This window comes from Epinephelus fuscoguttatus, linkage group LG7 (genome assembly GCF_011397635.1).
Source record: "Epinephelus fuscoguttatus linkage group LG7, E.fuscoguttatus.final_Chr_v1".
Classification (NCBI taxonomy): domain Eukaryota; kingdom Metazoa; phylum Chordata; class Actinopteri; order Perciformes; family Serranidae; genus Epinephelus; species Epinephelus fuscoguttatus.
The window spans coordinates 15,822,451-16,049,600 of NC_064758.1; the positions used below are offsets into that span (position 1 = coordinate 15,822,451).

At 41.3% G+C, this 227,150-nt stretch overlaps 1 protein-coding gene across 5 annotated transcripts; it reads right to left on the reverse strand.

Annotated features, from left to right (window-relative positions):
- Positions 1-1,880: 1,880 nt before the first annotated feature.
- On the reverse strand, positions 1,881-208,594 carry bsna (bassoon presynaptic cytomatrix protein a). 5 transcript variants are annotated; one of them, XM_049580097.1, is made up of 18 exons: positions 208,195-208,594; positions 160,035-160,698; positions 109,097-110,554; positions 49,676-50,119; positions 40,068-45,458; positions 39,167-39,208; positions 38,394-38,561; positions 37,618-37,877; positions 35,161-36,094; positions 29,213-30,866; positions 26,981-27,475; positions 21,960-22,312; positions 18,407-18,500; positions 17,328-17,459; positions 15,171-15,226; positions 13,700-13,833; positions 11,629-11,721; positions 1,881-2,508 (listed from the first exon to the last, which is right to left on the reverse strand). In XM_049580097.1, the coding sequence occupies exons 1-15, from the start codon at positions 208,380-208,382 to the stop codon at positions 15,186-15,188; spliced, it is 12,318 nt and encodes a 4,105-aa protein (XP_049436054.1). In that variant the 5' UTR covers positions 208,383-208,594; the 3' UTR covers positions 1,881-2,508; positions 11,629-11,721; positions 13,700-13,833; positions 15,171-15,185. The 5 variants fall into 5 exon arrangements, with proteins under 5 accessions (XP_049436054.1, XP_049436053.1, XP_049436051.1 ...); XM_049580096.1 differs by having other exon boundaries at positions 26,981-27,538; XM_049580094.1 differs by having other exon boundaries at positions 28,370-30,866.
- Positions 208,595-227,150: the final 18,556 nt, after the last annotated feature.

Genomic DNA, 227,150 nt, shown 5'->3' on the forward strand with positions numbered 1-227,150 from the left:
ACAGCAGAAGTTGGTTGGTTCGTTGGTTTCGCTGAAGGCCTCGCAATGTTTGGCCCGACAGAGTACATTTTTGAGTACCGAACCGCAGATCCCACAATGCACTGCAGGAGCAACAGCAGGGAGAACACTGACCTGAGAAGTTTCCATGACAACTGACAGTCTGAGAGAGAGGTTTTCGGGGGTTGGGTTACAGGTCTGGACGCCACCACGATAGAAAATGAAAAGTTAAAAAAAGGCGAGTGACTTTGTGACACAACCAAGTGTGTTAGTTTTGTTTCCTCAGTCACATGAGTGCTGATTTTCTTTTTTTTCTCTTTTTGACACCATATTTCGAGTGTGCTTTCACGCGTGCTGTGCACATTTGACAGAGTGAAGACACATGCTGATACACACTGATGTGTAAGGAGCTTGGCGGGGCTCCCGATAAACATCCATCTTGGAGGGTCAGAAGAATCACAATGAAACCCAAACCCCCGCAGGTGACAACGTCAAGTCCAGTTCTGCCGCGATGTGTGACTGGTCCGCTTTTCAGTGCCTCTCTGCTGCCCTGCAGTGCTTTCAGATCAGACTCCAGCTGGCTAATACAAGCAGCGTATCACTCCGATCCACTGACTGGCTGATTGAAGACATGATGTCTCACTGTTGGTTGGAGAAGAAGATCTGGGTGGTACCAAACTCTTGTTTGTAGGTGAGCTCCTGCTCACTGATGTATTATTAGTACAGCAGTAGTACAATATTGGAGTACATTTGGTGGTACGTTTAAGTCAGACTTGAGCGGTACATCAGTGGTAAGTAAGACATACGGAGGCAACACATTTCTATTCCACCGACTTTTAAAATGACACAAGATTGTGCTCTTCACTTTCCTACCTCTTACTCTATTGCTTTTATAAGTATTGATAATAAATAAGAGTCAGAATATAGACAGGGGGCATGATGGAGGTAACAAAACATTACAAAACATAAATAAAAGTAAAATAATATCACAAACAATTATCAAAAACAAAGTCAGTTCAAAAATATAAATTAATCTCCCTGTGGCCAGTGTTCTAGCTGATATTACTACATAAAAAAAGGGTGGGATGAAAATATGTGTTCACAGGGCGTAATAAAAATATGCCAGTTTCACTTCAAAATAAAATATTTAAGAATGATTAAGGCGATATTGGTAACCTGCAACATAAAAACCAGGCAAATAACAAAACTAAATTAGAAAAAAAAAAAAAAAAAAAGAGAAGATAACACAAGAAATGATAACCACCGACAACAGCGTGAGAAATATCTGAGAGCCAAATGTTGTGGAGCAATTGGAGAAACCCCATCACCACAAGCACTGCAGGTAAATGTTGTCTTAATGGCTTTGTAATGGCTGAAAAACAACCCAACCACATACGGCTTCACTCCCAAACACCAATTATTATTTTTTTCCTTAAAAAAACCCCCAAAGGTTCCTTTTATTCACGTGGCCCAACTCCTGTGTGTTGCTCCGGAAATCTCTCTTCTTTGTTATTGTTTACGTCGTCTAGCTAAGATGTGTTTCCCAGTGTCTTTATGGCCTCTGTTTAGTAATGATGAACAGTGTAAGGTCTTGGATATAAAGTTCCATGCATTCCAAATTCCTACATTTTTTTCAATCCACTATACACTTCTTTAAAGACATGGCAAGTTGAGGATTGTTGGGCGGGGATTAGAAATAAAGAAGAATCAGCATTCAAGAAACGCAGACAGGTGAGGAAGAGGGGGAGCAAAAGGTTTTAACAGTTCCAATCTGGAATGTAGATAGAAACAAACCGTGGAAATTAACGCAAACCAACACACTGGTTCTCCGTGTGTTGGCTACGTCGTTAGCATTGTCTTATTCATTCAACGTGACATTTCCATTAATTTCCTTCCAGACAGGTGATGTAACAAGAGGTCTTTAGTACCAGAAAAACCTGCAGTACCTCAGCAAGTTTTATTCCATTTCCCCTGCTCATTTTTTACTTTGAGAAGAGACAGAAAGAGGAGAGAGGCTGGTTTGTTTCTGCTAATCCTAGTTTGAGCACAGGACTGTGAAACCAAGGATCCCACATGCCACCATGCCGGTGGTGAAGCGACTATTTCCTGTAAGCAGGAAAAAGCGGCTCTCATATAGATGGTGAAGTCGTCAGCGTAAAGGAATAGAATCGCAGCACCCTTGTATTTCCTTACAGTGAAGCTGCAAAGTTAAATCCAAATGGAGGGCTAAGGTGGTAGGTCGCTTCCACTGGCTCTACTTTGACGGCTGTGGAGATCTCTGGTGATGTAGGTGGAGCTCCTTCTACTGGCATGGAAGAAGAGCAGCAAAGCCAAAAACTTTTTTCTTTGTATTTTGCTTTCATTATTGGCTGCCAGTTGTTCTTTTGTAATGAAGGGGCGGAGATGTGTCTAACTGCTACAGGTTGGGTAGTTTACTGGAGACTGGAATTGGAGCTGGGGATGCTGAATGGAGGATAATCCTTGTAAAGATGCATGTTGGCTTGGCATGATCTGTGGGGAACAAAAACAAAAAAAAGGTAATTTAGTTAAAACTACTGAACACAACCCTTTTGTTATGGCTTCTGCATGTTAGATATGTTCATAAAGATCTCTCTCAGATTACAATAATAACAGTTATACTACATTTTATTTGTACATGTCTTTTAAGTCACCCAAGGACACTTAACAAAACCAGATAAAACAGTCAGTATGTACAACAACAGGAAAAAAATAAGTGTCATGTACCTATTCAATCAATGACCTCATGGATATAGAATAGAGAAAGACACATGGGGAGCCTCTCTACTCAGATAAAAGTTATTTCTGTTTAGAGCTGTAATGCTGTAAAAATTAAATTGGCCACTAGATGGTGGATACGCCTTAGAAATGAACTGCTGATCTACAGTATACTGTACATAAAGGTCCATCCAGCTCATTAATTTTTTGCCATTAAAGAGTCAAAGGCAACTGGACTACTGCTCCAAGCAAAAAAAAAAAACAAACAAAACAAAAAAACCCTTTGGCAATGCAAACCAGGTTTTCTTTTGAGGATTCTCTCAGATAAAAAAGGGAGACATATTTTGAGTTAATAATGGGTACAATGACCCCTTGTATCTGCACTCATCCATTTTATTAACTATGTTTGTACCAATATTTGTGCCATTTTGTATTAAATTAATGTATTGCATTTATGTTTTTATTCATTGTTGCATTCACAGCACATTAGTGCAGTAAAGGGTTCTTACTGTCATCAAAATTTCACTTGTAGACCTGACAAAGATCCTTGTTGAATCCAAATGTTTTTTGTTAAAATCACCAATGTTACTGATGTCAGTGTGTGTAGGACGCTCACAGCACTCTGACATCTGTCTTCTGGCAAGCATGTCATGCATCCCTGTGCGTCACCATCCGGTCCATGTATTTCATTTGTCCATCACAGGACAATTTTACCCTCAGATATTCACCCTCAGATATTCCAACAAGTGGCTGCAAAAAGCAGTAATGATAGTGGAAGCAGAGCAAGAGTGAGGAGAAGTGTGTGAAAATCTTGGTCGTGGCAAACGACAAAAAAGATCCAATTATGGACAGTATTTCAGCAAAAGCCCTGGTTTGTTTTACACTGTTCACATGTTTAGTGAGCATTTCCAACATGAACCAGCTGTACTAGGCAGCAGCAAGACCAGAGATAGTCCTAACATCCCCAGACACCATGTCAACCTGTGCTGACACAGCAACTGTCAATATAATAGGAAGAGCGCATGTTACGTTGCCGCCTGAAATAAAGCAGGAGTGAAGTCACTTGTATAATCTGGCAATTCAAATTTGCTTCACAGCTCTGAGGTTGAGGCCTTTCGCTTTGCAAAGTAGTAGTGCTTAATGTAGTTCAACTGTAATTTATTCTGCAAACTAGGACCTGCATATTCTTTCTTTTTCATTCTTGATAATAAACCTTCCCCCTACCTTCCAGCTCACAAGGCAAACACAATGAGAGAGCACCTCAGTGTATATAAAGACACTGCAGTAATCAGCCCCAATGCAAAACACTTGTGTACCCCAGACACGAGCATCACCTGTGGCCTCCAAATGTATATATGATGTAATTGTAAATGTTAAGAACTGGCTTGTAGACACCCAAAGATGTGAGCATTGATGTTGATATTGTTGTCCGATGTGAATTGTTGTCCAAATATGTATTATTAATGTGGACACACATCACCTTGTTGTAGTCCAAATGTGTATTTATTATGTATGTGTTTGTGTCTACCCTATGTGGTACAATATTTTATCCCATTGTTGTTCTTTTTAAAGGTTGCCTTGTACAAACTGGCAAAGTGACAATCGATGAAAACTAGCTTTTTAAGCTAATTCGAGTGCATTTACATGTGTGTTTTTTTTGTATACAATGTTTATTAATGTGCATTGTCCCTTTCAAATAAACTAAACTAATTCAACTGTGTGGCCTGCAAATTACATTAAATGCAAATATCCCACATTGTTGACTACACACAGAATTAACTATTTTGTTATATTTTGTTTCAAGAACATCTTTGCCAAATAAGGTATCAAACTTTTTCAGCTTTGGGAGTCTATATTCACACTTACATGTTGTCTTTGCCCCCTGTATGAACTCCTGTTTCCTGGGAGGTCCAGTTTGTTTTCTAAATGAATATTCACTGTATGCATCTTTTTTTTCAGAATCACTGCCCTCTGGTTTTCTCTCCCACTGTGCCTGACTCAGATTAACTGCTCCAAACATGCTGTATATTTGCATGTGCCCAGCACCAGACTCAATCCAATGAACATAGCCCCTCCAGAGCTGGTACACAACAACAGCTATCTGACTCACTGGACACAGAGATGGAGGGAAGGGAGAAAACATTATATGGCCAAAAGGACACACAGTATGCACAGTATGGACACATAGTTTCAAAATATGACCATATTTCAGACAATGGTGTATTTCCAATGTTGTGGTTTGATTAAGACCCTCTCCTGTTTCAACGTGAGAATTTCCCCCTTGCACAAAGTGCGGTCCAGCTTTCCCAGCTGGTGTGAAAAAAAAGTGATTTGCACACAGCTCTGATCTCAACCCTATCCAGCACTTTAAGGCCCAGACACACCAAACTGACATCAAGTGGCGATGTTGTGTTGCCTCACATTGCCTGTGTCTCAGCCAAAAAGTTGCACCCTGCAAAGACTACAGCCAGCGGGCAACTAGCATGTACATTCTGCGCCTGCACTGGAGGAAATAACTCTCCATACTAGCAGATGGTCTGTATTCATCATTCAAAAAGGGAAACTGGACATGGATGGATTCAAGATGAGTTAGCCAGTTAGCACATTAGCAATATAACCCGATGCTGAAGAACAAATATTATTTACCGTGCGCTAGCAAACAATAACAGTAACAATTATGAACCATCTCTGCTAAAGAGCTAAATGGCTAAAAAAAACCCAGTTTGTTTTGATCTTGCGCTCCCTTGTCGTTAGTCGATGGTTTACTTTCCTCACTTCCATTTCTGCTCTCTCGCAGTGAGCTGAACTGCTGATCAGAGTAAATTTATTCACCAAACGGCTCCACCAGCTCAGATGCCCATTCGGCGTACTGAATTGGGCAAAAAACAAAAGCAGACAAGATGCGAAGTAGTGCTAACGGTGTGAGACACACTGCAAAAACTAGGGCAGCAGATGCTCACCGACAACTCGACACTGACCGATGGCTGGCCATTGTCTTGGTGTGTCAGGGCTCTTAGAGCTGAACTAGAAGGTTGAGTGTGAGCCTGGCCAACATCAGTGGCCAACCTCACTAATTCTCCTGCTGCTAAATCAGTGCAGCCAGATTCCAAAATCTTGTGGAAACCCTCCCAGAGGAGTGTAGGCTACTCTAGCAACATGTTTACACCCATGATTTTGGAATGAGATGTTCAATTGTCACACTGAGGTGTGTAATGTTCAGGTGTCCAGATACTTGAGGCAATATAGTGTACCACAGAAACACAAGACAGAGACAGAATGCAGTTAAAAGAGAGCAGGACATTTTTTTCTCCATGGGTGGGGGGATGAAAGTAGAGATGGCAGAGAACAAAAAAGGGGCATACGCTCACTGTGACAGAGGAAGCAAGACATGCAGGGAGAGAAAACAAATGAGAAAGTGAGAATCCTGACAGAGTAAGGGAGAGCAAGGAAATACAGCACCGAAGTGAGAAAGCGAGAGCAGAAGAAGAGAAGAAAGCAGTGATGTTTGACAGCAGTGGTAGAGTGTGGGAGGAGAGAGAGTCACATGAGGCAGTTAGGCAGCGCATGACTGCACAGCACACAGACACATGCAGAGCCCAGGCTCAGTACATTATCTTTTATGGCACATATGTAACACAATGCACACTCTGAAATACAGCAGCAACATCAATGCCTGCTCATCCCCCCATGGTGCATCAAACGCTTACAAACCCACTGCACCAGGCAAAAGACTGTACTCCCAATGACATAAAAGCATGTAACTGATTTTCATATAACTGCTTATTTTTTTACTGCCCAGACACACATAACACATCTAAACCCTGTATGAGAGACACATGCCATGAAATGAGCTGGCAATACTGCTCAGACGTCTTTCCTAAACATTACAGTTACACGTGACAGATCCGCAATATGTTTTGTATTAACTAATGCAGGTTTATGTTGAATGTGTCTGTTAAACATTCACTGTCAATTTCATTTACTTGACTGCAAAACCCACTCTTGGCAAATAATACATAATTACCAGTTGATAATTACGAAGGTGGTGAGCTTACTAATGCTGCCCAAACTGTACTCATCCCAGCTTGTCAAATATGGCCACATTGTCAGTGGACCTATACATCAAAATATGACACACTAGGTACTTTCCTTTATCAGGTTTGGATGTTTATGGACAGTGTTTCAACTGACACTTGTTACATGCATTGTGTCTTTTATAAAATACATTTCTGATTTCTACTCGTTACATGCATACAGCCTCTTTCGAATGAACTTACTACATAGGTAAAACACTTAATTTTCATGTTTATTTCCTTAAGTTTAGGCAACAAAAGCATATGGTTAGGTGTAGAAAAAAACCATCATCGTTTGCTGAGAAAGTATGGTTGTTACTGATGTAATGTCACGTCACGTGACATACATTATTAGTAGAGCACGCTATACAAACTAGCACACTATGTTGTTATTAAAATAACTCCACTGACTTTTGATTTCACATGGGAAACAAACAGTGAACTCCCGGTGAAAGTCCGCTGTTTGTTTGACCAGTTCACCTCCCCCGTAGGGACTTTCTTGCTCACTATACTGTGGTAGTTGCTGGCGGTGTCAGAAATGGCTGCCGCCAGGTGTGTATCATATCAAGAGTGCCTCCGTGCATTGGTGTCTGATGCTGATATCAATTAACAAAGTGGCGGTATTTGAAGAGTTCATTTGTGGCTAGCAGTGCAAGTAATAGCTGCTGTTGGTGCATATCATACCCCCACGGGGTGCATCTGAACGTCTGTATCTGACGCTGAAATCATTGACAAAGCAACAGTATTTGATGAGCTGGGAGTAAGAGCAGGCTGTGTTGCCAGCAAAACTATGCTAGCAACTGTGACTTAAATAGTCTGGGTTTGCCCATAGTTCCAACAGCTCATAATGCTAAAGCCCCAGTGGTCTGGAAAATGTCCAATTGGATCGTCAGCCCAGTATACCGCTATCACTGAAAATTTGGTGTGATGCCCTTGTGTGATTACAATAGAATATTCGGTGCTGTGCCATGGTCCTGACAGCTCATAATTCCATAACCCTAATAGGCTAAAAAATGTCCCACTGGACTGAAAGGCCATTTGTCTGACAACCAGGTAACGGAAAAACAAATGAGCATTGCTCCAAAGGGCCGTTTCTCTGAGGGCACTCTTCCAAATAGACACACATGGCTTATTATTATGCAGAATGATGCCATCTAATCTTCTTACTGTGGGGAATGCATGACCCACTCTACTCTACGTCTGATTGGCTTATCTGATATTCTTACCTAACCTGGTTCCAGACCATAGACCCTGCCCACTCAACTGAGTAGGCTTGCATCTCTGGTCTGGCATACTGCAATGAATTTGCGATTTATCTCGTCCAAACGATGGAAGGACCAATGAACGCCGGGGGTGGGAGGGGGTCTAGCGATTAGCCAATCAGCGCCACGCTGTACGCCAGTGGGTAACTGGTGAGGATAGCAACAATGGCGACCGCTACAGATCCTACAGACCACATTAACGATGCTATCAAGGTATTTCGCCACTACTCGTATTAATGGAGGACCAAATTAAGGAAGCTGCTAAACTGGATTTAACGGCGATGCAGCTGGGCGTGCACGACGACGGAGACATTTTAAATGGGCAATGCTCGCTTGTTTTCGGCACCCCAGAGGCATGGATACTAATGACGTCAGATTCTGGGTGAGTCGTTGATCTCTACTGATTGGTTAGGGAAAAATCAAATTCCCTCCCCCTTGTAAATCGCCTTCAATAGAGGCAATGTCAGACTGAAGGTTCTGGGAGCTTCAGTCTGACACCCTAACCCTAACCAGTCTCACTCAAAACCTGACCAGTCCAGCCAACAAAGGTAAAAAGTACTGGCGAATCAGAGGCAGAGTGGGGCAGGTCATGCCTTCACCATAGTAGAAAAGTCTGATGATGTCATCCTGGATAATAATGAACCATGTGCTTCTGTTTGGAAGAGTGCCCTCAGAGACATGGCTTTTGGAGCAATGCACATTTGTTTTTGGGATACCTGGCTGTTAGACAAATGGCCTTTCGGTCCAATGGGACATTTTTCAGCCTATTGGGGTTATGGAATTATGAGCTGTTAGGACCATGGCATGGCAGTGAATATTCAACTGTAATCACACAAGGACATCACAACAAATTCTTCAGTGATAGTGGTTTTCAGTCCAGTGGGACATTTTTCAGACTATTAGGGATTCAGCCTCATTAATTATTATAACTTATCACTGATATAGAATAAATGTGTAATACACCAAACCTCTAATTCTGAACTTTTATGCAACAAATTATACACAATACTCGACCTGACTAAGCTGGTAGGATGCAAGACCATTTAGGAAAACCTTTTAATAAAAATTTCAAACACACTGTTCCACTTGTATTTTCAGGTTTGTGTTATAGAAATAAGAAATGCAAATAATAACACTAAGTAAGTAAGTAAGTGTCACACCTGAGAAATTATTCTGACTTCTAACATGTTGTTATCAAAGTGAAGATGAATAAACCTTAAAATATACCCTGTTCATTTTTAGATTTTAAAAGGCAACAATGTGCAATGACATCACAGTCAGAATAAAAGGAGACAAACCAGGTATTCTGAGAGACGTCTCAGTTTGTTAGACTCAGTGTCTCACATTGAAAGGTGATTAAAGATGCTGATACCAGTTTAGTTTCATTTCTTTGCAGTGTTTTATTTTGATTCTTTGGTTCATCAAGAGACAAATTGAGCTACAAGCCTGATCCTCTCTGATGTTTCATGTCAGTTTACTCTAATAGGTTAAAATCAGACAGCGGGCCATTAATCACCGGCATGTTTTTGGAACAAGAATGACTTTTGCTGGTTTGTTTCTGGCTGAGCTGACTGCAGGCTTTTAAACTCAACCCAGATGTCAGTGATTTTCAGGAGCAGGCCACAATACAACAGCTGCAAAAACACAGAAGCAGCGACAAAACTGGCTTCAGGCTTCGCTGGAGGAATGAGCAGCACAGGCAGCGTGTCTCCACATGACAACAACTGAGATATGGAGATGGACAATTACAGATGTACAAATGTCCCGAAGACAAACTGACAAGTAAATTAAGATTGTGCCTTTGTTCTCAGAGTACGAGATTTGTTTCCTGAGGGTTAGATTAACGCCACTCTGTTTTCTTTCTTTTTTCTTTTTTTTTTAAAGGTGGACTGTGGAGTTTTCTCATAAACAAAAGGTTTACATTCAGTCTTACTCATGAAAATACATGGTGTGTAATGTTGAGGTCGAACATGTTGAATACATTTAGTTTCCTCATAAAAAGAAGGACATTTGCTGAGTTTCCTGGTATTCTAAATCCATAAATGTTTATATGTTGGTTTACTAGTTTGTAGTCTTGTTCTTCCCTGCCTTTGTTGGTTCACTGCAGCATGTCTTGGTGTGTTATTGCCGCCTGTTGGTCAGTGGAAAAGCATGACACTTACGGCAGTGTTAAGACCTCTGACTGTCAGCCAATCATGTGGCAGATCTCTGTGACCCAAGCAACAGAAAAGTGTGTAACTATAAAGGTTTTTAGAGCTGAGTTCTTTATGTAAAAGAGCAGTGTGTAAGATATGGGGGGATTTAGTGACATCTAGCAGTGAGGACTGCAAATTGCAACCGGCTGAAACTTCTTGTGGTTTGAATTTTTTTAGTGTTGATTGTTCAGGAGGTTTTCACTGGGAGTCGATTTATCTGCATAAGTTTCCTCCTCTCCAAAACAAACAGTGATTTAAACTGGTAAAAACACTGAATAAAGCAGTTTCACCTAAGAAAAAGTGTTTTTTGTGATGCCCTAATGTGAACTATGGCTCATGCTAAGCTAACGAAAACACAATGATTGTTATTTCAGGTGATTACACACTAAAGAAAACATACTTATTGTATTATATTCTATTTCTGCCAATATATCCACCTTAATCCTACACACTGGACCTGTAAAGGCAATAATTTTTGGGTGTCATGCTGCAGGATCACGTGATCTGGACGATGCAAAACCTACATAGACATAGACTGTGGGTTTCGGTGGAGAGCTGTATGATGCTCTAAATTATGTTTTAATTAGCGATGTACCGATACCACTTTTTCCTTCCCGATACCGATTCCCGATCCCTGAACCTTAGGTATCTGCCGATAGCGAGTACCGATCCGATGCCAACTTGTAAAATAAAAATGGATGGGATATGAATTGTTGAATGTCTCAACTCCTAAAACTCTATGTAAAATATTAAGAAATACATACATAATAGTAGAATGAATGCCATAAAACTTTTTATTATTATTATTATTATTATTATTATTATTATCCAGTGCTGACACAGATCAAGACACAGGTTAAAGTGCAGCCACACAATTTAAGGCTATAGTAGAATGCTTTTTAAACTCTGCTCCATTTCTGTTTTGTTTGCCTGTAGCGTGGGTATGCGTAATGACGCGAGGCAGTACTTGGTATCGAATTGGTCACACGCTGTACTCGCCAATATCCGATACCGCATTTTAGGCAGTATCGGAGGCATTTCCAATACTGGTATCGGTATCGGTACAACTCTAGTTTTAATAGCTTTAATAGCTTGTTATGCACTAAAAGAAGCAGTGCTATACATCCCGCTATAGCTACGAGATGTTCAGGTTTTGAACATTTCGGACACTGATACCTCCTAGTGGTAGTATCAAAAAAAGGACATGGTGGCATACAGCAATAGGCTACATGTGAAATAAAATCATTATTATGATAACAATTAAACACAAACTACAGAGCAAATTGTTACTTTGTAAAGCAGAATCTGGATGGGAGGGGTGTATATTGTGATGGCGCGAGTTAGACAAAGTTAAAGGTAACTTACTGTCTGGCTGCCAGAGAAAGCAGCATGTTCTCTCTGACAGTGTGTGCTCAGGCCTGAGACATGAAGTAACCGGTGGATCCCAGTCCTTGTTGGCTGCAAGAGGACACAGCAGAAATGTTTTTTACAATACGTATCAACATCCATTCTCTGATATAGTTGGACATCACTGGACCAGACATAAACTCCACCATAACTCAATGTGCCCACTATTCCAAGAGTTATGCTGTATGGATATATTAAGCATTATTTTTGATAGACTATTTGCAAATTGTGTCAAAACCTGTACAATATTTGTGTAATATGGAACTTTGCATGTACTGTACATTTTTACTAATTTGTGTCTAACTTCTTAACTAAAAAAAAAAAAATCAAGATGCTTCCCTTTAAAATGGTCACCGGAAGGCACAGTGAACTGTGGGTATGCTGTGCTTATTTCATATTGGAGTTACAGTAATAATCAGTTTCTGATTTGTCAGTACCGCTCATGCCATAATCCAAGGTGTGATTACAACCTGGAAATTGGAAAACAGTTTTTTCTGAAAGCTCTGATACATCTGACGTGAACATCATAATACACAAGTGCCTGAAAAGCAAACAAACATGGATGCCTAATGTCAGTGAAAGCCCAGCCCAAATTTGATGGATAAAGGTGTATCCAAAGTCTCTGAAATTACATCCATGTTTCTCTCAATTGCATCTTTTTTGCATCTCAGTCCCTCCCGCCAGGGATGCATGGAGGGATGCAAGGAAACCATGCAAGGAGGGAGGAAATGAGGAAATATGTTTTTGGAGAAATGAGACGTAATTTTCTCTGAAGTGTCGCATGAAGCAATGTCTGTTTCTGATGACAGCGGCAGTTGATCACAGCTGGATGAGCTGTCAGTCGGCTTCAACAGCTGCAGAGACTTTTAACGTGTGCCCATACTAATAAGGGTACAAAGTTCTCACTGCCAGAACAATAGACTATTTTCTCTCTGTTTAACAAACATGTGCACATGATTAACCTACTCTCTGTATCTATAATACTGTATGTACGTATGTACTGTGTACCATTTAGAGTTGCAGAATGCCTTTGTATTATTTTTTCATTCTTTGCATCCCTATTTATCAATATTCTGATTGTGATTCATTATTTAATAACCCAGAATGTGATTATAGTTTCTTTTGAAAACTGAAAATTATTTATAAGCTAAATGTTTCTGGAAAAAATGAAACTCCGTAACCCATCAACCCGACACTCATGAGTAATCAGCCTCACATGTGACTGAAATAATGGAAATAACAATAAATGATGTAAAAAGTGTTTCTTGCTGACAGAGAGCCTCTTTGTGACTTTAATTGTCTCCATAATAAATGTTAATGGTGAAAAAAATTGATTGTGAAATAGAAAAATCTCTCTAATAAAGAAAGTTTTTTGTCTTTTGTTGTTCAGACCTACTATTTACACAGCTGATTATTTAAACTACATAATAAATCAAGAAACAAATTAGTTAGTTAAATCTCTCATCTGTCACTCTGGTATGTCACTCTGGTATGTAACTCTGGTATAGTGTGTTGTGTCAGATCAGTCTGATCGGCTGCAGCATCCAATCAGTAGAATGCAGAGAAATGTCGGCTCATAAAGCTTCAATGAAGGGTGCTCTGGTGTATCCTCGTTCCTCAGAGCACAAATTAGAGCTTTGAGACGACATTAAAAACGGTGATTCAGAATGACTTCCAGTTCAAGCGAGGATTAAGGAGCAAGGAAATGACCAACAAGAGACTTGGGATGTATTCACATCCCATTTTTGTCAATGCACACTAATCCTTAACCCTTAAATGACTAACTCCCATATGACATGAACATGCTGTTAAACCAAGGCAAAAGCCTCAACAGTTTTCACTGCAACCAAACATGTAGTTCAATCAGTGCAGCTGCTGATTTTAAAAACCAGCTTCCCTGGTTGATGATTAGTAAAAACAGATGGTGAATAAAAACCTGCAGACTGCTGACCTGAAACTGTGGTAGAAGATAAAATCACCCTCTAACATTTACAATGTTTGTAGGTTAAATGCCAATTGAGGAACTCACCAGTATGCTCAGCTCTCGACTCTGTTCTCCTCTCTCCTTCTTCTCTCTCTTTCAGTAAAACAAAAGCAGGGGGAACTTCACAGGTTTTTCTGGTACGGGGCCTTGTGACTTTGTCATTTGACATTTACATAGTCCTGCAAATACATGGAGACATTCAGTCAGTTTAAATATTACTTTTTATTTCGTGTTGGAACAGACAGCATGTCAAACCTTCCTTAATCAAAACAGTGCTGTTGCTGGATCAGGTAGGTCATTTTAATGCTCAGGGAAGGATTTCAGAAAAGACCTTAAAAAAAGTCCAAATAAGCAAAATGCAAGTCAAGCTGCAAATCTTTCACCTCCCTCAATGCGGCATATTTAAATAACATTTGCAATGCACAGGCCCAGCGATAAAATATTCAGCATGTGCGGCCATGCAAGGCCTGCCTGTCGCTGGCTTATTCATTTTTCATTGTTCTGGGATTTTTTAGACATCAAAACTTAAGACTTGTTCTTAGTTTCATGTCTTTGGGAGGTCCAGTCTTAAGTAATTCAAATCTCAAAGCAGTCAGGTCCAAGTCCACAGCTCTGGTGGTGTACACAATGTATGTATCCTCAACTTAGCGCCGCTACATCGCAGCACCGTGTATTCAGCTGTGATAACCTGCTGTGTAAACACACGTCCTGTCTGATGCAGACAGTGCGTCATCGTAGGAATAAGTTGTCATTGTAAATGTTAAATTTTCACACTGTACATGCAGAGCAGCCAGAGGACCCGAAATAGGACACACAGACAGAGAAGAACACACGCACGTACTCTGACGTAGACACACTGCTTTAGGAACACACTGCTAGTTCTGGGTAAACCACTTTAAGACGCCCACTCTCTGCTGCCTACAAGAGTCAAAACACAACATGCTGTAGCTCTCTGTCAACATCCCTGTAGATTTTGAACCAGCAGCATCTCACAGATTTATTTTTATACCTAATGTTGAGTTGCTCTTGTTCACTGAAGGAAAACAAATAAATGTTTCCATCTCTTTGTATGTGAATCATTGACCAAAAATACTGCGGCTGTCTGATGATTACCTCGTATCTTCTGAGGAGCAGGAAACTGGTCTTTGCCTTTCCTGCCTCTTTAGATGTACAGTCATGCTGCTGGCTACATTTTACAACTGTATTATAACTTTTGTTTAAGAGAGCACTACATAAAAGAGCTACCAGGAGTTCATAAATAATGAGCACAAACTTCAGATCTGGTAAAAATAAGACAATAAATTAAACTGAGTTGAACTGCAAATTGCTCCTTTCAAAGTACTTGAGAGAAGCTGTTTTGAATATAAGAGCCTCTCCCATAAAATACAAGCCCCAGTTGATGATAAATCACCTCCCAATTGTGTTTTCAGTGCAGCTCTTTTATGAATGATCTGTCTTCTGCAGGTCTGACTTATTGGGGATACATTGGAGAGCTGGACAAAAAGAAAATACATACCTTAATCTGAGCACCTCAGAAGAAAGAGGTGAACTTCTTGCCAAAACCGGTGATAGCTGGAGGAGAGTGGATGGGAGAAAGAGGGAAAAAAGATGTCAACTGAGGGACTTGATGCTAAAATCCAAGAGCATGGGTTTCATTTCAAAGATAGAACAGAATATAATGCAGTAATACTCTCAGGCATTCTGTGTTACTTTCAATTATCTGTTCTCCTGCAGATCAATGTTTCTCATTTATCTCTTATCTCTGTTGAGTCAACACACATGGGCATATTTTACTCCTCCATCTTCTCTTGTGTCTTTTGTTTGGGGAAGTTACCTCTTTAAAAATGCATGCTGCACCTATTCACATCAAGGATAAATTATTCATTTTAATTCATTTAAAAATCTGTGGACTTTAATAGCTCATATGTGTTTCAGCAAGATTTCTGCTCATGTTCAAAACTTTGTGCACATCTGAAACATATCCCACGTGTGTGTTCTCTATGTAGCTGAGAATAAAGTTGTAATATTTCAAGAAAATGGCATAATTTCATGAGAATAAAGTCAAAATATGGTATAAAAAAATCTACCTGCCCTGTAGTCTGCTGTTCATTATTTTATTTTGCTGATTTTCAGGGATTCTCTCTGGTTTTTGTGTCTTTATTCTATTGTGTCGTTTTATGATTTTTGTTATTTTTGACTGTACAGCACTCCACAGGTCAAGTGCTGTTGTTTTTTAATTAGATTGGTGACAAAGTTTAGGGAAGCAGCTGTGCCCTGTTTTTCATTGACGGTGGAAAACTTCTGGTCAGGCATAAATCTCACCGTCGTGTGGCTCATCGTCCACACAAATGTTAACTTCACTACCTCCAGAAAAGCACAGTTCACAGCTGCTTTCTCAAGATTTTCATTGGAAGCATCCTGGAGTCTGGAAACAGTCCCAGACAAAGTAAAAGTATCTCTAAGCGAGGAGGACGTAGGGACAGCATCATGGTGGAGACACACCACACTCACATGTTAGCAAGAATTAATGATGTTGGGTTAAGGATGTGGAGAGAACACAATCTATTGTCCATTTGTGTAACAAATGCATTGACTTGACAAAGTCAATACGTTTTTTGAATGGGATTTTGGTAAAATGCCTCAAATAAGGTCTGTGGTTAACAAAAGCTGAAGCGAGTTTCAGGTTTTTCAGGACTATAAACCCTGTCGGGGACATTAAATGTCATCCCCCCCAACAGACAAGAGTGCTGGCAGTCCGCCATTACAGCTTCTTATTTAGCTTAAACAGTCCGATTTCCCCATTATACAATGTTTTTAAAATAAAGCGGCCGAAATCAGTTGAAAGCTTAGTGGCGGTGACGTCAAGAGTCATGCGACCGTGGAGTAGTCATAGTCTGTTAAAGCCTAAAGTTAGCTTTTTACTTCTGGCGATCGCATTTAAGCTTCAAATGCGGTATGAAAGGTGTTCATATGTGAAGATTATCTCGCTGAACAAAACCTATAAGTATCATAAACTTGTGTTAGCCACAGAGCTTATTTTCTGACATAATCCAAAACGCAATGCAAAAATCACATTCACTTTCTCTTCCGGGAACCAGCGCGATGCTAAACTTCCGGGTTTTGATGCCAGCCCTGGCACACTCTATTCAGGAGTTGCTGGATATTGGTAGGGACATTTACCTCCAGTTTTGGGCAGTAAGTGCAAAACAATGTAGGATTTTTTTTAAGGGTGGTTGATGTGTAACTTGAAAGCACTCTCATTAGTTACTATTACTGCACTGACTTTGTAATGACCATGGCTATGGACGTGATGGTCATTTTGTTTCTCTTTGTAGTTGTCTGGAATCTCTGTAGCCGTTAAGCGCCTCTTTGTAGTTTGACTGACTTTTAAATAGGAAGTGTTAACAGTCACCAGGGGCCCATTGATCCACGGGCCCTGTGGCCTGTGCTCAGTCGGCTGGTCCATCCATGGGTTATTATTTTGGGCAGGTTATAATATAAAGTAACTCTCTTGATTGAAAAGTGCCTCTCTCCAAAAATTATTAGACTGTTAGCGTGGTGATGACCGACAGTAATAGCTGATACATCTTCAACATGACTGATGTCTTTCATTATTTCGTGGCCCAATCACTTGTTTAAAGTGTGCTGTTATGGGATGATTTGTTTGATGTACCTTCTCCCAGTTTGCCGGCCTGCTCAGCGGCATTTCCAGGGAGGATCTTTGACAACATGCTGTCTCCCTCCATGCCAGGCTGACCTGCTGCTGCACTGCCAATACCTCCTGGCCTAGGAGCTGCCTTGGAGCCTGGACAGGGCAACAGGGAGATGAAGAGAGGACGACAGGGAAGAGGAGAGACAAAGAGGGGAGGGAAAGAAAAGACAGAGACAGTTGAAGAGGACAAGAGATGTCAGTATCTGTGCAGGTCTAATATTAGATGGCATCTGTCAGTGTGCGTTTTTTTTCTTTTTCTACGATGACATCTGTGGTGTCAAGTGCTTTGTGTCTTTTCATTGCACTTTCCAAAAATCACTTGTAAATCAAACAGAGTGGGCAGCACCAAAGATGTCTCGTCCATGAGTTGCACTAGTTGCCTCTGTTGTATTTTTCCCGGCCCTGCCAGTCAGCCTTTCCCCCTCTTTACTCATTAGGTCTCCTCTGTATAAACATACACAGGCTTCCTGATGGGCTCCATCTGTTTTGTCTCTACAGATGTGCTGTTGTAGCTTTCAGTCATGAACTGAGACATGCTCTCTGTTTGCTGTCGATCTAACTAACCTACGAACTATTTACCAACAAAGCTATGCTTAAGGTCTGACTCACTGACCACACACTCGTCATCAGAAAATTATTTTTATTCCTAAAAAAATTAAAATGAAGTCCAGAACACTGCCAGTACTTACGATCAATTATTAAATATTTTATTGAGCAAGTGACAATGATCAACATTTGTCCTCCAGAATTTTCAATGAAACTGACCATACCTGCTCAACAGATTGACTGAGTTACTTCACACCAAATTAATTAACTGACGAAGTCACTACACGGTGACTTGACACACTCAGACTGATCTGCTGCCATTAAGTGGAACCCCTCCTGTGGATTTTCCACTGTAGGATTACCCACAGATTAATCTCAGATTAGATGAGACGGCACACACCAGTTACATAACACAGACACAGTGGGCAGCAGCTGGCGAGACATAAGAGTGGTGGTGGGAGTCTCTGTGTGTGTGTGTGATAATTGTACTGTACCTATGCCTGTGAGTGGGGGCTGGGCGGCTTTTGTGGCCATGACGGGTGCTGCCTTTGCTCCGATGGCTGTTACTGGAGGCGTGTCGATCTTGGTCTGCGGAGACATAGAGAGAGAGACAGACAGAGTGAGAGAGAGACTGTGAGAAAGTAAAACAGCAGGAGTGACTGTGGAGGGGAAACACAGAGCTCATCATTTAGTCACACAAACATCTCAGTAGGCCTGTATACCTGTTCACAGTAAAACTGTTGGTAATTGAAGACAGTGGGGGAGAAATAGCTCAGATATTCATAATGCACACAGAAAGGAGAGAAAAAGAAATAGGTGGAGAGACTGCTCCCAAATTGCGTTGTGACACCGTTACTGATCGACATGAATGATGACTGAGTGAATGGGGAATTTCAACATTGTCAACAAAGTCAGCTGTCAGTTATCTTGATTGGTCGGTCTATTCAAAATGTTATGATTGAGAGTATTTTAGAATAAGAATAAAAACATTTGGGAAATATCTATCAGGCCAAATATTTCATCACTGAAATGATCTTGTTTTTATTGTCAAAATAGGCCATGAGACGACTGCATGCCCAGAAAATCTGAGGAAAACTGAAAAATAGTGCTTTATAAATTTAAGATCAAAACATTAAAGCCAACTTTTTTAAGTCTGGCATTTACTGATAGATTTTCTGTTTTATGTTTTGTATTTTGGTGGATATCTGTCCTTGATATCAGATCATTTATTGTTTTATTATTTTTTAACCCCTTACTTTACATTTATTCTTATTCCTTTAAAGCAGATTTTTTTTTGTATTTTTTTAATAAATATATTTATATTTTTATTTAGAAATTTCAGGCAGAATTGAAATGTAAATTTTGTTTCATTTTCAGTTTCATTTTCCTCCATTGTTGCAATTCTACGACACTCGAGCAAACTATGACATGCAGTAAAAAGGAATGGAAGAAAAAGCCAGAAGGTGTACCCTGAGTTACAATTATTTGAATTATTAGGGAAAAGAGATGACTGGTTGCGCTGTATAATGAAACACAGATCAAAACAATCTGTCAGATTGCTCCTCGAAAATGGAGAAAGAACAGGATACACAGGAAGGCAATCCAGGCATTCTGAAAATACACCAACGAGGAAGGAAATAAAAAAAGCCTTTAATGTAGTGGCTAAATAATTTAATAAAGGCACTATGTTTGGACAACTTTAAGTCTTCATCAGGGCTTTATAAGTCTTCATCAGGGCTTTAACAAAGGTTTTAAAAGTCCTGACGAAGACCTACGGGATTGCGTTCCTGTGCATCTTACTTTGATTATTAATATTAATAATAACTTTATTTGTAGAGCACTTTTTTTTTTTTTTTTAGAAAAAAACAATAGTAAAGCTCATGTTCAAGATATAAAACAGTATAAAACAGTATAATTACTGTTCCAAAGGTCAACACTGGACTTTCATTCACACATGCTTGTATTATTCATTATTTCTTTGTACTGAGCTCTGCTGTTATTGTCAGTGACAAGTGAAGCACTTTAAACTGGACTAATCTGAAGGTGGTGCATGACTACAGAGTAATTGATCCCAGTAAACATTTCCAGTAAACTCCCAGTAAACATTCACAAATGTTGCCACTGTAGACATCCACATCTTCCTGCATGATTCCCCCTCATCTCTTTGTCTGAGTGGTCTGGTTTGGACATTTTGATATCTGCTGAGTCACAGTGAGCAGTTAGAAAGCTTTTGTGTTGCTGTGTTTCTTTCCAGCTCTGCCCTCAACATCAGGCGACAGTGGCTGCTGCTGCTGTACTAACAGAGAATGGCTTCAGGAAAGATGCAGACCAGACCTTTTCTGATATCCATCACCGTAACAGTTGGTTCTATCTGAACACAGGAAATATGGCTCTGTTTTGATCGCTCTCCATTTTTATGTTCTTACTTTGTGTCCTCTGTTTTCTGTAAAGCTTTGTGTCAATCCTGTTTAAAAGCACTCCGTAAATAAACTTGACTCGACGTGACAGACACTGGACTGCTGCCAAACAATCACATAATATTCTGTATTTGTTGAACCACTGACTCCAGTTTGGGTGCAGCAAAGCAGGAGGGGTGCATTAGGATGCAAGGTGCAGCTTTTCATTATTTACAGCCACTTAATCAATGCTTTTAATTACACAATGGACCTAACATAAGAGTGTATGAGTTTGCAGACTGAATAATGATCACATGACAAGTACTATTTACTGTTTATGGCTTCCTGTCGGAGCTCATTCACAGCAGAGCTTTCATAATCATTTCCAAGACACATTCCTGCAGAATTTGATATCAGACCACATGAATTATTTCACTTCGCTTCCCTGCTGATAGTACAACAATGAAGCAATATGAAAATCATGAATGCCTTTCAGCAGTGAAAAACCGTCGTGAATAATTTTAAGACGTGGTGACAGTGGCTTTGTGAACTTCACTGGCAACACATTCATGTATTTACTAGAGAGAGAATGGACTCAGGAAGAGAATCATTAAACTTTCTGAATCTTCATGTTACACGTCATAGACTGCAATAGCAAACAGATTTGCATGGATTTGTGATTGTGGAGTGAATGCAGAGTGCAATAGATTTTTTGTAGGGAGACATTTTGAGGGCCAATTTCTTGAGCGTCTCGCAGACAGTGAATCAGCTACATTCAGTTATCAGCTGCCTCTGTGTTAATCACAGTGTTAGATAAGGCCTGCCAACGGAGGCAAGGCAGAATTTAAATAAACCATCTGAACTGGGAGGTGATGGACCAGCTCTTATCTGTGGGAGCATGGAGGGACACAGGGGGATGAAGGGAAAGTAAGGGCTGAGGGTGAAGGGAAGAGCTGGTGCAAATAAATTGATGACTGGGAGGAAGAGGAGAATGGAGGCTGGAGAGATGAATAGGATGAAGGATTGAATGATGCAGGAGGATAAACGAGCAAACAACTGTGTGTTGGAGAATGATAAATTATTAAGAGCAGGATGAATAGAGTGAGATAACAACTTCCTGATAAAAAAATGGTTTGTAACATCGAGATGACAAAATATGAGGAGACAGTTTTGTCATGATCATGAGGCACTTATTTTGTGACCTCTGAAAACAAAGAAAACAAGCTTGCAACCTGCAAAATCTCACTCAAATTAACATGTACGTACCAGGAAGAGACAGAAAAGACAACAAAGAGATGCAAAGAGACACAGAATAACTAGAAGAGGAGCATAAACAAATACAAAGACACGAAATGACCAAAAAGAGACACAAAAATAAAATTACCTCCAAGAGACACAAAACAAGACAGAAAAAACAACCAAAAAAAGACACAAAATGACTACAAAAAAGGGCAAAACAATAAAAAAAGACACAAAACAACAACAAAAAGACACAACATAACCTCAAAGAAGTCTTATTTTTTTGTTTAAAGAAAAAAATAACTATCTTTTCTATCAGTCTTTTGTCATCTCATTATCATATGAAATGAAATCAAATGTTAGTCTTCTCATTTTCCATTTCTTTCTACTAGTCTCCCCTCTCTGAACTCACCATGGTGGCTGGCGTGGTTCCTGCAGGACCTGTCTGCCTGGCTTGTCCCATGGGTCCACCCGCTGGTCCCATCTGCCCTGGCTTGGCCTGGCCCTGCCCCATGCCCTGCCCCATGCCCATGCCCATCCCCATGCCCTGTCCCTGGGCTGGGGGCTGCTGCTGAGGGCCGGTAGTCGCTGCGGCACCAGGCTGCCCTGGTCTGGCCGCTGATGTCTGAGCTTGTTGTTGGAGCTGGGTTCTCTGTCCTTGAGTTCCGTCTGTCTGGGAGCCTGGACCACCCTGCCGCCCTGGTCCCGCAGGCCCGCCAGCGGGGCCCTGAGCCCGGGCAGAGCTGCTGCCAGACCTGGAGGAGCCTGGGTGGAGGAAGGGAGGGTGGAACATTTTTTTTTATCATTAAAATGTTTTTGCTCATTGTTCCAGAATTGTCTCATTTTACCAGAAAAACTAGAAAAGAGTAAAGAAAGCACAAAATTCAGCAGTCACCTGTCACAGCAGATACTCTAAAACAACACAGAATATCAGTGGTACTCTGCACCCCTAGGCTTTTACATGCTGTCAAACTGCAGCAAATGATCGACAGCTCAAAGTAATCATGTGTGCACAAAGGATTCAGTCGATACATCTCTGATCTTTGCATCATCTGTTCATTTTCTTATTTGAGCACTTCCTAAATAGAAACCCCCGACTGATAAGCTCCAGTCAGGGAGGTCTGACTCATCCAATCAGATTATTTCTGCCTCTGAGAAAGTTTTGCTTTTGTGAAACTAAAACTCTAATCTGCTGATTAAGAAGCTGCAGTATTTATTCTACAAAAGGGCTTTCTCATTATTACAATGGCATTTCAATTTTCATTACAATGTATACAAAAGCAGTTGATAGGTGAAGCAGCAGTGAAAGAGAGAACGACATGCAACAAATGTTGTGAGCAAAGATCAAACCAGCGATTTAATGAGTACACTGCTAAGAACACAGCCACAGTGCTGCCCTGAGAGAAAACATTTCCTTCGAAAAGTTACGCTTCATATAGTTAATTAAAAACTCTTGATCCCTGAGGGGACAGTTGATTGTAAAAGAGCATCAAACTGTTTGAAAAACAGGGGATATTAAATATTTCTGCCTCAGACCCAAATAGAAATTCACTGGGATCTTATCAAAGGATCACAGCTTATTATTGCACCAGTAATAATTTGTGGGCCGACCATAGTTTGGGAAATTTATTTTAGGTCTGTGGGATACATTTATAGAATTATCATTTCATTCATTCAGTATGGTGCATGGTCTCATTTATCCAGAGTGACTCAACGATCTGTAAAGTAGCTCATAAGATTTAGCTCACTGATCAGTAACATTAGATCATAAATAACACAAAAAGGAAACTAACCTCATTTTAAACTTTGGGATGGCTCTCGTGTGGTTAAAACTGTACCTATCTGAAAGAACACCTAACTAGGGGTTTCACAGAATAGTAGACTAGTCAGCTATCAAAACAACCACTCAACACTGCATCATTGTAGACTGTGGTTCTAGCATGGTGCAGTACTAAAGCAGTAGCACTGCAGATTCAGCGTTTTTAACATGTGGTAACATGTTTTTCCGAGCCGTCTTTAAACGCACCGTGAGAAGGCGCGCACACACGCTGTCATGTTGTGATCAGAGTCAATCCACAGACGTGTGCTGCTGGGCAATGCTGGTGAGTGTTAACTATGTTCAGCAAAGCAGCCAGGAAGAAGCAAAAAACCTTGCACAGTTTCTTCCAAACAAACTGTGTAAGTTGAGTAATGCTGTTGCATGTAGATAATGTTAGCTAAATGATGACTAATTAATAGATGCCAATATATCAAGTTAAGCTAGTTAACAAGAACACTAACGTTAACGTTATTGTTACCTATGTTAAATACCTTGCTAGCTAGTTTCATGCTACGAATAAACACCCACAGAGTGAACAGAGTACCCAAACTACAATCGGATCATTTTCCAAACGTCCAACACCAACAACAAAAAAGAAACAGGTCTTCAAACTGTTTGGGCTGTAATACGTCAAAGAAGGCTATTCAGAGCTTTTGAGATAGCCTTCTGACAATTGACGGTGGACTTAACTTTGGTTGGTTTGTTTGAACAATATTTCCAACATAATGTTGTGTTAAATAAACTGAATTTAAGGCATTTAGAGGAGGAAAGACCCTTGCTAACCATGCAAGAAAGCAGACGTGTTATTACTGCAGTCAAACAGTATCTCCAGCTCAGCCAAGCCTGATGGGTGTTTGGTCCAATCAGGTCGAGGCTCATTTGTAAACAGCCTCTCAGAGTCAGTTGAGGACTTTGCTATTTCACCACCTCCAGGTGGGTCCAGCCTACTTAAGTAACCCTTATCTGGTTGTATTTGAGCAATCTGTTCTCATGCAGTGTTGTTATCTAAGTAATGTACCAAAATTTGAATATAATCCACATAATCATTAGTGTATAAACAATTTGCGTATAAGCCATGTATTTGGGAAGGCTGTGATCACGTGACCAATGCACTGACCAGAGTAAAGAAGGAAGCGGTCTGTATCAAGGCAGGAAGGAGTTGTAGATCGGTCACGAAACACAGGACTTCCCCCAGGAGATAGGTATTCGGAGCCGTGTGAACTTTGAACTTTGAGTAAGCTTTGATTTTTTTTCAAGGTATGTCCTCACCATGTTTCATAAGTAACTTTACTTGCCCAGACCTAACTTATGTAACTTTTTGTTAAGTACATAACATTACACTGAGTAGGTAACATCATTCCTTGGGTGCTAATTGGTTAGATATCATACCAACTGTTGTATGTGCAATTTCGTAGGATATCATATGAACCATTGTATGAGGATACGCTGATTGAGACCTTTTTCATGAGAACTGATCACTATTACTGGGTTAAAAAAATCATTCTGATTTCTCCAAAGATTAACTGACTACTTGATTCATTTTTGGGAGGAGCTGATGACTACTAAAATGCAGCATGTGATGAATGCCCTCCCAACTACATCAACATTTTCTGATACAAAATATGGAGTACCTCAGGGCTCTGTTCTTGGCCTTTTACTTTTCTCTCTTTATATTTTGCCTCTTGGCCAGTGCTGTCTGTCCCCACAGTTAAAAAAAGAGGTCAGCAGCCCTTTCCTTGTTGTGCCTCCTTCCTCTGGAAAAAACTCCCTATTGATATCAGTGGGACAGTGGGACTGTGATGACGTGTTTGAATCCATCTTTTCACCTTAGCTTTCAGTAGTTGCTTATTCTTTGATTATTTCAAGCCTGGTACCTGTTTCCAATACTCCTCCAACAAGTCAGTCTCAATATGAATCAATAAGCTTACTGCTATAGTCCATGTTTGTCTTGCTGACTGGAATACTGTAAACTTTCTGCATTTCTCTAACATACTGTTTGTTTGTTGTTTCACAAACACAGCTGTGTGCCTCTGTCTCTCTTTCACTCTTTCCCTTGTTTCCTCTCCTTCTCCACTCAGGCGTCTCTGTGCTGAACCACTGGCCATCCTGGGACCGACCTCTTTCTCCTCATGCTGTCAGTGCCTCATTCCAGATGTTCGAGATCTGGATCTTTTTCCTCGTTTCTCTCTCCCTTTGTGTGTTTATTTTCTGTCTGATATTTGTGTGAATGTTGTGCCTCTTTTGTATTTGTGTGGTTTGTCCTCTTTCTGGGTCTCAGTGGTGGTAATGAGGTATTTTACAAATATGTTCTTGAACTATCAATAATTTTTTCACCCCGATTGTCTGTTGTGCAATCTAAAATAATGTTTGTCTATCTTGTAGGCACAACATCTGTTGCATGTCTGTTTGTCCTAGGGAGTGATCATCTCCCCTGTTGTGCTTCCTGAGGTTTTTTCCTTTCTTTCCCTATTAAAAGTTTTTTTGTGTGAGTTTTCCCTGTCTGAATCACGGTTCTATTGACAGAGGGTGTTGTGTGCCTTAACATTGTTAGGCCCCTTGAGGCAAATTTGTGATTCATGATATTGGTCTGTATAAATAAAACTGACTTGGTGTGACTTAAATGGGAATTAGAAATATGCCTGTTACATATCAAGTCACAGACATATAATTTGTTTTAAATAGAGACATTTTGGCACCACTGCTCATTCTGGCCAGCTGCCAGACTGCCTACACTGGCAAGAATCCGATTGAGGTCTAATATCCTTCTAGTCATAAAATTGAATGAGCAAATGACTTTTGAATGATGCTTTTTTTTTTTTTTACTACTTCTTAAATGTATTCACAATGCTCAGATGACCTAATAATATTATGCCATTATTTCTAAGTCGTTAAAAAGATGGAAAGCTAGTTTAAAAATTATCAATATGTCACTAAATCAGTTGAATAATCAAACAAACAATTAGCTACATTAAGGTCTTTTTCTATCTGTCAAATATTTGGACATTTAATGGAGATGATGAGCTGTAAATATAGATTACCTTCTGCACTAAAAGTGCAAATGTAATTACAAAAACATTTTACACAAGGTGTAAAGGTGCCTTAAATGCACCAGGGGTGGAGCCAGACAGAAACTTTTGGGGCTCAGCCCAAACCTAGATGGGTGCAGGCACATGCTCCCCAGGGAGATTTTTTTTTTTCCGGTTCACGGCAGCTAAATCTTTTCAAACCATTAGAAATAATAGAATGTCTAAGTATCTGTACATCATTTGTTAAAAACACGGGAGCTGCCACAGGGGAAAAAAATCATCCTGTCGAATCTACGTACATCCTATTATGTCTCTAATTGTTCTCCATCAGTTTTCATCATTGTGAAAGCATCACACAACAAATGTTAAGGATGACTATTTTTAACTCCTGCCACCCCAAAAGAGGGAATATATGTTGGATGTTAGTATTTTTAAGTTATGTAACATAGGTGGGGTAGGAATTTGGTGTAAACAGCACTACTAATAGAGAAGCTTTTGTTCCTTTGATTTGCGGATGAGTCAAAGGGACCGAGGGGAAATTACACAAAATTAAAGGTATTTTAAAACTTAAAAGCTACTGGTATGTACCTGGTGGTTGACCTTGCATGTCCACTTGCTGCTGGGACTTGCTGCGTGAGGATCGGTGAGGGTCCCCCTGTCTGGAGGAGCGCTGTCCGTGGTGGTGCCCAGATGGATCTCTGGAGTAGTCCGATGAGTGGTACCCACCAGACCTTGAATCACCACGCCTTCCTGAAGATGAGGATCGACCTGAAGGGTCGTGGCGCATCGATGGGTCTTTTGGGTGTCCCTTAGATGACCTTGAGGACCTCTGCTCATCTGAATGACGTGACGCGGATGAGTGTCGGCTAGAGCTGCCATGGTGACGGTGGTCACGGGATGAAGAGTGCCGCCCGTGGCCATACTCATCCTGGGGCCACAGGTCCTCCTCAGGAGGTTCATCGTAATCATGGTAGGTGTGTTTGACACCATGCCTGCTCCTCCCAGATGAGTGGCTGCCGTAGTGTCGAGAACTGGAGCGTGGCTTCTCAAACCAGTCAGTTTCTTCTTGGCCCAGATGGTAGGCTTTGGAAACCGAGAGCAGATCACAGTCAATCTCCATGTCGTTTGGAGACAGCGGCATGCAGGCTGAGAGAAAGAAGGAGACGGGAAGAAGAAGACCAACCGCATGCAAAAGAAAAGAGTAGGGGGGGGAGAAGACACAGAAAGAAAGGCAGAAAATAAAAATAAAAGTTTTACATCCATGCAGTATACACTTCACATCGCCTTCACACATTACAAGACAATATGGACAGGATAAAACAAACACTGCAAAACAGTCTGTGTTGGCAGCTGTTTTTGTGTCCAAATGTTTCAGCTTCAAATTTAAAGCCAACGACATGAAAAATAATTTTATGCTTGAACATATTTTAAACAACTGCCTTGCAGTCTTGATGGTATCGTTCAGGTTAATTGTTATTGGCTCTCTTTGAAAGATGTTTCAATATAGAAGTGACTATGAGGGACTGTTTTGCAGTGTAGACAAATAGTTCATAAATCAAAATACATGTAAAGTAAACATCAATGCCAACGGCATGATTAAAGACAAAACCCTGTAAAAAAAAAACCAATGCATCTGTGTCGTGCAAAGAAGACCTTTTAAGTGAATCAGAGTGTAGCGAACGAAGAAAACGACCACGCCGAAGAACCATGCGAGTATTGGACAGACAGACGACTGGACGAACAGGCGGAAGGACGGACAGGCAGGCAGACAGACAGACAGCAGTCCACTGATAAGAGAGCTCCAACTGACTCTCAGGAAGAAGAAAACATCAGCATGCAACGGCTATCTCTGTCTCTCGTTTTCTTTCTCTTTCTCTTTGCTAAGCCTAGCCTCTGGGTGGGTGGGGGACGTTTAGATAAACGGTGGGGGCAGTAGAAGGTAGTGAGACTGTGTGGGCATTCAGCTCCCACAATTACCTTCGCTGTCTGACACAGCACAATGATAATCGTCTATAATGTATGTATCATCCGATTTGTAGACATGAGTCCGGGGAAGGTCCCGTATGTGGTCTTGCACGTCTGGAAGCGAGTGGCTGGAACCATACTGGCCATAATAGTAATGATATCTACTGCTGCGACTGTCGTACGGGTCGGGACCTAAGCTTGATGATCGCCCAGAACCCATGAACCTCCCCAGGGGACTGAGTGGGCTCTCCTCTTCAGAGTACTGTCGGGTTGGGTGGCGTCCCCTGCTGTAGCTTGATCGGTAGGAGCGGTCGTCCCTCTCATAGGATCTGCTGCGATACCCAGAGTAGTCTCTGGCTGAGATCTTGTCCATGCCGTAGCCAGTGGAACGGGAGCGGCCGGTAGAGGTGTAGTATATCCGATCGTCCTCCTCCACCATTGAACCATAGTATCGACTACCATGACTGGTGCCAGTGACTGGTGCCTCATATGTATTCCTCTTAAAGCCGTAGTCCTCTATCAGCTGGCGCCCTCGAATGTGAGAGGAAGGGTAAGCCCCACCTCCTGCTGAGGAATAGGAGGCTAGGTCTGCCTCCACATCTCGAGCCTCCTCAATGGGGGAAAACTTGGAGATTTTTTGCTCCATACTCCCCAGCTTCCTGTGCTTGCTGCGCTTGGAGGACATGACAGCAGGAGCCAGAAGGCTTCTGGAGGACGGCGAAGGTTTCTGTACCCCGGAGCGTAGGCTGCCATGTTTGTAGTCATAGTCATAGTAATAGGAGGATCCCCCACCCATGCTAGAGCTCACGCTGCTGCTGCTGCCCCCTAGAGGTCCGTGCCTGTAGCTGCTCTTACCCCTGCCGTGGTGGTCGTACAGCTCTTCCTGCATCGCTGCTTCCTCTTCAGGTGCCCTGCCGTACGAGGAGCTGCCAGTTCCCCCACGCGTCGAGCTGCCAATGGTGCTGCCGTGGCCGTGGATGTCGCCCGCGTAACGCCCATGATGCATCATGTCCCCTGTCGTCGTGCCCAGCCCGTCTTTTGCCGTCAGCTCGCTTACATCGTCAATCATCATGTAGTTCCTAGGGATATTCTGCTCTAAGCCAGGAGCCCCATACATCCCATCTGCAGTGCTGTACGTGGAGGGGCTGTCTACAGAGTGCCCATAGGCATTGGAAATTGTAGAAGTGTACTGTCCGTAAGAGCTGGCTGTAGTGGTGGTATAGCCATAAGTATTAGCAGTGGTTGTGGTATACTGGCCATATGAACTAGCTGAAGTTGAAGTATACTGGCCGTAAGTGCTGGGTGGCATGGTAGAGTACCCACCATAGCTGCTGGACACTGGTGCTGAACCATATGGCCCATAGGAGCTGGCCATGGTTGTCGATCCAGTGTACTGACCATAAGAGGGGGCTGCACTGGAATATGTAGCGTCCTGGGCCGTGGTGGTGACCACGACTGTGGGGTTGCTGATCGTCTCATAATTGGTGGGCATCTTGTGCTCCAGATCGGCCAGCGATGTCTGCCTTGGTCTTCCTGGGTGGACTGTCAGGATATCAGCCTGGGGCTGCCCAGGGTACGGGGTAGTCTGGCTGGGGTAGGAGGACACAGCGCTGGGATAGGGTGAGCTGTGGGTGGGGTATGGGGGCTGACCAGGGGGCGCAGGCCCAAAACCTGTATGCCCAGGCTGGGGCTGAGGTGCAGCTGGTAACCCCATGTCTGTCTGGGGGTATGGGGGCTGAGTTTGGGGATAGGTGTGGGAAGGGTAGGAGGTTTGAGACTGATAAGAAGGTCCTGGAGGGGGGACATGGCTTTGGAGGGGCGTGGGTTGTGGCAGTGCCTGGGACTGAGACACTGTTGGATAGGGAGGCTGGTTGAAAGTCGAAGACTGGTACGGCACACTTGATTGCGGAGTTGGTGCAGCCGGTTGGCTCTGGGGGTACTGACAGGAGAGGAAGGATGAGGTGGGTGGGTACTGGGCTGCTGTGTTGAGGTCGCTGGTGAACTGGCTGAGAGGGGCAGTGCTCGGCCTCGTTGACAGTAGTCCATTGGTCTCATGTGATGCAGCTGCAGCTGCTAAACGTAAGTTATTCAATTCACTGTCAGACATATAGTCCCTAGTGTCCCCCATACACCTCAGGTAGGCAATATCCCTCCTCTCCCGCTCCTTGACCAGTGTCTCTTTCCTCTGATGGATCCCCAGCTCTAGGTATCTCAGTTTAGCATCAATTTCTTTCTCTTCCTCCTCTAGTTCAGCTTGCTGTTTTCTCAGCTTGGTCGACTCTTGCTCCACGGCCTTCAGTTCGTGGGTGAGGTCTTTGAGGAGGCTGGCTTTGGCAGCCAGGCCAGACCTAGAGCTGGGCTTGAGGCTGGGCACGGAGGGCAGGTAGACCTGTTGGAGGGCAGGTGCCATCATGGGCAGGTGAGCCGATGCAGTAGTCTCGTCCGGGGGAGGGCTGGGCAGGGTTCGCTTGACCTTGCGGAGGAGTGAGCTCTGCTGTAGGGCTGCCAGCTGGAGAGAGAGAAAGAGAGGAAGGGAGGGAGGGATGGGAGAGCAGGAGAATATGGAGAGACACAGAAGCATGGAAATAAAGGGATCGGAGAAGTAAAACAAAAGAACAGGAGGGTGTGGAGAAGGATCAGTGGGATAAGATGGTGAGCAAGTTAAATTTAGAAGGACAGGAGATGGAACATTTGTGGTGACCAAATGTGAATGTGAGGTGGACAAAGACATGTCAGGGTAACAGACAAAGGAGACAGATGAACGAGGAAGACGACAGGATTAAAGAGAAGGAAGGATAAAGAGAGAAAGAGGGCGGGAGAAGAATGGGGAAGACAGAGAGAGAAGAAAAGGAAAGAAGGGAGGTAGAGTAGGGTAACGATAGATAGAGGGAACAGGTAGATGGGAAAGAGGTAGAAAGGAGTGGAAAGGTGGTAGCAGAAAATCCATAGAGAAGAATCAAAGTGGGAGAAGAAAGTTGAAGGAGGTGGGAGGACAGATGGTGTGCACAAGAAATGAATATAGAACAGGAGGAAGAGGAGGGAGGAAAACTCAAAAAGAGTAAAAGGTCAAGGGACAGAGGAAACAAGGAAAAGACACAACGACAGGGATATACGAGGGAGACAAAGGAGACACATATAGACACAGAGACAAGGACAACAGGAAACAAGAGTGGAGTTTGTATTAGAGGACATACATGAACATTAAAATGTGTGCCAATTGCGGTGCAGTTTTCTGGTAATTAATCTTCTACATCCAAGCAAACATCTTAAATTGTTGGGAAACTCTTTTGATGGGTTGTTGCTTTCAGGATTTTGTATTTCAACAAGGTTAACATGACAAACTCTCTGCCCCATATTTTGTAATACTGACAACATTTGTCTTTTATTTAAAATTTTGATTAAAATATAACTTTATAATTAGCAGGACCAAACCAATTATCTTTTAAAAGCTGAGATGATCTTTAAAGATGGGTCTCAGTCTGCTTCGAATGAGTGTGACTGTATGGCTTTTGTATGAATAGAAAAGCTTTGCTAAACATATTTTGGAAATGAATCACCTTGCAGCTGTCAAGGAAAAAATTTCCTTTCAGTTATGGATTAGGAGGTGGCGGCGTGAAGTTATGGCAGATACATAATAAGTGCTATTGAGTCGGTTTGGACCTAAAACTATAAAGGATGTTACCAACACCTTTATGAATCCATGTCTTATTGAATTTATGCTGTTTTGAAAACAAAACAGGTTTCTACCACTTCAGCAAGTATACACAATAAAGCAGCCACAGAGGTTACTTTATCTTTAGACCAAGCCTACTGCACCATGTGTTCCACTGTAAACTCCAAGAAAAACACAAAGAACACAAGACAAGCATTTCAGTGTATTTGATTATCATCTTGTCTGTGTGTTTTGACTGCACATGGAACTAATCCATTTATAGTACAAACTAGCCACTTGTATCTTGTTCAGATGAGTCAGTGTTTTCTTTTGGCTAATCAATATCATGAATGACGCAAACATCAGACTGAATGTTGGTTCAGCTTTGTTTTTTAAAGTGTCTAAATACTGTATCTTCCCATCCCATACATATTTGATAAGGGCATTTTGAATTTGTAAATAGATCACACAGTATGCTGTGTGTTGTTTATCGTGTCAATCTGTGTGGGGGCGGCAACATAAAATAAATCCCTAATCTCGGCATGTGGGCAGTGAAAACATACTTCCAACACCTCAGAAGATTAGGAGAGAAAACACTGTGCAGTGTAAAACATCTATACATAACAAAGGGGCTGTTCATCACAACATTTACATAATGACTGCTATGACTCAATACTGCTGATGGAAGGCAGAAGAAAACAAATACATTTTTTTTAGTCATTTCATAGGCACGTCCCAAAGCAGTCTGCTTAGTTTTGTTTACCTTGCCATATGCTTTGGAGTGATTTTACAATGCAACAGGGGATGATGTGGAAGTGGATAACTGCTGAATGATTGAAGTCAGTTTCACTTTTTAAATGTATTCCTAAAACATACTTTTATCAAAGGACCTATTCTAATTTTGCTTAATTTAGCTTGAATTGCTTCTTTATTTCTTCTTTTATTAGTCAAGCAGTGTCGTAATAACTCGGAGAAGAGTAAGATCAGCGCAAAGTTATAGTAATTGGAAAGAGTTTCACCTATTTCATTCTGGTCCATTAATGTCTTTTGTTACCTAAAAGTTCCCAACTGACATGATTTTATATTTGATTTGTTGATTTTAATTTGCAGCCCCTTGTGAGCCACTTTGTAACTTTGGTTTTGAAAAGTGCTCTATAAATCAAGTTCATTAGTTTATGATGACGTATTCATTCTTTAGCTATCAATCTGATCTTTATCAATTGGTCTAAACAAATGAAGCCTTTCACACCAAAATATGTTTATTGTGAGAGCAGTCTGCCGTCGGCCATGTATGCTGTAATACAGGTTTCATTTTGAAAATGTATTGGTCCTGGTTTGTAATTATGATGGCACTGAAGGAGTTATTAATGCACAGAATTATGATAGTAATGCCTCTTGTGTGACAATGCAGGGTAAGAATTTTAAAATGCCCAAATCACAGCTAAACAGAGATACTAAATAAAACGTCAGACCGTACTATCATCACAAATCTACAAGAATTAAAATGAACAGGCAGAAACATTCACTAGCTGCCTAGTATAGTATCAGATTTCGTTAATTTGTAGCCAAGTTGTTGAACATCTTCCTCAGCACTGGTTTCTACAATAAAAGCTTATAATACCTCAAGAAAGCTCAACAGTGGATTTCCACTGTGTATATTGTTTCATAAGAGAAGTTGTCACTTGTTTCATATTGGGGTTGTGGTCAACTTAATAAAGTCTGTATGCCCTAAAGAACATAAAAAAACAAAACAACAGAAACATCTGAAAAATCCACAACAAAGGGAATTAGTCATCATAGCATTTCCATTAAACATTCATGGCACTCACAAAATAAAAACAGGGGCAAAGTGGAATGAAAGGAATGATTTCAATCAAAGTTACAGAGAGGCCATTCAGTATTGATGCCTCTGGCAAGTTTTGACTCCACTGAACAACATAAAAGTGAGTCAAACTAATGACTAAAGCAAAGAGAATGACTGTGTGAACATGTGCTGGGGCCCTGCCCAAGGTTTAAATTTGTTACCCAACAATCAATTTTTCATACTGTTGATGGTGAATCTGTGTATATATAATATTTTGACTAGTTACTAGTTACAACAGGAAGCCCCAAATATGGGCCCTTTCTTGGACTGTGGCATTAGGCAGCATTACTAGTATTAGCATGAAGATATGAAACGAAAGCAAAACATTCAGTCTGTTTGGTATTTAGGAAAATGCATTAATTCTATCAACTCCAAACCAGACTATCAAACTGTGTTCAATATCGGTGGAAGTACCGTAGCTTTGATAATTAAAACAAGGGCGTAGGTTTGATTCAACACTGGGTGGGACACATGAAATGGGGGGTTTGGGGGTCCTTCGTAAAAACATTTTGAGCATCAAACACTAATTTCCTGATTTGTGCCTTTTCTGCATCAATTTATGGTGTAAATGTCTTTCTTGTTTTTACTGGGGGAAACTAATGCACATGTTGTAAACATTGTGGCGATGCCCCCTACATCAACCCATAAAATCTACACCTGGATAACAACTGTGACTACATTACAGTTAACCTGAATTCTTTCTTCTTGACACATTTTAATTGAACACATTTTAATTGATGTAAACCAATGAAGTACTACAGAAGCTGTTAAGCTCTTTGCTGCAGCTACATTTCATCACAGTAGTCCTCCAGTAAACCACAACTACTGTAGCTGTAACTGAATAATAGCTGGGTTCTTTTATGGACCTCAGCTATTGGCTACATACAATAAGATACCATCTATTAATTGCTTTATTTTCACACTGAGGTTAGCTTCCCGCTGAAATATCTGCCCAGGCAGTCAATTACATAAGTGTCCACAATACAGTATATGTTTTCTACTACACTTTACTTGAGTGCAGGTCTCAAGGGGAGCTTTTGAACTGAACATGAAGTAAAAATTTAGTCAGTTTTTATTAGCATTGATTTTAACCACTTTTCTTAGAAACACACAGCCAATACAACAAAAATAGACTTTTGCTCTATCTAGCTGATAACATCTCGACTATTTAGCTATCTTATCTAGACTCTACCCTGAATCGAGTTTAATCGCTTCATTCTCTGTAATTCTACATTTATCTTTCACTGTGTGCTAATGCATGTGTCAGCATGGTTGGAGAGACTTTACCTGGCTCTGGAGCGCTTGTTGTTGGTAGAGGGACAGCCTGGCCTTGGTATGCTCATCTGTGGTGGGGCTGAGGGGCTTGGGGTCTGACATGGACCTCTGGGTGCTCTTGATGGGTCGGGGCACAGAGGGGTGTCTCTGGGGGGACTCTGCTGTGTAGGACTTCTGCTGAGGTGTGACGTGGGCCTTGTTCAGCCTCTCGCTGGACAGAGATGTCTCCAGCAGGCGGTGAGGGGACACCGGGGAGACAGGGGAGTAGAGGACTTGTGGGGATTTGGGTGTCTGCTGCTGGCGGATGATGCTGGAGATGGACTCGTTGTGGAGGTGGTTGTGAGGCTGGTAGTTGATGTCGAGTGGGTCGGGGCGGCGGCGCTCAAACTTGGCTGCGTTTGCTGCGATGTGCTGCTGCTGGCGCTGCTGGGTCAGGAGGTCAACAGAACCAGATTGTTGGGTTCCAGTGCTGGTAGAGGAAGAATATGGACTGACTGTGGTTGGTACACTGAGCTGGGGAGCTACAACACCCTGTGACTGGGCTTCTGGGTCAGTCTGACATGCTAGAGACTGTCCTTTCTGGGTGCGCTCAGGTCCGGAGATGTAGTGCACAATCTCTACTTTATTAGGGTCTGGTACTGTCACATGGATCGCTGGGGAGACTCTTCCCAGGTGCTCCACTTCCGTCTGGCATGACATTTCCCTGATGGTCTGGACTGCAATGCTGGAGGATACCATCTTGGAGGAGTCAGTCTTAGTGTCAGTGGCTGTGGTGGACGTGGCAGCAGTGCTGCTGCCAGCGGTACTGGACTCAGCATGCCGGGAGAAACGGGAACGTCTTCGGCGGACCGGGTGCTCTGTCTCAGCTTTGTCCTCGTCATCATCCGTCTGGACGGAGCAGTCAACACTGCGACCACGCCTTCTGGTGCGATGACGCATCATGTACCTGGTGACGGAGGGAAGAGAAGAAGAAAAAGGTAAGGAAAGTCCATAGACTGTATAAAATAATGTAGGTAGCCGCCCTGACATCACCCATTGGTTTGTGGACTCCTGTTTTGAAGCCTTGAGTTCAGCATTTCGGCTGTCACCATCTTGGTTTTTTGGAGACAGAAGTTACCAAATCTGAATGAGAGGGTGGAGCTGTGGAGGAGCGAGGGGCGGATCTGACTCATAGACTGTGATGACACCACAAATAAGTAAAATACATACTGGTAAGTTATATAAAATTCACCCCCTGTACAGTTGTCATGAAGGGAGGAATTAGCTAGAGAGACTGAACATGTTTAATCCTGCCGTACAGTTGGGCATTTTAACATGTGGGTCTGTGGTGACTGACGTGCTTCTGAGACCAGCCTCAAGTGGCCATTAGAGGAACTGCAGGTTTTGGTACTACCATTTTGGCCTGATTTTTCAGCCCTGGCGGTTGCCACCTGGGAAAGAAACATTAAAGCTGTATACTACCACATATGTACAAGAACATTCAAGTGTAAATTGCAGGCTGTATCATGAAGCTTTAACATAGAAACTTTTCTTTTAAAATAGTGTTTTTATTGGAGTTTTCAGTTATCTGTATATATACATATATTTCACATAAATAAAATAGTCAGTCTTGAAAAGGCAAGAAAAAAAGTTCATGAAAACAGAGGTGGGTAAGTGGTGATACAGGTACAGGTAGGTACAGTAGTAAACAGTAAACATGAAGTACGCATGGGCTACTACACTTTATAATCTTAATCCAGTTGCCCCGCCAACACTCTGCCCAGAGAGCTAGCTGGTTAAGTGAGTGGTTTTGAGAAACAGACATAAATGTTTTATTTGTAAAAACTTAAAGAAGTGCCTTGAAGGAATATCATACTTTTCTTGTCGTTCCATAAATGACATTAGCCTTCCATCGTTGTGTAAATCCATTATTCTGCCTGATCCCTTGTTTGCCCATTTTAAAACCAGCATCTTCTCTTCCAGGTATAAATTTGCCATCGCCCCATATTGTCGTGACAGCTGACAGTAGGGAGGTTTCCTCTGTATAGTTTTGGGCCTCATGCCAGATACTTATTGGATTTTTAGGAAAGGTTTTTTCGTATTTTTCCCCAGCTTCTTTGGTTCAGAAGAGTAAAGGTAGCTGCTTTTAACGTAGAAACTTAACCTCGGACAACAAGTCTAACTTAAAACATTTACCAATAGCAGATGTCATATGAAATTATTGCTGCATCATGCTTAATGCTTTTGAAACTCTCAGAAAAGTGACATCTTTATTACGTGTGAAAATGGTCTATAAATTATTTATAAAGCCTGCATCTGCATCTCAGCTTGTGTCTTTTTATTTAATTACAGAAAGATGTGAAGTAAATAGGAAGACTATCAGGGAAATCCTTGCCAAACACACACACACACACAAAACATTCACATCTATGTATCTGTCCTCTTACTCACTCCACCCACCCATACACGCATGCACACACACATCTCTACCTCTCCTCTCCGTCTTCATCGTCTGTCTGCACACAGCTGTCCACGATCCTGCGGGGGGAGCCGTAAAACACCACGCCGTCTCCATCCAAGCTGTCCCTGCTCAGCCTGGTCATGGAGCTGTGTTTTCTCATGTTGCTCCTGGTCTCCACCATGTGCTCCTCCTGGCTCCTCAGACACATCTCTGACGAGGAGTTGGGGAGGGAGCGGGAGCTCATCTGAGCGTCGTTGTAGGGGTGCACGGGCTGTCCAGTCATGTCCAGCTGAAGAAAAAAAAAAGATTGTTGTCAACTATCATTTATTTAACTGAGCCTGAAAAGGCTTTGCATGTTGCAACTCATGTTACAATCATAGAAGTTCACCAAAGAATTGACTCAGTGCAGACATGCAAACATTATGAGCTGCAGCTTGGGGTGTCAGTTCAGAACAGTGATCAGTTTTAGAAAGCACTTTAAAATTATTTTTGCAAAATGAATTTCATGTGTCATGCAAAATTACTTGTACAGACACACGTTTTTCTTTGCCATGACAGTTAACTCATGAGTTGGTAGAATATGTGTTGGTGGCTTCTGAGATCAAATTGGCTTTAGAAAATATACTGTAGAAAAAAGGGAGGTGTCAGTTAGGTAAATCCATGCCAGGGGTCAAGCATGTGTAGGCAGGTGTCAGGCAGGTAAAATCTGTGGCCTAAAATTTTCCAAACAAATGAAGCCTTCAGCATTATGGCTAGATGTCACATCACTTACAAGGCACCTGATGGTGTTCCTCCTTTCCCTTACCTGAACGCTGTGAGCTGCAGCTGTTTTCTGTCTCTTCTGCTCTACAAGCTGTTGCTGGAGCTGCTGCTGCAAAGACTGGATCTGATCTAGCTGGGACTTCTGCTGGGCCAACTGCTCCCTCTGGAGAACAAGTTGTTTCTCGCGTTCCTGTTGCTGCTGCTGGAGGACCTAAAAAATGTTGGAGGAAAGGGGAACAGAGAGAAGCACACGTCGGCAAAAAACACAGAGAGAGGACAAGACAAGAAAAGTATGGAGAAGCGTAGCACAAGAAAGAGGTGAGAGTGGGTGGGTTGAGAGGAGAAGGAATGATCAAACAAGAAAAATAAATGATGGACAAGAAGACAAGATTAAAGACAATGAGAGAAACATAGAGAGGGAGACAGCAAAGACAGAAGAAGACAAGGTTGTTGACTTTTGGCACATCTGGTTGAATACAAGATGACCAAAAACTCCTGACACTGAATGTGACATGGAGTTATTCTTGCGCTGATGGATTAGTTTTAAAAATGGTTCCAAGTTAGTCAGACTTCTATATATTGCATAAACCAAGAATGGAAGCGCAACATAAATGAAGTGCAGCATGTAGCCTGCTGGTAATTGCTGTTGCCAGTCATATGATGCTCATAAGAAAATATGTAATGCATTTTCTTTGTTGCATAAATGACAGGCTAGTGCAAATAAGGAGTTTGGGTTTTTTGCTCATACTGTAGGATATGAGATGCATATTATACATTCCATCTCTAGTTCATTCTCATTAAGGAAGGCTTCCACACCTGTTTAACTGAGTTAACTTGAAAGATTTTCAACTGCTTGTTCTATCAAAAAAGAAGAAAATTGTCATGTTAGCCCTTCTGTTAACTGTTAAAACATCCGCACAAGGCTGTCAGGAGCTCAGAAAAGTGGTATATTCAAATGTGTACTTGCTGTTGGTTATCAGACAAATACAGCATAATGGGATTCATTTTTCTTTTGCATATAAATCAGACCAACAAATGGAATATTAAACCACTTTCCATTTTCCCTCTGAACATAAGTCAAACCAACAAATGGAACATGAAACCAAAATCTGAGCATCATCAGTCTCTGTCACACATACATAATACAGGCATGTTCATGCACACTTCAAATACAAGAAAGGTCCAGTAAAGTGAACTACACAGCATGCATGTAGAAGTATATTTTGGTAAGGTTGGCTGATGCAAACATTTCTTTGAACAAAAGGAGCCATCAATCATTACATTAAATAACATTTTCACTGACAATGACAGTATCTTAACACCATCTTCTGAAGAGATATTTAATGGTCTCACTGGCAAATATCTTCAATAAAACTGTCACAGTTTGTTACATGTACTTTTTTTGGAGAATTGATAGGAAACATGCACTGAATTGCATGCATATACTGTAACTGTATATAGTATTGTTTTTTTATCATTTCTGTACTGTATCTTGCAAGTCAATTTACTGGTTGCACATCAAAGATGTGACATTGAAAGAACAAAACAATTCAAATAATATAAAAGGATAAAAACACAATAACATACACCACAAAAAAGACAACCACAGAAACAACAAAACACAAATCAAAATCCACTGCAAAACCAACAACCACAAAACATCAAACAAGACACCAATGATCAAACTCTCCATTCCGCCTCCCGTCTCTCCCTCTACCTGTTCCTTGATGTTCTGCAGCTCATGTAACTCTCTCTGCACCAGCATCTGCTCCTTCTCCCTGTGCAGCTTCAGCTCAATCCTTTCTCGTTCCAGTTCCTCCTGCAGGCGCAGTTGCCGAAGTTTCTCCAGCTCCACGCGCTCCCTTTCCATCTGCAGAAGCTGCTCCTGCTGCCGATGCAGCCTCTCTGCCTCGGTTTCACCCTCCTTGTGTATGGCACCTGGTGGAGGGAAGGGAGGAAGACCCCCTGCGATGGGTAAACCACTAGAGGGGGCAGAGGGGCCAACTGGAGGTTGGGTGTAGCCATGAGTGTGTGAAGGAGCAGAGGGTGGGTAGGCATGGGCAGCTGGAGGTGGCTGTGGTGGCTGCTGATTGGTTGCCGCTTGTTGCTGTTGTTGTTGTTGACTGTGTAAATGGGCCTGGGACAGGTTTATTGGTTGCTGCTGTTGCTCCATTGGTATGACAACTGTACCTTGCACAGAGGTGACCTCTGCTGATGAGGATGCACCTTTACCGAGGTAAACCGGTTCATCCTGGACTGTAGAACTAGTAGTTGTCATGGGGACAGACACTGGGGCACCTACTGGTGCTGAAGTTGTTGCGGAACCAGCAGTAGTGGCAGTGGTTGACGTTGTCTGGAGAAGACCTGGTGCTGGGTAACGGACTGGACCTTGTCCAGTTAAGGGTATTCTGGGGGTCATTGGTAGCCTGCTAAGACTAGATAGGGGGACAGGTGTCATGTTGGCAGAGGGGTATGGCCGGTAGACCCCCCTCAGTAGTGGGCGAAGAACAGAGGCAGGCTGAGTTGTGATGGGAAGCGTAGAAGCGATGGGAGTCTGAATGGTGGAGTAGATCATCCCATCAGAGGACCTAATAGCAGCAGGGTACATGGCTCTGAGGCTGGCCTGCCTGGCATTGATAAGGTTGGTTAGTGCTTGACTGTGGGAGATTGGTTTCCCATCTAGTCCAAAGAGGAGGTTTTGTCTCATGCCGAGACCTGCTGCAAGTCTGGAGGCTGCAGATCCAGTTCCTCTCCCCAAACTACCAAACTGCATCAAATCTGGGTTGCTTCCATAACGATCCATAGAATTAAGTGCTGCACACATCCGGCTGATCTCCCTGGCAGTTGTAGCACTGTATTGAGCCAAGTTAGCTTCTTGGAAGCCAGCAATGTCACGAGCAGAGTAGCCATAATCTGCACTGATGTTAGACAGAGAATTATATCTCCTTATAGGCAGCGTTTGGGCTGTGATGTCTCCTCCATGCCGTAAATCTGTATAGGAGCCATACTGCATTCCTATATACCCTCCATAACCCTGTTTCATAGCAGTTAGATCCATGGCAAGTTCTCCTGAGGCTTGGAGTTGTGGATCTAGTTTAGAGCGGTAGGACTGTAACCCAGCTTCAGCTAGGTTTGTATCAGACATCGAAGGCTGGAGCCTACCAGGGAAAGGTAATGTGTAGGCCTTACGTTCATCCATTGGATATTCATGGTACCCTCCAGTTTGTCTTTCTTGGTCAGACTCATAGGTAAGAGGTGGGGCAGATGGAGGTCTTATGCCCTCTTTCTCACCACCAACACAGCTTCCACCAAAGGGAAGCCGGTAAACAACATCACAGCAAGCTGGTTGGTTGTCTGGTTTAATTTGGCCCCCTGTCAGATCCATCGCATCCTGTCCTTCTTCTACCTTCACTAGCTGAGTCACTGCCCTGGCCTGCTCTGGCCCTCCATCCATTTGTACTACCATGCTATGTGGTGATTTACCTCCTGAAATCAAACCAGGAGGACTGATCTTCCCTTTCAACTCAATGGGACCAGTGCCATACAGCTCAGGGTTAATGACTGGTGAAACAGCACTGACCACAGCTGAGGCAGCACTAGTCTGACTGACTAGCAAGTCTTTTTTCAGTAAAGGTGGGATCTGGCCAGTAAGGCTGTACCTGGCCAAAGCAGATGCCTGTTGCTGCTGCTGTTGCATCTGGTGGTGCTGCTGCAACTGTTGTTCAAGGAGCTGTTGTTGCTTCTGCAGCTTCTCTTGCTGAATTTGTAGCTCCTTCTGTTGGATACTGAGGTCTTCCAGTTTGGCATCAATTTTTGGTATTGACGGATCCATTGGAGGTGAAATCGGTTTGTTCTGGGAGAGACACACAGCTGAACCCATGCCCTGACCCAGATCTACTCGGTTTTGATGGGGATCACCATAGACTGTTGGCTGTTTGGGCTGGGTCATGAACATGGAAGCAGCCACAGTGACACTCACAGTGGTTGGTGTGGTGATCTCCTGCGTGTTCAGGTTCATAATCAGTGGCTGTACAATCGTTGAATGTCTGCTACCCTCTGATCCACCATGATATTTCCTGCTTTCGGTGGCCAAGGAGGTGAGATCCATTCCCTGGTCAGTCATGATAATAGGGGCAGGTTTGGTGACTGTTCTGAGGTCCACAACACTTCCACCTTGGATCATATGGCCTTGCTCTACCCTAGAAGTTCCTGGGACTGTAGATATTCGACAGAGGGAGATATTGTCCATTGACATGGACCCTCTAGTGTAAAGGCTGGCTGTGGTGACCATACTTGTTCCTACATTTACTTTCTCCACTCTTTGTGTTCGGTAGAAGCTTCGGGTAGGAGACTGTTGGTAAGGCGGCGTGTCTGGAGGGCTGCCACATGGGGAGTAATTGTCAAATGTTGATTGGCGGCTAAATCGGGTAGGCGAAGACAGAGGAGAAGTAGCAGTGTTGACTGTCATAGGCCTAGCTGGGCTTGGAGGTGGGGAGTATGGGGCATCCTGGGAAGACTGCTGACGATAGAGCCGTGGGGAAATTGATCGATGTGCTGTTTGGGTTCCCTGAGCCGTCACTGGAGACGGAGGCCCAGAGCCAGCTGAATCTGACATTCGTAATGCTGAACTGAACGTCTGGGTAGAGAACTCAGCTGTATTCCTTCTGGAAGGTGAACGGGTGGGACTCTGTGGTGGCGGCGATGGAGAAAGAGGAGGACTGGTGCTCCTGTAATAAGTAGTGTACTTGGGAGAACGCGGCTCAATAATTCTCTCCGTGGAAGATGTTGCGCTGTCTCGCACATGGACACCTCTGCTCTCCCCTATCCTTCTGGTGATGACTTCTCTTTGACTGTAGGCCTGGGTAATCTCTGCAATCTTGCTGCATACACTTGAGACTGTAGCTGAAGATGTGGCAGTACTTGATGTGTGCCGGCCATACATACCAGACTGAGTGGTTGTCATAGTGTGGCTTGAACTAGTCTGAGAAATAGTCACTGCATCTCTGGCATAAACTCCATATGCTGCAATAGTGGTGGCAGCCACTGTTGGAGTTATTCCATTCTTTCCTGCTTGGCTTTTGATCCTGTCTTTGTGTCCATCCTTTGCAGAGAAGTGCTGCGTAACTCGGACATCAGGAATCCGCCCTCCAGTCTCGGCAAAGGAGACAGGAGCTGAGATCTGGGTGGGGCTGGTCCCTGGAGTTAGTAGAGCATTGCTTTGCTCAAGTAGCTTAGCAAAGGCTGACCCTGTGTCTAGGAGCTGTTTGTCTGGGTAGGAGCTCTCAATCTCAATCTCTACTTGCTCATCAGTGGCCTGCTGCATCTTGGTGATGTTCTGTGATGTTTGTCGAATCTCCTCATAAATATCTGTTTCTGTCTCTGCTGCCTCATTGTCGTATCCTGCCTGATCATCATATTCATACTCGTCGTCATAACCTTGTCCATTAACGTCCTCCTCGTAGTATTGCCCATGTCTTCCATGTTGCTGTTGCTGCTGTTGTTTCTGTTGTTTCTGAAGCATCTCTGCCTTCCTCATCATCTCCTCATAAACCTCCTCAGCGCTCTTTAGCGGTTTGGAAGTTGAGGATGGTGCTGTGGTGGTTGTTGTAGTTGATGATTTCTCGACTGGTGAGTAGAGAGACATAAATGTGGGCAGGTTGTATTCGCTGCCTGACTTGTAAAGTTTGGACTCATATCCCTCAGCCTCAGAGTCCAAACTCTGAGGGGAATATTCAGAAGCAGAAGATCGATGGAGCTCTTCCATTTCTGCAGCTTGTCTCAGCTCCTCTGTTGGAGAAGCATCTTCAATGGGGGAGAGATTACTAGGTGGTGTCTTGGACCTCTCTCTGCGCCTCTGAGCCCTCAGCTCCTCCTTATCTCTCTTGGTCTTTCGTGCTGTGCTCCTTATTCTCTGTTGTTCCACCTCCCTCATCTTCTCCTGCTCTCTCAGAAGTTCTTCTTCCTCTCTTAGCTCGTCCTCTTCGGAGGAATCTTCAATGGTGGGAAGGAGGGGTCCATGAGAGCGGTGGCGTGCTTTCCTCTGCTGCTTGGCCTCTTCCAGCCTTTGCCTCCTGCTAGGGCTACTGTCACTGTCCTCCTCCATTGATGAGATGGAAGTAGGAGACTGGCCTGAGCCATATGAGGATGAAGTGGCTGGCAGTGTGGAGGAGTAGTCACCTCGAGAACGCTCCTCGGGAGATCCTGTCAGGCTCTCCATCTCTAGCTCTGGTTCCCGATCAAGGCTCAAGTCATTTTCATTGCTCAGCTCCATGTCTCGGCTGTAGCTGTTGGTGTTATTGAGTTCAATGGTTTTGAAGCGTCTCAAGCCTCCTTGAGATGCCATCAGATCTTCCTCACCCTCCTCCACTGAGCCTTTATAGACATCAGTAGTGCTCTTAGTCTCCTCCTCAAAACTGCTGGAGTGGTGCTGAAGACGTCTTTTCTCCTTCCCTGAGTCAGAGATAACGTGTTTATGGTGGCTTTTCTTGGGTTTCTGGTAGCCATATCCTTCATCTTCCTCATCTTCCTCTTCCTCCATCTCTTCCTCCTCCTCTTCCTCCTCCTCCTCCTCTTCCTCCTCATTTTCCTCATCAGCGCTCATCTCCATTATTTGTCTCCTCATGAACTCCTCATCTGTCATCTCTGTGGGCTCAGCCTCTTTTTCCTTCTTTTTCTTCTCCTTCTTCTCCTCCTTCACTTCCTTCCGTTTACTCTCCCAGTCTCCTACATCTTCTTCTTCCTCCAATATATCTTCTAGTTCCTCGTCAGAGTCATATGCATCCGGTGGGATTGACAGGGAGCGTGGGCGCTGTTTGCCTCTGTCATCCAAGTCTCTATCTCTGTGCTTCCTCCCCCTTCTGTCCACTTTCTCTTCAGAAAGGCTCTTCTCCAGCAAAGGCCTCATGGAGCTTTCTAGTTTGGTGATTTCAGACGGGCTTGGTGGGGAGCCCCGCCCACTGATCCCCCTCTCGCTCAGCTTCATCTCCTCTTCTTGGATTAGACCTGTGATTTCACTGTGGGAGCTGGAGATGCCATCAGAGGAGTAGCCGGTGTCACTGAGGCTCTGTGGGCTGCGTGACAAGTCATGGGTGCTGTTGTTTTTTGTATCCTAAAGAGAAAAAGAGAAAGACAGAAGAATGCATCAGATTTAGGGGATCTAGGGTTTTTAATTTAAGTCAAGTCGTGTTTGCAAAGTGTGACAATATGTTGACGCTGGATCAATACATCAGTACGCATTCAATTTAAGCCCAAATGTATTTAGATTCATATTTTTTTTTAAAATACAGAATTCATGTTTTCTGTCTAATTTCTATCCATCTAAGAACAAATTAAGTTTATTTTTTAAAAATTGCAATTTAATGTGATATATCTTATCATTGTTTGTGCGATATTGGATGACCAAAACATCTGTCAGATAACAAGATTGTTCCAGTTTTATTTTGCTTCTTAAATATGTCAAACTGTGCTTGAGCTAACTGCTAAAAAAGCAGTCCTCTCTTTTTAATAAAAATACTGGTTGTAAATATGTCATTAAACTGCAATCTGATCTTAGCATTTCAAGAAGAGATAAAGCAATGACCCTGAGAGCTCTCTTGAACTTGATACCTAAAATATCTTGATAGATACAAACTACAGTGAATTTTGTCTGAGATCATTCAAGAAGCCTTTTCAGATGTTCACGTACATTTGATGATTTAATAGTTTTTTAATGGCATGTAATTAACGTCAATTATCCTTTTTTTGCTATGGAACATTAGCTACCACGTAGGACGTGCTATATATAAAAATATTAACAACATTTTAAATAAGAATGAAATAAAGTAGGTCTCTCTTCATTAGTTTTTGAAAGTTTGGGGTTTGCTCCATGTTTATAAATTTAGTCTTTATGGAATTCAACTAAGTAACAAAGTCTTAGCTTAAAATATTGGACAGAAAGCAAAAAATAGTTTCCAGTAACAACAACAACAACAACAATAGCTGATTTGGTTCATAAGAACCCCAAACTCCAATTACAGAAATTCCACTTTATTCAACAAGATTGTTTTTTAAAGCTCAAATATGGGCTAAAATTGAATGTGTAGGTGTTATCACATAAAAAAAAGTTGCTAAACTGCACAAAGAAGAAAGAAAAAGTGACAGATTTTAATTAAGAGAGAACATGTGAAAGAATAGGCTTGAACTTGTTATTAAATGTCACTGTGGATGTAGAATTATACAGGAAAACATTTGCCCTTCCTATTTCTAAAACTGAATAAACCGTCTCACATTAGATCCACTAAAAGCTATGTCTGCCCTTTGAACAAAGTCCTCAATAAATACTTTCTTCATTACAATTTAGTTACAATACAAATATGTAATGCAGAATTATGCAACAATTTAACTCGATCAAATACATGGAGTATGGTCTGGTTTTATTAAGAAGTAAATGACAGCATTAAGACAAATTGCATTATTATACATTTATCACAAAGTGGCTTAAAGTTGTTGGATTTGTTAACAATTTTTTGAGCCATTGATGGAAAGAGGTTAGTCAAACTGTGCTTTTTAGGAGTGAGAAAATTTCAGTCTTTTCATGATGAGTGATTGTGAAAGTTAACGTAAAAACTACCCAAAACTCATTCATCAATGGCTCTGTCTCAGATGTCTGTTCATAACATGCCAAATCATAATCTCAAAGGGACTAACCTGGTGAATGAAAGGGGGGGGTGGAGGACAGAATACAAAATAGATAAAAATTATGGAGAGATTTTCTAGAAAACCTCTTACGATGGTTACAATACTTCAGAGGAGACTTTACTTTGAGCTCTGTGCACTTTAAATTCCTAGCAGCTCCCTAGATGAGGAAGGTCTGCTCTGCCTTTGAAAGGGCCCAAAGCAGCCAATCTTTATAAATATTTCAGCAGGAGTGATGGCTGCCGCTGAGTAAGAAAAGGCATTATTTCACTCTCTCTGTGTTTCTCTCTCACTCTCACTCCCCCTCCCCAAGGTAGTCCTTGCAGCCTCAGCATTCTGCGAGGAGGGAATCAATGACATGCTTTCCAAACAGCCATGGACGTCCAGCACCACAGGAGAAAGTAATTGGTTCAACTTACAATTTTAAATAACCATGCTCCATAGAAAGTCTTAGGTAATGACATACCACAACTATATTTTGTGATGAAAAACACCCAGTGTTTTGCTTACAGGCTAATTATCACTTTGTAGTATAACAAAGGAAAAACTGGGCCGGGCTGTGATCGTCCAGCTGAATGTAACTGTAAATTCACATGAAATATTTGGACTGCAAAAAAAAGCTTTAAATAAAAAAGGAGTTCAAGACTAAACTCTGGGTGATTATGGAGGTCAGAGAAAACAAACAAATAAGAAAAGCTTATATAAAATCAGAGAATGGCAAAAATATGAACAGGGCAAATACATCTAGAAATTTGGTTATGATATTAAACCCTAAACCATCCCATTGCATTGTAAATTCATGAAGGCTCTCAGTGACACTATAAACCTTGAGGCATCTTACTTGTCACTGTAATTATGAATTTCATCGTTCAATAAAAAATTAGTTTAATCTAACTGAAATTAAAAAACAAACAAACAAAGAAAAACCAAGACATGGGGAAGAGCACATTGTACTAGTTATTTCCCCCACCATTTTAACTTTAAAGAATTAAACAACTTAAAAGTATTTTATGGATCACTGACCACCAGTCACAAAATTTGATTACATTTAATATTAAAACAGCATGCAGCAGTTGAGAAACATGCAGGAGAAAATCTTAAATATTCATGAGAGAATAATGGGAGACTTGAGCTTCAAAGAAACTGGTACTCTCTTACTTACTGCTTACTTTCTTAACTTTACCCATAGAAAAGGGAGTCCAGCAAGAACTCTTAGAAATGGAAGTTTGATTTTGTGTTGCATTTGCTGACTGTGTTGTAAGACAGTGATAGTTGGCCAACCTACAATGCAAAACTAATGCAGTCTCACAGATCTGTTCAAAGTGACATTTATGAACCTTAACAAGTGCTTATCTCTGAGCACAAGTCATCACAAAAGTGTAACAGAGGCCATATTCACAGTAGCATGAATGGCCTCAAGATGCCACTGTTATTCATTTACTTACATCTGGAGTCTAAACACAGCGATCAAAACCTTGAAGGAAACGCTGGAGGGAATCTAATGAGGCACCAGGCAGCTGGTCGATGGCAGGATCCATGGTGATGTAAAAAGTTAACATCCATTTCTCCGGTTTCAGACTTATTACTTCTGATCATCTGGATTGCAGCCCTGTTATCTTTAACATATCTTGACTGTATGGACTGTGGGGTGTTTGGAGGTCCAGTGTGGGCAAAATCCTGTAGACTACACATACTTGGTGCTGAACAAGAGCTTTCATTAAGCTCTTTAAGTGCGATGGAAAAACTGTATGAATGCAAAGCTGGGCCACGCTGAAACAGCCATGCACACTCACATAACTCAACCTGCATACATGCTCTATAAGTTAAAATGGTCAGACAATGGCCATTTTTTGGCACATAGACCTGTATGTTACACTATGGTTTTCAGAGAGCGTTAACTGAAAATCAGCTAAAAGGGACAGTTCACCCCAAAATCAAAAATACATATTGTTCCTCATACCTGTAGTGCTATAATCAGTCTTTAGGAACTTTTTTCTTTCTACCAAACTACACACGCCAACTGTATCACTGTGCAGAAGGACGTGTGCATCTGCTCATCAACGAGAGGCTCGTGCTTGTGTCAGCGCCAGATGTAAAGATTAATGGCTCACCTATGCTGTAATGTTATCTAGCTCAGTGGCGCTAGGTGAGCTAGCATTAGATTCACACTTCCCTCTGTGTAGTGATTTGGTTGGCGGGTGAAGCTCGATAGAAAGAAAATAGTTCCTACATGAAACTGCTCATAACAAGGTCTGTGGATTATTTTTGAGTAACCGGGTCATAATGTCTGGAAAGAGACGTTGCTGTTGAGTATTTTAAATGTATTGTTTTGGCGCTTTGAGCACCACAAGCCGAGTGCAATCTAGTTCTATTATGTTCAAGATAAGGCAGACATCTCTATGTCCCATATCTCCAGTACTCAGCAACTCACACCAAAACAATCTAGACTGATAGACGGCAATACAGGTAAGAGAAGAACATGTATATTCATTTTTGATTGTCACTTTCCATCTTGTATTTGTATTTGGTTCACTATTTAGAAGCTGTAAAACACTTATACTAGTATCAACTTTTGGTCATTTTCCATAGCTTAACATACAGAGTCATACACATGACTAAAGCAATGTTATGAAAAAAAAAAATCTGACTTACATCATAGTGCCTGGACTTCTTGATTTCCTTAATCGGTATGATCTGCTCTCCTTTCTTCTGGGAGGGTTTGGTGTCTTTGGCAGTTTGGTTGTCAGGCTCGATTTTGGGCTTCTCCTCTGAGGGTTTCAGAGGTTTCTGAGTCTCTGTGGTCGATACTGGTGTCGTTGTCTTGGTGTCAGTCGGTTGTTTGGCAGCAGTGGGCGCAAATGGTACGCTGCCGCCAGTTCCCGGCACTTTCTGTGTCTGCGGCTGGCCTGGCTTGGGGCCCTGCTGACTGGTGGGCTTGTGGAGAGGGCTTTGCTGACTGGTTGGCGCCTGGTGACGGGGCGAGCCCGTTGGCTGGTGCTTGGGAGACGAATGAGGAACGGGAAGTGGAGGTTCGTCGAGGCCGCCCCCGGACATCAGCCGCTGGGTCTGGCAGTTGAGACATAACCACTCTTTTTTCTGAAACACAGAGAAGACAAAAACAGAAGAGTCAGTGACAAAAGTTTGTTTTTTGCCATAGTACAGAGATGTTTTGTTGTTTTATATTATCACCATAATATGGCCGAAAACATGTCTGAAGACATTCAAATTCCAAAATCTTTCTTCTAGCTCATTGCCCATGCTTTGAAAAGGCTGTTTCAAAGTTTCAAAACATCAACACTGACATGACAGGAGAGGCAAAATCTGGCATATGCTTCCAAAAAATACAATTTAAAAAGTTAATAAAGTGATACTTTGAATGAAAAAGTCACCGGCTTGAATAACAGGACTGTCAAAAAGTCATCAGGTAGCTTATTATTGCTCAACAGCAAACAGTAAAGACGGCAGCACTGGTTAGCTCCCAGGTAAGTGTGTGTGTTTGTGTGAGAGAGTGTGTGTGACTTAAAGACCATTTAACCCTGTGTCCCTCTGCAACTACTCCTCCACTGAAATGATGTGTCCTCATTGGAGTTAAATAAGATTGATGGTTTAACACGCTGATTAATATTCTTAACGTTGAATATGTCGATTCCACTTAAGCAGCAGACTGCAGAGACAGATGCACACACACACGCGTGCGCAAGCTCTACACACTCTGGAAATCTTATTTCCAGACAGAGCTGTCAGAGCTGCAGCGGGCTAAGCTAAGCTGGCGTACATTTCTAAAAAGCCAAGTCACACTGACAGCTACACCCTATTTTCATCACATTGGCTCCACTCACTTCTCACACTGTGAGGCTGACTGATGAAAAATTAGACTGCGATGCATGCACGCGCACACACACACACACACACACACACTGTGCATAATCTAAATTTTTCATCTCTAACTGTTTTCCATTTGCTGATGTGAACAAACTGTAGGTCTGTCCAGAAAAAGACATTAAAACAAAAGAAGCAGAAGAGATTTGACTTGGTGTGAGCATTGATAGCCACCATGGCTAAGAAGACTAAGTAAATGTCACTGTCCCATCCACAGTGTTTGACTGACAGGTGATCTCTGGAATGTGCCAACAGAAAAGCCACAGGGGTCGGTTCAGCGACACGCTGACAGAAAGTGTAAAACAGAGTAATTGGTTTACATTTCATTTAAAGACACATTTCTTCAACTAAGATTTATCGCTTAAAATATTCAATATTCATTGTCTCGTCAGCATCTCTCCAGTAAAGACACCTTCTGTTTACCTGATGCTGTTTTGGACTGAAGAGCGGCCTTATTAATCATGTAATGAATAACTGACAGATGTAGCCCTCCCCACTGAACACTTATCTCCCATCTCTGTTCTTTTCCACCCACTCATCCTCTCCTCGTAAAAACTCACCAAACCTATCCTAACCCCTCCCCTCTCCTCATCTTTTATATCACCCTATTAAGCCCCCTTTATCTCTCTGTTTCTCTGAATTCATTTCAGACGTATCTGTTTTTAGGTGTCATACAAGAGACTCCACAGTGACGGATGCAGCTTTGGGTTGAGTGTTAGACACTGTGGTCCTTATTACATACAGGCAGCCAGAATTTGCAATGACAGCTGGAATCATTACAGCAGAAAGATCAACAAAAATGTATAAAAAAAGAAAAAAACAAAGTAGAAAAACTAGCAAATTCCCAATTATTTTTTAAACTAGAAAATGGGCAACAATAGATAAATATTTTAGTAAAACATCTGTATGAATATAAAACTATCAGCCCTGCTCTGCATCAGTCTGCACTGAGGCCTCATATCACGTCTGTTTTAATGACCAACAGGTGTTCTGGCATTGCCTTTCTATTATTAGCAAAGTTCAGGCAGATAATGTGTGTCTGAGTGTTGCTGTCTGATTATTATGAAAAATTTTATGTGTAATAGCTCCAAAAAATGTTGCCTCTCTTTCCTGTTGAAACACAAATCTAACCAGTGCCTTACAATATACAGACACTACTGACTGTAGGTAGAAAAACAGTGGGGGAAAAGGCTAAACAGGTGTGTTGGTAGCTGTAATTTTCATCTAAAGCTGATTTTATACTTGTGCATCAGCTATATGCAGTAACTTCACCGTAGCCTAGCATGTGGCCTATGCCATTGTGTGCATTTATACTCATGCAGTGGTCTGTCTGTGTCACTCTGCAGTTACATCTCCAAAACTGCAGCAGGGTTTCTGTGAAGTGCTGTACAGTTTAGTTGAGTCAAAACACACCTTAAACACACCTTAAACACGGCTTAATAGCGACCATTTCAAACACAAATACACAAATCAGCTTCACTATAACTCGCAGCATTCACAGACAAAGCACTTGTCTTTGGCTGGACACATTTTCCCCACAAATACAACATGCTAATGTTTTTAGCATAAGCCTATGTCATTTTTCAATGTATAAATTAGCCTAGTGGCTAGTGGACTCTTCCTCTATTCATATGAAGCCAGGGACAACAGCAACATGTAACAAAGGTAAAATTACAAAAGTAGGCTCCATTACTCACAGGGTTCACCGACAAAACAACTGTCTTGTACTCAACACATTTCGAACATATACAACACGCTAACAATATTAGCACAAGCCTATGGCATTTTACATTGTATAAATTAGCCTAGCAACGAGCAGAGATTTCCTCTGCTCATATGAAGCCAGGATAAATCACACACATTCTTAAAATGCTATTTTAGTGGAGGCTTTACTGTCTTCACAGTTTATTGTTTGAAATGATTTCAGCTTACAAAAACAGACAGGAGGTCTGCATTGCTGCAATGTGTAGTTACATTTCTGGTGCACATCAGGCTGTAGGTACGTTGTTGATTTGACACAGAAATATAAATTCAGCTTAACGTGAAAATAACAGCAAAAAACAGCGATCTTCCATGTTGACCTTTGGGTTGAGATGATGAGAAAAAATACAGCTGATAAGATATAAAATATCAACATGTACTTTCCTCTCTTCCGCGTATTGGTCTGATAATTGCAGTCTTCCCAAATATGTGAGTGATATACGAATTACTGGTTCATAATTACATAAGATATGAACTCATTTTGGTGCATTACTTTTTATAGAAAAACAAACAGTGCATGAGGAGAGCTTGAAAATATGACATCCTCCCTATCACCATCCAAAGTTAAACCTGCTATTCGAAAGAAAGGAAATACGAAAAGTATTTGAGTAAGGAAGGACACACTTACACAAGTAGCGAAAATCAATAATGGTGGTGTTGTTTACAATTACTGATCATTTCAGTGATTAAACGAGACACTTAAGTTAAAAAACTTCCTGCCAAAATATTTTATGGTTTACTTCAACACTGTTCAGACTCTATTTTCGCCTCTCTTTAAAGACACTGCAAAAAAAAAACACAAATTCTTTTGAATTTTCACCTCAATGACTCCAGCATAAAAAATATAAGGAACTGCTTTTAAATTGGAACAAATGTTTGATGAAAGTGTCAGTCTGAGCTGCAGGCCAGACTTCATTTGATTGTGCTGGGCTGTCTGAGCATGAGGGACTTAAGGCATGATATAAAAAAGTAACAAACATTTGAGAAGCTGGAGACAGCAAATGTTTCGCATGTGTCACTTTTCAATCATCAAACTATTTTAATTTTTTTGTTTATTGACTGATCAATAAACCGACTGTCTGAACCCTTCTATCAATTGTACATAACTAAAAGAAAATATATTTCTCATTTATTATACAGCACACATATCAGTGAACATCCTGAATTTTGTTTTTCTCTACCACTGCCCTGACGTTTCATTGTACAGAATACACTGTAAGATGTTGACCTTGTGTGAGTGTGTTCAGCTCACAATTACTCCTTTAACTACAGTATAATAAACTTTGTGTGGACGTGTGTGTGTGTGTGTCTGCATGTGTGTGTGTATCCCCTATAGCAGCACACTGTACAGTAGTAGCCTCTGAGACTGTTGAATCATTTCTAGACTCTAAAGTGAATTCATTCTCTCCTTTTCCCAGAGCGAGTACATTCAGTCCTACAGATCACGTCACGTGTGCGTGTGTGTGTTGTCCCGCAGAGTAGCCCACCGCTGGACCACTTAACCTACATAGCGCAAACAATCTGGCCTTTTCTCCTCCCGTCAATAACGCTCACTAAAAAGCTCCATCAGTTCTAATTCTGCATTCAGACTCTCTCACTCTTTCTTTCTGTGTGTCTGTCCTTTCAAAATCTGTTAAGCGTCAAATCCTATTGTTCCGTAATGTATTTTTACCTTCTAGTTTTTCCACAATTTCTCCCGTGCTCCTTTTATATCTATTGTCATCTTGTTTTTTTGTCATTGCTCATTTTCTGTCTGTTTTCTGCTATTTCCCCTCCTTCATATCTTTATACATGTCATGAAAGAAAAGTAATGAACCTGTCTCTTTGTCACTGCACATCATATCTCTACTGTCACTGGATTTGATTTATGACAAATCTGTGCAAACAACTCACCACTGTGTTCACCTCTCGGCCAAAGAAAGGCCTTACAATTAGTCGAGAGTATTGTCATATATGGCCCTGAAGAAAACTGCATCCTCTGCAGGGAATGTTTGGTATTTAGTTTTCTATCTCTGTCTCTTTTTATTTGTCTTTATATACTACTACAACTACTACTGCTCCTCCTCCTCCTACTACTACTACTACTACTACTGCTACGAGTGCTTCTACAACTCACTTCTTACCTATCTGTGGAGAAACCTGGGTTCCTCCAAAGGAAGGTGTACTACACATTGAAATAAAAGTGGAAAGAAATAGTGAAAAAGTCTGAATTTAGGAATGCCAAGATCAGTTTATACTGATTAACTTCTGTATTTCATTACTGGGAGAAGAAATCAGTGCAGTAGCAAAGCTGGGTTCATTTAATACTGCTTAGAGAAGTCAGTTGGTACAGACATGGTGTAGCTCAGATGTCTCCACCTATGCAGGTGATCAGTAACCTGGATACCTAGCTGTCAGGGGAAATGTATCATGTCGATATCACCATATCAAAATTTTTAGGGGAACATGAATGTTTCTACCAAATTTGTTGCTGAGACTTTAGGTTAGGTTTAGGAAAATAATCATGGTAGGTTTAGCATGTTAAATGTAGTCCCCAATGACGTCAATGCACAAATTCACCTTTTTTGGATTCTTCATTCACATGTGAGAAAAAGTTTCCCTCACAGATTCACAGGTGAAATGCGGTAAGCAAATTATCATTTTGGGGGTAAAGTATTCTTTTATAATAACTCAAAGGTGACTTATGGTCTCACACAGGTCACCAACCCGGTCCCCTGATTCAGATTCCTGTGTTTATTCGACCCGTCCACCCTGACCATGTCCCTATACGCACTTTTTCGCCCTTTATGCTACATGACCTGACTTCCTCCTTTGCTCCCTTCACATGATGGCGGACAGCCTGCAGCGTATAGGTCATGTGATCACAGCCTCCTGGCTCACGATTACATGGTTTATATACAAATTATAGTGCATTACGTTTTGTAGGTATAAATAACAGTGAAAGAGAGCGGCCTGCTCCATGACAACTACACCAAGCTCCAGCACTCCCTCCATTTAAATTACTGAGTAGTTCTCTTGTGCCAGAGCTTCTCTCTCTCAGGTTCAGTTCACTTCCACTCTGACTCATTCTCATCCTTTTTTCTTTGTGTTTTACTTTTCACACATTCGCACCCGCAGCTCCTCTCTTTTCTCTCTTCACTACAAGATCGTTAAACTCCTATCTTCCTCTCACCCTCCGTCTCCTCTTCTCTCTCCCTGTCACCCTCCGTCTCCTTTTTCTCTCCCTCCGACAGAGCGAGGGCTATTTTTACCCAGAATGCCACTGTTCTGCTCGAGCGCACACTTTCCTAGCACTGGCTGCTGCTTTAGGCTGCACTCTACTGCACCACACATACACTCATACTTACACACACGCATGTAGTCACACGGTTCACATCAATGCAAAATGGAGGAGGTCTGTGTAGCTGAAGGCTAACCAGAAGGAGAGAGAGATGACAAGCAGAAGGAGGAAGAGGAGGAGGAGGGGACGGGGAGGAGAGGAGCCCACTGGGCAGAGGGGAGGAGAAATGGGGAAGTGAGTGACACCACGCATGCACATGAGTGCGTGCATGGACACAGTAATTCAGCTCAGCCTCTGGTGTTGTGGCTCCCTGCTGTGTCTGATGTAACAGGCTGGAAGTGGGGGCAGAGGAGACAGGAGGTGGACAGTGGAAGAGGAAGAGCCAGAGGAGGAGGTGTTGAAGTGGACAGGTGATGATAGTGATGATATGATTATGATGATGATGAAGATGAAGATGATGATGTATTTGTATATGCAATAAAAACATGTTTTGTCGACTATGCTTTGGAGGAAATGTAACTGCTGCCTGAATTCTGTCCGCTAACGGAGATTTTTCCAGCCCACAGGTGCTACGGTCTTGTATGACAGAAGCCATATGAAACGTCTTTAGGTACCCTAAACTAAGAGCTGGGTTGCCGAAATATAACTATAAAAGGTTAAACATTCTTAAGTGGCTCTGATATTTTGAGGCGAACAAATGAAATATGTCGTCAGTTCACATTTTGCAGATACAGTACGAACATCTATAAATACGTTAATTAAAATCTTTCCCTCATTATGTTGACACAAACCATAATCCGAGTGGCATTACGTTTCTTGAGGGCTGTGTGTTCAATGTGGAATGAATACACTTCAAGGCAGAGAAATCAGTGACCATTATTTTAGAAGTATACAGAGCCAGTTCACCCAAATGAAAAAAATATGTAGTTTGTCTACACTTATACAAATATTATTGAAAACACATATTTCCTCTACGTTTTGGCCTCTTATCAACATAGTTATAGGTCACTAAAACAAAGATTTTATTTTAAAAATGTGCAAAGGTGCAAATTTTTCAAAACTCCAGTTATTTTGTGTCTGTGTGGACATGTAAAATGGAGGGAGCAATGATGATGTCAGAAACAAAAACAACAATGGCTGGCTACCAATTTTTTCTAATGACTACTTCACATCTTAACTTAGTGTTGCTGCACCACTATGGCTGGGTAAGCAACACCAGTACCAGTACCAGTAACCTTAAAGTAATACTGGTACCAACAGACTACTTCATTTCATACCTTTTTTCTACCTTATTTGACACCCAGATGCCACAGATGTGTAGTATAGTCATACTTTTGAACAACATTTTGAATGTATCTCGGCACACTGAGCTGCCAACTCTGTCAATACATTGCGCTCGACATCACCACACCACAGACTGTATGGGGTGTAGCTGCTGCAGTAGTGGGCAAATCACACATCACATTGCAGTGATTGACTACAGGATCATGCAAATATCATGCAAAAATCATGCAAATAGTATTTTTTTCTAGATCTGGGTACAAAAAGGATCAAATGCAAGTATTGTTTGACTTGAGAAGTTTTGATACTTGGAATTGGGTTATTTCTGGGTAATCGATACCTTAAAGCTATGAAGTACCAATAATCAGCCTTGTGCACCACTATTTTAGATGTCTGCTGTGCCCAATGTTATTTGGCTCATGTGTCTGTGGTTTAAAGTCTGCAAGAAATTACAGTTTTGGAACAAGCCCAGGTGATTTGTCTTCTCTGATAAGTGACAATATGTTGACATAGTATTGTTTAGCACCACGTACTGGCCTGGCGAGCGTCCTTTTTGCGTTCTAGTATGAACAAAGATATTTTGTAATCTTGTTTTGTTGGTTATGTGGACAGAAATTTTTTTAAACGGGGGAAAAATATCCGTATCCGTGTAGACAGGGCCTTAATCACAGCAGTATCTATCCATACAGAAATTTTTGGTCGTATTTGATGAGGTTTTTGCCTATCAATTGAGAGCAGTGGAGTTTTGTTTGTGGTGCCCACAAGTTTGGAAAATGAACTACTTTAAACTAAAGAAATATTCACTATAAAAAGTTAATAGTTCAAAACTAATATGGTAATAGTTTATCAAAGTAAAGCAAAATGCAAACTCTTTAATGTGAAGCCAACATTCCTCCTATCACCACCATATTACACTTACGAACAACAAGCCACTGTTGCACAAACTGCTTCACAAAATGACACAAAGCCATGCATCATCTTCATCTTCATCACCACGACAACCTCACAGTAAATCAACTTAATATGAAACTTTCCACTGGCAATACCTCTTAACCTCCAGGGTCAAACACTGATGAGCCAATCAGGGTGGAGACAGGTTATGATTGATGACTGACTGGACCTATGAGTTCATGTCAAAACGCAGCTACAGCATCTGCTGAGCTGTGCACTTCCTCTGAAAATATAGCAGACTGGCAAAGTACAGCAGAGCACACACATGAGAGAATGTGTAATGCTGCTGACCACCTGAGTGTCGGCGCTGTGACATATAGTTTACTATGACAGACTGTGAAGGTGAACCATACAAATAATATTAACCTGCATGAAAAAGATTTTTTTAAAATATATTCAAATATTTTGAGACTACTTATCAAATACTGAGCATTTGTACACATGATTTCCTTCACATAATCTCTGACTGTCTTCCATCTTCCCTTAGTTGCCCCCCAGTTTTCTGTTTTGCTAATTATTTTCAAACCAACGGTCTTAAACCCAACCACCATCATGTGAGATTTGGGGCAGGTTTCACCGCTTAGTGCACAGGTTGCATCAGTCATCGTACGTGAGGAGACTCACTTTTAAATGACGACAAAAAGCAGATTTCATAGGGCTCTGTCCCACATAAACTCTTTTTCTTCCTGCTTTTGTTCATCGCCTACATCTTAATTTCTGCCTCTTGAGCTCTGCTCCTCTTTACAGTTTTGCCTCCTCTCTCTGCTTGTGTCCATTGAGGTACATTTTGAATTTTCAGCCACGTTCTTTCTCTACTCTTTTCTCTTTATCTCCAACTCATCCTTCGCTCCCTGTCTGCTGTCTATCATTAATGTTTTGTGTGTTGGAAGTACTGCACACAAACTGGATGTGAGAAAAGAGAAGAATTGAGTGAAAGAGAAAAGAGAACTTTTTTTACTCAAATTGAGCATAGCAATAGTTCAAGGTTAGTTCAGCTGATCTTAAACAGCCAATCAACTGATGGAGCAGTTGATTGATGGAAGGGAGTCAGCTAATAGATCACCTGATTCCTTTCTATGCAACCAACTGGCAAATCTAATTCATGGCATCCCTATTTAAACTGCTCTGGCCTGCCTACTGTTGCTGCTTCATCTGCAAGCCGCTTTGCAACCTGCCTCCACCCAAGCTCCTTCTCTTCATGCTGTGTCTGACTTATCAATGTCATTTCTGTTTGTCATTGATGCTGCTCTGTTCTGCTCTGGGGGGTCTTTGCTGCTGATCTCCCTGTCTTAGGCTTTCCATGTAGGCACATGGAAGGGCAGAGAGTTGTGCTCTCCCCCCGAATTATGCTTTCCACGTAGGCGCGTGGAAGAGGTTTCCTGTGTAGGCCCGAGGAAAGGCAGAGAGGCCTCAGAACAGAGCCATACAGCCAAATATAATACTGCAAATGGACTGAACTGTTTTTATGTGATGGCTATAGTTACTTCTTTCTTTTCAGATTAGGATCTTTTTTTAAAACACATGATAAGTCCACATAATAGAATGTATTTTGAAATATCAAACCAACCTTACACAACCACAGTGCCTAGTTGGGGCCTCTTGTTGTTTTTCAGATGTCTATGAGTTCTAAGCATAGAGAAATCTACCCTCTAAACTTCTGGTGTCATAACTGTCAGAGGCCCAGTGAGGTAAATGTATCAAATATTTTCAAAAAAGTATTTCTAAATTACTTAAGCAAAGGATCTCCTTGTCATCAATTGATTTGATTTGAACAGAGGTAGGAGGAGGGAGCAATTTACTAGTGGATGTTCCTACAGGCAACATAGGGGGTCGCCTAGGGCGCCATCCAGGGGGAAGTTTGCCTAGGGCCGCAAAGTTTCTAGGTCTGGCACTGGTGCAATTTTAGAGTCTATGCATACACACAGACACACATGCTATTGATAAAGACACATGCAAATATGCATAAAAGACAGTACACACTCAATGCAGACACACAATGCACATGTCCTGTAGGAGGACACACCAGGTAAGTAAGAAGGAACAGGCAACATTTGTGAAATGAAAAGAAATTGGTTCTGTTTAAAAACACACTCACATACAGTACAGGGCAAAAGTTTGGACACACCTTCTCATTCAATGCGTTTTCTTTATTTTCATGACTATTTACATTGTAGATTCTCACTGAAGGCATCAAAACTATGAATGAACACATGTGGAGTTATGTACTTAACAAAAAAAGGTGAAATAACTCAAAACATGTTTTATATTCTAGTTTCTTCAAAATAGCCACCCTTTGCTCTGATTACTGCTTTGCACACTCTTGGCATTCTCTCCATGAGCTTCAAGAGGTAGTCACCTGAAATGGTTTTCCAACAGTCTTGAAGGAGTTCCCAGAGGTGTTTAGCACTTGTTGGCCCCTTTGCCTTCACTCTGCGGTCCAGCTCACCCCAAACCATCTCGATTGGGTTCAGGTCCGGTGACTGTGGAGGCCAGGTCATCTGCCGCAGCACTCCATCACTCTCCTTCTTGGTCAAATAGCCCTTACACAGCCTGGAGGTGTGTTTGGGGTCATTGTCCTGTTGAAAAATAAATGATCGTCCAACTAAACGCAAACCAGATGGGATGGCATGTCGCTGCAGGATGCTGTGGTAGCCATGCTGGTTCAGTGTGCCTTCAATTTTGAATAAATCCCCAACAGTGTCACCAGCAAAACACCCCCACACCATCACACGTCCTCCTCCATGCTTCACAGTGGGAACCAGGCATGTGGAATCCATCCGTTCACCTTTTCTGCGTCTCACAAAGACACGGCGCTTGGAACCAAAGATCTCAAATTTGGACTCATCAGACCAAAGCACAGATTTCCACTGGTCTAATGTCCATTCCTTGTGTTTCTTGGCCCAAACAAATCTCTTCTGCTTGTTGCCTCTCCTTAGCAGTGGTTTCCTAGCAGCTATTTGACCATGATGGCCTGATTCGCGCAGTCTCCTCTTAACAGTTGTTCTAGAGATGGGTCTGCTGCTAGAACTCTGTGTGGCATTCATCTGGTCTCTGATCTGAGCTGCTGTTAACTTGCGATTTCTGAGGCTGGTGACTCGGATGAACTTATCCTCAGAAGCAGAGGTGACTCTTGGTCTTCCTTTCCTGGGTCAGTCCTCATGTGTGCCAGTTTCGTTGTAGCGCTTGATGGTTTTTGCGACTCCACTTGGGGACACATTTAAAGTTTTTGCAATTTTCCGGACTGACTGACCTTCATTTCTTAAAGTAATGATGGCCACTCGTTTTTCTTTAGTTAGCTGATTGGTTCTTGCCATAATATGAATTTTAACAGTTGTCCAATAGGGCTGTCGGCTGTGTATTAACCTGACTTCTGCACAACACAACTGATGGTCCCAACCCCATTCATAAAGCAAGAAATTCCACTAATTAACCCTGATAAGGCACACCTGCGAAGTGGAAACCATTTCAGGTGACTACCTCTTGAAGCTCATGGAGAGAATGCCAAGAGTGTGCAAAGCAGTAATCAGAGCAAAGGGTGGCTATTTTGAAGAAACTAGAATATAAAACATGTTTTCAGTTATTTCACCTTTTTTTGTTAAGTACATAACTCCACATGTGTTCATTCATAGTTTTGATGCCTTCAGTGAGAATCTACAATGTAAATAGTCATGAAAATAAAGAAAACGCATTGAATGAGAAGGTGTGTCCAAACTTTTGGCCTGTACTGTACACACATACATACACACACACTGGCTGAATTTAAGGCAGAGGATTTCATCCAACATTACTTTTGCGCTGTGAGACTGAAGAGAGACAGGGATAGGGAGAATAAGTGGAGGTGAAAGAAATAAAACGAAGGGAATCAGGCAGTAAAAGCAGGAGAGAAACTACTGAAAGGAGGGGAAGAATTTAGAGGAGTGTAACAATAGCCAGGGAGGAAGTGAAGGAGAGAGTAAAGAAGAGAAATGAAGCTTGTGGAGGAGAGAAAGGAGGGGATAAAGAAAATAGAGAAATAAATTAGAGAAAGGGAGTAAGGATAGAGAAGGAGGAGAGACGGTAGGGGAGGAGAGATAGGAGGGGATGAATTATAGGAGTGGAAAACCAGTGAAGGAGAGAATAAGTAAGAGATAAATTAGAGGTGGAGAGGAGGAGAAGCAGGGGAGAGAAACAAGTGGCAGAAAAAAATGGGAATTAATCAAAGAAGGAGATGAAACTAGGAGTAAAAAGAGGAGGAAAGGAAGCAAGGAAAAGAGAGAAGAGGGAGTGTGGAAGGAGAGAAGAGAGGACTGACACAAAAACCTGGTTATATAACCAAAACAGGTTTCATTTCCATTTCACAGATATTTTAAAAAGCTCCTCTTCTCATTTGATCACCACAATGGAGCCTCTTTAATTACGTAACCTTGTTGTGAGAGGCGAGAGGAGTGGGCACAAAGCTGTAAATGTGCGTGTTTGTGTTAATGTGTACACATTACGTTTTATTGCCCACATTACACCGTCACCGCTTTCCCTTCCTACCTATTCTCTGTCTCAGGCCAAACGACCGCAAGTTCTTCACAGAGCTGATATAAAACCAGGTGAGATTGATCTGCCTCTGCCTCTTTCCTCTGCTGATACTTTTGTAGGAGGATCTCATTAGCATATGTGGGGAATTTATAGCTGCTATGACAATGAATTCTGACATTAGCTGAAACTATGACCTTGAGCATTATAATCTGATTTCAGGTTAAACCTTTAAAGAGACAATTATAGTCTGCATCATGTTTTATCATATGCCTTAAAGGGACAGTTCACCCCAAAATCAAAAATACATATTTTTCCTCTTACCTGTAGTGCTGTTTATTGATGTAGATTGTTTTGGTGTGACTTAATGTGTGTTGGAGATATTAGCCGTAGAGATGCCTGCCTTCTCTCCAAACTAATGAAACTAGATGGCACTCGGCTTGTGGTGCTTAAAGTGCCAAAAAGATACATTTGAAAAACTCAACAGTAATGTCTCTTCCCAGAAATCATGACCTGGTTACTAAAGATAATCCACAGACCTTGCTGTGAGAGGTTCCTTGTAGTAACTATTTTCTTTCTATTTACTTTCTACCAAACTACACCCACCAAAAGTAACACCATGCAGAAGGCAGTGTGCTATTGTGAGCTACTGCTACATGAAACTGCCCACAACATTGTCTGTGGATTATCCTGAGTAATCGGGTCATGATTTCTGGAAAAAGACATTACTGTGCCATCTAGTTCTATTATACTGTAGAGAAGGCAGACATCTCTGCGGCTGATATCTCCAACACTCAGCAACTCTGATATATACAGACTGATATACAGCACTACACATAAGGAAAATGTGTATTTTTGATAACAAAAATGCAGCAAGGATGAATTACCAAAAAAGCAGAAGATTGTTTTAAGACTATCTTCGCCTTTAGCATAGCAGAAACATGAACAACACATGAAGCAGGGAAACAACAAACATATGTAACTTAATGTAGCTATCAAATGTTCCTTCCCCTACATGTATTTTATAAATTGTGAGGTGACTGTCCTCACAAAAAAAGAACAAAAAAAACAACAACCAAAAAAACACAGCACTTATCCTTTGTTCAAAACGTTTACATCGACATTAACCTGACAAGCACCTTTAGTGGCTGTGTGAATTATGCAGTCTATGTGACATGTTTTAAAAAGTGTGTGACTTGGACGCAGCAAACTACTTTTTCTCTCCTATTTTCTGCCAGCATACAACATTGGTTTATTGGAACTGTGACCATGATCTTTTCCCTAACCTCAGCCGAGTAGTTTTTATCACTAAACCTGACCAAACTTTAACGATAGCGGATGAAAGTCAGGAGTCAGGAGAGGGGTCATAGGAATCATTTCTGTGGTTCCCATTTGTAAAAATTTGGGAAGGCACTGAATTTCAGATATGGGCGTTACATCAGTCACACTCAAATGGGTAGGACTTTTGTAGGACTTCTTTGGGTACAGAATCATCTGTTTTATTAGAGAGAGGTGGACAAAGACAAAAGAGAATAAACAAAACCAAGCTAACTGGAAGAAGAATAAGCACTAAACTAACTGGATCTCACACTGATTTATTTATTCACTGGAGACTGTCTTCTACTTTTGGTCTTTGAGCAGCTCAGCTGCAGTGCTAGAGGTTAAGTGCCTTGCTCAACACCCTTTTGACATCAGCTTTTGAAATAGAGTTTTCCTGCCCGGATTTACTCAGACGGAGCGGGGGATTTGAACCGGCGACCTGACTGTGACAAGCCGGCTTAGAGGCAGAAGCCTTTGTGGATGAGAGATGGAAACAGACCAAAGGCGTGCCACGGTTTGTTTAGAGTTTGACCCACAAATCTGTCGTGAAAGCTAATTTTAACAGAGTCCCTGTCTCATTTGGGACTGACTGACGCATGCAGACACAGACAATAACAGACACACATGCACACCAAGAACAGGGGGCAGAAGTCCAATCTGTGCAGTGTGTATCCCTCCAAGAGTTTGTGCATGTATTTGTGTGTGTAATGCTTGTGTGTGTGTGTATGGGCTGCAGGGATCAAAGGATTTTGACTCCTGCAGTAATGGGATGGCAGCTAGCCAGCAGAGCTACAGTGGACCTGGCTATCTCAGTGCCGGGTCAACAGGGAACAGAAAGGCCGACAAGTCAACTTCAGCTACTGCTTTATCACTGAAACAAATAAACACCTTACAGTAAAACTGATATATTATATTGTATATTAAGTTTGTCGGACAGTGCTTTAAATCCCACTGATCATATCTGTATTAGCAATGAATCAAATTACTAATTACTATTCTTATTTAGCCTCTTTAAGCTCATTGTTTTGGTTTTACGGCACATTTACTGTATGGTTCAGTCAAACTGTTGTCATCAAACAAGCTCTGATAAGTGATCACACAAAGTTAATGACTCGCTGGAGAGACAGATATTTTCCTCAGGTGGACAGAAACTCTGCCTGAATGTTATGTTTCTTTTGTGGGCAGCTGTTTGCTAACATGCTAGCCATAAAAACTTCATGCAGCTTTTAAGAGAAAAAGCTTCCAGAGAGACAGCTTGCAGTAATATGACCTGTCTGGAGCTACATCATAAAATATACAATATGTTTGCAAATTCTTTTTTCTTTTTTTTCTATCAGTCAAACAAGAGGCTTTGGGTGACTACACCCAAACACTGGCTGCCTTCACTTTTTGATGCTGAATTACTTAAACAAACAAACAACAAAATGGGGGGAGCTATTTAAAAACTGTACTCAAGCTAAGTTTAGCAGCCTGCTCTCTGTGTTCTAATAATGTGACTTTTCCAAAACTGCATTTCTATTCTTAGACATCTTAAAGATACAAGTCCTATTTTTGTTGTTTATATTTGCAGAGCCGCAGCACAAATTACCTCTGTGGGGACACAAAAGTTTACCAAGCTGAACTTCTTGTCTCTCTGTGTATACCCACATTTGAACCTCATCATCAGTGGTGGGGGGGCTGCTGGGTATTATTAGGATTTAATTGATCTGGCCTTGGTTTTAGTATGAGAGAGACTGCAGCCTTTGAAGTGCTGAAATGTGTACTTTGAAGTGCAGGAGGCAGTGCTCACTTGGACAGGAGCATTATGGGTAGGGGAGATTGCTGGCTCATCCCGCAGGCTGAAGAAAGAGACATGATCAGACAGATGCTAGAAAGGAAGTAGGGGAAAAAATGTTGAGGAAAGTTTAGCCGAGAGCTTATAGAGCAAGAGGAGAGGAGAGGAGAGGAGAGGAGAGGAGAGGAAAGGAAGGGGGAAAGTCTTCCAGTGTGAGATGAGTGAGTGAGATGGAAGGGGAGGGATGAGGAGGCTGAGCAATGGAAAATAAGTGGAGGTGGGGGTGGACGTGAGAGAAGATGGAGTGTTGCAGCAGGGAGAGAAAAACATGGAAAACAGAGAGAATGATTGCAGAGAACTAAATGAGAGGGTGCCGAGGGTGAAATGAGAGGGAGAGGAAAATAAGAACCTCTCAGCTCTGGTTTCCTCCTGTTTATTCCAGCGCAGTATACATGAATCAATACAGGCACAACATGAACTATACAGACCCAACGGTAAAATGTTTTAGAGACGGAAATGAACTTCACTTATGAGCCGGATTTTGGTGGAATTGATAAAATACCAGTATTTGCGACGGGATGAAGCAAAATCTCACTTTGCATACTAGTGAAAGGAAAATGTAGTTTCGTAATTGCACCTATCAGTATCTGTCACCAATATTTGCAATATAGTATTTAAGGAATACTTCACTGCCAAAATTACCATTTGTATGTCACTTACTCACCTTGTGTACCATTGAATTCAGGAAGAAAACTGTTTTTCCCACATGCCTCCAGTGAACAAAGAATCCCAAAGTGGAGGAAGTTCTTGATGAATTAAAGTCATTAGGGTCCACCTTTATCAACAGTCAAACTATAATAAAACATTCATTTACAAACTCTCACACAAGTCATGCAGTATAATGCAAGTCTCATTTATCCATTTGTATGCTCAGTAATACCCAAACAGACAGCGGTTTCCAACAGGGAAGTGAATGGAAAGTTAAATTGTCTCTATTCTCTCCTCAAAGGCAGGCTCCATTGACAGAAACTCCAATCATACCTCACTGAACATGGAAGCTGCTAGTCTACAGCTGCCTCGATTGGTAGTTTGATTGTGTTATTGTATAACTTTGGTGTTTTAAAGGGTTAGTTTGGATTCACCAACATCGCAATAACCGCCTTAAAACGTACCTTTTTAAAAAATCTTTTAATCTGTAATTTTTGCTCGCGTTACTTTGATAACTGCTTTTAACTCTTGTTTTAACTTATTTTTTTCTTTTCTTGCTGTTGTAGCACTTTGAGATTTTTCGTTAAATATAAAGTGCGTTACAAATAAAATTTATTATTATTATTATTATTATTATTATTATTACGAAGGCCAAAACATCAGCAGCAAATGCCGCACCTAAAAAAAAAAAACATCCTTATTATTTTCAGTGTACAACCCCACAGCAGCAGCAGCTAGACCTGTGCCACTCCCCTATTTTCAGCATTGCTGCCCCAGAATTAAATGCATTTTCCCCCCACTTGCTCACTGCTCGTACATACCAGCTCCCGTAGCAGCTCTCCTCCTTTGTTCCTGTGGCAGCTCAACTCTACAAACTACAAACTACCAATATAGGCAGCAGACAACTAGCAACTCCCATGTTTATCGAGGTAGAATCAGGGTTACTTTCAATGGAGTCTGGCTTTGAGGAGAGCGCAGACATAAGTTTCACATTTAGCTCAAATCCCCATCAGTAAGGGCTGTTTTTTTGGGTAGTGACAAGCACACGACTACATAAAAGACTTGGATTACACTGCATCCGTTGTGTAGGAGTTAATAACTTAATTAATAATCTTGATGTTGTTAGATGCGGTCACCTGTGACCGATTCAGTGCATCAAGAATTTTCTCCGTTTTTGGATTCTTCATTCACAAGGGCATGTCAAAGAAACTTTTTTTTTTAAATTTCTTTAATTTCTTTTCAAAAACTCAGCATAACACAAGGAGAGTAACATATATTCAAATGGTTATCTGGGAGGTGAAATATTCCTTTAAAACCAGGGATCACCTCCCCTTTAACTAGTATGACTATACCTTGCCAAGCCATTTTGAAAAACAGACCGAATGTGGATCCAAGAAGGTGCATGGTATTTGATGGTACACTGAGTTAGCCACTTAGCCGCTAGTTGGCCAGTCCCTGTTTTAAGAAATAGGGAGTGACAGGATTAACAGAGCTTTGAATAGATAGGATGGCCTTTTTGATTACTGCACAGCTGAAGTACTAGAATGAAAGTTCAGATGATGCACCTGTTAAAATCACAACACAAACATCTTCCTAATATTCCAGTTTACAAGTTTCCAAGGCTAAACTTGTGTATTTTTTCTCTGCTACAATATGAGGTTTTGTGCCAGTTCCAGTGGCTGTTCAACTGTACGTCACTGTCCATCAAATGCTTGCAGGAAGGAAAAGAAATTGGAGTAGCACAGGGAGGGCAGAGGGAGTAATGCTCAAAACAAGACTGAAAAGAGAAAAAGTGAGGAGAGTCTGACGATGTATGAGGAGATGGGTAAAATGGAGGATAGAACAGAAAAGGAGAGGGGGAGGGAGAGGAGAATGTGGGGGAAAATAAGGCAAAATGTCAGAGCGAAGGAGGCAGAGGAAGCGGATAAGGATATTAACGAATTAGAAAAAGAGATGAGAGGAGAATGAGGGGGGAGAGAAGAAAAGAGAGAAGAGGAGGAGGAGAGAAAAGAGAGGCGGATTCCAAAAATGTACAGTGAATTAGTTCTGCCTCATGAAACTGGCAGTTCTGGCTGAGAAATGCTTTGGGACCAGGATTTCTGCATGTATATTTGCATGAATAAGTGTGTGCTGGCGTGTTTGTCTACGTATAATTTGTGTGTATGTTGTGTATGTCCTGTGTGTACTTTTGCATTTGTGTGCAAAGAGCATCACAGCCTTCCCCAGAACAGAGTTGATGCCGTGTTGACATTTAGACAAAAACACAAGCTTCGTCTTTTAAAAGAGCAACTGTGAGAGTGAAGCTCGCAGAAAGCTGACAGGGTCAGACATGACTGCTCCTGAGTACTAAACAGAAAAAAACACAACTGTACCTGTCGCGTCATTACACGTCATTTAATCTCCAACTAATTCGTCAAAGCTACTCAGGCAGAGATTATTAATGGAAAAACAAATGACTGTCTTAGAGTATTATTTGTCCTAATCAGAGGCTGGAGCTAATTTATTGTGTGGACTACGACTCAGAAACAATGCACTGAAGCATAATTAAAGAATTAGGTTTCTACTAATCTGCAGTAGTATTGCTTTACTACCAACAAATCATCCAACAACAAGAACACATTTCTTCACTAAGAATTAAACATAAGGAAAGAAATGCTTTGTTTACTGATGCAGTATTACCTGCTGATAGACAAAGTTGCCATAAACGTAATGAAGCATCATCATACACTCATTCCATGTCCATTCATTCATGATATATCGTGTTGTTCTCATCTTCTGCTGCAGTAGTTTCAGTCAACTAGTCCTTCAATCCATATGACCACATATGTTGTATGTTCCTATAAATATGACCCACAGGAGCACTTCCTCAATTAAGCCCCTTTTCACCGAACACTTAAGTATGGTACCTTTGGAACCAAAAGTAACCCTTCAGATATGGTACCTAGACCCTAGGTCCACTTAGAGTTTCCACCGCAAACAGTACTCTTGAATGTAGTCTAGGTTGTTTTCACGCAGCGCTCCATCCAACACTCACTGTATTTCCTCATTACCGGTGACACAGATGGAAGTCTGCACCTCATTTATCAGCCACAGAATGGGGTTGTATGTCCACATTTTACAACAAAATAGAACAGGCTGCAGTGAGAGTCTCTCTCCATGGGATATTTAAAAATAGCGGGTTTGTGCACTTGCCGTAGCCCACAGGAATGGCGCTCTGCAACGCTCTTTTTTTTCTCACAGTGAGGATTAGAATAAATGCAGTTCACACAATCCAGTTGAAATTAATATATATAACCACTTAAAGATCCACTCATTGCTGAAAGTGTATGTCATATAAAAAAATCAGTAATAGTCAGTTGTCAGAGTGAAATTTAAGGTGTGTTTTGATTGATTCACGTTGTGACCTTATGCATTGTAACATTACAAGTAAATGTTCCACCTTAAAAGTCACTGGCAGTCGGCCCAGTGAATGAAGTCATTTTTTCTCAGACTCCAGCTGCTGCAAGACGCAGAAAACATCCTTTCATTTTATAGTTATAGTTTACTAGTATATGTAAAACTCTCCATGGTAGGAACAGTGTTTACTTAAGTCTCAAAACCAGCCACAACTCAGCCCCGAGCAGAGTGACTGCCCTCTTTTGACCAATCAACAGACAGCAGTGTTTACAGCTCCACCTTTAAGTACCAGATCTGTGTGCTAGGTACCCCAACAGAAGGGGGGACCAAAAATGGGGACCGTACAGAACGGTTCCAGTGGTACCATCCACAACTTTTCACAGTGGAAATGGAAAAATATGTGCACTGAACTGAACAGAACTGAACTGTACCACTCAGTGGAAATGGGGCTTTAGCGAACCTACTGGTGCACAAAACAATAGCTCATATATGACCGTTAATGGTCAGAGTTTTAAACACATGGGCAGAGGTAGATCTTCCTATGTTGTGCATCAAAACTATGTGGTTAAAAAGATCATGGTTTGGCTTTAAAAAAGTAGGTCTGTTACTAACATAACATAATGTGATTTATCTCACATGACATACATGCATCAAAATAACCCTAATTGGTTTTACACGGGACATGAACTGTGGTCTCCTAAATCAAAGTCCTGTGCTTGTTTGACCCATCCACCTCCCTTCCCTCCATCCCATAGTGGACATTGTGACTCTTTATACTACACTTCCTGACATCCTCCTTTGTTCCCATAGTAATTACTATGGCCAATAGAGGTCAGCGCAGAACAAAAACGTATATATGGGTTGTATTTTCTGCTTGTAAAAATGACCTATATGGTTGTATTTTGAAGGACAGTCTGATTTTGGTATATACTGATATTTGAGTGTTAAAAAACTTGAGCTGTCAGGATAAATACAAACACAGTATATAAATTAATGTGAAAATTCGAACGAAAATGTACCAATACTGTGGATATGACCAAAAGGTTGATATTACTGTAGCGGCCCACGTGGCTCCCAGCAGTAATACAGTATGAACACACACAGGAACAGCGTGTAAAGGTCAGTGTCATCTGTCCTTCACTGTCTAACTTGCTTCCTCTGTGTGTGTGTGTGTGTGTGTGTGTGTGTGTGTGTGTGTGTGTGTGTGTGTTTTGACCCTGACTAAGAGCGTGCTGAGTCAGCCTCTAAAATTCACACACACTTTTGCGCACTGTGCAGCCAAACAGTATCTGGGTCAGTCTGCACTCTACCATTTATGGAAATTCAGTGTCTTGCTCAAGGGCACTTCAACAGGTACAGCTTCATCTGTGTTGCAGTGAGACCTTCTGCTTGTGTGGCTGCTCATTGGGAGTTAGTCACTTCCGCTACCAGGCTATTATTTCACTGTGCTTATTGTCAGCCTTCACTACTTATATTATTTTTGTATTGCCTGTTCAATATCTGACCCATGTACTGGTACAACTTTCATGTCCACTGCCTACGCTCAACACTATAAAAAAAATGGATCAAATTGGATAAAAAAGAAGAGAAAGCAGCAAAAAAGTGAATATATAAAATTGAATCTTTGACCAAATAATGTTCACATTTTCCTCAGATGCTGCACTACAGAAATATTTCCGACCTCAGTCGTGTGTCACACAGCATCAAAACCTGGGAATCCCTGTATAATACAATCTAAGTCTAACTTGTTCACAGCAGGCATCCATCGTGTGTGTGTGTGTGTGTGTGTGTGTGTGTGTGTGTGTGTGTTTGTACTCTGCAGCTGCAGGATGATGTTTGTGCAGCGCTTGACATCAGCTCCCCCAACATCACTCGTAACACACGGAACACACACTCACCAGCATACACATGCCTAAACATAACACAAGATACATAACGTATTCAGACACCTGCAAACACACTGTCGCACGCAGTGTACACACTCACAAAGCAGGGACCTTTACCCTCCTATCCAATCAGATCTCTCTGTAGGAGTGCGCTCACACTGTTCGGTGGAATTATCCACCTGCTCTGAGAGATGGGGGCACCTACTGAATCACACTGCTGCAGCTGTTTGTCTACTTCCCCCTTTTTTTTCTACTTAGTTCAGCATCTCTTTTACCGTCTACTCCCTTCCTACTGCTCACAACTCTTCCTATCCTCTTAGTCTTTTTTTTTTCTTTTTCCTTTTGCTGTTTATCAGTTCATTTTTCAGCATAAACTTATTTTATAATATGCTTTCATATTCCTGTGTCACTTAATTTGTGTAGGGGTTCGAGTTATATGGTCGTAATTGACAGAGGATTTTGTTTTTACCTCTTGCTGTCACGTATGTTTTCTGTGTTTTATTGCACTGAACTGAATAAAACATGGCCTGCTCTTTTTGCTGTTGTACTCCATGGGAGAGGGGCTCGAGTTAAATGGTCGTAATTGACGGAGGATTTCGTTTTTACCTCTTGCTGTCAGAGTTTTCAGGAATAAACGGAGATCGCCTCCAAAGATATCCACAGTCTGGGCCTCTTCAAATCAAGACAACGCAGACAACACTAGAGTCCACCTGTTACATATAATCAACTGAAAGTACCAATCATTGTGTTTTGTTGCCCTAAAATGAGCCAGTTATATCTACATCGAGCGGGCCCTTGTGGAGATTGCCATGTTATCTGCTGTGTTTCTAGCCCAGGACGGACAAACCAAACACTGACTCTAGACAGAGGCATTCACATTTTCATGTCAGTAGCTCCCCCGCATTGAGAGTGTCAAAAAAACACTTAACATGAAACTGCTTTATTCTGTGTTTTTACCAGACTGAATCACCTGGTCTGTTTGTTTTGGAGAGGAAGACACCTCTGTGGATAATTTTGAACAATGAACTTTTAAGGAATTCTAACCAGGAGAAGTTTCAGGTAGTTGCTGCATTCCTCACGGCTAGATGAAACTAAAGCCTCCTAAATCTAACACACTGGACCTTTGAGTGCAGTCAAAGTAAATCTATTCATTTAGCTAGCGTTTGTGTCCATGCACATTTTACATAAGTAAGATTGAGAGAGTGACATGGCTTAACGAATAGTTAAAGAGCTTTACACAGAAAAAAGAACAAAGATAATGGTCGTTGGCTAATGCTTATAATATTTAATGCTGTGTGTACCAGGAGTATCATCCCCTCCCCCTGTCTGTGCCTGTGTTTGTATGTCCCCGTATGTATTCAGCGCCTGGCTGTTGGAGGATGTGAAGTAGCTGCAGGGACAACACGATCACTACATGGTGATTATTTGTCATCTCTGAGCAGTGATGACACGCTGCCCGTCTGCCGCTGCAGCTCAGATAGGCATTGATTAGGTGTCAGTGTCAATACTCTGCCCCCATCCTTTGTTCATTTTACACACAGAGGCCTAAGCAGAAACTGCTGTCCCACTGCTGCGAGGGCAACCAAACGTGACGACAGAAATCAAAGACAGAGAGAGACTGTCAGTCTGACTGCTCTTTATAGGGTTATTCCAGTTTACTACAACTTTAGTCTTATTTCCAAATCAACCACATATTCAGAGAGATTGTAAACATCAGGGTAGATTATCTAAATTTACCAAATAAGAGATCATAAAACTCCTCAGATTATGTAAAGGTATGTTTACGTTACATTAAGTCTATTTGTGTATTGCTTTGATGTAAAGAAGTGAAATGAAGAGGAAGCGGCTGTTCACAGATCGATAACCAATAACCATTAATTCACACACATGGCTAGGAAGACCCCTGACAGTGCAATCAATAGAGAGAAAATGGGAAGGGACGCATGGAGGAACAGAAAGGCAGCATCTACTATCCTGAAACTACACACTGAGGAGTAAACAACACATAGACTCACTACTGTATGGTGTTTTCCTAGTTTCATACAGCTGCATTTATGTTACATATGTAAAGAGTTTATACCACAGTGTCTAGTATGACATTATCAGTTTCATCTGTGCGCGTTCAGTGAAGAGATCGGTCCAGATGTGTTTAGTCTAGCCTAACAAATATTGGAAGTCTCTTCTGTTAGCTCCAGTGCATATGTTAACTGCTTATTAAACCCATCCTGGAGCTTCTGTAATAGCTATAGAAGTAGGTATACTTTATCCAGAGTCATCTAAGGACAAAGATTTGCCGAAGTAATTCAAAGGCTTAATGTGAAAATGACACAAAATTGAAAAGCCATTTTTCATCATCCAAACATTAACTGGTGACAAGATTTGGCTGAGCCAGCAAATACACAGGGAAGTCACCCTGAAGTCCCTGCAGTCCTTTTTCATGTAGATCATAATAATTCACAAGTGACAGCACAGATGTAAAATGTGGTGAGGAGTCAAAGGTGAGATGAAGTAACCAAAGCAGAGGGAGGAGGTAGATGGTAATGGTTCAGATATATTATACATATATACATACATTTATAGTATATATATATATATTTATCTTTTTACTGTAATTTTCTTCTATTCTGTATTTAACTTTGTCTGTTTTGAGTTTTGCAATTCTTGCTTTTATTTTTTCTTACTATGTTTATGTTACACACCAATACACCAAAGCAAATTAATTGTTGGTGAAAACCTACTTGGCAGTAAACCAGATGCTGATTCTAAATTTGAGGGGAGGAAGAGATGGACTAGGTGGATAAATTAAAAAAAAAATAAAGGAGAGAGGAGAGTGTTTGTTTAGGATTTAGTTCCACATCTGTTCTTGTTTTGATATGCAGAAAGAAACAAGGGAAAGGGGAATTGAACACAGGGAAAGTGAGGGCAAATGTTAGGTGATGGATGCACAAATGCTCTTATGTAATCATGTACATTTATGTTGTCAGCCACATCATGAACACAAAGTGCGCTTATATATACTATATAGAATTAAAAACTGAATGAGATTTGATAGTATTCCATATACCGACATGCATGTCTGTACCTGTGAGGACCTTCACTGTCATACTGTATAACCCTTACAGCTGCAGGTCTAACACCAACCCTAATCCTAATTTTAACCCTAAAACTAAGTCTCAAAGAAATAGGGCTTTGAGGGTTAAAGGAACAGTTTAGCATTTTAGGAAATCGGTTATGTGCTTTGTGCCAAGGGTTAGATGAGCAGATCGATTCTACTCGATACTGGCAACAGCCTCCACTGGTTGCTTGGCAACCTCATAATGATGATGAGATTCCAGGAAGTCGCTGTCCTGGCCAAGATAGTTCCAGGATTGATTTTACACTTTGATTTTTGTATGGATTAAATAAACAAGTATAAATAACTTGTTAAAGCAAGCTTTAGAGGAGGTGGTGGGCAGATACTACCTTTGGACAGAGTCAGGCTACCCGTTTCCCCATGTTTCCAGTCTTAATGCTCAGCTAAGCTAACTGGCTGCTGGCTGTAGCTTCATTTTCTGTGCAGACATGAGTGGCATTGATCTTCTTAGCTAACATCTGTCGCAGCATGCCTGCAGTAGAACACTTCCATTATAATCAGCTGCTACACTGACCACAGAAGCTGCACTTGCCTGCGTGGGAATCGCACGGCTCTTTTCAATTTTTATGTGGCTGTTCTACTTTATCTTCTCTACACGCAGCTCTGCGGCCCTCCAACAGGTAAAAAACTACACAGAAGAGAAAAATGAGTATGAAAGCTGTTTAAAACCATCATTCCTCATTCATCAATGCATTGTAAAGTGATCCAGTTAATTAATTTAGCACCAGTTAATATAGTCCATCCTTCCAAACCCTGCATAAACAACTGCATTGTCAGTTGGCAAACTCAACACACACACACAGTAAAGCTGGCACCAACCAGCAAACATATGCTACAGAGAAAGAGTCTGTGTAGCTGGTTAAAAACCCTGTTCACCTCTGCCTATGTGATGCATCACACCTGTGCCCAGTGTATTCATCCAGCAGCAAGAACTCAAGTGAACTTCCCAAAATGTCGAGCTATTCCTTGAAACCTAAATCAACCCTTTCAAGATGAAACAAAACAAAAAAAATAGCAAAAAACAGCCAAAAAGTCCTCATTTTCCAATAAATGTCCTCACTCTGGAGGTCTTAGACTTGCCCTTACAAAGATAGAAGTAAAAGGACACACACAAACACACACACAAATCAGATGTTGGCAGTCCACTCAGATGCACTGGTCTGAGTCAGTCAATCAACAGAATTAAATTAGCGTGCAGCGTTTCTCTGACCATGAGGCATCGTCAGCTACAACAGAACATGAGAGCAAAATTTGCACAGCAGCTACTGTCAGATGCTCAGCCTTAAGTTTTACTGTTATTGACAACATACAGTAGCATGCCGCCACACTGCACACACACATACACACACAGCATTACACTACACTGTTATTTCTCCCCTGGGACAACTTAGTGTTGAAGCTACCTTCAGCTCTACAGGAAATTTACTGCCTTTCCCCACTTCAGCACGCACACACACACACACACACACACACACACGCTCCAATACAAGAAATATAAGGATGTGCCAGAGCTGATTGGTCAGTTACAGGGCGGACTTTACTCTCATTGGACTCAGAGAAGCCTGGTCTGTAATTTGATTCGCCAAAGTGCTCCAGGGGGTGTTTTCTAATTGTTTTATGCTTGTGTGCACAGGAGTAAGTGTGTGTACGTGTATGTGTACGTGTAAGTGCGTGTGTGTGTGTTTGCTGGGGAGGCAAGATCAATTTACCCTCCTCTCCCAGGGGAGTCACATACATAGTACACCTGCTCTTCTCTCCCTCTCTGTTTTCCATAAAACTGTTATTCTGCTTCATGTTCATACTTAAAACAGATACACATGCATTTTTTTGTACATTTTAAACTACGTGTAAATGATTGATGACGTCTGAACTGTCGCTGTTGCTGCTGCAGGTGTTGTTATATGAAAGCAAACAATGGGAAAATCTCCAAATCTACATAGATGAATGCCTGTTTACTCTTAAAAGGAAATATTTAAGTGTAAGTTAGGTCCAGCAGATCATATAAATTACATATTCATGTAACTGTTCTACATTGCAGGTTAAAATGGTGGATGCAGACATACTGTCATGAGTCTCATCTCACTTATTTTACATGCATGTGTGTTTTGTCTTTTTGTCTCCAGCCTTGTGATGGAAACTACAGGCTCTTTCAACATTCAAAAAGATCTAGTTGAGACAGTTATTCAACATCCAATACACTTCAGGAAAACACAGACATCCCCTGGCTACCGACACTATTAGCATAATAAAGTGGAGGAAAGCGCAGTATGTATTTGTGAAGATGGTAATTTGAGCTGTGGACAAGGAGCGAAGTGGAGCTGACAGTCTGCTGAAGAGACGTGTCACTAAATATAGTGATTCATTATAAATATGAGGCTAGAGCAGGAGTTTGACAGCTGCACAGGAGCTCCCTGCTGAGATACAGTTTTCACTCTCATCATCTTTTTCTTTTATCTCTTTCTCTGTTTTCTACGGCCTCTCCCTCTTGATCTCATCCTTCTCATTTCCCCATCACTGTCATCTCTTTTATTTCACAGAGAAACTGAGTTTGGAACCGACAAACAGACTGAGAGTCAATAGACTGCTTGGCTGTGTTTCCTCCAATATTTATTTAGCAGTTGGCCAGGAGTTAGCAAACTCAAAAAATGTTATAATTTGATTTGACTGAGGCGGACAGCTTGCTGAATGTGGCACAGTGTAAAGTACACCTTGCTTTTAGGTATTTTGAGGAGAGACAAAGTCAAGTTTCAAGTCTGTCAGTGCAAATCTCAATTCAAGTCTCAAATCCTTGGGAGCAGGTCCAAGTTATCTAGCAAGTCCTTAAAAACAAATTGCAATCAAAAGGTCCTAATCAAAAGTCAAGTCCTAGTTTTTCTGTCTTTTTTTTTTTTTTTGGATGTTTGACTCATGTACAAGTCGAAATCTCTACAGCCCTTTGCCATGTAATTTAATACATGAGGAAGATGGCTACCAATGCTAACAATGCTAGCATGATCCACCAAGGTGCAACACCTGACTGTCCCTCCACAGAACACCTCTGACACAGCGATCCTCCATCTTTCCTTACCACCACCACTGTAGAGAAGATACTCTGTTTAAGTCTTTCCTTGCGATTCAAAAATAATAAAGTATTGTATAATTGATGACAAATTGCTCCATATACTAATTAAATCTTATTAAAAATGGATCCATTAAGAACATGATACCAGATGTTCATTCAGGCAGCAGTCCAGGAGCAGCTGAGATCAGCACCACGGACAGAGGCAACATCCAGGTGCAGTAACCACAACCCACCAGCAGGGGGACAGACAGCTGCTGTTGCTGCTGTGAGAGCTGTGTTTCTGCTTTACAGGACTCTGGATAATGGAAATTACTACACAGAGTAATGGGGTGCTAGTTAGTCTGTCAGAGAGGGGGGAAAAGAGTGTATTAGCATTTCAAAAAACACAAAGAAAAATGATACAGAGGGAGAAAGAGGAAGGGGAGGGAAAGGAAGGAGAGAGGGAGTGAGAATAATAACAGAAAGAGCGATACTGTAGATAGAGAGAGAGAGAGAGCAGCATTGGAATACAAACCACTGAGCTGCTGGTTGCAGCTGGATTTTTCTAGTTCTACACACGCACACACACACACACACACACACACACACACACACTCATAGACACACACAACACAAACTATAAAAGTCCAGAGCTGAAAATCACCAATCAGAGGAAGCTGTTCCACTGCTCTGGTTCCTGGATTTTCATATCTGTTGTGGCTTATTTTAGCCATTCGGATGTTGCACGCTGCTCAGCAGCTGAATAAAAGAGAATCCTGCTATTATGCAAATTTTCATTTTATTTTCACCAGAAATAAGCTAAAATCAGGACATTATTCAAATTCAAATCTAAAAGTCCTGTTTGCTTTTTAATATTCAAGCTTAGGTTGCACTTTGTCTGCCAAATTACATATTAAAATATCCAATCAAGTCACATATTTGTCAGTAGAGTTTTGAATGTTCATTCCGGCAATATTATGTTTTTTTCAGACATCAGAATGAAAATGTGAATATTTTAAAATCTCAGTTTTCTCAAAAATCATGCATGCATGAATTGAAAATTCATTTTTACATTTATTTTATCTTGATATCGGCCGCAGTAGACTTCTACAATGCACTGACCTTTGTCCAGCAACTGCACACAAACTAACACATGTATTCATACAATTGCTCACACGATACAACTTTACATACACACATACACACAAACATACATAATAAAGATGAATTGTTAAACAAAATCACTGATTCACTCATGTCTTTAGTGTATTCTCAGTCCTTGCCCTCTATTCTTTCCTTTCCTTTAGCTTTCTCTTTGTTTCCCACCCCCACTCTGCATCATGGTACAGTCCAATCCTAACCTTTTTGCTTGCTCCCATCTCACTCTCCTTCAGCCATCCATCACTTTCTCTCTCTTCCCATTCCAGCTCACTCTCTGGTGGTGTTTTTGAGGAACATTATTGCTCAGATTTGTCACCATAATGCAATAACAATGTGTGTGTGTGTGTGTGTGTGTGTGTGTGTGTGTGTGTGTGTGTGTGTGTGTGTGTGTGTGCAGGCACGTTAGGATGTGGATGTGCTTTGCATGTGTGCTAACTGGTTTCTCTCTTTTTGTCTTCCCACCACACACACACACTCTCTGAGAACCATTATTGCTGAGATTTGTCACCATGTGCAATGTACAATTAGATATAGGCAGTGTGTGTGTGTGTGTGTGTGTGTGTGTGTGTGTGTGTGTGTGTGTGCTCTGTGGACATTAACTGTGTGGCTGTGTGCTGATTGGTGGCTCCAAACCATCATTAGACATTGCATGCATACATAGGGACACATACATACATACACACACACACACACACACACACACACACACACACACACACACACACACACACACACACACTGCCATTAGTCATCAAGTCTCCCACTGATCTGAGCTGATGAACAACATGCTAGTGACAGAACTAATTCAACACCCACGCCTGAATTACACAAGGAGATCATTGATCTGAGCATGTGCACATGTGAGTGTGTGTGTTTTTCTGAGTGGTGCTTCAAATGTAAGATCAAGTCAGGACTGTGAGAGATGCTTAGTAAGTCTGAAATCACCCTCCATTTGCTTCTTTGTGCCTTCTGCTTCTTGTGTGGATTATAAATAACCTGTTCTAGATGTTAACACTGTTCTCTATCGTTTAAGATACTGACACACTATTTCATTGTCTTCAATCAATATGCAGTTATTTATCATTCCCAAAGATACTTGTGATTGTATAGAAGCAAGCTGAACTGATGTGGGCGCAACTGTAGACCACGACGTTTCAAATCTTGAGAGCCGTGCAGCAGGCCTGGGTTTTGATTGCACAAGCAAAGTGTGAAGACCAGTGCAAAAACCAAGCAGGGACCCTTATATCATGTATTCTTATTTAAAACAATGATTAAAGTTTAGTAGAGGTCTAGTTCAGGGTAGGAAAATTATATCATACCATTTATAATATTAAAATTGCAATCACTTGACAAATAGCTTTGGATTACTGTCACTGACCTTCACTACATCTCTGAGGTTGAACACAGAAAGTCTGTATGATTTCTTGTTTTACTCAGTGTTCTTATTGGGGCAGTAAATGTTGTCCATCTCCAGCACAATGGTGGTTCTCTGACCAAGGCTGCTGAATGTGTTTTCATTGTTATTTGTATATCAAATGGAAGATTGGACAAAACCTCTTAGTGCTGTGTGGGAGGGTTTTACTCACAATAGCCTCAGGGGTGCCAGTCTGTAAAAACTGCAATGAATTCTGGCTCTGCCTTAAACAACTGCTAAGCTTCCTGAAAGAGTTGTATTTGTCTGGATGCCAAAAGAGTGTTTTTTATGTTCCACAAGTTATCTTATCTTACTGACTTCCGTTTGATTTATTCAATTTCTTGAGAATGAGACTGCATGTCTCCATGAGATTACCTGTTTAAATAAAGGTTAAATGAAAAAACAAAATCCCCATACTGTGATCCATGGCCAGCACAATGTTACAGTTCCACAAACATCCTGATTCAGCTGCAGGCTTTAGTTTAGTATTTTACAAAAACAGATGGCTGACAAGCGCTCTAGGCTGGGAACTGCCCATTGGTTCAACATCCCATTGTTCCGACCATATTAAACCCATTGTTCCGAAGTCCCATTGTTCCGAAATCATCATGATGCCCTGTGGTTAAGGTCTGGTTAGGTTTAGGCACAAAAACCACTTGGTTAGGGTCAGGAAAAGACCATGGTGTGGGTTAAAATGAAAAAGAAAGTGACAAACACATAAGCTGTGAGCCTGCTTCGCCTCAAGCTTTTCCCAGCTGACCCAGAGCTGGTCGCGGCGCACCATCAAGGTAGAAATACGCCCACCGGGAGCCATTCAGCACCGCGGACCGTTGGACTAATGGGATGTCGAACCAATGGGCTGTCGGACCAATGACATGGACCCTCTAGGCTAACGCTGTTCCATTGTCCCCGGGATCACTCCCAGGACACCTCTAAGAGTTTAGAGGTTTCATACATATCACTCAGCAAATGACAAACTAAATCGAGGTGCGTCTTTGTGCTAGTTAGCTGTTAACTGTTAGCAGCTGGTGGGAAGCAGTGTGTTTAGCTTACGGAGCTTACAGCTAACTGAGCTAACAGCTAACAAAGCTAATCACAGGAAGATTGAGAGTTCCTGTTTAGAGGAACATGAAACATTAAACGGTGAACTGCAGTTTAATGTGACAAAACAAGTTTACAGTAATTAAGCGTAATATTACCTAAGTACTTCAGCTGAGTACAGTTTGATAAACTTTATTTTGATAAATTTAGTGTAATGTACAATTTCATCATCAGTGCAGCAATATAGTCACACTATACCCACCACTCAAGAGAAATACTGTCTTCATTAGCTAATTAACTCCATCACTTCTACTTTGCACTTTTTTGGATCGCTATCAAGCTGCATGTAACTCAACACTTCCTGCACCAATGTTTCAGATTTAAATCCTTCCAGAACTTTGTCCCTCTCCTTCCTGCGAGTCTTTTAATGTGACATATCCGCAGGAAGTGTTGACTTTCATGACTTAAAGTAGACATGATTAGAATAATTTAGTGACAGAATTGGTGATTGGCTTTAATTTGATAGTTTACAGCACCCAGTGTGCTCATCTCACTCTTAGACATGTAATTTAATCAAGGCTTTAACCATTTCATAAAAGCTTACAAATATCTACTGTCACTAATCTCTGATGTCATTTGGAGAATCATGCGTTTGATGTTACTCGATATCATCTACATTTTTCAGTCCAACAGAATCCATATCGGCGTGCATGATCCCATGAATCCTGATGCCAATGAAGCAACAGAAAATAGAGGCGGGGGGGAAAGAGGAGACAGAAGGAGAAAAAGTCTGAGTGGGCGGAGGAGAACAGCTGGAAGGAAGGAGGGAGGGACGAACGGAGGAGGTAATGGAGCACAAACACATCAGGCTTCAGTCTCGAGGGCAAGACAGCCAGCAGAGAGAAAACACCCCCAAAAACACCAACAGAGTGGCGCAGCCCGCCTGGGAATCATCCATTCACTGAGCAGCGCAGGGGAGCTGGAGGAAAATACAGTAAATGGATCTGGCTGGGTATACCCTCTAATTTCTCTCTCTCTCTCTCATGAGAGCCATCCCTCTCTCGCTCTGTATCATAACCTCTGACCACTTCTCTCTCTCTGGTTAATTCTCCCGCTCGCTCTGTCAGATTCGTTCTCTGTTTTACGGCTGAGTCACCATCTAAGTCATTCCCTTGATTTCTCTCTTCTCTCAATCCTTCGCTTTCAGTCCCCTCTCGTTTCCCTTCATGGCTGTCTGGTACTGCCCCTCTTTTTTCTCTTTTCTTTCCCATGCTCCCTCATGTTCCTGTAGTCTCTGTTTCTCCTGCTTCCTGTCTTTTCTCTCAAATTTATAATGCCACATGCTGCTTTAGAGGCCATACTCATGCCACGTTTTTTGTTCCCTCAAATTGATTGTTTTCAACGAATGCCAAAGCGACGCCAGAGCAGCGCACACGCATTCCTCAGCACCTATTTTTCAGGGTGTGACAGCTGCTCTCTAAGATAAACCAAGTTCAACTTTTGCGCGCCACATGTCATGTTACAAGGACCAACCAATCACAGCTAACAGATATCTTTCCCTTCTTCCGTAAATATCAGTCTGTGGTAAATATGAAAAAGTTGATCGTTGGTGCAGGGCGGCCAGAACTTTACATCTGTCCCACAGACGATATGCCCACACATTAAAACAGCGCCTGGAAGAAGATCAGCTCTGCACTCAGGATTTCAGGTTAATAGGCTACGATATAGTTTTGGTTACGGTTGCTTAGCGACCTCAGACACAACCTACCACTGCGCTTTTGAAAGATGGCTCAAAAAAGGCACAAAAGTAGCGCCCAGCACCCGACCACGCGTTTCCCAACCGGTTACAGACACAGCATGTGTACGGCCCTTTACTGATCAACTAAAATTTTGCTTTGTTAACTACCACTTCTCATCTGTTTATGTCTGTTGCTGCATTTCCACTACATGGTACAGCACAGTTCTACTCAAACTCCTTGTCTTTTTTTTGCAAAAGCTGTGAATAGTACCTGATACTTTTTTGGTACCATCTCGGTCAAGGTTTAAAGTGAGGTGAGCACTGGAAGATAGACACTGCTAACAAGTGATCGGTTAGAGAGAATTGTAACTAGGATCGTCACTTGCATAATCCAGGACACTTTGGACAAATAGTCAAGCTACCATCAGTAGATATTGCCAGTGTTTTATTAACTCAACCCAGATTTTAAAAAATGACAGCCCACAAAATTACGCTGCAAATTGAAGAAGCACAGATGTTTCTCTGTCTGGTTGCTAATGTAAGGAGTCAATGAGAATTGCGTTAAGATAATGTCATGGCAGTTTCACGTGGCATCGTTATGGCAGTCAGCTGAGAGCCCCACTTATACTGAGGGCGTACTATTAACATAGGAAAACAAAAAGAGAAAAGGACCTGGTACCAAAAGTGACTTTAGTTGAGTCAAGTCAAGCTGAACCAGGCTGTGGAAGTTAGGGGTGTAAAGCACACGTTTTTATTACAATACAGCACTACATACACAATATTACATCTAGTATTTGGAAAGCGATAAGATATTTGCTAATATCAGAAAGTCTGCCAAGATACACTTTGAATTTGATTCAATCCAGCGGGCTGCGCTCGGAATGAGCTGATATCAGTGAGTATCCTCATTTTCTTTTTCTTGGCTGCTTCTGATTATCAGCATGCTGCATTGATTAGATGTATAGGGAGAAGGTGTGCTTGGACAGAAATAGTAACACAGGCATGCCATGGGAATACTGAAATAAAGGTGTGCCTTAAAGATGATGATGTGGATTGATGTTTCCATTTTAGACTGATATATTGATCTAGAGTGCTGTATTGTTACACTATGAGTGGAAATGCCACATATGTAAGTTGCTGTCTGTGGACACTTACAGTAGCTGCCTGTACGCATGTGTGTCTGTGTGCGTCTTTGATATCTATGTGTGCGTTTGTGTACAGGGCTCACAAGTCAAGTGTGCACATCTCTCTGTATGTTCGTACGCATATGCTTGAGTGATGGCCTGTTTATATTTGCAAGCACACAAATCTTTATCTGTGTGTGTGTCTGTGTGTGTCTGTCACATCTAGCTGTCAGTGTCAGCGACGGGCAGCCACACATACAGGATATGACAGCTGATTGGCAGACGGACCACCAACATTCGTCATGGCAACCACAGCGGACATTGCCAGGCTGTCATGGTGGAGTTTATACAGAATACTGGAGTTATTAAGGTTTTGTTTTTTTTATTGTGTGGACTCAAATTTGCGCAGGAGCCTACAGCTGAGTGACTGACGAATAATTAAAAGGAACATATCAGTCTTTTATATGTCTTTGAGGAAGACAATGTATCGCAACCAGCCAGACTAGCCCATTGCAGAGCTACTGCAGGATGGAAACATGAATGATTTCTGCAATGATAGGTGCCATTTCCCTCAGAGTAACCTGTGAAAGATCCATTTAATCATTCACCACCTCCAGCTTTTGGATCTCAACCCATTTTATTACAATCCGCTCCATAGCTGGTGGTCACAAGCTTTGATATCGTTTAAAGGTCGTTTAAAACTCGTTCAACGGGCACTTATTTCTTTCTCACAGACACTGTTCTTCACCAGAACTGGATCATTATATGAATCCAAATTTGGAAAAGGATTGTTTGGCATCTGTTTTAACAGCTACATCCTTTGTCTGCTGCTGTATAAGAAAGGAAGGAAATTTGAATGAAAGAAAGGAGGACTAAAGACTAAATAGATTAAATTGAATTCAATTTTCCTCACTGCTGTGGATCTTGCACGGTGGTGACACGAGTCCGGTCTCATTTGTGAGTCTGATCTCGTGCCCTTCCCCTACTGTAACTTTTCTTAATTTTTTTGCTTATGACCTCACTCATTAGTCGTCTGAAATTTCTCCTGATGTGTGCAGTGCAACCTCAATTTATTTAAACGTGCACGATTTTCCTATGGTGTCAGTAGCTGAATGTTAATTTGAGCCGTAGCAGCTGCAGGATCCCCACAAAGCGTTCACCTTTAACGGAGAGATAAAGGAGTGACATCTTAAACATGCAATCTCTCACACTGCAGTGTGTGAAAGGTCAGGATTATGGGGTGCAGGATGCTCACCTTGATTTGCATTTGTTTACATGTACAGCTACATTATCATTATCACCAACTTAACCCTTTGACTCACACTGACTGACCTAAATCTGGGGCGTATATTTGACTTCAGCTGTCTTGCCTACTTCTTAACCATCGCAAACACACAGTCTGTAGTAGCTGCGATTCTTACATTTTATTATTATATTATCTATATATTTTATTTATAAACTGGACTTTTGAACAGCTTCCTGCAATGTCTTAGTATTTTCATGATCTTCAACTTTATATTTTGGGATGTACACACTTTGTGTCCATATTTTTATTCATTATTTTGCCCATCTCTTAAATTAAAAACAATAATAAATGTATTAAAAGACGAGAAGCACAATGTAAGACACATTTTTCCTCATCATCTTGCATGCAAATACAAATCTTTTTGTTGACCTATCAGTCAACATCCTCAGCAATTCCCATGATAGCGCTCTACTTCCAGCAGTTTAGAAACAGACTTCTAACGTTTAAACTCTACTTCCTGTGGATGTCTCCTATTCAGTTCTAACACATGAAATGAATCATAAAAAAAATGTCAAAAATTGTGAATGGACCCCGGTGGAGAGCAGAGAGAGAGAGAGGTGTGAATCATTCATCTGCTCTGCTTTCCTCCTGAGATACAGACGGGGAGCAGGTGAATGGAAAAAGGCGTGAATCAATGTTCTCTCTGTCTGTCACAACCCCAAAACACACACACACACACACACACACACACACACACACACACACACAGGAAGTGTAGGAGTATAAAAGGTGCATTGACTGAACAAATGAGACTGGTGGTACCATGAAATAAAAGGAAGACAAAACAAGGACAGTTATATGAAACAAGTCTGCCTGAGTAATTCTCCCTTTTCACTCAATAATCGATGTGAGTCATGACTCTGTGTGTATGTGTGTGTGTGTGTGTGTGTGCGTAGTAGGGTTCCTTTAAAGAGCACACTCTCCTTTTATGATGTACAGTATTGTGTGTGTCATTGTATGATCCCTCCATTACACACAAAGAAACGCACACACACACACACACACACACACACACACAGAATTTAGCTCATGAGTCACTCATTTTGCTTTTTTTCCCCCTTAAAAATAGTGTGTCAGGGAGAGATAACATGTAAAAGAAAGGGAGATCAACGTGTTTGTCTTTGATATGAAAACATCAGAAACCCCGCAGAGAAACATGAAGAGCCGCGGGGGCAGAGAGACGTAAAAAGACACATTGCTTTTTACTTCAGTCCATATACCCACGCAGTACGCTAAGTCTCTAAGTTACAGCGGCTGCCAAGAGTTCTGCTTTCAGAGCTTAGTATGTTTAAAATTTACGCTGTGCTCAGAGATTTTGGGAATTCTTTGTATCAAAAGGAAAAGAGGGGATAATATTTTTCACCTGAACAATAAAAGCAGAAGCACTTTTAACCGTTCTCTTTTTGCTGCGTCATTTCAGCTTTTTATTTTGTCTAAGACCGTAACACACAGGAAGTTCAGTTCCCACCTGCTGCCAGCCAGGTGCCTCAACCCACTAGAGCCCTTTGCACCTGCGCCACCAGTGAACTCCATTATGAGGACACTCTGTGTAGGAAACACATGTTACATGCTAATAAAATGCAGTGCTTTTGGACAAAATGTAGTGTTATCTCATTGTGTTTAATTTAAAAAAAGAAAAGAAAAAACGGTAGATTAAAGTGAGAATCCTGCTACTTTTTCTCTCTGTTATTACACAGAATAGGATGATTGCTGACATTTAAATGCAGCAATCAAAACATTTACAAATCTGTGAAGGCAGGGCGTCTTTCTGGGACTGAGAAATCAAAGAAGCAATGAACTTACTGAACACTAAATTAGGGCTGCCACGATTAGTCGACTAATCGATGACTAATCGACTATAAAAATAATCAGTGACTATTTTAGTAGTCGACTAATCGGTTTGAGTCATTTTTCATAGAAAAGTACTATAAAAGTACCCCAAAATACTCTTACTGCAGCTTCTTACGTTCAGATATTGGCAGCTTTACACACTCTCCTGTGACAGTGAACTAAAACCCTTTGGCGTGAGTACGAAACAAAACATTAGATGACGTAATTTTGGGGTTTGGCCGAGACAGACCAACATTTTTCAACATTTTAACATATTTTTCGATGAAATGATTAGTCGACTAATCGAAGAAATAATCGACAGATTAGTCGACAATGAAAATAATCGTTAGTGGCAGCCCTACACTAAATATTTCTAAAGAAGGTCCTGCTAAAAGTAATATGTAAAAACGCACTTTTAAAGAAGTATATTAAAACTGTAGCTACTGTGCTTACTACAACAACACCACAAATCGTGGGCACAACATGGTAAATGCAGCATGTTACACACAAGGCAAACAAAATGTTGAGCCATTTTTCCTCCCTGTTTCTCTGTGCTAGAGGCTTGCTGTTGTAATGACCTCCTGCCAGCAGTGAATTCTGACTTTCTACTTTGAAGAGACGCAGTATCAAACCGCATTTCCTCTCGTCAGCTGCTACAGCTCAAGATCTAGTTTAAAGTCGACATATTTCTCAAACAGAGACCTGTGCTCCGGCTCTGCGGCAACCTCTAGGGACAACGAGCTCCATGTCACTTTAAGACACTATTACTCCAGTCAGCCATAATGACTCGAGAAGATCAAGCCTCCTCTCTACATATTGCTCAAAGAGAATCCTTCATTATGGCTCAGCAGCAGACTCAGTTCCAATAAAAGTATTTTTTTCTTCATCTCATCTGTGGCCTCGGGCCTCGTCTTGGTAAAACGCTACTCATCTTGTTTTCCATCACTGGAAATTGGCAAAGCTGTTACTGAGGTCCTGGATCTTAACACCACTTTGGTTCTCCATTATGGCTCTTCTTCAGTGGCTTCAGTGTGTGCTGAGCCTCATTTTAGCTCATCGGCTGCACACAATGCATCTCTCAAACAACCCTGATCCCTGCAGAGATCTGCTGCTTCATTTTGTGCTAAAGGAGATCTATTATTCTCATTTTCAGAACATGTTTACATGCTTTGATGTTTAGCAAACACTTTATTTTTCTCATACTTCTGACACTTTATGTCCGAGGAGGGTCCATTTTAGCACCTGCCCCCCTCCCAAAAAAGACCAGTCTGCTCAAAATGGTCAGCGTTTCCGGGTCTTTTGAGTGTGCTAATTATGGCTCTTGACGTCTCTGCACCATTATTGCAGCTGTGGGAATTACTTTACTGGAGAATAGAGGCACTTTTTACAGTATTAAAACAGCAGTAGAAGCTTCTAAATCAAAATGATGTTAGCATGTAGCTACATGCAGCAGTATATCCAATGTAAACACTTGCAGTAGCATGCCTGGATCAGATTTTTCAATTGAAGTATTTCTTAAGTTGTAACCACAAAAATGTCAAACAATGCCTGAACCTTAACACAGACAAATACAAACATGATTCTCAGTGTGATGGACTACACAACTCAAGTAACTTTCAAGAGTGTGCTAATTAAAAGTTTCTCCTCTATACAGGATGTTATTTCCTATGTGGGAGATATTATCCCCTGCGTAGGAGACAAACATTGTCCTCAATTTTTAATTTTTTTTATTTTGCCTATCAGAGCTTCTGTAGTTAATAGATTTTTATGTTGTGCAAAATTGAAATGAAACCAATGGCTACCTGCAAGGTAGTAAAATATATTAAAAAATCTGAAACATGTTAAGTGCATAAGATTTGTAGTAATTGTGTGACATTGGATGTATATGCCCAAAAGTCCTGTCCATTAACTTTTGCACAAGTCTGTTTTCAAGTTTGAGCAAGGCTCTTTGGTTTTTATTCAGGGAAATCTTAATTCCAAAGCTGTAATTTTAGACTAAAGTGAGATTCCAATTTAGTGGTGACAGTGTGGGGAGAGATCATTCCTGTTTTAACAATGCTCCCATACACGCAATGTGTTTCTCAAAGAAATGTGTTGTGGAAGAACATGACTGACCTGCAAAGAGCTCTGACCTCAACCCCACCCAACACCTTTGGGATGAACTGGAACACCAACTGGGAGCCAGGAACTAAGGACCCAACATTAGTGACCTAACCTAACTAATGCACTTGTGGTTGGATGAGAGTGAATCCCTGCATTCAGGATCCACAATCTGATGAAAGCCTTCCCACAGGAGTAGAGGCTGTTCCGGCTGCAAATGAATGCCTATGGATTTTGACTTACATATTCAACAATCACATGTGAGTGTAATGTCTGGTTGTCTACATTTTTTTGGTCAAATGTCTTTGTACCTTTACAGAATGTATACTATAGAAGCCATTTTAGATCAGTGGTGGTATTTCAGATACAAATGTTTAGTGTCAGAGGTATTTAAGCCTTAGTTATGCTCAAACTAATGCTCTGTTTTACAAGAAAATCTTTTCCATCTCAGTCCCTTAATGGCGCATTTACAGTCCCGTACAGCCAATATTATTTTAAGAGTAGGTGCTATGAAACTCTCTCATTCTTGATTCTAATTCAGCATTCAGGTCAACGTCCTCAGGTTTAAGTCAATACAATCCTGCAATTTAGATCAACAAAAACCTCAGCTTCAGCTGTGTGTTTTCTTAATGTTTTGGGAGAAATATACACCCCTGTATTCATCCCGCACACCTAAATAAAAAAAGGCTTCAGCTTCATGCTCTTTTGCTCTCCACCTCGGTGAGGGAATTCCCCTTTTCTCTCCCACTGTATCGTCCCTTTACCTTTGGGTTTTAACTTGTTCAGAATCACGCGTTGTGCTTCAGTGGGAGTCTCTTTTTGTGTGTGTGAGGGGTGCTGTTAATCAGCTGTGTAGCCCAGGGGAAGGAACAGCTCTCCTCACTGACCCATTTAAAGGCAACATGGTGGAGAGAGTAGTGAAAGTAGGACAGGAAAAATACAGAACTTAAAAGGTGCTGTGCGCAGAAACTCACAGGCTAACACATGGACAGCACACACCTATCTCCTGGACTCCCTGGAGATCTGCTGTTTTTGTGCCAAAGACGAACATATTGATCTATCTCTCTTGGTCTCTTCCCTCACACATTATGCCTTTATGTCAAACATGTCTTGACTTAAGTGCCCTCAGGGGACTGTAAACTGGTTCCATTACTCTTGTAGAAAGGTGTTTTTGTTCCCACCTACTCCCCCATTGTGGATGCTGTGGCATTTTGTCCCTGTTACGATGTTCAGGCCCTATAAAGAGGGTGCCAGTTCACGGTCCCCAGGAGGATCATTCAGCTTCTCTTACAGCCTCCAAATCCAAATAACACCACAACCACGCACCTGATCATGAAAAAGCACTGTCTCACACATACATGGGGAACTAATCATACATGAGACAAGAACATCCTGTCACTGTGCCATCTCTTTTCTTTTTTTCCTGACTTATGGTACGCACCTGCAAAGACTCCCTCACATAGAGTTTTTTAAGGTAAAAATAAAATGCTGTTACAGTGGCAAACATTTTAAAAATCTATGGGGCTGTAACAACACAACACATGTTTCAGTTAAAGCAGCAAAATAACTGCTGGTGACGAAGGATTACTTCCACAGATAACGTATCTGTCTCGAACTATTTATAGAGGATGTGCTCACCTGCACTCCTGAAAAATTTAGCAGGACACATTTTGGAACAGTGTGTTTCCTTGCAAACATCCCCAGCCGCTCCTCTGTGGTTATAAAGAGGGAACAAACTCACTGCCCTGCTTCTCATCCTCCTGCCACGGCTGTCTCTATACCAATGCCACTCGCTGTATATCTGTATCTCTAACATGGACAGGAGCGAGAATATATAACTTTGACAAAGTAAGTCAGTATAGCACGTCTCAAATAATTCTGCAACACTCAGTGCCTTTAAATCAAAGGTAAAACCCTCTGTTGCTGCTTTTAATGTTGTTTTGCAATGCTTTCAGTTCTGCGCTTTAAATCTTATTCTTTCATCTCTAATCCTATTTTATTTTCTTTACTTCTACATGCTGTTCTTTGTACATTTAAAATCACTAAAGCTTATGGACGTTGGCCTACAGCTCTGTTTGTACTGAACTGCACGTCTGCAAAATTACTTAGCTCACTTATCTCTATGAGAGTGTTTGATCTGTGCATTTGCTGCAATGTAAAGGAAATACGTCTGATGAAAAGAGTGGAACCTTTATCTTATTCACCAAAACTCTCTAAAATGATCTGCTTCCTAATTTGCTGCCACAAAATTTAGCAGCAATAGCAATATATTACAATATACACAAAAACAAAGTGTCTCAGTAAGCCTAAATTCTTGCTTCATAGCACAGCCTTTTATTCCAGCGGGGAGCTTTATGTTCACACAAACACACAAAAAGAAGAAAAGGGCCCAAGATGGAGCTGTAACTCATCCGCACAACAAGAGCTGCACACAACGAGAGAGTAAAGAGGAAGAGAGGAAGGTAAATACAGGGGGGGAAAGGATAGAGAGATGAGAAGATGAAAGAGGAGAGCATGGGGAGACAGATTGAGGGGTGGAGGCAGACTGAAGAGGAAGGACAGCAGGATGAACAAGGGTAGAAGAAGAAAGGGAGAGACGCAGGAATGGGACGGGTGAGGGGGGAGGGGGATGGAGGATGATGTGGGGGAGAAATAGACCTGCAGGAGAGGAGAGGAAGAGACAAACAGTGAGGTGGACAGACTGAGGAGGAGGAAGAGGAGACTGTGGAGTGATTCTGGTGAGGGAAATGATTGAAGAGATAAAAGGCAGAGGGATACAATGAGAGGAGGAGGAGATGGATGAGGAAGAGGAGCAAACAGAAATGAAGACAGAGGACGGGGGATGAGGAGGAGTGATCAGAGCGGTTGAATTCAGGTGGAAAGCATTATAAAATAACTCCATAATAAAGACTGGAGAGTGTGCGATTCATGACAGTGGATAAATGAAACATCCTCAGAGACTCCAGACAACATCAGACTGGGAGCGCTTAATTTATGTCATAATAAAGGTCAAAGAATTATTCTTACTTTCCTAAAGTCTTCTCCACTCATACACCATTTTAGGAACAATTAAAATAACAACAGTCACTGTTATTTGGGATTCTTAATTTTATGTCACAGTAAATGAATAACAGGCAGGTCTTCATCAGTCTTCAGATCATCACATGAACAGAAAGTTCTTGACACCCGCAGTTCCCGCCTGACTAGACTAAGTGAGACAAACCCAGGGCGCCATCTCAGTATACGTCATCTGCAGGTATTTAAAGAACCGACTGTGAGAAGTCAAGTTAGCACGCGATGTCGGGCGTAGACGTCAGCACAGCACTGAGTGCACTAAGAGTCTGAAGTCTGCCTGGGAGATGTAGGTTAAAAAGTTCTGAGTGGGATGTATGGTGAATACATATGGACTGAGAGAGGTGAGTCAACTTTAGGTGAAACTCTCAGTTTAAGATATTCAATGGACTTGACAGAATCAGGACAGAGATATGTAAGCACAGAAGTTTGAGGTCATTTAACTAACACAAAATCATCGACCAAAATGTTGAAGATACATTCAAATATTAAAGGCGTTCCTAATTTGGCCATCACACTGAATCAGTTTAATCTCCCTCACGGAGCCCAGTGCATTAGTGTAACGTCAAGGATTGGTTGGAGACTTGTTTGGAGTATTTGGGGTCAGGTTTTATAGGTCAGTCAAAATGACTGGCAGAAATTAGCAGTTCAAACACTTATTGAAGCTGAAAGGAATTATGCCATCTGTCTTCGTGTCACAGCTATAAAACATCCACGAAAAATAAAGTATGATTGATATAAGAGTATTTCTGAAGGGCTGAGAGATTGTGTTCCACGGCAGAAAGGAATCCAGATACCTAACCATTAACCTTTGTCAAAGATGTTTTATGCTACAGAAGGTAAAAGTGTTATTAATTTGCCCTTAAAATTTTGTATTACATTTCGGAAATGTAAGCTGCTCCTCTCATTCACACTGAGCTATGAGAAGGTCAGTGATAGTTTGTTGGAGTGACTGGATCTGCAACAAACCACTATAACCTGCAACTTTTTTGGCAACATCTTGAATAAAGTACATTATTTTCAACTATTTAAAGTGCACAAAAACTGCCCTTTGAACGACTTTAGATTTGTTTTCCATAATGTAATGTAGTGTCACATATGCAGAATGTTTTGTCACCTTCATTCATTCATTCATCTTCTAACTGCTTCATCCTCTTGAGGGTCGCGGGGGGGCTGGAGCCTATCCCAGCTACATCGGGCGAGAGGCAGGGTACACCCTGGACAGGTCGCCAGACTATCACAGGGCTGACACATAGAGACAAACAACCATTCACGCTCACATTCACACCTACGGACAATTTAGAGTTACCAATTAACCTAGTCCCCAATCTGCATGTCTTTGGACTGTGGGAGGAAGCCGGAGTGCCCGGAGAGAACCCACGCTGACACGGGGAGAACATGCAAACTCCATACAGATGGGCTCCCACGCCCGGGATCGAACCGGCACCCCTCTTGCTGTGAGGCAAGAGTGCTAACCACCACACCACCGTGCCGCCCCGTTTTGTCACCTTATCAATAGCTAATGCTATAAAACGTAAAGTGATCATCATTCAATCAAGATGTGTTGTGTGCATTTCTCTGGAATATATATTAAACTTGCCAGCTTTGACACCTTACCTGGAATATAAATCACAATCTACATAATTTCTGAGACAAAAAACATTATGTCCCAGTTTGTGACAATGTATTTAAAAGAGAGTCTCCCAAACAAATACCAAACAGTTGAATTCCTTGCAAATGCAGACAAAATGTCATATCATGAATACATTAAATTACAGCCTTTACAAGTTCAGGGCCCCTGAGAAACCAACACAGCCACCTCAGTGAAGAGAGTTTACAGTTAAAAGACTTAAATACCAGATGGTTATTTTTTTTCATGACTGTGTCGTGATTTCGATGACTAATTTGATAAGCAACTGGCTGAGAAAAAGGCAAAACACTTGCAGAAATAGTTACTTGTCTTGCAGGTTTCTAAATGTATATTGCATGAATTCTTTAGAAAGTGAAAGGAGTTGGGTGTGCTGAATAAGTCAAGAGCTCTGAGAAACAGAGAGAAAAAGAGCCGTGAAAGAACTTAGAAAAAGGTAAATGGAAGAGTGGCTGAAATGAACAAGTTTCCTGCAAAGATGTGAGAACAAAAGAGGATAAAGGCAGACGATTTGTGAGCGGAGAAAGAAAATAGAAATGAAAGGGAAAGTGTCATAGAGAGAGGAGAAAGGGAAAAGGAGGTAGATATGAAGAAAGTGACAAGGCTATATTTACACTCAAAGCAGGAGGGTGATCAGAAAGTTGCCAGTTTGAAACCCACCTGGGAAAATATGGGTGGGAGAGAGAGAGGATGAAAAAGAAGGCAGAGAGGACAAGATGAAAGGAACAGATGGAGAGGAGGCGGGTGGACAGAGGCAGGGAGAGGAGAAAGAGGAGAGGAGGAGAAGGAGGAGAGGAGGGGATGGCGAGCCGTTGTATTATTAATTGTAGTGAGATGTCCTGAAGTGCAGAAGCGAACCGTCCGTCCATTAGGAACTCTGTTGCTCCTGCTGCTGCTCTCCTCCTCTATTTTTGTTCTGATTTCTTTCTAAATAGAGAAGCATGACTCATTCCATCCACATTTCCTACCTTTGACTCCTCTTTCCTTTTCAACTCTCCTTTTTAGTGCATGTCAGTAGTTTTGGACTGCTCAAAAGCCAAAACTGATACATTTATTCTTGGGTTTTTGGACCATTTTCATCAGCAAAAAGGCAGTTCTTACCCATTTTAAACATTGCACTATAATCAGTCTCCCTTTAAAGACTCATGAATATTCACAGGGGAGGTAGGCATTTCCCATTGATTGGTGGTTTGATAATGTCTGCATATTCACGTCTTTGATTTGAACAAATACACTCATCTACACATCTTTGGGGAAAATTACTAAATTGGAAACCAGAATCAACACACATGTAATCACCAGTCAGAGGGAAGCAGTGAACATAATTAGGAGCCACAGACAGATGTAGAATAGAGGAAAGGAGACAACATGAGGAAACGACAACAACTAGTAGTACTACTACTAATAATAAAGATACATTTAATTTACACATTTACAACTTTGTATACTGAGTCAAACACACAAACAGATGAAAAGACAGTGCGGTGTGTGTTTGTGTGTGTGTATATGTGTTTGCGTAAGTGCATGTGTGCAGATGGGGTGGTGGATGGGGGTCTTGCACAATGTGACATCTGCTCCTTTCTGTCTGTACTATTTTGAGATGGTGACCAACACAGCTGAACAGAATATAGAAATTGTTCTGACACACACACGTACATTCCTACATTACCAACAGTGGACAATTACTCTATACTCACCTCACTTTGGGTAACATATAAATTTATCGGAGGCTCATAACTGTGTGTGTGCACACAGCCACACACATAAATACCCAGGTTGTTAAATTGACTGGAGCCACAGTGAAGTGGATTATTGTGACTCGAACATCACAAGCTGATAATGTGGATGGCTGGAATCAATTATGAATTTTGTGTGTGTGTGTGAGGGAGAGAGAAGAGAGAGCGAGAGAGAGAGTTTTGTTGTCTATGTAAATCTAAACCAGACTTAGATCTCATCTTTTAGTTGCAGATCTTGGTTCATGGCATTCATTTGTTTAGTGCTGACTAAATGTCACACAGTTTATGGAACATTATGCAGCCCCTGTCTTAAATTTTCTTCTTGCTGTTTCCTCGCTCCATTAGTTTGCTTCTCTCTGGGTGTTCTGCCCTCTGCTCATCAATTTACAGATTGTTATTCTTTTATTTATTTATTTTCCCCAGTGGAGTAAAGAGCAGAGGGAACAATAAGTGAACACAACAGAGAGCAGCTAAATGTGGGGGAAAGGTAGAGGGACAGAAGAGGAACATATTAAAACACTGAAAGGAATATAAATAAAACCCAACTCCACTCCATTAGCCCTAATAACCCTCATAGTACAACCTTTCGAATGACCAATCAGTGCTTTGGTAACTTCTCACACATGCATGCACACACACATAAATGCACACACAGAAACTCATTAAATTACCCATGTTAACCTTTTGGCCACTGTGGCATTTCCCTGAGGCAGAGCATCTGACTGTGTGAGTGCAAAGACACTATAATAAGATGGTTACTATAGCAGCAAACAATGGGTCTCATTTAGAAAAACCTCCTTTGACTGTGATCTTAACTAAGTGAACAAACCATGGTAGCTGCCCTAGAGTTTACATCTGTGGTTAGTGGGGTTAACGTGTTTTAATAATACAAGCCCAAGAGTTCTTGGGAGCAGCTTTCTGACAGAGATGCAACAGCATAAGAGCAACTGGTGTATGTGTTGCTCTTATTCTGCCTCACATTGTCAGTCAATAATCATAATTTTCCTATCATGCGTGAGGAGACATATTGTGATTTCATGGTGTGCACATGGTGTAAGTGGTTTTCCTCCTGACAGCAGGGAGGAGTAAAAGGTATTTGTGACAAATACATTGCATTACCTGTGACTGCTTCACAATGTTAGCCAACATATGGTTTAACAGTTGAGGGCTTTTAATGTGAAGCAGCAACAGTGAGAATAAGAGATGAGCATTTTAAGTAATTTACATATTCGAGTACTTACATTAGATTATAATAGAGTTGGAAAGTAAAAATAAAATTACAAAAATCAGCAAACTTTCTGTTGCTGCCATTACAATGTTTAGACGTAGCACTGAGGGACCATCATCAGAGCCACTATCCTGCCGTTCAGTTCAATTATAGCCACCATCTCCATTGTCGATACTCAGCAACAATAAAATAATATATACTGGGGCTATTAGGGCAAAACTCCTTAAGATTTTCCAAATAAAATAACATTTGACATGAATGATTTCAAGTGCTCATATCCAAGTGTAACCAGCGCCTGAAATTAACCAAGAAAACTTAACCAGAAAAGCACAGAAGGAGCACTTGAACGCACTTTAGTTTCGTTAAGGTTAGACAGAAGAAGCAGTTTCAGTCTGGCATCCAGCCTAACACACTCACACAAACTCAACTGCAAATATAAAAATACACAGAAACACATACTACATATGCACAAACACACTAATGCAGATAAGGGGCTCTAGTTTCCCGGCGCAGCGCAGGGTGGCGAACCCAGCGCAGAGCTAGTTTCGAGCAGCGCAACCCGAGGCACGCTCAGTTTGGTAGTTTGGCAGACCAAGGTGCGCTGAGATGGGTGTGGCGGCGCAGCAGGGGGAGGTGTCGACAGATGCAGCTTGGCGCAGTGACAGTTTCGTGCCAAAAGGCTTCGCCGAAGGTGCGCTAATAGCTCACCAGCTGAAACCAGGTCTACTGTCAGCGCAGGTGGAGCGCAGCCAGTGTAAGCCGAAGTTTGGCGGACAGTGCGCACACGTCACCAAAACCTCACAGGCAGGTTTCCAGAATATCAGGCACATTAATAATGTAATAAATACCCACAAAACCACTATTCAATGCAACTATCTGCTATCAGCACATATATGTATCTCTATATCGACTGTCCCGTCACATCTGATGTCAGATCAAAGGGGATTGGCACCGTTTGGCACGCAAAATGGAAACCCAACCTGATTTGATTAACACATCTGCAAACTAATGAGTTCACATCCCTCTCAGCCAACCACAAACAGCCACAGCATCAGATAAGGAGTATATATTCAGCATCTGTCATCTTAGAAAAGTCAAAAGAAAAGAAACAGAGTGAGACTGCGAGAGAGAGAAAGAGAGAGCGCGCGCACGAGAGAAACGCAACATTGATTTACAATTGTGGTGACCTCCTCTCAGGCTACCTTTGCATCATCAGCCTGTGGAGGTCTGCTCGCAGTTCCGTATATTCGGACACTGCGAGCTTGGACCTCCCGGACCAAAACATCAGTTTCCTCCTGGGAGAAGTTTGGCCGTCTGATGCTGCTGCTCTCTTCTGCAGTGGCGAATTGAGTAAACTCTCATTACGCCTTCGCGCACCAAATTTGATTGGTGTGATGTGTGTAAAACCCACTCCACGCCTTCTCTCCTCCCTCTTTCCGACTTGCGTAGGTAGGAGGGACGGAGGTGGGAAAGAGGAGTAGCTGCGCCAGGCACATGGTGTGCCAAACTAGCAAAATCCGCCTGGCCACACCCAGTTGGCGAAGCGCAGGTGCGCTGCACCCCCACCTCACCCGGTCTGCGAAACTAGAGCCCATAATGTCACAACACTAATCAGTTTCCTTCAGATGTGCAGACTCACACACACACACACACACACTTTTAGACACACATCCAGGTGGATTTGGTGCAGTAACACTGATAATTGTTCCGACAGCAGCTATGACAGCTGTGAAAGCCTGAATGACAGACTGGACAGAGAAATGGCCTCATTCACTCATTCACTAACACCTGCTTATACAGTGTAAGGGTAGTGTGTGTGTGTGTGTGTGTGTGTGTGTGTGTGTGTGTGTGTATGTGTGTGTGTGTGTGTCATGGTTTGTCAGACCTGTTTAATATGTTTGATATGTTTTCATCTTGAATTCTGAGCTCAGACTTTCAGATAAATATAGACAACATACACCAAAGTTTCTCTCTGGTCCTTTCAAACTCTATATGATTAGACGGGACTGATAAAAGAAAGGATAAGCAGACTACAGGAAAAAGAATAAATGTTATTAGTAAAAAGGAAAGGAAAGGAAAGGAGGGATGAAGGAAACACTATATGAAGCAGGCATTAAGCAGAGAAGCAGAGAGGACAGGATAGTAACTTTTTACTTTTCATTTCCAGGAGACGCTGCCTGCCCCTTACATATTTTATCTGTCCCGCTATTTATATAAAAAAACCTACTAAATTATTGATACATCAAGCCAGCGCTACCCTTCGTGTTTCTCTATCACACAGCGTTCCTGTCTTTTTCAAACACTAACTCTCATCTGCACCGCCTTGTCAAACACATTTATTTTTCAGTAAAGGCACAAGGTTGTTCTCTGTCACAACTCTACTGAAGCTATTCTCAACCAGTGGGCTGTGGCTCAGAGCGCCGTGTAGTGGACCGTGGAGGTACTGCCAAATGGCCAAATGGTTAAAGTAAATAATTTAAATTTTTGGTAATTTAAAAGGTCATTATTTTTATGTCTAAATATGCTCAATAATTCACAAAAATAAAAATAAAATAATTCAAGGAAAAGGCAAAATTTTAATGACCAATTATATTTGAGAATCATCAGAGAGACATATGTGTTGTGTCACTGTAGCTAACATTTTCTCTAATTCAGAGACAAAAATGAATCAGTTTTTGAACAAAAACCTGAGGTGGGAAACAAGCCTGAGCCAGTTCAAGCTTCAAAGCATGTGGTGAGGAAATATAACTCTGAATGCATTAAGTTTGGATTCATACTGTAATTTGTTCAGTGAATAATTGTATTCAGTCTGTACATGGCTAAGTGGGAAAACACGCAGTAAAAATTGAGTTTGCTTACTGAGCACAATATGACACCTACTAATGCTGAGAATAACTTACTTACGAAAAGTAGAACTTACTGGGTCAAAATTTCACCACTGAGATGATGTAGGTCTTAATGGAGGTTTGAGATTTACCTGCAACTATGGTGTGAAGGTATGAACTATATGACTAGACTTATATAACTACCTAGGCAGAGTGGTATTTTGAGCTAAATGCTAACATGGCCTCAATGACTATGCTAACATGCAGGCCGAGAGATATGGGGCACTGCTGCGATACGTCATATAAGCAAGGTGATTTGATGGGACATCTTAAGAGAGAAAGAGGGAGAGAGACCGGCAAAGGGCCATGGGTTGGACTCAAACCCTGGCTGCTGCAGTAAGGACTCAGCCTCAGTACATGGGGTGCCCGCTCTACCAGGTGAGCTACTGGGCGCCCCTAGCGGGGCGATTTTTATACCTGCAAAACAGACTCCGTCTTTGTAGTGTGTGGTTGCGCCAACTTTAATATGTGCATACTGAATTTTGCCAAGTGATAATGCGGTTACTTATGCAGGGCTTGGAAGCATAGGCTGTATTAACCGGTACTGAATTAATTTACTGGATCGTTTGAACTACAGGATGCATTGATTTGATTCATTTTAAAGTGAAATATAAAATCCCCTACAAGGTTAACCTACTATGTCACATTGCCTCTAGTGTACTCATTTTAATAATTTATATAAAGATTGTTCTCATTTTTTACACAGTTTGATGTAGTTTTTACCTGTTTGGGGGCCCTATAGTTGCGTGTACAGAAAAAAAAACACCAGTCACACAAAAAAGAGATGCGCAGCTCAATGCCTGCATGCTTCAGTGGTGTGTAGCCGCTTTAGTTGATTATGATGGAGGCGCTCTGTTGCATGTGTTTTACTATGGCCATGCTATATGTATTTAGGCTGTTTGTGTGGTATACTGACATGCTAACATTTGCTAATTAGCACTAAACTCAAAGCACAGCTGAGGCTGATGGGAATGTCATTTGATTGCAGGTACATAGAGGTGACAGGTCACAGAATTCACAAAGTTATTACAACTCATCCTATTGTGAACATGAATATTTGTACCAAATCTTACAGCAGCCCATTAAACAGTTATTGAGATACTCATAAACAGGACAGTCTTCATGAATAGCACTCGATCCAGATGGTTGCATAGATATTGACTGACAGACTGACATTTTCACCCCTGGAGCAACAGCGCCAGTGTGGCTAAAAACTCAAAGCCTTTAGAATTTAGATGAGGAGATTTATCTTAACTGCCCTCTATCAGTGAAACCTCCTCAGCAAAAACTGTGCTTCATGATCCCATCGCTACTTTGTTGTCATCTTCCCCTCCCCCTCTCTTTGCTTTCCTCACTTGATTTTTTTTCTGTCTTTTCCCCTACTGTTCTACTTACTGTATTCTGTGTGTGTGTGTGTGTGTGTGTGTTAGCGCCTGTCTTCCCTCTGGACCGAAGGCTGCACGTGATTCAGCTCTGCATGTTTGGTTTCCCCTCAGCCTCTTTCCATTTCTCTTCCATCTGTTTCCACTGCTTTTTTGCTCCTCATCTCACTTTAAATGTCCTTTTAATTCATGTGTTTCTCTGAATGTCTCTCAATCCTTCTTGATTTCACCGTGTTTCTCTCCATCACTTTCTGAGACTGTTTCTCTCTTAATTGTCTACCCTTTCTTTCTTCCCACTCCTTTTTCATAATCTCAGTGAATGGTATCCATTTTCTCCAGTCCTAATCACTTCTTTTTCCCGGCTTGACTGCAACTCAAAGTTATGAGTATTTAACAAATTCACTGCGTCATCATCATCTTTTCTCTAATTTATTGAAAGGAATTTCATCTGCTGGTCATTACATATTAATTTTTTAAATCCCTCTGACATTTCTCTCTCCCGCCTCTCGTCCTTCTATCTTCTCTTCTCTGTTTCATTCACGTCTTCTGGAGAGCTGCAGGCCTTAACCCACATTACACACACACACACACACACACACACACATGCATACTGACTCTTTACATAATATGTCTTTTTTATATCTGCATGTGTGTGACAGTTAATGGCGTTGATTTCTCACGGTCTAAATAACGTTTTGAAGCACCCCTTCCCTTTGCTGTGTGTGTGTATATTATCTCTCGGTCTACCCTGAGGCAGTGACAGTACAGTACAGTACAGTACTATAAACCATCGTATTCCCCAGAGACCCTGAAGGCATCACGCTGCCTTAAAGTAAATACAACTCAAGTCATTCTCAGTCTGACTGAATGACTGATTTACATGCATCCTTGCTTCTTTTTCTTGTCTTTCGTGTTTCTTCTCTCAAGTTTTCTTGCCTCTACGCTTCTTCCCCACATCATTCATTCCTTCCCTCTTTCACGCCTGAATATTTCCCTCCTTAAGACCTCCTTACTTCCCTTCTGACATACATCCCTCTCATTTTTCTTACATAGTCCATGTCTTGCATATTTCCTCTATTGCATACATCCTGAATACCGTATTTTCTTCTTTCCTTACTAACTTCCTTTACTTATTTGTCTGGCATTTTCCCTTTTCTGTCGCTTCCTCGCTTCCTTCTTTTCACCTCTAAGCCTGCGACTGGATCAATAAAGGGGAGGTGAGAGAGCAGTCGGCCTTTACAGTCATTTCATTGTGGCATGAGCAGAATCGCTTTGAAGGAAAGAAAGAAAGCATAACTGAAAAGGATGTCTGTGTTGTGTGATTCAGCGTCTCTTGAAGCCTCCATTCTCTCTTATCCTTTGCCTTTTTGCCCTTTCTTGGTCCACAGTCTTTATCTTTATTTTTCTATCTCTCTTTCCTCTGTGTGTTGCCTTTCCTCGACCTTCCACTCACTCGTGCTTTCGTCCCCTCATCTATCTCTATTTCTTGCTCAGTTTATATCCAGCTCAGATATTGGCCTTTTCATTTCACCTTCCATCTTTCCTTATTGCTTTTTTCTTCATTCTCCTCTTATGGACCAAGTATCCATGAAAAGACAAAGCTTGTCTTGCCTCGCTTAAAATTTGTGAAAATGAGGCTTCACTCATTTAACAGCTAATGGATTGGTGGCCATGTTACACTGATTTCAAAGTGACAAAAAAATTCATTCTCAAGCCAATTTTTTGGTTAATTTGTTTCCTTTGTAACTTGAAGTGAAGTCTTGATTGTTTTCCAATTTCAGTGGTTGCTATAACTTTTCTATTGGCTTGTTTGCTGAGGAACAGTTTGCTAGCATGTGGCATGTAGCATTCAATCTGACAAACCTCAGTGGTCTGCTGCTGCTGTGCTGGTTGCTGCCTGTCTAAGGCCCTCTGTCCGGCAAAGCGGTTTTTTTTTTTCCTAGTTGAAAGTACCAGGTGCTCCTCAGGAAGCACACAGCAGGGAGCATTTGAGAGCGCTTTAGATGTGCTGCATTTTTTTTCAGCAGAGATGCTTTGGTTGCTTCTGGTTGCTATGATACAGAATATCCACAGAACAAGACAGCACAAGGTAGAGTATTCGCTTTGGATGAATGGAAGGCTGAAGCATGCAGGGAGAGGACAGACCCACTGGTCTGTGCGGGTTCACGAGAGGAAACACAATATATACAGTACAGGCCAAAAGTTTGGACACACCTTCTCATTCAATGCGTTTTCTTTATTTTCATGACTATTTACATTGTAGATTCTCACTGAAGGCATCAAAACTATGAATGAACACATGTGGAGTTATGTACTTAACAAAAAAAGGTGAAATAACTGAAAACATGTTTTATATTCTAGTTTCTTCAAAATAGCCACCCTTTGCTCTGATTACTGCTTTGCACACTCTTGGCATTCTCTCCATGAGCTTCAAGAGCTAGTCACCTGAAATGGTTTCCACTTCACAGGTGTGCCTTATCAGGGTTAATTAGTGGAATTTCTTGCTTTATCAATGGAGTTGGGACCATCAGTTGTGTTGTGCAGAATTCAGGTTAATACACAGCTGACAGCCCTATTGGACAACTGTTAAAATTCATATTATGGCAAGAACCAATCAGCTAACTAAAGAAAAACGAGTGGCCATCATTACTTTAAGAAATGAAGGTCAGTCAGTCTGGAAAATTGCAAAAACTTTAAATGGTCCCCAAGTAGAGTCGCAAAAACCATCAAGCGCTACAACGAAACTGGCACACATGAGGACCGACCCAGGAAAGGAAGACCAAGAGTCACCTCTGCTTCTGAGGATAAATTCATCCGAGTCACCAGCCTCAGAAATGGCAAGTTAACAGCAGCTCAGATCAGAGAGCAGATGAATGCCACACAGAGTTCTAGCAGCAGACCCATCTCTAGAACAACTGTTAAGAGGAGACTGCGCGAATCAGGCCTTCATGGTCAAATAGCTGCTAGGAAACCACTGCTAAGGAGAGGCAACAAGCAGAAGAGATTTGTTTGGGCCAAGAAACACAAGGAATGGACATTAGACCAGTGGAAATCTGTGCTTTGGTCTGATGAGTCCAAATTTGAGATCTTTGGTTCCCACCGTGTCTTTGTGAGACGCAGAAAGGTGAACGGATGGATTCCACATGCCTGGTTCCCACTGTGAAGCATGGAGGAGGAGGTGTGATGGTGTGGGGTGTTTTGCTGGTGACACTGTTGGGGATTTATTCAAAATTGAAGGCACACTGAACCAGCATGGCTACCACAGCATCCTGCAGCGACATGCCATCCCATCCGGTTTGCGTTTAGTTGGACGATCATTTATTTTTCAACAGGACAATGACCCCAAACACACCTCCAGGCTGTGTAAGGGCTATTTGACCAAGAAGGAGAGTGATGGAGTGCTGCGGTAGATGACCTGGCCTCCACAGTCACCGGACCTGAACCCAATCGAGATGGTTTGGGGTGAGCTGGACCGCAGAGTGAAGGCAAAGGGGCCAACAAGTGCTAAACACCTCTGGGAACTCCTTCAAGACTGTTGGAAAACCATTTCAGGTGACTACCTCTTGAAGCTCATGGAGAGAATGCCAAGAGTGTGCAAAGCAGTAATCAGAGCAAAGGGTGGCTATTTTGAAGAAACTAGAATATAAAACATGTTTTCAGTTATTTCACCTTTTTTTGTTAAGTACATAACTCCACATGTGTTCATTCATAGTTTTGATGCCTTCAGTGAGAATCTACAATGTAAATAGTCATGAAAATAAAGAAAACGCATTGAATGAGAAGGTGTGTCCAAACTTTTGGCCTGTACTGTATATATACAGTATTTTAACAGATTTCTCCTCTATTGTTGTTGTACATGTAAGATGTGACAGTTTGTCTTTGTGGTATTTGTCCCTCCCCCACTGTGATTGAGCAGTTGAATATTTTTTTAACTCATGATTTTCACCGCGATTTTGATGTCGCAGAGGATCTTGAGAGCCACCTTAGGTCGGAGGTGAGACGGCAGATAGTCTGCCACGATGAGTCCTCATGTGTGAACAAGCCTACGAGCAAGCTGCCCCCTCGTCTGTGACTGGAACTGGATATCTGGCATGCTAGAAAAATGGAGAGGTGTGACACGACTGACAAAGAGCATCAACCAATGAGAGGCAGGATACGTCCCACGTCAGCACTCAGAAGGACGGAAGAAATGTGAGGAGGACAAGCCACAGGGCTGCCACTTGCCTAGTCTCTATATACAGACTCTACATTCAGTGAATGTAGAGTGCCTGAAGAGCACTGGTTTACGGTGCTAGGCTGTTTGTAGTCCGCGTGATATTGATCAATCACGTTTGAGCCGGCTGCAGTTGTTGCCAGGTTAAACGCTCCACGTGGTGAACTAACGAAGCGGAACATGATTGGCTTCACTGCAAACTCTGAATCCATCGCAATGGTTCAGCATATTTATTTATATATAAATGGATGTCGGAAACGGAAATTCGCCTCCTCCGAATGCCGGGGCATCGGTGGCTTAGTGGTAGAGCAGGCGCCCCATGTACAAGGCTGTTGCTGCAGCGGCCCGGGTTCGACTCCAGCCTGTGGCCCTTTGCTGCATGTCTCTCCCTCTCTCTCTCTCTCCCCTTCACACTTCACTATCCTATCAATTAAAGGCAAAAAATGCCCTAAAAATGTCTTAAAAAAAAAAAAACGGAATGCCAAAAAATCAGGGGTCCGCCCCCAGAGGCTGTATATCGCCGTCTGCCGGAAGTCAGACGCTGAATACCGCCGATGGGTTCCGAGAATGCCACTTGCCAGGTCCACTCATTAGCTGCAACTTTGGGCTTGTTTCTAAGGTGGAGTTGCTTATTTGGGCTTGCTGTCTAAACGTCACCTTCCTCTACATATATCTGTCTAATAAGTTATTTAAATGCATGATAGTTGCTTCTTTTGGGCTTGTTTCCACAGCCCTGGTTGCTTGTTTCTCTCCCAAGATCTGGCAACACTGACAAGCCGGCCAGCAAGCAACAACAATGGCGGCATCCACAGGATCACGGGGAGCACGTTGTGTTTGGACCCAGGATAATAAAGAATATCCATGCCTTTACGTTGTGTCGTCTCCAAGTTTGGTGACGTCACCGCGCTATCTGGGGCTCTGTCAGCGAGGGCTTGGTGTAGAAATCTTGTGGTGTGCACACACAGGTCGTAACACAGTTGGCGAGAGTTACAGTTACGATAGTCTCCGCGACGCAAAATCAGGGTGAAAATCGTGCAATGTGAATTAGGCTTAACTGGCCGTAGTCAGCGCAGAATGCGCACAGTGATTGTAGCGCAGTGTAAGTTAGTGGCACTCCCACTGCAAAGCATTACAAAGAAAAGTTGGACTCAGGGAAAAAACACTTTGGTGGACATGGCCCCTAATGGTTCTACAAATTTATGATCCAGTAGCTCTTCGTTGTTATCATCCATGGGTCAGTACGTTGTTCTCTCAGCAGTTAAACTGGGCCACCTTACATTATGTCACAGAGGAACGCAACATAAACTCCTAGTTGTTACAGTTCACCAGGTATGTCTTTTGAATATGTGGTCCAGTTAACAAGATTACTAATCTCTTTTGCAGAAATGAAAAAGTCTAATACAGGCCACAGTAGCTCTAAGGGCTGGCAGAGGAGCGGAGTCTTGCATATCCGTGTAGCTACTCTGGTAAGCATAAAATAGTTTCAGTAATCTTTTCCTAACTGTTCATATGTAGGTATATGTTACTTAAGAAAAGGGTTGTGTGGATTAATGGATTAACACAATTGAGAATAATTTTAATTACTAATCAAATTACCTAGGAACCCAAGCTTATGTAGATCCATGTACCAAGGTGCCAGGTGTACGTACATAGATTTATATCTATGTATACAGCATTATACGTATAGACAATAAAAACAATAAAGAGGGGAGTTCAGAATTACTGCAAGAGATAGAAAGGCTAGTGGAAGACTAAAGTAGTGAAAAGTTGTGAATAGAAGCTAGATATAACAGGAGGACAGACAGAGCCGAACGTATGGAAAAGGCAGAGAGGTAGGCCCTAGTATATATAGTGGGAAAGAGTGAGAAAGTACAGTGAGAAGGGAGAGAGGAAAAAAACAAAACAATTTACAGTTATCACAGAAGGACGTAAAGAAAATCAGTTCATAAAAGAAAAAAAAAACACTTAAGCAAAATACAGACCCTATAAACACTGAAGATGATAAAACCAAAAGAATGAAGAAAAGACGGTGAATTCCACAGAGGAAAGATGAGAGGTTCAGGTCTAACTGCATCCACACAGTGAAGAGTAGGAAGTCCAGCAGTGGAATGAATAGCATTTTCTATTTGTGCTGAATGGTATCGATTGTCTGGGAGGAGATGATGCTGAATGTGTGTGTGCGAGTACTATTCTTATTTCCAAATATGTGTGTGACCAGAGGCGAAGGGCCATTTGAGGTAAGTGGGGCAAAGCCCCACCTGCTGGCAACAGAAAAAAAAGTGTGGTTTTAGTGAAACTGAGTAACTTAGAAATTAACACAATTCTGTCATGCTGTTAATTATTGCTGCTGTTTTATATCACTATTTTACAATTTAAGGCCAGTGGCTGAAAATAATAGTTTTACAGTGGTATTTTAAATGTGCTTGACCAGAGAGGTTGTGATGTGGGGATAGCCCAACAACAAATGCCCCAGATGTAGGAAAACAATGGTGCCAATGCCCAAAGCCTTTGCCAATGAGAGCAAATGGCATCAGATATTTGATGCCACCTGCAACTGTTTGCCTGTTGCTCCACTGCCATGTATTTGGCTATTTGCCAAGTACTTCTGTCGTTATTTGCTCAGAGCTAGCAGAAGTTAGTATTTCTTTAGAAGATAGTAACTCTGGTCATGATGAATGATGTGGTTTATTTCTACAACACACATTTAAAAGTCTGCCTCTTGAAGATTAAACCTCTTGTTGTCCATCAGCTGTGGGATATTGTTATAAACGAAACATCTGGTAAAAATAATCAGACTTAATGAGACGTGGTTCTCCAAGAACAAAATTGCGAACTGATAATTTGTCAGAGAAGACATTTTTTGCTTTCTGTGTGTGTATAATTGGGATGGGCTGGTACCTGGTCAAGAGCAGGCTGTCATGATTTCAAGCATCTTGCTGAGAGGGTTACCAAACATGAAAGCAGCAGGACAATGCGGGAAAACTGGGCAACATAGCTACCCAAACTGACAGCACACAAAACAAGTTGAAGTGAATAGTTATGTGTCCAGTCAGATTATCACCTGTGCTAAAGTGTGCAGAAAATTTGAAACAGTGCATTTTCTGGTTTTGCATCCATGGAAAGTAGTTGCTTTCCCACCTTTTTTTTTCACTTAACACACTGTGTAAGACAGTTTGTTGTGACGCATGTTTTGCTTGTTGGAATACATGAAGTATGCATGTATCTGTGTGTGGGAGACTTTGTGTGTACACTGTACTGCATGGATGTGTAACACTTCACTTACCTCCACCAGATGTGGCGTGGGGTTGAAGCCACACAGGTTACACACTTGGCTATGACACTGTGTACAGGTGTTGTAGTTGGGCGGGTCGGAGCTGCCAATGTTCAGCTCCGTTTTACAGAGAGGACAGTTCACTTTAGGCTTCACAGGCTCTGGAGCAGGCACGGGGGCCACTGCAGGCTCCTGCTTCTGCTGAGCTTTCTGCATATGAGCAGGTGATTGCTGTTGTCCTTGTGGCCCTTTTTGATGATGAGCAGGTGACTGCTGTTGCGGCATTCCTTGCTGATGGGACATGGTCTGCGGCTTCTGTGATGGTCCGCCCATTTGGTGACCTCCCATTTGGCTTGGTGCATGAGGACCCCCCATTTGGCTCAGTGGATAAGGGCCTCCTGCTTGGCTCGGCATATGAGGACCCCCCATTTGGCTTTGTGAATAAGGGCCTCCCATTTGGCCCTGCGCTTGAGGACCCCCCATTTGGCTCGGTGTATGAGGACCACCCATTTGGCTCGGCGCATGAGGACCACCCATTTGGCTCGGCGCATGAGGACCACCCATTTGAGTTGGGCCCCCCATACCAAATGGTTTGGTGCCAGGAGCCCCTTGTTGTTGCTGCCTGTTGTCAGGAGTTGCATTACTGAACACCACCTTGCCTCGTGCAGGGCTTGGTTGGGTGGAGGCCGTGGGTAGAGGGTCAACATTGATCAGAGTACTCGCCTGATTGAGTAGCGATGCTCCAAAGCCAAACAGTTTGGTCAGGCCATCCTGGGCAGGAGGAGGGGCCTGACCCTGAGGTTTGTGGGCTGGGGAGGAGCCAGCACTTCTTGTCTGGTCATGGTGGCGTGCCATAGACTGGTGCATCGGAGAACCTCGACCCAAATCAGGCTGGGAGGGAGCCTTGGTCAAGCCAGGAAGGGGCACAGCACCTGGGTGTGGAATTCGTGGACCCCCAGGTTGATTTGGACCTCCTGCAGGACCTCCAACAGCTCCAGGAGCTCCAGGACCTCCCTGGGAGTATGGGTCAGATCTCATGCCCTGCTGGAAGGACCCTGTCTGAGTCTGGGGCCCGCCAGGGCCTGGATGTCTCTGTAAGCCTGGGGAGGACTGAGGCTGAGACTGGGGCCCTGGCTTGGATGCAGGGTACTGCTGGGGCTGAGAGTGGGGATACTGCTGTGTCTGGGAGTATGGCTGGGACTGGGAGTAGGGTTGAGTTTGGCCGTAAGGCTGAGACTGTGGCTGCTGCTGCTGCCGCTGCTGTGGGGTGGGCTGACTTTGTGCCAAAGGTTTGGGCTGTGCTGCTGCTGCCGGCTGTGTTGGCTGAGGTGTGGGCTGCTGAGGCTGGACAATGGGTTTGGCTTGGTGGGACGGAGAGTGAATCTGCTGTTGGCTCTTGGAGCGAGGCGTGGTCATATCAATGCCAAGGGCTCTCTGCATCTGACAGTTCAGACACAGCCACTCCTGGACCTGCAGACAGAGAACAGATTATTATTTTAACCTTCGTCTGGGACAAAAACATTTTAGTTTGTCTGCCTGGTGATATCACACGTCTGTATTGGCTTGTTCCAACTCTTCATTAAGGCAATATATCTATAGTGAGTGAAACATTTAAAAACAGTTTTTACGACTGTAGTGATACATCAAATGGAACAATCAGAGATGGACTGTGCATCAGCGTATTTAGCTTAGCATCAAATTTAGCTTCTAAGAATCTCTAGTAGGAATCTCTACTGCAATTGAAGATAAGATTTTGTGGGTTTGAACCATGCTTGCACGTTTTCACTGACTGGATCTGTAAGGTCGAAGAGTTTGCTTTAGTGATGTAAGAGAAGTCTTTGCGCTGAAACCAGGTAAAAGAAAGAGAATAAATAAAGATAGAGGACATCATAGACATAAAACAACTATAATTCATTGGGGTTTTTTTCCTTTCAAAGCTGATTGCAATTGATTACTTTAAATATCATCACTGACTCAGACAGGATGCACCAGTGTCTCATCTAAACCACATGGACACTGTATTCATTCAGCCAACTTCAAAGCTGCAGATGATAGCGAGAGTGCATTTGGATGGCTACACATAGAATATGGTCCATCTTTCTTCCCGTGGAAAACAGAGGTGCAGAGAGAATAGTTGTAATCAACCAGAAATAGAGGGAGAGAGAGGTAAATCAACCACAAATTGACTGCAGCACTGAGTGATTGCTGAGCCGAAACCGCAACCTGAGTGAAAAAGCATTACATCTCTCACAGACACAGACACACACACACATAAATCCACAGGAGTACACAGGTATGCACACACGTAGAAATCAAGTGACACAAGCGATACACACAAACAGATACAATAAGAGACACACACAGTCAAATGAAATGAAAACGAAACACCTCTCAGCATCTAAAAATAAAGGAAACATCACCCCCTCCTCCTCTTCTCCTGTCTTCCTCCTTCCTTCTCCTCTTCCTCCAGATGAGAGCTGATACTCCCTTGTGTCCGGACCTTGCTTGGCTCTCTAATTTCTCCCGACTGCAAAAAACACACAGCTCCTCTTTGAACTGTGCCAACCTGCTCTCGTCCTGTCTTTCTTACTGTAGCTTTGCATCCACCACAGCGACCGAGCTGCAATAAATAGTGCTATTTTAGCTCCTCTGCAACCAGAGCAAAGCTAGTAAATCTGTGCACGTTTCAAGCGTTTCTCCCATCCCCTTTCCTTCCCAGAATGCAATGCGCAAACGTACTGTATCACCCCACCCGTTATTTTTTTTGCTAAAGGACAAGTTGGCTCCTTGAATTTAAGGGGAAGATGAGGGAAAAAAAATGTCTGCATCAGTCACGTACCCTAACTAAGCACTTCCTCCCACTGTGCCGTCCCAGCCTGCTTTGCTGTCTGGCATTTTCTAGCATGACAGCATTACTGATCCCATGTTCTGTTAACTCAGCGGCTACAACACTGCTACAGCCTGACATCCTCCTTTTCTCCTTAACATATTCTCTTTGTAGCTGTCTTTCCTCTCCTTTCTGCTTTTCTTCTCCCTGTTATTTCTCTCTTCCTCACATATCCCCTTCAGTTTCCCATTTTCCTTGCTTTCCGTCTTTACCCCCATTTTTCTGCTCTCTCTCTGATCAGCTTGAAAATGTAGGTCTCGTTCCTTGAATAGCTGAAGCGGAAGGAGATTTGAAAGTATAATTTTGCTGTGCAGGCTCCTCCCACGTTGTGCTGCCATAATTACATCTGATGAAGATGGCGAGAGGGAGATGAAGAGAGGTAGATAGGGAGAAAGAGAAAGGGGGGGGGCTGATTTTAATGAGTCCCCGTCTATCCCTTTGCTTTATAAGCAACATCACAAGAGACACTTGAATGAATGAGGGATAAAGCGAGGGATGGAGGGACGGGAAAGAGCAGGGAGGAGATGGAGAGGGAGCGCACAGCGGAGGGAGAGGAGTCAGCAGTTTTTTAATCCAGGCAGCTCTTCAGCTCTCATCATGTCAAGCTTAATCAACAGCACAGCCACACAGAATATTCTGCTTCACTGTGGTTAAAACCAGTGAATACTTCACACACCTGAGTCCTGTTGCCAACAGGTGAGGTACAATCACGCTGCTAAGGGTTTGTCTGAATGGTCAGTTCACCAAATTACCTTGTGTGGCATTTAATGATACAAGATTTTGGTTTTAGTTGCCGCAGTTTTGAGTTATCAATCAGTGGAGGTAAATGGAATTTAATTTGCATTTCTCAAAGCATTGGAAATATTATATTCAATGTTCACAATGCAATAGAAACTTGCCTGTCCCGAGTACCACTTCTTCTGTGATCATCTGTGAATGGTTTTCATTGGAACTACTTTTTTGGTAAAAAGTTCAGATGAAAAGTGTTTACACTGAGGTCTTTTATACTAAAAACAAATTAAACCTAGACAAATAAAACCCATATTATCTGCATGGCTGGATACGGCTAGTGCAAGTAAGAATGATTTCCCTTTTGAAGTTTGGTTGAACGAACCCTCAAATGCAGGTGCAAGCATTTCTGCAGATTCTGAAACTACAAACTTGTGTGCTTCATGTGCCTACAATACTGCACCACACCATGTTGTTTCTCTATAAAAGGGACAGTTAACCCCAAACATACATATTTTTCCTCTAACCTGTCATACTATTTATCATCTGGATGTTTTGGTGTGAGCTGCCGAGTACTGGATCTATCAGCCATAGAGATGTCTGCCTTCTCTAGAATTTAACGGAACTAGATGACACTTTGCTCGTGGAGCTATATGTGCCACCAACCATGCCACTGTGCAGGCGGAAACGAGCATCTACCAATGTAGGAGGCTGGTGCCTGTGACAATGTGAGATGAAAACATTGTTGGTGTCCTCCTTGGCTGAGCTGAAACATTAGCTAGCTCAGTGATGCTAAGAGAGCTAGCAGTAGATGTACGCTTTCTTGTGCGCAGTGATACAGTTGCTAGGTGTAGTTTGGAAGGAAGAAAATAGTTCCTACATGAAACTGCTCATAGCAAGGTCTGTGGATTATCTTGAGGTATTACAATTTATGTATTTTTTTGTTTGTTTGTTTTTGGTGATTTGAGCACCACAAGCCAAGTGGCTACTACCTCCATCAAATTGGAGAAAGAACAGACATCTCTATGACAAATATCTCCAACACTTTGCAACTCACACCAAAACAATCAACAAATAGCACTACAAGTAAATGGAAAAATATGCATTTTGGATTTTGGGGTGAACTATCCCTTTAAATGTGCAGTTTGTAGCATAAACTATGGTACTGCACATGTATTCTCAGCTGCTCCCTGTATCACCAGTTCTTACACTATTTATACAGGTCATTATGTATAAGAGCAGGCCAAACTGATTTTAAAATAATAATATGGCGGTTGTGCTAATTTGGTATACTGCAGTCAGACCTGTCTTTGGTTGTTACCAAAATCCCTTGAGAGTACACAGTGTACTGAGTTTGGTATGCAGCATGTTTAACAGCAGGTCCAGCCAACATTTTCAACAAAATAATCTCTGAACAGAGTCAATGCAGTGCAATAATACAGTCAGGTGATATAATTGTACACTCACACAGAGCTACAGCACACAGCCAAACTTAGACCAAGAGTTTTTATTCAGTTATTTCTCACTTAACCTTTAACCAGGGACTCCCACTGAGATAAAAAAAAATCTTTTTTAAAAGAAAGTTGGCCATGAAGCAGCACGTAGCAACTGAAAATGTAATGACTGCTGGTTAATGCAATAACTAACCCAGGAGGAGAGTTCTACAAGTGAGTGAGAGGAAGTGAAAGACTACATTTACTCGATTTTAGAATACAGTATTGTATTATTAGAAAGCAACACTTTCATTTTCCTTTTAATGGTTTTGTTCTAGAGTGCACTTGATTCTTGTATACTGACTGCCTCTGTATGTCCCAGTTCTACGGTCTAGTATAGCATGGGGACATAGCATTTCTGTTTGTAGATGATCATAATAATAAAACACCAGCCTGGAGGCTGAGACAAAATGCAGACAGACAACATTCAACCTTGTTTACGGGCAATCGCCATCATCTGACCCTCCAAAACTGCCTCAGGCCTCATGTGAAAAACCACAGCTCTGACGGATACTGATAAGCCCATCAAAGAACAGCTTTGACAGGTGTCTTATGTACCTCTGAGCATTAGAGTACAGGTGTCACCTCAAGTTATAGCCCTTTTACCACTTTCTGTGTACGGCTCACAAACCAGTCAGTTTTCATATGGTGTGTTGGTCAGCTCAGGCAATTTTCGGGCCTGTGGAAGTTATTACACGAATAAGTGGCTGCAAATGTCTTTTCTGAAAGGAGGAAAATGAGCCCTGACAATCTCAAATGATGCTGACTCTGCACTCTCTTGCACTCTGCACTAAGTAGAAAAGGGGTTGGTAATTTTCATGAAAAACTCATTTCGGAAGAAGCTAATTTTCATCTATTTCTGTCTGATTTTCTGTATAATTACATTTAAAGAAAAAGGTACATCAATGAGAATGCTAGTGCTCTGTAAAATAACAGCTCCATCTCATTCAACAATCACAGAAGCAGGGTCTATAGATTATTTTTTTAATCAGCTTGATTCCAAAATACTCAGGGTCTTCGATGCAATAGCACCTGTGAGGTCTCAAAAAACTTCTGGCAAACAAAATGCACCATGGAGAAATGCCACAACAGTAGCATATAAGAGGAGAGAATGCAGGAAGGCAGAGCAAGGATGGAGAAAAACTTTAGATTGACTATCTGAATCTACAAAGAGAAACATTATCTCTACAAAGTCTCCCATTTCTCTAGAATTATTAATGGTAATATTAATAATACTCATGCTTTATTTAACACTGTTGATAGGTTAACAAACCCTCCACTGCAGTCACTCCCTGACTCTCTTAAACTGAAAAATGCTAGCATATTTATTCCATCCCATAATTGAAAAAAATACCAGACAAAGTATTAACTCCACTCAGAGACAAGTGGACTTTATCACCCTCTGCAAAAAGAACCACCTTCAGGTCTGAATTCACTGCAATTAATAACAAAACTTTCAGAGAAATAGTGCATCTTAAACCATCCACGTACTCACCAGATATTCTGCCTACAAGCTTATCAAAAAGGTTTTTAACTCTTTGGCAGTGGATTTGTTGCGTATTGTAAATGGCTCACTACTGTCAGGCATCTTTCCAGCATCACTAAAAACTGCAGTTGTCAGGCCTCTCCTGAAAAAGAGAAAACTGGATGCCTCAACACTAAACAATTACAGGCATATCTCAAATCTTCGCTTCGTAAGCAAGATAATTCGGAAAGTAGTTTTTAACCAAATCAACAATTTCTTGCAAATGGACGACATTCTTGATAGCTTTCAGTCAGGTTTCTGCCCACATCATAGCACTACACTGCTCTCAAAAAGATTTCAAATGACATTGGCTTAAACAATGATTCGGAAAGCCTATCAGTCCTGATGTCATTGGATCTTACTACAGCACTGAAGGCTGTAGATCCTAAAATACCACTAAATAGACTGAAAAATTGAGTCAGGCTGTCAGGAACGATCCTCAGAGGGGTTAGGTCATATTTAGAAGGTATGTAGTCAGTATCGACAATTGTAAATCTAAAGGAACCAACATGACTTATGGAGTCCCACAAGGATCTCTTCTTGGGCCCCTCCTGCTCAATCTTTACACACTCCCTCTTGGTCAAATTCTCCAAGACAGTTATGTTATTATGGCTATTGAGATGACATCTACACCTATCCAGTGCTCTCTCAAATGGTCCTACATTCTCGTTTTGTCTGTGCCTTGAGAAAGTTAACAACTGGATGCCACAAAAGCTGCTCTAATTAAACAAGGACTAAACTGAAATAATTCTTTCTGGCAATAATTTGCTCTCTGCCCATATAGAATTTTATAGAATGTTTTTTTTTTCTTCCTGTTTCTTTCTCTCCTTCCTGAAGGGAGTCCGTCATGCCTGGGTGCTACCATGGATCCCCTATCAAAGTTTCCCCACAATTAGGGATGGGTACCGAGTTCGGTACTTTTATTGGTACCGACCGAATTCGGCCGGTAATCCCAAGTATCAATTCACGTAAAATCAAACGGTACCACATTTCGGTACCTGAACGCATCCTAGGGACTTCGAGAGTGGAGGAGTGACGTTTTCGCTGCCTATCGTGAACGCAGCATTGTACGCACGAGAGCGTGATCACATCAGTAGCAACTATCAACAAAGCAGCATGGCTGAGAGAAAGAGGTTGAAGATGTAGCTCCATATCTCAAAGTTTGATGTAGACTACGCTCGCTGCAGTATTTGCGACACAAGGCCAGCTACGGAAATACCTCAAACCTGAGGAAGCACCTGGTCAAGCACAAGGTGTTTTTAAAGGCTGACGACTCCACAGTATTTGATAGCCTGAAAGTTAAGGCTACTTCTCCCGGCGTTAGCACACCTGCAGATAGCGGCTCGTTGTCATCTGCAGCCAGCATCGGGGCAGAAGAAGTGGGATTAACGTTCGATGATGACGACGGTGATTAAGCGGGGCATCAGCTACATTGGTTCCAGGTAATTAATAAGCTTAGTGTTTAAGATGATTGGGCTTTGTTCTGGTCATTCTAACGTTAGCTTCGCATTTTAACTTGCCCTAGTTATTATCATCTCGGTTCCTCGTATTCTCTAAATTTAACGTTACACTCCCCCACACATATTTTTCCCAGAGGGGAAAGAGGAGGAATAGGAGGTAGTAGGAGTGGGTTCATTTTGTGCAATAAAAAGAACTGCTGCATAGTCAATTATATAGGCTACCTTTTGATATTATGTTACAGTGTTAGATGTTGTTTTATCCTGTTTGATATTGAGAAATAAATGTTAGTTTTGACCAAAAAAAAAAAATTCTAAATGAAATATCCTTTATTACCACACATACATGCAAAAAAAGTACTGAAAACAGGTACCGTTGCGTACCAGTATCGATTCCCAGGTACCGGGTATCGGTACCGTATCGGTTCAAATGTGAAAGGTACCCATCACTACCCACAATGCAGACAATGAGCACAGGAACTACAAATGAACTACTAATACAAAGGGTGACATGGTAAAGTTAAAGAGCTAAATTGCAAATGACTTAAATCAATTTGAAAAGTCATAACTGAATATTGTTTTATTAAAGATTTAGCTCCTTAAAGAAGTACTTTGCTGATACGAAAAGGGCCCTTGCATAAAACTAGGTTGTCAATGCAGTAGAAAGGTGGAAAAACTTTTAAAAATTGGTGATACATGACTAGAGAAAAAAGAGAAAACTACCAGATTGCACTGTGCCCCACCAGACCAATAACCACTCCCACTGGTGGGTGTAATGTAATGGGAATTTGTTTGTTTTCACAATGGATGCAGGCTAGCAACAAACAGTCTCGCATTACAGTTAAACAGTGAAACACATTCATAAAAACATTTGGGATAAAAAAATATGCAATTCAGTTACAGCATCTTAGTTTATATTGTTTTCGGTTTTACATCAGTTTTTCTTACTAGGCAGGAAACAGTATGGCGACCACCTCCTGTTTACAAACTCTTGCTACTACAGCTAAACACAACACTAAAATTTGTTTCTAAACCCATTTTAGGTGACTAATAGACATTTACAAATGATCAAGATTGCCATGTTTTACCGTCTGATTGGATTGAGAAAGCGAGAGAGAGGGGCAGGGCTGTGTCTTGCTGTGCTTATAGTACCAGCAAAAGCCTGTGAGAGCCAGTGAAACTCCAACGACATGTTTTGTCTCATTTCTGTCATTTGCATTTTGCCGGATATCTGGGCACTGGTTAGATAGAGGGAATTTTAACACAGTTCATTTACACATACTACCCATGATTATATATATATATATATATATATATATATATATATAGATAGATATAAAGCTGGTTGAAAATTGGCAAAGTTCCCTTTAATGTAACAGTAATAGTGTAATAGTGGAATGGTACTGTTGGGAGTGTCAGTATACCTACTTTTAAAAAATATGGCAAACAATTCCCACACAAATCAACTCACATAAGTAAAAGTATATAAATGCATACACACTAGGAGACATACCCAAGACTAGAAATGCTGTTTTCCAACACACACACACACACACACACACACACACACACACACACACAAACACACTGCAGACCATGACTGCAGCCTCTCATCCCCAGCTTATCCTAAGTAGCTCAGCTCTCCTCAAACCTGCAGGACTCTGATTTCCTCGATCCACGATTTCTGTCTTTTTTTTCTTTGTTGCTGTCACTCTCATTTCTCTGCAGACACCCCTCCATTCACTCATCCACCCACACAAACATTCACCCCTCCACATACACAGACACACACAGGTCTGAGCTCCTCTTGTAACAGTCATTAACTTGGAGGTCAAGTCCATCTATTCAAGAGGCTGAACTGTCAGTATTGAGTCTCTAACACACACTACACACACACACACAGGATAAGAGGAACCTTCAATTTGATTAATTTCACCAGGTCTATAGGGAAATACGTTTCATGTGAAAAAAAAACCCCAAATACTTATATTACTTTAATAACAAATACTGCTGTAGTAACTGAGGACTACATTGAAGAGTCTAAACCAAAGGTCAGCTGCCCAGTTGCCAGAAGAAAATTTCATTTCAGTGATGTCTGATTCACCGAACCTGTTTCACAGTTTCCCAGCAGTGTCTAAGCCACCAAACCTGGGTAATTTTTACAGAACCTGGGTGTTTTTCGCTGACACATCGCAATGTTTCCCAGTGCCATTTGAGCCATCAAACTTGAGTAGTTTTCATCTACACAATGCAGCATTGAGCCACCAAATGTGTGTGTTTTAAGCCAAGACATGATTGTTTGCTAGCCATATTCAAGTGGTTTTTGCGCTACAAAATAAAGTACAAATGCAACATATCAATGGTTTGCAAGAGAATACAATGCCAACTTTTTTCGCCAATTGGGTTGAAGTTTTACCACAACACATATCTTGGGTAACTTGTTGTATGGTCACACTAAACAATGTGAAGCTACATTAACAGGATATGCAAATTCAAAACATCAGGTTGGAATGTACAACGTCCTGCTTTGCCATCTTTGATGCACCACTGTGAAGTCTGTGTACTGCACTTCCTGGAGACCACCCATGCTAAACAACAGGGTGGCCCTGTTGTTTTTGTTATGTAAACTATATTGAAACTAAAAGCACAACACACACAGAGTCTGTCCTAAAGGCAACAAAAGTAGAGTGACCACACAAATTAACCAAATTTAAAAGATTTCACAAACTGCCTATAGCTTGAATCAATGCAGTGTTATATCTACTGGCGTTAACAGCTCAGCAGAGAAGAGAGTAAAACAATTAAATGAGTAAAACTGAATGCCAACTGCAATATCTGTCAAAATAGTTGGAGTATGATACTTAGCCATAATCACGCAGCTCTACTTTGGAGTACAAAAGAGGAGTGGAAGTTGCACGGAGCAGAGTTCACTGTGACTCTAATCTAATTTGTCATTAATTAGCCTGGAGACACAAAGAGAGGAACAGAGAGGAGGTGGGAGGACCAAGATCCAATCAAAGAGTTAAAACAGCACAGAGGAGGAAATCCATGAGGTCTCCCTTCCTTGCATCACCCTACCTCTTTTGTTTTTTCTGTTACCTTCTACTAATGAAGTAACTGAGCAACCAGGTAGTTCATGTGACCTGTGTGTTCAAGGGCTTAAATTACACAGGAAGGTTATTTGTAGAATCAAGCAATAATGATAAAAGACTAAAAACAATATCAAGAAAAAACTAATGAGAGGAAAACTAAGGCACTCATTTTCTTGTGGCCCAATGTTGTGCAGGCAGATAATACCTGAGTATCTTTACACTTTCTCTGATTGGTTACTTTATCTCACTTACACACTCACTGTCTCCCAGACACACACTAAAACACACAAACACAAACATACACACTAACCTCTGAAAGAAGTCACCATTCTGTCATCAGATGAGAGAAAAAAAGTAAGTCTGACACTTTAGGCCTCAATGACAGTTTGAGCTACTTCCTGTGGCTGTCGCAGGCAAAGTGTGACATGGATACAAACCCAGTCACACTCAAAAAACACACACATATACAGTACACACTCTCACACATGCACACACACACGCCGACCAGCTGTCAACATAAAATATTCACGTCGCAGATCTCCAAACACTACGAGTGCTGAACAGGTGTTAACACCGCAGAAAACTTGGGGTGTGATTCGCAACATCGGCAGACATTTCACTTTTGAATTTAACTCAACACAATAAAAAAAACCTTGACACCCCATCCCAACAACACTCCCATTTATATTTAATTTTAACAATGTCTCTATTTTCAGGAAGCTTTTGTGCTGATCATGTATGCAGTGTTCCTTCTGCTGCATAATCATACATAACCTGGGAACCTTCCAGTGCAACCAGCCACAGTCCTATGCTGCTGGCAGCTCCACTGGACCATTTAGATGATTAATGCCTTATTCAAGGGCGCCTCAATGGATTTAATGGACCACCACACATGTAGACGCCCCATCACTGTGAACCATCTTACACTGGTTTCTCCTTTAATTTGATCACCTTTGTGTTGCAAAGAGGCTTGAGTCTCACTACATTAATACTGCAAATACATACTTTATGTACTTCAAGCTGCAGGTGAGATTATTATTACACCATTATAGTGTATTCACTGTATACAAAGTGGGTCTGAAACAAACAGTAGTGTCCCAGCCCTTTGACTACATTGCACAGGGTTTGTCAAAGGCCAAAAACAAATAATTGCCCATATCAACATCCCCTCATATATATGAAAATGAATGTCTATTTAATTAGCATGTGGATGTCCCTGTGTGAAACTTCAATTCTTTAAACAGCCATTTGAGGCTGGCTCCAGAAGACGATAATTTCCATAGAATGTTCAAATGTTGAAATAAGGATGGGCCGTATGATGAAATATACCAGGAGACAAATAAAGAATTAGATACCGTGATGGAGGATTTTATCTCTATCACCTACCCCCATATTGAATCACAGACCCTTTTACTGTTAGTGAACAGTATGACAATTTTTTGGTGGGCGGGGCTTAGCTGAAATCATAACAATTCTCCACAGATATTAGCTTGTGCTAGCTAGCAAGTCCTGCTGGTTTGTTTTAGACAACGTAGGAAGATAATGCAAGTGGTGTGTTCAGAAATGCTCACTCTAAGTGCCAGAGTGAGCTCTGGCACAAACTGGACCATTCATAAAGTCAGAGCGCTGTCAGAATGTATTGTTCGGTTATCCAGAGCACCGCACTCTTGGAGTGGCAGAGCACACTCTGGGCACTCTCACTGGGGAAATCGAGCAGCAACACGCCAAGCGGAGTGAATATTTGATTAACTTGACCGTTCATTAATTCATGTATAAATATAGCGCTCCGTTTGTTCGATCAACAGGGTTCTCATTTTAGAGTAGAGCGTCAGACTGAATTTATGAACACATCATGTCAGGTCAGTCACACTCTGGGACCGTGAGTGTTAGCTGAATGAGTAAAGACTGACCAACAGGACCAGACTGGCCAACCCGTACGCTCTCACTCAGTGGATGGATGATTTGACAGGAGTGGCGAAGGAGGGATGGCCGGCTTTGTGGTTGATTACTATGCCAATCTTAGCAAAGAGGACGACACTCAGTTTCCTCCAGTTTGTTTTGCTATCAAAGCTAACGTTAGCTAATGGAGAAATTGGATATTCCTCTTAATACCTCCCCAATTTCTGATTAGGTGGACATGATAACCCTTAATACACATAATGTTATTCATCCCTACAACAATAAATACTTTTCCCTGAGCTGGTAAGTTTTTAAGTTCAGTCCTTTTGTCTTATCAGATTTAAACATTAGTCTTTGTTTTTGTTGATGGGCAGTGGCAGCTGGTATGTGATAAAATTTAAGTTTTGAGTCATGAATTCTCCTATTATTGCTCCCAATAACACAACAAGATGACATATTAAGTCTCCTATGTAGAATACAGCCCTGTGGTGGCGAGTCAGGTTTTGCCTCCAGCTAACAAACTGACGTCGGCCCTTAAAGGGTTTATAATTTGACAAACAAACCTTTTAAGCTCAACACTAAAATTGCATTAGGTTTTTTTTCTGTCTTACGCAACCCTCCAATTGGGCCCTTAGGTACAAAAAACACTGACAGTTTCATCCTTTGGGCTCTAGTTTCGCAGACCGGGCGAGGTGGGGATGCAGTGCACCTGCGCTTTGCCAACTGGGTGTGGCCAGGCGGATTTTGCAAGTTTGGCACACCGTGCGCGCTGGCGCAGCTACTCGTCTGTCCCACCTCCGTCCCTCCTACTTGCGCAAGTCGGAAAGAGGGAGGAGAGAAGGCGTGGAGTGGGTTTTAGACACATCACACCAATCAAATGAACCCCTCTCCTCGCCCTTAAATGTGCCGCGCGAAGGCATATTGAAAGTTTACTCAATTCGCCATGGCAGAAGAGAGCAGCAGTGTCACACGGCCAAACTCCTCCCAGGAGGAAACTGATGTTTTGGTCCGGGAGGTCCAAGCTCACAGTGTCCGAATATACGGAACTGCGAGCAGACCTCCACAGGCTGATGATGCAAAGGTAGCCTGGGAGGAGGTCAGCACAATTGTAAATCAATGTTGCGTTTCTCTCGTGCATGTGGCCGCTCTCTCTTTCTCTCTCGCAGTCTCACTCTGTTTCTTTTCTTTTGACTTTTCTAAGATGACAGATGCTGAATATATACTCCTTATCTGATGCTGTGGCTGTTTGTGGTTGGCGGAGAGGCATGTGAACTCATTAGTTTTGTTAATCAAATCAGGTTGGGTTTTACGCATGCCAAACGTGCCAAACAGTGCCAATCCCCTTTGATCTGACATCAGATGTGACGGAACAGTCAATAGCAGATAGTTGCATTGAATAGTGTTTTTTGGGTATTTATTACATTATTAATGTGCCTGATATTCTGGAAACCTGCCTGTGAGGTTTTGGTGACGTGTGCACACTGTCCGCTGGTCAACCAAACTTCGGCTTACACCGGCTGCGTTCCACCTGCGTTGACAGTAGACCTGGTTTCAGCTGGTGAGCTTTTAGCGCACCTTCGGTAAAGCCTTTTGGCACAAAACTGTCACTGCGCCAAGCTGGATCTGTCAACACCTCCCTCTGCTGCGACACCACACCCATCTCAGCGCACCTCAGTCTGCCAAACTACCAAACTGAGCACGCCTCGGGTTGCACTGCTCGAAACTAGCTCTGTGCGGGGTTCGCCACCCTGTGCTGCGCCGGGAAACTAGAGCCCCTTATGTCAACATGACACTAGCCTTCAGGTACAGACATATCACAACACAAGAAGTGACAAACTGGAATATGAACCATTTTCTTAAGCATGACTTCTGAGTTCAGGCTCTTGTCTCTGTGACATTATCAGCAAAACTGTACCTATCAACACCAGCTCTGGAAAACAGTGGGGGAGTGAAACTGCACAGTGGAAGCAGAAATAGCATATCACAACTGCTTCTAAAAATTACAATTGCTGAGATTTTCCATTCCATAATTTCCCTCACTATGGAGAAACAATGGGAGGTCTGTTATAGAAATACAAGTATGACATTGTTACAGGTGCCTTTGTTGCATCAAAGTGAGGCTGAATTAACTTGTCATGAGCTGTAATTGGCTGAGAGGAACTGGAAATGCCACGTGTAATGTAAAGTAAATGAAGCCCACCGCAGGCATTCGAGGATGTTAGTGGTTTGGTGTTGTGGTCCAGCCTGAGCAGCTCACTTTCTCTATCATGGGAACAGGCTACACATGCACACACAATAATGCATAGACCATAAACCCACACACTAATACCCACATGTAGTGCATACACAGCCTCTCATGCTCCTGCAGAACCCATACTGTATGCACCTCCACAAAGGGACATGTACACAGCTTTTAACAGACCTGTCTGTCAACATGGTGTGCAGCCTTTCAGTGCGAAGTGGAGGAGCGAAGGAGTGAGGGAAACAGGACAAACACACAACAGTAGAAACGCAGGGCGAGTATAAGGATGAGTGTAGAGAAGAACAAATGCTTTTAAGGTTGAGTCAAGTTAATTTATAGAATAATATTATCTCTGGGCAGCACGGTGGTGTGGTGGTTAGCACTGTCGCCTCACAGCAAGAGGGTTGCCGGTTCGATCCTGGGTGTGGGAGCCCTTCTGTGCGGAGTTTGCATGTTCTCCCCGTGTCAGCGTGGGTTCTCTCCGGGCACTCCGGCTTCTTCCCACAGTCCAAAAAACATGCAGATTGGGGACTAGGTTAATTGGTAACTCTAAATTGTCCGTAGGTGTGAATGTGAGCGTGAATGGTTATTTATCGACCTGTCCAGTATGTACCCTGCCTCTTGCCCGATGCCAGCTGGGATAGGCTCCAGCCTCCCCCCCCCGTGACCCTCAAGAGGATGAAGCGGTTAGAAGATGAATGAATGAATGTTATCTCCGAGGTGCTTTAAATAAAGCACAATATAAATCAAGCATAGGATGTGATTATGCTTATTAAATGTAGCCTATATTAAAGCTCCTGGACACCCACACGTTTGTACTCATTGTTTCTGATTGGACCTCTCATCAGGACTCTGTGGGCGTGAACATACTGTGGTTGATTGACATCTCTCTATCTCTCTCATCCATCTGTCAGCTCTGACGGGACAATTTACAACATTTTGATTCTTTTATAGCTACTAGAAACTTAGTATGTTAAATAAGTGAGTGTTTTGCATTATGTCTTTAGATTAATAAGATAAATTTGTTCAATATTTTTATATTTAAATCATTTGTACTTCCTGGTTCAAAAAGTAGTTAGCTGCAAATTATTTTATTATAGAAAAGGAAAGTTTCCTGACATAAAATAGAACTTTTCATTTATTCAGCCTAACATTGTGTTTATGTCAACAGATTTCTTCTTTGGAGGCTGGGGTGTGTTGTGTTATTTTGTCCTTACCAACTGATACCATGTTCAGTCACTGTGGCAGCTACAGTTGCTGTTGCAAGGAATGGTAACTTAACATTTTTTTTTTTTACAACTGTTGCTATTTCTTTAAGTCGACTTACATCCATGCTAGTCACCAATTTTTTGGTAATTTTTCAGCTAGGCAGTTGGCTAGCTTCTGTAGGAAGAAAGATATTGTTCCTGTTTTTAATCGCACCTGCACGAGGAGCTGGCTATCATTTGAAAATTTACAATAGAAGTACCAATACCAGAACCCTAATATGATAGTGGTACTGCAGTAAAAGAGTATTAATTTGATACCCATAATATGAATATAATGGTATCTCGGCACACTGAGCTGCCAACACACACACACCGACACTGCTAATTGTTACTATCACACAGCTGATATTACCTTACACTTATTAATGGGTTTAACAATAGAGTCAAGCCATTTTGGTGTTGGTGTGAGTTTGTTGAGACTGTTTAACAGCTTAGTTAGATGCAGTGTTGGGTAAGGGTTACTTTAAAAGTAATCAAAGTATATTACTGCGTTACTTTTTAAAAAGTAACCATTACTCAATTACTTTAAAAGTACTTCCAACGTTACTCCCTGAGAAAAGTAACTCAAGCACTTTTAAAGTACTTTTGAGTATTCTACATTTCCTATTGGGCAGTGGACCACAGGGCGCTAAGCCTACATTTTTTTGTCTCCAAAATTAAAGTTATGGACCACTTGCCCTTCACTGAGATCCAGTTCTCCCATCACTGCCGTCACTTTGACCAGTAGAAACACAGAACGATCTGCTGCCGTAGACAACTGTATGACAACAACACCCCAGCATGTTTAATATTTCCTCTAGGGATGTTACCACACAGAGTAAAAGGGGGAAATGATGGTGTGAAACAGCAGAGGCACTTTGTCAACCCGCTGAGTTAACGCTACTGTCATTAGCATCAAGCTAGCAAACAATGGTACATCCTCACGGTCGGACATAAAGTAATAACATTAACAAATAGCGGGGGCTTTTACTCACCACAACTGCAGAGGCTCCCAGCTTCATTTGAAACAAACTACATTATAGACGGTCCGTTATTTATTAATCCCTCTGTGTGTTTATATATTTACTTTTTATCTGCTCTGTTGTCTTTGTAAAGTTAACATATCGCACCGTCATTTCAAAGTCAACACTTGTTTCAAATTAAAAGCCCCTAATCCTCCATTTTCTAAATAGGCTTTTATTCTGAAACATTTGTCAGAACTTCCTGTGGAAGATACAGTAGCTTGACAGTTTACGTGTGGCGCTTCAAATGTAGCTCCTGCCATCTGCTGACGCTTTTAGGTGACTACAGCAACATGTCGGCTGGCACATGAAGAGACACAGTGACTCAAATAATAGTGAAAGTAATAAAAATAGGACAAGAATAACCCAATGACATCATACACGCCGTGAAAGACGACCGGGGATAATTGGTGAGTACCAGCGTGTAGGGTGTACCAGGCATAATGCAAGTCCTGAGTCTGAAATATGTCTGTCAGCGAGTCCTACTCCACCTATTTAGACTCCACCTATTTAGACTCCACCTGTTTAGACTCCACTTATTTAGACAACGGCAGCATTTCTCCGACCACGTAGCGAGCTACAAGCTCCGTGGCTTCTTTCAGACTGATAGGTTTAACGTTATCTCCGTTATTAGAACCAAACGACAGCCGGTGCTGTTTCGGAGCGGAAGGACCAGCGTTCTAAAAGTAACGGAAGTAACTGATGTCTTGTTTGAAAATGTACTCGAGTATTTGATTACTCAAACCGCAAACTAACGCGTTAGGTTACTCGTTACTGCAAAAACTAATCATAGTACTCTAACGCGTTACCAGAGCGTTACACGTTACCAGAGTTGGGTATAACGCGTTACCCAACTCTGGTTAGATACACTGACATTGCTGTATGCTAAAGTATGCTGATCTGACGAGGAGTCTGGACCATCCGAGATCAGACTTCTAGTGCAAAAAGGATAAATGTAGGTATCATTGAGTGGAGACATTTCAAAACTAATTGGTACTGGATTATTACGGTCGATACCTAAAAGGTATTGAGTACGGATACCCAACCCTACCTATGGGTCAGTGGGCACAACAACAGATAAGAATCACTAAACAAACTAGGGGTATAAGTGGTGATTCAGAGGTCTGATGTACAGGCTTTGAACAATAGGTTTTACTTTTGATTGTGTGCATTCAGATGAGACAAATCTTTATGAGGTCTCTGAGGAAACTGTTCTGGACTCAGAATCAAGTAGATAAATCAAGACCAAGAAGAAATGCACAAAAGCTTAAACATGTTGTTCAAAATAGCAGCAGCACTATCAGTAAAAGTAGAATTTATTGAGGACATCCTGACAGTATAAAACCTGTGCATGAAGAGTTACTACATGAAAATGACTAAATGTTACAATAAATATAAGATTTGTTATGATGTATATGAGGAAGGCCAATGTGAAATGTAACATGAGTGGGTCTGCAGATGGCACATGCTGTATGTTTCACATTTATCTTGACTGTCAGTCATTGAGTGGAGGCTCTTATACAGAGTGACTCCAGTGAGTGAACAGTTTGTCTGGCCGCTCGCAGTCATGGCAGCAGACTAATGTACTGATCAATATTCCACACAGAGAGGACGTTCCAGGAAATATTCCCATGATGAAGCACTGAGATTCTACAGCTAATTATGGAAACACTCACCAGTACACACACAATTTTATCTCCTCTACATTCTTGTGAGGACGCCCAGTGACATGATGGATCCTCTTGCCCATAACCATAACCTTGGCTGCCACAACTACATGCCCACAGTAACCTTAATTTACATCGAACCTTAGCCAGGTCTTAACCCTAAAAAAGTCACTTTGAGTAAGTGGTGCCCAGCCAAAATATCCTCACTTTCCAAAACTGTCCTCATTCTCAAGGTCTGGAGAAAGATAGAGCATACACATTTCTACACACATCACATGAGCTTTGTGTTCACTCAAGCATTGAGTGGATTTTACACAGTCTAACCCGATGAAACGGGCTTACTGGATGTCAGATACAACAGAACTGTGAGGACAACAAAGAAAAGGAGCGACCACAGTACAAGATGGATTCTCTCAACAGAAAGACGTTGAATAAAGACTTAAGGCTGATCGGAGAGCAAACTGTTGGCCAAAAGTGTACAAGACAGATAATAACAGAAAGTCTTTACATGTACTCCATATGTATTGTTAAAATTACATTAGCATGAACACTCTCCTCTAAAGCATATTTGCATATTACATGAATGAAAATGATGATGAAATGATGAAATGGGTAATACTTTATTTCAAAATATAGCTACCAAAGACAAGCTTGACTAAAAGAAACATGCCAGTTGTGTTTAGCTGTCAGCCATTGTGCGTATCAGATAGTTTCTGGGTATCAGGCAATAAAGCTTCAAGAAGCCGACATCAAGGACTAGAGTATGTGATTGAATGATATATATTCACGATGAGATGCTAGACTTTGTCTGTATCGAAATAAATAACACCAAAAGTTACTTCGTAGCCTTACTAACTATATTATTGACAAAGGAACATTAGCCTTGACATGGCTAACAATAATTATGTATAATTCATGTAATCTTACAAATATATCAGCAACCAACCTGTCAGTCCTTTTCCAGATCTCTTCAAGGTTGCTATACATTAGCCAGCTAGTTGGCAAACATTTTACCCACATTAGCTTGGTTAAGATGTTACTTTATTCAACGTAAAGTATCCGTGAAGATTGCAACCCAATCTAATTTGTTGTGTTGTTTTTACAGCTCCCCCAGCCACATCTTTTAACCATCTTCAAAATCTGGTTTTCTTTTCAACATAGACCAGCCTAGCACATATCTAGGTACAACAGGAAAGGGGAAAGTTTACCAAAGTACTGCGGGGAACCAAGCTTCATCAACTGTTATTGGAGCACAGAGTGCAAAGGGGTGGGACTTAGGAGGGGTTCAACTGGCTGGTTCCACAACGATAAGACTAAGTAAAGATGTTCTATTACATTTCAATAAATTATTGTACTATATTTGCCATTTTTTAAAGGAAGATGTTTGTTTTGATGTAACAGTTAAAAAAGCTGAGGTGTAAATAATAAAAGCAGTGATGGCTGAATTCCATTTAACCTCTGCATTTTCAGGGTCCTGGTACTGTTTATGCTGGCTCACTGTCACGGACACTTAACAGAGCCATCGTTAATGTAGACACCACTTGCTGTACTGTAATTATGACTGATAAAGATTTATGTTGGCACTAACAGTGGGTAAACCTGCCTTTCTGCACCTACAATAAGATTGATGGCAACAAATAAGAAAGGGGCCGTGGAAGTCCTTGTTTGACAGATTGAGGACGGATTGACGGATTAGACGCTGAAGATTTTAATGATACTGAATAATCAGCTTTAATACAAGTGAATACATAATGAAATTGAAACATATTTTGTAAACTTAGGGTGTCATCACACCTAGTCATTCATTTCTTCATTCATTTTTTAAAGTTTATTCTGTAGAATATGTCTTGTTTATCTAAGTGTGTTGTCCTTTACAGTGGGTTAACTATTGAGCCAGGCTCTTGTTTACCAGGGGTCTTTTTGCTACAATAAGCAAACATTTTCTTTCAGTGATGTATATATTCATTAGTGACTTAAGAGACATTGTGGGACATCTGCCAACTGAACCAAATCTTATTACAGTTCCTGTAACTTGGTCTGTACTTCTCTGGTGTTCATAACACAAAGGAAACAGCATAATCATACCATCCAACCCCAGTGAGTGGTTTTCATCTTAATTCATTTGTCATACTCATGTTGCCAAACTGGAGGAAATGGTGGCTATCACATGTCAACATCGATGTTCTCATGTGTCTGAAACTTTGTTTCCTGAGGAGTTCTTGAACCTATAATGATTCCTCTATCTATATATTCCAGGCCTCTATGTGCAGTTGCTGAGCCTCCAGAGCTAAATGAGAAAAAAAGGATGGAGTACATATTGCAGAGTTCGATTAAACATCTAAAGCAAGCTCTACATTTATGCGTTTCTCTTTCATTTCCTATAAGCCACTAATACTTCTGGATAACAGGCCGCTGGAACAGAGAGAACATCTAAAGACCCAGTGAAAGACTCCTTCATTCAAGACCTAATAGCACCTCAGCTGACAGTTCATTCTCTGCTTTGTCCTGATGAATGGACTACGGGCACACACACACACCCACACACACACACCCACCCACCCACACACACACACACACACACACACACTCACAAAGGTCTATCTCAGCATGATTACCATCAGCAAGCTCCTAGCCAAGAGAAAGTCATAAAATACGCTCACCTCTCACTTCTGACGCTGTGCACCAACACACACACACACACACACACCTACACACACACAAACCCCAACATCCGTTCCAATTTCATAAATCCTGTTCTTATCATGCCATCTCAGTCCACACTCCGCTGCCACTGTCTTGCACATCAACACATCTTAGCGTCTATCCTAGGTGTCATCTACACACACACACACACACACACACACACACACGCACACACAAAAACTACACTTCCTGTGCAATTCATCCATTGCCTCTCCTCACTGAATAACCCCAACTGGTCGATTGTATTGACCACTATCACACTATAATGCATGTTTCTTAATTAAAATCTGCCTCAGCACTTTGAGCCCAGGCCAATATGATCACAGCCTATATGTGAACTACGTGTGTGTGTGTGTGTGTGTGTGTGTGTGTGTGTGTGTGTGTGTGTGTGTACACACAGGTGAATATGCACTGTTGCACAAACAGACCGATGTAAAGCTTGCAGGACTTAAGTTGATGTGTTTCAAAGACTGAGAGACACAAAGACAAGAAAGAGAGATAGTGTGTGTGTGTGTGTGTGTGTGTGTGTGTGTGTGTGTGTGTGTGTGTGTGCGTGCGTGTGTGCACAACTTGTGATTAAAAGCCTGGGTCTAAGCCTGTGCTGTTAGATCAATAGTAGATTTGAGTCAGACAGAAAAACAATCTTGTGAGGTACTGCAATGGATGGATGGATGAAAAAAGTAAGTAAGTGAGAACTCATAAAGCATTTGGAAAATGGAAATGCAACTGGATAGAGTGAGCAAAGGCATATATTGATAAGGAGAAGGAAAGGGACAGGAAGAGGACAAAGAAAGGGAGCTGTCAAAAGAAACAGGAGAAAAGATGGAGAGACCAAAGAGAACAGGATAAAGAGAAGAGAATCAGGAGGGATGACAGGACTTTAATGCATTTTTAATGAGATTATAAAGAGGGTTGTTTACAGTACATACGGTACACAAACACAAGGGAGCACATCACTCCATGTAAATGTTTATTCCTATATGTGTTTACTTGCTCATCACATAGGCATCCTTTTTTGTTCAGCAGGCCTAATGCAATACAGCACTTTACATCAATACCCAAAAGAAACTCTTTGGAAAATAACAATTTTTCTGTGCTTTCTCTGTTGTGTTATTACAGTCAAGAAAAGACTGCGAAAAAGAATTTAGATCATGAAGCACTGAATAAAAAATTGTACTGGAGAGTATCAGCTCTTATATACCAATACTTAAATGGTAGGGAGGACTTTAAAGAATAGATCCAAAACTAGAGAAATAATAAATCTGCAATGTCCTGTACTGTCTAACAGAGTGAAATATAACCTTAACTGGAGATGGATCCAGTATTCATGATCTTTGACATTCCAAGTAACTTTATAACATTAGTGAATAATAAGGAACAGACACCACATGGCCATTTGTAGGGGAGTTATTTTTTGGTATAGTGTGCCCTGAAATACAACACTTCTTGTCTGCTGCAAAAACTGAAATGAAATAAAGATACTGCCCATTAAAAACAAAACACACAGTGCTTGTTAAAATCCATGTCTCCAGGTACAATTGCCCACAAACCAGCACAAATAATGTGTCTCAACCAGCAACAGGAAGACAAATGTTTAATTTTAGATGTTTCACAAATGCTGCCCAGAGTAGCAGATGGTAAAACAACAGAAATGCACACAGCTGTACCCTCTTCACTAAAATACACACCAAAAAAATATTTTTTATAGAGGAGGAAAAACACGAGGAAGAGAAGGAGGAGGAGGAGGAGAGCACGACAAGCCGGGGAAAGACCAGAGTATCTCAACTTGCCAATTATTCATTAAAGAGAGCTCTGCCAGCTAAAGGGGTTCAAAACTGATATTAGAGTTTCTGTCTGTCTGGAGAGATGGTGGGCATGGTTTCCACTCTATTTCGATTCAGCACATGCTGCTTATGCCGCTTAGAATTGACAAGTAAACTGCAAGTAAATAAAATATCAACAGCACTGTAAATAATACAGACTGATACTCATGGCTTGCAGAGGCTGGATTCGACTGGTAATGCTACCATACTGTCTCAAAAGTAATGTCAGTGTGTTTTTTTCAAATGTAGTGTTAATAGTTTTGTTATGAAAAGGAAGAAAAAGAAATTTTTGGGAAATCTCAGACGGCTGGAGGGGCGTGTCTGTGTTTGATTGACAGCAGCAGCACAAATTTGCACTGTCAACAACATGTGATGGACAGACAACATGTTGTTAGTGGTACTGATGAGTAGGGACCCCACCAGCATTTAACAAGATTAAAATTATATTTGGATTTACATTTATGTAAATGCTGTTTAATGTGTGGCAGCTGAGTAGTTCATGCAAACTGATGCTAGCAGTGGAATTTATCATGGTGAATGTTTGTTTGGTCGCTTGTACAACAAACTATGCCCTTGTGTTGTGTAGCCTGCTGATGTCTGGCTATTAGTGTGATTGTTGTTCTTATCACAGAACGATGTGATTGGCTGTATCAAAATAAAGTCTCCATTGATGTAGATGGATAACTAAAGGTATTCTGCAGAGAATACGGGGTGGAGGGGTGGGTCTGTTTGGTGGAACTTGTTTTTTAATTTATTTGTTAACGTTAACCCCAGAAAACGTGAGCGAACATTCTGACCAGTTCATCACAAGACCGGCTGTACGGCTGAGCTAAATGGGTGATTTTAGCCGCTGCCTTGGTTAGTGTGTGTGTGTGTGTGTGTGTGTGTGTGCGCGCGCACGCATGGGGGTCATCCCTGCAAAGTAAACATTGCAGCGATGAAGTCAATGTTTACTGACAGTTACTTATATCTTGTCTTTTCACTTAATTAAGATCAGATTCTGCACGTAAAATTCAATACAACAATAAGGTGACTTGACTTGACTTGACTTGACATAACCTGTGACTTGACTTGACTTGCCCAAGAAAAAATGACTTGGGACTTACTTGAGACTTTAAGGTTAGGACTTGAGACTTGAGACTTGCACATGTGTGACTTGGTCCCATCTCTGGTATTCTGTCTAAACAATGCAAAACTAGGGGGCAGCATCATTAAAAAAAAATAAGAACACAAGACAACACAAGAAGAAAACAAATGAGAACACTGAGTGGGTGATTTACAGGGTAGATATGTATGCTGTAGCAGACAGAAAATTATATTAAATTTCAGTTGGACTGTGAAATGCTGACAGCATCTCTAGTACCTGCTGCTTATCAGCTCAACGCCGTATGTGCCATCTCATGTGCTGACTGACATAACAAGCAGCAGACCCGCATGGCCAAATGTAGCCACTGAGGAAGTGGGTGGGTATACAAATGGGTTTCCCAGATCTATTGTCACTCATCAGTGGCCCGTTGTGGTTTGCAAATGATCTGCACTGCTTCTCCTAGAGACTTGGGCAGCAGAATCTGAAGAAGGAACACGAGGCATTCCAGACCGTTCTCATTCCCAGGTCAATACCAATGCTTTGTCACACCCTTTGTTGGGTGATACTGATGCTAAAGGCACCCTCTTAGTCCCTATGTGGGCTTTCAACTTATTCCACGAAAACCCATCTACTGCAATATTTGACTGTCGTGACTGAAACAGTATTAAGATGGCTCAAACAAACACAGACTCAGGGCACTGCTGTTCACGTCCCAAGTGAAACCAAAAGTTGGTGCTGTTTTAGCATTAAGTCAGTCCTTCTTACGTAACATATTTACGTGAAATATTTACAGAACATTACGCACTGAATTTGCCTTGCCTTATGTTGCCTAAACCTAACTGCAACAGCTTGACAACTTTAACAATGCTTTACAATAAGCTTTACCCCGAAGACCACTGTGAATCTCATACAGACGTTAAAGAGACACCAAATGGTGCCTTCAGCGTCTGTATCACATGCCAAAAGGCAAGAGCAAAGTGTCAGTAATTGATGACGTGGGATGTGTTGGACATTCACTATTGTGACCATGCATATCTCCCCAAAGGTAGACAGAGTAAAGGATGTGTTGGAAGTAAAGATAAAAAGAAAAGTGGAAGTTAGACACATTTAAGTTTCTCAAGGTTTTCTCAGAGGGGAAGAATGACCTGCTAACAGAGTTTGATTAATTGATTTAACATTTTAATTTTCTGCTTTGATTAGATTCCTTTGATGACTTGAACAACCCCATGAGGCATGCATGATATTGAGGACATTGCACCAAAGGGCGTCTGCAGTCTTCAAGAGGAAGAGGCAGATAAGACATCTATCCACCCAGGAAACTGGCCAGACAGCGCAGGCCTGTTTGCAGAGGTATAAGGGTGTGAATGAGTCGTATCACCTCCACCTCAAACAGTCTTATCACGCGGGGACAGCACCCAGTCAGCCTTTTAAAAACCTCCTACGGCCAGTCTCTCCTTCTCCATCAACCACCGCTCTCCCTCCTGCTCTCCTCTCGTCCTTTTATCTCCAACACATTCCTCCCCTTCGGTGTGTGCATGTGTGATACGAGTGGACATCAGTGGCATCTGCACATGTGTTGGAGTCTGTTTCAGAGGGGGAGGATGATCAAAAGTGTACACGCATGAATATGTGTGTGTGAGATCAGTGACAGAGCGGAAGTGTGCCGCTGTGTCCTTAAACAACTTCTCTCAGCTGACAGGTGGTTGACTGACTGATATGACAACACTGTCCTCCTGAGAAAAAGGACGGCATCAGTCACTTCAGCGAATGCCCTAAAAAGCATCTGCTTATGTTAAAACAGCAAAGCCTACAGCGGCAGTAGCAATATGACTCAAAACAATGGACTTTAACACAGGTGACAACAGATTAATGTTGTTTTCTTTCTTAAGCATTACGATGATTGTTCCCTAACCTTTACCATGTGGTCATTATCGTAACCATGACAATGACGGTCCCCTAACCTCAGCAATTTCAACCATGACCTTTCCGAAACCCTATCCAAGTTGTTTGTCCCTAAATTTAAGAATACTTTCACACTTGCCCTGTTTGGTTTGTCCCCTAAGTGCGGTTCGTTTCGGCATGTTTGAACACAGCAATTGCACTTCGGTGTGCACAAGAAAAAAAAACGGACTGAGACCTTCTTGAGGAGGTGGTCTCGGTCCGTTTGCAAACGAACTCTGGTGCGGTCCATGCGTGGTAAGAACGTGTTCTGACTCCAATCTGACCAACTGCAGTCACATTACGCACTGTTTGGGTTAAACAAGCATGAGCACATTACTGTCCTGGAGGATTATTAATGTGAGCCTCCTCCTGTACTGCCTTAATATGCACATTCAGCACATCCAATGCATCAAAACATTGTTTTCTAGTTGGGGTTGCGCCTTGTTTTCAAACTGCATGGTTTGACTAAAATGAACAATGCAAGCAATATAGTCCACGATGACCAGCGCTAAAATCGACCCGTGTAGCTGTCCTTCCATTGTGACATTAGAAAGTGTCACATTTATCTTGCAAGTGTACTCTTCTTCAACGTTTTATTTACTTACTGGATTTGTCACGCATGGAAATTCTGACCAATCAAGAGCAGTTTTCTCACGCAAGGCATTTTATCTAGTCCGCTTATAAATGCTGCTGTGAGAACACGAACCAACTCTAGGTAACTATTCAACTTTGTACCAAAACTAGTCCCTGATTTGGATTAAGGTAAGTGAACTACAGGCCTGAGAGCACCCTATGCAGACTTTATTCTTAGCGTTACCACATCATTTAATGTATCTGTACTTCAGCCCTGATGCATGACGGGTTTGAAATTTGTGAAAAAAAAAACAACCTACAAACAAGACTGACGTCAAGAGGGGAAATAAGGTGGAGTCATGGTGGACATGCACATCACATATTTCACTTTTCTTTGTAAACAGACAAGTGCTTTACTGTAAAGACTTAAATTATAAAAAGGAATGATTAAAGACGCACTGAGCAGTATTTGTTGTATTAACACTGAATCAAGTGACTCCAGGTTATGTAAAATGATACAATCTATCCATTCTCTACATTTTTTTTGTTCTTTTCAGTTAGTTTTTCTCAGCATACATGCGGTCTGTCTGTCCGTCCTTCTGTCTGTCTTTCCATCTGCAGGCATCTGTGAGTGCCAGCAAAAGGCATTAATCATTTAAAGCAACTCATTATAAATTCCCGCGCCTGAACTCCTGGGCTTGCAGCTGCACTCTGTGTGCGTGTGTGTGAGTGGGTGCATGTGTACATGTGTTTCATTGTGAGCAGTATGCACGTGTCTGGATGTTTGCATGTTTATTTAAGTGTGTGTGTGTGCATGTGTGTGTTCATGCAGATGTGTAGACTATGTGTGTGCATGTGTCCAGGTGTGTGCTGCTTGCCTGGAGCCTCTCTGCTGCTCCGCTCTCATGGTTAATGTATGTAGAGAGAATCCTCGTCCCTCCAGTTTTCTCCCCGTCGTCCTCCCTCATACCATCCTGCTTCCCCAGAATAGGCCTGACCCTCACCATACATGCAAAAAGATAACTACCATTCCTTTCCAGGTTCTGCTGTGCACTTCAGAAGACGAGTCAGAAAAGCGAAGAGGGAGAGACAAAGAGAGAGAGAGAGGGAGGGGGGAGATAAGGTGATAGAGAAAGGGCAGGAAGATAAGAGGTGGGGAAAAAAGAGGGAGGAGGGGGTGATAAGGAGACATGAGGGCATTTATTAAAGGTAAGGTGAGGAGAGGAAGTAAAAGGAAGTACAACAGAGGGCAGAAAACCCTTCTTTGAAGAAGAGAAGCACAGAAACTCCCTCAGATATCTGATCAGTGGTTGAACAATTCTTAGCCCCACCCCCCTTAGTTACTTTTGCTAAGTCGGACAGGCTTGACAAAAAATAAAAAACATGTAGTTGGCGGTTCCACGTAGACGGTTACCACAGTGTTTATGAGATTGTTTCTGGGGGTCAGGCAGTATAGCATCAAGAAACGGACAGCAAAGACTACAGTATGTGATGAAGGGATATATTCACAATGTTAACTTTTATGAACAAGGCAAAACAACTGCATTGAGACACCCATTTTCAAATGATAAAGGGAGAAGTAGAGACAGGTGATGACGAGACTGTCAGTCAACACTGCTCCTGCACTGGCAGGTATGTGTCCCCTTTTCTCCTTGGGGATCAGTGCACTACTCTAAGTATTTATCACCGAATACAGACCAGCTCCCCAGCCACATATTTTAAGCATTGAGAAAATAGCATATCTACGTAGCCTACAAAGGAGAAGGTGACCAAGGTTCTGCTCTGTTTCAAGCTTGTTCAACTGTTATTGGAGCACAGAGCACAAAGGAGTGTCATAATAATGAATATACAAGTTAAAATGACTATCTAAATCAAATTGGATCATGTTTATGTTTTCTGTGGACTGTCCTCCTCACATGTAATGTAAAAAAGTACAAATACAAAGTAATAAAAGATTTGTACATGGACAAAATTCTCACCCACAAATGCAGAGACCCATCAGTAACTTTATCTGGGTCATTTTTTTGCCTAAAGCTTCAGGTTTGGGTCCACCTGGATTTTTTCTCTCTTTCACACTCCAACTCTGCCATTAATATCAGTAGGTATGTGTCACTGTCTGCAAGTACATATGCACTGGGAGTTTCATTAGCATAGTATAAGGGTTTCAAATTCAGCTCACCAATGGATTTAGGCCGCGATCACAGACAGCATTTTAGCAGCTGGAGGGGGCTTTTTGCGATTGTTTTCAATGAGAATTAAGCTTTTTGCTCACTGTTTTTGTGTTGCTATGCACCTTGTGTTTCTGTGCTCTAAGACGCCCTGAACTCCGCTAATTGAAAAAACTTCAACTAAGGGTGGAAAAGCAACCCACGTCATCTCTGCTTTTTTCCCATTCTCCAGTCAGATGATTTGAGAGGCGGAAGTTTACAGTTGCTAAACAATGGAGGAGAAACTGGTGGCAGGGTTTGCTGGAGACCCAGAGCTATACGACTTTACCCTCTGCCTGTCCATTTAATAACTAGCCACTGTAAAAATAAGTTGGTAGTTTTATTCATTCATTCATTCTTTCATCTTCTAACCGCTTCATCCTCTTGAGGGTCACGGGGGGGCTGGAGCCTATCCCAGCTGACATTGGGCGAGAGGCAGGGTACACCCTGGACAGGTCGCCAGACTATCACAGGGCTGACACATAGAGACAAACAACCATTCACGCTCACATTCACACCTACGGACAATTTAGAGTTACCAATTAACCTAGTCCCCAATCTGCATGTCTTTGGACTGTGGGAGGAAGCCGGAGTGCCCGGAGAGAACCCACGCTGACACGGGGAGAACATGCAAACTCTGCACAGAGGGGCTCCCACGCCCGGGATCAAACCAGCAACCCTCTTGCTGTGAGGCGAGAGTGCTAACCACCACACCACTGTGCCGCCCCTCGGTAGTTTTAGCTAGCCAAAATAAATGGTAGAGTGATTACACGTGAAGGTTAATGTAAGTATTTGAGGGGGTGGTTGCCTGGCAACAGTAAAAAGGAAGCAAGCTGGCATTTTTTTATTAGTGGCATTCAAATTTTTTTTATTTATTTTTTTTTTAAGGCAGTGTGGTGTGACTCACATTTTGCAACCTGCAAAACACTTTCTGTGTAGTCAGGGCATTAGTTGGGTGAGGTCTGAAAGGTACAGGCCAGGTTTGACAAAACTATAAAAACTCTATAGCAAAACTTGGAACTGATGTATACCAAACACACAAACACAGTTGACCATGTCATTATTTTTTGATTAGAGATTCCTACCAGGTAGTAGATCAGACCCCACCACAGTGGAAAAGAAAAGGAGTAAACGCAGGCTGGACATCCCAAAATGGGAGGAAGTGAGAGAAACACAACAATAAATGTTTTTAACATCATCAAAGTATTATTTTAATGTACATATTTGAATATATTGTATATGTAGAGGAGTAGTCACAATCACATGATAAAAGTATATATACATACAGATATATTTTAAAATGTTATGCTTTAACACATTTCAGCAAGATTTCACTTTTTAATTCTCATTTGGACTTGCTCTTGCTCTATTTCTGTCTCTCTGGTAGCTCCCTCTGCCAGGTGGGCTCGGCTTTAACCAGTGCCAGGTTAGAGAGGCAGAGCAAGCACAGGCCAAACACACACACACACATATTCATAGGGCAGCTATCACTATGATACTTCTGCTGAGCTATATTAAGAGATAATCCTGAACTGGCCATGCAGTGACACAAACACACCAACACTGTTTCCCATAACCAATATCTTCTATTTAGTGGAAAATGTATTCCACTACAATAAAGCGGACTGCTGGCATGTACAGTGTATTATTGCTGTAATGTTCTCCCTTACTGGCACTGAATAAAAACATGCCATTTGGCGGATGCTTTTCTCCGAAGCACCTCTCTCTACCATGAGTGTCAGTTTCAGCTCAGAAGGAAACAAAGCCAGTATGTTTGAGTCCAGCTTTTGTTATATTTGTTTGCATGACTTTGCAAACCATAGTCCTTCTTTAAACAATCTCATTTGCAAAGAATATACTGAGTTGGAGGGAATGCAGTTCTTATTTTTGTCATCAAAAGCCCCAAAAGTGACTATCCGGATAAAATCCAAATGAGATTGAGGACAATTTCAATTACAGTTAGCCAGATACAGTATATGCGTCCCTGTTGGCCAGGTCACAGATCTAATTGCAGTCTGTCTTGGTTTTCCAGGCTATATGAAAATCAGTGTCAGCCCACCTTCAGTCTACAAGGAGGTGGGTATGCACCTGAGCTGTTGGGTAACTGCTTAACTCACCAGGAAAAAAAAAACTTAACTTACATATATAGACACTGCAACCCTATAGCCTCTCCTAATACTGCATTAATTGCATGCATTGCATTAAGAGCCACACCATCTAGGTAGCAGTGTGCTCAGCTAACCATAAATCATTACATTAAGTCACATTTTACGAGCTTTTGGCTGGTAGCAAACCACATGCACGCTGATTCTAGGGGTCTGGTGCCATGCTAGCTTTTAGCCTACTGTGCAGATTTTTATGCACACTGTAAATTAGATTCATTAGTCTTTTGGCAACAACCGCAGTCAGGTTATTTGTTGATGACGCTCTGTAAAAATCAGCTGTTTGATAAGCCCATGCCACCATTGCTTGAAACACAATGTTTGGGCAGAAATGTTCTTATTTTTTATTAATACATATCAATAAAGGAATAGTACTGGCCTGCATTTGATGCCATTCACCAAAACCAATATCATTATTGCAAAGGGGCCTAACTGTAAATAATAATATGAATAAATGAAACTAGATTACCTCTAAAAAAAGAAGGGAAAAAAGTAGTATATGAGTTGAGGAAGCAATGACAGTCTGTTACTGTTTGGATTTGCATTTCGCTGTGTCTGCAGCGTTTGAGGTATCCCTGGAAATAGGAACAGAAAGTAATCATTTCCAGGAATTGTCATTCATATGCATAATATCACGAAACAACAGACTCAGTGACTAGGCAGGAGTAAACAATACAGAGTCAGCTATGTGAAGACAGAAAAGAGACAGACAGAAGGTAAATGTTCTTATGTACTTGTTATGTTGTGCCTGATTTTGTATGACTGTACATGCGTGTTGTTTCTGTGCTCGCATGTACAGTGTGTGTCCCTTGATGACCCCAATGATGGTGTTGCCATCACAGTTACTCCCAGCAGATTTCTCCGCCTTGATGTCCCAACATGCCCACAGAGCTTCACGCATGGAAACATATGGCAATACATGCACATGACTGATACAGTGACCTTCACCGTGGATGACCCGGTTTCCGTGGCGACAGTCTTGTTCGCCTGTCAAGGTGTGAAAACTATTTAACGTCAAGGAGTGAGACGAGTAGAAGGAGAGTATAAAAGTGTCAGGGAGGAATGACAGCAATATAAATAAGAGGAAATAGGATAGAAAAAAAGGCAGGGAGGCTGGGGAGGACAAAGGGGAAATGGAAGAATGTCAAGTGGAGTGGATATTTTTAAAAAAGAATAAAGTGTGCTTCTGTGTGACTAATTGGAAAGAACAGGGCAGTAACACGGCCAGGGTTAGAGGTGTTATTCCTACTGGGGCCACTCATAGTCAGAAAGGGTCTGGTGAGGATGAACGTGTCCTACAAAACTATTCAAAGTCGGGTCATTTTCTGCTGCTGCCATTAACTAACATAGCACAATAGTCTATTAATTCAATTGGCAAGTCAATCTTGTATATTTGCTATTCTAGAGGTGTGTGGAAGGTCTGTTTTGAAGACAGCTCAGTGGTGGAGAGGGTTTTGTGTTTATGTAAGAGACATAAGCTGTTAATACTTAATAGACAAATGTAAAGGTGAAAAGAACAAAACTATCTTGAGAACATATGTGCTGTGTTAGTAAAATCATATTTATGCAATGACATTTTTATTTTAGTCATTTATATACTTTTTGGGTTTTATTTTTCCATATTATGTGTTCGCAATCTGCTGCTGTTAGTGCTCGAACCCATCTCTCTCGTAATCGGCCTTGTCTCACTCCCAGGGTGTTAAAGGACATTGCTTGGGCAGTGGCCCTCTACGTCAGATACAGATGCACAATGCATCCTTTAGTGTCTGTATGGGATGCACCAGGCTTTCAGCCAACTACAGTGTTAACCCTTCAGCATCATTATTAGATATTCAAAGCAAAAGATGTAGTATAAAGAGCATGAAAATCTACCTAGGGAGGGCAGGGAGGTAAGTGGATGAGTCCAACAAGCACAGGACTTTGATCCAGTAGAGAGGTGTTTATGTCCTATGTGAAATTAAAGTTAACGTTGATTTATATTATCACGTTAGTTGTTAGTCACTTGGATCATTAGTCACTTGTTAGGCATGTGAGATGTATTCAGCTGTTAAGGCCCGAACATACTCAGACTGAACGTACGCGGAACGGACTCTGCGGAGGTCCGCGCGGACTCAAAGCGGATGTCCGCAAGCCCCGTGCACGCAAAGCTCAGATTTTACGACCCTGCGGACTCAGTGACTGCTCGGCATGTATTTTTCACATCATGGGGATTTTTCACAGACATTTTTACATGAAACTACAACGCGGAAGTGCGCTCGACTATGAAAGCCCAAATGACTGCGGACATTCCTCGCGGAGTCCATCCCGCGTACGTTCCACCCAAGTATGTTCGGGCCTTTAGTCACTCATTAGTCACGTAAGTTGACTTACATGACTGATGTCAACCACAGTCTTTTCCAGACCCTAACCAAGTAGTTTTGTTGCCTAGACCCAACCATCGACCCCAGTGCATCAAGATACAACAGCCTCCCAAGCATCAAAATATGACGAGTAGGGATAAGACTATGTTATTTTAATGACTGCTTACAAAATATTTAATTAAAGATTTGTCACGACAAAGTCGGGGAAACTGTTGGCTAAACAGGAGCAGGATTGTAAAAGGGAAACTTTTTAACCAGCGCTGTGTCATTGTGGTGTGGTAAGTGTGTGCAGCTGGATGGTATATGCCTTCCCCCCATACTGCCACTGTCATAATCTGTCACTGATGATGCAAAGTGGGAAGCCAAACACTGTTCATCTGCACACACTGGTCAAACTGCGATGATGAAAAAAAATCAGCAAAGTTTCCCTGTAACACCAAATGAAAGTGTTGTAGCTAGAGCAGATCCAGGGTGTCTTAATTAGCTCATATCTGCTAATACTGTATGGTAAATTGGCCTCTCTTAAGACAGTGGGTGCATGGTGAGCCAAGGTCAGATAAAATGTCATGACTCCATTTTGTATGCATTATCAGCTGGTCATATACTGCACGGTTACTTGTAATTATACCTTACTGGCTGAAACAACATTGCTGAAAAAGTGAAGCGATTAAAGTGAAATCGTAGCAGTAAATTAGCTGGGTACTAGTGTGGGCTTTGCAAGATGGAAAAAATGAAGATGCAGTGACTTTGGGGTGATGCCAGGGTTACTTGTTTTTTGCTGCATTGCTAATCAACCAAATGAATCACCTTTAACTAACTTACCAAATTAATCTTTTCACTGAGCTGTTCTCTGTCAGTGCTGAACAGTAACATATCGGTCATGGTTGCAGTGTGGTAGATACCTCTGGGAAAATCTGGTTAGTACTCCTTTACAGCAAATGTGAATCCATACAAAGCATATACTGTACACGCATTCTGTCGTGTTGAATCAATATGCATGTGAGAAAGTGTGACAGTGCCCACATATGGGAATTTACATACAGCATGCACACATTTCTAGATTTGTTCCTAAGTATACTGTGTATGTGCCTGTGTGAATTTCTGTGTGTGTGCATCTCCACTGAGCTGTCAGCGCATCTGGAGGCTTTCAAATAGGATTTCTGCTGCTTGGCGGAGGTTTATGCCGACACTGGGGCTTTTGATTCGCCGCTCACTCACGGACGGCCATGCATGACAGACTGCTTCCTCTACCGCAGAGAAGGAGAGAGGGAAAGGGAGGAGAGACAAACTGAGGACGAGCAGATGGAGAATGTGAGAGGCAGACAGAGAGAAGGAGGGGGTGGATAAAAAGTAGAGGGTGTTAGAGAGAGAGGAGGAAGAAAAATGGACCTAAAATGCCAAGAATGAGGGAAGAGGGGAAGGATGGAGAATGATGGACAGAGAGAAAAAAGTCTGTGCTTTGTAGTTAGTTTGGAGAAGAGGGGATATTTCCAGCACTGCTTGGAAAATGCTTTACCCACATTTCAGTGAAGTTGAAAGGTGATTACTTTCACCACTTAAAATGAAACTTAATTGCATGTCAGGATTCAGGCAATCGCTTTAAATTCTCACTGGCAGTGACAATCCGCTAATGACTAATGTAGGTCATTTGCCACCGTTTATTCGGTCAGCCGTATGATTTCACCTAAGCCAGTGTTTCTGCATCTCAATAAGGATTACTGTTATTGGTAGGAAACTTCTAGATGATTCAAACTATGTGAAAAGGTTTGCCAATAATAATTTGCAGTCGAACAGACAGCTCCATTTTTGGAACTGTTACACATTTGGCTTAGTTTCAGCTAGGGGAGCTACCCTGGAGCTATTGGGTTAGGACTTTCTCAGGAGCCATTTAGTTAGTAACTTAAAATATGATGATCAGATTTTTGTGGAAAATCTCCAGCTAAAACCCTGCAAAGGCTTTGTTTGTGTTGTAGCACATGGAGAAGTATTTCTGGTTTGGCCAAATATTGAAAAAAGGGAACACATCCTGTCTAGTTGTTCCAAATCTAATACCTACTGCAAAGTCTTTTATATATAAGTTTGTTCTGCAACATTACATAAAGACCTGGGCGGCAGCTGGTACCGCGACAGCAGTGGGAAAGCGAGAGACAATAGAGCAATGATGAGCTGACATCCAGTCACCATATTTATCTCAGTTATAGGTGTCGTCTGAATTATGATCATTATCCTCCGTCTGTGGTGATGAAAATATATCCCCTCATTTAGGTCAAGGCGGTCATGTCCGTCATTATGGAGAAAACCTTCATTGTTTTCTGTCCTTATTAGTGACTGGTTCCATGCCTCTAAAGGGAAACTGTTATTAGGGTGATAAATATATTACGTCGTTAGCGAGAAATGTAAGAGGTAATTTGAAAAGTGTCATTCCTGTAACCTGTATCATTAACGTTATTATTATTATCATTGGCAGGACTGCTATCAGGATAGGACAGCCAGCTCGCTGTGGGTTTAACGGGTGAGTTAGCAACTATTTATACTGTGCGATTACTTACTGATACTTGTATGTTACTGTATGGGTTTTTTTAAAACTTGAAGAAACTAATCTTGAGTCTGTAAATGTGTGTGTATGTGTGGAGGGGATGGTGGAGTTTCAACCCAAACTCCAGAACAAAAGAGCTGATTATTTTACTGTTGATTATTTTGGGGTTTTTAGCGTAGATGGTCACATACTTCAAAGCTTTCCAAGAGCTTTCAGCAGCATCTCCTGGACTTGACAAGGGCATTCAACTGGATCAAATGTCATCACATGAGCTACGTCTCAAATGAAACAGAATCACTTTTTATCACATGACTGACGTTCCTCACATACTTCACATGATGACACCTGAGCCAGTTCCATTTACTAATGAAGACCGTAAAATGTGGCTGATAGCTCCAAGAAAGCGTGTAAAGTAGACCTTAAGTTAATGTTATTTTGACACAAATATTTTTTTTGGCTGTTTGTTTCTTTATAAGATTGTACGTGTTTATATACAGTTTCCTCAACAGGCAATATTGTCAACCTCATAAATGTTGGTATTGTACGTCTGCAATCCACACGTATTGTGTTTACAACTTTATTTTTTTCATAAAAACCTGAAGCTTATTATTATTTCTTTGAGTGCTCACATGTGGAAGTCTGTTAGTCTGTGCATGAGGCATCAGCAAAGATGCTTGGAAATGATGACGATATTGCCTTTGCTCAGTTGTGTGTGTGTGTGTGTGTGTGTGTGTGTGTGTGTGTGTGGGTGTGTGTGTGTGTGTGTGTGTGTGACCTACAACTGTGAGGTTTAATTAGCCGTGATAACGTCATGCAATAGCTCAAAAGGGAAATGGGCTGGAATGTTCTTCATATCAGGCATCAACCATGGTGATAACTCAACATCCTCGATCATATATCTGTCTATATCCAAGTGCCTGTCAATCACCTCTGCCTTTTCTCCCCCAAAAAATTGTTCCATCACTCTCTCCATCTCTTTTCTCTGCCTTCCTCTGATTTGTTCTCTCACTTCCTCTCTCACACTGTAACTGTCTCTGTCGGTGTCTGTACCGTTTTCTCACACTTTAACACCTTTTTCTCTTTCTTCCTTTTGCGTTCACACATAGTTTGAGAAGTCACAGTGCAAATCAAAGAGTGAGAGCTTGAAGGGTACTGTGATAAATATGGCAGAACCGACAACAAGACATAGGATGATATCCATTCTGCAAATAATATTACGGAGTCACCCACATCTCTCAGAATTGTCGTCCACATGCAAATAATTTGGAACAGTAAATATGTTTGAATTAAAGGTAATGCTGTCTGCAAAATGTTCACACTGAATCAACACATCCTCATAGAACAGTTCGTGTGATATTCTATGAATTAGCGCCCCACTAATGATGTTACATCCTCAATATAAAGTTAAGCAATTAACATAAAGTTACAGAGGTTAGGTTTAGGAAAAGAAACCTCAAAGTTCACACGGTTCCGGACACCTGTCTCCTGGGGAAATTCTGGTGGAAAGTGTTGTATTTTGTGACCCATCCACCACCCTAACCTGTCTCCTTACAAGACCACTTAGGACTGCTTCCATGTTTACTTTAGGTTTAAGTTAAGTTTAAGTTTAAGTTTATTTACTTTATTAATCCCCCTGAGGGGAAATTCCTTCCTTGCAGCCTTCAAAAATATGTGGGTTATGCATGAATTACTGGCTCATAATTATGTGGAATATGTCTGAACGTGGATGCATTACTTCTCGTGGAAATATGTACAGCTTATGAGAATTGACTGACTGAATATACCTGCCAAACATTCAGTGGCAATGGATTTAATTTGGTGTCCCTATCAGTGTATGATTCATGGTTAAGTTCAGACACTCAAAGTACCTGGTTAAGGTCATAGGGAATAACATGGTCTTGTAAAAGGAGACAGTATTCCCTAGAAAATAAGAGCATTGGTTGTTTCAGTGGATTGAACCCCAAGTCTTGTGTGCCGAGTGCAAAGGAGGAAAACAGGTGATGTTATCATAGAGCGGCAAAGTCAGAGGAGGGATGAGGTCAAAATAGATGGGTCAATAAAATGTTTGACTTCCAACAGTAAACTTAGTTTCTTTTAATTGTGAACACTGTCACTTCATAACCTTAAATATGTGTTTACTGTTCTAAATATGACGAAGGTCCCCTTACTTTAAGGAATTAGTGTTTTCAACCAAAACCAATGTATTCCTAACCCTAACCATGTTTTTTCTGTATGCCAAAACCTAACTAAACCTAAAGCATGGCAGTGCACGATCAAAGGTAAGAGAGATGATGGGAAGAAGGAGATGTAGTAATAAGCGGATTGATGTAAAGGTTTGTTACCTCGGTGACCCCCTCACCTTGTTGTTCTTTTTCTGCTTCAACATGTTGTCAAGATCAAGGGATTAAGTGAGAGATGTGTAAGTCCCGAGTGTGAGTAAATCCATCCACATGCAGGTAAACCAAACTCATGCCTTTAAGGAATCTATCAATCTTACTGTGCTTTGTTGTTGGCAGCATTTCAGAAATAAAACTTGATATCTAAATCTGGCCTAAAGACCAGACCAGTTACCAAACCGTCCTGTTGCTTCTTATCTGAAATATCTCTAAAACACACGGTGGTGTGGTGGTTAGCACTCTCGCCTCACAGCAAGAGGGTTGCCGGTTCGATCCCGGGCGTGGGAGCCCTTCTGTGCGGAGTTTGCATGTTCTCCCCGTGTCAGCGTGGGTTCTCTCCGGGCACTCCGGCTTCCTCTCACAGTCCAAAGACATGCAGATTGGGGACTAGGTTAATTGGTAACTCTAAATTGTCCATAGGTGTGAATGTGAGTGTGAATGGTTGTTTGTCTCTATGTGTCAGCCCTGTGATAGTCTGGCGACCTGTCCAGGGTGTACCCTGCCTCTCGCCTGTCAGCTGGGATAGGCTCCAGCCCCCCCGCGACCCTCAAGAGGATGAAGCGGTTAGAAGATGAATGAATGAATGAACCCCCCTATGAATTTTCTGTGGTCGCTCTCCGAACTGTACAGTCTTTAAATTCTGTAAATACACGAGTAAAGTTAAAATGGTCACATTAAACCACTTTGTGTATGTGTGTTACTGAACACAATGAAGTCACACACTCGCATAAATAGAGTGTGTGACAGGCAGGAGCTGAGATTTGAGAGGAGGGAACAAAAAAAACACAATCTGCAGATTTCTCCAGAAACTAATTAATCCAGCACACACACACACACACACACACACACACACACACACACACTTCTATTAGCAGCCCTATGTGCACGCTGAGTCTAAAATTAGTGCACAGTCTGTTGAACAACAAACAGGCTACAGGGAGGAAGACGTGCTGCCAGAAGGCTTGGATGACAAATGGCTGAAAGACAATAGAGAGATGGATGCAGGTATTTGAGACTAAGTTTCTGTTAACTACAAAAAATGTCATCAAACTTTCACTGTATAGTTTTTGTTGTTTTGTTTGTTTTGTTCAATGGCATTAACAGTAAACATCTGGTCAGGGCAGCTGTGGCTCATCAAGTGTAGTGGCTCAAAAGGTCACTTCCTTTGAGTTAAATAGGTGCAATCGGCCCAGTGAACACAAGTAAGAGGAATCACCATGTGAGGAAAAGGACAGAAATAAAGTATATTAAAGTTTATATATATATATATATATATATTTGCAGTTTGAAACATTGTCTGGTACACAGGAAGTGGTGTATTTAAGGCTACACTATGATGGAATTATTGAATTATTGGTTACTGTTTGTAAACAGCATTGCCATTTTGTATATTTTTTCAACACTATGTACGTGATTTCTGTAGCTTTCTCTTGGATGCCTGCTGCTAAAGGCTTGGGCATACTTTTGGTATCGAATGTCCGCCAACATCTGTGGTCATGGTGCTGTTCATAGTCCAATTGATGGTCCACATCAGCCTCCAGCAGTTAAATGGAAGGGCTGGGAGGTAAGCTTACTGTTTCTACCAACATTTGGTGAAACTGAAACTAAGAAAATGCTGCTGAGTCCTGAGTCAATGTCTTTCCAATACCCAACTTCAAACTAACTTCGTCTGGTGAGGCGGAGTTTTGGACAGGACTGGTATGCAGAACAAGAGATTGGAGCTTGCACAGTCAATAAGTTTGCTATGCATAAGGTTCACCCAGTCAAACAAAAAGGGCTGTAAGAACACATATGCATGGGAGTCCCACACCAGCATGGTTGAATGACGACATTTATGTCACGTAGACCAAAGTTGACCCTCGCTGGCATGCAGATGCAGAAACTATGAATTAGCCCTTACGGTTTGGCACCTGGTCAACAGCTTTTCATAAAATCGTCACTTCACCTGCACACTGTGCCGAGTAATATCCCAACCACAGAAAAATATTTAGATAATGAGAAAATACAGGCAGAGGGCAGGGTCTCTGCACATCAATACACTGCCACACACTTCTAGTGGGGTCATAAGTGTTGACTGAGAGTGATTACTTTTGTACGAGTCTATACATTGTTTTTTAAAATCCTGCATGGCATGTCTTTAAAGTTTGTTGTAGTAAAATAAATGTTTAGTTTCAGATATTTTCATCAGTTTTTATTGTTCTATATGTCTTCATGAGGTAGTAAAAATACATTTTAGGGGGCAATGTAAACAGAAGCATAGACGAGCATAATGCCACACTGAATTGAAAACCTTGTGATAATGCTTTACCATTGTTTCCTTTTTCATATCAGCCTTGATACTTGTTACTTTATTGTTATTAGACAGACAGAGTTAAAGTTTCCATTTCCACTAAGCCGCCCACTGAGGGCACTTTGGATAAAAGCCTCCTCAAAATTGCATGCATATATTCCTTTCACTAATGGCCTGTAGAGTCACTTTTATCAACATATTTGCATCAAGGTTCTGGGAGCCCTCTATGCTCACTGGGTAGAGTGAGTACCATTAAGGCTGAGTCCTTACCACAGTGGTCCAAATTCAAGTCTGGCAGGCCTGTTGCTGCATGTCCTCCCCTCTTTCTCCCCTTGCATAACTCTCTGTCACATTCAATACAAGCATGCAAAATGCCATAAAACTATCTTTGAAAAAAAAAGGTTCACACTTCTGCATGTTGCTTGGTAGTTACTTTGACCAACAACAAAAAAAGAATCAGAAATGGTGTAATCGATGCCTCACTTTGCACAACCACAGTCTGCTAATGTGTTTTCCATCTCTGACACTAAAAGCAGTTGAGTCTCTGTTGATGCAAATCGTGTGATTTAGTTGACAACAATCAACACATCGATGGAGGAGAAGCAGGGCATTATTTTGCTAGTTTTAGACTTAACTTAATCCTTGTACAGCAGCATGTGATTAGACAAAATGAGAACTTCTTTTGGTTGTGTGAAAAGGGCCATTACTGAAAAACAATACTCAACTCAAGTTGCAGTTTGTGATTAGACCTATGAATCTTTGAAATGCTATTTAGAAGTGCTCCATTGCTTTCTTGCCTATAATTTTTACCTTGAAGACATTATTGCAAAAAATGACAAATTCAATTGATCGGTTTCACTCCAATCATGAGCTGCTCTGGAGGCAGAAATAATCTTGTGTTCAATCCAATCTCAGGAAGTGAATATGCCCAAAGAGTTATGGTATATCTCTGTTATATAAATTTAGTTGTATCATTCTAATGTTATGTTTTAATATTGCTTTAATATAACAATGGGCTGCAGCAAAGAAAAAGGTAAGAGATGGGGAAGCTAATTACATGAAGCTAGCTACTGACCTTCCAATATCTAAAATGCCTCTATAACAGATTCCTATATTACTGCATATATATTTATTCATATTGGAACTTTGGGTCAGTTTCTGTTGTCCAGGACTTCACCCACTAAGCCTGCGATCAACAATGAGATTATTTTAGTCTCCAGAGCTGATCTACCACTAAGAAATCAATAATGCTCTGCAAGTGAGGGGAGGTGAGCCCAAGGTAGCTGGTTCAAACTCCAGCTGTGAGCATGTGACAGCAGAGTGGGTGGTATTATTGAACAGCTGTGGTGTACAAAACATTGAAAGGCCATGGCTGACTGTTGAAATTACCTCCAGAACATCTGGAAAAGGTGAGAACCTGTAGCCTTGCCAGACATAATTTTACACCCAGTATTCAGATATGAGCCGCCACAGTGAAGGTTTTTCAGCATTTTTCCCAGGTGTACTTTTTCAAGGATTGAATACCTCATATAAATGAGTTGCAAAATACATGGCGTGTGGGTGTTTCAATATCCCTCATCCATATTCATGAGAGCTGCAACACTCAGGGTTTATCCTTTTAAGGTGCTAAACTGACAACACTAGCACACAGCACACATCACACACGAAAACATCAAATGAAAAGGGGTTCATCTGGTTCGTTCCAAGATGCTACTTATCCATTTTAGAACGAAAAATGCTCCCTGTAATTTTGCAGTAGACGTTTTTAAAACTGGATTCTTGTAGTATTGTTTAAGTAAAATCACACAATACTTTATCTGCTTTACACTTATAATGGAAATTGATTTTTCAGGACAGTGACAACATCTTCTTTTGATAAACATACAGAATAGAACCAATGATGTGGACTTAAACACAACTCTAACATTCGGTGTCCGATAACAAGACTGAGAGTCCATGAGGCTGTATAGTTAGACACAGCTGTGCTTTTCACTAAATGCAAATGCCAGCAAGCTACAGTAGAAAAAATGCTAACATGCTGATTTTAAGCAGGTATTGTTTATACCATGTTGGAATATCATTAGATTTATATCTTCCAAGTATCATGGGAATCCACCCAATAGTTATTAAGAGTCTTTACTCAAAACCACAAATATGAACCTCATGGTGGCGCTTGAGGAAAAGTCAAAGATGAACTGTCTGGGGACCATAAATGTTCAGTATTTCGGTATTTCATGGCAATTCATCCAGTAGATGTTGAGATATATTTACAGGATAAATGAAAAGTTTGACCTGCTGTTTGTCAGGAGATCAGGTCATCTTGTCCTCTCAGCGCCGTGGATATCTGTATCAAATGTCCTGGCAATCCATCCAGTAGCTGATATATTTTAGTGTGGGCCACAGCAGGGGCCGGAACAACTGACAGACCAACATTGCCGTCTGTACAGCCATGCTGCTGGTATGGCTAAAAATACTGTCAGAGTGATTATGTCCAGATTGGTGATCTATTTTTGAAGGGTATCTTTTAAAAATGTTCCTTCCTAATAAAATTAGCATGTTCAGTGGGCGTTGGTATCGAAATGAATGATTTAGAGTCAGCATGACTTTCAGTACCCATGAATGAAACCATGCTCTATTAAATGTTTAGATGCTCTGGAGCAAATTCTTAATTTGATGACTTTTGTTTTGTGTTCAGTTAAGATTGGACTATATCTGAATATATTTTTGTGTTTTGCTTTGAAGAACATGCCAGGATTACCAATTCATTGTCATATAAACTGTTATACGGTACATTTCAAAACTATTAAAGGTCCAGTGTTTCGGGTTTACTGGCATCTAGCCGTGGGGCTGCCAACTGCAACCAACCGAAACATTTCCTGTGTGCCAAGCATGTAGGAGGAGAAATACAGTGGCCAACACAAATTATACTATCTAGAGCCACTGTTTGGTTTATCTGTTCTGGGCTACTGTAAAAGCAACATGGTAGACTCCATGGACAAAAACCTGCTCCATATGTAACTATAAAAGGTTCATTTTAAGGTACAAAAAACACAACAATTCGTATTTTCAGGTTATTATACACTAATGAAAACATGTTTATGAATGATATATATACCATTTCTGCCAATATATCCCCCTAAATCCCACACAGTTGACCTGTAACCAATTCAGAATCCAGACTGAGTTCTCAACTAAAGTTAGAGAAACTCCCAGGTATAACTTCAAAACAATCTTGAATCATAATAGGAGAGCATTTGGGGTCTGATGTCTTTACAAATGTCTCAAGTATAACAGCAGCTGCTTACAAAGCTTTTATTTTAATTTTACTATATGCAGGGACAGTTAATGATCACAAATACAATCATGTAAAGCCCAAACACTTAATAGTACCGTCTACAGTAATGTATATTTCAGTCCAAGACATATTCCACTAATCAAATCAGTCATCATTAGGTCACAAAGGTCAATTAGTACCCTGAAAGCCACAGTTCCTAAATGCCACCTTTCCTGAATTGGATACATTGACCATAATCTCTCTCTGATCGTCCTCTTTGGCCTCATAATTGGTGTCACTCTCCTGGTTTAGTCTTCTAAATGTTAACTGATGCAAAAGGTGTCAGAATGCAGCACAATATGGACTCTGGCAGTGCTTATTAGATTACCAGGACAGAGAGTGCCATCGATTAAATACAATGATGATCTGTGATTCTAGACAGAACATGGTGGTCGGCCCCTCAACACACAGCTGTAAAGGAACTGCAGAAATGTTATCATTATGTGCTTTTAAGATCAAAATTTTAGCTACAAAATGGCTCATGTGCATTCTTATTAATCTTATTTTTTTTCTTCCTATCAAGAGGTGGTTTCTCTTTAATCCAGTTTCAATCATTTACACGAGTTCAAAATCTGATTTTGATGGCATTAAGGGGACTGTATGTGGGGCTTGTGCTTGTTAAATAGTCATTATGAAACATACCTGACCTGTTTATATACATTAATCTCTTTGTCTTGCCTGGCTAAGTCTGCTAAATGTTATCTGATGCAAATGGAATCAGAGCATAATACAATGGATATGGAGCCTGGCGCTGCTTATTAGATTACCAGGACACACAGTACATTGATTAGCTGTGATAATAATGGATAATGTTCAGTTTAAGTATTAATCCATAGCTGCAGACACAACAAGGCTGGAGCTCTGCCACTCAGAGCTGAGGGAAGCGTGTGTGTGAGGATAGTTTGTGGCATTTAAAATTAAGTTTTAATTAAGTTTGAATATTTATGGCTTTTAAAAACAATCTCAGGGACATTCCCAAGATATTTTGACCGACAAGCCACCGCTGTAAACACGAATTTGTCAAATTATCTGGATAGATGAATAAAACAAAATCATAAAATAAGTTTAACAGTTAGTTGTAATTCTTAGAGCTGGAAGTAAATAAGCATACCTGGCATGCTAATGTGTATTCATCTCATACAGTTGTGGGGCTGAATTGCCTTAATGCTAACTACCTCAGAGAATAACAAGATTTGCAGGGCGCTACTGTTTATTAGATTATCAGGATTGAGGGAACATTGATTAGCTGGGACAATAATGGAGAAGCTAGTGAATGTTAATAGGAATAGGAAGCTAATCCATAATTCATGGGAACACAAACAATGGAAGGACCAGTGCAATAATCTGGACAAGATGGAGGAGTTGAGAGTCAGACACAGCAGGGCTTTGTGTTCAGCGCATATCTGTGTGTGTTTCAAACTTGAAGATGATTTTTATGTTTTTAGGAAATTCAAATTATTCAATGACATAAGCAGGTAAAATTAAGTAGTTTCCCTTTCCTCCTATATAAATATGTGCGGGAGGTACAGATAACGTTTTCTTTTCTTAATTAAGGTGGTGGTTGGATTTTATGCTGTTGTGTTGCATTCCATGTTATGTTTTCCACTTTGCCCTACAGGAAGTCCCTGTGGGTTTCTTCAGTTAATTAACATCATAATTATTGCACAGGCTTCTTGCATGAATTATGTTGAGCCAAATGGGGGTTACTATATGTGTGTGCATCAACATATCTGTGCTTGTGATAGAGAGAGGATGTGTGTGTGTGTGTGTGTGTGTGTGTGTCTGTGTGTGTCTGTGTGCATGTGTTAATCTATCACAAGTGCACTCCAAATCCCTAAATCAGAGGCTTATCAACTCCTTGCTCCTTCCACTTCATTAGCGATATCCACCATTATTAACCTGTAGTACTCACTCTGTGTCTCCTCTCACACACACACAGGACCACATGTGCCAGCACCTGAGCAGAGATCAAAGCTCGGTCTTAAAGATGATCCCACATGAGCCAGATAGAAGCTGCCGTACTGTAGAGACAGTACAGTAGGCGAATTTAAAATCAGGAAGACCGTCATGACATGCTGTGCTAAGAATGACCAAGACCTGTGTTAAAATAGACTGCCAACTGTTAAATGTTTCCTGGGAACTGATGTGCTGCTTTTCCTGCTTGGATCTTGGTTTCAAAAGTAAGTTTGCTCAGGTAAGATATCGGCACTCTGAGTTTAGATTGCACTGCTGTACGAGATCAAGCGCTCTTATTTGACAGGTCTGAACAATAATACACAAATCACTTGCCTCATACATGTTTGCACTGAAGGTGAATGGATTTTTGCTACACGGGTTACACATTTTTACTGCATTGTCTGTGACTTTATTTTTGTTATTTATTAAATAAAATGTTTACAAAAGTCTTAAAGAAGTATTTCACTGCTGGAAAGAAGTTCGTCTCACAAAACAGGGCTGTCTACTGTTACTTTACTGCGTTACTCCCTGAGTAAAGTAACTCAAGTACTTTTAAAGTACTACTAATGTTACTCACTGAGAAAAGTAACTCAAGCACTTTTAAAATACTTTTGAGTATTCTACATTTCCTATTGGGCAATGGACCACAGGGCGCTAAGCCTACATTTTTTTGTCTCCAAAATTAAAGTTATGGACCACTTGCCCTTCACTGAGATCCAGTTCTCCCATCACAGCCGTCACTTTGACCAGTAGAAACACAGAACGATCTGCTGCCGTAGACAACTGTATGACAACAGCACCCCAGTGTTTTTAATATTTCCTCTAGGGATGTTACCACACAGAGTAAAAGGGGGAAATGATGGTGTGAAACAGCAGAGGCACTTTGTCAACCCGCTGAGTTAACGCTACTGTCATTAGCATCAAGCTAGCAAACAATGGTACATCCTCACGGTCGGACATAAAGTAATAACATTAACAAATAGCGGCGGGGCTTTTACTCACCACAACTGCAGAGGCTACCAGCTTCATTTGAAACAGACTACATTATAGACGGTCCGTTACTTTACTTTTTATCCGCTCCTGTTGTATTTATAAAGTTAACACATCGTGCCATCATTTCAAACTCAACACTCCCTGAATTTCTTTCAGATTAAAAGCCCCTTATAACCCCAGCTGAGAGAATCCCTCCATTTTCTAAATAGGCTTTTATTGTGAAACATTTGTAGGAACTTGGTTGTGGAAGATACAGTAGCTTGAATGTTTGCCTACGGGACTTCAAGTGAAGCTCCTGCCATCTGCTGGCGCTTTTAGGTGACTACAACAACATGTCAGCTGGCACATGAACAGACAGAGTGACTGAATAATAGTAAAAGTACTAAAAATAGGACAAGAATAACCTGATGACATCACACACGCCGTGAAAGACGACCGGGGATAATTGGTGAGTGTAGTGTGTCATGTCTGTCAGCCAAATCACGGCACCATTTATGACTCCACAATTGTGTAATGTGACATAGTGACTTTAAGAACGGGCAGAAAAGTCATGTAGTGTGTACCAGGCATAATGCAAGTCCTCCTGAGTCTGACCTGTCTGTCAGGGAGTCCTCCTCCATCTACTGAGTTGTGGGGATTTTACTGACGATCCTGCGGAATGTTTTAGACTCCACTGTAGACAACGGCAGCATTTCTTCTACCACATAACTAGCCACAAGCTTCATGACTTCTTTCAGACTGATAGGTTTAACGTTATCTCCGTTATTAGAACCAAATGACAGCCGTTGCTGTTTCAGAGCTGAAGGACAAGCGTTCTAAAAGTAACGGAAGTAACTGATGGCTTGTTTGAAAATGTACTCAAGTATTTTATTACTCAAACCGCAAACTAATACGTTAGGTTACTCGTTACTGCAAAAAGTAATCAAAGTACTCAACTCTGGCTGCAACGTACCAATAAATGCCCCTGGTGGTGGGGACATAAGGCACGCTTGATCATTTTGAGACAGGAAACAATATGGCAGCTGGTTGGTATCAATCAATCTCTGATTACAGTTAAACAGTAAACTAAAATATGTTTTGGAAAACATTTGAGGTGAAAAATAGACATAGCAGTTACCTTATCTTGGTTCATATTCGATCTGCTTAGTTTGATTTCAGTATTTTCAGCCTCCCTTTTTACAATATAGGAAACAAAATGGTGTCCACTTCATGTTCACAAATTCTTGTGTTATAGCCAAACAGTGCAATAAAATATGTTTCTTAAACATTTCAGGTGAGAAGCAAGCTATGCAGGAACATAATCTTGGTTCATATTTGATCAATAATGTCCATTTTCACAGTTTGATCTAAGTTTTGTCTTAGTTTTGGAGATGGAAATCCGCTTCTATACTTTTTGTGTCTGTGGTGGTGAGCATACAAAAATGCGTAAGTACAAAATGTGTTTGAGCTAAACCCCAAGGGCCAGCAAAAATCCACTGGGCTGGAAAATCTGGGCGCTGGCAAGATAGAGGTAAGTTTACCAGAGTTCGGTAACACATGATACCCATATTATTATGATACAAAGCTAGTTGAAAACTAGCATAGTGTCCCTTTAAAGAGACACCATGTCAGAGAGCAGTGGATTAATAAACTCTGTTGTTATTTTGGAGGCTGCAGTTTTTCATGAATCTGCAAAATACCACTGATTTAAATAAAATGCAAAAAAAAACAAAAAACACTTCCAATGACCCATACAGTACATCAGTAGTGTTACCTCTAATAGTATTAGTCATTTACTATCATTCAGCAGTGGATGCTAATTTGTTAGCATGGAGCATCAGGGTGAGCGATGTACCAGGTACACATGGATGATTCTGGTGCCAATGTTCTCCCCCACAAACGCAAATGAAAAATGACACACAACCGCAGTTGTTTGTTTAATTCAGCCGAGTATTTATCGTGCTGTCCGCCAATGATATGCCCCTGGACCTGACATCAGTGGGAATCAATGGGTGGTGCCAGCATAGCTAATATATCAGACGTGGCCTCGTGCTTCTGGTTGTGTTTTCTGTCTGAAGTCTTTCCTGTCTGCCCAGAAAGGCTGAGATTTGATATTTGTCACCAGACTCTGACACCGGGGCTGAGAGTTTGAACCCGTCACCAAAGGCGAGCGACAACCTCCTCTCAATCAAAGAGAGCCTCTTAACCTCCTCTCTCCTCTTCATCCCTCCATCCATCTCTGAATTACTTTAGTCGCATTTATCTGCCCTTTTTTTCTCTTTACTTCTGTCTCTTTTCCCTCCACCACTTTCTGAATGCCAATGCTGTGGTGTTTGGCTTCCTGTCTTCACATCACACCTGTAAAGAGTACAATGAACTCAAACAAACACACACAGACTGTCACGACCCCTGCGTCTAGCCTCGGCACATTAATGGGGATTCTGTCAGCACCTCAGGAAAGAATTACTGCCACTTGCTGAGCCCTTACACTCACTGTCTATCACAAAGTGTCTACACACAAAGACGTATAGTACAAAGTCATACATGCAGGACTCACACACAGTTTGTATTCTTTCTTGCTCCCATTCCTTTGCTCATTTATGTATTTTCTATTTCAAATATTTCCTTTTTAAATTAAATACATAAATATAGTCAATATAGTCAGCATAGTCAAGCCTTGCTGGTATGATTTTCCTCTGATTTTCATAAGAAACCAATTTGTTTAGACTGATTTCTCTCTCCCTCTCTCTTTCTCTCTGACCTCATTTATCTCCCTTGCCTCAAACCATCCCTCTCACTTCTCCCATCACTTTCTCCGCACTGACTCGTTCACTTCATTCACTCGCATCAATTCAATCTCATTCAAGTCAAAAGTGCATTATTGGCACGAAAAACAAAAGTAGCTACAGCCAAAGCAAAAGCATCTCTTTCTCTCCACTCTCTCACTGACTCAAGCAACAGGCCAGACAAAATCTTTATCCTGTCTGTCTCTGCTGGATCTGTTTACAGACTCAAACTTTAGTGGTGTGCATTGAAATAATCTTTTCTCTCTCCCTGTTGTTTATCATCTAAACCTGTAACATTAATCAGCTGTGACTTCTGTCAGCCTACAGGATTAAATTATGTTCATACCCAAATGCTTAGTCCCTCACTATAAATCAGCATTATTCAATTATTGATTCCTTTTATGCCACCAGAAAATTACAACAGTCTTCCCTTGTTCCATAAATTCACAGTGACAAAGTAAGGACAGGCATTAGATGAAAAATAACAGTGTTAAACCATTCTGCACACACACACACACATACAGATGAACACACTCATACATTTCCTTGTGAAACTTGACCTACCTCAGTGAGGTGCGGGTTTGGGTTGAAGCCACACTGGTTACAGACAGTGGCCTTACACTGGGTGCAGGTGTTGTAGTTGGGTACAGCCGGTGGGTTGGACAGCTCTGTGGTGGTGCACACTGGGCACAGTTTGCTGCTCGGCATTGGTGCTATCTGCGGCACCGAGTAGGGTGAGGTGGGCGTCACGCCACGATCAGGAGACACAGAGGGAGACCGGCCTGTCCTGGAGCCGCCCGACCCGCTGAAGTCGACTTGGAGGTTTCGACGGGAGGCGTGTTGACCAGTACCTTGACCTCCATGGCCTCCCATGCCGGACCCAGCTGGACTGTGACCCATCCCGTGGCCAGTCCCTTGACCATGCCCCATGCCGGCTGACTGGCTTGACTGCATATGTCGGGGGGAAGTGGGAGTGTCGTGAGTGGCCAGGCGGTAGGGCTCGCCAGCTCTGGACCCTATTCCTCCAACTCCACCCATTCCTACTCCCATCCCTCCCATACCTCCTCCTCCCATTCCTCCTCCTCCCATTCCTCCTCCTCCCATTCCTCCCATTCCTCCCATCCCTCCTCCACCCATTCCACCTCCACCTATTCCTCCCATTCCTCCTCCACCATGGCCTCCTTGTTGCATGCCAGGCTTGGGGCTACCCATCGGACCCACTGGACCCCTGCAAGAAAGGGACAAAGCAGAGGAAACAAGATTCACATCAAATTAATTCTCAACTTTCCAACTAAAATGAAATCAAACACTGCAATTAAAGGTCGGGTTAGAGTTCTGCTATCACCCCAGTATAATGAAATGAACTGAATTTCATTCAGTCCTTACAACACTGAAACAGTTTGACTTAAGACTCGGGGGACGGGTTCTGGCTGAGTAGCATCACATGACATGATTTAACCGATGCAGTTGGTCTTGGAGTTTTGCGGCTGGCTAAATCAGTGCTACAAATGCTGTGCCAGTTAAATTTGAAAAGTTAAATCAAAATTTAATAATTATCAATAATTTATCAGCTATAGGTCTGGGTCCAGATAGGTTGTGTCTGGGTCTAGATGGGGGAGATGGAGAGGAATGGCCGGTTAACAATGGGGACACATTTTGGTCATTCTGCTCCCTTAAATCACAGTTTTTTTCCAAGACCAGAGGCATTTCATGCTACATTATTTTATAGTGTTACAAGTTTCTTTACTTTAAATAAAAAGCTTAGTTCAAGACTTGCAGAACCACGGTGTAGTTTATCGCCACTGTGTGGGAGATAGTCCTGGGTGATGCCATCTCAGAGTACAGGTTTATGTTAGTTACTTTGTCCTCAACTAGTACCATCTTACTCTAAACCGCAACACAAGAACAATTCTGTTTTTTATCTTGCTGTCTTGTAGCCTACATCAACTGCTGAGGAGACCAACTTTTTGCCTGGGGTATGTATCTCTACCCTCTGTCTTTTAGCACAACGTCATGTATGTAGCCATCAACTGCATATCTAAAACCCCGTAATGGGATTTTTGTTCTAAAACAAGTCAACTTGAAACATTACAAGATCAATCAAGAATGAAACATTACCTTTATGCTAACGCTAGCAAGCTATCTTTCAATCAACCCAATCAACGATTGCTGTTTCAAAGTGAGAAGCCTGTGTATGTCTGCCAAAGCTCACAATCAAAGACCCATTGTTTCAAACTTTATTGAGAAAGTGAAGTTGTATATTTGCCACTATTATTCTTGTAAACCTTTTTATGTGCTGTCTGAGAACGGACAGCTTGACAGGCGTGGCAACAGTAACTAAGGGGGCAAACTTTTGCTGTCTCTTTAGAACAAACATCCCATTAAAACAAAATGTTTTAATGGCTCACAACTAAGACAGATTAACTTACTATTTTGACAAGTAAACAAATTGTAATGAATTCGTCCTGACCAGAAAACTACCTTCACAACTGTTTTTCTCTGTGTTTATTTAAATTTAATTCTATATAACAAATTCATTGCTGAATGCAATTATATTGATATTTTTTCTGCTGCTCGAGCACAGTAAATGTAATAGGCAGCAGTGGTTAATGCCACCCCAGTATTCAATGAAAAAAAATATCTTATTTTACTGAATGCATTATTAAATGAATGAGCACTACAGGAGAATTCAGCCTGGCAATTGTCACTGTATTCTAACAAATTCAATTATCTTCTCACTGCCAGAGAACCAGCAGCAGAAACAACATTAAAAACCAGCAAAGTAATTACTGATTCATTAAGTGGTCGCTGCTGAAAGGTGTGGAAGGACCTCCGAACATCCATGGGCATCAACAAATTCAAATGGAAAATAACAGGCTGCAGCAACACCTACTACACACACACACACACACACATACATAGACATTTCTACCGTGTGTCAAAGGCAACATGAACAAATACGCTTCAGGCAGAAATAAGACACATATGCAGACATCGAGACAATATTCACTGAGCGCACACCCCAGTCAGGAGACACAAACACATACCTGAGGGGAAGCAAATTCAGAACTCTGCCTGAGGACACGTCGATATTATTAAAAGAAGTTGATGTTAACAAACAAATATTCTTCAAGGTTATTTTTCCCTTTTTTTGTGCTCAAGGTAATAAAAACTCTATGAGTGATTCTTTTTGATAGAGTAATGCAATAAACACAGATGTGTGTGTGGACATGAGTGTGTACTGTATTTAAGTGGGTTATATTTGCAGTAAAAATCAGAATGTATGAAACCTATTGCTTTAAATTCACACTATCATCCTGTTATTTTTTTCTCTGTAATTCATTCATTCATTCATAGAGACAAACAACCATTCATGCTCACATTCACACCTACGGACAATTTAGAGTTACCAATTAACCTAGTCCCCAATCTGCATGTCTTTGGACTGTGGGAGGAAGCCTGAGTGCCCGGAGAGAACCCACGCTGACACGGGGAGAACACGCAAACTCCGCACAGAAGGGCTCCCACGCCCGGGATCAAACTGGCAACCCTCTTGCTGTGAGGCGAGAGTGCTAACCACCACACCACCGTGCCACCCCTTTCTCTGTAATTGAATATTTTAAAAAATATATTTTCTTTATTTACCACTCTGTACAAGAAATGTTTTGGCACTAAAACATCTATAAAATAAGACATTTTAACTGTTTTCAGATGACAGATATTCCTCTTGTGTATGCTGTCTTTATCTTTTAAAAGAAGAGGGTAAACCTCGTTCTTCTGACAAGAAGTTTGACTTTTAAAACTAAAATGTTGACAGATTCTTATGTTCCCTGTGTATCTATTCATTTCAGAAACCTCTAACCCCCCCAACTTTGCTAGCATTACTATTTTCCTAGAGTAGTGTATCTTAGGTATAGTACCATGTATTGACACATGTGCATCCCAAAATGGGACAGGATGTCCCAGAAATGAAGATTTTTTTATTCTAAGATGAAATAAGTAAGCTGCCAGTGCCTTAAATTTGTAATATAAATGTTTCTGATCTGCCAGGTTAAGTTAACAGAAGATTTAAAGTCCCACAGGCTCGACTGAACAGGTTGAGGAACTCTTTTGCTTCTCAGGCTTCTAAGTAGGGCTATCCTCAGTGTACCTTGGTACAACACTGATAGGAATGATCAGTTTGTTGTACTGCGTCCACTTTTCGTAATGTCTGATGTGATCTGTAGTGTTTGTAGTATGACTTTGTTGTTGATTGTTTAAATGTTGTTCTGTATTTTTGTGTTGTTTTTTATGCACATTTATGTAAAGGTGTTGACATTTTGGAACAAAAGACTAATTTTGGAATTGTTCTGATAAAAAAGAGATAGATCACGTACAGTGCATGGTTAAAAATATCAGTATTGGCTCTTCTAGGTGACAAGATGCAAACTGCAATTCTATTATATTCTATTCTATTCTGTTCTATTCTATTGCCTGCGCTGTCATTGATTGAATGAGTCTAGACTTGGTGTATTACCAGCTTTAAATGGTTACTGCACACAGAAATTGGAAATGTTGATTTACTGAACTCCAGTGTCACAATGTTCCAGTCTGCCTCTCTGACAGTCTGGCCCCGACAAAATCTCTCCCTCTCTCTATGTTTCTACTTTTTCTCCTTTTCTTTTCAATTTATCTTTCTCCTTTGTAATCTCTCTCTCAGTAAACTTTTCTTTTCCTCCATCACATGTGCCCCTCAGTCGCTCCCCTCTTCATTGCCTCTCTGTCCCTCACTCTCTATTATCTTTTCAGTCTGCACTGACCATGGCCTCGCTCCACCAATGTTTTCTTTTTTGCTTTGTAGAATTTCGCCTTTTTAGACATTTTTATTTCCGCTCTCGGAAAAGCAAAGTGGACCTGAGGCAACCCTGTTTTTCTTTCTTATACCAAGTCTACCAGTCAAAAAACAACTTTGTAGGTCGAAATCAGTGTAGAATTTTATCAGTGTACAAATCCTGCATTTACTCATTGAAAAATATCTCTAAATGTGAAATAGAATTGCTGCAGTGTTTAACAGTGTTGACAGTTATTTTGGTTGAGAAGGTTCACCCGCAGCAAACATTTGAGGTTGATCAAGAAAAGGCTAACAGTTGGCTTTGTAGGGCCATCCCTAGTCACAAATGCACAGTACTCATTTTCAGACCAACACAGAGCAAAAATGCAGTCACTGTGCACACATACTACAACACACAGCTGTAGTGGGAGTCGCCTGCAAAGCTGCGAGTGACAGTTGCTGTGTGTGTGCACACTCATGCGTCAGTGCTCTGCAGGATCGAAGCTGTTTTTTTAATTTCAGAATTCCCTAATTATACTCTTTCTCTTGCATTCTTTTGTCTTTTCCTCGCAGCAGTGGTGGAAGAAGTATTCAGATCCTCTACTTACATAAAAAGTACTAATAGAACAGTGTGGAAAAAAATCACTACAAGTAAAAGTCAGGCATTAAAAACATTAGTACGAGTAAGCATGATTAAACATGATAAATTGTCATCATTGAGGAATACTCTGCTGCATCAGTACTTTTAGTAAAGGACCTGAGTAATTCTTCCACAATGGGAGGATGGCAGAGCTAGAGATGTGAAAACATGGGGAAAAGGATGATGAAGATGGAGTCTGAGATTTGTTGGAGGTGGGGCTGCAGGGAGTGCACTGCACAAACAGCTAGCTGGGTAAAGTGAGCTAACTTAACATGTCTCTTTTTTGTGGTGTTTTATGGTGATAGAGGACCAAATATATCTGAGACTGAGGTAACATTAGCATTACTATTAATACCTCAAGGCACACCAAGTATTAATATGTAAATGTTTCCAGAAGGTGGAGTTGTAGATAAGGAAGCAACGTATGATCATTTCTGTTTGTGAACATGAAGAAAAAGTGACTGCCCTCTGAACTTTTCAACAAAGAATCCAGACAGAAAGACACAAAACACAAATTGAATACATCAAATCACATCTGCATTCTGCTCAACTTCTCATTTATTGTCACCAAACAGCAGATAATTATTCAAATTAGGCTTTCAAACCTCCACCAAACAATGTGCTGAGACTAGTTAGTTTGACTTTCATTTAAACTGGAAATATTCATGACATCCATTTTACATGTTGATGGCTCAAAAAGTTTTCATTTTTCCAAACACTTGCTGTTTTTAAATGTCACTTTGTCTTTGTCTTTGCTGTAGATTATGTTAGCAGTTAACGAAGTTATCAACAGCCTCTTTGTTTCTGTTTCCATCTTAAGAGTATGTGAGATCACATACCACCATGGTGACAACAAACCATCAGATGATATGATGCTATATGTTGGGGAAATGACAGGATGAATCTTCATGCTGATGGTCCTCAGGGACTACTTATTACCCTTCCAACAGAACCAATCCACTCCAACAGAAAAGACAGTGCTGTCAGCCCCCCAACAATAAACCTCATTTGGATTTGCAAAGTGACAGACCCTGTACCAGAATGCCTCCAAACATAGCCTGGCACAGTTGGCCCCTGATGAGTCCTGGTCTTTGTCAAATGTGAAGACCTTCTGTCTGTTGTGAGAACTCAGGGAGTCTCCGAGAGAAACACGACATGAATCACAGTGTTTAATCCTGACAATGATGCTAATCATAGTAATACTATGAACGCTCTTCCATCTGTGAATCAACCAACTACATTCAGTTGATAACTCTGGGTTAATGGAAAATGACAAGTAACAAGCAAATACTTTATTTCATTCAAAGTCCTTCATGTCAACCAACTACTTGAACCTTCACATCTGTGTCAACTGGTGGATGGTCTCAAGATCTGCAGACACATAAACGTTTTTACATTTTGAATAGGCTAGATCTGTACATAACTCTGTAAAATATTCTTTGACGTTAAAGGCTTCAGGTGAAGTTTTTGTCCTCTAGTCTTGATTGTACTTTATGAAGAGTGAGTTTCACTAAGTCATGACTGGCTGATCTTGCAATAATCCATGGGACTTTAGAAGTTCACTGAGCCATCCATCCTCCTCTGAGAAGCCCTGAGAACAAAAAAGATATCAGATGGGTCAAGTTTACAGGCAGCAAAGCTTCACTGTTATTTTCACTTATTCGGGAACCAATTGTTTTTGGTTTCTTTTAACAGTCTGAACTGTGTGTATGGGTGTGTTACAGCATTTTACTCTCCAGGCAGCCTTTCTTGTTCTTTTCTTAACTTGTCCACCTTGTCTGCTTCAGGATGTATTAAAGAAAGGGCAATATGGAGATATGTCTCATGGTGGTGCCCCTCCTCTCTGATTTAAGGATCGTAACTGTTGGAATTGGAAAGCCATTATTTACTAAGATGTATATTAACTGAGAAATGATGATAATATGCCAGTGTTATGTTCAGTACTTGTTTCTGCTGCCCCCAAGTGATCAAAACAATCAGTTATTGCAGGTGTTAACTATTAATTGTAGCTACCAATTTAACCCATGACTATGTCCATGGACACAGTTACAGTGTTGCAGTTGGCAGATAAAGCTGAGGTTGTTGGTCACTTTTTCTCGGCCTTTGAGGAGCTCACAGAAATTAGGCTACCTGTCTCTCAGCTGACACCAGAAGCCCCAGTATGGGGGCCTTGGACTTTTGCCCCAGCTGGAAACTTTTCTCAGGTATTCCGACCTGCAGCAACATAAAGAAAGGAGGCTAAGAAGGCTTCGAATCTGAACTGGTTTTCTTGTAATCCTAGTATACTACAGCCAGCCTCATTTTAACTATTATGCAGTTACAAGTACTTTATACAGTATGATCAAACTTGCTGCAACCAGCACTGTGCATACTGCTGGTGCCAAGACTACATGTATCTGCTGTATCAGAAGCATCAGTCATTACTTGTGTCTATGTTTCTGTCAAAGATGATCTCACTGTCACATTTTGAAAACTTGTATCATCTAAACGTCAACTTGTGCCCCAGAGAGTATACGTAAGTGTACCTAGACAACAGAAGTGGATTGGATGGGGTAGACGTTGTCCACTCCACTGGGTCAGCTATTTTCATTTTTATGTATATCACTGCAGTCTAGTGGAAGGAAGAGGAGCTGCTGGCAGTGGGTCAACAGTGGGCCCAGGAGGAGGACGACTGATACCAGCTGGAGTACAGATGTTGTACTCACAAAGTCCAGTTAGAGGTCTGGAGAAATGCCAGGTGCAAAACAAACAGTATAAAAGTGCACTAACATCATATACAGTGTGTGGAGATTTAGTCCTGTTGCCTTAATCATGGAGGTGATTCTGACTAACCGAGGAAACTGAAGATGCTTGGCTGTTTTAAGCTGTTCAAAAATTTAACTTATTTAACTTGCATAAACGGTAAATATAAAAAATATTTAATCATATAAATGTAGAAAGAGTAGAAAAAGTTTCAATAAACCTGGTCTCTTGTGAATGTGTGGAGTCCTGGGCTGATGTTAATTTCCCAGCCTGAATTATTCTGTCCCCCCAGGCCAGAGAGGCTGAATCCAGCCCTGAAGTGAGGATTGAAATACTGTTAAAAGTGCTACATTCAGAAACAAGAATAAAATTGGAGGAAACTCTATCCTGTGTGTATTTTAAATAGTCACACTGAACGTGTTTAACATTCTCTATCAAACAATTACACAAAGCATGAGATGTATGAAGTTGCAAACTTACCTTCATGGTCAGATGTCTGTTGAAGTGATCTGATGAAAATCCTGATGCCAGTGTGTACAGACGCTCTGATGTCCCTCTCTTTTTTATATTTCATAGATTAATAAATTACCAAGCCGCTGAGATTTACAACGATAAAACAATTTCCTTGATGGGTGGAAGGTCCTTGAGTGAGTGTGTGTGCACTCACTTGCACGAACATGCATGCGCGGCTGGACCGTCTACCACAGCAATAAACAGAGGAGCTCGGAATAAAGCACACACAGCGGGAGCCTGACTTTATTCTCTGCTCAGGACGCCATCACTCCAGTATATCTTTACACAGCAAATAGTGTTTTGCTGCTATATTAATGTCGTATAGAACTCCTTTAAAAGACCAAAGAGGCAATTTTTTTTTTAACTTTTTACTTGGATTAAATGCTTGTTTTTTGGGGGTAATTTATACTCAGAGTTTGGTTCAATAGGTACACCTGTACAGTCCAATGCAGTCCAATCAAACTTTTGTGCCATGGAGCCAATTTAAGGCCATAATGTTCAGTATTCATGTTTTAGGATTTAGGTCATATGAGTGATGATGTTGTACTGGGTAGCATTATATTTAGGGATGTTTCTAGTGTTGAGACAAAAAATAGAAACACCTCACAGTATAATGTAGCCCGGTAAGACATTACCATTAACTATGATCTCAGATAATAGAATTTACACATTTTTGACAATTTAAACATAATCTCAACATTATAAACTTTGTAAAGGTAGAATTTATGGCGGAGCTGTTGGACTGGACTGGGATAGATTGTTCAGGTATACTTGCGTGTTTGTTACTGTTAATGGGAGGAAATGGGTTTAAAGCAGTCTTTCATTTATTGATCCTTCTATTTCTGATGTATACCTTCCTTTGTTATCTTCACAACGTGTTTTATTTGATCTTATTTTGAGGTTTGGCTGTGAGGGCTGGGGTTGGGAAAACTCTGGAAACACAATACTAGATCACTAGATCATCTTGATGCACCTACACAGAGTTGTTAAGTATGAGCAGCTTGGGGTGTTGGTGGCTTGGTGGTAGAGCAGGCGCCCCATGTACAAGGCTGTTGCTGCAGCGGCCCGGGTTCGAATCCAGCTTGTGGCCCTTTGCTGCATGTCATCCCCTCTCTCTCTCTCTCCCCCCCTTTCACATGTCTGTCCTATCAATTAAAGGCTTAAAAATGCCCAAAAAGTATGAGCAGCTATTTCACATTTATTTCCCTTTCATTTTTCACACAGACATTGTTACATGACTCACAACTTGGATCAGCGTGAAATTTTCCTGGCTGAATCATCACTACAAAAGATGAGCAACTGTGTGCGAAAATATCGGCTCCTTTGATGAAAAGTCAAAGGCACAAGAAGTGTGAAGACATACAGACTGAAGGAGAGAAATCAACTACAACTCCCAAGATACATTTCAGAAAGAAACATCCAATCACAGAGCTGCACTGCTACAATAAGTGGAGGCAAAAGCTCATTGGTATTGTAGTATTTAAAGCCTTCCAACATGCCAGACTTTCTCAGAAACAAAGTGCAAATATTTCAAAGTGGCGGCCATAACATGAGCCTGTCGGATTAATACATCATCCAAGAGATCCAAGAGTTTCTGTGTACAGTAACATTGACACAATCCATTAAAATTCAAACTAAAATGTGAGTGCAGAAGGAGGAAAAACAAACTTAGTAACTTTATAGTGTTTATGTTTAAACGATATAGTAAAAGCACTGTAATCGCAAAAATAAATAAAGAGGTTAGCATTAAATTAATTATTTGGTTGTGATAGTTCAGGTCAGGTCAGGGGTGAGGGACTCAATGTTCTAAATGAAAAGTCCCAATAAAGATAACAAGTGTATGTATATATGTATGTATGTATGAGTGCTTGTGCAGTTAGGATGAGGTCACACCAGTCTCACATGAACTGAAACCCATGTGACTAGCATGCTAACTCGCTAAACTACCATGGTAATCATGGTAACATTATACCTGCTAAACATCAGCATGTCAGCATTTAGCTCAAAGCACTGCTGTGTTGTACATGGTCTGCATACATGAACCATAAAGTGTTCAGAGATTCAGAAAATGTTAATCACTGGACCAAAGACCACATAAAGGTCAGAGCTGGGCAGATAAGACCAGTTTTACTTATGTACAAATGTGTGTGTGTGTGTGTGTGTGTGTGTGTGTGTGTGTGTGTGTGTGTGTGTGTGTGTTTGATGGGAAGAGGGGTGACTCAACAAAAACCTCAAAGCTTCACTGATTCACCCAGCAGAGACACTGACGAAGATGGGATAAAAGACTTAAAGCTGACAGGGAAACTGATGACGGAAAAGGAGGTTGAAAGAGGAAAAAGAGAAGCAAAAGCTCATGAGTTACAGTACACTCACAGCAAAACTGCCTCTGTGTTTTGCCAAAAATTATTCTGTTTGTACTCTACCACCAACACCTGGTGTCAGTTGGTTGTTCTGTTGCTATAGCAACCCCTACTGGCACAGGTCTGTAGCAGTTACAGTTCAACTGACGCTGTTGTCACAGTTGTTCTTGGCATGAGTTGCAATTTAACTAACTTGACAGCTTCTCTATACTTTTGAGAATCCAGTTTTCTTGTTTCTTTGGTCTAACTCTTGTTAATGGTATCTCATCTTTTTCAACTCATTTTCAGACTTTATTGGAGAGTGTTTAATTTATAGTATCTTTACCTACACTCTTACCAAGGGCAGAAGATTTTACCCATAAATGCAGATATACATAGATCCTTTGTGGCTCTATATACAACTATTTCAGAGTAACTAAAATGTTTCCAAATCTGAACTGATAAGACCCAGGCTCTGCATTGTAGGTGAATCTTTTGGCACACATGTCATGTCATTTGGAAAATGAGCAATAAAATGTGAAATTTTTTATCCTTTTAAGACATGTTGGCACATAGATTGGCAGTGTAATTACAAGAATGTAGGCCTTGGCTTTCAAAAGCTAGTTTTGGTAGCCTGGGAACCAGACAAATCTACAAGCTCATTATTTGCTCTGGCAGATGTGCCTGCTTCTCCTGCCTGTTCCAACAGATTTCTGGCCGATCAGTCACAAACACTTATCTAATATATGGCATGTTTCAGACGATGGCTGACAAACTTGCAGAACCTTCACGCTTTATTTAAATTACATGATGACGTCACTTCGTTCTTGCGCACTCTTGCATCAGGGACACTACAGCGAGAATAAACCTAGCCTACTAAAGAGGATGACATGGATGCATTTAAGGACGCAACCAAGATGGCTGCTGCTGATGTGGAACTTGCTGTTTAAGTACTATTTTCAAATACTGATGGCAAAAACAGCAACACTTGTTCAGAGACATACCAATGCCACACTATTACAGCTCATCTCTGCACGCTGTCGTCTATTTATAGTTCTCCAACACTTTGCACTACATCACCTTTCATTGCTCTGATTGGTTGTGTCCAGAGGCAGTGTGGATAACGCCCTGGTCAAATCTGAAAAATAGCCCTCAAAAATTCACGCTTACAGTGATCAATGGTAAGACAGAGAGGAATACCAGACTGAAATAGAAAAAGAAGAATCAAGAAAGAAAAACATTGAGGCAATGAGAGATAAGAAGAGGACACATGGCGATGATAGTGCTGGGGGGTCTGGTTTCGTTTTAAGGAAGACACCATCACTAATTGCTGTGAGAAACTGAGCCTGACATAGGTGACAACCCAAATAATAGGAACAGTCCTTCTCTCTGTGTGTTTACACACTCTGCCTCTGCGTAGCACTGGGGACATTTATCACTGTCGCAGCTCAGCCTTTAATGACCCAATACACATGCTTGTTCAGTCAAAGTGATTTCACCCAGTCCCATTATAACCCTCAATTTACTGTCTGATTGTGGAAGAGGGGGATAAAGCTCGTCTGCCAATCATACGTAAGTGACAGAGATGAGGGCAGATGAATACAGAGGGGAGGTGACAAAAAGGGGAAAAATGGGATGAGGATGTCACATGGTCTTACCCAGAAAGGCACAGTTAACCTCAGCTGGACTTTTTCATAGACTGGAGTTTTACATGTCTAAAGAAGGGTTCACTATGGTAGCCATTTTAGGACTTAAAGCTGTTTAAGTGACTACATTTTGAGATGACATATTAAATAGTAAATATCATAGAGTGCTATGCTTTAACCAATCGGCTAACCAGTGAACCAATTTGAAAATATGGTTGATTAGATCAGTTCTTGTGCTGAAGAGGGAGGAAGAGGTGGACTGTAGTCTGCTGCCTGACTGCAGTTTTTCATTTGCAATCCCAGAAAATCCCCAGAGGAGCTACTTTCAGTTTTTATTGATGTTAGTCTTAGTATCCTTCTCTTCCAGTTGATATGGAGAGCAAACAGAGGTTTGGATAGGATTTACCTGATCTTGTTCCCCCCAGCCGGGTACATTCCTTATCCCACCTCTAGACCTGCAGCAAAACAAGTCTATTTAGGTTATTGGTGGACCCAAACTAAACATCTATTTCCTCCTCCTCCTCTATTCCTCCTCTGCATCCATTTCTTCCCACTCTGGGCTGTTGACAGAATTGCTTTTGTACGGCCCATTTATTTCCATCTGCCTCCTCTCTCTTTCTCCTTTCTCTCCACCTCGCCTCCCATTATTTTCTGTCCTCTCTTCGTCTCCTCTGTTCCCTCTTTTGTCTTTGCCTGTCTTTATTCCCCGTCTCTCAGTACTTCAGAGTTGTGCAAATTTAGTTTTGGAGCACAGAATTGTTAATTACCCTGAATAGGAAATGTTTTTCATTTCTCATGCAATCTTGCATGACATTCATTATTTTGGAAGGTCAGCAGCAGACTATAGCTACCAACAGAGATTTGACTAGCTTTGACAAATTAACAGACACTGTGAGGTTAGCATGTTGTTAGCCTAATGAAGGGCTAGGTTTTTGTTAGCTCCTGAAGACATCAGAGGTTAACATTTCTTTGATATAAAAAGTGGAACACTATTTGGTTAATTAAATTTCTATCTGTCTCATCCTCTTTCCCCTTTTCTCTTTGCTTTCTTTCAACTCTCTTTATGCTCACTGTATACTCACTGTGCTTCTGACACTTTCTGCAGTATATTCGCTTTGCTGCCTTAAGGGGCCCTAAGGGGCCATACTGTATTTTTGCGCCCTCAAAGCCTTTTTTTTTTTCAATGTAGACGTGCAGCAGATGTGTTCAAATGCCAGAGCAACGTGCTCACGTTCCTGAGTGCCTATTTTTCAGGCTGCAACAGCTGTGCACTGAGATGCAGAATTCAACTTTTTGAACACAGCAGCGCACACCGCATGTCATGTGATGGGAAACAACCATACACTGCCAACAGATATCCCTTCTACTGTAAATATCAGTCTGTGATAATTATGGAGAGGGAGTTGATCCTTTTAGTGCAGGCCTACCTAGAGCTTTAAATCTGTCCCACAGACTACACACTTATAACAACGCCTGAAAGAAGATCAGCTCTGCACTCAGGATTTCATGTAAGTGAACTATAATACGGTGCTTGTTGTGGTTGCTTAGCAGCTTCGGATACAACCTCCTTTCAGCCCCCTGAAAGTTGGCACAGAGGAATCGCACCCAGCGCCTGACCTCGCACTTTCCAGGCAGTTAAAGATGTGGCATGTGTATGGCCGGTCTTACAAATCAAAACAAATCTGATGCACACCTTTTGGACCAATCATATGAAATAAATCAAGAAAAACTATAAAGAGACAATTATTGTGATTAAAATCATCCTAAAAATAGTAGTTTACCAACACGGTCTCTCCCCTCCCCAGAGCTTCCAGTCACAAACCTTCCCCACCGCCATGTTCTTGCAACCAGGGGCGCACACTGGAAACTCACCCTGATGTCTCTTTAAGGGGCAAAAAGCAAAATTGTTTCACCGCTAGGTTCGCTGTTGTGCACTGCCTGTAGACCAAAACAAAGTGTGTCATGAGCCACACCTCCCTCTACCTCTGCTCTCCACCCCCCACCCCACTCGCCTCATGTGTGCAGCTGAGCACCGCAGAATCTCCACATTACATCCAGACAGTCCTGGTGTGTCTTCCGCAGGCTCCACTTCACTCAGCTGCCCGATATACCTGCTGCTTCTTCCCACATTAACCTAAATAACAAACCAGGGCTCGGTGCTCTGGTTGGATCCAAACGGAGAGCTGGGGCTAACGTTAGCTGGGAAGCTAGTGGAGGCTAACTGGCTGTGCTGGCAGCTGAGTGAAGTGGAGCCTGAGGAGGAAGCACCGGTTAGCCCCGGTTTCACTACAGGCAGACTCACTCGCCACAGGGGCAAGGAAATAAAACCTAAACAGCCAACTAAGTTTGGCTTAGTTTAGCAGTTAGCGATGTCTTTCACTCACTCTCAGTCTCTGCTGTGTTTAGCTATTTCTCTGCTTTCCTGTTAGTGTTAGCACTAGTCAGCTGCCACGCTAACGTCCCTACTCTTCTCCGTGAACTGGAGCCGCGTTAGCTCCTGGAGTTAGCACTAGAGCTACTATGGCTAGTTGAATAACTTGCAGCTATGGAGCGCTTCTACCAGCTCTTCTAGTCACTGAGCCTCGCCTCCATCTCAGCAAATATATTACATTTATTACAGGTACCATCATCATTGAAGTAGGCAGGGGAATAGCTAAACACAGCCCGCCAGGCTGCCTGCCGGGCTAAATTTTACAATGCTAATTACAAATGTTAGCTGGGCTGCCGGGCTACTCACCTAACACAACCGTAACGCCTGACCCATTGCTGGGACTGAGCCGCTAATAACTCAAGCTCCGGACATTAACCCATGCTACGATTGTGACATTATATTCAGTTGAATCGACATAGCGACATGTGCCTAACATTACTGTAACACTAATTAAAACAGACATTTGACTTTATGTTGTACCTGTCCAGGAGAAGAAGAGCTAGCTCTGAGTCAAATTGTAGTCCCTTTAGCTCTCGCAGTGCTCTCCACCTTGGGAATGCAAGGCCAATGTTAATCCGAGTCCTGTCCCTTTCTTTATCTGACAATTTCTTCGCCAACAACTGTTGTTTCTTTAGAGGTAATGTCAGATCCTGATCGTCTTCAGGTGAACGTTTCATTCTGCTCTCCGCCATTTCGCTTCGAAAATACGCGCTGCCATTGCTCACTGGCTGTAGCCTTTTATAGGGAGGGAGGGCCAAGGGCTCCGAGGGGGGGGAGTAGTTCACATGAACATACATGAACGCGCAGCCGGACCGGCTTGTAAACAAGGGGATGGAGATCAACACAGAGAGAGAGTGTGTGAGGTCATGCCATACTTTAGATGAAATTACACCTCTAGTTCTTCACATAGCAGTTTTTTAATTCCTTCAATCTAGAAATGATGACTTTTGCTTATTGCTCCTTTAAATAAATGAAGTAGATGTTTCTTGCATGGTCAAAAGATAAAAGGAGGCTAAACTCATGACTCAGCTGGCCTATATATTTGACTATGACCTGGGAGTATTTATCTAAATAATTTACATCAAAAGGTCAAGCGTCTGGAGCGTGAGTTCTGAGTCTATGTTACAGATTTTACACAAGTTAGCTACCCAGCTAGCCTGAATAAAACAAGAATGAACAAAAATAACTGAAATAGAAAAAATAAAATAATAATTTATTCTTGTCTTGACACTCATATTTTTGGAAAGCCAACGGGCTAGCTAACAAGCTAACAACATAGAACCAACTTGTTTGAACTTAAGAGATACAGTAACAGTTAGGCTGGCATGATGCTAACTTAGCCATTAGCCTTATTTTCTATTCCTTGTCCTCTTTGTTCCTATCTTGTTGACAGTTGCTACAGTTTTTCGGTGCACAGGTTAGCTAACTAGCCTAAATACAAAAAGAAAAGCATAAATTAATCATAATAAAGGTTTTCACTCACCCTTATACATGGCATTCATGCTCTTAGAAGGTTAGCAGGCTAGCTTACTATCCACCAACAGAGCTAGCCACTTAGTTTGGTTATTGAGGGCCAAATTTGATCACTCCAAAGACAGAAATGGTTAGGCTAGCATGTTGTTAGCCTGTGTAATATTAACCACCAGCACTGGTCTCTGGGTTTATTGTCTTTAGGCAGGGATAGTGTGCTGTATTCCTTCTTCAGTGGTGGCTCAGCTAATGTTATAAACGGTTAGTGGAGCTAAAACCTCAGTGTGCAGTTTCTTCCTACCTCAAGCTGGTTGCAGGACTTAGTTTCTTCCCTCTCTGCTAACCTTCAGTGACCTTCCCATGAGTCTCAGCAGCAGTCACTCTCAGCTCAGGCAGGAATCTCATCTTCTGCACAAATATATCAGCGCCCAGTTCTTTGCCCAGACTGACGTGCTGTTACATGGCTAATTAATTCTCATACAGCTAATTTGGTTCTTTAACAGTATAAATGTACATGAGGTAAGATTTTCAGTCAATCATTTAATACATTTTATTGTTTAAATGACTGATTCCTATTTTAATGTCGTACATTCTAGCTCCATTGGTCTTTTAAAATAAGAATCTTTTAGATGAGTTTAGACCTTTTTTTCTTCTCAAACTTAGTAAGTCTTTAATACGAAAATGTAATTTTGATCATCACAGATCATGGTGATTTGACAATAACCTGCATGGTTTCATCTAAAATCATTATTAGCCTATATCGACCATCTTTAATTATGAATCTAAGAAAGTGAGACATTTTAATTTGAAAATGACTTCATGTGGTTCACAGTAAACTGTCAGCACATAGGTTTGGCCTTAGGGATTAAGCCAGCCTCAAAGAACCCAAAAAATCCAGATTTGTGTTAAAGGATTATTTTTTAACCTGGACCCTATTGTCCCATGTAAATTGATCAAAGAGACTGATGGGAACAACTCGTCGTCCTCCGCTTATCCGGGTCCGGGTCGCAGGGGCAGCAGCCTCAGCAAGGAAGCCCAGACAGTCCTCTCCCCAGCCACTTCCATCAGCTCTTCTGCGGGAACCCCGAGGCATTCCCAGGCCAGCCGGGTGATGTAGTCCCTCCAGCGTGTCCTGGGGCGACCCCGAGGTCTCCTCCCGGTTGGACATGCCCGAAACACCTCCCAAGGGAAGCGTCCGGAAGGCATCCTTACCAGATGCCCGAACCACCTCAACTGGCTCCTCTCGATGTGGAGGAGCAGCGGCTCTACTCCGAGTCCCTCCCGAATGTCTGAGCTCCTCACCCTATCCCTAAGGCTGAGCCCAGCCACCCTGCGGAGGAAACTCATTTCGGCCGCTTGTATTCGCGATCTCATTCTTTTGGTCACTACCCAGAGCTCGTGACCATAGGTGAGGGTTGGAACGAAGATCGACCGGTAAATCGAGAGCTTCGCTTTCTGGCTAAGCTCCCTTTTCACCACAACGGACCGGTTAAGCGCCCGCATTACTGCTGACGTTGCCCCAATCCGCCTGTCAATCTCCCGCTCCATCCTACCCTCACTCGTGAACAAGATCCCGAGATACTTAAACTCCTCCACCTGAGGGGAACAACATTTTTTTAAATTGTTCCAGTACTGAGGAGGCCGGCAGGGGCGGAACAAGCTGCAATGGAGGCACATGGGGCAATCAAACATCGTCGCTGTATGTCTATCAAAAGTGGTTATTTTTTTCCACAGAGCGGCTCAGATTGTTATTATAAGTAAGCAGAAGTCTCTTTCTGAAATATCACAAGATGTCACTTGTGACAGGAAAACAAAAGTGGAAATGTGTGAGTTCTGGAGAGAGTATAATAAGTGGATATCTTGGTTATACACATACAAAGTAGGCCCAGAAGGTCATTTTCTGCATCATATCTCATATCTCTGCTCACTCAGGCTGTTCTTACTTTTCTCTTAGTTCTTCACTCTGCAGTCACAGTAACACCTCCAGGCTTTAAAATTTCTATTTGTTTTTTGCCTGTAATATTCGTGATTTTTATATTACTGGATTTTATAATGCAGCTAGTATAACTTTCAGATATTTAAATTGAAATATAAAGCAAGCCCATCATCAACACTGTTTATTGGTTTCACCTGGGCCAGAGAGCCGATAAGCTTTGCAGCCAATGCTCTCCTCTCCTCCTTGCTCCTCTGTCAGATGATTAAACACAACACACATTAATGGCTGTTTATACTCTGCATACACCGAATGTATGCACAAGTGGAAGCAATGAATACACATAAATTTAAGCATGTGCATGCATACATTTTGCATATGTTTTGAATGTAAAATAAAGCTTTATTGATCCCCATGGGGAAGCTGGGCCCCTGCAGCAGCAAATTATAACAGGAAAACTAGATTTATAGATGAAGGGAAACAGGAGCGGTAGAACTTGACAAAGAAAAAATGCACACATGGCCCCACACGCACATATTCTCACTCGTGCTTGTCAGTGTTTCAAGGAGTGAGTGGGAAGCTCAGCAAGCTATTTTCTGTGTGATAAGATTGCTCTGTATTACACCACACCATGCATTTTATGGTGTTGTGCCATAGCCCACGTTTGAAAGAGGGAGGAAGAGGAGGAAAACAGTCAGGTGCTTTTCATTCAGACACTGGCTGCAGGGCTTTTTAATTTGTTTTTCAGACAAACCAGGTGATTTCACTGATTAAGCCAGTCAAGGAGGAGATAATGAATGAAATCACGCTCTTGTGGCCGTGAAAACTTGTATCATCTCATCTTTCTGTGGAACAATTTGACACATCTATCATGTAGGGGATGATAATGCCCTCCCCCTTTTGGCAGAAATGTTTGTTTCGATCTGATACCCAATAATAGCCAGAATGTCACATCAAGTTCATTGAAAAGCAAAAACAGTTAATGCTAAAAACAGCAATACAACAATAATAAATCCCAGGCATGGCACTTTGGTGTTTGATTCATCTTGCTTAGTGTTATGTAACAGCTGTATCTGTTCCACACATTCAAGCTCAAAAGCACATAATCTTTTCCTTTACAGTTGGCGGTGATAATACTGTGCTACAATAGGAATTTATCATTAAATGAAAAAAGGAAGAACAAAGAGAGAAGGAAGAAGATGTAAATTATAGTTTTGAAAAGTCTGTTTTATGTGTAAAATCAGTCCTCTCCTATGCAAAAAATATGACAGCATCACAGCATGAGTAGTTTCAAGACTGACCCACCATTACTTATTTAAACATATCTATTTATTCTGATAAAACACAAACCGTAACTTTGATTTTTGCTACTGTATTGGTGCTAATTATAACAGCATTAAGCTTTTATTATGAAACAGCTTGGAGCTTAACCGTGTTTGATGATCTCACATTCTGCCTATAAAAGTTTTAATATCATGCAGTGTTAGATGTTGGTATTCATCAGATGATGAACTTTATATCAGCAGTAATTCAATACAAGTGATGCAAAGTTATAATCAGTGGAGGCAAAGAAATAAAGTCTTGATGATGGAGTATTGTGCAACGCATTATTACAGTGTGTAAGCACTTGGTAAAGATAAAGCTTTCTTATGTAATCAGTAGAAACACATCAGCACAGCTGTGCCATTCACTGTGATACCCGTGCACATTCACACCAACACACAAACAGACTCGGAGGCGTGCATCTGAATACCCCCCCCATGCATTGTACACACATTTATGCACACAAAAATATCTACACACACACATACTGTAGTAACAGCACGTGTGCTGATGGCAGTTAGTGTGAGGCAGTGCAGTGTAAGAGGCTTTGCTGCAAATGACTTGATACCACATGGTGCTGAGTAAAGGCCACAGACACTGACCTGGATTTCAATGGAGACACATTCTACAAGGCCAAATAATGAATTTTGTTCCCTAATGTGAAAGTAATACTCACCCCTCCCCTAAAAACCTGACATCTACTCTCGCTAAATGGTCTGTAATGCAAACAAGAATTTTTCTTCTAATAGAAGAGAGTAGAATAGAACAGACATCAGTCCTCATATAAAAAAAAATGTACAACAGAAAATGAGGCGTACAGTCATTTCCATGCAAAGCTTGGCATGAATCAATGTGGATGTGAGTGGAAGCACAATCAAATCTCACCTCAGGTCTCAGCTCGTGTAAGCAAGTTTGAGTCAGCATGGACTTGCGGTGCAGCAGGCTGAGTTGGAGAATTGTTATCAGACCATATTCTGATGGGCATCTAAGTATTTGCAGCCACATATTATTCACTTAAGCATGTAAAGCCACCACATGGACGCGCTCTCTATTACAGCTCACACTTGGCTCTGTGGGACTGGCTCCAGGCTGACCGGAGGATGAATGCCACTGGTGCCTGGCAGTAACTTCTCTAAAACTACTCGGGTTTTTTTTTAGAACTGACAAACTAAAGCATATTTAGATAAGTTATCACTGAAACATCATTAAAAATAAATAAATAAACCCTGCAACAGTGAATATGTAAAACTAGTAATCTATGGGTTACAAAATTTTCACTGTTGTCTGGCCTGGGCACAGGTGGTGTGTCTGTGTCCTCCGCTACCTGTTATGCCTGAAATGGAAGCAGACCGGATACGCATGGCCACATGCTTCTTAACCGTAAGCTTTTATATGAATAGGCTTTTATTACTATGGCTTTTATACTATAATATTATATGATATTATAGGCAAATATTACTGACATAAGTAGGTCGGTACCTATCATGGATGTGTAAATTCAGTGTTACAGTCTCATGTTCTGTTGTCCACTGCAAACATGTTGACTGCAACAGTTATTTCTTTCCATACTGCATTTTTCCAACTTCCTTTGATGTCACTTTTCAGGCTGCCAAATAGAACCAACTGGTTAAACTGAACTTGCAAGGTCAGCTTTTCCATTTCCAGTTCAGAGAAGTTCCTCCTCTTGGCCTTATTACACCTATCCATGTCGTAAACTCTAGTGGCAAGGCCTCTTAACTGAAAATATATTGGGGCAGGATATTAAAATGACGACTGTTACATTTATCAACAGTCATTCCTACACACATTAGATGATTTCTGCGCTTGGATCTGTGCTGGTTTGTTTGTTAGATTAATAAATGAGGGCCAGTGTCTTCAGTGTCACCACAGCTTCAATATAACTTCTCATTTAAGTCACCTTCAGTGGGAGGCAGTGTAGTCCCATCACACCAGGTGCTTGATGGTTGCTGTTTGATTTACGGCCACAATGCTCAAGACTTACAGCACTTACTGTATTCTATGATACCCAGGCACCTGTCTACACACATACACACGCACACGTTTAGTGTATTTTACAGCACCAATACACTGTCAGCCAGATGTCTGATGTACCTCTCCGTCTAGTTATGTCTTTAGCCCATATCTTGGTAACCTTTTGATGCATTCTCAGCAGATGGCTGCTTTAAATGACAACCACTGTGCTCTTATTTTATGTGTGTGAATTTGTGTGGAAAGATGTGAATTTATGAGTTTAATATGCAGAATGCAAACAGTGTTTATGTATTGCTTTATTGACATACATTTATGTGCACGCAGAATGTGTACACTGTTTGCGTGTGTTGTGGTTATTGCCATGCATACAGTATGTTCCCCTCTGAGCTGAATGTACCTCCAGCAGATGTGCTATTCCACGTGATCAGTGTGATAAAACGACAATAACCCCCCCCCCCGCACGCACACACACACACACACACACCTGTCTGCATTTACCTCTCTGTGTGAGAACAGGCTCGCAGAGTTTTCAGCAGTTAGAGATGCCATCAATGCTTCAGTGCGTAAGTGTTCATTACGGACCACATACAAAAACATCACTGCCTGCAACTATGCATAGAACTTGCAATCATATACAGTGGGCCTATATACAAATTTACACAAATGTCTATCTCCCCAGCCCTCCCCGTTGCTAAAATATGTATTTTGGTCCTCACTATGTAACATGTACAAGTATGTACGGTAAACACACACACACACACACACACACACACACACACACACACACACACACAGTAACTGCAGCAGCAGCAGACACTGACTGAGATGTATAATGTCTCATCAATTCATCTCCCAGTCAAATCAAGTCCCCAAGAAAGAAAAGGCTAGAACAGAAATTAGATTTTGAAAATTATATCTATCAGTCTGTCTGACTGACTGTCTGACTGAATTACTTGTTAGCTTACTGTCTCCCCGACAGGCTACCTACATGACTCACTAACCTGCTGGTTGACTGACTGCCTTTTGTCTGATTGGCCAGCACATTGACTGATTGACTGGCCAGCAGAATGACTGATTGATTATCTTGCCAGCTTGTTGATTGACAAAGTGCAAGATGACCATGGTTAGGATTAACTGGCTAAATAGGCTTACTAGCTCCTTGGCTGACTGGGAAGCTGGTGTTGATTTAAAGGCAATCTTTTAAATGTTTTTCAAAAGGAATCTCAGTCCTGAAGTACAATTACTGTTTCTGTCAAAGGAGTCTGGTGGCTGTGGATGGGAGCAGCAGCAGAATGTATTTTAGCCTCTTAAAAAAGGAGCACCTAATAAAATTATCATCACTTTAACTGTATGCTATATTAAGGTAATTTTATTGCTTTAACTTGTCATCAGACAGCCCTTTCTGACAGGGAATTTGAAGCCATTATCTATGCTCTCTTCAAAGCCACCAGACTACATCGATAGACACAGTAATTTTACCTCACAGCACACAGGAATTGCTGGTCTACCACTGGTTCAGTCATTTAGTGCATGTTATTTTTTGACTTTCAGAACCGAACTAATGTGGCGTCCACAGCCGTACATGGATTTACATACAGATAGTAATAATATTGAGCAGGAGCTTACATCAGGTCATGTGGTAAAAAGTTTTTAGATGGCTTGGGAAAATAGCATGTTGAGACTAATATATACATACACCAAATTTTGAATATTAGGATTTGATTACATCAAGAATACTACTGGAAAACTAGAGAATGATATATATATATATATATATATATATATATATATGTATATATGTATATATAGAGAGATAGATAGATAGATAGATACAGATATATGTACATATATATATATATATATATATATATATATATATGAAACCTTCCTTTAAAATGTCATATTGTACATTGTGCAACAACAGGTCTATGATGTGATTACCCTAATCACATCATAGGATAATTCCGCAGAAGTAGTGGTCGGCAATGTTAGAACGTTGGCAACTCTGTCCTCTAGAAATTACTTTTATATACAATTAATTTGCAACAAGATAGGTTTTGAAATTACCCGTTGCATGCAGTAGATGGACACTTCCAAAGCTAGAAAATCATTGCCAGAGAACTTAATCCAGCCAGCAATTACATTTCTATCCCACATTTCCGTTACTCACTGATGATTTACAGCACAGACTGGATGATTACTTTGCCACCTTAATAACTGGCTGCCTGTCTGAGTGAATAAATGGCTACCTGACTACCTGACTGGCTGTCTGAATACTTAGCTGGCTGACTGACTACAGGCACTGCCTCGGTTCGGCTCAGGCACTGAAATGAAAACAGCCAAATTCTGACAAATGGAGGCTGGTGTGAAAATGATCAAAGGGAAAAAAGCAGTGAGATGCAGGAGAGAGGAAAGGAAAGAGGGAAGGTCTCAGGGAAGAATTACCCTGCTTAGCATGCTGCCCCACACTTGGAAGCCTATCCTTCAACCTCTCTCTTTCGTTTCTATACATCCCCACGTTCATACATATTTATGCCTGCAGACACAGACACACACACACACACAAATGAAAATCCATTTCAAGGTGTTTCCCCTCCTGCTGTACTTGCTCACTGAATTCAATCTGACATCTGGACATAATGAATCCATATCTACCAATCTCATCATTATTTGAGTTTATAGGTTGAATTTATCCATAAAACATCTCGCCATGAGGTCATAAACACAATATATACAGCTAATTAAAGAGTAGATGTGAAAAGGTAAGGAGAGATATCAGTCTTTTACACACTGTAGATGGTATACAATTTGTCACAAGCTACTTTTAGGCATCTGTGTTAATTACAGGAGAGCCATCAAAGTGGAACAGAACAGAACAAACCAAGAGAACGATTGTTAACATGCTACATTTCTGAAAAAAATATTTTGGAATAAGAGGAATCAGAACACCAGCAGGGGATCGAAGTAGTTTCCCTTTCACTGCAGAGTGAACTTTTAAAACACCCCTCGACCATCTCCTCTGCACTTTAATTGAAATTCCTATCAATGGTGTGTCGCCTCAGGAGGAGAGGCGAATAAATGCAATTTAACAGAGGAGAGTAAAAACCAAAGGGAGAGGACGGACAGTGCAAGTGTAAACACAGAGGAATAGCAAGTGTGAAGACGCATGAAAAATAAATAAACAGGCAAACATGCTGCTGTCTCTTTGCAATGAAGAGACTCCAGCTGTGACACTGTGAATAAGATATACATGCAAATATATGCATTGAGAGGTGTGTGTGTGTGTGTGTGTGTGTGTGTGTGTGTGTGTGTTTTACTCTTATTGTGTGGACATCTGTTTACACAGTACATTGTAGGGACTTGCCTTCCTGACAAAACGCAAGTACTAATAACGTAAATCAATAAATTTTAGTGTGAAGACTTTGGTTAAAGCAGCCTGGTCTCACTCCTTTAAAAAAGTGCTGCTTGGGCCCTCGGTGGTAGATGCAAACACACAGTGCACCCTTTAGCATCTGTGTGAAATGCACCAGGCTTTTAATCAACTCCAATGTAAACGTGTCTCTGTCATTATTATATCAAAAGAAAATGAATGTCGTATAAAGAGTGTGAAAGTGTGCTCAGGGCAGGTGGGTTGGCTGGGTCCGACAAGCACAGCACTTTGACCCTGGAGATTAATGTTCATGTCCCTTATAAAAATAAAGGTCAACAAGTCATTTTGTCATGCAAGTCATTAGTAAATTGTTAGTCACTCATTAGTCATGTGAGTCAAGTGACATGACTTATTTCAGCCACGATCTTTCCCTAAGCTTAACCAAGTCGTTCTGTTACCTAATCCTAACCATTATAATGATGCCAGGGGCTTCTGTCCAAGCATCAAAATATAATGCATAGGGATTAGATCATGTTGGTTAAGGTTAAAGTAAGCTTAGGTTTAGGTCAAGGTCTAAGTGAGGGTAAGTCTCCAGAACATGAATGTAAGTTGACGTAGTGTCCTCTGAAGTAATGGAAACATGACTGTGTGTGTGTGTGTATGTGTGTGGGATGATACAGGGTAAGGTAAGAATGCGGTCAGTGTGAGGTTGAGCATCTCTACCTTCAGTAATGTGACATATGTCGGAGTGAATAGTAATGAGAGAGATATAAATCACATCTGACAAATTTGATTGGCTCACTCCAAAGTGGGTGCGGCTAACCAATTGGATTTTTACCACACTCTTTTGAGAAGTTTTTGCTTAATAAAATCCAAATTAACATCTCCTACTACGATATCTCTCCTATGACGAGCTAGCAGTCAGTGGGTTTACATGATGGGCGGGTTACACCTCGAATCACATCTGAGTGGACTAATTTATGATTAATTTATGCATAAACCCCTAAAGTCACGTCACTGAAAATATTGTGACATAAAATACACTGAAATGAAATGATGTTTTTAACCCTCAGTTGGCATTTTAATAAGAAATAGCTGAACAATTAACACACGTTCGCAGGATCAGACCATAGAAAGAAATGGTTTTGGTGGTTAAGCTAGTCATAAAGTATGACTACAACAAAACTGTATGTATTTAGTAAAACATTTCACTGATAAACAACCTTCTTTTGGGATATAAATAAGTATTACAGAAGTTGCAGAGTAAATGATCTAATCACAAGAAGGCATATTGTCTTGACAATCTGTAGGATTTTCCTCAAAAATATATAACTACAAAAATGTCTACGTCCAACGATATGAGTCAATCTGTTTGTCTCAATCTGTTGTTACTGTAATGACTTAATACCGACAAACTCCTCTCACTTTAATTCAGCTCCAGCTCAGTTTGGTGTATCTTATCAGTAGGAAACACGAGGACAAAACTAATAAACATCGAGATCAATATTTGCACATGAAATCTCTCTTAAATATGAGTGTCTATGAATATACATGCACTCGATTCTCTTTTCCTTGTGTCAAACACACCCTACTTTCTCCTTCCGTTTACAGTGTCTGCCCTCGCCCTCCTCTCCCCTCCCCTCCCCTCCCTCTATGATCTCTGTTTACAGAGCGGCTTGTTTAGCCTTAATAAGAGTCATTTCATAATGACTCTCATTAAGTCAACCAACAGGCCCACAAGGGGATCAACAAAAACAAAGGCAGCATTGTGTCGCGGGTAAGTGAGCAAAAACAAGAACAAAATATTTCCACTTAATATAATTTGTGACACACCTGAATGGAAGAACAACAAAGGTTTGATTAAGAAGTCCAAATGTGCTCAGATTAGCTCAGTGTGATCTTGTAGACATACAAGGGCAGAAGCGTCACATCAGCCAAACTGTAAGCCTTATTAACATAAAGAAAAAGCATTTCTAACCCTAATATTAGCCTTATTAGCAGAGAACTTTGTGAGAAGCTTACAACTTTGTGCTAAATTTACTTTCACAAATGTCCTCTAAAAGATTCTCCGCTCATTAAATTCTTTAAAACGTAACAAAGACGAAAGAGTTCAAAACCAGAAGAGAAAGAAAAAAAAATCCCAAGGCAAAAAAATATACATGAATATGGCTAAAATTACTTGCCTTTCTCTGAGAGCTTGATTAGTCAGAGACTAAAGTGTGCTGGGCAATTTAATCTGACAATTTCATCTTAACGTCTGCAGCTACTTCAAATCACCGAAGATCACGAGGAGATATTAGTGGATTTTAGCAAAAATCTAGCAATTAACATTCCTATACATGACTTTCCAAGTAAGTCAAGTTAAGTTCAGAAAAGTCAATATAGCTTTTATTGTAAAACATTTCCAAGGGCTCTGGACAGCACCTCACATGGACGAATTTCAAAGGATCGGATTATGTGTGATGACAGTGGTCTACTTTTTTGTAATGTACATTGGCACAGACAACTACACACAAACACACACACACACACACACACTGTATTCTTGGGCAGTCGAGTGTAGCGGGAGGTAAATCCTCCACTGGAGTGAGAGAACACTCTTCCCCTGAGGCGAGGACTGACCACTGATCACTGACTGTGTTTGTCTTAGTGTGCGTGTGTGTTAGTGTGTTTATGCTTTTGCAGTACACTAAATATAACTAGTGACCAGTGTCCTAATATTAGGGGTTAATTTTTGCCCTAGAACATTTGTGCCGCTTTTTCTCCAGCACTGACAGTATTAGTAGAAAGTACACTAAGGTCAGCGTGGTATCTTGAAATGCACATTTATAATAAAATAGGGAGAAAACATTTACTTCTGTGCTTCCTGTTTTTTCGGGAAGATATAGCTCTTAAAAAGAATTAAATATACATTACAAAACTGACCCCAATGATCAAACTGCTCCTCATGTTGAAGCCAACATGTGATAGTCGGAACTGACGGTAAGTTTTTGTCATTTCTACAAATTAATTATGTAATAATCTGCAATTATGTAGTTTAATTGAGAGTAACTCTGGAAGTTGTTTTTAATTTGGACGCTCAGCAAGTTGGCTGTTTCTATGGCAACGCAACCCTCCATCACACATCTTGCTCTCAGATTAAAATCAAGTCCCCATTCAGAATTTGTTTTTTTTTCCGGTACAATATGTTAGACTTTCGCGTTTTGTTTTTCTTTACACCAGACAAAAGTAGCCTACATCTCTGTCTGATTATATCTTCCCTCCTCACTTATAAATATTATTTCCCCTAACCAGCCATCTTTTTGCTCCACTAGCAGCAGCAGAAGCAGCAACGAGCTATTTCATGCTGCGTGTGTAATAAAAGGATTAATTTGTGCTGCTCAGACTCAGAATGGGCAGTAAATGGGACAGAGGGATATAAATAGAGACTACCTCACTCAACACTTTCTATTTCCTGACACAGATTGCTGCAAAAGAGGTATAACAGACCAAAAGCTGTCAGCCCAATCTTTTCTCCACAATCATTACCATCATTATCTCGATTTTGGTGTACCTAATCATGCATCTTCACCATTACTTGGCCTCCAAGGGTTTTTTCTTGCTTGCTGTAGCCGTCTGTAAATCCGATTGGACCAGAATAATACTGTAATGTGTGATGACATGTTGAAAATGAATGTAGTAGCATAGCTTGGCATGACACAGAGACAACAGGTTAAGAGAAGAGCGTTCAACTTAGGGTGCATAAATGGCTCCACATCAAAGTCCCCATTTGACCTCTACTTCAGTTTTCATGCTAACTTTTTAAATTAATATATATCATTATTATATCATCTTCATTAAGTGTACCATGTGGAGTTTTTGACCACTAGTAGTGCTATGGAGCAATGTTTTTACAGGTAGTTCCATGTTTTATTTCCATTATGTACATGCAGAACGACACATTTGCACACACAAGAGTACACAAAAGGCACAATTCATAGTCCTGCTGCTGATTTCATGCTATTCCACTGACTGACACTTGGCAGCGGTAATGCACAAAGAAATTTGCTCTAGTGATGCACCTACAAAGACAGTAAAGAGGAATTCTGCAGGCTAGCAAACATTAATGTAAACAATATAGGATTTAAAATATTTCAAAATTGGCTTTGCAATGTAAAACACAAAGGAAATGTATATAGCATGATTTTAGGCTTCAAGGATCAGGCTGCTCTTAAGCACTTTTGTAGGTATACCCATGAAAAGTAAGGCACCACAATTCATATATAACACACATATATAACAAGCCAGTAATTCATGTATAACCCGTGTAATCGGAAGGGCTGCGATCACATGACAAATGCAATAATGGAAGAAAAGAAGAAAGTATGAAGAGTCAAAGTCTTTGCAACAAGGCAGGTTGGGGTGATGGATGTGTCAAACAAACACAGCACTTTCCCCCATGCTTGAGAGGTGTTTGGGACCAAGTTATACCAAGAGAACTTTTAGTAAGGCAAAAAAGAAAAAAAGTGAGTGCTGCACTGGGTCAAAATTGTCAGGAGACAAAAAACCGCTCAGGTGCTCTTCAAGACAGGGAATGAAATAGTAATAAAAACAGAAGGACTGTCCTGATTGTAAACTGAAAGTCCAAACTAGGCAGTCCAAACTGAAAAGTCCGAGGCACTATTACCCCGGAGTGCCTCGGACTTTTCAGTTTGGACTGCATTTTTGAACATTTTTTGAAAATGTCAGTTTACAATAAGGGCACTCCTTCTTTTTTTTATTACTAGAACTTTTAGTAATTTCAAGGTACGTCGTCACCATTTTCTGTTGCTGTTTGCTAAACCTAACCTACGTGTCTTAATGTTTACTACATAATGGGGCACCAATTCATTAGATATCATGATAACTGTTTTATGACGATTTGTTGCAGGGGTATGCACAATGCATTTTGGCAGGAAACACTAAATGTAAACAAAATTTGTTTGTTTTTAACTTTTAATGCTTACAAGAAGAGAAATGGTAATGCCACCTTTTTTTCCAGCAAAATTATCATACTGAAAATGCTGTATCTACAAAATGTTCATTGTCACCATTGTACATTTGTTTTCTGTGCTATACCTGCAGGTAATGACTAAAGCATGAATAAAATGTTTATTCTTGGTGTTGGGATAGTAAAAATGTGTGAAAATCATGTCAACTGAATGCACACATACTTTTTTTCTGAACTTCTAACCCCATCTCTCAGTCTTCCTCAGTGAATGGAACTGTCTCAGGTGTCAGGGTAAAGTGTCATGTGATTATAAATGGTCATATAAGAAGGACTCAAATCAACTGTCTCTAGATGCCACACCAAAACCGGCTACCCCTTTGACTGGTGAGCTGCCAAAGTTCTTGAACATGAGTCAGTGGATGGCCAAAGAAATACTGAGGAGAACGTTTACATACAGTTGTATTACAACTGAGCCAGTTCAGGTGGAAGATCTAGAAAATTGAGTATGCTGACTTTGAGTTGTCACAAGGTTTTATGGTTTTGTTTAGACATCTGAAGGCACTTAGTTATCGGAATAAGTCAATGCTGACTTGAAGCATGAGATGGGGACAGTGTTAAAGTAATACTCAGTTTCTGTTGTCCTACAAATGTCACACCTCTTCCATCACCAGAAAAAAAAAACATTGCCAACATTTGCAAATTAATTTTCAAACTTGTAGAGATATGGCAGCAGTAACAGGCTGAGTTGTTGTTTTTCACTGCTGTTGCAATGGAAAATTGTGTTTTCGTATTTATATTTAATAATTAAACTGTTTGTTCTTGTTCTTGTTCTTGTTGTTCTTATCAAACTTGATAAGGTGCAAAACATTTTTCTTTTGAGACTTCATAGTCTTTTTTCCAATTCACACTGTGTTTGATTACATAACATTGGTGCTGTGTGCCTTACTAACTCGATGGTAGCAGTAACATCACTAACACAGTTCATTTTCAGTCTTGGCACTGTTTTTCAATCATTTTTCTTCTGAATGACTCGAATAAAATTCAAAAAGTTAGTTGCCTGAATGTCTGCAGTACAGTCCTAACAGGCTGGTGGATTAAATTAGAAAAAAAGCGTTGCTCTACAGAAACAGATGGGAAAAAATCGGTGCCAGGCTGAAAATGGTGCCATTAGGCTTTAGGTTGTAGATGTGAAGTATTTGCTGCTGATTTGATTTTATCACATTATTAGCCAAGAGGCTAACAGCTGGCAAGCTCAAATTAGCACTAAGCTAGCTCACTTGTAATCAGACTCGTTGGTTAAAGGCTGGGGTGAGAGATTGATCATGTGCCGTGTTTAATGCATCAACCTGGTGGTTTCAATCCCAGAATGCCAGGTGACCACGTCTGAAACAAGATCTTGGGCTTTTAATTGGGCTGCAGAGGCCTGAAGGTCATGAAACTCAGTGAGGACTCACTTCTCAATACAGGGAGGATAAAATCAATAAGGGCGAGACTGGAGTTATGAGGTTGCTCTGTGACAGCGAGGATACGCAGCCTGTCCTTGGCAGAGCCACAATACAACAGAACTGCTGAGCCACAGTATGTCCTGCTGGATTTACCTCTCTCCATCTCTCCGTCTCTCCCTTCCTATCTCCTCCTCCCTCTCTCCCTCTCTCCTTCCGTTATTCTGCTCATTAACTGTCATACAGGACTGTCAAACTGAATCAGAGACAGGCACGCAGACTGCTCAGCAAGGCCTTTGGAAACATGGAGGTGTTGTACCAAAAGTGAAGCAGAGCTGCAGGGCTCGCAGACAGCTGCTCACTTCGCAGCACAAACATGCCTCACATTTGTCACTTATAATTTCCACTTTGTTTGATTCATGGCATTTTTTTGGTAGGTAAGAGCCGGGGTTGGCTTTTATTGTTGTTGTAGGGTTTTTTTCTTTCTTTTTTACATGTAAATTTGTGCTTTTTAATATCTGAGAATTTGTCTCATGTTTTTGTTTGCAAATGTATGACTTTATAATCTTTACAATTAAAAAATTCAGATTTTGTTTTTGATTTATTTTTTCTCTGGAATGTTACCCCTCTCACTTTTTTTAACCTACAATGGCCCAAATACACGATCGTATTTATTGAATTTCAGTTTAAACATGCAGTTTAACTAATTGGGGGTTTTTGTTGTTGTAGTTTCTCTTTTTCTTTTTTCTTTTATTTGTCTTTTTTTTAACATGTAAATTTATGACTTTATAATCTTATCTCATGAATTTATGACTTGGAAATTCTTTCTTTCTTTTTTTCTTTTTCTTTCTTTTTAACCTAAAATGACCCGAATACAGCATCGTATGTGTTTTATTTCAGTTTAAACATGTATTAATTGTTTAAAGTGACTGACATATTATCATCTTTTAAATTAATGGCAAATATGCTGTGAATACATTATCAAACTGTGGGTTATTCACACATCCAGCAGATACAGACCAATATTCTTGTTCAGTGTCATGTTTCTGGCCACCTGGTATATGTGAGTCCAATATCCACTCTCATTTTAGTCCAACACTGCTGTTTGGTGCTGGACAGGAAGCGTACAGTGGATGTGATTATACTAACCTCAACATAGCATGTTAGTTTATGGCCATCAGTTGTAATTTTCCTTTTTTGTTTCTGAGAAATCACAGTTGTCTTTGTTGTTTTAGCCTGAGAAATGACTAAATACTACACCACCAATCAGCCCCTAGCAACTGTTGCTATGGCAGAATCAGAGCCGTAGCAGGTTTTGTAGTTGCATTGGGAACAAAACACAGCACCACAGCTGCTCAATTCATCAAAGAATTGAGCCACAGTGAATTGCTGTAAACTGCTGAATGTTGTATCATTTCATCTAAGTGTAAGCTGTATCTGCAACTCACAATTAGTGGTGCACACACCAGAGTTTTCAGTGATTGTATGTTTGCCACTGAATCTCCTAGGTAGTCCACCAGCCTGCAACTTTTTATTGAAGAATCAAATATTTTTTACACAGCATCTTATTTTTGCTGCTGATAATTCAACCAGGAGAGTTTTCTGTCCACCCAAGCCTTCAACTGTCAGTCAGCAAACATGTCCATGTACCCTGGACGCAGTTCACCGCTCTATTAATAATGACATAACACTGTTGACCTCTTATTACTCTAATCTGCTCTCAGATCAGGCATGGCTGATTTAATGAAATAATATTCTACGAAGTACAGTGCTTAGTTTGTGGACTTGTGAATGCAAGTTAAGTGAGTAAGTCAGTAGCTGACAGAGCTCTCAGGAAAAGACCATAAAATGACTTATTTCTCACCTTTTGAGAGCTGTAAAATATTTGTGACAGGTACGAGCTGCTTTCAGGAGGAGAAATACAGACCTACTGTACCGCTTCAGCTCAGAGACTGAAACCTCTTTGTCTTTTTGTGACAGACAATAAATTTGCATTGGACCGACTCCGAACTGATACAGTAAGTCTCTCTGACGCCATGCTTTCTCATATTGCTCCTGTATTTCTTTGTTAACTCTCTTCCTCCAACTTCAGCTCTCTTACTTTATTGTATATTAAAACCAACTGTTGACTGTACACTGCATCTTTGTCGTTCTGCGGCATATTTCAAATGTTTCTAAAAGTGGAGACTTTGAGAGCATGAGAGTTTTTGTTTACCCTTGCTGGAACGGGGTTGGCTCGTTATTGGATTCATGTTTAAAATCAGACAAGTTGGCGTGATAACAGAAACAGAAGCCGCAGCTCCTTTTGAAGCTGCTGGGAAACCGCTCTCAAACCTTTGAACACATCAACCAAAGTGACCTAAATTCAAAAATCCCATTTTTTCCTAATTTCATGCTGATAACAAAAAACATCCCATTTGAGTGTCTTTCGCTGCGCCGCCTCCCACCCCCCCACTGAGTCCAAATGACTGCAGGAGCACAACTGTGCTGAAAATTAAACTGTATCATCCAGAGGAAAGTGTCACTCCACTCGCCGAATAAACGCAAAGCATTTAATGATTTTAAAATGGAGAAATTTTGAGTTCAACTCTTACTTAAACTTTATTCAACTCTGCATGATGTCACCATCATTTACTGACGTATAATCACTGATTTAGAATCATGGCTTTGTGTTTATGAGCAAGAGTGTTTCAAGGCACAGTCCACTGCAAAATCAAAAATGCATATTTTTTGTCTAACCTGTAGCGTTGTTTATCAGTCTAGATTGTTTTGGTGTGAGTTGCTGAGTGTTGGAGATTTCAGCCATAGAGATATCTGCCTTCTCTTGAATATAATGGAACTAGATGTCACTCAGTGTGTGGTGCTTAAAGCCATAAAAAAAAAATATAATGAACTCAACAACAGTGTCTCTTTCTGCTAGCTCATCTAGCACCACTGAGCTCGCTAACATTACAGCTCAACAGAGGAGGACACCATTAACATTTACATCTTGCATGAGTCTCTTGTCCATGCGTAGATGCACACTTCCTTCTGCGTGGTGATATGGTTGGCAGGTCTTGTTTGGCAGAAAGAAAGTAGTTCCTACATGAAACTGCTCACAACAAGGTCTGTGGATTATCTTGAGTAAGCTGGTCATGATTTCTGCAATCAGACATTGCTGTTGAATTTTTCAAATGTATTTTTTGGCACTTTGAGCACCTCAGTCTGAGTGCCATCTAGTTCCAATCATTTTGAGAGAGGGCAGACATCTCTACAGCCGATATCTCCAACACTAAGCAACTCACACCAAAACATCTAGACTGATAAATAACACTAAAGGTAAGAGGAGAAATATGAATTTCTGACTTTGGGGTGGACTGCCCCTTTAAGAGACTATGGATGTGTGCTTAGTTTTCTGTTTGAGCTTCCAGCAAGAAAAGCAGCATTTTTTTCCTCCACCATCTTTTAATAAACCACAGTGAAGGAAAGCGGTAAATCAGTTTAATGTTCCGTAACAAACAAATAAGAAAAGGTTGAAACATATTGACTGTGAAAAAACACCCATTCATCAATGGGCCTCACAATACAGGAGGAAAAGGCTAACCTTGATGTACAAAAACACACACACGTACACAAACATTGTGCTACTGTAGTTTGTTCCAGGGGGTGCTGTGTCTGTACTTCTCAGCTTTAAAAAACACACATACAGTGCATGCACACACACTATATACAGCCACTACATCAATACAGGTAACATTTACTGTCAGGTGGCGACAACATAATGAGAAAACACAGCGTGACCTTCGCTAGTGCAGTGGGGGAAAAATGGCAGAGCACAGCATAATATTCTCTGACAAACTAATGAAAGTCAGAGGAAATGAATTCCCGACCAAACGAAACAAGCAAGTGTAGAGTGCCATTCACCTACAGGCATCATCACAGTGTGGACAGAGAAATAGAAATGTACACCTAAACAGCATTCAGCAATCATAACAATATACCTGATGTGTGAAATCTAACATGTGACACATTAAGATGTGGTATTAAAGCTCAAAAATAAGATAAGTAGGAAGTAAAAAAGATAATGTGAAAAGTCATTTCAAGTCATTTGCTTGATTTTGTAGGTTAGTTTTTTAGGGATTTTTTTTTTTTTTTGGACCACAGTAGCTGAGTTGCAGTTAACTTATCAGCTAATATAACATGGGAGTTACCATAAGAGGGTAAAGAACAGTGCAATTTCCTATTTTATTGTGTGTATAGTATTATAGTACTTGATTGTATGTAGAATTTAGGCACAATGCTGATCCCTAACCCAACTACCAGAATGTTGGTATTGTACACATCTGCAAACCATGGATACATTATATACTGAATGTTATTATCAAAGGCAACCTGCAAGGCCAAGAAAAGAAACCAACGTGGAAGTGGGGGGGGGGGGTTATATAACTCACCCATTTACGTTTTATTAAGGCTTACAGTTATGCATATTTAAGGGACGGGGTCACTTGAGTGACAGCCTGTCTGCAAGGCATCACCACAGTCTATGAGTCAGATCCACCCCTCACTCCTCCACAGCTCCACCCTCTCTCCAAATATGGTCACTTATGACTGAAGATGTCGACGGCCAAAACGCCAAACTGGCGTACTCAAGGCTCCAAAACAGGAGTCCACAAACCAATGGGTGATGTCATGATACCTAGTCCATTATTTTGTACAGTCTATGGTTATTATGTAGCAGATACATGAAAACATTATGTTTCTTTACATTTCAACAATGCTGTGGTAAAGTGTGGTTAGGTACAGGCACAAAAACAACTTGGTTATGGTTAGGAATAGATCATATCTGCCGCTACTGGTGGCACAAACATCACTGGAAACGCAGCAACAGGTAGCTAAAAAGCAACTGGCATTGATCTTTGTTAGTCTGGAACAGTGGTCTGTGTTGGCCAGCTGCTTAGCAGCTGTCTTACCAAGATGTTACACCATCCACCATGCCTTGCACCTCCTGATGAAGACGTCATCTCAAAAACTCCAGTATATGATTCTAATGAGAACATTTTCTTCTGGCGACTGGGCTGTAATCTCAGATTCAACATTTTTTAAGTCACTTAAAGATGCAGCTTAACCTCCTAATGGCCACTAGGGGGCAGATTGGCCAATAACAAGTGGATGATTGGTTAAGCAAATTTACAGTTGTGACTGACATAATATCAGCTAAACTACAGTCAAATGTGAATTCAGATGAATCAGATACCCCAGGGATCAGTTGATATGGCTTTTTTAAGTCATAGTTGTCTATACATCTTCAGCTGATGTGTTTTGCTAGTATTCATTATCAATTTATTTGACAAATTTCTTGCCAGAAAATATAAGTATTTGAGTAATGTTTCAGGCAGTGCACCTACAGTGTCTAATGGGGAAGAATAGCTACTACATGAAGACCTGGTAAGGTAAGAAAAGTGTGCAAAAAAAATAATTTGAATGTTAATGATCACTCAACAGTGTCAGGAAGGAACCACCATCATTTGTAGTGGACAATACTGGAGGAATAATATTCCTATAATGACTTTGGCTCTTAGTCAAAACATAAATACAAATATATTTCCAGATCGTAAACCTACAGAGTCACACTTATGTGTGTATCTGCACTGTACTGTGTTTCTGATGTTTACGCATATTATATTTATGATAATTATGTGTGTGACATTATGTATGAATATGATCTTTACAGCACAGAGGTGAAGAGGAGGCCAGAGTCCTGGTTCAGACACAAACAGTGTAGTCAGGCAGACATCTGACCCACACTACAGGCACAACCAGATGTATTGAGGTCTGTTTCCAGTGTCATTGTGCGCTGAATATATTTTAGAAGTGCTATTATTTATTTCTGCACAATGTGGAGCAATCATCCCTGCACTGTTCCCACAAAGCAGCTCAACAGTCTCATTGCTTCATTCTAGGTCAGTTATTACGAGAAGTGGCTTATTCGTTAATTGTTTGCCATGCCGGGTTTACATGGATTAAGCCTCCTCAGTCCAACCCTGCAATGTTGGATTGAAAATGGTAAATACAAGCCAAAGGGAGACAGAGCACATGAATCCAGGTAAATGTCAGGGCCGGCTGCTGTGTGTCAGTCTCAGTGTCTGGAGAGTTCACTCTAACCAGAGCTGGCTTATTAATCACCTCCTGTTGTGCTGGTTTTCTGGGAGTGACGGAGGAGCTGTGCAGTTGGGTTGTTGACCCTACAGATTTTCGCAGTGCGTCGGGTCACAGCTCGCCTCAGAGCCAATCAATTTGTTAACACTGGAGCTTCACCCAGACAGGATTTCTTGGCATGGTGAGAGGACCCCTCGACCCGCAGCTGGATCGCATGGCAGCGAAACGCGAATAGCTGTGAAATTCCTCCAGGGAGAGTATAAATTCATGTTAAACAACCCTTAAACTGTCATTCTGAGCCTCTTCCAAAACTAACTAACGTAAAGCTGTGTGTTGTTGGCTGGGGAAATACAGTCACATACACTATTTAGTTCTATGTAGGTCAGCAGGGAGGATGGAAATACATTTCATTGCCTTTGTCAACTTGAGTTTTACAGTAACTGCCTGCCAGAAGTGTCCCTTTGTGCTTTTATGCTGTATTTTGACTTTGGAGTACAGAAGGACTCTTTATTCTGGTCCCACAAGAACAAAATTAGCATATAGAGAAAAACATATCTGATATTTCACGATCATATTTATAACATTTAGTTTGCAAAATATCCATGCTTATTGGGAGGTTTTAAAGTTTATTACAATTTTTTTTCCTATTGGAGTTTGTTTAATAATTTCACATGATCTGAAAAAGATGTAATAAAGCTCATGATTCCAAAAGCCTAATGCTGAACATATCAAAACTCACACATTTTATGTCTATTTTAGCCAATAGCTCAGCAAACAAATGGTCTCTGACGGTGAGATATAATCTTAATTACGTGGTTTGAAGGGTTATTAAAGAACGTGAATAATGATTAGATTTTGATTAGCCCTTTTCTGGCCCTGAAGGGATACTCAGTGAGCTCTGGACAGCAGAGATTTTCTCATGGTGTATAAACGGCAGCTGTATTGGCACTGAGAAGCCTGTTTTGGTGCTGAAGTGAAAGTAAACTATTTCCCTGGATAAAACCACAGTAATTTTTTGAGAGCTCTGACAGTGAAGACTACCAGTGTATAAATCCTGGAAAGCTCCTGTTTTACCCTGCGGTAGACACAGGACTAATACTGTTTCAGGTCTGAATGCCCCACCCTGGCATCACTGTGGAAACTTGCAGTGCTGGCTGAGGCGGTTCAGGCAGCGCTGCACTCTGCTCACTACATGAGGTCAGGGCCGACTAGACTGGTGTCTGTTACAAATCCCCGCTGAGCCCTGGAAGGGGACCGACAGCCAAAACTAGGAAGCCTCCGTAATCTGGACTTTTGATCCTTCATTCATAGAGATTTGAAAGGGTGTGGCACGTTCCAACCCATCTGTGGTATGAGCTATAAAAAGCCAACCTACCTTAACCTTTCATGCTGTAACCTTGGAACAAATTTGTGGATAAAATATTGTGAATGCATAAACCTTAACTTTCTAAACAGATTTGTCCTCTGAGATGTTCAACCTTAAACATTTGAGTATCAAACACAAACTGGATGCAAACTGGTTTGCACTCAAAATTAAGTTTTTATCTCTTTTAGAGTTCTTATTGTATTAATTTATTTACAGTGAAGAATAATGGCGTAGCTGACACAGAAGCTATGGTTGCTATAGGAGCAGTTAACATTCTTTCACAATGAAGTGCTCCACGGATGATGATCTTCTATAGGCCAACGTGGAAGTTAGTATCACCATGGTTACCTTGTCAAAAAGCCAATGGGAGTTTTCACTGGAAAGAAAATGAGCTCTGTGGCAAACAAATGTTTATGAAGCTAACAAGTCATGACTCTACAGTAATACACAAACTATCCCACAGAAATCGTATCTATAATCTTGCAGCCTACTGTATATGGCGTGAAGTTAGAAAAGGCCTTTTTATGTTGGCATTTGATAATGTCTCCTGTCTGTGATTTAGTATGCATTGCACTGACTCTTTGCCCTCTGGGTAAAGTCCATCCCTGTCTGTGTACACCAAGACAAATTCCTATGCATTCACTTTGCGACAGCAGCAGTTTTTGATCTCCTGGTTAAGGATCCAACAGATAATCCATTATCCACCAATGTCTTCCCTGTGATTCGACAGATTTCACCCCTCGTCCTGCTCAGATAGCTGTATTGTTTCTGTTCAGTCTATTTCTGGGTTTCACTCATAAGCTCCAGCGACAGCATCTATTTGCTGAAAACCAATACTGTCTTGGGCTGTGATATTGTGCTTATTGCCATCTTATCTCCCGTTGCAGCCACCCAAACACATTTAGTATTTGGAGGCTCCCGCAAACATGTCCGCCTGATAACAGGGGGTGTAAATATATAGAGAGCCTCTGTCTGTCTCTCGCCCACTCTGTCACACATTCACAAACACACAATTCGTAAAAAATCTCACTTTTCAAGCTCGCACACTAACACGCCCACAAAGAGAACATTCTCTCTTGTTTTTGTTCACAATCACTCTCTGACACATCCACGTTAGCTTTTGGAGCTCTTTTTGAGGATGAGGTCAATCTGCAGTTTGTGAACCTTCAGGCGATTCAAGATGGTGACTAAGAACCTGCTCACTGCCTTTTCCAGGCAAGAGTCATAAAGTCGACCTACGGTCTCAGCCCAGGACAGTGTTTTCCAACTGTATGGTTTGAAATCCCCCAAGAAAGGACTGACAGGACAGAATTCACAGTGACACAATCAAGTTAGACAGAAAGCTTCAGGCAAAATGGGCTGTCCCCCCCCAAAAAAACCTGCTGCTGCATTTTTTTTTTTACAGAAACCTTGAGTTGTTAGTTGTCTTTAGCTCTTTTTTCACAGATTACTATACGGCTATACTATACGGCACTATACGGCCACTACAATATCCCTTCTGCGTTTGCATTTTTTCACAGTACTAAACAATGGCAACATCATGCTGCTCCTGGGATTTTTGACAGCATGCCAGCATCATGGAAGCAAAAGAGGCCTGACATGTAGCACAGCGGCGTCAGCCTAGCGCTTTCTAAATAATACCAATTGCATTAATATGGCAATAACAATCGTTTACTGTCTTTATAATAGGGCGACTGATCTCATCCCGTGCTTGGAAGGTAAGGAGCTCCTGGACCTCACTGTTTTCCCAATTTGTGACATTTTCGACCAGTTCCTCTTCTCTGGTGGTGGGTCGCACACATAACACGCAATCAAAATGTCACACACATGCCGCCAATGATCCCGTCCTGTCAACTGTCCCTATTATACAGACATTGTTTCAGCGCTGTTAATACCAGGGGAGACAATACTGTCCCCCCGAGATCATTGGCATGATCTGGGTCTGATTTTCTAAAAGCAAAGTTCATAAGTGTAATGCCATTAATCAGCTTAAACTCAAATATTAGATGTTGGAGTGTCTTTTTCTTAAAGTAGTTTTATAAAATGCTCTGTAACTTCCAAAAAGGATGTGATGGGTTGATAACTGTGATGGACTGTGTGTCTCAAAGCAACTCATTACTAAGTATGTCACAAAAAGCAAAGACCAGTGTCTTGTGAGAGCTTCGGGGTGAAATAAGAAGCTATTTTCAGGTACAAATGTAGCTGCCAGTGGACTTCAACTGTTGACAGAAAGTCCCAGTCTTTCCCCCAAGAGGAAGTGAACAGAATATTTAAATTTAGTTTTTTCTTAAGCTGTTCAAAAGCAAACAAGAGGTTCAGAGATTTCTATTGAAATATACACATATTCAGATCTAATTTGCATTTTGTTGTTGTCATGTCTTTTATGTCATCTTTAGTGCCACATTGTCCGGATTGGGTTGACTAGATTAACTCTCCCAAAAATGTGGAGTCAGTGTCCAATTAAGGATAAAGTCACGTTAATTATTGAAGAACCTTTTTTTCGTGCTGTACTTCCAAACAACAGGCTACTAATGTAAACTAACATTTATCAGCATCAGAAAATATTTAAACTCCATTTATCATTTTGTATTGATACTGAATCCAGTCTATGTGTAACATGAGGAGATTGTGGTTGTGCAGATGAAACCGCAGAGAATTATCACCCAGCACTGCAGCTGTACAGAGCTTTTAAGCTTCTTTCATATCATTGCTTTGGTTTAATACATATTTACTGCAGCCTATGGTTTAGTCTCAGTGTCAATTCAACCCCTTATCCAACAGCAGGCAGCTGTTTTCAATCAACAACCTCTGATAAACCCACTACACGTCACCTGCTCGGCACCACACAGCAGCTAGCAGCCAAAAGCCTTTTTTCAGGAGTTGATTGAGACCAAAACAGAGCTAAAAGGAATACAATCTATAGAATAAATGTTGGCATTGCTGAAACTTCATGTTTCTTTATGTTGCAGTTTTCTGTTTTACGTTGTGACAACGCTGTGGTTAATGTGTGGTTAGGTTTAAGCACAAAAACTGCTGGGATAGGGTTAGGAAAACATCTGTTTTGGTTTAAAATATCCAATTTAGTTGTCACAAACATCAGCGGAAATGTCCTGATGTCTCAGCAAAAACACTTGGTTTTGCTGCCAAAATCACAGCTGCAAACATCACTGGTATCAAACAGTGGTCTGCTGCTTGGCAGTCTCACCTTACACCATCCACCATCCCCTCCTCTTCCTGATGAGAATCTCAGCTCATATACATGAAATCTGAACTATGTCACTTTAGAAATGTTGATATAAAACATGAAATTTACAGATGTAACATATTGGTGGTTTGCTGCAGCGTGCAATGCCAAAATTTCTTCCTGGCGACTGGGCTGAAGGGAGAGGGGATATTTGATTTGCACTCATCAGGCGGACACAAACACAGAAGCTATTCTGTTGCAGCGGTGCCTTTTACACACTTTTGGACTGAAGAAGCGTAGCTTGGATGTTGGATTAAAGGAACAGACCAACTCAACCAAACATCCACAGCTACAGTATAAACTACATGTCACTAACAATACATCTGTGCTAGCTACAGCCTGGCGTTCAAACTGAAATGTTGGCCTACATCTACTCAATATCAGACGCAATAGTTTTCAACCTCACCATCAATTTCAACAACAAAAGGCTAAAAGACAGCTGGTAACTGGCACGCTCAGCAGATCAGAAACTGAACTGTACCAGCGTTTGTTCCTCTGCTGATGTGAGAAATAAAATCACGTCACTCTGAGCACGGCCGTCAGCAGAAAGCCTCGATAACAAACTCAGTCGCATTGTACACGCCACTGGCAGGCTGCTGTTTTTCTGCAAGAGGTGAAAAAACAAAGTAACACTTAAACATGTGTACACACACAAACACACTTCCTACATGCATGCTTCTGTAGACAGTGAAAATTGGTCTCAAGGGTGGAGCATGTCAGAGAAAGAAAAAATACCAAACTCAATTTTCACGCTCTCTTTTTCTCTCTCCAGCATACTCATGTTTCCATGCTCTCCTACACATCTAGCCCCCCCCCCCCTTCTCTCTCTGACTTACACACAGCTTGAGAAGTGTGTATAGGGAATAAATTGCAATGACTGCCGACAGTCACAAGTCATTGAACAGCTCTTCACAGTTACTGATCATATACAAAAAACAGTGAAGTAGTCATGCGTAATACACAGACACACATTCATGTACACATGCACACAAATGTACACACAGCCTGGCCGACAAATAAGTCTGAAAACATGAGTGTGAGTTGAGTCAGATGTAAACTGAACATGTGATGCCTCAGAAAGGGAATGGTCTGCTCCATATGTGCTGCTCTCTCTTCTTCTCTCTTTGCTATGCTCTCTTACTCCTTTCTACCTCCTTTATCTTCAGCCATCTGGATATCCATACTTTCCATCCCCTCTTCTCTTTCTACCTCATATTCTTTCCTTAATTTCTTTATTTGCTTTTTATTCTTTCTACCTTTATACATCTGTGCCCACTCTTTATTATCTTTGTCTCTTGCTGGTTGTAATTTAGGCTCCATCTGCACATCACAGGCCCTCACTGTGTATTTCTTCCACAAAATTTTTCAACTTCCGCTTTTCTTCTCAAATTGAAGTACTTTACTTGAGTTGGCTTGAATAAATACATCAAAATACTATTTTATTTTGCAAAACTTTTACCCATGCTTATGAACATTTTGGAGACAGGAAATTGGCGATGCAGAGGTGGAGGTGGAAGCCCGACTGTAGAAATTGTTGAATATTTTTTGGCACACGCAATTTGTGGCTTTTATCCATATGTAGATTTTTAGTATAGATCCTAAGTGTTGTTTTATAAATGAGACCCCAGGTGATTGAAATCAATAAAAACACTGAAAATGTTTACAAATGAGTGTTTCTTCGATGCTGTTTGGCATGTCGCAGACAGGCCACGAACCACCACCTGCTAGTTTGTGCTCACTGTTTATCTCAGATAATTTACAACCCAGGTGTTCAGGTGGTTTTTACCGGGAGCAGAATTATCCACAGAGGTCTACTTCTCTCCAGAATAAACGGACGCAGAAATTTAAACCGGTAAAAACACTGAATAAAGCAGTTTCATGTTAAAAATCAGTGTTTTTCAGATGCAGTTTGGCTCATTGCAGAGGGGATGCTAACGATGCAAAAAGGCAAATGGCCCTATCTCAAGCCAGTGTTTGGTTTGTCCATTTTGGCTTACTATAGAAACACAGTGGTGCAACATGGCAGACTCTGTGTCATATTACCTTTCATTTTTGCCAACATATCCCCCTAAATCCAACACTCTGGACCTTTTAAAGAAAAATGCTGAAAACCATTATAAATGAAACAAAAATGTATCACCTGAGACATGTTTAAATATGATTTTCCTGGCAATATAATGAATTTATATCACTGGATGATCCCTGACTGGAGGTTACACCTTAAGATCTATCACTACCCCATCTCTCCCTTTCCCCTCCCTGTGTCCCTTCAGGTTTTATCCCATTGTACACTACACTTGATCTATTTCCTCCGGCTTTCATTCCCTCCTTCTTTTCTCTCACTTGTTCTCTCCCCTTTCACCTCCTCCATCTCTCTCCCCTTACTCTTGGCATCTCTCTCTGCACTCCTTATCTGTCCTCCCGTACCCTATATAGCACTACGGTTGTATCTCATTGTAAAGGCAGAGCCATTTATAGGCCGCTGGTTATTGGTTGAGAAGGGGGCGGGGAGGGAGAGAGAGAAAAGGATGGGGGAGGGATTTTCACATAAGCAGCAAATAGTACAGTATATTTGCAGAGACTGTGCTGTCAAGAGGAGCGACAGCATTACTTGTTTCAACAAATGCCCCAAAGTGTCATGTTTACATTCAAGTGACAGAGCTCTTTCACAGCCCTAATAATGATCATAGGGGCAAAGGAGGAAGTGAGGAGAGTGAGCTCCGCTAACCTTGAGGAAGTAGTGATTTCATCCCAAACTATGATGTTTCCCTTAACCCTTCATTTTGTCATTTCGTTCGTATTTTGTAGGATCTGTTGTATTTGAAACACACCTGTCACATATTATCATTACAAAGTGGACAAATTGCTGACATGTGCTTGGTGTTAAAGTGTAATGCTGGCAATATTCTACATTTTTGTTATTGTGAACAAATTAAAATTTGAAGTTACATACTTAATCTTAAGTTGCCTAGGTTTAGGTTTAGGCAAGAAAAGTTAGCTTAGGTTCAGGAAAAGAAACATGGTGACGTCGTACATGGGACATAATCACCAGACTCCTGGGGAAAAGTCCTGTGTTTGTTTAACCTCAACCTCAACCTGCCTCCTTACATGGACTTTCACTCTTCACATTATGTGAGCTATATACGAATTACTGGCTCGTGAATATGTGGGTTATAAACGTGTTGGTGCATTGCTTTTTGTAGTAATATGTACAAACAATGCAGAAGAACAGCTTGAATGGGTGACTTCATTACCATGGATATGACGTGATCTGGAGTTTATTTCAAGGTCCATACAAAGCATCTTGCTGCCTTTAAATGACACAAGAGTACCACATTTGTGTTCATCCACAGCTGAAAATAGTCCCCAAAAATGTATCCTGTAACAATTAATTTTTGCTGCATGTTTAAAGATTTACATGTCCATTAGGAACCAGTGGGTTTGGGACTGAGTGCCACAGACATGGGAGAAAAGATGTTGACAATACTTAAAAGAAAAACACACCTTGACCTTTCCGCTCTCCATCATCATTGTAAACAGTGCCAAATGCAAACTGAGTGGGATATTAATTTAGATGCAGAGGAGAAGAAAGAGAAAGCAAAAGACTGAGGCAGCAGTGTGCAGAGATTGAGTGATTGAGAAAGAGAGCGGCAAAAGCGGCAGAATGAGAGGCATAGGAAGAAAGGAAGACTGAAGGGAACTGAGAGAGAGCGACATCCTTTCTCCTATATAAAGACTGCAAGTGTACACAGGATACAGAGAGAGACAGAGAGAAAAAGGGAGAAAGACAAGAGAGTAGCAAAGCATGCGAGTGCGCAGAGGAGACAGGGAGAGAGGGAGTGATAGGGGCAGGCAGTCAGGCAGAGCAGTGCAGAAGAGGGAGGGAGTGTGTGAGAGTGTGTGAGAGTGTGTGAGAGTGAGAGGGGCGGGGGGTGAGCAAACACGCTCTGCACGTGATCCAATCTGTTCACATGGCCTTGTATTACGCCATTATAAATACTTAATGTGAGGTGCTTCACGCCGTGAAACCCCTCACCTTTTAACTCGGCATGGATTTGAAATGTGGCCGCCGTTTTCCAGGTCTGAAACCCGGAGTTCAGAGACCTGCAGCAATATTTGATAACAGCAACAAAGACAAAGAAGACTACATCATTGTGAATCCCCTGAACAGTGTAATGCAGAAATAATGCATCAGAGCATGTTGGGCTCTGTTGTCGTTCATCGGAAGCGAGCTGAAGCTGTCATCTGCTCTCTGAGTCCCTGCGTTATATAATGATGGATAGGCCTGCGCTGCTCCGCTCTTCTCTCCTACAGATGCATGAATCAAACTCGGGATGTGTCCTAAATATAACCCTAGTGTGTATAGGCCAGCTGTAGCCCTACTCCGGCTGTATTTCCACAAAACGTCAATCTGATTAGGTCTCTGTACGGCAGCCTGGCTGCAGAGGGGGGTTATGGATGAGGTGGTACAGTGAACTGGGGTTTCTGGATTGTGGCAAAGATGAGTGATTGTAGCATAATGTGCTGTCACAGCCGAGCTAAAGGAGAGACTGGAGCTGGAGGGGAGAAAGTGATCATAACAAATATTTAAAAAAAAAAAAAAAATGCTTCTGCTTTGTAGAAAGGTCTTTGCTAAGGATATGATGTGTGTCAACTGTGCAGCCGTTGATGTGATGTCAGGTCATGTTATGTTAGGACACATGTCAGGGTTATGTCATGGCATGTTATGGTGTAGCATGTGTGCTGTATGATAAAACAGCATCTAACCAGGGCACCTGAATGCACATCAAATGAAAAATTCATACACAGTACATATATGTAACATCCTTTGAAAAAGGAATCTTATTTGAAGGTAAGAACAGGCTTGCACATATGAGTCCAAAATGGCCACAGTTTTTCTTACATATAGATGTCAAAAACTGCCTTTTTTAAATACAAACAGGAACACATTTCCCATGAGATCTGGTTGTATGTGGAAGGGCGTTGGTTTCGTTTTAACTCTGGGGCAAGACACAAATGAAATAGAGTGTTTTAGGATCCTCTGCCAAGAAACAACTGAGCATTTAACACCAGTATGTGCCTTTTATGCGTCAGTATATAGTGTAAATGTCTTTAATTTTGCCAAAATAAAAGTCCTCTACTACTTTCATATTTTATTTGGGGGGACAAATGCACATGTTCTGAATACTGAGAGTGGCCGAGTCCCTTGCATCCCCCCTAAAATCCATGTCCATCTATGTGTATGTGTGAGCAATAGCATGATACATTTGGTGTATGTTTTAATGTGGCTATTTTATAATCTGTCCATGACACCCAGCGGATGATGAACTGGAAGACACATATTGACAGTATCTGTATTATGAGATGAGATTAGACACTGAATTATGCATATTTTAATTACGATTGTTTGGCATTATGTGGCGCAGCAGCATTGGATTTAACAGGGTTTGGTGAGACATGGTACGGTGGGCACGGTTTGGTATGTCGGTATACGCACCATCTATCTGTCACACGCCTCTACGTCATTAACGGGAAACGTAGGCGTCGCTCATAGTACCAGTACTACACACACATCATCAAACACACGCCTACACAGCCAGGCAAGCCCCTTAACGTACGAACACACACGCTCACGCTCACACACACACACACACACACACACACACACACACACACACGCATCCAGCACCCTCTCATCTCGCCCATGCGGAAACGAGCTGCATCTCCATCTCCAGCACAAACCACAAAACCGTCCCAGTGGTCACGTTTCTTTAATGATCGTGTGTTTTTTCAGCTGTGTGTTTTTTCAGCTGTGTGTTTTTTCAGCAGCTGTCAAACACACGTCCCATTCAACACAATACGCCAGAGCACAGCCCGAGCTCGAGGAAGGAGGAAATACTATTACAACACATGACACCGCGGAATAAAAGCACAATCTGGGAGCAAAGCAGCCCCAGGTACTCTCTGGTGATAACAGTGTAACACGGAGCACAGGGGCACGGTGGGTGTAAGCCACCTTAACATGCAATGTCAAACCTATTTTGGGACACACGCTGAAATGAAGCACTGGAGCTGAGCGGAGCAGCTGGGAGCGTTTCAGCACCGCGGACAGCTCTCCTGTTGGCAGCTTCCTCAGATTGGAGCGGGATGTCACTCCTCTCCTGGTAATAACACACCATCACACGCTCATATGTGCTCCTTACAATCATGCACGAGAGAGGGAAACACTTACACACACCATCTCTCCCAAATCTGAAATGACATCTGGTGTCTTATCCAAACGTTTCCGGTTAAAACACACACTGGGATGTAGTAAGTCACCCAGCCCCAAACACCTCCACCACTCCTGCTGCTCCTACCTCGTCATTCCCATCCCGGGGCCTCCGATCCCCATCCCTCCCCCGGCAGCGGTTCCGTTGACCGGCTTCATGTGCTGTCCTGCCCCCGGTCCTGCTGCGGGTGCTCCGGGCATCACCGACCCCATCATCCCGGCGGCTCCCGGCTCACCGGGCTGCCCGCCGCCCTCCATGCTCGCTTCGTTCCCCATCTCGGTCTCGGCTCAGGAGACGGGAGGGAGGTGGAGAAAGGTTGCAGGTCGAGTCGGCGGCGTCGCTTCTATGTCGCTATGTTGTCTGTTTTATTTTGGATAAGAATCAAAAAAGAATGAATGGAAAAAAGGGGGGAGCTGAAAACCGGGAGAGCGAACTCAGCGTTGCTTCTCCATCACCGCCATCATCATCATCAGCTTCAGGACCAGTGGGCTGCCTCCTGACGTGATAGCGGGAGCGCGCCGCGCGGCCACGGCGACTGTGAGGGGGGAAATAAAAGCGCGAGAGGCGAGAGAAACCGAGATTAGATTAGATTAGATCAAAGTTAAATGAGCCCCGTGGGCGGAATTGGGTCGCAGCGGCAGCAAGATTAAGATACAACGAGCAATATGGAGAGAAATGAAAAGGAGGGTGCACTCTGACCTCCTGCTGGCGACCATCAGGAGGAAAACAGACACAAATAGACAGAAAATTAAATTAGATTTTTCAAGGAGGTAGTCATTCAGGTTGTTTTATCCCTGAGATATTGAGATTTATGCTGGTTAAACTGATTTTAAGATCCTCTGAATTAAGCAATAAACTAAATTACCACTGGGTCATGACACAAACAGATGTTAATAAATAAAATAACACTACATTAGACCTACTTACAGAATGGGATCACTGCAGTGTGTTAATGTACACCTTAAAACATAGGCTACATATTTTGTCTATAAGTAATGTTGATTCACCAGAAATCTTATAGCTACGTTTTAACCATTATACTCTCCTAAAATGATCCAATTATTAGATTTACACACGGCTATTTGAAGAGCACAAGTGCGCAACCACAGACGCGGGCGCGCGCTCTGTGGCTGTGGGTGCTGCTGATGTTGAGCACACCAGAAGTGGAGAGTGGAGGATGGAGGGAGAGAGGGAGGGAGCTACAGTATACGCGCGCGTTCACGTGACACTTTCTCACTGGAGAAGGGCATGAGGAGTGACGTGAGCGCGCAGCTCAACTGCACCGGAGCGTCACGTGTCCAAAAACACCCCATGGTGTTACACACCTGCTGGTACTCACTATTTATTCAGATTGATTTGCTCCTGGTGGCGCACAGCGGAGCTCCGGGAAACATTTATCTGTTGAGTCTGATACTTTGGAGGTTGACTATATCTGGACAGGCTACTATTGGGTTTGTGTGTATTATAAAAGTTATAGGAGATGAAAGAAATGTGAATTCTGACAGAATACATAGGAATAAGAGCTATTAAATTTTTTTAAAAAAAACTGTTAAAATCATGCATGAGTATGATTTATCAAAGGTTAGTGAGCATATAATGGCACATCATATTGTGTTTTTTATTTTCATGAGTATGTAAAATATCCAGTAGAAACACATTCAAATAAATGTTGTGTTTTTAGACACGTTTGTTTGTTTGTCTGTTTTTAAGCTGGATGTGTCAAAAATGTGCTGCAACATTTAAATGGCATTTGGTTAATTTAGGCCAAGAGCCAATAAGCAAGTGATTAACCTTTGCTGCAGCCTGCAGGTCTGGATCCAGGTGGGTGACGGTGCAGGTGCAGGTAATGGATTTGTTTTTAAACCATTTTTAACATTATGATAAGGCATGGGGTTTTTTTTAACTCATTTTCCATTTTGTTTTAAACCACTGCTCTCATTTAACTGATAAACATGGCATCTGAATGTTATGTGATTGTCTGCCACTGCCCGAGGGCCCTGGACCCTAACAGGCTCTACAGGGCCAGATTCATTGTGTATCTGTTAGTTTGTGGTCATTTTGATTACTGAAAACTTATTTTGAAAATAAGCATAACTGAAGCAGGGTGGCACATTGGTGCAGTGGTTATCACTGTTGCTTCAGAGGAAGAGGATTCTTGATTTTAACCTGCTATTCCTTCTGTGTGCAGTTTGCATGTTCTCCCTGTGTCAGTGTGGTTTTTCTCTGGGTGCTCCGACTTCCTCCCACAGTCTACAAACATGACGGTTGACTGTTGACTATGATTTGTGTGTGAATACAAGCATGAATGGTTGTATGTCTGTTTGTTAGCCAGCAACCTGCCCATGGTTCACCCTGCCTCTCACCCAGTGTCAGCTGGGATCGGCTCCAGCGCCACTACAACCCTGAATAGGATAAGCGGTTATAGACAATGGGTGGGTGGGTAATTACACACTGCGTCAACTGATCATGGCCTTGAGGCAGTACATGTGTCCTGGACTGTAGCCAGAAATTTGTGACTTGAATGAGACTAACTGAACTACTTAACTCATATTAAACTGTCTCACTACATTATGATTTTGTTGCCAGGTATTTCATTTTGAAAAAACTAACCACACTGCATTTTGCTCAATTATTTCTCTTCTTTATTTTTTGCATAAACAATCAAATTTAGTCAACAAAAAACATAGAATCCTCCTTGGAAAAAAATGTGTGTAATTCTGAAAGCAAACTCTTCTTTATGATGTGAAAATACCTAAATAACAAAACATATTGCAGACATGACCTCAGTGTCCACAGAGGTAACTACACCTCTGCCTGTGTCAAAATCCACATGGTCTACAATTCCAAAATTAATTTGTGTTTCACTTTAACCACAAGCAGGGGTCCACTAGGGGCCCGGAGCTCATTTATAGCTGAGGTTTCTTCATTTGCACTGACCGAGAGCAGCTGAAATGTTTGCTGTTCCAAATTTAAACACTTGAAAGACTGTTATCCTTGCCATATGTAATGTAACTTGCCTCGTATTAATATCAGTTAGCGCAGCAGCAACAACCGCAATAGCAGCGGGGACAGCATTAACACCAACAGTAGCAACTATAGTCCTCCACAGACACATTTTAGGGGCTGGAAGCAGATCCATTTTTTCTCCTTCATTGAGAAATTCTGGATCTGGCCTCCACCCCACCCATCGATGCTGCTCCTGCTAGGTTTACTAGTCAAAGAGCAGTGTGCATCAAAATGGCTGGCATTAGCATTAGAGGAAACATCGGAGAGATTCAGCCAAACATGTTTGAGCTTCAGTCAGACCCAGACTCAGATGAGGAGTCTATTTTGCACCAAAATAAGTGACTGGCAGACATGTCAAATGATGTTAATGACACTTACTGTACTTTTCTATTTGCTTGTTAGCTTGAAGGCTAACTGGCAGTAGCTGACACCAATAATATCTGCTACGTTGTATCAAATCTGTTGGCCTGTTGATGTGTTTCCTGTATTAGACAGTGGACACTGGCTTTAAAAATAGTGATGTTGAATCTCAGATTTTAGGGAAGTGCACTGACATCACTCCCTTCAGTAGAGGAATACAAAAATACCTCCAGACTTTGTCTAGTGAAAAACTTGCACAGATACAAGTCAGTATACTCAAGGTCGGACATTTTAGGAGACAAAAACAGAGCAAAAGCACTTTTTTTTAATGGAGAGGTTCTTTAACAGTTTTTAACAAGAATATGTTTAATAGAATGGAGAGATTGAGAAAAATGTAGTGAATAAAGGGGCATTAAATCCATCCCATTCAACAATAACAACAAAGTCGGTCAGATAACAGCCTCCGAACAGTGTCTCACCCCCTCAGCCACTGGGAAAAGGTCTGCTCTCTGTTCCAATGCCAAGTGTCTCCCTCTGCGGTCAGACTTTATAGAGATGAATAAACCCTGCCAGCTAACTTCAGCGCTGCATGTATACTGTGCAGCGTCTCTCTCAGCGTAGCGGAGAGAGACACAGTGGTGCTGGTGCTGCAGCTGCAAAAGATAGAGAGGAAAACAATTCTCCTCTAAGCCTCTTTCAGCTTTCACATTTTAATAATGCCATTAGTTTCCATTTTTATAAACTTGGTCACACTTTTTGTTCAGTCCAAGGCTAAAAAACCAGACGTGGCCTTGGTTACATTTCAAAAATGTCAAGTGACTGTGTTTTCAACATTGACAACTTTTTACAGTTTTGAACTAGGAACAACTTGTGATCTCAGAGCTTCGAGAAAATTTCCATCCACAACCTCATGGATTGTTGAGACTGTCTCTTCCCTGGATCACAGTAAACCCAAGTGCACTTGAAGGCATCCGGAAATGTCAAGCAGAGGCAACGCAGAGACATTAACATTAAGCACAAAACACAGCACCATAGAACATAGAACAGAGCAGAAGCAGCACTGATGGTACACTCCAGCGGCAATACAGACACCTGCCTGTAATATATAACACACTCAGGTTTGAAGAGCGCAAAGAAACAGACAAAAACATGACTCTGAAAACCTTGAAGAGACGGCACAAAGCCCTCCACTGAGAAATTACAGAGTTAAAGAGAGAACTGAGGCACTTAAATGTAGCAATGCTGAATTCATTCAAAGCAATGCAAATGGAAAGCGAGCACACCACAGGGACAACCCAGCTAAGTGCCAAACGGAGGCAGATATTGGCTTTGTACCAGCATGGGCATAAAGTAATTGTGCATCTACCGAGCACTCTTCATACTCTACTAAGAGCTATTGAGAAATGCTTGTTAGATCATACCTGTTGGTTAATAACGCCAACGCTGTCTAACTTAAACACCTCTGTGAATATGCAAAGATAAGGTGAAAAAGTATAAGTGTGAGTATATCTGCTTTGTCATCTTTGCAGTGTGTGAGTAAGATTCGTTAAATGTTACACATAAATCACAAAGCCAGTCGTGCAGATAGTTTTGGCAGGGGGCTGGTTTGAGTCAAAAGTCCAGTGCCATTTTTCATTCTCAGTCTATTGCTGTTTGACAGAGAGATCTGTGAGTTATGCACAGTGATTTGAACGTTTCAGCGTGGATATTCACTCTTATACTTTGGAACTGTTAGACATTGTAAGCACAAAGGTCAACTTACTACCTTCAGAGTTTTCACCCGCATGAGTTTAAAAGCTGTATTACAGCCTGGCCTCATCCACAGGGCATCAAAAAATGTCACTTGGGCGGCTCCAATGTAAACAGCGTCATTACTAGACCTTCAGACAACAGATGTAGTATAAAGAGCCTGAGAGTATACTTAGGGTGGGTAGGAGGGGAGGTTGATGGGTCTAAGAAGCACAGGACTTTGACCCAGGTGACACGTTGCAACAAAAAGTCAATGATGAGTGTTCTGTCACGTAAGTTGACAGACATGACAGACGTTAACCACGATCTTTTCCTAACCCTAACAATGTAGTTTTGTTACCTAAACCTGGCTGCTGACCCCCTGCATCAAGATTCAACGGAAAAGCCAATGTAATGGTGCCAGGGTCTTCTGCCTCAAAATACAAGTAGGGATTAGATCGTGTCATGCACTAACTGATTTTTGGGCCACTTGGGGCCAGCAGACACACGCTCTAAACTCAACAGTGACCTATGATCACCTTTAAAAGTAGGACTTGTACTTGTGCGTCAGCTCTATGCAGAGCCAACGCCATAGCCTACGCAAATGGTCTACACCGTTGTGAGCATTTATAATTGTGCAATGGTCGCTCTGCTGTTACACCTCCAAAACACTAGTTGGTGGCAGGGTTTCTCTGAAGTCCTGTAAGGTTTAGTTGATTCAAAACACACATTAAACATGGCTTAATAGCGACCATTTCAAAAACAATTTCACAAATTGGCTCACTGTAACTTGCAGTATTCACAGACAAAGCATTTGTCTTTTGCTGGACACATTTTGCCCACAAATACAACATGCTAATGTTTTTAGCAAAAGCCTATGGCATTTTACATTGTATAGATTAGCCTAGTGGCTAGCGGACTTTTCCTCTACTCATATGAAGCCAGGGACAACAGCAACATTTAACATAGGTAAGGTTACAAAATTCTGCTCCAGTACAACTCACAAGGTTCACGGACCAAACAATTTTCTCATACTAAACATGTTTTACAAACAAATATAACATGCTAACGTCATTAGCACATGCCTGTGGCATTTTACACTGTATAAGTTAGCCTAGTGACTAGCAGAGATTTCCTCTACTCAAATGACGTAAGGATAAGTCACACACAAGACTTAAAATGCTATTTTGTGGAGGCTTTTATTGCTTGTTATCTGTGAAATTAAGTAAATATGAAGTTCATTTTCACAGAGGGAAATGGTTTCAGCTTAAAACAATAGACAGGAGGCTCTATGTCGACACAGAGCCTACACCAAAGGTACGGTGTCTATTCAATGCAGAAGTATAAATCCTGCATTAGAGTTGATCTGGCTGACTTGTTACCCAATAGTGTAGGTTTTGTTTCAATATTGTGGGGGACACATATGAAACTGGGCATTTGGGTTCTCCCCAAGGAAATTTTGAGCATCAAACATTTAATTTACTCCATTCTAATTAAGTTTTATGCATCATAATTTGGATTTTTTACGTTAATTTATGGTAAAAATGTCTTTAATTTAATCAAAATAAAAGTCCTCTGCTACTTTAATGTTTTTATTAGGGGAGACAAATGCACACGTTCTAAATATCGAGGGGGACATGTCCCCTGCATCTCCCTAAAAATCTGCTCCAGTGTATATACCCATCAAGCAGATAAGGGGCATTATTAACATTCATTTGGAGTCATGTTTCTGGCCACCTGACAAATGTGAGTTTAATCTTCAATTTACTTTTTCCTCAGCTTTAATCTTGACCAACTCCTGAGGAAAATATCTGACTCTCTAGCTGCTAAACGCTGAACTATGTTCATCAGCTAGTGTCTAACTTTTCTGCCTGCCATTTGGTGCTGAGCAGGGAGTGTGAGATCATTTTTAGAGGGTTTTTTTTGTTGAAAACATCTATCAGTGTGGCCAAAAATAACACACAGTGAGGGTGAACCAAGCCAGTAAATTTGTGGACCGTAAAACAGTGAGCTGGAAGGAGCTGAAATACTCTGAGCTGAGGGGAAGTACCAAAACAGGTGATAATTCTCTGTGACTTGACTTCCCACATACAAGCTGCGAGCGATGGATTGTTAATAATAAGACACTGATTTTAGCAGCTTTAAACTTTAAGAACTAGCAACTGCATCTTATTTTCATTACACTGTTTTGGTGAATAGAGTTTTTCAAATGTCATTTTTCAATGCTTTACATTTAAATCTGATATCATTAAACTAGTAAATTAAGGGATATTGCAGAAGGTATGTGGATTTTTTTGTGTGCATGTAATTTGGGAGAACTGACAAGTTTGCAAGAGTAATAAAGGGTCTTTGAATGTTACACCTTATTTAATGCGTAGCCTTGATGGTCAAAGATTATAATCACCTGTAAAATTATTTTGGCTCTTTGTGTTTAAACAAGGCAAACGTCTGCCAGTCTTGGCTGACCACAGTAAGCAGGGTAAATAACAAATTGGCCTTGGGAGGCAATAACATAATCACCAGCATTTGTCATTTCTACAGTACCAGACTGTAATGGCAAGACTCCAAGCAGTCTCCTTTCAATCAGCTATCATGAAGTGGCTGATGAATTGTGGAATCCAGCATCCAGTTTCTCATCCAGTGAACAGTTTCGTGCTCCAGCAGAGAGTCCCGGCTGCTCAGGAAAACCTGCAACACCAGAATCGATCACTTTGACAGACTGACTCATTGACGCCACTGTGGGGGCGAATACTTAAGGAGATTAAAATGAGCAACGTGCCAGCAGTCCACTTCACCCCAAGCAACAGGCTGAGGCAGGGAAACCCTATTGGTCAGCTGGCTGATTGAATGATTGATAGGCGGGGTAGACCCCAATCAGCACTTTCACTGCCCAAGTCCAGAGGTAGCAACAGAGGAGACTGTTCTTGTCATTTATCTCATTCCAGAGTGTCTGACCTTCCTTTGACTTCCCCAGATAAGTCTGGAAAGAGGCACAAACAGCAGTCTGTGCTCCTCTCATTGATTAGATAAAGGACCGAACCACTGATCTGGCCCTTTGCCTGCATATCATATACAATAATTGACCATTTTCCAAATGTTGTGCTTTTGAATGAATTTGTTTCCCAAGCAGCCACTGAATTCTATTCATTCCTCTACAGTATTAGATTTGTTTTTTAAGTTGAGTTTCAAGAGTACAAATTTAGTGGTCTTTTATCTTGATCTGAATTATGTTACCATGGAAACTAACGTCAGCCTAAAAGGTAAGAAAAACATTCAAAAGTGTGAAGCCAGAGCCTACGCTTTGGAAAATGGTTTTCAGTGTGATAAATATAGTGTTTTGCAATTAATGGGTTAAATCAAGCAGAAACACCAAGAATACGAACATCCATCCATCCATCAATCCATCCATCCATCCATCCATCCATCCACCCAAAGACATGCAGGGCTAACTGCTGACTTTATTTTAGCCACAGGTGTGAATGTGAGCATGAATGGCTGTCTGTCTCTATGTGTCTCAACTGCTTCATAAACCACAGATTTTTTTTTACATTCTAAGTCAGAAAACAATTTAAGGATGTGGTCAGGAGAGGGTTAAATGAAGTTAATGCATATCCTCTATTCCATCTTATTCCTCCTTTAATTGATTTCTTTCTCTCCATCACAAATGAGTTAGATGGGGACCTTATTTCTCCTTCTCCTAATTGGAAATAAAGTCAACATAATGCTGTGTTGGAAATAAAGTCCTTCTATTTTTTTCTGACTGAAATTAATTAAAATGATGATGTGAGGGAGAGAGGTTATTGGTTGTTATTGTTGCCTCTTCATGGTAAGTCTAGAGAATGTCTGTTGTGTCATGCACTTAATTTCTTACCTTCCCTACTTTCTTTCTGTTTTCTTCCTTTAATTCTTTCATTCTTGTGTTTTGCAAACACTGAGACGTCTGTGTAATTGAGAATAATAAAATGTTTGAGTTACTATAAATCACAAGATTAAAAAAAACTCACTCAGTATTTTTACTTGTAAGTAAAGCTCAGGCATTACTAATAACATTAACAACGGCTCTCTTCTGTTCTCGTGTTTCAGTAAGTGGCACCTCGACAACAAATAAAACCAAACAGGATAATTAGTCTATCAGTGTAAATATGATGCCAAGTAACCCAATCAAAAGAGCCAACAAACTAATAAAGTCAAAGGAAATAAACAAAATCTCTAAACTATTAATCCCAATCTACCCATGATGTGGTGGTCATTTGGTTTGCTCTGATAGGCCACTTCCTGTATTAACAGGTGCATCATTTACTGGATGTTGAGCTTTGCACATAAGTTGCGTTCATGAATCCAAACTGTTGCTTTACACTAAAATGAGGGTGCTGATATTCAAAGTAACAGGGTGTTCTATTTTTACCTGAGTTAATGAACCATTAAGTTCATCATAAATACACTCCGCCTGGTGCTCTGCTGCTCCATCTCATACATGTAATATAATACATGTACGCGCTGCTGCTCTGAGAGTGTGGTGCTCTGAATAACTGAATGGTACGTTCCAGCAGCACTCCAAATTTATGTCCAGTTTGTGCCAGAGTGCCATTGTGGCAAGATGGATGGTTACTTTTAGCGAACACATGGACGTGGTTAGGTTTAGGCACAAAAGCACATGGTTGGATTTAGAAAAAAATATTTGGGTTTGCCTTTACAATCATACAAGAAGCGAACACCGGCCTCCAAGGTGAAACTAGGTGGCCACCACCACTCCGCCTGCCCTACTTGGACCCCTTTAACTTACATTGTTGTCCCGCCATGTCTCCTCCTGATGCCACCGGGCGACATCACACAGGGCATAAGCATAAGCATTGTGCTAGCCTTGTTCAAAGCACTTTAGCCTTGTGATGGACAAAGTTGATGGTCAGCAATAGCATAACTTAGAATTATTATGATCAAAGTTGTAGCTAGTAGTAGCCCACCCATTTTTTTTATCAGTTTATCTCATTGTTAGTCTTATCTTGGCTAATGATAAGTAATCAGCTAATGTTACTGATGTTTGGTATTTCTGGGTTAGCTTTGATATAGCCAACATTAGCTAGGATGGTACGGATCTTATCTTATTTTATGTTAATATTCAGGAGCTAGAGTTAGTTATTTGCTTTAATTAATTTACTTTGTTCAAACAGAGTGGCACTGAAATAAGTTCTAAAAGCCAGAACTGAGTTAGCATTTTAGCACTCCTGGTTCCCTTGTCTCAAAGTCAATGGATTTTTTTAATGGGTTTTTGGTTATGAGGTCTGTGGTTAACACAAGTCAAAGTACCACATCATAAAATATGTCCGGAAATACCCCACTCATGAATTTTGAAGCTTTTAGATGTGGCAAACAAGTGGCTAAATGAGACTACAGAACGCCATGTTTCTAGCATAACATGTTTCTAGCATTGCTTTTTACTTCTTGTGATTGCACCAGAAGATTGCTTTAAAATTGCTTTAAAAATTGTAAAAGTGTTGTTAATTTGAAAAGATTATTATGCTGAACAAAGCATGTAAGTGTCATAAATGTTTGGTTGCCACAACACTTTTTAACAAGGGAACAAGGGCAATGCTAACTTCCACGTCTGCCTACAAAAAAATGTCTTTCCTGCAGCACTTTATTAATGGCCAAAGCTAGCAGCAAATTGATTATACAGCCACAGATCAGTAACACATGTCCCATCTCTTTCTGTAAAATGAAGGGTTATAAACAGTGGAATGCAAAATAAAAGTCAACATGTCATGCATTTGAGGATATGTTACCCAGAACCAACCTGTTGAAGAACAAACATCTATTTCCCTGTGATGTTGCTGGATTGCCGAACTGAAATTGTAACCGGCATGATGAGTGGATTCAACAGTTGTTTACCTTTCAAACAACACATGCTGGGTTTTAAAATGAAACTCTCGAAGAGAGAGTCTGGGTTTTGATTTGTTTGTACTTCACAATGCCTCTGAGCAAGTCTCAGTGAGTTGAAGGGAATAACAGAAAAGGCTTCTGGTTGTTTTTCTTCTCCCCTTCTATCATCCACGGAGAAACTGATCAAAACTTTTATACCAAAGCACCATCATTTAGTGAGGGAAAAGAAATGTGTGAGCCATTGAATGTTTCCAGAACCACAGGTGATTTCTCTTCTATGTGACTGCTTCATAAATACAGAGAGCATAATGCAATTATTCACTGCTGTGATAAATAATAACACACTACAGGAAGCATAGGGAAATGCTGTTCTCGCTTCTCTCTCCTTTTATTAATTCTCTTTCTTCTTAGTCGCTTTTTGCCCTCAAACGGCCCTTTCAACTCATCTGAATGTGAACATAAAGTGAATACTTTATTTAACTTGAATTTAAAGAAATGAGTTTATATTTCTGATCCTCATAGACTTAATAGCTTGATACCCAAAAGGCTGAGAGCAGCAGTCATCGACTCTTGCCTTCATTTTTCTCAAACTATCTATGACTCACAAAACAGTTGCACCACCTTTTTCATCCTCTGAATGCACAGTTAATTACTGTAATGTGTGTGACGGGAAAGATTCGGTCCTTGTCAGCATTCTGTTTGGGCAGCGTCCCAGCATATCCTGCCGCAGAGACGACTGATGAAAGAAAAGGCTGGAATTATTGGGGTTATTTTAACTGTGAGCTGATTAATGAATATTTGTTTGAAACTGTACTGTAACCTGCTTTGCAACTGTGAGGCTGCTAGTGTGTGTGTGTGTGTGTGTGTGTGTGTGTGTGTGTGCTTTCCTACCTTATGGTGATGCATTTTGGCTCTCTCAATGCAAGACATTTTTGGCACAAAGTGAAAGAAAATGGAGGGAACGGATACTTAATTACTGTGGGTAAGTGAGGTCACTATGACAGTATGTATTTTTTTTAAGCGATCTTGAATATCGAACACAAGTTTTTAATATATTTATCCTCCAAAGATGATGAAAAGTGAACAAGTTTGTTCCTAATCAGCTCTTTATACCTTGGACAGCTCCCCAGGAAACAGTCCAGCCATCTGAAGAGTTTAGAAGTTTAATATAAACGTGGTATCTGTGCCAGGTAAATCACCTCTAAAGAGGTCTGCTCCCCAAAAACTACTGACATTGGTTCCCACAGCTTACTAAGGGAGGCAACAAAGTACTGCTGGTAGGCAGACATTTTCTTCCAGACAACTCCAACAGAAAAACACCTGCTAATTTAAATCAATTTAAATCACTGCAGCAACAATATTTGTTTAAGCCAGTATGGGAGGCAAAAGACGTTGACAGACATTAAAAGGAAAATTTCACCCACAAAATGATATATCATTGTATATTGTATTGTATAGAGTCACGCTGTGTTAACTCTAATCCGTGAAGAAAATGTAGTTTTTCATGCATGCCTCTACTGAACACAGCTAACATACTGATTTATAAATTGAATAGGGGCCACATTTAACAACAGCAAAACTATATCAAAACATCACAAACAAACTCTCTCTCAACTTGTGCAGCATAATCTAAGTTTCATTTATCCAGAAGTATGCTCAGTACCTCCCAAACACGTGCTTGTTTTGCTAAAACCATTATTATGCATTATTCAAAACTGCACTGAAAGTAAAACGTATCTTTGCTCTCTCCAATACTAATGTATTTTAGCCAAAATCCATGTGTTTGGGAAGCACTGAGCAAACAACTGGATAAATGAGACCATAGATTATACTGCATGAGAGAGTTTGTAAATCGATGTTTTGATATAGTTTTGCTGTTGTTAAATGTGGCTCCCAGTCAATCAGTAAATCAATATGTTCACCATTTTCTGTGGAGGCCTGCAAGAAAAACACATTTTTCTGCACAGATTCAATGCAACACAGCATGACTAACTGATGGGTATTCAGTGTAGTGCTGTACTTAAATACAGTTCTGAGGTACTTGTACTTTACTTGAGTAGCTATTTCCATTTTATGCTACTTTATGCTTTACTCGATTACATCTCTGAGCCAAATATTGTGCTTTTTACTGCATATTTACTTGATAACTTTATTTAGTAGTTACTTTGTTTATTTATTTTGTATCCATAACATGGGTGGCACTGTGATGCAGTGGTTAGTATTGTTGCTTCACAGCAAGAGGGTTCCGGGCTCAAACCTTGGAGTGGGGGAACCCCTCCGTGTGGAGCCTGCACGCTCTCCCTGTGTCAGGGAGAGAGCGTACCTGGGTTTTCTCCAGGTACTCCAGCTTCCTCCCACAATCCAAAGGCATGCAGGTTAGGTTAATTGGTGACTCTAAATTCGCCATAGTTGTGAATGTGAGAGTGAATGGTTGTCTGTCTCCATCGTCTCTATATGTTACCCCTGTGATGGTCAATCAACCTGTTCCGGGTGTACCCTGCCTCCTGCCCAATGTCAGCTGGGATAGGCTCCCGTGAGCGGTTGTATGAATGGGTTAAAATATGTTATGTTTAGCAGTATATAGAGTAATTTCAATTTGCTCCAACATTATCAGCTGCAACATTAAAGTTATCAACATATTAATGCATTAATAGTTGTAATCAGATAGTATATTCATTCATTCATTTTTCCGTAACCACTTACCCTGGTAGGGGTCGCGGGGGTGCTGGAGCCTATGACATCGGGTGAGAGGCAGGGTACACCCTGGACAGGTTCCCAGACTATCACAGTGCTGACACATAGAGACAGACAACCATTCACACTCACATTCACACCTACGGCCAATCTAGAGTCACCAATTAATCTGCATGTCTTTGGATTGTGGGAGGAAGCTGGAGTACCCTGAGAAACCCTGCGCTGACATGGGAAGAACATGCAGACTCCGCACAGATGGGCTTCCCCACACTAGGGTTCAAACCAGGAACCCTCTTGCTGTGAGGCGACAACGCTAACAACTGCACCACCATGCTGTCTATATGATATATATATCTTTCTGAAATGAGCCATTTTGCACAAAGATAACTTTTATTTATTACTTTAAGTATATTGTGATGCTCAGACTTTTGTACTTTTCGTTAGGTAAGATTTTGAATACAGGACTTACACTCGTACCACAATATTTCTACACTATTAATACTTTTACTCAAGTAAAAGATCAAAATACTTCAAGCACCACTACCTGTGCAGCATGTTTGCTTCCCAACACATGTACAGGCTGCAGGTAAATATAAACGTAGAGTCTGCCAGGCTGGGTCAGACCATAATACTATCCTATTATAAGACAAACCAACAGAGAGAGATACTTAGAGGAACAGATGGCTGAGCGAATGAAGCTTGCCAATAAAGGAAGACAAGATGAGAAAAGCAGTGGACCAAAAGAAGCAAAGAGGAAATGGTTGGAAAACAATGAGAAACTTTGTCATCTAAAAGTCGAGAGAGAGAGAGAGCGCAGAATTACACAGAGGGAGAACACAGGTACTGGACCTCTCTGTATGCAACAGACACCAGAGCAGAGGCATCCACCTGCAGCTTCACCTTGTTGCTCTCTGCAGGCACAGTGCTGTTATAACAGCAGGGAAGGTCATAATGCTTTACAGACGGTGAAGATACTGAAACAGGGATATTGTGAAATAATGATGGCAGTAAATCTTCAATTTGTATGTGCAGATTACATTGAGGTTAAGGCTGAGGTGAAATTACCCTGTGAGAGAAAACTGATTCACTGTAGTTCTAACAGTTTACTGCTGGTATTGGATTGGACATAAGGCCTCTCAACAAGACTCTGTTTTTACATAAAAGAGCATATGGCAGAGCTGATAAGTGAGCAACTGAGCTGACACGTGATTTCCTCTCTGCTGCACGAAACACACACACACAGAAACAAATGGGTGAGGAGAAGAGCAAGCACAGACCTTGAAACAATGGATGATACTGCTGGTGAGATAATGAACAGCCAATTCAAGTTCAAAGTGGAGTGAATTAACTTCTCACAGCAGACGTTTTTAGGTGTTATAGCCAGAAACTCATGCAACTATTGACATTAACTAGTGGTTTGTTTTGCAGGGGTTTTTTGCCTGTATTTGAGAGGACAGTTCAAGTGTGAGAGGGGGGACGACATGCAGCAAAAGTCCACGGGCTAGAATCAAACCTGGAGCTGCTGCAGCAAGGACATAGCCTTTGTACATGTGACGCCTGATCTACCTGCTGAGCTACAGGGACCCCTGGACATGCTTTTTTGTTTTATCCCAACTTAAAATGATGCAAGAAGTGTGCCAACGCATGTCATACAAACTGTGACCCAGTTCCAGTGTCCACCACTGAGCCCTCACGGACTTAAATTGATGTTACCTCTGTCATCAAACAAGCCCCTGAGTGCAGGAGATTGTGAGGGCCACAAACCATGTGGAAGAAACAGACCTCTTTCACAGCACACTTTTTTCACTTGTCATGGCAGGAAAAGCAGGTGAAACAAATTTCAATAATGATGACACTGTCCCTGTATACCAGTAAGCCATGCTAGTGAGCCAGCACACACTGCACCAGGATGCTGTAACAAGCTCACCTGTGCTCATTAGTCATGAAATTAATTACACCTGTCCCTGAAACAATATGCCAAAAGGTCCACTGTAAAAAACATCTGTCGGACGCACTTTGTGAAATCATGTTACCTGGAAGGAGACATGTCTGTGGCCAACAAAGTGAGCATCATACTCCATATGTGGTGTTATGAACTGGAACGTTTGTTCTTTTCTCTGCTGTTCTGAGCTGGCACCAGATGTCAATATGACGTCAGACAGATGTTGGACTCTTGTCTGATAGGGCTAGATGTTAGATTTTGGTTGAAATGACAATCAGATTGACAATATTGTACATGTGTGAAGAGATAAAATTTCATGTTGTGTGGACACTAACATTATGACATTTCTTGATGTTTGGTTTTGTTTTTCAGTACCTTACAACTGAATGTCACTATTCTACGTCTCGGTGACTCTGGCATGACATGAATTTTGGTTACTTGACAACATAACTTGAACCCAACAAAATTGATGTTGGTGTTAGATTTTGTCCTGACATTGAATTTTGGTTGATCTCAAAACCAAAATTCAACCAAATATCAACATTTAACGGTGTTGTTGGCCGGGCTGGGTTGGACCAGATCAATGTATTTTAAAATCATTATCATACTATTACATCATAAACAAGCACACACAGTGTTAGACATATGTGTTTCTACTCTGATGAAAAATAAACAAGTGTTGTTTATGTTCTTTTTAGCCTCCAGAACCTCCACTGTCATCTCTGTTCTAACATCACAAAGCCATGCACTGTGGATTATTATTCCCTTGAGCAAAGTCTGCAGAGTTGCACATTTAAGGATAAAGGTTATACAAAAGGTTAAAAAAGTCAACCAGAGAGCGGGTCCTTGAGCAGCTTGCCAGCTTCACAGTGGGGAAGCCCTGAGCCCTTGCACACTCAGCTCCTCTGCTTCTCATAAATTACATTGTGGGACAGAGGTGTCAATCAACAGAGCACTGAATAATCAGGCAAAGTCTGTATGCATACCGACATCTTTGCATACTTGTCACTCCAGCGTGAGCACACTGCATGCTTAGAGCCTGCATTAGAAATGAGTAAGTGCGGGGCAGTATAGCATTGCATGGTATGTGTCTCCATCTAGTGTCCATATGAGGTAAACACAGGTGAACATTCACCCTGTCTCTGTGCCTGGCTGCGTCTCTGTCTCTGTGATTGCAGTCACCATCTTGAGCTGTCGGATGACATTAACAAGTTGTACCCGTGGGGATCTTTGCTGTCACTGCTGTCCGTCCCACATGATGTGAATGCAGCATGACGGCCGTTACAGTGTGTGCATTCACATGTTTGGAGGGTCTGGGGCCCAGCTGGGTCCTGGGGGCCAGCTATGCCCCGATTACTTGTTTCTGTAATCGTCATCGATGCTACAAGAGGACCTTTGCACACCTCCCTCTGAATTAATTTGTCCAGCAAAGTTAAATTAAATTGTTAAATCAAATAAAGTATAATTATTCATTAAATTAATTCAAACTGAAAAAAATCATTTTAATTAATGGATATAAATGAAAGCAATTTATGCTGATAACTGCCCTTGAATTTCAAACGTGATTTATTATTGAGTGAATCATAATCAGTCTAAAATAAATAAAGCAGGACATCCTTAGTTTTGCAGAAGTGTATGTGTTTTCGCAGCATCTCATGAAGATTAAAGCCTCGCTGTCCTGTGCTGCTGCTTGTTTACTCATTTTGTGTTTGCTCGCCAAGAGAGGTGTGTGTGCGGGGGTCTGAGGGAAGCCATCACAGGCAAGGAAGGATCGCCTGGAACTGACTTGAGACAAGACGAGAGTGTGGGAAAATGAAAGAAATAGGAAGATGGCCCAACGCCTTAGAGCTTGTTCCAATTTCCTGAGCAGCCGGTAGTGTCCATCTCTCCTGTCGCTTCACAGATATCCAAGATCAGTCACACACGCAAACACCTTTACTTCATCCATCCTGACATTTATTCTATTTTCTGCTCCTCACTTTCTGACTATCTTGCTGCACAGACACCTCAGATTTACAGACAACATCAATAGATGTTGATGGAAATGTAATTGAGGAGAGACAGAGGCAGCAAGAAGAGAAGAGAAGCTTGTGCACTATTTAGTGCAAAAATAGAGTAATGGAAACAGAAAATGGATAGGAGGATATAGGGAGGAGAGGAACGTGGAGAAGGGAAGGATAGAGTGGAGAAGATGGAGAAAGTCATAAATAAATGAGAAGACAGAAAGCAAAAGAAGGAGAGTAAAAAAAGACAGTAGAGCCCTCGTTCCTTGATGTTGTTAATGGGAAATTTCTGCAGCACTGTTGTGCAGAGCTAAACAGACTCGTTTCAGTTAGTGCTGCTGATAAATGTGTCTCATAAGGAGAGCTGCTGTTATGAACCAACGTCACCAAGACAGATTCTAGGTTTCCTCTTAACACATATTCTTCATGTTGCAAGCAATGTATCACCAGCTTATTTCACTGGTGTTGTGACAGTTCAATTTTGGACCTAAATGCAAACCCAACCAGGGAACTGGGAATGGTTAAAGGTAGTTGACTGTGGTTTGAAGATGGGGGCTGAAGGTTTGAGTGAAATGATGGCTGACGGGCTGAAGACAGAGCAGTCCAAATCTGGAGGCAGAGGACGATAATGAGGCTGGACACGGCTGGTTATCGCTCAAGCAGGCATGGTGAACCTGAGACACAGAGCAAAGTGTGAACTGAGGTCCAAAAAGACAATGTGCCAAAAAACTCAGAAGTTGGCCTTGACATCTGTACTGCACAGGCGACTGAAAGGTCTAGCTAGCTAGTCTGGAGATCTGAGCCGGGGTTTTATACTGCAGTGGCTTTATTGTTGTTGAGGTTTAAGTGTGCAGGTTAAGCAGCTGCTGGCAGGAGGACTCAGGAGGACTGACAGGAGGAAGCAACCATGAGGCCACGCCCAGTAAACACACAGAGACAGACTGAAAACAAACAGGAGACACTGAGAAGGGGAAACAGGAAACACAAGGTAGAGGCAAAGCTGAAACCCTGACAACTGGAGCCTGCTACCTGTGATCTTTAGCCCTCTATAAACTATCACTCTAACATGAAAAAATGTTTTGGTGTGTTTTTATTACTAGAAATTGCTTAAATAATGGACAAATTTGAAAAAAGTAAAAAATCTATTCTAAACAGGGGTAGCTGGTACAATGTTGTAATATGGCAACAATGCGTAATAACAAAAAGTCCCATAACATGTAATAATTCATATTTAATTTCATAATTTTAATTCATTAAGTCATTACATTTTCCAATCAAATTTACATTTCATTCTGACCCAGTGTCAGCCCTTGTGGAAGTCAAAGAAGCAGGTGAATCAAAGAAACACGGCACACTTGAAGCACCTGCTCCTCACATTACCTGGGATCCAGGGGGATCCAGGTGGGATCTGACTGACTAGGTCTAGGGGGATA

Excerpts from the sequence above, each read along its gene's own strand:
- bsna (XM_049580094.1), bottom strand. The coding sequence starts at position 208,382 with ATGGGGAACGAAGCGAGCATGGAGGGCGGCGGGCAGCCCGGTGAGCCG. Across the intron at positions 110,555-160,034 it reads CAAACCCGCACCTCACTGAG|GTCCAGGAGTGGCTGTGTCT; the intron begins GTAGGTCAAGTT and ends CTCTGTCTGCAG. Across the intron at positions 38,562-39,166 it reads AAGTTAACTCAGTTAAACAG|GTCCTCCAGCAGCAGCAACA; the intron begins GTGTGGAAGCCT and ends AACATTTTTTAG.